Below are 288,358 nucleotides of genomic sequence, written 5' to 3'. Positions count from 1 at the left end.
TAGGTCAGTTAGTGTAAAGCCGCTCTGGTATTGGTGAATTGTCATCAGGAAGTAAAACGAAAACACTGTGGAGAAAAGAGTTGATTTCATCATGAAATGTTTAGGGTGTTACGGGATCTTTGTAGGGGAGATAGAGGAGTAGTAACTCGAGTGGGGGAAGAAGCACCACCCGAGGATATCCCAGCCCATCACATGGCTACGAATGTAGGACTCCATACTACACTTTGGCTTCAGAATTGGCAAAAGATGACTGAAAAGGTGGGAAATTTGGCTTTCCCGCGCTGTGGTCCATTTAGATTTGAAGTGTTGTATCACTTGAAGTCAGTGATGGCTGCATTGCAACCTTTGCCTAGACCAACTCAGTTTGAGGCACTGGATGCATCGATAAGAACAGCGCATGTGAGGAAGAGAGATTGAAGTCAGGAAAGGGTCAAGAAATCGATCAGGGCATTTCAGGGCGACAGTCTTTTAGAGAGGTTGTTGGCAGACTATCCACCTCTATATGACCCAGATTCGAAAGTAGGAACAGGATCTTCTACAGGGGAAACTGGGGAGACGCAGATAAACCCTACTGTGGGAGTAAGAGGAAGGATTTCATCAGGGGCAGAGAGAATCAGGACACAACCTCCAAGGGGAATGGAGGCAAACAAGGTTAACCCAGTTACCAGGCTACCGGAAGCTCTTACAGTACCGGTCACTATTGGTCCTATAGTATACGATCCAGATCAGACAGGTAATGGAAGTTTAGTGCGGTCAGTAATAGGGGAGGGCACTGGTTTAGGAGGAAACTGGACAGCAAATGGAAGTATGCACCCTTCAAGGCCCATAGAATCAGGTATGTCGTTGCCAGCCACAGCAGATTCCTCTAGGGAGCAGGTGGAACAGAGAACACTGAGGACAGGGTCCTTAGCTGGTTTGCATTCTGACTTGAGGACGTAGGACCCCCGGTGAGAGGCCCTAGTAGAAGAATGATGGGAAGTAATAGTCAGGGAGTTTCGGGGAGTCAGTCTGCCTCACGGAACTTGATGGAAGGAAATCAGCAGGAAGATCAGGGTAGAGAGAGTGGAAAGTCGAGTAGTGTGTCAAGTCGAGGGACAATTAAAGCTGATCTGAGGGCCAAAGTGCTGGATGTGGTGAGATTGAAGGCAGAAGTGGAGGAGATAATTAGTGGTAATTTACAGTTGGAAGGGATCGAACTAAATGAACCGGATGAATTGCTGTTTGTGGCAAAGGATGTAACTCTGAAGGCAAGTAAAGCACATTAGAAATTAACAGAGTTGGCACAGAGGTATGATGTTGATTTGTCTAAAACTAAAATGTTACAGGGGAATCATAGGTTAAATTACAGTGATCAGGAACTAGAAGAGAAAAGGGTCATAGGTTTGAAAATGCACATTTGAGAATTGATCATAGGGATACTCGCATGGAGCATGCTTGACAAGTGGGAGAAAAGTTGGTCAAAAAAGAAGAGTGCCAGGAAAAGCATAAGGGAAACACCACCTCCAGGTGGAGGAACGATGAGAGTAGAGGCCTTTCTATTGCAAAAGGTACAGAGTAGAGGGTATGTGCCTTGGAGTAGAGGTTACTTAGCAGCATTTACCAATGATTTTCCTCGGCTGAGGGAAAACCTGTTGAGTGGTACAAGCAAGTTGATCGGTTTGTCAAAATCTCAAAAGTACTGTGGATTGATTTGAATTCATTGTTTGATATTGTGGTACCAAGTGATTTGTGGTCAGCTTGTAAAATTACTGTTGATTGGCCATCTTCAGAGCCTGAGCGAGATTCAGTTACACAATGTCCTTCACCTGTGGTTATTAAAAAGTACGAAAAAGTAATCAAATGGTTGCAATCTAAGATTTCATCACAAGATATTGATTGGGTTAAGATAGACAGAACTGTTCAGGAGCCAAAGGAGACTGTGCATACCTACTATGAGAGGCTCTTACAAGCCTTCTAATAGTATAGGAGGTTGGATACACTCGACCCGAAGGATATGGGACAGTTTGTCTCTAAATTTGTGTTAGGATTGAGACCAGAAGTTAGCTTTATGATTCAGCAGCACTTGATTTGCTGGCAGAATAAACCTGTGGATGAAATCTTGTGGTATGCCAGAGACTGTAGTGATGAAGTGGACTCGAAGCTAGAAAACTTGAGGATAAGCTGATGCTAGGCCAAATGCAGAATGCAGAGAAGGAAGATCAGGTCCAGACCAATGGAGGAACGTTAGGAAGAAGGCAGGGAAATAATCAAGGAGGGACTTAGAATGCTTCAGGTCAAGGAAAAGGGAAACCCGTAGATCCTAAGACAGGGATAGATGTTGCTACCCTAAAGAAGACTACTGCATGTCATAACTATCATAAGATTGGGCATTGGAAGCACGAGTTTAGGTTGAATTCAGCTAATCAGATCCAGCAGCAGTGACGAGACCCAGATCTGCACAAGGGGGGACAGTAGGTCTACAGGTACAAGTTTCCCAGCCACCAAGAATCCCAAAGGGAACTGGAGCTTATCAGCAGATGCCTTTTATTGAGACTTTTGATGAACTCGACTCAGACCCATTGCAATAACGGTGTCGGAGTTGGGAGGAAGACTGTACCCTTGGAGCAGTCATTGAGATAGATCAAAGAGGACCGTACGTAGTGGCGGATGTTGATGGTCACCCAACTACCTTTTTGGTTGACACAGGTGCCACCCACTCTACTGTGAGATCTGCAGTAGTTCCTAATTCACCCCTCTCTGGACAATCGATTCAAGTTGTAGGAGTGGCAAATAAGAAAATGACTAATCCATTAACTGAACCAATACCTGTGAGAATAGGGACTTTCCTCGACCGACACCAATTTGTGGGATGCAACTCAAGCCCGGTCTGTCTGTTGGGTCGTGATCTCTTGTGTAAATTGAACTGCACCATCTATTGCACGCCCAAAAGAGTAGAACTGCAGACTAGTGATGATGATGCCACATTTAAGGTGCTAAACCAGAATTTGTGTATAGAGGAATTTCCCATGTTAACAGTTGAGGAACTCCTGCTCGACCTGAGGGACTCTGTCTCTTTGGACTTATGGGATTTCACCGGGGAAGAGATAGGACTGATCAAAGTCATACCTAATGCTGAATTTCCGAGAACACCTCTGCATAATCTCTCACCGGAGACGATTGCAGGAATCAAACCTGTGATTGAGTCTATGATCGAACAGGGAATTCTGAAGGAGATAATGAGGAGCCCATGTAACTCACCAATTATGTGATTGCAGAAACCGAGTGAGAAGTATCAGATCGTGCAAGACCTGCGAAAGGTTAACACGATTGTGGTCCCATGTTGTCCAGTGGTACCGAATCCATCAGTGATCCTGTTTCAGAACCAATGTGAAGCTGAATGGTTCACTGTGATTGATCTTTGTCAGGCATTCTTTTCGATACTCTGGCATGAGGAAAGCCAGTTTTTATTTGCTTTCCGGCTGGAAGATCACGTGTTAACATGGTGTCGTATCCCACAAGGGTATACAGAGAGTCCATCGATCTTTACTCAGCTATTGAAAAAGAATCTCGAGAGTCTCGTACTGCCACAGAATTCAGTTCTCGTACAGTACTTCTGACCGTGTCCGAGACTGAGGATGCTTGCAGGATTGATACTGTTGCCTTATTGAACCATGTAGCAAAGGATGGACACAAGGTGTCTCCAAAAAAGTTACAGTACTGTTTACCCGAAGTTCAGTATTTGGGTCATCGAATAGAAAAAAGGCAAAAGGAAGGTGTCACCAGATCGAATTGAGGCAATTATGAAAATGATGGTGCCCACTACACAGAAGGAAGTCTGAATGTTCTTGGGAATAGTTGAATACTGTCATCAGTGAATCCCAAACTTTTCCTTGAAGGCAAAGCCTTTGCAGAGGTTGACACACAAGGATGTGAGTGATCCAGTACCATGGGATCATGACCGTCTGGTAGCATTCTTGGAGTTGAGAGAGGATCTATGTCGTGCTCCAGCTCTGGGGATGCCAGACAATAACATGTCTTTTTCACTCTTCTGTTATGAGCGAGAAGGTTGTGCCTTGTCAGTCCTGGAGGAGTCCGTAGACCAGCTGCCTACTTCTCAGCTACTTTAGATCCAGTAGCTTCAGCATTGCCCGGATGTCTCAAATCCGTTGCTGCAACAGGTGTCAGCATTGAAAGATGTGAAAGCATTATTATGGGTCATCCACTTACAGTCTATGTTCCACATTCAGTTGAGCTCCTGATGACGAGAACCAAGACACAACATATGACACATAACAGACTCACACGTTATGAGCAGGTTTTACTTGCTTCAGAAAATGTGACTTTGAAACATTGTTCTGTCCTGAATCCAGCTACTTTAATGCCTTTGCAAAATGTTGATGATGAAGATTGTGAGGACCATGACTGTCTCAATGTGACTGAACTTTGTACCAAACCGAGGCCTGACATTGTAGTTGAACCCCTACCTGAGACCGATGATATCTTTTTCGTAAATGGTTCATGCTTAAGAGACAATGTAGGTAATTTGAGAGCAGCATTTGCTGTGTGAACCATTTCTGGAGTCGTGGAAGTTGCTTGTTTACAGGGAGTATACTCCGCACAGGTAGCGGAAATCATTGCTGAGACTCGTGCCTGTCTGGCTGCTGATCAGAACCCAATCACTATTTACACTGATAGTCAGTATGGGTTCGGTGTGGTTCATGACTTCGGGCAGCTATGGTCACAGAGAGGGTTTCTGACATCATCAGGAGGATCTCCCATTAGAAACTGGGAATATATGTAAGACAATTGTTAGAAGCTTTACAAAGCCCACAAGAAATTGCAGTGGTAAAATGTACATCCCATGGGAGGGGAAATGACTTTGTCTCTCTGGGAAACAGGTATGCAGATGAGATTGACGTTTTTGTGCTGAACAAGGGTGCATTTTTAGTGGAGATTATAGAGGAGAGAGTCCAGAAAGAACCGAGCTCAGCATGATGTTAGTCATGGCATCATGGCAGACTCCTGGGATGAGCTCAAGCATCTGCAGGGAGAGGCTTCAGAAGAGGAAAGAGCTTTATGTATCAAAGCAGGATGTGAAAAAGGAGATGTATTGATTTGGATTTCAAATGATGGTCGAGCAGTGTTGCCAGATGATTTATTGAGCCCTATGGTGACACAGATCCATGTAGCAGTACATCTCGGAAGGGATGCTATGGTGCGAGTGTTCAGGTAGACGTGGTATAATCCATGGTTCTGAGCGTTTGCTGAATCAGTGTGTCATAGGTGTGTCACGTGTCAGCAGATTAATGCTGGAAAGAAGACTGTGGTTGCTTTGAGTCATATTGGGAGGTCTGGAGGGCCTTTCAACAGAATACAGCTCGATTTTATTGAGATGCCTAGGTGCGGTATGTTCTGGCTGTGGTGTGTGTTTTCTCACGATGGGTGGAAGCTTATCCAACGAGAAGGTGTGATAGCCTTACAGTAGCAAAGTTGTTGCTTAGGGAGTTGATCCCGAGGTTCGGATTTCCAACCTCATTGGAGTCAGATAGAGGAACACATTTCCACAGTGAAATCATGAAGTTACTTTGTGCTGCTTTGAACGTTGACCAGAGGCTGCATTGTAGCTATTGACGAGAGGCTTCTGGTATTGTGGAACAGATTAATGGGACTTTGAAAATGAGGATGGCAAAAGTGTGTTAGTCTATGTCTTTGACATGGCCGGATGCATTGTGCCTGGTGTTGATGAGTGTTTGCAGTACACCTGATAGGAGGACTAGTCTTTCACCCCACAAAATCCTGATGGGTGGGGCTATGAGGTTACAAGCAGCGCCATTGACAGCCTTAATAAACATCACAGATGATCTTATCCTTGACTATTGCAAAGGACTGGCTGATGTGGTCTGTTCTGTGTCTCACCAGGTGGAAGCTGCAACTGCCCCGACCTCGAGAGATCTCTGCCATGACCTGTGTTCAGGTGATTGGGTGCTTGTTCGTAAGCACGTGAGGAAATGCTGTCTTAATGCCCGTTGGAGAGGTCCTTGCCAGGTGATTTTGGTGACAAATACGGCGGTGAAGTGTGGAGGCCCGAACTTGATACACGCCTCCCACACTTGCAGAGTTCCAGAACCCCTGGAAGATACAGCACCTCTTGTAGAAGGAAATCCACCTGTGGCAGAGAGGCCACTTGAAAGGCAAACCAAGTTGTGGGGTTGCTAATGACGCTGGCCCACCAGAACAAGCTGAGGAGGGTTACGCTATACAAGACCCAGGTATTGACTCTGAGGGAGAAGGAAACGTTGTGATGGATATAGAGTCAGACTCAGCTGAAACAACTGGTGTGCAAGTTAGTCTGGGGCAGAGGAGACAGGGGGATGCCATAGAAGAATCATGGCCTGGGAGATAAGGAATACTGAATCAGAGACTATCTCCTGAGAGAGATCTTGCTCCTGTGTCAGAGACTTCAGAATCTGAACTTCGTGAAGTAGGGCAAGCTCAGGAGGGTCCAAGAAAGTCGAGGAGAGTAAGAGTGCCTTGTCAAAAATAAGCCACCTATAGTGGAACAGAGCCTTAACACTAGTGATGGAGCAAGGACACGGAGAAAAGAGACTTGCTTGGAAGCAATCCACTCACTAACCTGTTATTAATTACGTATTTTGTGAAACTAACGCGCACAACATAAACACATGAATTAGTGAAGCTTGCATATGTGTTTGCTAATGTTAACCAACTCGAACAAATTACTAAAACCGCTCTAACAGGGAATCTTTACTGCGAATGCGGCAACTCCATCTACGCAGTATGATGTACTAAATCCCGGCACGGTGATAGGAAAATCAAATGAACTGGAAGACAGTCTTTTGGAGGAAGGAGTATCCAAAAAGGAGCTTGCAACTATATACTGGCTGATATTGGAAATGGAAGATGGGGCCTTTATACTGCCAACGGATCTGTGGGGAAGATGCTTGCCAGAGGCTTCGCTGGAAAATAAGTATCAATGTCTATGTTGTTTAAAATAGTAAAACCTGCACACCTAAGAAGAAACTACCTTTTCTCTATTCTTAGGGCCTATTGGACACCGCAGAGATTGTCAAAGTTTGGGAGAAGAGAAGATGTAGCTTGCCCTAAGTGCTGCAGTCTAAAAGAGGATGACGTGCACATGTTTGTGGAATGTCCCGAGATTCAGTCATTTGGGAGTGATGTGAGTGGGGCCCTTTCTGTTATGTTGGATATTGGCATTAAGGTAAGCACTTTATCTGTGATTTTTGGAAGTATAGATTCTCCTGAAAGTTTAACAGAGAATAAGGCAAGGTTATTTGTTTATGCTATGCTATTGGCACGAAGAGAAATTTGCAAACAGTGGATTGCTAAGTCCCCCCCAAGTTCCTTGATTGGCTAATTTCCATAAAGTATGTTGCCAGTTTGGATATGAAGGTCTCCCAAAAGTCGGGTTTTTTGTCCCCCTTAATTGAGTGGTGTGAGCAACCTTTGAATAATGTAGTCCAATGATTATGCCTTATCTGCCTTGTTTGGCTGTCTGCCCCCCCCCCCTTCCCCCCCTATGCTCCCTATTCTGTGCTTTGGCAAATGGGGGGTGAGCTTTGATGAGATGGCTAGGGAGTGTATGATGGAAGACGGTGCTTCAATTTCAGACAAGGGCGGTCAAGGAAGAAGCTGATGTCTGTCCTTTCTTTCCTCTCTCCCCTATATTTTCAGCACAAAAGGGCACTATACTGCTCCATCCACAGGTGCAAATGGAATGGGGTTTTAAAGAAGCTAATGAGGATTAATACATTTAAAAAAAATAGAAATATGATGTACCAAAGCTTGAAGGGAAAATCTTGCGCATGAGCAAAAGGCACTAAAAGGGAGTCTTGAAGACCCCGCTTGCATGGCACCTGCTTAGCTGAAAATTAAATTGAGCTATTTAACTAATGCTAATGTGGGGAAAGTATTAATAAGTAAAGGGGGTTAGAGTAGAGACGGGTTATATACAGTGAAACCATTTATTTGTGAAAATAACATTTGTCTTTTCTGATTTTATCACTAGTGCGCATTAGGGCCTCTCGTGTATAGTAGGAATAAGCTGAACGATATGACAATCGCGCATGACAACTGAAAGTCAGCCCGGAAGAATGACATGCGGGTCAGGAAGAAGACAAGGTCGCAGTGTGCCTGAGCCTGAGAACTGACAGTGAAAGATCTAAATGAATGAGTCTACATGTTCAATTTAAAACATTTGTTGCAGATGAAATGTGAATGCGGGTGGGAAAAATAAAACATGAATAAAAATTAAGGGGAGGGGTTTGTTAACATTGGGCTAATGGAAAAAGTGATATGTAAGTATGGTATGATGATCTCCCCCCCTTGCATGACCAATTAGATTTTGTATTTTTGCGATATTGAAACTTTAGTGGGTTGTACATGAAGAACAAAAAGGTATAACTGAGGTAGCTTTTAGTTAGTTAGATGCTGTAAGCCGTGGGTGTTGTCGAAGTAACGAGAGATGCTGATGAAGAAACCGAATTCAGAGCTCTCTATCCTAATTTAATTAGGTTAGAAAGAAGATTGCGGAAGAATCTCGAGGAGGGAGAGAGTGTCAGAGAGGGGTGCATCGCGACCGTCGGTATTAGAGAGGTCATCTTTCCTGTCCTGAATCCTGTCCTGAAATCTTTGTCTCCTGAACTGTCCCGGGGGACCCTTACCAGCCCTTTGGCCAGGGGGTTGTTCTTCACACCATCCTAGGTAAATATATTTTCGTGCATTTGCAGATGTCCTGTCCTCTCTGTCCTCTCCTTTCTGAGCATAAGTCATTACAAAAGTTCGAAGTATGTGTTTGATGACTGATTAAATGAATTTTCTCTCCTATGAATGATGGTGACTGTACTGTATTTTTGAAATGGTTCACATGCAGTTATTTAGATAGAGACATAAAACTTACCCGAGTCTGTGGGTATTTACTTCAAGGTATAGAAAAGTTAGAATTATGTTCATTATCACCATCAGTTAGTTCAACTTATGGGCAATTGACCAGAGAAAAGAACTTTTTGATCAGTGAGGGGTTAGTTAGGAATGGTGAATAACTAATCTTGATATTGTGATCACCCACATTAAACTTTGACTCCAGCAGTTTACTCAACTGTATGTTTATGGGCCCAGGTGAGTATATGGTAGGAGAGTATCTGTTGTTGGTACACCGCTAGATCAGTTTTCTGGTAGCAGAGCTATGGTTATTATTGACTAGTTTGGTGATGAGTATTAATTAATGATTATTGATTTATGTTTAACAAAAAGAATTAGCGTCTTTTATGTTGTCTGGAAAATTCCCGGGGAATGAACAGCGGGTGGTGACAGAAGCCACACTACAATGAGGTTAGACGTCTTTTTGAATATCACTGAGAAGCTACGCAGGGCTGGCAGTGTTAGATTAGGGACTATCTCATATAAAAGTAGAGAGTGAGTGATAGCAAAAGGTTCGCTGGTGAAACTTTGGTCTTATATCTCCTAGTAAGGGTAACACTGAAGGAGTAACAGGTTCTCTTGAGCTTGAATGAAGGGTAAACAGAGGTTTTTACTCGCAGTGGAAGAGGAGCAATTCTGAGACTCCAGAATAAGTCGAAAATCTATCCTTTGGTTTAGTGGATCAGGCAAAGTAGCAAATGTTTTTATGTTGTTACTAACGGATTTTATTTAAAGAGAAGAAAAGTAAAGAAATAAGTTTTCATATTACCTTGCGAAGGGAGGGTCAGTTGCCAGAGTTGTAAGCATACGCGAATTTTGCGAACTCGCGGTTCGCGAATTTGCGAACTCGCGATCTGCAAAATTCGCAAATTCTTTCGAATTTGCGGTTTTTGCTTGTTCGCGAGGGTTTTGTACAAGTTCGCGAATGCGAACTTACTTGTGTGGTCGCAACGGTCGCGACCATGTCGTTTCTACATGTCCAGCCTGTTAGCGACCCTGTGGTTCATCGCAGCCACCCTCCGGGTCATTACTGCCACCCTCTGGTTCTCCAATGCCACCCTCTGGATCATCACTGTCCCCCTCTGGTTTATCACAGCACCCTCTGGTTCATCACTGCCACCCTCTGGTTGATCACTGCCATCCTCTGGTTCATCCCTGCCCCCCACTGGTTCATCACTGCCACCCTCTCGTTTGCCACTGCCACCCTCTGGATCATCACTGTCCCCCTCTGGTTTATCACAGCACCCTCTGGTTCATCCCTGCCACCCTCTGGTTCATCACTGCCACCCTCTGGTTCATCACTGCCACCCTCTCATTTGCCACTGCCACCCTCTGGATCATCACTGTCCCCCTCTGGTTTATCACAGCACCGTCTGGTTCATCCCTGCCACCCTCTGGTTCATCACTGCCACCCTCTCATTTGCCACTGCCACCCTCTGGATCATCACTGTCCCCCTCTGGTTTATCACAGCACCCTCTGGTTCATCACTGCCACCCTCTGGTTGATCACTGCCACCCTCTGGTTCATCAATGCCACTCTCTGGTTGATCGCTGCCATCCTCTGGTTCCTCCCTGCCACCCTTTGGTTCATCACTGCCACCCTCTGTTTTGCAACTGCCACCCTCTGGATCATCACTGTCCCCCTCTGGTTCAAGGCTGCCACCCTCTGGTTCATCACTGCCATCCTCTGGTTCATCACTGCCACCCTCTCGTTTGCCACTGCCACCCTCTGGATCATCACTGTCCCCCTCTGGTTTATCACAGCACCCTCTGGTTCATCACTGCCACCCTCTGGTTGATCACTGCCACCCTCTGGTTCATCAATGCCACCCTCTGGTTGATCGCTGCCATCCTCTTGTTCCTCCCTGCCACCCTTTGGTTCATCACTGCCACCCTCTGGTTTGCAACTGCCACCCTCTGGATCATCACTGTCCCCCTCTGGTTCAAGGCTGCCACCCTCTGGTTCATCACTGCCATCCTCTGGTTCATCACTGCCACCCTCTCGTTTGCCACTGCCACCCTCTGGATCATCACTGTCCTACTCTCTCATTTGCCACTGCCACCCTCTGGATCATCACTGTCCCCCTCTGGTTTATCACAGCACCCTCTGGTTCATCACTGCCACCCTCTGGTTCTCCAATGCCACCCTCTGGATCATCACTGTCCCCCTCTGGTTTATCACAGCACCCTCTGGTTCATCACTGCCACCCTCTGGTTGATCACTGCCATCCTCTGGTTCATCCCTGCCACCCTCTGGTTCATCACTGCCACCCTCTCGTTTGCCACTGCCACCCTCTGGATCATCACTGTCCCCCTCTGGTTTATCACAGCACCCTCTGGTTCATCCCTGCCACCCTCTGGTTCATCACTGCCACCCTCTGGTTCATCACTGCCACCCTCTCATTTGCCACTGCCACCCTCTGGATCATCACTGTCCCCCTCTGGTTTATCACAGCACCGTCTGGTTCATCCCTGCCACCCTCTGGTTCATCACTGCCACCCTCTCATTTGCCACTGCCACCCTCTGGATCATCACTGTCCCCCTCTGGTTTATCACAGCACCCTCTGGTTCATCACTGCCACCCTCTGGTTGATCACTGCCACCCTCTGGTTCATCAATGCCACCCTCTGGTTGATCGCTGCCATCCTCTGGTTCCTCCCTGCCACCCTTTGGTTCATCACTGCCACCCTCTGGTTTGCAACTGCCACCCTCTGGATCATCACTGTCCCCCTCTGGTTCAAGGCTGCCACCCTCTGGTTCATCACTGCCATCCTCTGGTTCATCACTGCCACCCTCTCGTTTGCCACTGCCACCCTCTGGATCATCACTGTCCCCCTCTGGTTTATCACAGCACCCTCTGGTTCATCACTGCCACCCTCTGGTTGATCACTGCCACCCTCTGGTTCATCAATGTCACCCTCTGGTTGATCGTTGCCATCCTCTGGTTCCTCCCTGCCACCCTTTGGTTCATCATTGCCACCCTCTGGTTTGCCACTGCCACCCTCTGGATCAGCATTGTTCCCCTCTGGTTCAAGGTTGCCACCCTCTGGTTCATCACTGCCACCCTCTGGTTCATCACTGCCACCCTCTGGTTTGCCACTGCCATCCTCTTGTTCACCACTGTAGATTATGGGGGGAAAGCAAAGCACACCTTCCCAGCCTCAACTGAGATGAATTAATTTGGGGCTGGTTAATGTGTCACTGAATTTGTGCTTCAAGTCTGGCACCTGCTTCCTTAGCTGTAAGACCTTCCTGTTGCAGTTATTTTTTTTACAGGAGCAATGTGCCATACTTGTAACTATTCTCTGACCCTGCTTTGAGGGTCAGAGCAGGGTCAGAGAATAGTTGAAAGTAGGCAACTGAACTCTGGAGGGGCCCATCAGGAAGTACTACAGGGAATGGTTACAAAGTAGTTTGAACTTTTGCACCTGCTAAGTGCTTTCAGTTTTCCAAAATTTGTTTTTCTTCCATTTCGTGAGATTTGCGGGATGCGAAATCGAAATTGCAATCCGCAAATCCGTGCGAATTTGCTGATTTCTCTTTTTTTTTGCATGTTCGGGCGTTTTTTCATTTTTTTTGCTTGTTCGGGCGTTTTTTGCTTCTTCGCAGGCCGCTTGCAGCGCACCGACTCCGAGGTTGCCCATGAGGTCATGTACGGGCGCGGCCATCTTGTTTGCGTGACGTGTTTCCGTTTCCGCCCACTCGTTGCGAGTTCGCGTCCTATGCGGCGCACGATTACGTATTCGTGAGCGTTTTTGCGTGCTCGCGGGGGAAATATCGCGCAAACTTACCCACGCGGTCCTCTATGGGTGCGGCCATCTTGTTTTTCATTCACTGCTATGGTTTTGGGCATGCTACCTCTCTATCCACCTTACATCTTTGCAATCCTATGTTTTTCTGAACTTTTTTTGTTTTTTTTTTGCTTATTATCTCTCTCTTCAATTTCCTACATCTATATTTTGTGTTTTTTTTAAACTTTTTGTTACTTTATTACCTACTTTATTTCTTTTGCTCTCTCTCTTATTTTTTTCACACCTATTCTTCTTTCCTTCTTTTTGTGCCCAGGACCATGGCTAAGGGAGGCAACAAGGGCAAGGGGAAGGGCCCAGTCCCACGTACCCGGCTCCCTTGCGGGCGTTGGAGGGGGGAGGAAGTGCAGCCCAGGGAGATCTTTTCTGCGGTGGAGGTGGCCGCCTTGCTGGTTTTTGTCCAGGTCCACCTCCCTAAGACCGTGGCAGCAGGTGGGCGGATTGCTTCCGGTTACGGCCTCCGGGAGCGTCGCCAGCTGTGGGACAAGGTGTGCCGGCGCATGCATAAGGAGTCTGGGGTCCGGCGCACCTACCACCAAGTGACGCACCGGTGGAGTGACATCTTGGACCGGGAGCAGGACTTGGTCGACCTGCTTGGTGTGGAGATCCCTGGGCTTGGTAAGTAGCTATTTAATAACTACTTTTTTTTCCTTCTGCTCTGTTATATTGCTAATCTATTTTTTATCCTGAAGAGTACGAATGCTGCTGATTAGATTACATTGCAGGTAAATTAATGTTTAAATAGCTTCTGTTATTGCAGGTGCTCGCCTGATTATTGGTGTTGCTACTATGCTTACTTGTTTGCAACTTTTTAGTCATTTGAGAGCATTACTACGTAATGCTAGAGACAGTAGACTCAAGTCTAGTCCTTCTTTGTACTCCTGCTGCTGCCACTTTGAAGAGATAGTGGTGGATTGATACGTTGAGTATACTATTTATTACTTGTTCTAGGACATTTGTTAGTGGTCTGCAATCATGATGACGGACTGTGTCTGTCACGCGACGTCTCGTGCTGCTGAGTGATGGCAGTCGTAGTAGAACCTTTTTGTTGTTGATGTAGTTAGTGAATTACATAACTTTCCTATTAGACGGTCTGCGAATCCTGCAATACTGTACTACTATCCTCTTAGTTGACCAGATCAGATGCAATTGATGTTAATTTGTTTCCCCGACATAATTTTAGATTGAGTACAAAGAAATCAAATATTTCCCAAAAAACAATCATCCATGTTGTGTTTCTTTATTTCATGATCACCAGCAGCAACTCCCAGGGGCAAGGCGACGGCGGCGACAGAGACTCCGGTGGCAGAAGTTGGACAGGAGCAGTCCCTTCCAGGCTCTTCTGCTGGCCCCAGTAAGTTGTCTTATTGTTATCTTAATACTTATACTTCCCTAACTTTTACAGCCCCTATTTATTATAAACTGGTTCCTAATTATTCTATGTTTTACAAAATAGTCTTGGATCTTCTTCTAATGTAGACTACTTTCTATATTCTTATCCTGCCTCTACCATCACTCTCTGTGCTACTACTATTTACAATTATGAGTCGGTCTGTGTAGGTAGCTAAGCTTGCCCATTCGGCAAACGGTGTGAAACAAAACTCTGATACAGCAATAGCTCTAGGCACTGAGTGTAGTCCTCTGGGTTGCCCTTGCTGTCTATTCCAGTCTTCTTAATGTAAGTGCTTTGACAATTTGCAACAACAAAATGTAATTGTTTACACCAAGTAAAAGGTAGCAGTGTCCTTTTTGATTTGAGAGGAGCACATCCCATACCGCTAGTGTTTCGGGGACTATTCTGCACACAAGAAGTATGGACAAGATGATAGGTGCAGTTCGTCTTTCGACATACCTCAGTCCGAACAGAAGTTGAACCCCCAATCCCCTGACCGACTATCTAGAATGTCTGACCAATGATTTTTACGACCCAGAAGAACAGAAGAAGACTACCTCTGAGTCCCGGCCTATCTGAGTCACTGAAACATGACTGCCAAGTGCAGTAGTTCAAACCTTTCCGCTCACTCTCTCGTAAACAAAAACCACACAGTGTTTGTTAGTTTTAAAGTTTTATTTTCAATTAAGAAATGAAAACACAGTACTGCTGGTGATGACTTACTAGTAGTTGGAGAATTGTCTGGCAGAAGGGCAATGTAATCTTCTTTCTGTAATGAGAAAAATGGTGCCCGTTAAGCAAGCATTCATCAGTTGTCATAAGAACAAGTGTAGCATTTAATGGAATAAGCATATAAAATGTTAACACCCTCCCCAAAACCATTACTTTTTTTCAATCCAAGTAATAAAAAAAATGTGTTATGTAACATTTTCTTCCGTTACGAGACAAAATAGGGGGTTGTGTATGGCATCTGAAAATATGACATGTTTTTCCTAGACGTCACAACATCTGCCGCGGCACAGATGACAACCAGTGCCGGGGCCAGCAGTGCGGAGGGGTCCACTCAGGATGGGGCGGAGCCAACAGGAGGAGCTGGGGGGAAGACTCAGCGGCGGCGGACGGTGGTAAGTTATTATACTCCTTACTTATTGAAATATTTTTGAGTAGCCTCGCAAAGGAGTGTATGATGTACTGTACAGTAGTACACAGTATACTAGTATAAGTACACTGTTCTGTCAAGAACATTTACTAATTTAGAACTACTTTTTGGACTATCACGTAGAAGACAGTCAACCTTGACTGTTAATAGCATTAGCTGCGGTACTTCTCTGGTAACCAATGGCCCCCTCTATTTCACTTCAACTCAGCTGGCCAATTTTTATTGTGATTTGGAAAGCCAAGTCATATCAGATGAAGTTTATGGATGTGAAGAACGAAAAGTTAAAGAAGGGTGAAACGAAGGACGAGCGAGTCTTAATATTTATGACTGTAAAGAATGGTTTTGTTGAATGCAATTCAACATAAGAAGACAGCGCTTTCCAAAATATAATGAAAAGGGTGTTAGTTGGTTTTTGACAAAAATAAATTTTGGTAAATTTGAGACATCAAGAAGAATCATAGACGTACTTTCGAAGCCTGGATGTTATCTTCTTTATCCTCCTCGTCGATAGCAGAGGTGTATGATGTAGGAGAGCAGATGCTGAGTGGAAGAAGTATGGCCAGTGGCAGTGCCACCCCTATAGAAAAGTAAGACATTCAGATCCCCACTTGCATGTACTGCTTAAAGTACTGCGGGTCTGCATCATCATGGCCTGTCTCTGTATTTCTTGGGTGAAAGCAGAGTGAGCTGCCATTATGGCGGCGAGCACAAGTTCACGTACCAGTGATTTCTTTTGCAACCCAAGAGAAATGAAGTAAAAAAAGGCCTTTTTTGAGTACTCTCTGACTATGTATGTAGTAGTGAGTCCACCCATAGTGCTGCTAGTGGAATTCCTGAAACTCCCAGTAATGTCACAGGCTTACAAAGACGGCGGAAAGATACATGCCAAAATGTTATACTGTTACAACAGGTATCTGTGCACACGTCGCCTTTTACAGAGTAAATGCTGTAGGTAATCAAACAACACAACCAATAGACAAACAATGTGGAAGTAGTCTTGATAGAAGTGTTTCTTCAATTCAGATTTTATCCACCATGCCCAGCCAACACGTGTTTCGTCAGGGCTAGTAGCCCGCGACTTCATCAAGGCTCCCGCGGGCAGCGGTTCCAAAGCTATTGCCACAATGGCTAGGTGCTCTCAACCGCTTCCAATTCCGACCCGGCTACCGGGTAGTGTCGAGGTTCTCGCTGATTCGTCTCAATTGATGATGGAAAAATACAACAGTAAGTGTTAAAGACACCTCGGAGAAAAAAATATGTAAGGCACGCTGTGTAGTGCAAAAATTATACTGTCTCTTTCAGAGATGACAATCCCCAAAATCCATAACACCCCACATTACCCTCCCAAAAACGTGCAGAATACTGCTGCTACCTCACAGAGGCCTAATTTCAAATCGTGTCAAAACGCACTCAGAAAGTATGGCCAAAATTATGTTCAAACGATTAGACATTACAACAAGTTTTCCAAGACCCCACCCAGTCGTAAAAATCTATAACCCCCGCCCAAACACATGCAATACAATACTGCTAACCCTAACGAGCCCTAAGTTAAGAATAGTGCAAACGCTTTCTTTCACTAGGCAAAATCCACCCTTTCCCACCATGGATTTTCTTCAAACCACTAGTTGCAACCAAGATTACACATTCCCACGAGTGCTGTAAGACCCCAGAACCCAGTTGCAAAAATCTAGAACACCCCCAAACACATGGAATACTGCTGCTAGTGCTAACCCTAACGAACCCTAAGTTACAAAAAATGCCAGTGCCATCATGGATTTTCTTCAAACAACTTGCAACCAAGATTACACTTTCCCACGAGTGCTGTAAGACCCCAGAACCCAGTTGCAAAAATCTAGAACACCCCAAAACACATGGAATACTGCTGCTAGTGCTAACCCTAACGAACCCTAAGTTACAAAAAATGCAAAAGGCTTTTCAGCATGGATTTTGTCCAAACCACTTTTATCCGGTATTAGACCTTCCCAGCAATGCCCCAAGACCCGCCAACCCACCCGCAAAAAACACAACACCCCCAAACAGGCAAAAAGCAAAAATGGCAAATCTCATACTTACAATATTTTTCGGCCTTCTTTCAATTCTGTCCAAACGCGCTGTGCAGCTAAGCCATAACTCCCGTTTTCCACCATGGATTTCCTGAAAAACAAATGCAATCAAAATTAGACTGTGCCAGCAGTGCTCCCAGACCACAAAACCCACCCACAAACACCCGGAACGCCCCCAAAGAGCACCTCAAAGACAAGCAAGTCAGCAAAAACGCAAAAACGTTTTCGCCTCCGATTTTGTCTAAACCAGTTTTATCTGGTATTAGAGCTTCCCAGCAATGGCCCCAGAGCCGTAAACCCAGGTGAAAACAAGTAGAAGACCCCCAAACAGACGAAAAGCAAAAGTACAAAAATGGGGACTTTGTCATTTTTGGGGCAATTTCCAAAATCACTCCGCGCGCGCTCTGCAGCTAGGCCCTAACTCCCCTCTGCCTCCAGGGATTTTCTTCAAACCTCTTGCTATCAAAACTATTCATACCCGGCAGTGCTCCCAGACCCCGAAACCCACCCACAAACACCAGGAAGCCCCCCAAACCGGCCCCCGAAAACGCTACATTGAGCGAAATGTCAGAAAAAGCAAAAACTTTTTCCTCATGGATTTTGTCCAAACCAGTTTTATCCGGTTTTATAGCTTCCCAGCAATGGCCCCAGAGCCGTCAACCCAGGCAAAAACAAGTAGAAGACCCCCAAACAGCCAAAAAGCAAAAGTACAAAAATGGGGACTTTATCATTTTTGGGGCAATTTCCAAAATTACTCCGCGCGCGCTCTGCAGCTAGGCCCTAACTCCCCTCTGCCTCCATGGAGTTTCTTCAAACCTCTTGCTATCAAAACTATCCATACCCGGCAGTGCTCCCAGAACCCGAAACCCACCCACAAACACCAGGAAGCCCCCCAAACCGGCCCCCGAAAACGCTACATTGAGCGAAATGTCAGAAAAAGCAAAAACTTTTTCCTCATGGATTTTGTCCAAACCAGTTTTATCCAGTATTAGAGCTTCCCAGCAATGGCCCCAGAGCCGTCAACCCAGGCGAAAACAAGTAGAAGACCCCCAAACAGCCAAAAAGCAAAAGTACAAAAATGGGGACTTTGTCATTTTGGGGCAATTTCCAAAATCACTCCGCGCGCGCTCTGCAGCTAGGCCCTAACTCCCCACTGCCTCCATGGATTTTCTTCAAACCTCTTGCTATCAAAACTATCCATACCCAGCAGTGCACCCAGACCCCGAAACCCACCCACAAACACCAGGAAGCCCCCAAAACCGGCCCCCAAAAACGCTGTAGTGAGCGAAATGTCAGAAAATGCAAAAACGCTTTTCCTCATGGATTTTCTCCAAAACACTTTTATCCGGTATTACACCTTCCCAGCAATGCCCCAAGACCCGCCAACCCACCCGCAAAAAAGCACAACACCCCCAAACAGGCAAAAAGCAAAAATGGAAAATCTCATACTTAGAATATTTTTTGGCCTTCTTTCAATTCTGTCCAAACGCGCTGTGCAGCAAGGTCATAACTCGACTTTTCCACCATGGATGTCCTGGAAAACAAATGCAATCAAAATTAGACTGTGCCAGTGTTGCTCCCAGACCCCCAAACCCACCCCAAAACACCAGGAACCCCCCCAAACAGGCCACCGAAAACATGATAGTGAGCAAAAAGGCAAAAACATTTTTTGCGCCGATTTTCTCCAAACCACTTTTATCCGGTATTAGACCTTCCCAGCAATGGCCCCAGAGCCGTCAACTCACCCGCAAAGAAGTAGAACACCCCCACAAGTGCAGAGTCTTTCTTCATTGGGTGTAATCCAGCCATCTGCTTTGAGGGAAATAGGAGTCTGGAGGAGGAGGATAGAGGAGCATGTTCTTGTGAACTTGTGAACCTGAGGAATGCAGACTGCGGCACCTTCAAATCAATAAGCAAATAAGTGAAGACAGTTCTGCTGATGGGCTTCTTTTTGTGATTGATTAGGTGATTAAATTGACTTTGCAAAACAAAGAAAGACATACACACAGGAATAAAAGTGAATAAGGACGAAAAAGAAAGTTATTGATTCATTGGCTCATTTTCAGGGCTCGGTGTCAGGGAAGCAGAGTTCGTCCTCATACTCTGCGAATTCAGGCGGGAGTAGGTCACCTAACAGAGAAGAAATTCACTCATCTAAGTTGGTGTCCTCCTCGTCTTCTTCCGGCGTGTATTCTCATACTTTGTAATCTGGTGGTATGAGGTGCTGATTCATCTTGATCATTGTTAACCTATCCACATTTTTCGGCGAGAGGCGGGTCCTTTTTCAAGTTACAATGCCACCAGCAGCACTGAAAACACATTCAGAAGACACACTTGCGAGTGGGCAAGACAAGTAATTTTTTAGCCAGGTTGGTGATCTCTGGCCACAATTCTCTTTTCCCATGCCAATACGCCAATGGGTCATCATGAATATAGACCTCTGTTGGGTCATTCAGATAGTCCTGCACCATCGACTCAAGGTTCTGCAGGGTTCCTCCACTTTGCTTACTTTTTTCTGGGACCTTTTCAGAAGCAAACCCAAGCTGAGTTAGCCAATTGTCTTCTTCACACAATGTTACTGTTGTGTCTGGTGCAGATGATCCGGAGTCTGGTGTCTTTTACGGCTGAGAGGTCACTTCTGCCACAGCCACAGGTGCAGAAGTGGATTCTTTGGACTCCGGATGGCCTTCTGATGCTGATGTACTGCCTTTTCCTTCAATTTGCTGCAGTTCTCTTTCAAACCTCATGGCTGACAGACCTAGCCAACGTTTGTACTTTGAAACTTCTTCGTCACCAAAAGCAAACAATGCTCTGGCTGCCAGTGCCTTTTTGTAGCGTGTATACAGAATAGTAGCACAAATGTAATGCTGTTCTGTGTTGATCTATTGAAGACGTTCATCGCAAAGTAGGCGCTGTAATAATTTCTCCGCCAAAGCAAAAGCTTCTTACTTTTCTTCATCTTTTTGAAACGTAGAAGACACCTCCTTCAGTTGGTGCTCTAGCATGCGCAACAATGGGATAGCTTTTCCCAAACTACAGTCCTCCCTGCTGACTGCACGCGTGAAGACCTCAAAAGGACGAAGCATGTCTGTCAGGCTTTTAACTAGCTCCCATTGCTCCGCATGTAACCTCAGGTCCTTCGCAGCTGTACCCAGTGTAAGGAAATACTGATCGAGTACCATAAACAGCTCATACAGACGCTCAAGCATGTAGAAGGTTGAGTTCCAACGTGTTGCCACCTCCTGGATGAGTGCTTTCACTGGCAGTCGACGTTGATATAGCAGGCCCCTCAGATGCTTCCGGGCCTTAAAAGAATGGCTGAAATGTGTGCACATTCTTCGACAGGTGGTCAGTAACTCGCACGCTGGACTTTCTTCACTGAAGAATTTTTTAACAACCAGGTTTATACAGTGCTCCAAACATGGCACTCTGAAATAGTTACCCTTATCCATGGCCTTAACTACATTGGCGCCATTATCCGTGGAAACATAACCAATCATGCGTTTTTTGGGAGACAGCCATTTAAAGACCTTTGTGTTAAACTCCTGCAAAATGTTTTGTGCTGTATGACTTGTCTCCATGCCAAACATGGCTAGTGTTGCATGTTTCCGAGCAGCTTTAAAAACGTTGTCCGTGTTAACACCTGCCCTTAGCTTTGCTGTAACTCCTGAAAAAGAGACCCAGTGTCCAGTGATGCACATGTAATCAGTGCCTGCGCCACTGGTCCACATGTCTGTTGTCAGATGTATAGTGTGAACAGCATTCTTCTTCAAAGCTGCCCCAATCGCCTCCAGCACATCTGCATGTAGTGCTGGAACCGCAACTCTGGCAAAATAGTACCGGCTAGGAACCTTCCATTTAGGGCAGAGCGTTGCCACTAATTCAAGAAAACCAACCCCATCCACAAAAGAAAAAGGGAGAAGGTCCAGCGCTAGCATTTTAGCCAGCTTAGTGTTATACAGACGCACCATTGGGTGGTTGCGTTCAAATGGCGCATCTGAAAACAACATGCTTCTAATGGTGGGCTGGACCATTTTTTTACGGGAAGATGATGACTTTTTCGACCCAGTTACGCTCGGTGATGATGACATTTTTTGCATTGGTGTCTCACTCTCTCCCACACTCTTAGTGTGGCGCACAGGGGGTGTGCTGCTGACAGGGGTACTGGGTGTAGGTGAAGAAATGTTTGACGCTTCTTCCTCATCGTCATCATCAGATGAAACATCAACGGATACAGTTTGTTGACTTCCAATTCGGGCTTCCTTGATCTCCTTTAGGTGCGCAAGCCATTGGACAGTGTGCTGTCTCTTAAGATGACCTCTCTGGCCTCCGGTACCATAGTTGGTACCAAGCTTACCACGACTAACTGCAAGCTTACAAATGCTACAAATGGCTATGTTTTCCCTTTTTGGGCAAACACTAAAGAAGTCCCAAACTGCGGACTTCAAATGTCTGTGGGGGGCGGAGGAGGCGATACCGCTGGTCATGCTGCTAATGCCAGATGAAGTGGAGGATGTGTGTTGCCGAACTTTACTATGTTGTGCACTTGCATCACCACTAATTGAGGTGGAGGTGGATGGAGGTACCTTCTGGCGAGAAAATATGGAAGCGGTAGGTGGTGGTGTACTAGTTAACTGCATTTGTGGTGGTCCCGTTGTCACGTCACCATCATCACGCTCAGCAGCATTTCGGGATAGGGTAAAAATGTCTGTTTGCTGCATGCCCGCTGAGGCTGGAGTGACGCCTATGATGACTGCGTCATCGTCAGGAGAGTCTTCATCAGCAGGAGTATACGCCACTTCTTCTTCAGCGTCATCATCACACTCCATAACTCTGAGACTTTTGGGGACCTTCCTTTTACGCTTAGCTACCTTTGTCAGATCATGGTGTGCCTCACTCTCAGACGGCAGTGGTGGTTCCCAATTTTCATCCATTTCATCAGAAAGAAGGGGGCTTGAAGAAGAAGTAGACATCATCCTTGATCTTTTCCTTGTTGGGTATCTGGAAGACAATGAATCATCAGGAGGAGTGGCTTCCTCATGTGATACCTCGGCTTGAATGTCGATTTCCTGATGTGCCCCTAATTCGGGAGGAACAACTATTGTGGGCACTTGTGCCGCTCCATGCACCTCTGCTTGCGCCTCTCCTTCCGTCGCCTCTCCTTCCACATGTACTTGGGCTTGTACTTGCACATGTGGTTGTTGTTGCGGCTGTGGTTGTTGAACACTCGTCAGATGAGTTACGACAACCTGTGTTGATTGAGGGACATTGCTGCTACTTTCTTGCGATGAGCCAACATCACTGGTCGATGGTGATTGAACAACTATACTGGCTGCCTTTGCAGCACTCAAGGGCTTGGACCTAAGTTGGCGTGGTGGTGGTGGCACTGAGCCCAATAGAGCGGAGGTGCTGCTCCCAGCTTGGTCCCCAGCAGACCCCGCTGCTGCTGCAGGCGTACTTTTTTTTCCCCAAAAAATGTGGCGGTCGTCACACCAGTCTCCTTGGTAAGTGGCGCCAGTTGCTTCTTCTGCTCCTTACTGGCAACTTTCTTGCTAGAGGAGCTACGGGCAACTTTTTTTGGGGCCATCTTCTTCAGATGTCAGAACAGCAGGCCACAGTTGCTCAACTTGCAGAGTTGTCTGTGGCCACACGTGACGTTGTGCTGCACACACCGCAGCAGGACTTCTTCCTGGCACTGGTGGTTCTCTTGTGCACTTAAAAGCAATGGAAGACAGAGGAACATCAGTTATACACCCCAAAAAGTCGAAAACACATAAAAATCAGCACAATCCCAGGCCATCCATGCCCTCAATGATGTTTAAATTCAAGAAGACACCCCACAGAAAGACTAGGCCCATGCACCACTCACTACCCCTGGGCATAATGGATGAAAGCTAGGCAAAATGGGTGCAGGCCTCAGAACACTGCCTGTCTTCAAAATGGCCCCTTGCACCCCAAGCACATGGCCAGGGCCTGCCTGTACCAGCACTCAAAATGGCCACCACCCTCATGGCCAGTCCCCAGCAACAGTACACCCCAAAAAAAACAAAAAACACAAAAATCACCACAATCCAATGCCATCCATGATGTTTACATTAAAGAGACCCCACAGACAGACTCAGTCCATGCACCACTCACTACCCCTGGGCAAAAGGCCCCAACAGCAGCCCAAAAAATCGAAAAAACCCACAAAATTCAGCACAATCCCAGGCCATCCATGCCCTCAATGATGTTTAAATTCAAGAAGACACCCCACAGAAAGACTAGGCCCATGCACCACTCACTACCCCTGGGCATAATGGATGAAAGCTAGGCAAAATGGGTGCAGGCCTCAGAACACTGCCTGTCTTCAAAATGGCCCCTTTCACCCCAAGCACATGGCCAGGGCCTGCCTGTACCAGCACTCAAAATGGCACCACCCACATGGCCAGTCCCCATCAACAGTACACCCCAAAAAACCCGAAAAACACACAAAAATCACCACAATCCAATGCCATCCATGATGTTTACATTAAAGAGACGCCACAGACAGACTCAGTCCATGCACCACTCACTACCCCTGGGCAAAAGGCCCCAACAGCAGCCCAAAAAATCGAAAAAACCCACAAAATTCAGCACAATCCCAGGCCATCCATGCCCTCAATGATGTTTAAATTCAAGAAGACACCCCACAGAAAGACTAGGCCCATGCACCACTCACTACCCCTGGGCATAATGGATGAAAGCTAGGCAAAATGGGTGCAGGCCTCAGAACACTGCCTGTCTTCAAAATGGCCCCTTGCACCCCAAGCACATGGCCAGGGCCTGCCTGTACCAGCACTCAAAATGGCCACCACCCACATGGCCAGTCCCCATCAACAGTACACCCCAAAAAAAACAAAAAACACACAAAAATCATCACAATCCAATGCCATCCATGATGTTTACATTAAAGAGACCCCACAGACAGACTCAGTCCATGCACCACTCACTACCCCTGGGCAAAAGGCCCCAACAGCAGCCCAAAAAATCGAAAAACCCCACAAAATTCAGCACAATCCCAGGCCATCCATGCCCTCAATATGTTTAAATTCAAGAAGACACCCCACAGAAAGACTAGGCCCATGCACCACTCACTACCCCTGGGCATAATGGATGAAAGCTAGGCAAAATGGGTGCAGGCCTCAGAACACTGCCTGTCTTCAAAATGGCCCCTTGCACCCCAAGCACATGGCCAGGGCCTGCCTGTACCAGCACTCAAAATGGCCACCACCCACATGGCCAGTCCCCATCAACAGTACGCCCCAAAAAAAAAACCACACAAAAATCACCACAATCCAATGTCATCCAAGATGTTTACATTAAAGAGACCCCACAGACAGACTCAGTCCATGCACCACTCACTACCCCTGGGCAAAAGGCCCCAACAGCAGCCCAAAAAATTGAAAAAACCCACAAAATTCAGCACAATCCCGGGCCATCCATGCGCTCAATGATGTTTAAATTCAACAAAACAGTTGTATCATGCACCCATAACTAACCCTGCTCCTACTGGATACTGGGGCTACCCAAAATATATTTTATTTAATGTTCTGAAAAAGTTCCAAAATTGTAGTTGCAGCAACTGTAATGCCCCAAAAAAACTTACTTGTGAAAGTTGATTTCTAATCCAAAAGTGATCCAAAGAAAGTCAAAAATGCCTCAAATCCAAATATCCAGCAGCATCCACAAAAAGTAATCCTTCCAGGTCAAGATCCAAATGAAAGTGACCAGCACATGAAGAAAGCACTGGGAGGAGCCTGCTGGACAGGAACAGGAAGTTGGAGACTGTGGGACACTTCCTTCCTCCCACCCCCCCCAAAATGGACTCCTTGCAAAAAAAAGTGCAGGCAAATGTCAACCTTAGGAGTTATTCTGATAAAAATCATCATTTTCAGAAGGTTTATGCTGCTTGCTGGTGGATTTCTTGTGCAGAATTGCAAATTTTGCAATTTCGCGAGTGCGAGATTGTTTCTGCCCGCCGCATCTACGTGTTCGCAATTGTTTACTCCCGCGATGCGTGATCACGAGCCTTTATGACGTACTCGCGTTGACAAACTCTCGCTGTGCAAGGTGGCGGGCGCGATGACGTAATCGCGGTCGACAAACTCCCGCGGGATCACGCAGCAAGATCCAAAATGGCGCAGCACACGCAAACATGGAGAAAAACAACTCTTCAAACGCTGAATGACGGTAAGTGAACGCCGCGCGCCGCAATATTGTATTTGTCAAGTGCGACCAAGCAGAAAAAATATCCGCTGCGTGCGAATTTACGAATTTTCGGCAAATTCGCGAGAGTTCGCGGGTCGCGAATTTGGTGAAAATCCGCAAATTCCGTGAGCGGAACGGATTTTACGCCCATGCTTAGTACTGACGTCACAGGGAGATGCGCTGGGATTGGTTGAAACAGCGGGCGTGAGGGAGAAGCAAATTGTAAAGGAGGGGTCAGTAGTAAGGAACAAACTGACGTCACAACAGGCCGCGCTGGCATTGGTCAAACCCCGAGCATGAGCCTGAGTCTGAGAGGAATTAATACAGAAAATAGGCAAATTGAGTTTAAACCCTGAAGCATTGACAGTACCAGTGACTATAGGTCCTGTTATTCCATTATATGGAGATAACATATGTTGCCAAAAACCCCAAGCTGTAACAACTCCTTTGAGTAATCCTAGAAAGGAGGTGGTAATATCTGATGATCAAGCCAGTGAGTGCGATTCAGTCATTTTATTAATGGACCTTCCAATAAGAGAATTCGTAAGTGAAACCCCAAAAAGAATTACTCCTAGTAGTTTGAAATAAAGAAGGTCTGTGGTACCCTAAGGAACCAGAAGCTCAACAACGGTAACCCCAGAAGATTTGGAAAGATGGGCACAGGCAATAGAAAAACAAAGCACACCCCCAAAGATTTTGGATATTTACAAATTGGAAGTAGAATTAGAAACGATGATAGCTGGAAAAATGGAAATAGAAAGATTGAAGCATTACAATGAAGAAGAGTTGTTGTTTATATGTAGGAGTATAACCCGAAATGCAAAATTGTTTCATGAGAAATTGACAGAGCTTGCTTCAGAGATGGGAATAGATATAGGGAGATCACAATTGTTACAGAAACCATATCGAGTGGAGTTTACTGATAAGGATTTGGAGAATATAAATGTGTCTGGTAAGAAACTACAGGTAAAGGAGTTAATTAATATTTTGCAAAAATGGGGATACATTGACAAGTGAAAAACTAGGTAGACAAGAAAGAAGGAGGAGGCTCAGGCGAAGGAAGCGTCATCTGCATTCTTGTTAAAAGAAACAGAAAAGGCAGAAAGATTGTGTCCCATGAGAGAAGTACTTCGTGGTGGATATGTTCATGTTCCATGGAGCAGACAGGATATTTTGTCATTTCCCAATGTTTTCCCTAGATTAAGAGAGAAACCAGTTGAGTGGTACAAACAAGTTGAAAGATTTGTGAAAGTTCGAAGGTTCTGTTGAAAGATCTGAATGGTTTGTTTGACATAGTGGTCCTTACTGATTTATGGACAGAGTGTAAGATTAGAGTTGATTGTCCAAGTGAGGAGTATCAGAGAGACTCGAAAACAGGAGCACCCTCAGATGAAGTGATGAAGAAATGTAATCAAATAATTACTTTTCTGAAAGGGAAAATCCCTCCCAAAGAAACAGATTGGGTAAATATAGATAGAACAACTCAAGAACTGAATGAGTCTGTACATGCTTATTATGAGCGATTGCTACAGGTGTTTAAGCAGTATAGTGGCTTTGAGAACATTGGAGATAAGGAAATGGGACATTTTGTGTATCGGTTTGTGTATGGTCTGAAATCGGAGATTAGTCAGATGATTTAGCAGCACATGTTGTGCTGGCAGAGCAAGCCAATCGACGATATTTTGAAATACGCAAAATACTGTGGGGATGATATTGAGGTAAGGCGTAGAAAATGAAAAGAGAGAAAGTAAAATAGGCAGGACAACAGGAGAGTAAATTAAATAGTCAGACTGATAATCAGATGCAAGAGCAGAATCAGAATGATCATTCGTTGAATGGTGGTAAATCAAGAGGATGAATGAATAAAGAGGAAGCAAAGAAGAAGTTTCCTTGTCATGCGTGAGGAAAGCTTGTTCATTGGGAGAACGAGTGTAAGAGTATTCAGAATAATAATGGGCCACGCCAAAATTTAAATACACAGACGCAGAATGAAGTGCTTATGAATCAGCAGCAGCAGGTAGTTAATCCACAGTGTCAGGTGCCACCAGCTCCTATACCAAATTTTGTGAACCAACCAAAATACAGTGCGGACGCCGGATTTCAAGTAGGAAGCGGTAAGAAAAATTCCGTGGTTTCACAAGATCTTTTACAAAATAATGATGATGAATTTAATTATTTGCAATGATGGTGCCTGAGGGGGGAGGAAGAGGAGTGCGTACTTGGTTATTCCTTGCCGGTAGATCAGTCAGGTCCATTTATTGATGGCAAAGTGGAAGGTAATATCACTTTTCTATTGGATACTGGTGCTATCCGTTCTGCTGAGAGAACAGCAGACATTCCTAACCTGCCCCTCTCGAGAGATTCCAACCAAGTTGTAGGAGTTTCAAATCAACTGATTAGAACCCCAATCACAGAACCAATGGAAGTGCACATTGGAAATTTTAAAGACATGCATCGATTCATAGTTTGTGATTCTAGTCCAGTAAATCTATTGGGAAGGGATCTGTTGTGCAAAATGAATTGCACAATCTCCTGCACACCGGATGGTGTTGCTTTTCAAACCCCTGACGAAGATATTGTATATAAAATAACGCTTGCTAGGCAAGGCAGGAAAGTAGATGAAATGTATTCATTAATGACAGTAAATGATTTACCAGAAGAACTGAAAACAACAGTGAACCCAGAAGTATGGGATTTCACAGGAAAAGAAATTGGGATAATGTGAAATGTAGAGCCATTGAAGGTGACAGTGAAAGAAGGTGCAGTTTATCCCAACACCCGACAATACAAAATGAGTCCAGAGGTGAAAGCAGGAGTTGCTACAGAAATTGATCGAATTTTTAGACTAGGCATTTTACAGGAAATAATGAGTAGTCCTTGTAATTTGCCTATAGTGGGACTTAAACAGCCTAGCGGAAAACACAGGATAGTGCAGGATCTGAGAAAGATCAATAAAATTGTAGTGCCTTGTTGTCACGTAGTGCCAAATCCAGCAGTGATCCTTTCTCAGATACCCTGGAAAGCAGGCTGGTTTACAGTAAATGAAGTATGCCAAGTGTTTTCTCTATTCCTTTGCACCCAGACAGCCAGTATCTTTTCGCATTTAAGTTCGAAGACCGTATCTTGGCATGTGGCCAAGTTTCTCAAGGGTATACAGAGAGTCCCTCAATTTGTAACCAAATTCTGAAAGAGTGTCTAGAGAAATTAGTCATGTCAGAAATTCGGTCCTAGTACAATACATCGATGACTTACTATTAGCATCCAAATCACAAGAAGATTGTGTTTCTGACTCCATTGTGTTACTGAATCATTGGGCTGATGGAGGACACAAAGTGTCTCCAGAAAAGTTGCAATTTTATTGACAAGAAGTTAGATAATTAGGCCACAAAATAGAAAGAGGAGTGAGAAAAGTAACCCAGAAAGAATTAAGATAATCAAGCAGACGCAAAGGGAAATAACAATGTTTCTTGGAGTGGTTGGGTACTGTTGGCAGAGGATTGTTGGGTTTTCCCTGCTGGCAAAGCCATTGATTCAGCTAACACGAAAAAGAGCGAAGGACCCAATTGTCTGGAATGATGAATGTGTGGTAGCATTTGTGAAATTGCAAAATTGTTTGTGTGAGGCCCCTGCTTTAGGCATGCCTGATTAAATGAAATAATTTGCACTGTTCTGTTGTGAAGGAGAGAGGTGTTCACATTCAGTCTTGAATCAGAGGCATGGATTAAGCCGACGTCCAGTGGCATATTTTTCTGCTACTTTGATTTCTTCAGGATCCCCCATAAGAAATAGTAAAAATGTGAAAGAATTGTTGGAAGCAATACAATTGCCAAAAGAAATAGTAGTGGTCAAGTGTGCTACTCACCAGTCAGGAAATTACTACGTGGCGGCAGGTAAGAGATACGCTGACCAAATTGCTCAATATTGTGCGAGAAATAACATGGCGTTAAACAGGAAAATTGAAACAAGTGAAATCAGCTGCCAACTTATGTTTTTCTGAGCTTTAGAAACAATGGATGAGGTGAGACAGTTGCAGGATGAATTTGAGGTAAGCAAAAAGAAAAACTGGATAAAATCAGGTTGTGAAGGAAGAACAGAGGATGATGTATTAGTGTACACTGATGGCAGACCAGTCATGCCAGACTGCTTACTCTCTCAAATGGCAAGAATGTATCATATGGACACACATGTTGGTAGGGTTGCCATGATCAGACTACTCAGACAGAATTGGTACAACCCAAAGTTTAGGGTAGTCGCAGAGAGCCTTTGCCAAATATGTTTTATTTGTCAGCAGCAAAATCCAGGTAGGACAGCAGTGGTTAGTTGGGGATAAATTGGAAAGCAGAAGGACCATTCACAAGATTGCAGCTTGACTTCATAGAGTTGCCTCCAAGCAACGGGATGAAGTATGTCCTTGTCATAGTGTGATTGTTTTCACGATGGGTGGACGCATACGCAACAAGAAGGAATAGCAGCCTTATAGTTGTCAAATTACTGTTGAGGGAGTTGATACATCGTTTTGGTTTTCCAGTCACTTTGGAATCAGATAGAGGACCTCATTGTAATAATGAAATAATTTTTTTAATCTGTGAAGCATTTAAAATTGAGCAAAAACTGCACTGTGCATATCGCCCAGAGGCTTCTGGAGTGGTTGAGCAATTAAATGGCACAATCAAATCGAGGTTAAGTAAAGTGTGTGCGTCCACATCACTGAAATGGCCAGATGCATTGCCTCTTGTGTTGATGGGACTCCGAAGTATTTCTGACAGAAAAACAGGATTGAGTCCACATGAGATACTCATGGGAAGGGCAATGAGACAAGCATTTATTCCTGGTCACAAATTGATGAATATAACTGATGATCTGGTGCTGGATTATTGAAAAGAATTGGCTGACCCAGTGCGTTCTGTCTCTCACCAGGTAGGAGAAGCTGCAGTTGCCAGGCAGCCAGCAAGGCATATGATCTGAATCCTGGAGACTGAGTGGTAGTGAAGAAACACGCCAGAAAGTCTTACTTAGCATCCAGGTGGGATAAACCACGTCAAGTCATACTGGTCACTACTACAGCAGCGAAATGCGCAGGTTTACCCAATTGAATACATGCAAGTCATACCAAAAGAGTTCCTGGCCCCACTGAAGAAGAGCAACAAGTGAGTGAACCAGATGAAATATCTGAAGGTAGTGAAATCGAAGAATCTACAGTGATAGATTCTGAAGCAATAGACAAGGAACAACCGAGCACAAGTTAGGAGGGTTGAATACCAGTGATTGATACACCTGTGGTTGTTATTCAAACAAGAAGAACAAGATTAGAGAGACAGGAAAGTAGTGAGGACCAGATAGGTGTAGAAGAACACGCTCAGGAAGAAGTAAACAAGGCTACTCGAGACTCTGAGCAAGACCAGACAGGGAAAGAAGAACATACTCAGGTGAACAGACTCACCAAAAGGCTTGAGCAGGGACAAAAAGGAATAGAACAACACATTCAGGCAGCAGAAGAGCCAATTGTAGTAAGAACTGAACAGGACCAGTTAGGAGAAGAAGAACAAGTTCGGGCAGAAGAAGATCAATTTGAAATAAGACCTGAACAGGACCAAATAGAGAAAGAAGAACACGTTCAGGTGGATGAAATAACAAATAAAAGACCTGAACAGGAACAGGTAGAGAGTGATTCAGAACAAGAACAGATTGTGCCTAAATATAACGAAAATAAAAGAGCTCTAGAGAAAGATGAAAAGGGTAAAAGTGCAGTACAAGTTAAAATGGTCAGAAAAGGTGATAACTGGGCAGGTGAAGTCAAAAGATTAAGATACTAACTGAGAAAAACAAATGAAAGGCCTGAGCAAGTGAATGAGGTTACTAGTCAAACTAAGTCTAAACAGTCGATTGTGAAAAACACTCGAAGAAGTCAGAGACTGAGAATTTTGAACCATAAATTTAAGGGGCCTAAGTGGACCTAGGTGATATTAGAAGAATTTGAAAATTTAGATTTGAGTGAAGAGACAGAAGAAGTAAAAGCTGCACAGGTTGATGAAGGGAAAGTGAGGCTTCCTTGAAAACCAAACGTTTGAACTTACAAGTAAAGAAAAGAAAAGAAGAGAACTCTTCTTAGACTAAAATGGCTATAAACAGGGTTACTGAGCGACCAAAACGAAGTTGCACCCGAAGATTCTGTAGAGCTTGCATATGTAGCATTTTATTAGTAGTTTGAGTATGGTATTGCTAACAGTAGCAGTTCCTTATTTGATGATAACAAATAGAAAGAGTGCTACAGATACTAATGAGAAAACAGCTACCATGAAATGAGATGGAGTAGAATTAGAAACAGCAGATCAAATAGATGTGCATCACACAGTATCAGATAACCACACGTCTTTAAATGTCTTCAACAAGTTGTTATTTCAATATGTAGATACAATGGAGATTAGTGATTGTTACCTTTGTATGAAATTACCAGCTTCAGTATAGGAAGGAGTTACATATCACCACATACCTTTAACATATGGTATTTCATGTAGTATACTAACAAGTTTGTTCTATAGACAGGGAGACTTCAGTATTATTATTTAAACTTAGATGTAGTATTTTCAGAACTTCCTATTCGGAAGAATATATGAATCCAGTACTTAGTAGTCAAGATGCACAGTTTATGGGTGAATTTTTCCTAACAATGAAGTCAATAGATTTAGTCAAGGCCCACAAGAATAATCTAACATGTATATTACGTGAAGAAGAAAAAGTGTTTTTGAATTTAGTTGAGGAAAGGAGACAGGATTTCCAAAAGAAGGCTGCTGAACAGAAAACCCATGTACCTCTATAGGCTGGGAAAGCGGAAATGTATGCAACTGGCTTGGCTCATGCTGCAATGTCCCTGGACTTAGAGAAGAAAGGGAGTGCCTGCTTCCATAGGTTAAAGACAGCTTATAATAACATGTTTATTGGTTCTAGTGAATGTGAACAAACCCTCCTAATTTTGGGAGGTTGGGGACTAAAAGGCGGAACTGATCCAGTATTTCCTGGGGTTCACTACGTGGTGGGAATAATAATAATGCTAATAAAATAATAATAATGCTTACTATAAGTTACCTGCACTGTAGTACAGAAACTGCTACTTTGGGATAGTATTTCCGAAAATATATAATGTAAAGCGAATCACTGAAAGCAATGAAAACACTAATGAACTAACGCAAAGAAAGAGAGCTAGTTTTTCAGAAATAATAGGTGACATATTTGGTGCATTGATACCTTCAGTGAGAGTCTTTCTAAATTCACATAGAATTTGTCAATTGTCAACAGTAGTTGATCGTCTCTCGACTGATACTGCTGGGGGTTTCTTGATGATTAATACAGAAATGGTTGCAATTAGGTCTATGGTTTTACAAACTTGACTTGGGCTTGATTTCTTATCGGCAAAAGAAGGCAGAGTCTGTAAAATGCTTAAAGTGCAACACTTACATTCCTGATAAAAATAGGGAAATCAGAGTGTATATTGAGAATATTACAAAACTTCATGAAGATTTGAAACCACTGGAGGTTGACAGTGTATGTGAAAAACTAACAAAGGGTATTTCTTCTATAGTTTTTCTAATTTAGGGGAAAGTATTTTAGGTCAAATAGTTCATCTATTAGTTGGTATAACAATAATAGTTTTAACAATAATGATATGGTGCAAATGTTGCAGAAACAAAGGTAAAAGAAAATATGAAGTGAATGGAAAAGGAAGTATGAGGAGATTCAGCTGGAGAAAATGAAAGGAAAGGTATATAAAAAGATGAGATTAAGAACTAAAAAGAAGGAAAATAAACTGAGATGTGCTAAAGTTGGAATCTGATTGGGATGGGTAATTTTGTAATGGCTCAAAATACCATCAGAGAGGGGATTGATGGAGCAAGGACTCGTAGAAAAGAGACTTGCTCTGAAGTAATCCGCTCATTTAACTCACTAACCTGTTATTAATTACGTATTGTGTGAAACTAACGCGCACCACATAAACACATGAATTAGTGTAGCTTGCATATGTGTTTGCTAACGTTAACTGACTCGAACAAATCACTAAACGTTCTAACAGAGAAATCTTTACTGCCATGCGTCAACAGCATCTACGCAATATGACGTACTAAAGTTTGGAGGGAAATTCTTGCGCATGAGCAAAAGGCACTAAAGCACTAAAATGGAGCCTTAAAGACTCGCGTGCATGGCACCTGCTTAGCTGAAAACAAAATCGAGCTATTTAACTAATGCTAATGCGGGGAAAGTATTCATAAGTAAAGGGGGTTAGAGTAGAGATGGGTGGAATACAGTGTAGTAATAACAAATTGAGAGAGAGGGAAAAGGACACTCTTGGTCCCCCTGTTAAATCTTGTAAAACAACAAAAGAGTGGTCGTGAGAGAAGTGTGTTAGCACTAGACACAGAGAAGAAATCTCCCTGAAGAAGTCACAGTGGAAATGAGCGTTTTATTTTTTTTAGGAAGCCCTCACTCACCACCCTGGGTGGTGACATGCTTCATCATCGGGCCCACCAGGAGAAGCCGAATGCTTCCCTGGTGTGCTACAACGCCAGATTACTGCGGAGCAGGTTCTTTGTGGCAAAAGTGGCAAAAAGAAATGTGAATTAAAAATGCCTGTACTGTTTGTAATGCACAAGACCCACACCCCATGGGTCTCGTGAGGGGGGGGGAAGAGACAATGGCACACCGCCCGCAACGCCTGCCACCCGTTTTGCACCTAGCGTCTCCTGCTACCGGACCCCATTCTCTCACGACACTCTAATGGTATACAGTGTAACCATTTATTTGTGAAAATAACATTTGTCTTTTCTGACTTTATTACTAGTGCGCATTTGGGCCTCTCGTGTATGGCTGAAGTAAACTGAACCATGTGACAACTGCGCATGACAACTGAAAGTCAGCCTGGAAGTATGACATGCGGGTCGCGAAGAGGACAAGGTCGCAGTGTGCCTGAGCCTGAGAACCGACAGTGAAAGATCTACATGAATGAGTCTACATGTTCAGTTTAAAACATTTGTTGCAGATGAAATGTGAATGCGGGTGGGAAAAATAAAACATGAATAAAAATGAAGGGGATGGGTTTGTTAACAATGGGCTAATGGAAAAAGTGATATGTAAGCATGGTGTAATGATCTTCCCCCCTTGTCTCACCAACTATATTTTGTATTTTTGTGATATTGAAACTTTAGTGGGTGGAACATGAAGAGCAAAAAGGTATAACTGAGGTAGCTTTTAGTTAGTTAGATAGACGTCTATCCTAATTTAAAGAAGATCGCAGAAGAAGCTCGAGGAGGGAGTGTCAGAAAGGGGTGTGACGTGACCGTCGGTGTTAGAGAGGTTATCTATCCTGTCCCGAAGTCTTTGTCTCCTGACCTGTCCCGGGGGACCCTTACCAGCCCTTTGGCTAGGGGGTTGGTCTTCACACCATCCTAGGGAAATATAATTTTGTGCATTTGCAGATGTCCTTTTCTCTCTGTCGCCTCCTTTCTGAGCATAAGTCATTGCAAAAGTTCAAAGTATGTGTTTGATGATTGGTTAATTGAATTTTCTCTCCTATGAGTGATGGTAACGGTACTGTATTTTTGAAATGGTTCACATGTAGGCTTTCCTGTTTTCAGTTTCTATTTTTGGTAAATTCTGCTGGTGCTTTTTCAGTGTTTTCCAGTGATTTCAATACCTCAAAAAAACAGTGCTTTTCAGTGATTACTCATTTTCGCGCCATAAAAAACAACTGAAACGGTGTTTTACCGGTGTTTATGGAACACTTTGTTTTTATTATTGCTTGCTTTCTTCATTGATGCATGGTATATATAAACAATGTATGTACAGTGTATATGACCTCCAAATAAGTTTTTACAAGTCGAATTTATTGTAGTAGACCATACAATATTTCTTCAGTGATTCTTTGGTCATTCGAGCTCTCTTTCCTTCCCATGTACACTTTTTCTTGTGAAAAGGCCCTCTCGACATTGGCACTTGAGACTGGCAACGCCAAAACAGCCAGTACACAATTGGCCAACTCTGGCCACTGACGTAGCTTTCCATGCCATAACTGGTTTGCTATTTCAGCAATCACATTTTCTAGCCTAGTTTACTGGGGTCATTTCTCGTTTAATCCATATGATGAACATTTTCATATAAGCAGATTCAGGTCCATGCACGAAAATTATGAGAATTAATTAGTAAACTGTTCTGATGCATTTGCCAGATACCATCCAACACGCACTCTTCGATCGTCTAGTGCAAACTTATTGTTGGTCCTTACCTTCAGGCTTAGTACTAGAGGCGGCAAATCACTCCCAGTCCTTGGAGCAAAAGCCTGGAATACTCTCCCCCCCTTTTCTACGTACACTAGACAAGGAAAAAGATTTCAGAAAGGGATTGAAAACCTGGGTCTTTAAGTTACAGGACACCTGCGCTAGAGCACTGGTGTAACAGTTGGATGAGTTTTCAGCTACCACCAATCTGTTTCCTACATCTCTGGATCTGTATCTGGCCCCTAGATGCTCCTTGGAGCGATTGCTGCGCGATATAAATGATCACTTAAATTACATTACATTACTTAAATTGCTCTTTCTTCTAAAGGTTGTGCACTGCATATTCCAGTATTTACTATGATGTGCTCCAAGTAAAACTTGCAAGAAAACAATAAAACTGTGAGATTCAAAGTGCATTATAACATTTGGACCCAAATGCGAAAGACAGCTGCTGGAACTTAATGTTTTAAAATACAAACATTAAACAACTTCAATGGTTGTGCTTTAATGCCCTTTGCAGGGGCTCTACGAAGGGGTGCAAGAGCAACAAAGCCTCATTAAGTAAATGGTCTTTTTAAAGACCTGTGAATGAATCGGGTGCGGCCGCATGCAAACAAATGGTGCTTGTAATCTAGCCGTGTAAGTCGAATTTACCTATGTAATGGCTTTATGTACCGGGAACAAAAAGTCCTGATGGTGTTTTCATAGTAACATATGGTGACACCGGCCTCCATTACATACTGCTGCTCACAGGGCCGGTCCTAGGATATGTGGGGCCCCGGGCAAAATAGGAACATGTGAGGCCCCTAAGCAGAGACCAGGCGGAATCGGATCGGGCCGGCTAAAGAAAGCTTTTTTTTTTATAATTAAAATTAAACCAAACTGCACACCCTCGACTGGGTTTTGTCAATGGTTGTTAGCTGTTTAAGCTAAATGAGCAACTACAATAAATTATTTTCCTTTCACCTTGTTGCGTTGACCAATAAGTAGCTCTTTCACACACATCAAAAATGCTCCAGTTCTGACATGATGAGACTGTGAAAGAACTATAACGAGTGTTGTTGAAGTTGCATCAAAGGCAGCAGAGAGTTGTGCTGCTGCAGAGTTAAGATTTATGTTTTCACTCTGATGGTGACTGCAAAAATGTAGAGCGACCCGTCTCATCACCTGCTTTTTTTAACTTTCATTTGTTTTGCAGACACTAGATTAATGTTTTTGCAGGAAAAGTTAAGGCCCCTTTTCAATGTTCATATTAATTTAATACCAGGTCTAAGACTCGAGTAACCCAGCAGACTTTAAACTCTGCTCCATCCACTTTTGCATGCTGATACTGATCCTCTGCATGCACCTCTTGTCTCGTTGCCATACTCACACCTATCTACTTCCCCCCCCTTTATTCTGTTTATCTTACCCCTGTTATTCCCTCTCTGCTCCCTTTCCACTTGTCCTAGGTGAAGAGTTTCCATTGTGATGCGCCGCCATTCTTTTGCTCTGCGCCCAGCAGGATATTCTGCCTTTCATTCATACAGGGGCAGGGCGCACTTCCCAGGCAAGAGCAATTGAATTAACTTTCTAATCACTGTCATCGACATGCAGATGCAGCCATTAGAGGCCCACAGAGACAGAACTGCAGGGGAGAGTGATAAAAAAAAAGACATTTTATCTCTTAGGGAGCCCCCTGGGCCTCTGGAGTCCTTAAAGGCGCGTGGCCCCAAGGCTGCTATCATGCTGCCCATGCCTAGCGCCGGCCCTGGCTGCTCACATGTAGAAGGTGATCTGTCTCTTTTCTTGTTTGAATACAATGGGCAGGCAGGGATTCTGAAAATAATTTACAAAATATCAATAGGAAACAGTACTATAAATACAATAAACAAAAAATAGGTGCTGTTGTCTGTCAGACCGCGTTAAGCACAAACTTCACAAACGAGAACAGCAGGGTAGAACACAGGTCCCAGATTTCCTTTACTGTGTCAGAAATGTTAACCCAGGTGTTTAAAAAACACATACTTAACTGGGCACCGCCTACATCTAATATCTTTGTATCAGTGTTCTTTGGCCACTTGTAAATAACATAAAGAAATGGTTACCGTTTGAGGTAAACTTGTTATGATACCAAATTAAGAAAAAAACTTTTCTGAATGCCATCGCATATTTAATATCTTATTGGTTAGATGTAGGCAGCTGTGCTGTTTTTCCACACATCAGAGCGGATTACAGCCATCCTCCATTGAGGTGATAATGAGAAATCGCCATACATGTGTCCGATAATAAAAGATTTTAGGTAGATAACCTGGGGGGACATGGGTCTGCCCGGGGGCTCTCTAAAGCTGCCCTTTGCCCTGTACATTGCACGGCGGCGTCTGCTGCATCTGATGTTATGCGGCTGTTGGGCTTTGTACATTCGTGTGGGTCATGAGGCCTGCACGGGTGTCTGTTTCTACTAGTTGTTTAAAGATGTCTTCTTGTGCTGCGTGAATGGCCGTGTCTTTTGTTGGTTTGTAGGAATTGATTGGTGTGTATCTGCGTGTCCCCAGTTGTGATAAGTAATTTGACACACAGCGATGAAGTGTTAGTGCACAAAACACGCGTCCCCGTCACGCTGGATTCCTTCAATGGAAGAAAGGTTTTGGAAAGCATTTGCAAAGAGGTTTTATTCTCCACACAGAATGCCCACGCTTGCTACCCCTGCCCCTCATCCCGCCCCCCAAAAGAAAACACTATCCTCCTCCACGCAATGGAGTACGTTAGCCCACTGAGCTATTCTTTTAATTATTTTCTGGGCAGGCTGACATGCCCCATCACACAGCAGGTGTCGTGGCCAGAGGCTATTAACGTGCCCTTCGGGAAGTTTTCTGACGTTGGCACGTCTTTTTGCCCTTTAGTGGTCACTGTTGACCTTTGCAGGTGCTGGGATGGGGTGTGAATGGCTCTGTACAGGGCCCGCTCACGCTCCCTTTTGAGCGGTGTTCATTTAAACGCAGCAATGGCAGCCTCAGGGAAGGCTTTGTCATGGAAGTGGCCGGCCGCCAACCAATCAGCTGAAGTGCCCCCGGGAGCCCATGCACCTTGTGACTGTCGGAGAGATGTGCATTCTAGAGCTGTCAGTGAGACCCACTCTACGAGGCTGCAGTCCAGTGCAAACTTCACTTTTGAGCGAGACCCCAGTAAAATACAGGGCTGCCAGCGAGTGCACTCGTTACCAGTTAGATACAGGTCCACAAGCTAGTGACACCCTCTTTGGTAGCGAGACTGCCTATAAAGGAAACTGCCGCTCTTCAACCGCAATAGTGTTTTTCACGCATTTTCCTGAGATACCGGATAACATATTGTTTGGAAAAATATTTACATTATCTACAAACCTACCTTGTTACTTTTAGAGATTATCCACAAGAACTTGCTCGGCTCTCTGCCGAGCTGCACCCTCGAGGGGGCCCCCTGCAGCTCAGGGCCCCCCCGCACTGCGGGGCCCGTGTTACGCCAGTGAAACGAGAGGTATGTCTCCCCCAATTTAATGGGGGTGACGCACGTTCTGAGTTGCTTTCATTCTCGGCCCTAAATTGCAGTTTAGTCTGCAATGCTGTAGCTCCATCAAGTGGCCAAGTGGTGCAACAGCAATGAAAATCAGTGACACTCGGTTTAAACAGTGTCAGCTGATTTTCATTCGGTAGTGTATTTTCGAGCAGAGTCGGTTTAAACCGAAATCCGTACAGCCTATTCACATGCAATTAATTTAGATAAAGACTTAAAACGTACCTGAGTCTGTGGGTATTTATTTCAAGGTATAAAAAGGTAGAATTATGTTCATTATCACCATCAATTAGTTCAACTAATGGTCCATTGACTAGGGGAAAAATCTTTTTGATCAGTGAGAGGTTAGTTAGGAATGGTGAATAACTAATCTTGATGTTGTGATCACCCACATTAAACTTTGACTCCAGCGGTTTACTCGACTGTGTGTTTATGGGCCCAGGTGAGTATATGGTAGTAGAGTACCTGTTGTTGGTACGCCACTGGATCACTAGCTCTGCCTGCAACCAGAGAAACCTAGCAAACCTATACAGTTTTGAAAACTAGACACCCAGGGGAATCCAGGATGGGGTGACTTGACTGGCTTTTACCAGGTTATGTTACCCAGATTACCTTGCAAACCTCAAAATGTGTGAAAAAACTAATTTTCCTGGAATATGCATAGATCCACAAAATTCCACCCTCCTCGCTTTTCCTAAAGTCTTCCAAGAAAAATGGTAACTCACTTGCGTGGGTTGGTCAAGTACCCGCAACAGGCAAGGGCCCAAAACCTATTGAGGCGACATCAAAAATTACCTCGCTTTTCCCAAAGTCTTCCAAGAAAAATGGTACCTCACTTGCGTGGGTGAGTCAAGTACCCACGACAGGCAAGGGCCCAAAACCTATTGCAAAACAACCTGGTTTTGCAAGGGGTCCCATTTGTTTTTGGCCCAGGCTCGACGGTCATCTAGGGAGACCTACCAAAGCCACACATTTCTGAAAAGTAGACACCGGGGGGAGTCCAGCGAGGTATGGCTTGTGTGGGTCCCCCAACATTCTCCTACCCAGAATCCTCTGCAAACCTCACATTTAGCTAGAAAAAAATCACTTTTTTTCTCAAATTTCTGTGTGGGAAAGTTCTGGAATCTGCGTGGATCTGCACATTTCCTCCCACACTGTCCAATGCAGAATTGGCTAAAAACGTATTTTAAAAAAAAAATTGCGCTTAGATTTCTCAGTGCTATAACCTTAATCCCTCTGTTTTGGGCTCTTCCCAGTCACAGGCCCTTGCCCCACCCACACAAGTGAGGTATAACTTTACTCAGGAGACTCAGGGGAATGCTGTGGGGTAGGAAATTTCTGACGGCACAGTGATTCCACACCAAAATATGTGGAAAATGTGGTTTTTTTCAGCAAAATTTGAGGTTTGCAGCGCATTCTGGGTAGGAAAACGTTGGGGGATCCATGCATGCCATATCTCATTGGACTCCCCCAGGTGTCTAGTTGTCAGAAATGTTTGGATTTGGCAAATTCCCAAGAAGGCCACCGAGTCCAGGGCCAAAACCCCAGATGCCCCCCAAAACCAGATATTTTGTTATAGGTAATTTTGAAGTCTCCACAGTATGATTGGGGCCATTTCCTATTGCAGCACTATGTCTACCCACACAAGTGAGGTACCATTTTTATCAGGAGTTCTGGGAAAATGCTGTGTGGGAGGAAATTTGTGGATCCACAAAAAATCCAGAACTTTCCCACACAGAAATTTGAGAAAAAGTTTTTTTCCAGCTAAATTTGAGGTTTGCAGGGGATTTTAGATAGGAGAATGTTGGGGGACCCACACAAGCCATACCTCACTGGACTCCCCGGGTGTCTAGTTATCAGAAATATATGTCATCCCCCCTTGCAAAACCAGGTTGGTTTGTGATTCGTTATTTTGATGTCGCCTCAATAGGTTTTGGGCCCTTTCCTGCCGTGGGTACTTGGTCCACCCACACAAATGAGGTACCATTTCTATTGGGATACTTGGAGAAATGCTGGAGGGTAGGAAATGTGTTGTTTCTTTCTGCAGCGTGAACATTTTGGCACAATAATGCAAGGAAAATGTGACAGTCACATTTTGAGGTTTGCAGGACATTGTGGGTAAAATTACTTGTTGGGATCCACGAGAGAGACATCACCATGTACTCCCATGGGTGTTTAGTTTACGACAATATCTACAGTTGGTAGGTTTTCCTTAGATGAAATGTACACCTTGGCAGAGAGACAAAAAAGAGAAAGATTAAAGCACAGCCATCTATTCCTCAAGCACACACACATACTGGTTGGATTTGGCACGAGTGATGGTTCAGTATATAACATTTTATTAACAAGAGATTTCACAAAAATGAAATGCACTGCCAATAGCTGAAAGGACAAAAAACTGATCCAGTGACTCGCAGCTCGTGTGCTGTAAAACCACGTCAAGGCCCCAACCGCGTAACAGGCCATTTACTCACCTTTCACACAGGAACATTCACACCACCAGGCACGAAACCAACACATTACAACATTCACAAAAAGGGACAAGGTACACCCTGCTTGAGAAAGACAGAAAAGACAAATATTTCTGCACACCCTCCTATTCCTTAAGCACACATACATACCAGTTGGATTTGGCATGAGGGTGAGTGAGGGTTCAGTTTATACAGTTGTATTAACCAGAGATTTCACAAAAATGAAATGCACTGTTAATAATTGAAAGAATGAGAAACTGAACCATTGACTCACAGCTAGTGAGCTGTAAAGCCACAACAAGGTACCAACCTCTTTACAGACCATTCATATACCTTTCATACATGTGACACATACAAAACCATTCACACAGCCAGCCGTGGGCCCATCACATTACAACACTCACACCAGCAGACAGTGCCATTCAAGGGCCCATCACTTTCACTCTCCCACATTCCTGACACAGCAACCACACCAGCTCATGGATTGAGTGGAGTGGCGTTTGGCGAACAGTGTGTTTAGTGACCAGCAGCAAGTCACTACTCACACGCTGCCAGCCAAGTGCCAGTCCACACACACCACCAGCCGAGGGCCAGTCCATGCACACTGCCAGCCAAGTGCCAGTCCACACACACCGTGATGCAGGATCAAGTTTTACCCAATATGGCATTTTGATCGACCTTGGTAGAATGAAGGTCTCACATGGCCTGCTAGAGACGATCTGAAAATATGCTAAAGTGTCTATTTTTCACCAAACACAGTCAGTAAATGAAAACCCACAGATCCCTTGAACCCTATGCATATAGGCCTAAGCCAAAGGCCAAAGGCCACCGCCACATGTTACCAGTTTTTGATATTAAAATCCACTATGCCCTGATGATTTCAAACCTGCATTTCTGTTGGGCTGAACACAACAAGGTAGCTTGAGCAACCACGAAAGCACAGTAGCTTTCCACAGTACAATTGCAAGACACCCACACATGCACGTACACGGGGCCCCAGCTGGTACAACCTTGACATTTCACAAGTATTGTTTGCTTCATTTTTTTAGTATGAAATGTTCCAAGCTCGCTCAGATGAAACCACAGCAGCACCTTGCAATGGCAACCCCTGCCTTTAAGTTGCAGTCTCATATATATTTTTAGAGATGTGTACGTGACAAGATGTTCTTTGTTTACATTTTGTGGTCAAACATGGCCAACCACCCGCTCTACCCACCTGACCATTTCCGTGTCCTAGGACATGCGGTCAAGCCACCTGCACCAGAAAGTGCATCAGAAAGTACATCAGAACAGTGTCATAGGTCTGCATTTTACAGGTATAAGAGATCCAACACCTCCATTAGAAGCCATAACTCACCTGCAAGTGCTTGGCATGAGCGTGGGTTCTCCGGCTGGCCGTTTATCTGACTTGGGACTCCAAAAGACTAATTCTCAGGTGGTACCTCCCAATCTAGATAACCTATTTGCCTTTTTTCAATCTCTCTGACTATTCTCAGCATTTTTTATCCACACCCAATTCCTTTCATTTAAGGTCTTTTTAAATTGTTAGATCTTGCATGGCTAGTTTACACTGAATGGTTTGCCTCTAGGCACTAGAATTTCATAGAGTGTTTTGTATAGTTGATTCTTTGATTCTCTAACTGATTTCAATTGCGCCTTTTTCAGCAGATCCTTACTCCAGCCTGCCTTCTAGGCACTTGCGCACTGTAAAAGTGTACTTATGTTTCAGTGCTGATGGATTGAAGTCAGCCTTTCAAATGATTCTTGTTCCACTTAATGGCTTAATAAATGCATTTTCTTGTGTGATAATGACTTAACAAATAAAATGCCACTTCAACGTTATTTTCGTCGTCTCTCATAACTGACTTCCTTATTCTCAGTGAAGAGGTGCGTCGGTAGCCTGTGACCACAGGTGACCACAACCAAAGGGCATTCAGCTCCCTTTATCAAACGCCAGCCTAGTGCCAGTCCTCACACACCGCCAGCCAAGCGCCCATCAACACACACCTCCAACCAAGCGCCTGTCCACATACACCAACAGCCAAGCACCGGTCTACGCACACCGCCAGCCGAGCACCAGTCCACGCACACCGCTAGCCAAGCGCCAGTCCAGGCACACGACCAGCCAAGCGCCAGCCTACACACACCGCCATCACATTTAGGATTTTTTTATGCAAAAAATAAAACAAACAAATTGCAAATAGATTCAAATCTACTAACACAAAATCTGAAACTAAATACATTGCACAAATGCCAACTTTGAAACTGAACAAAAAATATAAAACAATAGAGACCAGGCAGTTCACTTTACCACTCATGGATGCTCCCAAAAATTATTTTGTATGTGGTACATTCTAAAACAAGCAGGCACACACAGCACAGGGGGATAAGGACCCTCAGGGCAGTACATACGAGTCTCCTTGCACGTACCTCTTCGCCAACAGACTGTTCATCTCCAACTGGGAAAGTCTTTTGAGTCTGTGGGAGGAATGTGATCAGGAAAGTGGCGATCTTTCAATCTAGCCACATCCTCCACCACTCCAACTCTAGGAACACTTGACTGTTCCACTACAACAAGGCTGCCTATGACTCAGGACAAGAGTCCTTGAATACAACAAAAGCATTAAAGGTTGCCAAGTGGAAAAGATGAATAGCCAACTTCTTATACCAAATGTAAGCCTTACAAAGAGCTGGGTAAGGTTCCAACCTCTGATCTACTCTATCACCACCACCCATGTGTTTATTATAGTCCAAAATGCACACAGGGTTGTGCGCTTCAGCAACCTGACCCCAAACAGTCACAGATAAAGTGCTTTCATCATGGATGGTAGTCAACACATAGACATCTCTCCTGTCTGTAAACTTCACAGCTAGAAGTTCCTAACCACGCAATGCACTGCACTGTCCCCGCACAAGCTTTTGACAAACAAGTTATTTTGGGAAACCTTTACGGTTAAGGCGGATTGTGCCACAAGCAACAGTGCCCACTTTGGCCAATTCCCTGAACAACACCAGTTTAGAAGTTATCTACATATAAATGGTGACCTTTGCTAAAAAGTCCTCTACCAAGTTCCCACTCAATTTTTCTCAGTCACTCCAGAAGTGGACGGACAACCTGGGGGGTTAATCCTGGATTCCTTACTGGTGTACACCCTGAAATTAGAGACTTATCCAGTACTACTGTCACACAGCATATACATCTTAATTCCATAGCATGCCCTCTTACTAGGAATGTATTGCCTAAAAACCAAGCAGCCCTTGAAAAAAACCAAAGACTCATCCACTGTTATTCCTTTCCCTGGAGCTTGGATCTCAGAAAATCTACAAAGTGATCAATGACAGGCCGAATCTTAAGAAGACGGTCACAATCAGGGTGATCTTGTGACAACGCTAAACCATTACCAATAAAATGCAGCATCCGAAGCAGAAGCAAATACCTATCATGACTCATGACTGCTGGAAACATCGCAGTTGCCATCAAGGGACTAGTAGACCAATATGAAGACATTGATGACTTCCTTAGCAAGCCCATCAGCAAAATTAAACCCAAGAACTTTTTCATCTCTTCCAGATTTGTGGGAGTCCACCAGATAGCTCTAGAGTGGGGTTTAAGGCTGGCACTGTTGTCCCTCAAAAACTGTTCTGCATACAAATTAGTCTGCTCAACAATCTCTGCCAAAAATACATTTGTATTTTGTATTTATTTATACTTATAAAGCGCCTATCACCCACGGTCTCTAAGCGCTATGGATGTTAACACAATCCAAAATACAAATGCACTACAGAGTCTGACAGCAGGAGGGAAAAAACTATTCAAGCACCAGGCATACATCATCCATAAACAACTGAAACAAATTTATGGGCAAAATGTTTTCAGTATTCACTCTACACCCTGGAACACCAATGAAGTCTGGCAATGCTGGCTGGCAATGCTGGCTGCACCATGCCTGGGGCAACCCAGAGGTAAGCACTTCCAACGGGAAGCCTTGCAGCCCCAGGCTTCAGCCCAGATGCCTCTTGCTGCACTATCGGCACAACAATGTCCTCCTCTAAAAGAGACACTTCATCCACTCTAAGAGTAGCTTCCATTACACTGAGAGTAGCTTCATCCTCCGATGATTCCATTTGGAGAGAAAACTCATTGCCTTAATCTTCCACTCCCTCCTCTGCCTCAGATGCAGAGTCAATCTCTGAACCATGGTCAGAGGAAGACTCAAAAAGCATACCAACAAGGAAACAACACTTGCCCAGGGGGTCACTTCCATTTAAATTTTAAAGAACTACCTGGTGTTTAGTGGGGTATTCAGAAAGGCCAAATAAATGGGCCGATCTGCCCCAACGGGGGCAGAATACACATTAAGAAAAATATGCCCCCTGGAAGTGACCCTTGCCCAAGGGGTTGCTTCCATTTTATTTATTTTAACATCCCTGGCTCTAGTGGGCTTTTCTGCCCCCCCCATCCGGGCCTGAAACACAAAACAATGCAGGTGATCTGTCCCCGGGAACAAATAATGTGCCTCCTAAGGAAGTGACCCTTGCCCAAGGGGTTGTTTCCTTTAAATAAATAAAGAATTCCCTGGTGTCTAGTGGGGTATTCGCCCCCCCCTGGGGTCAGAAAGGCCAAATACGTAGATTCCAAATTTTATTTGAAAACCCTGGCCTCTCGCCTGTCTCCAATTATTAATAAGGTGGTATCCGGATGGCAGCACAGCTTTATACCCGGGAGAGGCTCAACCAATCATTTTAGAAGGGTAGTTACCAACTTTGATGCCGCTCAGGTTGCAGGAGACCCGATGGCTTTGATTCTGGTGGATGTGGAGAAAGCATTCAATAGGGCCTCCTGGCAATTTCTATGGGCTGTAATACAGAGAGCGAATGTTGAGATAGGATTTCTATCAGTCAAGGTTCTATATTACAATCCAGAAGCCAGAATATTTGCTGCAGGTGAGCTTTCAGGGACTTTTAAGATCACTCGGGGACTTGGCGAGGGTGACCCTGTTCCCCGCTCCTGTTCAAATTTTATGTTAATACATTTATACGCAGGTTCACGCAAAGTATCCTAATTCCCCCTCTGTCCTTTAGAGGATGGGATACTAAAACCCTGGCTTATGCAGACAACATAGCGCTAGTGACATTAGACTCTGTAACAGTCCTTGTGGAGATAGAGAAAGAAGTAACCTGTTTTGGGCTTATCTCAGGCTATTAGTTAACCACTTGAACGCTATGGGGATTTTTCCCCTGTGCTGTAAATCCAGGAACACCATTATTCATGACGAGCTGTGCTCGTCATCAGTGTAGCAGGAGGCTACTGCATGACGAGCCCAGCTCGTCATGAGCGTGGAAGGGGTTAAATGAGGAAAAAAACTGTAATTATTATTAATAAAGGTATTACGCTCTCAGATCCGCGTGTTGTAATTAGTTCAGTATATTTAGGAATAACCAATGCCTCTGACTTGGAAAAAGAAAAGCTTTATAGAAAAAGCGAAAAGGGATCCCGTGCAGATTGAATAATCTGCACTTATCTCTAGCAGGTAGGTGCAATGTGATTAAAATGATCCTTTCCCCCAAAATTCTCTTTTGTTTTTCGCGCCATCCCTTTAGAGATTGAGAATATATGGTTTAGGAGACTGGAAGAGCTGATGCCATGATTTGCATGGGCGTACTCTAAACCCAGAAGAGTCCTAACATTTTTGACACTCCCAAAGGACAGAGTGGGTAGGGGTTTCCAAACCTTAAATTATATTACTTGGCCACCATGCTGCAAAGTTGTTTGGTATTACTGCAAGAAAGATAATCGGTTCAAGTTGAGGGCTGAGGGCTGATTATTTTCCCTCTCCCTTCGATATATTGATGGGTGAAGATGCATGGGGATGTCTTTGGAGACAAATTGAGTTTAACTATTTTAAGAGAGTAGGTTTTAAGACCCTTCAGAAAGTTTTTAAAGTCTGGTCAGCTGTCTGTAAGATATTGGGGATAGGAAGATTAAATGATTGTACTCCAATAGGCAATAATAGGAGTTTACTGGGTATTTTTGCTGACCAATATGTTTTCTACTGGGTGAGTACTGGGTTAAACAAGGTAGGGCATTTTTCTCCCCTTTGGGGGTTATCTCGTTTCAAGAGCTTAAGAATGACTGTGATGTTGGTTATAGAGATTTTTTCAAGTACGGGTCTTCTTGACCCATAAGGGAATATGCCTGGCAGGGTTCCAAAGGCTTGACCTGGTGGATGTATTGGTTAGCGGGCATAAGTGCCCCATTGGGGTTATGTATACCTTTCTTAATAAACTTATGAGAGACGACTTAGATAAACATTCTCAGAAATGGAACAAGAAACTGGCAGTATCAGAATCCGGCTTCCTTCTTAATGGCACAAACCAGTTTACTATCATCACAGTTGCAAGTGCAAAACTATAAAACATACTTTAATCTTTATTATAGTCCCAGCAGATTCATTAAGTGGGGGGATGGTAAGGGATCGTGATGTCCTAGATGCCAACAAAGGGTCACCAATAGTGTACAAGCATTACCAACCATTAAGGAAGAAATTACTACATTCTTCAAGGAGGAATTAAATATGAGAATATCTTTGACACCTGCCATGATCCTGCTGGGAGTACAAGAGGGGGAGAGGTGTACCGGAGGCAGAGAACTTTTATTCATATCTATGACCATCTTGCTACTGTGTATTACTTTGGCCTAGCTGGATACTAACCCACACGTTTTTCAGCAATGGTTAGCCCCGGTTCTTGCAGTCTGTAATCTTGAAAAAACAATCCAATCCAAGAAAGGGGCATAAGGTAAGTAAAAAGGCCTGTTGAGGTGAGCCCCGCTTTAGATTGAATGGAACTAGGTGGCTGAGCTGGCTAGTCGGCTAAGATTACATTATGAATTATATAAGATGTACACGATGCACTTTCAGAATTTGTAGGACTCTTTCTTAGTAGATACATTTTTAAGGAGTATCTGGGTTTTCTTCCCCTTTGCTTTTAAGATGGCAATATGTCATAATGTCAATTTGTGTGATGTTGATTAATTGGTAGGGGGTTTGGGGGTTCTGCTCGGGGAAAAAGGTTGTTCTGTTTCCATAATTGTAATTAAATTTATGATAAAGATAATACAACTATTTTTTTTTTTAAAGGGAAGTAAACTATGTCAATATGTGAAAAGAGTAAGGTGATCAGTGTCTGAATGCTCGTTGCTCTATTTTGCCGTTTAGTCATTAGGCCTATTGAGACACATTGTAGACTATTCTCTTCTCACACTTCATCAGAATATATGGATAGTTGTAAATGTGTTTCGGCCCGTTGACACTCTTCATAATATTCTTAATCCCCTGAGGCTTCACATGGGCTTTGAAGGACAAGTACTGAAAAGATTCTCCTCTTACTTGAAAAATCACTGTCAACAGATTCAACTCAAGAACTCTCTCCATTCTTTCTCCTGCTGTTTTCAACCTCTCCGTGGGACCAGTGCCGTCTTAACATCTGGGCATGCTGAGTTGGCCCCGGTGCCCCACGAGAATAAGGGTACCCTTCCAGACAAGAATTTAACACTGATTTTCCGTTAAACATTTTTATTCCTGTGAGTGGTTGTGTAGGCAGAGCCCAGTGCACTTCTTTACCTGTGGGCCTATAATGCTGTTTAGACGGCCCTAAATGGGACTACATAATAAATCGATTCATGACTCCTACCGCCAACAAGCTGATGACACACAGATTTTAATGTGAGATAGTCACAGTTATCACAATTCCTCGACACAATTCTCTGATTTCTCTGACTTAGCACGTTGGCTGTAGACAGCACAGGTCTGAAGAGCATGAAAAGTAATTGCCTCTTTGTTCCCCAGCCCTGCGAACAGCAAAACATGCACTACCTTACAGATTTTCGAGCTAATGGTTACGCTGAAGACGAGAAAAAGAAATGCACAAACCCCTTTTGCACCAGAGCAGAAAACGGGAAAATGATACAGCCCCTTTTGTCCTCTACGACCTCTAGCAAGCCTAATAGTTTCTCCTTTTCAATCCTCTATTTAGTCATCTCTTCCGCACTCGTATCCCTGGGGTTTGTTCTTGGTTAAAAAACTGCATCATGACCAATTCAATCTCCTGGAGATAGATTCCCATGGTAGACAAAGGCCTGTTAAAACTGATACTTAGTAGCTCACTGAATACTACATACATCAAGTGTTATAAGCTTTGGCAAAGCCAATCGGTCAGGTTTGTTTTAAATGTATATGTTCTCTATTGTAATAGCTGTAAAACGTAATACTGGTTTTGCAGAGTTGTAAATAAAATATGGCACTGTTAAAGGGATAGATTACAAAGGAATAGTGAGTCCTGCTATATTGCTGGAAATAAGTGAAAATCACTTAGCCCAACTTCCAAGCGAAATGAACGCAAGCAAAGTTTGAATAAATGGGATATCACTAATATACAAGTCATGTACTGAGTCAACAGGAACCCGTAATTAACATCAAGTAATTCAAGATTGCACATGTGGCAGGGTGCCTCAAATTGATTGAAAATCTCAGTGTTTCTCTCCCTCCAACTCACTCTCTCTCTTTTTCTTGACACAAGTGTTAGGAGGTACATAGCAGAATGAGAACGCACAGGCTGACTACTCACTCATTTGATAGTGAAGGGGTGCTAATGCTACATCGCTTCATATAGGCTGGCTACTCACTCATATTGTGGCGGTAGAAGAGGTGGAATGGTGCTACATGCTGGTCTGACTTACTTGAGCATGTATGGGCTTCGTTTTGCACATTTCACATAAAGTTACCATCAAAATAATCTCTGAGAGTAGTAGGACAAGCATCCCACAAAAAGGTGAAAGACTGACTTGTGAGTATGAGGCAACGTGCTGCTAGTACTGAAAGTGATTGTTGTGTGTCGAACGTGTTCCCTTTCCTGAACACCTACCACTAATATACAGCCACTGATAATGTGTTGATCTTTGTACAAACACCTTTACAATTACAATTGGCACAGCATTAGTAGTTGCCACTGAGAAGCCAAATACAGAAAGGAAAGCACAGTTTTTAGAGTCATTGGTGTGGCGTTCGTTCACACTGCTGGGAAAAACAGCTCTGACACCTAGGGACAAATGTACAAGCCCCTATCGCCAACAAAACGTCACAGAGACAAATAAACAAAATGACACCAAAACTACAAAACCCCAATAAAGGGAACCAGAGCTATAGTATTTTAAAGATTTAAATGAAAAAGCACCAAGAAAATGTAAAGAGTCAATCTGTAATCACTGTTCATGGGTGAACAGGATATTGGCACAATTTTAGACCGACTGTGATTTAAAACAGGTTCGATATGCCAAGCAGATTCGTTCGGGTCAAATATTTTACTTCAGGACTTAGTTTCTGAAATGGAAGTCAAAGTTCTTCAGTCTGCAGTCTATATTCTAGAAGTCCTCTCAAAGCCCTAGAGTCATTAGACATGGTCCAGCTGAAGCCATTAGCTGTGATGGTTCAAATTTCGAATGCAAGAAAGTTTTTTCATCAGTCGGATGCTTTTCGCGTCTTCATCTGGTCACGATTTCAACATTTAGATTTAGGGGATGATTTATATTTTGGCAGTATGTCTACTCCATTGCAACAGTGACCAAGTATACATACGGCCAACATGAAGGTCTACCTGCCCAATTTAAATGCGGGCGGACCTTCGGTTTGGCCACAGCAGAGACAGCTTTGTCTCCTCTGTGGCCAAACTTCTCAAAGTTGCCATGGGGAGCAAAGGTCGTCCAAGAAATGTCTTCATGTCCGCCTGCCCAATTTATATGGGTTAACATGTAGTATTTTACCGGGTAAAGCCTGGTGATTATGGACAGTAAAAACATTGTAATGCTCCCCCGCCGTGGGAGAAAACCACTGTGGTGAGGGGATCATTATAATTTTTCTTTACGGAAATGAAATCCTGTGCTAAGGTTTTTCCTTTATTAAGAAAAATACTTATTTTGTGCTGCAGAAGGCCTTTCAAGAGTTTATGAAGTTCCTGAGCCCACCCTAACTGGTCTTCCTGCAAGGGGAAGAAAAACACCTGTCCATACACAGGCTATTGTTTCTGCTCTGGGAGAATTTTTCACACCTCATTAAGGTCAAGCACTGGTTGGGCAGCTTCTGTCAGGCTATACAAATTAACTTGCATCGACATCAGATAGGAAAAAGTTAACTTGCTAAAGCATTGTTTTCCTAAATATTTATAAAGGATCTGACCTCACTGTTACATTGGATTTTTAATAAATGTTATAAATAGTGGTTGAATAATATTTCTTGTTGACCTAAATCAGGGTTAGCAGAATTACTCTAGTTTTCTCATAGGACAGACACAGCCTTCCATAGTGAAAATAGCTTATTCTCAGGACTGAGGCCCTGTTTTCCTTGTCACACTGATGGATGACTCAATAAGTGAAGAAGTCCACAAGTGACATTTAACATACACGCTATGGATGTAGTTTCAACACTGTATAATATGGCCTTGCAGATGAGTTAAATCCACCAATCAGTAATTAGCAATTTTTTCGTATATGATTTAAGCGCCAGAGCACATACAAAAGTATTGGACATAAAAGGACACCTTTGTGTACCAAGGAAATTTCAGGGCATAACAGCATGCTTCCTAAATTGGCCATATTTCTTCAAAATATCATCTGCACCATTGGTGATTCAGACAGACCATATGGGGATGAGGGCACACCTAGACTGGCAGAAGGAGCATATGGTAATTGAAAACACACTGATAGCAGAAGTGACATCCCATGCCCTTTGAACCTCATGATGTGGTGGGAAGTGACATAACATGTCTAGGGTGATCAGATGTCCCAAATGTCCCCAGATGGTACTGGTTTTTAGAGAATTGTCTCAGCATCCCAACACTTTTCTCCAAATTAAATACATGTTCTGCTTTTCAGATAGTGTGTGGGGGAGCATGCACTCTAGTGTAGAAAGGATGTGCCATTCTCACTTCTCGCTACTGGATAAGTTACAACATGACGTCTGATCAGGAGAGCATTGTAGCAGCAAGAAACATCCTTTAAAGAGATACATTTCTACCGGGGTGTCCCTTATCTTTCTGCAATACACCAACAATGTTGTCTCACTTGCCATTAGAGATAAACAAACCTACATCAGAACCAGTAACCAGGCAATCATGCTCTGCCCACTGAGACAGAACTCACAGCCTGCAACAGTATCCAGCAGCAGCCAGATATTGAGGACTAATCCATTTGGCAGCCAGCGATCAGTGTGACTCTTTTCCTCCCAGCCAAAAGGCAACTGCGTGAATTGCAGATGGCATACAGTATGTTATATCCAGCTAAATTACGGGTCACAACCGACGGGAAGGCCCACCACTTTACAGATCAAAAACACGTTGCGCACTTCATCAAACAGAGAGAAAAGGCTGGACTGCGGAGAAAATCCCATAGACATAATGCAGCAGATGATAACCCTCAACAGGACACAGAAGAACAATAACTTACTACCCAATTCTTTGAGAGGGTCAGACCTACTTGACAACTAAGGGATATATGCAGGCACCGACTGGATGTAAGCTACCACGTAGGTCTATTCCTGATAAGAACATCACAAAGTGTTGCCTCATGGTTCTATACTTCGATGGAGAGAGAAGACATTGCAGAATTTGGGGTAAGACTGATCCATTCATGTCTTCGTGTGATGGGGGTTCTGCACCTAGACACTATGAGTTGCACAGAGGACTTCTGCTCTGCAGCTCTATGCGGCAAGCATGGCACATGGTTGTTACTATATATGTAGACAATAATACAGTCAATGGATTGGGAGACGCGCTGGGTACATCCTAGTGTAAGCTAACACGTGTAAGCACAGTTTCTATTATGTGATGTTGATTAACCAATCTGTTACATGGTCGTGGAGGGGACCAGGGGTCAGGCGACATCCACCCCATGTGTTTACCACTATATTAATATTGTGAGCTTTGCCTGTGCCCTTTTCTGTGCTGCGCTAGTGAGGTGGGGTGAGGGCAGATATTCAGCCAGGCAGAAGCCTTCAGTGTGACCGTACCCTTCCCTTTGGGAACAAGTGTACAGCTTGCAGCAGGATCCAGCAAAATTCACAAGTGAAGCATTTCTTCCTCTCATCACCTTGCAAAGAGTCTTAAAATGGAATCAGCCCAGATTGGCCCTGACTCAGCACTACCAGAACCAACAAGTCAGGACCCAGCCTCCACATCAGCATCAGAGCTGCTAAAGAATGGATCCATCAGCAGCATCAAGAGACTCTCTCTCCCAGCTTGCAAGGGTCAGCAGAAGACTTGCATTCCCAACATTTTGGTGAGTAGTTTAATGGCTGTGAATTTTCAATTTGTTGGTTGCTCTGTGCGATGTTGCCACCTCTCCCAGAAAAAAATACACTGTGGTGTAAGGGTGTGGGCATGATGTCAAGCACAGGTTTTGTACTGGAAGGACACTCCTTCCAGTACAAAGTACTATGCCTTGACAAAGTTTAATTTGTATGTGTGCTGTACAGAGAAGCACACATACAAAGTTGGAAAACTTTGCAGAAAATAAAACTTTTATCCAACTATACACCTGCCTTTCTACCAATGTTAATATATGGGGATTAGCATAAAAACCCACAGGTGATTGCGTGGGAACCCCCATGTATGCCCCCTTGATGCAAAGTAGCACTTAGAAATTACTTTATTTTCTGGCGACTTCACAATGCAAATTAGGAGTGGCACTGGAAAGTAAACACCAAAACAGCACTTGCATCACTTTTGTGAAACTAACACAGTGCAAAGTGTTAATAAATCTCACCCACAAACTCAGGATTTAAAACATAACTCAGTGGTCGGAGATGTCTATACTAATAAAAATGTATTATTACCCAAATATTTTTGCCAACTTAAAATAATGCAAGATTGAGGACAAATAAGATTGTAATCCTTTGCCTTGCAGGTTGCATACAGTTCTTTGATGCTGATTTATGGCTCACTGTGCTACACCAGGATTGTATTTTGTGAACTACAAGTTACAAAATGATCTCTCTGATAAAAGTGGTAACCTGTTGAGCTATCTACATAAAATATAAATCTGTGATCTACATGATACACATTATGCTTAACAACAGGAAAATTAACTTTCTATACTAGTTTATGATGAGTCAAAACTAACTAGACAAATCACAGATTTGTTCTTCAAGTACAATAAGCACCAGAATTATCTCGGTGGTAATATTATTCCCTGAAAAAAGGCTGGACACACAAAGACTTTTGCAGGCTTCCCTTGTCTTGCCTTAGTCTGTTATGCAAATGGCAACGTTGGTCACATCACCCTTCTTGGAGAATGCTTATGCTGTATTAGCTCCTTCGGAACAAAATCAGCAGAATGCCAATACTGATGCACACTTCTCACATTTCAATGGGCGCATTGAAATGAAACAATATCACCATGAGCCTCTTTTTCCATATGATTTAATCAAATGTATTCAAAAAGCCACATATATAAATCAAAAGCAGACAATTACATCCATTTTAAATATTTTGTCAAACACCAAGCTCCCTAAACCCACAAGAATCGTTTTTTGATACATCCTTCCAACCACAACAACTTCTCTTTCACCCCCCCTCAATACACCCATCTCTATCATCCACTCGTTTCACTCTCCACACATTTCAGCACACTCACACCCACACCATTCTGAAAAACAGGCACCGCAATAGGAACGGCAAAAAACTTCAAGCACAGCATGGACGGTGATATCCATGCCATGCTGGAACTTTGGGGGTATACAGACAGGGGGCACATGTTGTGCCCGCTGAATGGATCCCCATAGCTGGGGGCCATGGTTCCCCCACGGCCAGCCTTTTTATGCCGGGGCTTCCATCATAAAATGGTTGGCGGTGGCGGAACTTGTAATATGCTCAGTGGGAATGCGCCAGTTATGCTGAGCATCTTGCGTTGTGGCGCAGATGCAACACAGCCAGTGGCTCTCCTCTACAACAACTTTCAAAGTTGTAATGCAGCGAATGATGGATCTCCACTGCGAGTCTGGAGGTCGGAAGACCACCACACGCAAAATCAGGCCTATCAGCTCCTAGAAACTTTTTACATAACTTCCTGATGTGTTTGCTCTTCTGTATATATTTAAAGGGGTCAAAAATGAAGATTTCACTCACTTTCCCAACTCATTTTATTTTCTGGCATGAACATAAAAATTCAGGCCAGGTCTGTAAAATGCTGGTTAATTGGCAAACCTCTATGAAACATTTTTTCTGACTGCTTGTGCTTGACATATATGTATTCAGTGCTAATTTGTGACATAAAGCTCTGTACATATGCAATTATATTACATTTTAATATGCTTTTTTTCAGTGCTATTAAAACATCATTATGCTATGTGCCAAGCCCTTGTCTTCAGAGTGCCAGTTGTGTGCCATGCCTGTGTTTTCACAGTCTTGTGTAACGTCTTTAACTTTTTTCATTAGGGTATGAAGCACTATATTCTGAGTGCTACTGTCTGATATGTCTGGTTACATGTTCCAGTGCCATCTTAAGGTCTTTTTGGGCTTCAGGACGAACACATTTTGGGGCTACCTGCTCAGGACAATTTTACAACCGATTTTCAGCTATTTCAAGCCCTCGTGATACCTAACAGTATTGAATTTGGAAATATAGGGGCATATTACCAAGCAATAGCGATAATTATCGCTATTGCTTGGTTAGAGACAAAATTTTACCGCTGAGCTGCGGCGATTTTTATCGCAGATAAACCTTGGTATTACCAAGGTTTATCGCAAATGCGATAAAAAACGGCCGCAATGCATGAATATCGCTGAAAAGTCAGCGATATTCATGCATTACCGAGCTAATGTTCTTAGCCATGTTATCCACCTCCCATTGGATAACATGGCTAAGAACTGCTCAGGGCAGATGTTAGCTTTTGGAGATATTCGCGCTTAGCGCGAATATCTCCAAAAGTTGGTAATAGGAGATAGCGATGTTAGCGACTGTTTCCAGTCGCTAACATCTTGGCACGCCCACTTTGCATGTCATTAGTGATAAATATCACTGACATGCAAAGTGGGGCCCAAGATGGTCGCTATCTCCTACTAGCTGTCGCTAACTGGGGTTAGCGACAGCTAGGTAATAGGGAGATAATTTTATCTCCGCTTTCTTGGCTTTTAAAGCCAAAAAAGCGGAGATAAACCCCCTTGATAATATGCCCCCGTGTTACTCAAAAACAATCAAAAGCTCAAACTGCCTTGTTTTCAGCAACTGAAAATTAACAAAAGAACGCCTGAACAGGCATTGATAAAGATCTTTTATTTCTCCCTAAACACTAAATTGGTCACTCATACCTCAACTAATGAATTGAAAATAGCGGCATCCAAAGTGCTTGTGCAGGAATGACTCACTGAGTTCCTAACATGGCAACATTTTACTGCACTGTGGTGCTATTTGAAGCGCCCATCGCCAGTTGGCAAGGATAATCACACAACTGGCAGAATGGTAAAAAACAGAGTGCTGGGACATTTTCTGATTTTAGTTTCATGCCCAAATGTAAAGACAATTGCTGCAAATGCTATTTTTTCTATGTTGAATAATTCTTCCTTCTTCTGAAATGGTTTTCGCTCGTGCATTTTTGGGCCCATGGAGCTTCATTATGGATATCTTGGAAAAAAATAACAGTTTGGTATAATTTTTTTAACAACTCTTTATTATGGATTTTAACATAGAGGAAGAACTAAAAATGTGGCCTATTTTTTTTTGTATCCCCTGAGAACATTGCTGCAATTCTTTTTTTGCAATGTTGGATAGTACTTTCTTCTTCTGAAATGTTTTGAGTTCATGTGCATTTTTTTGGTCCCTAGAGCATCAGTATGAATATTTTGGAAAGGGAAAAAAATGAGTTTAGTATACGTTTTTTTACAGCTCTTTATTAAGGATTTTAAAATAGAGGGAGAAATAAAATGTTGCATTTTTTTTCAGTCTGACAAATGCAGTACATCAAATGGCATAAAAAACATTTGCAGTGCCACTTCAGACGACCAGACAGAGCTCAACGTATAGCAAACATATCCACTGAGATCCATCACATGAGCACATCGGTATAAAAAGCAAACAAGTCAGAATAGAGCGAGCCATTAGCCATAGGGAGATGTCTAGCTCGCCCCTTTCTTTCCTGAGTGTAGACGGATGTTTAGTGGTGTTGTACTGAAAAAATATAAATCTAGTAGAGCCATACCCTCCAATAGCCCCAATGCTAATTACCAAATAATCAGTCAGTTGGCAGTGAAGAAGTTCCAATCATTTATTCTCTATGCACTCTGCGCAGAGGAGCCTCCCCGTCCACACCCAGTCAGTGTGACAAGAAGACTGCTGGTTCATATTCAAACAAGTCATTATATACTTTCAGTTCAACACACCATATCACTGTAAAAGGAAAATCACCTCCTTTGGCCCCTTCGCTCCAGGAAGGAGCCATATATGGCACACATGATTAGTTCAAAGCTTAGCTATTCATTACTGGGAAGCTCAGGAAGGGTGACTGCCTGTTCGTTCTCAGGCACGAGAGTCTGCAAGAATGTGTTCATCCCACACGAAAGGCAGATGCGACCTTGAGTTTCCCAAGTTAGAATCAATTGTCCATTCATAGCCCAGGCCGACCTTTCAGATTCTCCCTTTACACAGTGACAGGTCACGTGTTTTCCTAGCAAGAGCAAGAGGTACGGGGAAATGAAACCAACATAGGGTTTATTCAGAAAAGGCCCGATTCTTAATGTATACATAATTCGAGAATATTCACAATGGAGGGGTTAACCTAAGACAGTATGCTAATATATGGGATACATTAGGCCAATATTATTTGATATCAATTTTATATTTCTTCAAACCGCCCTTTTGGCCTAATGTAGCCAATATACATACAAAGAAAGAACACGTTTTAATCCAAAAACACACCTTCATCCATTTGCATTAGATCTGAAACTTCCTTCTGTACTAACTGTTTCTCAATTTTCGCCTGTTTTGAAATGGTCAATGAGGAAGTGAGCTTGGCGGCGTAATATGAGCAACATACTGGGTCGCAATGCAGGCACAGGCAACAAGTAAATACCACCCCAATTACTCCAGCTAGGATCATAAAGATCTTTCAACCGCAGGTGGACAAGAGGTTCCTAAAACCTCCCAGTCAGGGACCAGGTGCCATTTTCAACATGTATTTCTAAAGCTAAATAACGCAGTCCTTGCACATTCTCTCTATCAGTTCCATTAAAACTAACTAGTTGACATTCCATTGCCTGCAGAAGGTGAGATCACCACTACCTTGCACAAAACCATGATTCATTTGATTAATCAGTTCACTAAAAGCCAAAGATTTTTCATAAGAAAAATACAAATTGAGGCCTAAGACCTAAGTCGACTTATACTATTGGATGACATGTATAAAATGATATGTTCTGCTTGATTATACACAGATATTCGGATACATATTCTAATAATGACATTTTCTTAATATATATGTCTGATTCAACTGAATACACATGTTATTACACAAAAACACTGACTTGCTCATGGGAAACATTTTGGTTAATGGAAAGAACTAGAGTGCTCAGCGATGTTGAACCATTGGAAACCCTACACTTCATTTTCTTATCTAGACAGAACACCTGCATGCTTCCTTCATTACATTCAGGCAAGCACTTAGATGCATGATACCTTTGTCTCGGTCATCTCTCAGAATCTAACTCTAATGCAGATGCACTGTACTTCCAGGACATCTTTATTACCTAATTACTTAGCTTGAAGGGTAGCAAATATATATATACTACCAAAATTAGGCCTCTCAACCTATACACATCTAGCAAAAATATGGACAAGACCAGATCTTCCTTTGTTAATCAAAAAGAGAAGCAATCCATGTGCCCTACAGCTAGTAGAGACTATCATTACTACATCTGTGTCAGACCTTGTGTGGTATCAAACGGATCATTAAGATTATCAATGCTCTCAGATGAAATGGTGATACTATTTGTCAGAGTACGGGCTTGATACTGTTCTACTAAACAGAACACTACTCTAAAACATTGTTAAGGGCAAGCACACACATTCAATTCTTTTGGACTATTTTGATTTATCTAGCATCTACTTACATTGTACTGAAATTGCTTGTGCAAGCAACTATGCCCAAAGTCCGTCTAAGCCTCTTTGGTAGGCTTCTATCGTCCATCAAATCTTCTTCCTTCGCGTTGGGCCTCTCGATTCCGGCCATTCCATGACAATAGTTCTTCTTAGTATCTGTTGGAGTGCCCTCCTGGCAAACACTCACAGCTCACTCGAAAGTCTCAATGTCTCTAGGCAGTGCACCAATGTCTCTCCTCTGCGGCAGGCACTACAGATACCATACTCTTCGGTGGTCACGGGCGCAGATCACATCGTGCAGACCCAGGTACTATTAATCAGGAAAGAGCAACAGGCTGTCGCATTCAGCAACACTCTCAGGCTCCAACACTTGTTATTCAGTGTCATAGGACACTCGGGCTGCTCTTTCATTCTAATTTTCCTTTCAAAATGGGTATCACAAATATAGTGCTGCGCGCCAATTTCAGATCCTCCGGTGCACTGCCCTTCTGTTGGAACAAAGGAAAGGAAAGAGGTGGCCAAAACTTAGGCCAAGGGGTCAAGGGACGGCGCGCTGTCAGAGGTTACTAGCACATGACAGGTAGAAAACTGAATCTTCAAATCAGCCCTGTCATCAACAACAGGGATCCTCTTTCTTTCGCTCTTTTGCACTGAGACACTTGGTCTGTAACAAACAGAGAAGCAGCTCCTCCTTTTTCTCTGATGTCCAACGCCGTCTGATGGAGCAAGCACAATGCGTTGGAGATGCCATTGATGAAGCGCTGGGGATCTCTGTCCAGCTTTGCTACTTTCTGGGTGCTGGGACTGTAGGTCCAAGACGTCCGCCCCTCATCTATAGCTGTCACTGATGGGAGTTTGGAACTCCTCTTTATCGCCTGTTCTGCAGGGTTTTATGATTCTTCCTTGTACTCTGGAAGATCCCGCAGAACCTAGTGATGTAGGAAATGTGACACAAGTGTTAGTTTTCTTCAAATTAATGCAAACACAATTCATTGTTATTTATCAATGTGACTGCAAACAGGTGGTCTGCAATCTTCGAGGGAGTGGCCAGTCGCCATGGGACTACTGTAATCTAGAATGCACTGTCACTTTCATAGGATACAAAGGAAAAAGGCAATACTTCTAGTTTCTTCAATTGGGTGCTCTTTATTATTTTCACTGATTTCAACGTGGGAGCATTATCCTCTGCCATTCAAGGGTAGATAGCTACATGGGAAGTCTATCACTTTTGCTCATACATTTTTTCATTACTTGTACCGAACTGCGGACACTTCTAAAATGATTGTTCTTAATTAAAAAAATACCTATATTGGACGCCTAGGACCATGCTCTCATGCTATAGGAGCAGCAGGAAAGATCTACAACTGTCAATTTCACAGGGCTCTTATCTGTAAAACAACATGTTCTTCAAAACATTTTTGCTAAGGGTCACATGGGCATCTTCCTGCGTTCTACTTTCCCTAATCCAAACTATGCAGCACCAGCTTCTAATAAGGACTGTGAGTTTATTTACACAGACTAGCTAATAAAGAACTAGCAATGCACTTGCAAGACTACAATAATGGTGTTATCACCTAAAACTTGTAGAACAAAACTACCCACAACTTATCCCCTTTAAAATTCAGAACAAAACATGAGAAAAGGAGAGAGCAACATACTTATCACCTAGCCTTCATTTGTAAGGGAGCTTAGCGGGGAGCTGGGGAGCTAGCCTCCTTCCCCCAGTTTGACAGGAGGATATTTGAAACAGATTTCACATCTGTCAACACGAACAATCCCAGTGTGTAGCAACTGGCCATAAACAAAATTACAGAGCTCTTTTGAAAGGGCTAGAAATCCCTTTAGTAAATGTACAAATTTCGTTGCCTCAGCATATAAGCATTAGTGCTGTATAAATATGGAAAAGCTTTATCTGTTAATCAAAGGTCACATATACTATTATAAGCAGTGGGTAATATACTTTCTTTCATAATATAGGAGTCAGCTAGTTGTATTATACCTAAATGTATGCATTTTACTGAAGCCTAAGGCAGATTAAAACTGCTCTGAATGCACAAATTGTGGTTGGAAATTAAAGAATTTTTGTGCCCAATTTCGACTTTGCTATTTGGGACACTTAAAAATGTCCTATACATTTTTTACATATTAAACATCCTCAGAATGTTTTCAACTAACTGCAGAGATTGGACATTAGATATATCTCATGTAATCCTTACAAAAATTACTTTTTTACGTCTGTGCCGAGTGAAATTCCATATGCAAATGTCCTCATTATGTGACACCATAACTTAAACAAAATTGTAATGCTAGGAGGTCGTAGTATTTAGCAACAGAACCAAGAATATGCTTCAAAAATACTTAAAGAGAGCAAAAACCCTCAATTGAAATTTTTCCCTGTAATACAAAATAATGAACCTTATTTTTAAAAGAGCATTCCGAGATGCAAAGTTTCACCCGTGTTTAACTGAAGAAGTCCTTGCTGAGTAAACATTCCTGTCTATCTGTGGCCTACAAAAACGACAGCTGCTTGCTTAGCGGCAATAATAGCTGCTTCTCAGTGTTGAAACGAGTGCATGGCGGCAGTCAGTCTTATTTAAAACAGACTTTTCAAGTTCTGAAATGCGTGTGCAATACAGCAAAATCCAATGTATTCAGATGATGTGTTTGCTTGTTAATGTCTAATACAATATATCTAAGGAAAATTCTTTATAATGGTTAAAACATGCAATTTCGTTTTTGAGGCCTTTTATCCCTATTAAGGAATACTGAAAAGGAAACCTGGTGTCCTTTAAGGAACAAAGGCATACCATACACTACCTAGGAAGCAGAACAGGATTAACTAGTGCAGCATCAGAAAAGTTTCAGGTCACCTTTAGCAAGAGCCACAAAGTTATAGTTTCTTCCCTAGGATCCAATCAGGGAAACATTTGTTTTAATCAAGGCTGCCCATCCCTTAAGGGAAAGATCAGTAACATGGCTAACTGAAGGTGACACACTTTTAAACCGGTATATCTCTTTTGTTTGTCTTCAATACCATTATAGCCAATTAGACATGCACTGGTGAAGTGTTGTCTCTTATGCTCACAGCATGAAGTATCATATCTGTGAAATTTAGTAACCAAATATTCAGAACAAGTTCAACCAACTGTTGCACAGCGATGGACATCGGCATGACCATCCCCTCACAACACAGGGAAGCTTGTACTAGTATAAAAAAAAATAGAAGTGTCAATATGACACAAAAACAAAATTATACATAAAATAAAACAAATATGCCAAGCCATCAGGTATACTTGCTGTATACCAAGCACTGAAAGCATAGACAGATCACAGTAACACATGCAAATAAGCAGCGACGCACAACACTATGTCATGTACTCTATGCACAGTGAACCTGCAGCCCAAAACCCAATATTCTGGCCTGCTTAATTTGTCAGTCTTAAAATAAATATTCAATTTCTCCACTTTTCTCTCTCTCATCAGACTCCTGGTCATCTTTGTAATGATCAGCTGTTAGCTCAACTTACGGTGTCGCTTCTGACACACAGGACTAGCAAGAACAAATCATAATAGGACAAAATGCACGGACATGAATAACACATGAACATTTCTTTTCAAATGGGTTATGCCAAAACTACATCTGTTTCAACACATTGCTTTTACCCTTATTTCCTACCTATAACCATGACATTTTATTTTGTTTGTCAATCCAACTCAGGTGTCTTGTCAGCCTTAAAACCACCCAGAACAATCCATGAATGATCTGTGGGCAGAAGCAAGAATACACACCACACAAAAGAGAAGCATTTCACATAACACACAAAAATATCAACTGTAATTTTTAATCAGAAGACAATACATGATACACATTAACCAACCACAAAATCGAAAAATTTACTTAACTGTAACCATCTTTGTCACCTTAATTTTGACTTTCCCTACCTTGCGCCACAATATTTCTTGTGAAAAATAAAGCTGCTAAGACTAATGCGACATTTCCTGTTAAAATAAAAGGCAACTGCGTGGACATTAATTTTTAAGAGCAGAGATACAAATGTATCATTTCCGCAGAGCATATAGCATGATGTTGGGACTTTCAAAGAAACCGTTTTTCATATTTTTCCTTTGGAATAATGTTCTTTAATTTATTGATGTTCTTATGGGGAAACCAGAAACCCCCCTTTTAGAGGCCCGGTTTAGCAAGGCTGTTCAGAAATGCACTTCTCAGAGACAAGGCCCTAATTTATGAGGTCACAGATGTCGACATGACAGCCTCCTTCCATTGCTTACAGAGAAACTAAAAATAACACCTCAGCGCAGAACTTTTCTGGACGATGGGCCAGCCACTGCAAGTGCTCCTAACCCCCAACTTCTGTTCACTCTGAAGCTGTCAAAGACAAAGGGCCTTCCTAATTCCTCCTAACCTGCAATAATTCACCCTATTTAAAAAAATATTTTTTCATTTTTAGGGGCTAAAAGTTATCTCTATTCTCAGATTATTAAAAAACATTTACTCTGAATAATTCACAGAACCTAATAACACACATACCAGCTTTTAGAACAAATGTTTGTTACTACCCTATGCTATGGTACACATTTCATCAACCTTAAATGGATGAACGTCTCAGTAGGTCCAGCTAGAGTTAGAACTTTCATCCCTGATATTAAACACAAACCTCTGCACCGGGCATATTGGCTCACTGTGCCATTAAAAACAACCCTAAATGGGAGCAACCTGTAAATTCAAAATGCACACATTTTCTTTTCCTTTTAAACTGAACTTTTGATCTTTCCATATTTACTTGTCATTAGTGCTTGTGTACATTAAGGGTATCATCAAATCACAGGGGTTGCCTCTTTTTCCTAACCACACCCCTTTTCAATGATCTTTTTCAACGCATTGATGGTAATGAGGCCAAATTAAACTCATTCCTCGCACTTCTCCCATACTCTCACACATTCACAGCCACAATTCTTTAAACAAAACAAATTGTAATACCATTATTTACATACATCCTGACTCGGGCTGCCCTCAGACAGGGCAGGTCAATGCTCAACCAAATGCATATCATTAAGGCGGCAACAATATCCAAAACAGCTCAATTCAGCAACGCATAGCATAATGAGTGCTGTCACATATTCTTCATGAAATCCTATCAACTAACTTTCAAACATGGCCATATTTCATTCAACTTCAATCATACAATGAGCATACAACCATCTTCGGACAACATAAAAGACAAAACAAATTCGTACCAAACAAAAGGCAGAGCCCGTCGACTCCTGCTCATGGAGAACTTGTGTACTTTCCAATTTTTAACAAAAAGAAACCCAAAGTCAAGTAGTCTTGTCCTTAGACTACCTAGATATAGCCACACAGGTTCTCAAACCACAGACCGACCTACGGGCCATCCGGCACCCTTCATGGTTCACCTCCTGTGCTATTCTGGCTTAGCCCGCTTTTTCAAGCACCGCTCCAGATCTGCCCAGGGGCTACCCAATCGTGACTGCCAGCATTCCCGAGAGCAGTCCGGCCGGATGTGAACTTTTTCCTCAAGTCACACCTAGGCGTCTAGTTCAGATCTCTATTAATCACCAAATCTGCACAAAACAGGAGCGCCTGCCCATGCAGTCTCAATACTGCCCCGTCAGACCCCCTTCGAGTTCTCCGTGGTCTCGAACCACCAAATACTCCAAATCAAAATCAAAGGGATATCCAACACAAAACAAGATGATCCACTCACCTGGTGCACTCAGGTTCGATTGCAAGTTCTGCACTGCCAGCTCCTGAAGACCAACAGGGTCAGTTCCAAGGTTACACCTCATAGGATTCCGGCGAGGGGTCAACAGCAGCTGGGGCTCCCTGATCGCGAGAGCGGAGTTCAGCCAGAACTATTAGCCAGTCCACACCCTCGACCAGAGCGCTCCCCTTAATGTCCTAATTTCACCCCGTAGTACGGGAGGACACACCCATATGCGAATTCCCAGACGAGCCCCCAAACTATTGTACTGAAAAAATATAAGTCTAATAGAGCCATACCCTCCAATAGCCCCAATGCTAATTACCAAATAATCAGTCAGTTGGCAGTGAAGAAGATCAAATAATTTATTCTCAATGGACTCTGCGCAGAGGAGCCTCCCCGTCCACACCCAGTCAGTGTGACAAGAAGACTGCCGGTTCATATTCAAACAAGTCATTATATACTCTCAGTTCAACACACCTTATCACTGTAAAAGGAAACACACCTCCTTTGGCCTCTTCGCTCCAGGAAGGAACCATATATGGCACACATGATTAGTTCAAAGCTTAGCTATTCATTACTGGGCAGCTCAGGAAGGGTGACTCCCTTTTCGTTCTCAGGCACAAGAGTCTGCAAAAATGTGTTCATCCCACACGAAAGGCAGATGCCACCTTGAGTTTCCCAAGTTAGAATCAATGGTCCATTCATAGCCCAAGCCGACCTTTCAGATTCTCCCTTTACACAGTGACAGGTCACGTGTTTTCCTAGCAAGAGCAAGAGGTACGGGGAAAGGAAACCAACATGGGGTTTCTTCAGAAAAGGCCCGATTCTTAATGTATACATAATTCGAGTATATTCACAATGGAGGGGTTAACCTAAGACAGTATGCTAATATATGGGATACATTAGGCCAATATTATATGATATCGATTTTATATTCCTTCAGTGGGTTCAATTCTGTATACTTGACACAATGTCATATAAGCAGTTCATCATTATTTCAAGTAAGTCTTTCACCTGTCTTGGATTGGAGGGCTAACAGATTGTGTCGAACTCCATGACAGAGGTGCCCGTTTTTACTTGTCATTTGAGGAGAATGACAATGTTCTTCACGGCCGTAGTTTACTGAACGAGATCTCGCAACCAGCTGGCCACCTCAGGTGCCTAGACATCTTCCAGTTCATAGCAATACAACGTTTACCGATCACTAAGGCAAGATCTATACATTAAGATGTAGTCCTAGCTTTCATTGATCTACTCAATAGGCCTAATAGACAGGACAAACACAAGGAGATGATGGACAGAGCGCTGAAACTTTTCAGACACTAACCCCCAGTCACAGATCTGGGTTGAATACATCATCATTCTTTAGCTCACTTCGCCACCCCAGTTCAGACCCAGCCATATGCAAATCAGTCTTGACCCTGCTCCTCATAGGAATAGTCTAGCCCGAACTGCCAAGCCAGCTCTTGCCTAGACCGGAAACAAGTATCCTGGAACCAGTTTCGGGGTAATACCCCTAATCAGCCCGGCTAGCTTGAATCCAGGGCAAAGTGAGCAAGGGACTCACGTCTGGGCATACCCTGCCAACCTAGGGCAAACAAAGCAAACACAAGGAGATGATGGACGGAGTGCTGAAACTTTTCAGACACTCACCCGCAGTCATCAATCTGGGTTGAATCCATCATCCTTCTTTACCTCCCTTCTCCACCCCAGTTCAGAACCAGCCATATGCAAATCAGTCTTGACCCTGTTCCTCATGGGAACAGTCCAGCCCAAACTGCCAAGTCAGGTCTTCCCTGGACCAGAAACAAGTTTTCTAGGACTGGTTTCGGAGTAACACCCCTCATCAGCCAGGCTAGCTTTAATCCAGTGGCAAAGTTATCAAGGGACGGACATCTTGGTAAACCTTGCCAATTTATGGCAAATAAAGTAACACTAGGAGATGATGGATGGAGTGCTGAAATTTTTCAAGCGCTCACCCCCATTCACTGATCTGGGTTGAGTCCAGCGTTCTTCAGCTCACTTCGCCACCTCAGTCCAGACCCAGCCATATGCAAATCAGTCTTGACCCTGTTCCTCATGGGAACATCCAGCCTGAACTGTCAAGCTAGGTCTTTCCTGGACCGGAAACAAGCATCCTGGGACTGGTTCTAGGATAACACCCCTCATAAGCTAGGCTAGCTTGAATCTAGTGGCAAAGCGAGCAAGGGACCCATGTCTGGGCATACCCGCCAACTTAGGGTGAACAAAGCAAACACAAGGAGATGATTGGTGGAGCGCTGACATTTTTCAGACACTCACCCCCAGATTTTTTAATAAACAATCACTATTTACATGACATTTTTCTTTATATTTATTACCAGAGCAGATAGCTAACTCGCTATCAGAGAGATGCCTAACGGCCTCATAATGATGTAGGGCCAAAAGCCATCCAATAGCGTGTTGGAAGCTTTCAGCTCAACTTCAGGGTTTCCGTCCGACCGCCGTTTTGCGATACTGGTGATTGGAGGGAAACCCACGGGGGAACACCGTTCTATTTTGGATGGGCCCACTGAGCCCATAGGGGCTGCGGTCAGAAAGGTAATCCCCAAATTACATCAGAGGCAGCCTTGGATCTGCCTTTGTGATTACAATTCGTCTTTCCTCCAGCCCTTTCATGGCCATTCACCTTTCATGAAAAGGAAGGTGGAAAGTGACTTTGGGAGCCCCTGGCAGGGCCTGCTTCCCCCTTGGTCCTCGCTATGGAGCCACCCCAAATACCCCTGCACCATGAGGTTTGAATTCTGCTTTTTTTTCCATTGTGGCTTGTGCTGAGACCAACAGCACAAGCCGCAATGGAAAAAATACAGGGTCCGACCGCCAACATGGTGGCCATATTGTAATCTGGGAAACTGGACCTCCTTGTCGCATGGTCCAGCTTCCATTTAAATGCCGGTCGGACCCACATGCGACCGGCATCATAATCGGCCCCTCTGTGAAAGCGTTCCCTCGGTGAGGAGACACAAAGGTCTTTGCCATTTTTGAGCAAAGTCAGAAACAATGATACCAACATGTTTGGCAAGATCTGCAAATCTACATTGTACATTATCCACTGCAGAAAGTTTGATAAAAGTGAGCACATGCAGACAGAAAAACATGCGTTGGGTGAGTATCCTGACAGGGAGAGATTTAAATGTGTACTGGGAAACACATTACATATAATAGACTACAACCTGGAATGTATGTTTCTAGTAAGATTCTTTAAAATAAATATCATTTTATATTATGGTTCCTATCTACATGGTTCACTACTGAGTGACAGCAAACAGGTATGAGAGCTGTATACCTCAAATGCTGCATGCTATGGATGTATGGGTTAGGTAGGGAGTTCCTAAGAAGAAGACCATTGACCACTATTGGCACAAAATTCAGCTGAAACATGTTGGCAGTCATATGTGGTTAGGTGAAACATCAGTTTTCACTCATACATTACTTGTTGTTTTAAACAGATACCAAGCGTACCTATAACTAACGATAAAGTCTTTGTAGCTGGCCTGAAAGTAAGAATATCTAAGAACTCCCACGTTTGGTTGAGCCCACTGGAGTAGTATCATCTTACTCTGATCTGGGGTCATCGACGATTTAGCATGCCATGATAAGTTGTTGAAGAGGTGGCCTTTCAAATATCTCTTTTGAGCCCGTAGGTTAGGATGTTTCCCACTTGGAGAAAGAACGTTTTTAAGCATGTTCCCCTGATAAGCAAGCACCCTGTGTGTGTTCATTGCTTTAGTTGGAGAATGTGCTTGTATTTACTTCCTCTATCTCTCCCTCTGTGATTATATGATGAAGGATGTTCACAGATCAGAACTTTTTTTCAGTAGTTTTTTCTGTTTAGGTGGGTTTTTGGCAAGGGACTATTATTCCCATTTGAAATTCATATTTGTTATATCAGGGCTCACATAAATGCAGACAGCTTGTCCTGTTTTTTTTTTAATTGTTTAAAATATAATAGAGTGTTGTGTTATAAATGAAATTTTTTTACAGTGTATTTGGGGTATCTTTTTGTTTTCAATATTAGCATTTTTTTATACTACTTTTTTAATGACATTATGTTGTTACTTTGTTTTCACATTTTTTTTTAATTAAGTAAAATTCGAATGATTATATGCATTTTTGAAAGTTTCTTTTAATGTTGTTATCATTTTTTTATATTTCTAATATTTTATTTTATCTTCTAGTTCCTTGATCATTTAAAATACTCTTTTAATCATTAAATAATGTACTTCATTTTAATATATTCATTGAGGTAATATATTCACTAGGGCACCTACCCCCTGCATGCACCCCCATAGACAAATTTGCCCAGGGGCCCTGTTAGGGCCCACTTACCTGCATGTCTGCCACCTTTTTCAGGGCAGAGTCACTGCCATGAAATGGGTGGTGGAAATGCAACTCAAATATGCTCTGCAGTGCCGGCAGCAGCACCGCCAGCATATTCCTTCCCCTTTCCACACTGTCATCGCCTCTGGATCCTGTGGTGGTCTGACCACCACCCTCAGAATACAGCGGGCGAACCTGCAGGGGTGGCGGTGGTCGGACCGCCAGTACATCGATCCCAGGACTGCCGCACTCATAATTAGCCCCATAGTTAAAATACATTTTTAACATTCATTTTATGAGATGTAAGTCTTATTTTTCTGCCTTTTTTTCTTTGATTTTTTTTAGTTTTTCTTTGTTCTTTTGGGCTAGTAATGCAGTGTCCTGTTTCTGGTCTCTAGTTCAGGTACGACTGTGTTCCTAAGGGTTTATTGGGCAGAAGGGAGGTGTTTTAACTTAGGCTAGTTTTTATAATTGGATGTTGTTTAGCATTTTTTTTAATATAGTATGTGTTATCTGACAGTATTGTGGTAGGCTTAATTGTGTGGTCTAAGGTTTAATTGTATTTATATGTATTTTAAGTCTGTTAGGCAATTAATGTAATGATTTTTTGACTGTGCTTTGTTTTTTACTAGGTTGGTAAGCACTATTCCATCTTGCCTGCGTGCCTGCACACCTGTGCAGCTGCTCATCTTTCCTGTTGATGCCGAGCACAGCGACTTTTGCAGTGCACACACTCTTCATTTCGAAAATTATAAGCGCTTTTGTTTGTTCTAGCTGATCAACCGCTCGCATTTTCTTTTATTTTAACTGAAAGAAAGAGTGAAACAAAGTGCAGAACAGAATGCAACATATCTAGTTTCAAGAGATTCGCAAGGTAAAATTAGCTTTACGTGTTTTAATTACTAAAATTAACAGTACGTGTTCCTGGCGGCTGCTTTGGAATGAAGTATGAAATGAAAGAAGTTTCTTTATTACAAAGAAATGCATTTTCAAGTCTCAATTGTTTTCTGATCACCAGTTTGGTTCTTTCAAACAGTTATACTCCTCTGTATACGTTTAATGCTTTTAAGTAAAATGTCTTTACTCCTTCTTAAATATGCTGAAGACAAAGAGGTGGTTCTTGGGAAAGTATATGCTTCCAAAGTAGCCACATCAATCGATGTGGAAGGTGGAGGGGACAATAGGGTATATCGTTTAGCACCTGTGCTTAAATTGTATTATGATAATATGCCCAGGTCCAACCAATATAGGTTTTATAAGACTGGAACCACCTCTGCCATTATCAGCACTGCTCCCTGCTGGTGATGCATACCAAATGCAGCTTCTTCTTCATACTAAAACTGCACACTGTCCTGTGAATGTACATCAGCCCTCAACTGCAGCTCATTTACTTTCCCAGCACACAGAAACATGCCCAGCTCTGTCAGTGCACATTCGTACAGGCGGGGAGGACTGTTTGTGAAATCACTAAATTCTTTTACCTACTCTCACCTGGATACACACTGTTAAGCTAAACTTGCATGCTAATCATTAATGATTAAGATCAATGTTTCCCGCTAAATGGGCTACTTTTAAAAATATATATATTGTTAGGAGACAATGCCTAAGCTCGACTGTAAACGGTATAAACTGTAAAATTGTTTTCATTTGTTCCCAACCTTCTCTGTGCAGGTGCATAGAAACTCCATGTAAAGTTGTATTTAAATGCCATTATGTTTCATCACAGATTACCACTGCACTGTGCTTTATACTGTAATCATTGACTCAGAATTCCTAAAACCTTCAAGGGGAAAAACTTTCTGTAACATTCTATCTAGTTTCAAGCAATATTCCTACCTGCTTGTCTTTGAAATGCACTATTTGTCACCGATCTCCCAAAATACTCATTGTAGTCAAGTGATTCTAATGATAACAATGGCAAAGTCAGGATGTTTGGTGTTGCCTTTAAACCTTTTAGGCTTTGAAACGCTTGTTTGTTTTGAAATGTTTATTGTAAAACATCATTACAAAAGCCATTAATAAATGGCTGCCAATGTGTGCACAAGCAAGTGCACACAGAGACATTTGAAATCTTTTTATTAATAGTGATTTACATAAATCATTAAAAGATAGCCACCTGCACGTGGGCATGTGCCAAGTCCCTATCACTGAAGAGGACCATTTTCTGTATGGGTGACACTATTTGGCTTTGGCAGAATGCTGTCACTCACAGAGTGACCCTGCTACTCGCAGGCAGGCCGCTCCCCAAGCCGCGGTACTGCCTCAGTTGTACTGGTGTTTTTTTTCATTCTGCTGCACTGCTTTGACTGTACTTGTCTTGTTGTTGCTTGCCTAATTTCCTTTTTCCCCCCTGCTAGTTTCTGTGCCCTGCTTGTCTTCTGTTTCCCCCCCGCCCGTCACCCTTTTTTCCCCGCTCTTCCTGCTGCTGCGTCCCCGCCCCCCTGCTCACCCATTCGCCACCCCGCTCCCGCCTCCCAGCTGCTCCTCCCTCCCAACTCCCCTTATATGGAGGCCACGCAGCGGCGGCATCGCTAGTGCGCCTAAGGCAAGCCCATTGGTGCCCGTCCGCGCTTGGACCGCACCCAGCAACAGAACCCCTGGCCCCCGCACCTGCCACGACACCCGACACTGCTACGATGCCAGCACCCTCCACACACTCAACACCACATGATCACACACCTGCTCACAGGCCGCCCTGAAGCGCACCCACGGAACTTTCACCTGCCGGAATTGCAGCTTCACCAGCACCTGCCCTGCCAAGCCACCGACCAGGAAAGAACCCAACTACCTCAGCATCCTCCTCAACACCCACTCCGCCCGCAAACACGCCATTGAGCTCTGGGACCTACTCAACTCAACCTCCCCAGACGTCGCCTTCCTGACGGAGACCTGGCTGAACCCTCGGCACCCAACATCGCCATAGCCGTCCCGGAAGGCTACAAGATCACCCGCAGGGACTGCACCAACGGAGTAAGAGGAGGAATCACCATTGTCCACAGGACCAGCCTCAGAGTCTTGACCAACACCAATGACACCCTCAGCACTGCCGAACACCTGCACTTCCAGATCCACACCAACCCCAACATCACCCTCAGAGGAACGCTAGTCTACAGACCCCCCGGACATCGACCACAGTTCAGCGACTCTATCGCCGACTTTGTCAGCACACACGCCCTCACCTCCATTAACTATATCCGCCTCGGTGACCTGAACAACCACCTCGAGAACATCAGCGACACCAACTCCACCACCCTGATCGACAACCTAGCCAACCTCGGACTCAGACAACTCGTCACAACACCCACCCACTCTGCCAGCCAAACGCTTGACCCCAGCTTCTCCGCAAGCCCTGACGTCTCCTTCAACCACACCACTGAACTCCACTGGACTGACCATCCCTGCATTCACTTCACCTTCAAGAAGCCCACCACGCACCACCGGACCTAACGGATGCCTCGCCACTGCTGGAGCAAAGTCACTGAAGACCAGCTAACCACGACCCTCGCCCAGAGCCCACCCGCCGACCCCACTGACCCCGACACCGCCGCCCACAACCTCAATCAGTAGATCGACGACTGCGCCAACACCCTCGCCCCATTCAAGAAGCCCTCCAAAAGTCACACCAGCAAGAAAGCCAGCTGGTTCACTGAAGACCTCCAGGCCTCCAAGCAAAACTGCCGAAAACTGGAGAACAGGCTCAGTGAACGAACACGGGCACCAATGCAGCCCACAAGAACGCCACCCGCAGACACCATCACCTCATCACATCCGCCAAAAGGGCCTCCTTCAAAGACCGCCTAGACAACAACGCACAGAACAGCAAAAAGCTCTTCAACATTATGAAGGAACTCTCCAACCCCAGCTCCAACACCAATGACGTCCCACCTTCGCAAGACCTGTGCGACTCGCTGGCCACCTTCTTCCATTCCAAGATCGCAGACATCCATGACAGCTTCAACGCCACGACCGTCCGAACAACCACTGAGACCTCCGCCCCACGGCCACCATCCGCACCAACCGCCTGCTCTTCTGGACCAACATCACCGACGATGACACCATCAAGATCCTGAACACCAACCACTCCGGATCTCCGTCAGACCCATGACCACACCACATCTTCAACAAAGCCAGCACAGCCATCGCACTCCATCTCCAGAAAGTCATCAACATCTCCTTTGAGACAGCAGCCTTTCCGGAGAGCTGGAAACACGCCGAGATCAACGCCTTACTCAAGAAACCCTGGGCAGACCCCAAGGACCTCAAAAACTTCCAGCCATCTCCCTGCTCCCGTTCCCGGCGAAGGTCATCGAGAAGACCGTCAACAAACAACTGACACCTCTTCCTCGAGGAGAACAGCATCCTGGACCCTTCCCAGTCCGGGTTCCGCAGCAACCACAGCACTGGAAATGCCCTCATCGCCGCCACCGATGACATCAGGATCCTGCTAGGCAACGGAGAAACAGCAGCCCTCATCCTTCTGGACCTGTCAGCCGCCTTCGACACGGTCTGCAACTGCACACTAAGAACACGCTTCCACGACGCCGGGATCCAAGAGAAGGCCCTGTACTGGACCACCTCCTTCCTCTCCGGCAGAACACAGAGCATCCGCCTTCCCCCCTTCCGCTCCGAAGCCTCCGAGATAATCTGCGGCGTACCCCAGGGCTCATCCCTCAGCCCAACGCTGTTCATCATCTACATGGCACCATTCGCCCACGTCGCACGACTGCATGATCTTGTTGGACTTGGCCCTTTTTACAGGGTCATCCCTGAACTTTTTGCCTTCCTCCTCTATTTTTTCTGACCTGTTGTTGGCTGTTTTATGACTCTGGGCATTTTACCACTGCTGATCAGTGCTAAAGTGCATATGCTCGCCGTGTTATAAATTGATGTAATGAATTAGTGACTCCATGACTGGCTGGTTTGGTTTACCTGTCAGACCCTAGTACAGTTCACCAGGAGTGCCCAGGGCTTGTAAACCAAATGCTGCTGGTGGGCTTGCAGCACTGGTTGTGCCACCCACAGAAGCAGCCTGTAAAAGTGTGTCTAAGGCCTGCCATTGCAGAGCCTGTGTGCACTCTGGTACTGCCATGCTGACTGGGCATGTGCACCCACTTCCCAGTCCCTAAACCTTCCCTTTTCTTCATATCAGACACCCCTATGGTAGGCCCAAGAGCAGGGTGTTTTGTAAGTATAAGGTAGGACATGCTCTGGTGTGTGTAGCATGTCCTAATAGTGAATTACAGCCATTTTCGTTTTTCACCATTGCAAGGCTACCTGTTCTCCATAGGCCAGAATGGGCAGTTAGATTATTATATCTTATAATCCTAACTGACTCAGGGAAAATGGTAGAAATTCGAATTTAGTATGCCTGAACTCAGAATGATAAAATATATATTTTAGTAAAATTGGTTTTAACATTCTGTGTTTGAAAACACCACTTTTAGAAAGTAGGTATCTTCTTGTCTAACTATCCAGGCCTGCCTCTGCTAGGTTGTGTATTCCTTGTCTAGAGTTTGAGTGACAGGGCTGGGGGATTCCAGGAGACAGAATAAGTCACCCAGTGGTGAATAGGGAGATCTGCATCCAGATGGGAGGGAGGAGTTGTACCTGGGACCTGAATAGGGCTGGGCCTTCCCTCCACAATGCTGGCTCCACCCCCTGGGTGCGGCTGATGTCTCTGCCCTGCACTGTGAAAAAAGAGAAGGAATCATGTCAACAAAGTGCTCCAGGACTTTGCCTCCCTTCCACAATGCTGGCTCCACCTCCTGTGGGGCGTCTGATGTTTTTGCCCTGCACTGTGAAAGGAAAGAAGGATTCATGTAAACAGAGTGCTCCAGGACTGACCAGAACTGGTTTGGATTAGGCAAAGGCCCCTCTGCCCTCAGACGATAAAGGATTTTGGGGTTTAAATAAGGGGACCCTGAATTTAGGTCACTTTTGGACAAACAAGAAGAAACCTTTGCTGAGGTGAGGAAAGAAAGGAGAAAGGACTTTGTGTGCACTTTATTCAACTTATGAAAGATCTCCAAGGGCTTTAGAGAAGAGCTTGCCTCCTGCTAAAGTCTCAGGGACAACAGATTTTAACCACCAGCTCCCCAATAGTTCTTTGGAAGTGCCTGCTGCTGTTTAGGGCCTTCTGAGGGACTGTGTGTCGCAAGGAGCTGGAAGCGCGACTCATGAAGAAGAGGCATGTTGCCGTCACAGCCGCTGTTGTCGCATCTCTGAACAAGGGTGTCGCCGCTGCAGCTGACGCATTGATTCGAGACATCTCGCATCATCAGAGAAGCGTGCCGCAACAACAAGAAGACAACATCTTTATTTCTTTGCACCAAATATTCAACGCATCACCATCTTTGTAACACTTTTCGTTGCCCAGCGTGTCGCATCTAAAGGTACATTGACCCAAAGTGTCGCATTTTAAGATCTAAAGAGAACTACGCTAATTCTACCATTTTAAGTACAGTATTGTAGATTTTGGTCATTTTTGGTCTTGTGTTACATCTATACAAAGTATACTTATTTTTAATATACAACTGTGTGGTGTCCATCTGTAGTGTTGTCACTGGATTACTGTATGTGTTCACAAATGCTTTACACACTGCCTCTGAGATAATCCTGTCTGCTCGGCCAAGCTACCGAGGGGGTGAGCAGGGTTTTTTTCAGGAGTGTACTCCCTTACCCTGACTAGAGGCAAGGGTTTCCTATTTGTCACAAGTACCTACCTGTGCCAACTAGAGACCCCTACATCTAACTGACCTCAACATCATCTTCTATGCCGACGACACCCAGCTGATCCTCTCCCTCACCAAAGACCCCCACACAGTCAAAACCAACCTCCGTGAAGGAATGAAGGCCGTCGCCGAATGGATGAGGAACGGCCGACTGAAGCTGAACTCGGGCAAGAGGGAGGTCCTCATTCTCGGATCCACCCTTTCGGCCTGGGACAACACCTGGTGGCCGACCGCACTGGGAACAGCCCCAAAACCCCCCGACCATGCACGCAACCTAGGGGTCATACTGGACTCCACCCTCTCCATGACTAAGCAGGTCAACGCCGTCTCTACCTCCTGCTTTAACACCCTCTGCATGCTCCGCAGGATCTACAAGTGGATTCCTACCGAAACAGGAAGAACGGACACCCAGGCACTCATCAGCAGCAGAATGGACTACGGAAACGCCCTCTACGCAGGAGCCTTCACCAAACTCCTGAAATGGCTGCAACGCATCCAGAACGCCTCTGCACGCCTGATCCTCGACATCCCTCAATGCAGCCACATCACACCCCACCTGAGAGACTTGCATTGGTTCCCCGTCAACAAGAGGATAACCTTCAAGCTGCTCACCCATGCACACAAGGCACTCCACAACACCGGACCAGCGTACCTCAACATATGACTCAGCTTCCACACCCCCACCCGCCAGCTCCGCTCCGCCGACCTCGCCCTTGCCACAGTCCCCCGCATCCGAAGACCGACCTCCGGCAGCTGATCGTTCTCCCACCTTGCTACCAGGACATGGAACACCCTCCACACCCACCTACAGCAGACCCAAGAACCGCTGACCTTCAGACGACTCCTCAAGACCTGGCTTTTCGAGCAGTAGCAACATTCCCCATCCCCAGCACCTTGAACCCTCATAGGTAAGTAGTGCGCTTTACAAATGGTATGATTGATTGATTGATTGAGAGAAGGGGTGAATTGCTGATGTAACAGACCAATAGCATCTTGCTGTATTCTGTTGTAGGCTGCAGAAAAGGGTGAAATGCATTATAACAGCCCAATGAAAGAACAGGACTGACTGAAAGTTCCTGTAAGTAAATATATATTGGTAGATATGTTTTGATTAAAATGAAAAGGTTGGGGCATACACCAGATCTAAAAAGCAACATTAAAAATATATAGCTGCTTTAAAATTTTGAACTGAAAAGATATTTACCTGTGCACACCCTAATCAATGCTAAGTACACTTGACTTAATACTGTTTAACAAAGCGTTGCGTGCTGTTTGGTGGGAAGGCAGCCAGCCTGAATCAATGTACAACAGCTAGTGGGAAAACCCCTAGTATACCAAACGCACTGCGAAAATCATTTACAAGTATTGCAATATAATCACATGAAGCTATGCATATTAATCACAAATTAACCAATAAAAGAATCAATTCTGAGTCATGTGTAAATCAATTTTTGTATTCATTTTTGTTTTCTTAAATTGCACACAACATTATTGTAAACTGCGAAACTTTATCCTGTGCCGCAGAAAAAAATAATTTGCACTAATGCTATTAACAAGACAATATGGGAATTGCTGTCAATATTGCAAGAACTAATAACTATAGATTCATTATTGAAGTTACACAACCAAAAAACAAATTTGTTGAAGCCCAATGCATTTCGGGTAGATCCCTTCTTCAGGGGCACTGTAAAAAATGACAAACAAGAACAAAGAAAACACCAATAAACATTCTTTCAAATTTTTTTGTATGCGAACTAATACATGAGATTAAGAAGGTGCATGTTGCTTCAATATCCAAGAACATAAGCAACTGTATTCAGCAGAAACAACCTTATGTGTCAACTCGAGGTCTAAACGAAAAGAAACAGCCAGAGAAGCCACCACCAAAGACATCTGCATGCATAGAAGTGATCAGAAACTGTGTGCCTGTGTTCAACTGAGGTTCTAGCAAGTGACATAATAGTGGGATGTGGCTGAAATCACCACCACCGACCAATCCTGATTGCGTGAAACTCACTGCGTGTTGGCAGTTGTGTTAAACTCGTCTGAACCGGAAGCCTTAAAGGAGTAAATGAGTCGCCTCACACTAAATAAACATCAAAAATGAGAAATGTAAATGGCGCTAGAGTAAGTAAACAAGTGGCAACATCTAGTGACTTCTCCTGGAAAATCTTGACATCATCACTTACTGTAGTATGTACTGCGTGGGCAATCTTCTAACTTGAGTAGTAGGTGGAACAACTCTCCCAAGGTGCTACGTTGAGCCAAAATCTACAGCGGATCACGAAGACACAACTAACCTCAGTGTATTAACTTTCTATTGTTGCTCAAACCTATAATAAGCCGAATTAACACATTTATAAAACTGCACGGTTATAAAACTCACCAAATGTAGCTGTACCCAACACGTGGGAAACCCAGAGGTCATGGAAATCGTTTCTCCCAGTAGTAGACTTGGGGGCTAGTGCCTTTCAAAGTGCTGCACTGGGTAGGAACCTGTATTAAGGCAAGAAACCGAACCATGTCTTAATGTCCTGACTCGCCATTCCAACTCTGATCTAAAAGGAGCCTTAATTAATGCTCCTTTATTGCTACGTGAATAAAAAACTTACAGTGTGCAGCTGCCCTCGGCTAATCTAGGACTCCGTGATAATAGATGGATCCAAATCAGGAGGACTCGATCTGTAATATAATACAGAAAAAAACATAAGCCCGTGTCCCTCGCGGTCAAAAAGTACCATTTAGATTTACTGGACCGCGAAAAAAGGTTATTGACAAGCTTACCATGTAGATTCCATAAATCCGCAACGGCGCTTTAAAATTTTGCCATCTTGTCGCATTTTATACAGTGCAACTGGTGGGGAACTGAATCTACAGCCCCTTTTAATGTTGTTGATAACAGAGGTATATCCCTAAAACATACACTTCTACCTATGGTCCTGGTTCCACATACAACTGAGAAAAAGGCTCCCACAAATATTCTGTTGCGGCACACAGAGAAAAATAATTGGAGAGAATATTGGTGGCGAGTGCTTTTCGGTTGGGTTTCCATGTTTTTTCCTTTCCTTGTTTTTATTTTTAGAGGTCAGACTTTACTTTTGACATAGATAATTTTTATTTATTTTTTTAAGAAAAAGAGTTGATTATGTTCTCACCAAAATTAACATTTCAATTTTCGTTGATTTTCAGTATTCCTGGGGTGTTTTTATTTATTTTGTGAGGGTTTTGCGTCTTTGTTGTTGATTTTTTTTGGGGGGTTGTATTTTTTGTTATTAATTTCATTGACCAGGTCTTCAGTCATGAAAACTAAGTGTTATTTTATTTAATTGTGTTATTGGGAATAAAATGTTACATTTTATCTTATGTTTGTTTATCTATTACAGGTATACATATGATTTGCATGGTGTATGCATATTGTATAGGTGGTAGAAAAGTGTGTGTTCAGTTAAAATAATGTTGTTAGTTTACATTTATGTTTATATATTCTAAAATATTTCTTATAGGCCATTTTTCTTTTTATCCTTTTTTACAGATTGGTATTTTCCCTTTGATTTAATAAATTAGGGTTCTTGCTATTGATTGTAGATATAGTAGACTTGGGTTGTGTTTAAATAGATTTACTTTAATTGCTTTTGTTGAGTTTGCTTGGAGAGGTTTGGCTTGAGTTAGGTTAGGGATGTTCCATTCTTAGCTCCTGGTAGCTGGAGCTAGTTTTGTTTCATGTTGTTAATAGGGGGATTTGATTAGTCAATCATAAAGTTCACTGACTTCTGTAATAAGGACACATGCTAAAGCTATTAGCCTTTTCATTTCATGTGCAAATTATAGGGTTGTTTCATATTCTAAGTTCAGGGTGGATTTTTGTCGGCCCTTCGATATGCTCTGGTAAAAATGATAGTGGCACCCCTGACCTGCAGTGTGTAGGTAGCTTTTTAAGTATGGTCAAAACCAATGCCTGTTCAAAATCTATGATTTATTTTGTGAGTTATAGTTGTTAGTTTGTTGTAATGAGTATGTTAACATTTCATTGTAAGTTCCACTTTGTTTTTTTATCCAACAGTGCATGCACTAATGGGATTTTTTTATTTTAATATTGACATTTATTTTGTATTTCTGACTGGGCACAACTTGTAAGTGCCAGACATCATACATGTATTACATTAAGTTAGGGTTAGTACGTTGTGTTTGGCAGCCTAAGTGATTTTTTTTTTTCGCATCCTCATGGTTGTCATATAATTGAAAGGTGCATTTTTATGTGTGATTTTTAGGGCTGGTATGCTGGGGAATTGATTTGTTGCCTGTTCTGGGATGTTTTGTTTATTATTTTTAACTATCATTCCTGTTTGCTCTTGTGAGCTTGTACTGTACTCTTTTAGGTCCTGTAAAATATTTCTGACATCTATTTAATTAATAAAAGGGGAATTAGTATGCTGCCTAATGCTTTCAACTATTTAATGTTGGTGGTAGCGCTGCCATAGCATGTGCTTGAATAATATTTGGTGCATTTCGAATATGTTTTGTCACTGGCAGTGTTCCCATTACTTTCTGTATATCTTCTGTAATTTAATAACATTTTCCCATTTTGAGATTTGATAGTTGTTGCTGTTTCAGACGTTTTATGTGTGCATTTTAGACCATAGAAAATATAAATTATTTTAAAAAAATACAATATGCAAAGTTAAAGTTATATTTAAATTTTTACATTTCAGGTCATATTTTAGGTCATATTCAGGATCCTGTTTTTTATTGTAGACGTTTGCTTTATAGTCAGTGTTTGTATTGTTTTTGGCACAGTTTTCTTGTGTCGCAATTTGTTAAGAGAAAAAACTTGCTAGTTGCGTTGGTTTACTTTTAATCTAAAATGTACTTAAAAGTATGTTGTATTATTTTATTTTTCAAGAATGTTAAAGTGCTCTTTTAATTTTAATGTTATTAATGTCCTTTTGTTACTGTAGCTACTATTGAGGTGGTATGTTTAATATTGAATAATATTTTGTCTGTGTCTTTATTTTCTTTTTGTTTTTATTGATTTGTTTCCTTCTTGTAGGTGATGCACCCATACTTTGGTGAAATAAACTTGAATATTTTTAATCATTTGCTCTTTTCACATACTTTGGGCATTTTTAGAGTTTGTTGGATACGTTACTCTGCCACACACTTAGAGGTTATTGTCTGCCTTATTACAAATGCATTGCAGTCAATGGCACTTGTAATAAGATAGATGGAATATCCGCCACATTTCTAATGGAGTAAGCCACCTGTAAAACTCTGAATCATTTGTTCATATTATTTAGTGGCCTGTTGAAGTGTTGTAGTCTTCTTTTGTATGTTTGCAATCTGACAGAGTGAAGCTGCCATGCTGTATTTTTCTTTAGGAAGCATTTTGCTATGCATTTCATTGCCTTTCTTTACTGTGTGTTAATTAGGAAAGCATTTCTATCTGTTAACTGTTTTTAGGTTTAATTTGATTGTTTGTTTGGAGATTGGTGTTGAGGTTTCTTTGCACCATTTATGGTGAACGCTAACAAGTGTTTTCATTATTTATCTAATCTACATTAGTTTTATTTTGTCACATCTTATAAGTGTCTATGAATATAATGTAATATTGTGTGTTTTATTTAGGATTATCGTGATTTCCTGTTGCTCGATATTTTATTTTTCATGATTGTTGCTATGCTTCCTTAGTTTTAATGAGTAGGCAATATTTATTTCTCTGTTTTTTATCAATAATGTGGTATTTTAGCTATTATTTCTACACTGTTTTTGTCATCAATACTGTTGGGTTTTGATATTTTTTTGTGATATTTATGTATATTGATATTGTTTTTCTCGATATAGTGTTATACAAATGACTAAAGGAATATATAATACTGGGCATTAGACAACAACACTGGCATAGGACGTTAATAGTATCTACAACGCTCCTTAACAATGGCAGCTGGCACACATACCCTGCTGTCATACATTAGGGTCCAAGTAGGAGGTGCACGCTGCATGAATTAATCCAGGAACGATATAAAGGGTGATATTACCCATAGCTCCGTGAGAATAATGCATTATGAAAATTAAAGAGTTGGAGAATCAGATAGATAGAATAAAAATAGATTGTAAGATGAATTTTTGTAGTTGGTTACCACTAGTGCTCAGGAGCATGCAAGAAGAAGGAATTTCCCAGAGTCAAACACAACAGAATGTAGGCACCTACTTGAAATAGTAGTTGCTTTGTAATTAACTGTAGCAGATAGTAACCATACAATCCTCAAAGAAGAGAGGAGAGGGCTGTACATTAAATTCTGAGCATTCAGATACTGTGTGAAAGAACTCATTGTTCATTGAAAAAACAGCAAGTTTCCAGAAAGGATCAAAATGTCAATAAGGTACTGAAAAGGCGAATGGGAAGCACTACATAATTAAGGAGGATAAAAGACATTTAGGTTTCGGAGAAACAATAGAATAAAAACATAAATGCACTCTCCTTCTGGTGCTGAGACTGTCTGCATAAACTCTCAATAATGGATACCAAAAGGGAGCAGAGGGGAAATAAAGCTGCAAGGACATGACAGATTTCACCAGCTTGGCCATGTCTAAGGATCGCGTGCCTAGTTTGGACACATTTTTATGCAATAGCGGTTGGCTACACCGTGTCCTGTCACTCTAACCAGCTGACTCATGTTGTTGCACAGATTCTGCATGTGTTTAGTCATTGTTACAATGGCATCTGTAGTGGTTGTTGAGATTCTCTGCATTGAAACATGCGCAGTCTTCAATGCCATTGTGGTTCAATGTTTGTACTACAGTGCCTGGGATGGTGAGCAATTACAATACTACTTGCTACAACTCTTCCCCTGCAAGCAGACTTTAGCCTATGTATGCCCCTTGTTGTGGCAGCAGCACCACCTCTACCCCTCCTCCTCTTTTCCTTCTTGTAGTAGTACATATTGGACCCTTTTTGCTATTGGTACTGCAACAAAAGGTGCAGAAATTGAAATGGTCACAGTAGTTATTGCTCCTGTAGTAGCTTGATGGTAACAATCACAATGGCAGTGATACAGAAAGAAGTGGAAGCAGTGTCAGTTGTAGTTTGGGTCACTGGCAGTACTTTGAAACTACTGGTAGTCCAAGGGTGTCTTGATGACTTGCCCTTTGCATTTTAGCAGTGGTGCAGGTAGGGTACATCTAGTAAAGGACTGAATAGAGTCATCCTGTGCTGCATTACCTGAAACGTTAATGGTAGTATCTGGGTAATAATTTGAAAAAATATCTCAAGACAGTCATGTTATGGCATGAGTCATGTCTTACCATTTTAAAAGGTTTGAGTACATGAACAATCATGCAATTGACTATCTGACAAAAATCATTTGTGATATATACATACATGTGACATTGACACATGGACATGGATAGTTTTATGATATATTGTACAGATTCATGTTATATAGCACTCACATGGATCCTCATCTCCTCCACAGTCAGCTACTCCCCTGAGTTCTTCAATGGTGGTCAGGTTTGCAATATCTAGACCTTCTCCTTCCATGGAGGTGACTTTTGTTCTGGTGCAGGTGCTCCACCAGTGGCACGGGTCGCTCATCTGTGTTGAAATACTCCTGAACATGATGTTTCCTTTTTGTGCTTTATTTTACAGTCCAGGTGTTTACAGACAAAGCATTACTCTGGTATCACAATTAGCAGCAGTGGGAGCAATGCACCTGCACAATCCCCCGCAAAATGTGGTAAATATCTAGAAATCGATCTATTAGTTTAGATAGGTACAAGTGCTACAACAGACAACAGCCCTGCTTCTACGGGGGGGTGAATGTGGAAATTGCTAACAGCATTACCAAGCATAATTCTAAATTATTGCCTGAAGCACACCATTTAGATTCAATCTCATAAGAAATTACAATAGTGTTCATGTTTATTACAATATATCTCACAAAAAATCACGATAAGTCATACATAAAAGAACAATATCTAAAATGCAACAAAAGATTTTAAAGTACATTACCCAGATGGCGTAAGATAGCTTACCAATCTATTATGTGCAACCCAAAAATAAGAAATACAAAGAACTTCTAAAGTTTCTCAATGCATGTACAGTAAGTGAGATGGTCAAATATTGATGGAAGTACAAAAATATTATTTCAGGTCCTGTCTAATCAAACAGCCAACACATGCTTCATCCGGTAGACTTCCTCAGGGCAGTAAGAACACAAAACAATGGCAACAAAAACACATCAGTATGCCAAATGGCAATGAAAAGTGTGTTTAAAAAGTAAAATAGATAGCCCTTTGGGCTCGTGAAGAATGGATGGGTATTTCTATTGGAGGGAGGCATAACCTGATATCAATATACGCTGACGATATCTTATTGTACTTCCGTGATCAAGAAGAGGATCATTCTGCGATAGCCGACATTTTCCTTCGCTTTGAGAATGTGTAGCCATTAACCCAGGAAAGTCTATTGGCTTTTACTTCAGGGAATTACCGTACCCTCCTCTTGTTCACTTTTGGGGGTACCGGATTTCAGTAACCCAGACCACGTTTAAGTATCTGGGTATCCAAGTCTATAGAAAGTCCGACGACCAGATTGAGGGCAATGTTCGAAGGGCCATCACTAACCTCCACAGCAGTGTGGGGTTCTGGACGTCCTTGCCCCTGTCTGTCATGGGTAGAATCGGCGTCTCAAAGATGGTCCTGCTCCCCCGCATGTTATACTATTTTGTTAATTTGCCGGTCATCCTTCCACAACAGATATTTAATACCTTAAATACGATTTTGATCACTCTTATTTGGGGGTCCGGGCGGAGACGTATCTGCCTCCGAAAGCTTCAACTTGACACCAGATTGGGAGGTCTTGGAGTGCCGGACCTGCGCGGATATTATTATGCCAGCCAACTTCAGTGGCTGGCGCGATGGGTGGTGGGCAGGAATCTGCACAAGATGAATTTTACGATGGACCAACTGGCACGCGGCGAGTTACACTCCCTGCTATTGCCTAAGGCCAGGATTCCCCCAGATTGCCATCCTCTCCTGCGCACGGCTCTGATGTGCTGGAGGAAGGCACTGGCATATACTTCTACGACCACGCCCTTTGCGGAGAATATTCCTTTAGGCAGTTTTCAGGGTATGACGCTTTACTAGATCATGAATCCTTTCTGCAAACCACAGGGGCTCCCCAACGGTTATACTTACTACATGCCACTGTGTCACACTACATAAGACATAAATGGGCCCCACAGCGGATCAAACCTGCACAACATGAACTGGTGCATTTACTCTATTATATGGGGGCAGGTGGCCACTTGGCGCGGTGGCTCTACACTGGGATCAGAGAACATACAGCCACATCCCTAACCACACTTAGAGACACCTGGACACAAGACACAGGGGAGTTCCTATCGGATAAGGCATGGAAGGTTGTCCTTGAGCACCCCAGGAAGGTGTCTAGGAACGTCAAATTTAAGTTTATTCAGGTTATGGTGTTGCATAGGGCATACCTTACCCCCCAAAGGCTACATCAAATGTTCCCGGATTCCCCCCACCATTGTCCTCGTTGTAAGGCAGATGAGGCTGGCCTCCTTCACATGCTCTGGGCGTGCCCGTGATTACACAGTTATTGGAGGGCAATTTGTCATATCCTACACACTGTCACCGCTCTGCCGGTGCCAGAGGAGGCGCTGTATTGCTTGGTGGGGCACCATAAACGTCCGAAACACCATAAAGCTCAATTGAAATTCTTGGACCTGGCTCTGTTACTGGCAATTAGAGCTTTAACAATGCGATGGAAGTTCTCCAGACCCCCTGGAATAGCTGTGTGGCAATCTGACCTGTTGAGATGGGGCAGGGCAGAAGGGACGGCCTTACGCCGGGAGGAGGAGAGAGGACAGCGGAAGTATCCAATTGCACAAGACTGGGAACTTATGCTGTTAGAATTGGAAGAAATGGAACTGGGGCCATCGCAGGTTGATGGGCTGTAAGTGGAAGACCTATTAGTGAGTATCGGAGTAGGCAGTATTAGGGCACAGGCTCACATAAATGCGCAGGTGGTCCCTAAAGGGATTCTACACAACATTCCAAGATGGCCCGTTATCTACGGCACGAAGTGTTACCCATTGGTATTGGTGTGCTAGGAGACGTACACGATGAGGGGTGGGGGGATAAAGGGGGTGGGATGGATCACAGGCTTAATCTATTACATGATTAGCAAGATACGGCTTCTGTATAATGTTGTGTTGCATAATGAGGATTCTCTAATTGAGGCTTTCTCGCACGTTTTATACAACGAATATAAGTTTCCTGTTCATTTTCCCGATTGCTTCAGTCAATGTAATTATACAGCCAGTATTGTTTAAGCCGGTTTGGGAATAGTAGGGGCGAAAAGTTAAAAAGACTGTATGACATAACTGATGAACATGATAAGATGTATGTAATTATGCAGTCGCAAATAAAAAGTTAAAAAAAAAAAAAAGTGAAGAGGAAAGGGGAATACACCCCATTCCAAACAACACTCTCAATAGAGCAAAAAGTGAAAATATGCTAAAAAAAGAGGGCATCGTGCATATAATGAGAAAGAACGGCTATCCAGATATAGTTATACCGAAGACAAGAGACACCAACCATCAACCCTAACATCGGGCATGATTAAGAATTGATAACTATATCAGGGAAAAGCAATGCACCTGAACTATGGTACATATTGAGCGCAGCCAAAACTGTGTCCATTCAAAACAGGCATAGTGTACAAAAAGACCATAGTCAGTGTACAAAAAGCCCATAGTTCATAAGGTGTCTAAGAACTGAGCAACTAATAGCAAATTACCTTTACAAATAAGTGACTTATAACATAAAACTACCCTCCACAGTAATATTTTGACACTTTTTTCACTACTAAGGGTGGTGCCTGGAATGAGGTGTATTCCCCTTTTCTCTTCCCCCTTCACTTTTTAAACACATTTTTAATTGGCATACTGATGTTTGTTTGTTGGTACTATTTTTGGTATTAGTACATTTATATTTTCTTACAAACTCAGGAGCCTAGATGTTGAGTAGGCAAGTCAGATGAAATGCATAGTGCACTCTTCAGCTGGATTCAAAACACACTAAATGAATGCCAGGAGGTCTTAGGTTTACAGGTGGCGGGCAAAAAATACTTTTTGATGTTTATGTTCCTGCTTAAAAATGAAGCTTAAGAAGCCAATGTGCTCTCTTGCGCAATTGAATTATTTGGCACAAGAAAATGAAATCTTAGCTTTTGGTTTATGTAGTTTCCTATTGATACAGTGCTTCAGTGCATCCACATTTTTTCTGTTGGTTTTAATGGCTGGTAAAATCAGATTCAGAAAATTTGAATGAGATGAAATCGGGTGTGGAAAAATCCTACCTGGTATTCCCATTTCCAAGGGACCCAGAAAATACTCATGCGAATGATCTTTGAGATACTACACATGAATTAAACAGCTGATAACTGTACATTTCAGTGGCATTTTACCACTCCTGGTTACCTCTACACTCGTAACCTTACCTATATTGTAATTTAATAACTGCATTCACACAGAAGGGAAGCAGCGTTATAGGGGAAAGATCAATAATCAGGATGCAGTAAGGAAGAGTTGTCATGAGTATTGATGTTGGGAAAAAAGCGCAGAGGAGCGTTTTTTCATTCTGGAATTGTTGCTACAGCTGGTTCATTTCAGCATGGTCCACTCTCGAGAACTGCTTGTGCGCAGCATTCCATATGTAGACCATGTTGATTTCTCACACTTAAGCATAGGGCTCATTTGAATAGTTAGCATTCCACTGTCTGTCCATCAACTGATCCATCGAATCCGCCACATTCTGAAGAGATCAACCCCCTCCTGAAAAAACCCTCTGCTGACCCGATGGACCTCAAGAACTACAGACCCAACTCTCTGCTCCCCTTCTCAGCCAAAGCCATCGAGAAAGCTATGAATGCCCAAATCTCTGAGTTCCTCGAGATAAACCACATCCTGGACCTCTCCCATTCGGGCTTCAGAAGCAACCACAGCACCAAAATTGCTCACATCTCAGCTACAGATGACATCCAAACCCTCCTCGACTGAAGGGAAACTGCTGCCCTCATCTTCCTGGACCTCTCTCCCGCCTTCAACACAGTCTCCCACGGCAAGACTCCACAACGCTGGCATTCACGACAAAGCCCTTGAATGGATCTGCTCCTTCCTCACCGGCCGAACACAGAGTCAGACTTCCACCGTTCAACTCAGACTCCACAGAGATCAGCTCTGGAGTGCCTCAGGAATCCTCCATGAGCCTCACCCTCTTCAACATCTACATAGCCCCGTCTGCAGCCATCATCAGAAGCCATGGACTCAACATCGTCTCCTACGCTGGTGACATCCAGCTGATTCTCTCCCTCACAGACGAACTCACAACCGCCAAGAGCAACTTCCAGAATGGGATGAAGGCAGTCGGCACCTGGATGAAGGACAGCTTCCTCAAGCTCAGTTCAGATAAGACCAACGTCCTCATCCTGGGCTCCACCCCTCCAGCTAGGACAAGTCCTTGTGGCCCGCAGTGCATGGAACCCACCGCATCCATGGACCGCGCACAAAACCTCAGTATCATCCTGGACTCCTCGCTATCAATGAACTGCCAAATCAATCCTGTTTCATCCTCCTGCTTCCACACACTCTGCCAGCTTCACAAGATCTTCAAGTGGATGCTCACTGAGTCCGTGGAAACGGTCACCTATGCACTCATCAGCAGCAGACACAACTACGGCAATGCACTCTATGCCGGCACCACCTAGAAACTCCAAAATAAACTGCAAAACATCTGGGACGCCTCTGCCAGACTCATTCGGAACATCCCATACTGCAGCCACATCACAGTTCACCTGAGAGACCTTCACTGGCTACCCATCAACAAAATAATTACCATCAAGTTTCTCACACATGCATACAAAGCCCTCTACAATGCCGGACCCGCATTACCTCAACCACCGCCTCTCCTTCTACACTCCTACCAGACATCTCTGCTCTGCCCAACTGGCCCTTGCCACCATCCCATGGATCTGCAAGACCATGGCTAGAGGAAGATCCTTCTCCTACCTTGCTTCCCCAATTAAGGAAGGACCTCAAGGGTTGGCTCTGTGCTGAACCGCAGATGCCCCCTCACTCAGCGTCTTGAGACTTTCGCAGGTGAGTAGTCGCACTTTATAAGAAACCTGATAGATTGATTGATTGCCCACGGAGGCCTCATGATATCCTATTAGAGTACCGATGCATTTCCAGAGTAAAGCAGTGGAAGGTACTTGGGTCATCCTTACAAAAGTCTTTTGTGTTCAATTTGTCACTTACATATACAAATAATGTACTTTCTGAAGTGATGCTGAGAATGAAAAGCAGGTGGTGGATGGAAACCCAACACTTTCTGGAAAATGAAATCCCCAACACGCTATTTTTCACGTAGTTGAGGACTTTGGAAAATATTTTCTCGAAGGTAAGCTTAACTCTCTTTTTACAGTACCAGCAATATGCTGAGGCAGGATTCGTACTGTTTGGGACTTATCACATGTACCACAGATCTATGCAACTCAACCTGAATGAGGAATTGCACCCTTCACTTATCCCCTCCTGCATTTTGGAGCGGCGTAATTTGGACTCCAACCTTTATGCATCATAATTATACATTTATACATTCATATATGACATCCATTTACAATCTGTGACCCAATTTCATTAACATGTGTGTTGCATTAAAATGAACTAATAGACGAATAATTGTAATTGTTAGGAATTCATCCATAAAAATATGTTGATTGATTAATTGATTAATGTAATCATGTTTAAATACCCATGTTTACCATTTATTTCTATTAAACATGTATGTGCATGTATTATCGTGTAACCAAAGTTTTTTCTTTTGCGTTAACTTAGCCTGACTAAAGGCCTCAACTGAAGCATGTGTTTAGCCTCAAAAGTAGGCTGGTTCTTTCCTTTTGCAGGTGCGTGATCATGCTTCTCGTTAGCTAGAGAAAGACTTGTTATTTGTATTAGATGACTGATAGCAAGATCTGCAGGGACAAAGCTGGCATCAAACTCACAAAAATAATGGTCAGAGGAGGCCTTCTGTTAGTCGTGTACCAGGGAGATGGGATGTTCAAGGCTGCACTCTACAGTCCTAGTTTTGATAATATGGGAAACTTTAGAGAGTGTGCTGATGTCTCCACAATCAACAATATGGTTGGTTTCTGGTGGCATAAGAAAAGATAAAGATCTTTTGAAGCTACTGGTATTTTAATCAGTGATTTCCATAGCTAGTTAGTCAGAGTCTCCAGGACTCATATAAGGAATAGATCTCTCTCTTGTTGGACTTTCTCCTATTCCTTTGAACCTGTACTGAAGTTTGATTCTATGCCGACACCTTATATGCTCACTGGATAGAGATCCCTTTAGCAAATCTGTTATTTATCTATGCTTAGAATAGAAAGGAGCTGTTTCTTCATGACATACCTGTTTGGGACATTAGATGTATTATTGTTGTGGCTGTTACCATTCTGTATCTCACATTATTACACTTTAACCTATTGAGACGTTTCACTCTGCAAGCCATATTATTGTATCATGAATTTACTCCTTTTTTGTCTATATGCTGGATTGATAAATATTCTAAAATAAATCCCTTTAATCTTAACATTTGATTCCTGGTCCTTATGGTGGAGTCATATTGGCTTCACAAGATTGAAAAGAATTTCTGATGTTTGCTCCCTTACAATGCTTCAAGTCAACTAATAAAGGTCCACACGACAAATAGGGAAATATCTTTGATGATGTTACAAAAAGATTTAGGTGTAAGTACCAATGCACCATCAGATGGTAGCACATCGGATGGTTAGTTAATGAAGCGAAGGGAGTTAGAATTCCCCTATAGGAGGTCTAGAGTTGCACAAACCATGTTGAGTTCTCTTAAAGCCTAGGTCTCGGTTCAGAAGATCGGCGGTGTACCAACAGTTTGGAAAAGAGTTGTAGCAGCAGAGGAAAGGTAGTGTTTCTAGGGCTGCGCATTGTAATTATGTATGTCAGGCTTGTGGTACCTTATTTAGATTATGTCATGCAGCGTGCTAACGTTCTAGTTGTTGTGTAGATGTGCTTAATGTTGAGCAGTCGAAATTGTTATCAGGCTAGTTGTAGCCCAAGATCACGGGATGGGTAAAAATATATTGTGGTGTAAATTATCTGCAAAGTTTTGTGGTGTCAGCCGTGAGGTACCATCAACTACACAATTTAGATAGGGACCTGTAACTTTGTGTGAGTGTAAATACTGATTGGTGCTGGAGAATTCTATTGTGCAAGGAAAAATTGCATTAGTGAGGGCGATTCCTACTGGTCCAGGTTTCATCCCTGTCTGTGTGGATTAGACGGAAAGTGCCTGTCTGGGCTATTTCTTGTCTGATTGAATGGCCCAAATTCCTTAGTGGGGCCGACAAAAGTAATTTTTTGTATTTGCTTACAATTTCATTTATTATGTTTGTTTTGAGTGATGAAAAAAGGTGCACTCATGAAAATTGTAAAGGAGGGTGAACCGCTGGGAGGAGTGAGAATTATGTAATTTAGGTGATGCGCTGGAATCTGCTGCTAATGGTTGTTACACCACTGAGAACCGTACTGGTATAGGAGAGAAAGGAAAGTACTGCACTGAGATTGGCCAGAGACGAAGTTGTGGTTAAAAGGGAATTATTCTTCATTCAATCAATCAGGGTGTTGTATAGCGCAGCGACTCACCACTGAGGGTCTTTGACTTTAAATACAACTTTCTACTTGTGATTGCTAAAATTGTTGTAAAAAATGAAATGATTAAGAGTCATTAGAGATTTGAAATGGGGAGATGTGAGGGTCACTGTTTAAGAAGATGAAAAGGTGCCACCAGAAGGTCATTATATGACCATAAACGTGGGGCTACACACATGCATTTGGCTGAGCCAGTGGTATAAGATCACAGAAAATAAAGGTGCATTGAGGTTTCCGTGCTATAGCACATTTAATGTGAGATTTATTGAAAACCTGAGAAGGGCATTGTACAAAATGAAGCAACCTCCTATACCTGCGCAGTATGAGGCACTAAATACTTGGGAATATGCAGCCCATGTGAGGGAAAAAGAAAACTATCAGGGTAAAATAGGGAGAACATTACTTAGCTGTGTGGAAGCCAGGTGGGATGCAGAACAACAAAAATGGTGAGTAGAAATAATTGAGGGAATCAGACTATACCCTGCATTGACGAGTAAAGAACCCTAGATAAGGAAAAAGGAGAGGACAACACAGAGAATATAGAAGGTTCAGGTGAGAGTAGTGACAGTGATTCTAGTGATGACTTTTCATTGTGTTTCTGTCACCCCGTCTGCCACCTTTTCACGTGGCCCATCTGCAGGGATGAGTACTGCTGCTACCACTGAAAGAGCCACTGCCACAAAGAATATAAGCCAGAAACCTAGGAGATAAAATTCAAGGATCCGTGCTTCTATGAACTCTTCTGTTTCTAGTGCCCCAGACGCATTAACTGATCCTTTTATTATTGGTCATGCAGTACCTTTATATAAACCTGAGTTGTCTGAGATCACAACACATGCCTCGATGGTTCATACTGGAACACACATATGCCAACCACTGTTCCTGTTGCCCTTGGATAGGAGGGAATGGGAAGAACTCCTTTGGTCCTAACTAAGGTAACTCTATCTTATGTTGCGCCTGGACCATCAGCGATGAATAGGACAGAACTCACTCCCATAAAGGAATCTGCCCATATACCACAAAACTCTTGCATGTCCATTTGAAATTCACCCTAGTGTATTTCAAGCAGTAGCTCCATAGTGGGGGTCATGTACCATACCTCTGGAACCCCAAAATGGGGTTATTTCACAAGAGTAGGATTATTTTATCAGATTTTTTATTGGGCTCCCTAGAGGGTGTGAAGGGTCAGAGTTAAGCAGGGAGGTCCTGTCTCTGGACAGCGAGACTGCAGTGAATGTAGCTAGATTGAAACTAGAATTGGATGAGATGATTTTAGGAAATCTTGACCTTTCTTTTCTAGATACTTATCAAGAAAATGAACCCATGTACATGTGCAAGGATGTTACATGGTGTGTAGGGCAAGCTCATGGGAAGCTCTCCGAATCGGCCCGAGTGTATGATATTGATCTATATTGGACAAAATCCTTACAGAAAAGATATCACATGTGTTTTGATGAAAGTGATATAACCAGTCTGAGGACATCAGGGATGAAATTGCAGATTAAGGATTTGATTGGTAGCATACGGTAATGGAGTGAGCTAGACAAGTGGAACAGCAGGTGGGCTTAAAAGAAAGACCAGAAAAGTTGAAGGTGATGTTTGCAACAGGGAGCAAAGGCATACCACCTCCTTCGCACAAAATGAAGAGGAGGCCTCAATTTCCTGTTAAGAGAAGTGCTCGTGGAGATTATATTCATGTGCCTTGGAGCAGAGATGATTTTGCTTCCTTTACCAACGGTTTACCTAAAGTGAGATTCCAGTGCTGTGGTGCACCCCAGTTGATCAGTTTGTTAAAATTTCTTAGGTGTTATGGGTAGATTTGAATACCCTTTTTGATATTGTGGTACAAAGTGATTTGTGGGCAAAGCATAAAGTGGCTACACAGTGGCCAGGGATCCTCAAAGAAACCAAATATATCATGCTCCATCTCCCATGGTGATATTAAAGTATTAACAGGTGATCACCTTTTTTGAAAGCGAAAATGCTGGCAAAAGACATTGGCTGGGTCAAGATTGATAGAACTACTAAAGAAGCCAAAGAGACCATGCATGTATTTATATGAGAGGTTGCTACAGGTGTTGAAACAACATAGTGGGATGGAAAATCCCAAAAGCCAGGATATGGGTGTTTTTGAGTCTCGGTTTCTGATAGGATTGAGGCCTGAGGCCTGATGATTCAACAACATTTGATTTGTGGACAAAATAAGTCGATTGATGAGATCTTGGGGTATGCAAAATATTGCAGTGATGAACTGGAAATGAAATAAAAGAGATTACAGGAAAAGTTAATGCTGGAACAGATTAAGGCAGCACAAAGGGGAAGTCAAAATCATTCCTATACAAGGAGTGCTGGTGGTGTGTCTCAGCAAGGATGAACTGTGATGCAGGGTGGAAATGGTGTTCCAGAAGTGGTGGTTGAGGTGTTCCTATTGAACCGAGTACTGGGATTTATGTGGCAAAGTTGAAGAAATCTAATCCTTGTCATTATTGTAACATGTTGAGGCATTGGAAAGGAAGTATCACTTCAACCCCAATAGGGGAGTGGAATATAATCAGTTTCAAAACTCAGGATTTGTGCAGACTCAGATTGGTAACTATGAGCAGCCACAGAATGTGCCAAAGCAAAGAATGCGGGCCCTAATGCGCCTCAAACCCAGGTGAAGCAAGTTCCCCAAGCCCTTATGCCTCAGCAGAACGTGACTGGCCCTAGATTGAATGCATACAAGTTCCAAATTTTAACTAGAACTCTTTTCAAAACCAAAACCCATCTCAACAGTTTCCCATGTTTGATTCCTTTAAAGGACAGTGCTCTGACCAGTCACAATAACGGTACCTGAGAAGGGAGGAAATTTGGGTACTTGGCGCAGGCTTAGAGGTTGACCAGAGGGGTCCATTCATAGAAGGTGACGTGAATGGCCACCCCGCGTAATTTTTTAGCAACCTATGTGCTACCTGTTCCACTGAACAGCAGAATATCCAAACCTACCACTCAGAAAAAAAAATACAAGTTGTTGGCATTGCAAATAAACAAATGACAAACCCTGTAACAAAATAAGTTCCTGTTAAAATAGGGTCCTGTGAATAAATACATGTATTTGTAGTGTGCAATTGTATTAATGGAAACCTTCTAGGGAGTGATTTGTTGTACAAACCTAACTGCACCATCTGTTGCACAACGAAAGGTGTGGAGTTTCAGATTGGTGATGGGGATGTGGATTTTAAATTGGAGAGACAAGGAACAGCTGTTAGGTTGTACCCTTTAATGACCACCGATGATTTAGCACTGGATTTTAAGGATACAGTGAAACCTGAAGTCTGAGCCTTTCCAGGGAAGGACATAGGTCTCATAAACGGAGTTCAGCCCATCCACATAGATGTCAAGTCAAATGCTAATACACCTCGAACTCCTCAGTGCAATTTAGCACCTGAAATGATAGCCGGCATTACACCGGTGAGCTATTCAACCATACAAGGCATTTTGGAAGAGATAATGGGGAGTCCATATAACTCACCTGTGGTATCTTCATTTCTATGCCATGCATTCTACCCTTAATTTTATGTTCCCTCCTGCTCAGTCAGAGTGGCTGTGATGTAATTAGAATGCTGATGTGTGACTGGTTGAGTGAATGTCCGTTGGAGTGGGTGGGCTGAACAGCAGGGATGCTGCTCCCGGTTGGGCTTTCCTGATACATTCTTACCATCTTCTACCTGTAACCTGAGACTCCTATCTTAAGAATACACCTCATACTGTTTCACCTAGACTGCTGGCTACCCTGCAACTCTGTCCTGGTTCAGTATATCGAAGACCTGTTAGTGGTGTCAGAAACTCAGGAAGCTTGTAAAAAAGACACCATTGTTGAACCACTTAGATGAGAATGAACTTAAAGTGTCCCTCAGCATGTTGCAATAATGTCAAAAAGAAGTCCTATACTTAGGACACCATATTGAGAAAAGAGCGAGGAAGGTATTGCAAGAAAAGATCTTTGCCATTTAAAAAATGAGTCCACCTACAACCCAAAAGAGAAGTCAGGATGTTTCTGGGAATGATTGTCTACTGTCAGTGGTGGATACCCAACTTTTCCCTAATACCCAAGCTTTTACAGAGGCTGACACACAAGGATGTGCCTGATCCTATACCATGGGACAATGGCTGTTTGACTGCATATCAAGAGCTCTGAGAAAGTCTCTGCTGTGTCCTGTCGCTGGGAAGGCCTGAATACAGCAAAGCTTTTACACCCTTTTCCAGTGAGATGGAGGGCTGCACTGTCTCAGTGCTTACACAGATGCATGGGGATCAGAAAGACCTGTGGCATATTTTTCTGCTACTCTTGATCCTTTAGCCACAGGACTGCCTGGTTGCCTTAAATCTGTAGCAGCAGTAGGTGTCAGTATTGAAAGATGTGCGAGTATTGTCATGGGGCATCCTATTACTGTTATGGTGCCCCATTTTGTGGAGATATTGCCGATGCGTACACACATCCAGCATCTTACAAACATAACATTGCCTACATATGAACAGGCTATACTTGCTGCGGAGAACATCACCTGTAAGTGGTATACTTTGCTGAATTCTGCTACCTTGATACCATTGCCTGAGGATGAAAATGATGATGGGGAGGTAGAGCATGACTGTCTTGATGTCACGGAACTATGCACCAAGCCAAGACCAGATATTCAAGATGCGTGCCTGATTGAGTCTGATTTTATATTGTTTGATGATGGCTCATGCCTAAGACACAATTGATAGACCCTAAGAGCTGCTTATGTAGTCCTTACAGTTGTGGTGGTATTGGAAGCCTCCTGGGTCTGAGGGGTAACCTGTGCATAAGTGACAGAACTGATAGCTCTTACTAGAGCCTGTTGTGTTTCTGAACTAGCAAAGGGACCATTTTTACTGACAGTAAGGCTTTGGCGTTGTCCTTGACTTTGGGCGGTTATGGAGTGGAGACAATTATGTAACAGTTGGCAGCCAGGATGCTGATGGAGTTGCACGATATTGTGCTCATGGGTCCCAAACATTTAGTGGAGAATATGTAAATGAATATGAAGATGAGACCAACTACAGCCTTTTATTGGCAGTGGCCGATACTTGGGAAGAATTGAAGAGACTGCAGGAAGAAGTACCAGAAGCAGAACAGAAGGGCTGGGTTAGAGTGGGTTGTGTTAAAAGGGATGTTGAAATGTGGGTACCAGCAGATGTGAGACCTGTACTACCAGATAGTTTACTGACCCCAATGGCAAAGCATTTCCATGGCCCCGCACATGTAGGTCGGGATGCCATGGTCAGGATGTTTTGACAGAACCTGTTCAAACCGAAGTTCAGATTGATGTCTGAAGGATTATGTCACAGATGTGTTGTGTGTCACCAGATGAATGCAGGGTGAAGAACCCCAGTGAGACTAAGCCATATAGAGAGATCAGGAAGACCATTTAACAGAATGCAGTTGGACTTCATCGAGATGTCTATGTGCAACAGGTTGAGATATGTACGGGTGATTGTGTGCATTCCCTCATGTTGGGTCGAAGCTAACCCGACCTGGAGAAATGACCGCCTCGGTGTGGCTAAGTTGTTGTTGCGGCAACTGATCCCCAGCTTCCGTTTCGCGACTTTGCTGGAGTTAGCCTCAGAATAGTGTGCAGCATTACAAATGGAACAGAGGCTGCACTTTAGCTATTGGCCTGAGGCTTCTGGAATAGTGGAGCAGGTCAATGGTATGCTGAATTCCAAGCTGGCCAATGTGTGTACGTCGACATCTCTGAAGTGACCAGATGCTGTGCCTTTAGTGTTGATGAGTCTTCGCAGCCTTCCTATCCGGAAGATAGGACTGTCTCTCCATAAAATCATCATGGGTCGAGCAATGAGGCTGCCTGTAGTGCCTGCAAATGCACTTGTAAGCATTACAGATGACATGTTTCACAATCATTTCAAGGGACTGGCTGCATTCTGTGTTACATCAAGTTAGAGCAGCCTCCGCTTTCCCGCACCTGGAACAGTGTCCTGGAGACTGGGTCTTGGTGAAGAATCATGTGCAGAAAACATGTCTTAAACCTTGGTGGTGTGGTCCCTTTTCAAGTCATTCTGGTAACAAACACTGCCATTAAATGTGGGGATCTTCCCAATTGGGTGCATGTTGCCCATACTCGGAGAGTGAATGTCCCCTCGATAATGTAACAATGCCTCTTTCTGAAGCACAGACAACAACTGAGGAGAATACAAAAGGAGATGGAGGGAGCGCTAAAACTTTTCAGACACTCACCCCTAGTCACAGATCTGGGTTCAATCCATCATCGTTCTTTAGCTCACTTTACCACCCCAGTTCAGACCCAGCCAACTGAGGAGCACCAGGAAGAAACTGGGGGGCCCGTGGAGAATCAGCTGGAGTCTCAGAGTTCAGTAATATCCCAACAATCAGCAGCAGCATGCCCTCAGCCTGAGGGGGGTCCTGATATGTCGGTGTCTGCAGCCAGGACAGAAAGAGGGTCTTGGCCTTGGTGCAATTGGAATCTGACCTTGATCCTGGTGTGAATGAGAGAAACCCAGTCTGTCTGTGCAACGCATACCACATATTGTTCCAGAAGTAACCAAAGTATCTGATGTGAGCAGTAGTGAGGATCACCAACTTACGCTCAGAAGATCAAAGTGAGCTAGAATGCCTTCTCAAAGGTATTCGGCCCCTGAATGGACATATACTATGGCAAATAATAATGTCAGGGGTTTTTGTGATCTGAACAGTATAAATAATAGTATAGTGGACAGTACTAGTAATAGTATAACAGCAATAGTGAGATATCAGCTACAACTCGGTGAGCTTGAATGTGTTACAGAAAGGCATTTTGAATTCCTCTTGCCATCAAATGAATTAACCTAGGCTGCCTCTGGCATGATCTTTGAACTGAGCCTTAACATTAATTTCAATTAAGAGACAACTCAATGAATTTTGTTCAAAAGAATTAAGAAGATTCCTTAGGCTGCAGAAGGAGCATAAGTGTATCATTTTGGAAGAAGACAGAGCAGGGTTAGGAAAGAATCACAAAGACCTTTGTAAATCAATGAACATGCAATATATGTAACTCGGTTTTGCCACTTTCACAAATAGACACGAGTGGAGAGAATCCGTTTGCTGCTATTTTCTACTCAACGGTCTGATTTTAGTGAAGTCATGGAAACTAATAAGCATAACAGATGTAGGTTTATATTAGCCGGTGTGTTAGAAGCAATTGCTGTTGGGCGAATTGTTTTGCTTTTAGCATTATATTAGCCAACCTCTCTCTAATCAACAAAACCTAAGCCTAAATCCACCCCTTTGTCCTCCAGTTTCCACTGACAGTGGTTTGTGCACATTTGATTTTAAAGCATTACATGTAGATTTAAGGGGAGATATTTCCTCAAATGCTTATTTTAAGTTGATTTATGAATACATTGATACCATGGATGCTAAAGACTGTTATTTCTGTATCCAATTGCCAGGCTCAGTTGCGGAAGGGATAACGTTCCATCACATACCTCTGACATGTGATATTACTTGAAGCCTTTTGCTTAGCCTTTTTTATGGGCAAAGGCATTTCTAGTATTATTCTTGATTATGATTTAGTTCTTCCAGGCATCCCTATGTATAAACATTTGAATTCCCATTCAAATGCAAAGGAAATGGATACTGCTGATCGTTTTTTAAGCCATTGCAATGCTAGATACTGATTATGCTCACAGGCATAATTTGACTTGTTCCCTAAATGAGGTTGAGAGGAATTTTTTGAGTTTGTTGGAGGATAGAAGGAGGGCAAATGAAGCAACTTGGAGAATGGGTCAAGAGCAAAAGTACAAGAATAACTGGGCTAAAGAAGACTTACAGCATCAAGAGTAAGGAGTTATCCCCACAATGACCTCAGAATGCAAACATAAAGGAAAGTGATGTGTGCTTGGAAGGGAATCTGTAGTTCATACTAAATTGATGGGATGGAGTGATTGTGAACACATCTTTAAATGTGGAGGAAATTGGGATCAGTTTATGGGAGGAAAGGATCCTGTCATTCCTGGAGTCTACTATGTTTGTGGGGAGCACACATATTTTAACTTGCCCCATAGTTGGTATGGCATATGCTATTAGTTTTCCTGAAAATGTATCATGTAGACAATCTGAATGACCCAGTGTAGGGGACATATGCTAGAACAAAGCATAGCAGCAGCGCTTCTGAGATTTTGGGGGATATATTTTGTGCAATGATTCCTTTTTTTCAAGAGATTCTAAATGATCTTTAGACCAGAAAGTTATTCACTATAGTTGATAAGTTATCTACAAGTACAGCCACTTAATTGCTGTCCATAAATACTGAATTGATAGCCAAAAGATCTGTGGTGACGCAGAACCGCATTGCGTTAGACATCCTTCTCAAAAAGGAGGGCGGCATCTGTAAAATGCTGAAAGTCCAACAATCTTGCACCTATATTCTGACAAGAGTGGGGAGACACAGGAGTTCATTAAGAACATTACAATTTTAAAGAGAAATGTGAAGGAGTTTAAAGCTACAGACACCTGGGAAGCGATTGGAAATGGCTTTGCTGCAGTAGGCAAGAGGTTTTGAAATATACACATAAGATATCAAGGTTTCATTTTGAGACCCATTATAGTTATTATCATTGGTGCAATCTGTTCCAAAGAGTAATATGAAAGGGGGTAAAGAGAAGACGAAAAGAGGTAGAGGAGAGTCAATGTAGGTTCTATGATGAGATGAAACATCTGAAAAACAGCACTTAAAATGTTGAACACATCAAGTTTTTGAGTTAAACTCATGAGATAAGATTCATGTTATATTGTGATGGCTATCATAGCCATCAGAGGGGAGATTGGTGCACCATAAATTGGGCACCACCCTTTATGCATCATAATTATGCCTTTATTTATTCATAAATGGCATCCATATATAATGTGTGGCCCAATTTCATTAAAATGTGTGTTGCATTTCAATCGAGTAATATAATGTAATCACCGTAGTTGTTAAGAAGGAATGCATAAAAATATTTTAATTCATTAATTGATTTAGTCTATCATGTTTGTATGTCCATGTTGAACTTTTTTCCAATGTACATGTATGTGTATGTATAATTGTGAAAGCAAAGTTATTTTCTTTTGAGTTAACTTAGCCTGACTACAGGCTTCAATGGAAGTATGTGTGTCACCTTGCAAGTAAGTTGTTTCTTTCCTTTTGCAGGTGTGTAATCATGCTTCACATTAGCGAGAGAACGACTCATTGTTTGTATTAGATTACTGATAGCGAGGCCTATAGGGAGAAATCTGGCATCAAACTCGGAGAACCAATGGTCAAAGGAGGCCTTCTGTTTATCACTTAACAGGATGGTGGGATGTTCAAGGTTGAATGCTACATTCCCAATTTCTATGAGATGGGACACTTAAGGGAGTGTGCTGATGCTCCCCACAGTCAGCAATTTGCTTGGTTCCTGATGACCTAAGAAAAGATAAGGATGTTTTCAAGACACTGTCATTTTAATTGGCAATTACCATAACTAGTTAGGCAGAGTCTCCAGGACAGGAACTGATCTCTCTCTTGTTGGCCTTCCCTCTGGAGTGTGAAGCTTTATTCTGAATATGCTTTTTATTCCATTGAACTTCTACAGAAGTTCAATTCCATGTTGTCACCTTCTATGCTCCCTGGATAGAAATCTGTTTGGCAAATCTGTTATTCATCTATGGTTAGAATAGAAAGGAGAAGTTTCTTAATGGAATACCTGTTTGCGACATTTGGTTTATTCTTGCTGTAGCTGTCCTGTATCTCATATTATTACACTTAAACCAATTGAGACATTTCAGTCTGCAAACTATATTATTTTCTCTTGTGAGTTTACTCTTATTTTGTCTATATACTCGACTGATAAATATTCTAAGATAAATCCCTTCAATCTTAGCATTTATTCCTGGTGCTTATTGTGGAGTCATGTAGGCTTCACAAGACTGAAAGGTATTTCTGATGTTTTGCTCCTTTCCAACCCTTGTAGTCAACTAATATAGGGCCATACAACAAATGGGGAATATATTTGATGATGTTGCAAAAAGATTAAGATGTAAGTGCCAACATGCCGTAAAAGCAAATAGGAGTCTACTTACAGATGTTACTTATAGGCTACAGGCAAAAGGAGGACTCACCCGCAGTCCCACTTTTAGGCTGTCAATAAGCCTCATATGTTCAGCCAATTGGAAGCAACAAATGATAAACATAGAGCATTGTTTACCTCATGTTTGTAGTGGTGCCCCTACAACTCTGAGGCTAGCAGCATCAGGAGGCTGCAGGACAGTCACAAAAGCCAGGAAAATGCTTACTAAGTCACGTGCAGAGGCAGATTCAATTCCCCTTTGTCTCAGGCTGGGATGACCGTCAGTAGGAGCAGTGATGCTAAACAATATGTAGGGCATTTACCATGACTTTTCCTCAAGTCATATGCTGGGATGTGCATCCAGTTGATGAGAAAGACCTGAAGCCTGTGGTTCTGGCTCTAATGAACTTCAGGCGGCATCAGGGGACAACTAAGGGTGCACACTACTACATTTGAAGGCATGCAAACTGGGTTACTTGGTGCCCAGCCAGACTACTGTATAGGTAGGGATTTGTAGAAAGAAGTAAGAAAGAATGAGGCTGCAGGTTTCTGAGCTTCACATAATGTACAAAACAGTCAAATTACATCAGGCCAACCACTGAAAATACAGTGTCAAAATGTTTGGAAGTCTCTCTCGTTCCAAGATGGCTACTATGCAAAGGTGAAATTGAAGCCATTCTGAATTGGAAGGTAAAAGAATTTACATTCATTTGTTATTCTTTCACAGGTAAGAGAGGTCACTAGTCTCAGGGCTTTGAGTTGTTACAAAATGTGATCACCAATCGAGGAAGCTAATGGCTGAGGGAGGGGTCAATCAAATATGCCACTGGATGAAGAGCACTGACCAAAAGCCCCTTTCGGTATGTATGTTATTTATGTGTGTGTTGGTTGTCTGATGTGTGTATGTACGTGTAGAGATGAGATGGCCTGAGCTCTAGCGTACAGCAAGCTCTCAAGCCAGATCTACATCTACAGTCGGCACAATACGTTGATCTCCTGCTTCGCTATACACCAGAAAAGTCATACAAATGTAAGGATGTGAGTCATCCGTGATGCAGGATGGGTGATGCAAATGTTATACATGTATAGGCTCAATTTAAGGACTTGGTGGAGTTCTAAGAAGTAGTTCCTGAGAATTTCAGGGCACTTACAAGTATTGAGATTTTGCAATGTTTGAAGTTAATATTTTGGGGCTTATCGTGATGTCAGCGGGTCCTACACTGACAACACGTCGGTGTCAGACCCACCGGCATCTGATATTGTGGTGCACTTGCTGCATTATGATGTGGCAGGCGGAGGAATTAGGCAGAAGGACCATCAGCGGTGCTTCAGATGGGTTCCTTGAGCCTGTGGGAACACACCATAATCCCTTGAATAAACGTCAGGATTATGATGGCAGTGTCCAACAGCCTTTTCATGTTGGGCCTTCTGGCGTGACAAGGCTGTCGAAAAGTATCTTTGGAGACGCCTAACAGGGCCCCCTTTGCCCCCCTGGCCCTCCGCAATGTGGCTTGTGGGGTGCAAACATCCCTGCATCGTGTGGCAGGCACCATGAGGTGCCTGCCACACGATGCAGGGATGTTTGAAAACATCCATTTTTCAATGGGAGCTTGTGCTGTGGGTCTTTTCTGCCCGTTGCACACGCTTCTACTGAAATATTGATGATTCCGACCGCCTTATGGGTGGTTGCATCCAAATACTGCGCTCGGACCTGCCGACCTTAGGTCAGGCAATTCCAATCTGCAGCTGTGTTCGCCGCCCGACATCATAATAAGCCCCAATGTGTTTGCAGCTGTAGTAATAGCAAGACTGAGAATAGCTAAACGCAGGGTGGATGAGGATCCCTGTATGTATACACAGAACACTTTGAAATGGAAGCTGCTATACTTAAAGGATTAGGTCATCAGTGCACCTAGGATATGATAGTGGGACCATTAAAGGGCTGGTTGAATATGGTTCTGGATATTAGGCACTTGGGAAATACTGATCTCCTGGTATTTTGTGGTACTGGTGATTGACGAGATAGCAGATATCACCATACTAAATTATGGGATGACATTCGAGCTAAAGTTACTGTAATTAAATATAATTATGTATTCATCACTGCAATGCCATTATTTTTATTAGTAATGTACGCTGTGTTCTAAAACAAAATAATTAAAACGAAAACTGCCTGCACTGAGACACTGCAAGCAACTGTCTTCTGTTGTTTATTTTACCTTCTGACTTCCTGTCTTTAAGAAAGAGTTGCAGCAGATATATATTATTGAGCACCTTCTATGGAAATGCAAGTTAATTTCTCATTAACTACTGCTAAGCACGTTCTGTCCTTACTCCCTGGCAATTTACTCCAGCTGCGACATATAATGAATGCTGTATTCCTTGCCTGACTGCAACAGTAAGTCTTTAATGATCCTCGGTGATCAGCAAAACCAGGTGAAAAAAGACAAATTTAATAGAAATCTCTAGAAATCACTTAAGACTTCATAATTTTCAAAGTGCCCTTCATGCAGTAGTCATCTCTGCTTCATACACATTTACATTCATTTGCAAACAATGTGTGTCCAAATTTTTCTATTAGAAATTGTCTCCGTCTGGAACACACTGAACCACAAAAAAGTAATGACCATCATAAATACATAACAAAGAGGATTAATGGAAAAGATCTTAAAGTTCATTGTGCTGTAAAGTGAAACACACAACAATGCCTACTGTGCCAGACAAATAACCCAAAATGAAATATTAGAGGCACAATAGAAATTATGTACCAATGTGCTACTCTGCAATGGAATAATTTCCTCAATAATGTACCATGAAAACATGCAAGGATTTGTGGCTTATGCCATCTCATGCTCTTAAAAATGGAGCCAGAATATTGTTAGCGTGGATATATAACAAAAAGATCCAGCTTCAACAGTTAGAAGTAGCTTATTTTGAAAGGCCTAAGTTCAATTAATTCATTACCTTGGTCTGTGTGTTTATTTCACATCTAATTAAACAATTGCTTACACTTTCCTTTACTACAATTGAAATCTATATAAATGAAGACCTTTGAATCCAACAGAAATTTGCAAAAAATACATAAAACATGTATAACTAACCAATAAAACATCATGAAAAGATATGACTGGACATTAAAACATACAAGACAATGTGAAACAACGAAATATCACAAATGAATAAAAAACAACCTGATAGATTTGTTTTGGACAAAATCTCATTGGTGAAACTGATGTGTCAGTACCAGTCTGACTAGTTAGAGAAACCAGAGGACAATATCACTAATATTAGAATTTGTGTGATCCTCAGGGATTCATGCAGTACTGATCGGGAATGGAGTGGATACTCTGAGTGTAGTTTCCAATAGCTATCATGAAACATCTTCTGCCCTGGCCTTTTTCATCAACGCATTTCGTACCCCTGTGTTTTCAGGGTTCTCTTGAGGACCTAGACAGGACGTTTTCTGTAGGATAAATGATTTATGAAACCAATAGACTGATTTCCGCTCAACTTCGTGCTTATCCAATATAGATTTCAAACACTGAGGACAATAAATAATCTCTTTTGAACAAAATAATTTTTCTTTACCTCAAATTATTCTTTCACTTGAAAGGGACAGAGGGAGTAGTATCTCTTTGTTCTTTCAAAGAAGATCATTAATTTCCAACCAGTGTAGAAACTGAACATTGCACCACTATGTCAAGGAAGTTAGTTAATCTCCGATTCATCTCACGCCTTCTCCAGCATTAGTCAACGATAACATCACTTGAATTTGTCTGTAAAGGCAAGATGGCCGCTGACAGGCCGTAGGGAGAGGTCGTGCTTTCTCCTCTCTCCCCTGCCAGGAAGAAAATGGACTAGATACGGCATACAAACCTCCTAGATGGTGGAGAAATATAAAATATAAAATAACGGCTAGTGCGAAGTATGATTTACAGAAATGGAATGACTGAATTTATAGTGAGCCTACCTCTCGTCGTCTCCAATGCAGGCTCCGATGGAGGTTCTCCCTTAACAGCGCGGCTGGCTTTGACCTTGAAAGAGATTGTCGAACAGAGCCTGAATCATCTTTTGCGGCGTCTGGCGGGAATTGCTGACTGGGGCCGATACTACTGATGCAGGGCGAGGAGGTCGTGGAAGGCAATGGCTCCGAAACCTCAGAAAAATGTAAGGGAGCAAAAAGAGGATAAGGAGAAGGCAGTTTGGAGTGACCCCGATGCTCCAGCGGCAAATCTTCGGACAAAAAAACCTCTACGAAAGCTCGAGGAGCGAACAACCCAGCGAGATATGGACCGTGGTAAAGTTATCGATGGCGCTGAGGCAGTGAATCAGAGGGAAAAAAAAGAGAAAATAAAAAAATAATAATAATAATTCAACCTTAAACAGGAGGAACAATATTGCGGCTAAGCCATCGGAGCAGGCAGGATTAAGACAGCCTACGGTGTTTCAGGCGTTTTCACCTGCGATGGTGGCGAGCGCGAATTCTAAAGCAACTCCTGAGGTAAGCGTGCACTCTCCGCTACTCGCAGTTTCAGGGTCTGTCTCCCTGGTGGAATTGCAGAAAACAAATGAGGGCAGCAACCCTGGTACTTTGACGGCTGCTTCGATGGCTGCTCTCTCAGACACGAGAGCTGCGGGCGCACAGAGGGCGGATTCAGAGGTGGAACAACGGCCAGGGCAGGACTCGGCATTTCCCGAACATGAGGACGCAGAGCTCGTAGCGGCAGGTAGAGAGCATACGCTGTCAGGGGAGAAATACAGGGCCCTGATAGTTGTAATGTGGACTCTCAGACCCAACAGTCTTCCGCAATATTACAGACAGCACGGGCAATGCATGAGCAGGGGCAGGAGCAGGTCGGTTCTGATGCAATGGAGCGGATGGATAGAAGCATCGAATATAATTGCAGCGGGACAGTCAAATAAAGAATGTTTACAGACGAAAGGCGATATGCAGAAGGAATCAGGATTGATTTCGCAAGGGAGTGCGGATAACTCAGTGTATAACCTGGATGTCGGGGGCGCAGTGGAACAGAAGGGAGGGGGATGACACATTGCCCTTGTTAATAGTGCCTCAGACTCAGATTCAGACTCAGACTGGCGAGACTGTGTTGGAACCTGATCAGCAACCTGGAGATTCTATCTTATTTACTGGCATACAATTTGGCTCACTCAGTGATGACTGTTTTTACTCTGTTAATGAGGGGGAGGAGGAGGAGGAGGAGGAGGAGGAAGGAGGGACGGGGGGTCTGAAACAGGTTCTGAATCTGCTTCAAGGCGCTTAGATACGGAAAGTGAGCTATTTGCTACGGGATTAGATTCAGATACATCAGGCACCTCAGAGGTAGGGGAGGATACAGTTCAGAAACCCCCATCCCGCCGCAAATCAAAAACTTTAATGAAAAAGTGACGGAGTAGATCAAAAGGTGGCGCAAGCCCTCTACAAACAGAGGTGGTAAAAAGGTTGGATTGGGACTACTCTGCAACTTCGCAGCTGTATCAAGAGGGGGCAGGGGCCGTTCCAATGCAAGATCACTCACAGAGACAGAGTCAAGGCCAAGCGCCCCTGGGTTTCGATACGATGTATTCAATGTTGAAGCAGATTCAGGTGGAGGCCAGAGTGGAGAGTTGTAGAGCGAGACAAGAAAGCAAGAAGATACAAGGATCTCTTCGAAAGGTAAATAAGATATATGCAGACTTAGGGGCCCATTAGGATGTCGGGCAGATTGCCCCCGTCAGGCTGGCGGTAGCCACCGCCAGCCTGGTGGGGGCAATCCGCCCGACATCCTTCCCTGATTTCCCCCCCGCCATATTACAATGGCGGGGGGGGGACCACAGTGGAGAAAAATACCTCCCGCCACGGGGCGGAAAATGTTTAATATGGTGGCGGTGTCTATTAGACACCGCCAGCCATATTATGATGGGCTGTGTCAGATGCCTTTCCGTGGCGGCGATGCCGCCACGGAAAGGCATGCGTTATTCACTCTGGGGGCCCCCCGTGGGCCCCCAGAGTGAAGGAGGGGTGGGAATTGCACATGGGGGGGGATACCTGTGGTACCCCCCTTCATTTGCATTAACAAAGCGGCAGGCACCGCACGGTGCCTGCCGCTTGGTTAATGTAAATGCTGAAAAGCATTTCTAGCATTGTGACGAGCGGTGCAGAGATCACCGCCCGCCACAATGCAAAAAATGCAGGATGTGCCCACCACTGTGGCGGGCACATTCTAATACCACCCCCGGGACCCCCGCCCTTATGGCGGGCGGTTCCAAACCCCGCTAGGATGACCCCCTTAGTGGGGAGAGTTACAGAGGCGGAGCAGAGAACTGGCAATTTGGAGGACTTAGTCAGTAAATGGCAGGACTTTAAGCAGGATCAAGAGAAGACTACATCAGACGTCTTATGGAAACTTGAAGACTTTGAGAATAGACAACGAAGGAACAATATAAGACTCTTGGGTGTGGCAGAGGGGAAGGAGGGGCAGGATGTGCGGGCTTATGTAATTGAGCTACTCAGAGGTGCATTGCCAGAGATAACAGGCTGGAATTGGGAAGCGGAAATACAGCGTGCGCACAGATTTCCATTTACACAGAGTAAGGGTAATACGACATCCAAACCTAGAGCAATACTTGTATATGTAGGAAATTACCTCTTGAGGGAAGAAATAATGGCAAAGGCAAAACCTCAGGCCAAATGTAGGTACAAGGATGTGGAATTCTTTGCAAGGCCTGACTTCTGTCACACGACAGTGGAGAGGAGATGGAGGATGCGGGAGTTAATCACGCCATTTAAAAAAACTAGGGTGTGAGGCATACTTAATGTTCCCTAGCTGATTAAAAGTGGTAAGAGATGGCCAGTTTAAGGTTTTTTACTCTGAGATTAAGGCCCAAGAATATCTGGCATGGTTAAGAGAAAATAGAGCTCGGGCTGCTAAGAAGGCACAATGGCTTTGGTCTCACATGGAAGTCGAAAGACATAGAAATAGATGGTTAAAATAAAATACACTAGCTACAAATTTAAAGGTGAAATGAAATAGGAGTGGAGAAGGGAAATAGAGGGGGGAGGGGGAAATAAATAAGGGAGAGTGATGTGTTTGTACTTGGGGTTTGGTTTGTAAGTAGGCAGAGGGGCATGGGGGGGAGGGAGCACGGCAATCCCAGGGGGGTCACAGCTGCCACATATAGGTCTCATGGACCTATTTGCCAGTAGGGGGGGTGGGATCGTCAGGGTGGGGTTTCAGGGGAGGGGGTGGGTAGGCAGGGGGGGTAGGGGGCACAACACAAGGGAACACTACAGGGAAAACTACACAGAAACACAAAGAAACCGAAAGGCGATAAGCAAAAAACAACTCTGGAGTATATATTTCCTGAATGGAATGTCTGAGTTGAAATGGATGAAGTGGCTTGGCCAGTTATCTGATGTTTCGTAATGGTTATACGGATAATGACATGGAACGTATGTGGCCTGAATGATAGGCAGAAGAGGCAGAAGGTGTCTGTTTTACTAAAAAATGTGAGAGTTGATTTTTTACTTTTAGAAGAAACGCATATAATGGCATCTGAAGTATATCTTTTGGAGCAGCTGGGGTTCTCAGTTCTAGCTTTCTTGAGGCAAGGTTCTAGGAATAGGGGGGTGGCAATACTATCAAGACAGAGGGGGGGTTACTATTAGGAAGAAACTGGAAGATGCTTGGGGAAGGTGGGCTCTGGTGGAGTGTTTTGTGGGGGAGAAATGGATAACTCTCGGTTCTATCTATGACTCTACAGGGGACGACCTGGAAATTTTTGAATACTTAGATGTGGAATTGGCTACCTGGGCCCCCTGTATTGTACTTGGAGGGGATCTTAATATAAATGGAGCAGGGGGGGTTGGGATTATGGGTAGGACCCCGTGTATTGTACCAAGGGAGGAAGAGAAGAGTTTTCCGTGCAGTCTGCTCATTGGCTAGGAACAATGGCTTAATAGATCTTTGGAATGCCCTAAGACCGGAAGAGAAGGGATATACGTATTATTCTGCGCCACACAGGGTTAGTGTAAGATTAGATTACTTTCTGGCCCCTAGTGTTTGCTCATCTAATCGTCAGATTGAGAGGATGCCTTGCCTATTGTCTGATCACAATCCTCTAATTTTAAGTTTAACTGCACCACCGAACTTTAGGGAGGGTACAGTGTGGACATTTGAGAGAGCGCTCTTGGAGGATGAGAAATATATCCAACGCATGACGCATTGGATTGAGGGATACATGGCAATAAATAGGGGCAGTACAGTAGAGGGTATGGTATGGGATAGCTTCAAGGCGGGGGTCCGGGGGGAGACCTTGAGCTATAGTGCAAACAAGCGGAAGCAGGAGCAACAGAGAAATCAAACATTAAGAAGAGAGATACTTTTAGCTGAGGAAGAGCTGAGTGAATGTGTAACAACTGGTAACCTATTGGAGTCTGCACTTATTAAATTAGCAAAGATAAGAATGGAGACTGAGGAAGATATAGCAAATAGGGCAGCAAAAATGTATTTGGCTAATAGAGAGAAATGCCACGAGGTTAGCGAAATGGTAGGGAGAACGTTAGCAGTACGGGCAAGGCAAAAAACAGCGAGAGGAGAGATAAGGGCGATTAAGGATAGCTCTGGGAAAGTGGTGACAGATACGCAGGAGATTAGAGAAGTCTTTAGACAGTTCTATATGAAGCTCTATGAAGAGCAGCAAGGGAAGGATTCAGGGGAAATAGCATTATACTTAAATGATATTCCAAGGGCGGAGTTAGAAGATCAAGAAGGACGGAGATTGGATACTCCATTGGAGCTACAGGAGATTGAAATGGCTCTTATGAGTCTTCCTTCTGGTAAGGCATCGGGACCAGATCAGATACCATTAGAGTTTTATAAGGTATTCTAGAAGGTGTTGGGGAAAGATATGGTGAAGACTATGCAACAGGCGCAGATGGGCGCATCTATACCAGACTCATGGTCTGGTGCAGAAATTGTTGTTATATTAAAGAAAGGAAAATCACCTAAGGACCCCGGCTCTTACAGACCAATAACTCTAATGAACGCAGACACAAAGATTTAATCAAAGGCACTAGCAATAAGATTTGTGAGCGTCATAACACCATTAGTCACTAGTAATCAGCATGGATTTATACCAGGGCGAGGAAAAACCGATCCTACCCGGAAACTTATTACTCTATTTGACACCATGGAAGTCACAGGGGGCCCGATGGCAGCTTTGTTTTTAGACGCTGAGAAGGCGTTCGATCGGGTCTCCTGGGACTATCTATGGTGTGTTTTAAGTAGGGCAGGAGTTGGGGAGAGTTTTGTTAAGGCAATGAAAGCATTATATAGGGACCCGGTAGCAGCCATCAGGGTAAATTCAGGACTAACTAGACCGGTTCAAATCAAGAGGGGGACAAGGCAGGGGTGTCCGTGCTCCCCCTGTTGTTTGCCATGTATCTGGATCCCCTGATTCGAAGGATGGAAATGAATGATAACATCGTCCCATTGACCACGCATAGGGGGGATTGCAAGATACTTGCATATGCTGATGATGTGGCAGTTCTTACACCAGTGCCCACGGAGGCTATTAGATATGTGGAATTGGAGGCAAACAATTTTGGAAGGGTATCAGGGTATTCTCTAAATACTAATAAGACCCAAATAGTTAAGAACGATAACGTAGTATGCCAGGATCAACGTGTGGTACAGACAGGTGTATACCTTGGAATCACAATCACTTCAGAACTAGAAAAGGTAGTAGAATTAAATATAGCTCCTATTATAGCTAAGGTTGGAAGGGACTTAGATAGGTTACACAATCTCCATCTGTCGATAGTTGGCAGGACAAATATCATCAAGATGCTTGTCCTACCGAAATTCTTATATATATTTAGGGCAATTCCGCTGATGTTTGATAACTCCTGGTTTAAGAAGCTAGAAGTTATGATCAACAAGTTTATATGGTCCAAAGGAAAAACCAGGAGAGCATTGCGATTCATGGCACTCCCAAGAGAACGAGGAGGATGGGCACTACCAGACCTGAAACTCTATTATTGGGCTGCTGCCCTACAATATATGGTGGGTCTAATGGGTGGAGCGGAGGCGGAGGGGGAGGACGAATTAGGAACCGTAGCAATTTATGGCCTCTTGCTGGGCGATGAGGTAAAAAATATTCTTCTTAGACATTTTGATTCATCCTATTTTAAGAGGACGCAATTTAAGACTATCATTTCAGCATACAATATTTGGAAGGCCTTTAGCAAGAGATATGGCTTGGGCAAAATAAATAGATATACAAGGATGAGGAACAACCCAGATTTCCCCCATGATATTTTTTCTGTTGCAGTGTTTTCGGTATGGGTGAGAAAGGGAATTACGAGGGTTGGTGATCTGATGGACTCCCAGGGTCTGATGCAGTTTTCTGAGATTCAGGCAAAGTATGATATAGAAACAAGACATTTTTTCAAGTACCTTCAAGTAAGAAGTTTCCTGGAAAACAAGAGGGGGGCCCTGCTGGATTTGAAAAAAATGATATTTTGGAGGTGGTGCACGAAGGAGTTAGCTGCACTATTAAGAGGTTTTATCATGAACTAATAGAAACAAAACAGGATGATATGGACAAGTGGGGGGAAAGTTGGGCAAGTAAGCTAGGGGTAGAAGTGGATTGTTTCAAACTATCATTAGAGCTGGGACAGAATGTTTTGTGTTCTGCAGCACTTCAGGCACAGCATTACAAGACACTTTATAGGCTATACTATACTCCGGCAAAAATCGCGCAATGAGGGGCTGTAACAGGCATTTATTGCCCAAGATGTGGAAGCTTTCAGGCCGATATAGTACATATATTTGCAACTTGTCCACATCTATCCATAATATTGAAAGAAATTCAGATTTTTGTACAAAGAGTATTAAGAATACCAGTTAACCTAACCCCCTCGATAATACTGATGGGTGTGAATCCGGATGGTGTTCAGGGGGATGGTTGTTATTTTATTTTTGTAGCAATGGCTATATTCAGACTGTGTATCGCGTCAGCATGGCTTGACCCACTATCACCAACATATCAACAGTGGTTAGCCAGGATTCTTAATATTTATAATCTAGAAAAGGCGATCTATGCCAGAAAAGGGAAGAAGGGGAGGATGTTGGGATTGAAAATATGGGAGCCAATAACTATTTGGAAGGAGGAGATTTAAAATAATATGATGGTATAGAGATATGGATTGTTTATAATTTTAGGTTTGTTATATTCATGATGTCTTCCTAATCCTTCATCGTTATCATTTATTATTTTTCTTTGATTCTTATTTGTTGTTTCCGAGGAAATTTTGTTTGTTTGTTTGATTGTATGTATTGTTGTGCTCCTTACCCCCGGGTTAGGGGGGAAAAAATTGTTTAAAAAAGCCTAATAAAAACTTTTTTTTTAAAAATGAATTTGGCTGTAAAGTAGAACAAAAGTCATTTGTAATTGACTCCCCGAAACCGGCTCGGTGAAAGTTGAACATTAGTAATTCAATTTGCCCTCGATTGAGAAGCTGGCTTAATCGAACGTTTGTGCAAATTAAGTGAGCTTTGGGCTCAATAATGGATAAATCCATGTGGGGTTATTAATAGTTATGCCCGATGTTGCTACTGAGTGTTTGACTGGTGAAAAGGCGACCGGCTACCAACATTCTTTTGTAACTATGGTGGCTTTATGATGCTAATGGAACCAATTCAAAGTTTCACTTCCTTTGAAAATCCTGTGAGTGAGAAGCCAGTTGTATCGACCAACCACTTAATCTGAAGTCAGGCAGCAATCTGTTTGTTCTTGCTCAATGTTACTTGTAGAGAACTCTTCTTGGCATGATCAATCAATCCAAATCTAATTGTGGGAATTGCACTGAAGCCTTGTGGTACTTGAAGTGTGCAAGGGTGAAAGGGTGGAACTTCTCACAATACCTGTGTTTTCTGGCTATTGTAATCTCAGCGACCAACACCCTTACCTAAAACCTTCAAAAGAAGCATTAACAACTCACCTCCCTGTGGAAAAGTAAATTTTGCCATGTTCTGTGTCTCTACGTGTCATCCATCATATGTTATGCGTGCATGACCAATATGCGTATGTTATTCCCCATGTCCGATTCAAGACGAAATTACAGTTGTGTCCTCCTCTAGTATGCCAGTTTCCAGTCCTCGTGAATACTACGAATATCAGGCCTATGTAAAGCTACGTTGCCACGTTTCTCAGTGTGCACGTTATTTCATTATAAAGTCCCCGTTTCCAGGCCTCAACAGGGCCCGGACATCAGATTCAGCTCCTGTCCCCTGAGCCCTCGCTGAGGAGCGATCCAGCCCCCACCTGTATCCTCGACCTTTCACTTACTTCCTGCCTCGCAGTGCCCGGTGCAGCCTGGCTCAGTCTCTGAGTCTGCCAAAAGTATGTTATAGTTCCAGTTATCAGTTCAGTCCTCCTTCTCTGCATTCCTAAGCTACTGAACTGCATCAATAGTTTCCGTCATTGTCTAGCCTTCACGTCTCCACGTTAGAGAAATACTGCATTTAATGGTCATTTAATATTCTTCATCACGTACTACATGTAGAATAAATGCATGCTCCAGTCTTAGAGTCAGTTAGCCTTTCCCCTCATGACTTCTAGTTTATATCAACATGTTCCCTAAACATCAGATACTAGATAGGGTTTAGGTACATGTCGCTCCGACCCTCCAGACTTTAGTCTCTGCTCCTAGCACAGAGTTCATAGCCCCCAGCTTCTCCTAGTGATACGTCATTGCTAGTTTGCGCGCACCACTAGGTTAGAGGTCCCGGCTCCTTAGGTAGCCCCCTCCATGGTTTCCGCCCCATTCATGACATATTCTGTTACGTCTGCACCACATGTCTATGTATACGCCCAGTTACACCCTCTTTAGCCCTTATCTTTCGCGACTGTTTCGCGTCACGCCTTCTGCTCCACCCACTGCTACGCCTACTGCAATGTAATGCTATGTGTTTGCGCTATGTATATATGCTCGTGTATTGTTATTAAAAGTTAGCGCGCGCTCATCCCAGACCCAGCCCCAGCAGCTGCTGGGCCCTGCCATCCTATTCCTATGCAGGTTGTCCTGTTCCTGTCCTTATGCTGTATTAAACCTGCAAAACTCCTACTACCTCGAATCTTGACTCTTATTTATTGAGCTATCTGTTATGATATATGTCTAGTCAAAAATAGGGTATTATTTATTTATATACCACATAATGGCGCCCGAACAGGGACTTGCCCTTTCCCCACGCGTCGGTGAAGCCACGCCGACCCCTGACCCTCTGCAGTCGTGACGGAACTCTTCTGCGCAGTGGCAGATATTTCTGCTCAAGTATCCCTCAGGCCCACGGAGGAGACGGAGGAGGCGGTCCAGCATCCAGACGAGACGGTGGAGGAACGCGGCGAGTCCCGACCAGAGCCCAAGCCAAGAGTCCAAGGTCCGAGGTATCCGGAGGTCCACCCGTAACTGAAGTCCGAAGTTCGTCGTCGTAGCAGTCCAGTCCAGTCCGAGGCCTTCCGTTCTTGCTGCCCGGTGAGTACCGTTACTGGGGTGGTATCTAGACAGGGTCAATTTAATTGACTCTGGTCTGTGGGTTGGTGGTACACAGTCCCACAAACGAAGTGTCCACTTCGGTGGATGCGGGTCCTGACGTGTCTCTTTAAGAGACCGGTAAGTTTCGTACTGTTTCAGCAGTGCATCTAGTTTCTGTTCTAGTCAGTTCTGTTCTCGAGAAATTTCAAGTATTTTCAGGTGGTATTCTGTTCGAACTGTTATTCATAATGTTCTTCATGTATTTTAATGTTGTGGTATGAGTGCGACGTGATTTCGTGTTTTCATTGTGTATTGTATTATGTCCAGATTATAGTCCAGTCATGCCGCTCTTCTCAAAATTACGTCAGTTAAAAACTAGAAAGGGTCTGCTGGAAGCAGCAGTTCCCGTCCCGCCCAGGGACAGTCCAGGTCACTTTATGTATCAGAAACATGGCATAAGTGCCATATTGTATCTAGATTTATGGGTAGAGTATACCAAACAGTTAGAAGAAAAGTATAGATGGCCCGTATCGGGTACATGGGATGCCGAATGCATCATGCGAGTAGAGGAGGCATTATGGAAAAAGAAAGCCAGACAATCACAGAAAGATGCCATCGAGTTATGGCGCAAAGAAGCTCATAAAAGAACCGAAAAAGAAATCAGAAAGTCAGAACTAAGTAGAGAATCCCAAGAACGAGCCCAAGAAAGAGAATTAATCGAGATAGGTGAACAAGTTAGAACTGAGCAATCAGACAGACAGAGGAATGCCCTCATTAAGGGTATGTATCCTCTTCTTGCTGAGGGCTTGCCAAAAGCGACCCCAGAGGCATCCAGTAATTTCCCGCCACCATTAGTTCCGACCAAGCTACGTCACAAACCGACCGCAGCTGATATTTTTATTTCGTCCTATCTGGACGACACAGTCCCCGAATATGCAAATCCTGTTCGCGCTCCGCCAGTCCCTGTAAATCAGGTAATTCCTGCTCCTCCAGACACCGGGGTGCCCTTAACAGCTCCCCCAGGTCAGCCCGCCATACAAGTCCAGCCCACGTTACAATTACCGACCCTGCCAGGACGGAAAGCATCAGTTGATGATTCCAGTTTAGGGGCCGCAGGAGGAGGTCTTCCTCAAACCCCGCCGCCATACAAGCGTTTATCAGCACTCGAATTACATGCTCAAGCATCACAGCGTACTCCTAAAAGTAATAAGTCTGTTGCAGAGATCAGGCAAACCCTTGGCGAATGTGTCTATGACCCAGTTCCAGGCGAATTTAATATGGTTTTATATTCCGTACGCGTAAGGAGAGTGACCGAGTATCTAGTCACCCTGCCGAATATGAAAGAAGATCTAGACCGGATATATCGTTTCATCCGTACAGGGGATGACCCACAAAGTATTAGTGATGCCATGTCTCAAAGGAAAGCCGAGATTCAGCGTATGATATTAAAGTTCTTAATTAACTGTCTAATAAGAGAACAGGATTACCCGTCTAAAGACCCGGAAGAAATGAAAACTCTAACAAAGTGGAGTGATAATATAGCCGAAGGAAAGCACAATACCATTGGTGCCATGGAAAGTATGTACAAGAAAATTCGTAGAGAGATAATAAAGATACACGAACAGCGTAAAGCAGCACAAGTAAGCGAGAAAGAAAGTATCTCTGATCCTGAAGAGGAAGACGACGAGAATACCGCCAGAATAGCGTATGTAGGAAAACCTAGATTTCCAGATCGCCATTTACGTCTAGAACACAAGTCAACTTTCCATCATTCAGCACCAGAACAAGGTTCCCTAGAACAAGTATTTCAAGCTACCGATCACATTCTGAAATCACGAATCGGTTATAGTGAGTTAAGTACCATGCATGAACAAGAAATAGTTCGGTCAGCAGTCAGATGGATTACTGATTCTACCACTTTTCCAGACGAAATAGTGGCACAAATGTTTCTGAAAATGCCCCCAGCCGAGCAACGACTGGTGGGTATGTATATGATTCAACACCTCATTACTCTGTATGAGGGTCAACATTCTGATCCAGGCCCGTTACATGATATCTTGAACGAGTTACTCCAGTATAGATGGAGAGGTCTAGGTACCGATTTAATTAGTGTCATTCTAGAACAGCGTCACAAATATAGAACATTCTTGAACCCGCATTTTGTTCATGTCTCACCCCCAGAAAGTAAATCATTCTACATAGACAGACAGAATCCGTTACGAGAAGTCCACCCAGTCAGAGGAGCGGGTGGCGAAATGCAGCGAGTGTTTGTATACACTCCGATCACAAAGATGGAACTCCTCGAAATGAAGAAATTAATTCCCTGTCATGATAAAGATCCAGCAGGGTTCCATAGAGAATTAAAAGACATGCTCCGTATGGGAGAATACACTTACCCAGATATCATTAAAATGTTAAAGGTTCTGCTGCCCGCAGGGGTGTATGAAAAGCTAAAGGAAAAAGAATGGGAGGTGGGAGAGAAAAAGATAGATTGGGCAGTCCTAGAAGCTGAAGATAAGATACGAGTACCAGGTACTGGTCTAGGAGAGAAATGTAAAGAATTACCAGAATTATTGATTCAAGTTTTACCCAGATTATTGACAACTAGAAAAGAAGACTGGGATGCAATCTCAGCCTGTAAACAGAAACAAGATGAAGATATTAGTGATTTTTATTCTAGATTTGAAAAGTGCTTTAGTATCAACAGTGGCCTCAAGACAAGTAGTGAGTCATACCCTCACCTTTTCGTTACTAAATTAGTCGAGAATTCAAGCCCACAAGTTAAAAACCGAGTTTTGAAAGTCGAAAGCACCTGGCAAGCAAATACTCCGTCCCAGATGCTCCAGATGCTCCAGTACCACCAGAATAGAATCAGGGAAGAGCAAGAACACGAGAGAAAACGTATGAAAGACACGAAAATGAAAGTACTAGTTGCACAATCTGTTCCTCAAGACAGTCAGAAGAGGGGTCCGAATCAAGCCAGTCATCCTGCAACACCCGTTAAAGGGAACTGCAATTATTGTAAACAGCCAGGTCATTTTATAAATGAGTGTGCAGTCCTGAAACATAACATAGCTACTGGTAAGACTAAAGAAAGACCACGTCCGCCTAGACAAGAACAAGTTTCACAGACTCCTCCGTCACAGAATGCACCACAGACAGTTACAGTACCGCAGCCTATTGCTGCAACACAGCATGTTACATCGCAGATGTACCAGTATGCACAGTCTGAGTATCCAGAGTACCAGCCATATTCATGAAACAGCCTAGAGAGGGAGGTAGGCTTGCCTCTCATCGAGATACCTGTAGATCAAGAAGGTCCCTATGTTCACAGTCAAGTATTAGGGAAAGACAGAAAGTTTTTGATTGATACAGGGGCAAGTAGGACCACAATTAGTCATGCCGAAGTTCCAGGGGCTCCGCTCTCAGGCTCAAGAAATGTTTCCCTTGGATTTTCAGGAAAGCCTATCGTTAATGAGATTTCAAAGCCAGTCACTCTAGAAGTAGGTCCATTGTCCCGCACTACTGATCTGTTACTTACTAAGTCATGTCCAGAAAATCTGTTAGGCATTAAAACACTGAAAGAGTTAGGTGCAGTTATATGTTGTTCCCCAGAGGGAATACGTCTGTTCCTACGTGACTTTAAGGGTCACTATGTATTACGAGATTTTGATCCCAGACTGTCTAATGTCCCGCAGCATTTATGGGCGCAAGGTCCAACTGATGTAGGTTACATGCAAATCACACCCCATCGTGTGACCCTGAAACCAGGTGTAGTGTTACCACGAATCAGGCAGTATAGATTGCCACCTGAGGCTGTAGCAGCCTTATCCAAAATTATAGACGAGCTCATCGCTCAAGGAGTAGTTGTAGAAACTGACTCCAACGTATGTAATTCTCCGATCATTCCAGTCATGAAACGTACTGATCCAAATGCACCCCCAGTATATCGATTAGTGATTGATTTACGGGAACTTAACAAATGTATTATTCCTCAGTACCCAGTTGTCCCAGATATCTCTTCCCTATTGACAGCCATTGATTCCGAAGCCACGTTCTTCACTGTCATAGACCTCAAGAACGCATTTTTTAGTGTTCCCATCCATCCAGACAGCCAGTTTCTTTTCGGATTTTGTTTAAATGGAAGGAGCTATATGTTCACACGCGCTCCTCAAGGTTTCACAGAAAGCCCTAGTATTTACAGTCAAGCACTCAAGAGACAACTAGACAACATTCACATGCCAACTGACACTGCCCTGCTCCAGTATGTCGATGATCTATTGATCACAGCCCGTTCTGAACGTGACTGCGAGCGAGCGTCACTCACGGTTCTGTATTTCCTAGCCGAGATGGGGCACAAGGTATCCCCTTCGAAGCTTCAATTCTGTGTCCAGCAAGTGGTCTACTTAGGACACTTACTGTCCAAGAGGGGTAGGCAGTTGACACCAGACCGTATCCAGTTGATAGCGAGTCTTCCTCAGCCCAGGACCCAGAAGGAGGTACGTGCCTTTATCGGCCTTACTTCTTATTGCCGACAATGGATTCCTCAGTATGCATTTCTAGCCAAGCCACTGGTACAGTTAACGACACAGGAGGCAGCCGTATCGACTGTTCTCCCTTGGACATCTGAACATACACTTAGTTTCAACGAGTTAAAGAAAGCCCTATGTCAAGCTCCAGTTCTAGCGACACCGAACTACAGTAAGCCTTTTACACTTTTCGTTACTGAACGTGAAGGTACAGCATTATCTGTTCTCACACAAGACCAAGCAGGACAAAACAAGCCTTGTGCTTATTTTTCTAGCACACTAGATCCAGTCGCCCAGGCTCTGCCTGCGTGCCTCAAGTCAGTTGCAGCCACAGCACTAGCTATCAGACAAAGTGATTCCATAGTTCTAGGACACTCCTTGACAGTACAAGTCCCACACTCCGTGGAAGTTCTTTTAAACCGAACACAAACACAGCACTTGACAATTGCACGTTTAACAGGTTATGAATTGACACTGTTCCAGCCACACATAGAAATCAGACGCTGCAACATCCTGAATCCTGCTACACTGTTACCATCAGTTAATTCAAATCCAGCCACACATGATTGCGTGGAAGTAGTCAACATTACGACAAAGCCAAGACAAGACCTGACAGACATTCCGTTACCAGATCCTGACCTGACACTTTATGTGGATGGTTCATGTATGAGAACTAGTACAGGAGAACTAGTAGCCGCGTATGCAGTGACTACTGACACTGAAGTTATTGAAACACACCGTATTGATACCCTGTCCGCTCAAGCAGCAGAGCTAGTTGCTCTGACACAAGCCTGCATACACGCCAAGAACCTGAAAGTTAATGTTTACACAGATTCACGTTACGCATTTGGAGTTGTACACGACTTTGGAGTGCTCTGGCAGGAGAGAGGTTTCATGACTTCTCATGGAACCAAGATTCAGCATGGTCTCCTTATTCAAGCTCTGTTAGATGCCATACACTTGCCGACATCTATCGCTATCATGAAGTGCAAAGCACATACGAAAGTTACTGACATTATTTCTCAAGGTAATGATCTAGCAGATCGCACAGCCAAGCTTACAGCACAGACTCCAGACATTCCAGTTAACATGACACACACTCCAGATCCGACTACATGTATGACCGTTAAGGACCCTACTCAAGATGTCATAGATATCCAGTTACATGCTACTCCCGATGAAATCAAGAAATGGTCTGAACAAGGAGGGGTCCAGACAGATCAAGGATGGTTAACAAAGGGTAGAACCGCATGGTTTCTCCCCGACTCTATGGTTCAAGTCATCATTAATACCGCACATAGTCCAGCACATTTAGGAGAAAAAGCAATGTTAGACAGTATCCAGAACATTTGGTTTAACAAGCACTTACGAGCTGCAGCCAAGCAGAAAGTCCGTACCTGTATGATATGTTGTCAGTTTAATCCAGGTAAAAGTGTCCCGGTGGAACAAGGTGGTTTCCAGCCTCCTGACCACCCTTTTGAGGTCCTCCAGATGGATTATATTCAGATGGAGCGATGTCGAGGTTTCAAGTATGTCCTTGTAGTTGTATGCGCTTTGTCCAGATGGACAGAAGCATATCCAGTCCCAGATTACACAGCCGCGACCACTGCCAAGCAGTTGGTTCGTGAATTCTTCCCTCGATATGGACTCCCTAGAGTCGTATATTCTGATAACGGTCAGCCATTCTCATCTGAACTCATGAAGCACGTTTCCCTGTTGTTGGGGTACCAGTGGAAGTTTCATTGTGTACGCCATCCTGAAGCAGCCGGTCTAGTCGAGAGACATAATCAGACTCTGAAAATTCGAATTGCCAAAATATGTAAAGATAAGGGTGTGGACTGGCTAGTAGCTCTGCCAGTCGCTTTGTTTTATATGCGCATGGTCGCACATTCCAGATCAGGTCTGTCCCCGTATGAGGTCGTTTTCGGCCGCCCCCCTAACATGTGGGGTACTCCTAGACCCCGAAGTATTACTGATGTTTCATGTAATATGCTGACAGATTACCTAGCTTCCTTGATGTCTGCCCTCAACTCATGTCGTTCACAGGTTGCCGCCGCATTTCCAGACAATACCGAGGTGGCACCGCATGAGATCGTTCCAGGTTCGATGGTGCTCGTCCGGAACTTTGACAGATCAAGTCCGCTGGAGCCACGTTGGAAGGAGCCCCGTCAGGTCCTCCTCACCACCCGTACAGCTGTGAAATTGGAAGGACGCCGCGGCTGGGTGCACCTTTCGCACGTCAAGAAATTCTACGGATTAAAACCGGTCTCTAAAAACATTTCCCAGGATATCAAGACTTGTCAAAACATTGTTCCTAAGGACTGTCCCGCAAATGACATTGACACAACCCCTCCCCTGTTAGAGAAAACTCCGCAACAGGAGTATAAACAGAAACTCCGGTCTAGTAAAATAAGTCAGTCAGTTTGATTGTCTAAGTCCTCCCCTAGGTGAAACGGTTAGACTGTTTCTGACATGTATAAAATAGACCCCCATAGTGAGAGAGTTAGTCAAAACTCAAACCGATGTATCGTTTTTCTAAGTTTCATATTATTTCTCAGCATAATGATTTCCTGCACTAGTTACGCATTTTTCCTGTGTTTTCCAGTTCCTCATGTAAATAAGCCTTCTAATGTTACAGTAGAACACACGTTTAGTGATCTGCCTCCTCACGAATATTCATACCGCCTCGCTATGCGTAACAATACATTTATCCGCATGTTACATTATTCACACCAGACCAGCAATGCCACTAATTGTTGGGTGTGTGGTCGACTCCCCCCTTTTCAGACGTCAAAGGGAGTTCTGCCACTTTTTCCTTATCCTTTTTCACATAATGGTTCGTGTGGAGCATGGTCCACGTTAACGTTATCCTCAACAGATATGTCTTTTCTTAACAGCACATGTTTCCCAGACAAGCAAGGTCTCCCCCACAGAACAGGTTTAGATCTAGAAAATGAAGTGTACAATTTAGGTAACTATTCGTCGAATTTTATGGTCCTGAATGTTCAGTCTGATACTACTCCAGATTCTATGGATTCACCTGCTATTTCAGTATTACCAGTCAAAGGCGAATTATGTGTTCGTAGTTATGGTTCTGTACACGTAGGACATAGTGATTGTACTACTATTATCCAGTATAGTGACAGTGGGAAATCTATTTTTAAAGCTTCACGTCATTCTTATTTTGTTTGTGGTCAAACTGCATATGTTCGTCTGCCCCTCGATTGGGAGGGAACCTGTTACATTGCCTTCCTACTGCCACCTGTTTTCCTAGCCCCACCTGACTACCATAGGAATTCCTTCCTAGTACATACTAGACACAAGAGAAACCTCCCGATTGTCGATTATACTGAAACTGCTGCAGAGCAATTCATTGATATTGATAAAGGTGTGTTCCCTTATTTAGGTACAGTTGTAAATAGTAAGCTAATCCGTAGGTTAACAAGAACCCTTGAAGCTGTAGTAGATGAGACTGCCTCCGCTCTAGGTAACTTAACCGAAGAGCAATCCTTTATGAGAATTGTTGTGCTCCAGAATCGTCTCGTCCTTGACGTCATACTGGCCGATAGGGGCGGGGCCTGTAGAGTCCTCGGATCCAGTTGCTGCATTTTCATTCCAAATAACGCGCCGTCTGTTTATTCAGCTATAACCAGACTTCATAAAATTGCCCATCTGTTACACCAAGATCCAGGCACCTGGACATGGTCCGGTTGGTTCTGGAATATAATTTCCGCCTGGGGATGGAAAGTCCTGTCTTTTCTAGGTATCGCAGTAGCGATCATATTCAGCTGCTGCCTCTGTATACAATGTGGCCCTGCGATTTGCGGCATGTGTGCTACCTCTTGTATTCCTAGTCCCAAGCCCCGTTCTAAATCCCGTTCCAAGACAATTCGAGATGAACAAATGGTACTGTATGAAATGATAGATGGTATCATGAATATTGATGTTTCCTGATGGAAACGTAGTGACAAGGAGGGAATGTGGAAAAGTAAATTTTGCCATGTTCTGTGTCTCTACGTGTCATCCATCATATGTTATGCGTGCATGACCAATATGCGTATGTTATTCCCCATGTCCGATTCAAGACGCAATTACAGTTGTGTCCTCCTCTAGTATGCCAGTTTCCAGTCCTCGTGAATACTACGAATATCAGGCCTATGTAAAGCTACGTTGCCACGTTTCTCAGTGTGCACGTTATTTCATTATAAAGTCCCCGTTTCCAGGCCTCAACAGGGCCCGGACATCAGATTCAGCTCCTGTCCCCTGAGCCCTCGCTGAGGAGCGATCCAGCCCCCACCTGTATCCTCGACCTTTCACTTACTTCCTGCCTCGCAGTGCCCGGTGCAGCCTGGCTCAGTCTCTGAGTCTGCCAAAAGTATGTTATAGTTCCAGTTATCAGTTCAGTCCTCCTTCTCTGCATTCCTAAGCTACTGAACTGCATCAATAGTTTCCGTCATTGTCTAGCCTTCACGTCTCCACGTTAGAGAAATACTGCATTTAATGGTCATTTAATATTCTTCATCACGTACTACATGTAGAATAAATGCATGCTCCAGTCTTAGAGTCAGTTAGCCTTTCCCCTCATGACTTCTAGTTTATATCAACATGTTCCCTAAACATCAGATACTAGATAGGGTTTAGGTACATGTCGCTCCGACCCTCCAGACTTTAGTCTCTGCTCCTAGCACAGAGTTCATAGCCCCCAGCTTCTCCTAGTGATACGTCATTGCTAGTTTGCGCGCACCACTAGGTTAGAGGTCCCGGCTCCTTAGGTAGCCCCCTCCATGGTTTCCGCCCCATTCATGACATATTCTGTTACGTCTGCACCACATGTCTATGTATACGCCCAGTTACACCCTCTTTAGCCCTTATCTTTCGCGACTGTTTCGCGTCACGCCTTCTGCTCCACCCACTGCTACGCCTACTGCAATGTAATGCTATGTGTTTGCGCTATGTATATATGCTCGTGTATTGTTATTAAAAGTTAGCGCGCGCTCATCCCAGACCCAGCCCCAGCAGCTGCTGGGCCCTGCCATCCTATTCCTATGCAGGTTGTCCTGTTCCTGTCCTTATGCTGTATTAAACCTGCAAAACTCCTACTACCTCGAATCTTGACTCTTATTTATTGAGCTATCTGTTATGATATATGTCTAGTCAAAAATAGGGTATTATTTATTTATATACCACATCCCTCAGAACTCTTGTCACTGACACCCTCACCTAGAACCAGCATTAGAATCAACAACAATGCTCCTTCCCTAATACCCAATCTTCGACCCTCATCCTTTCCACACTCTGCCACCACCCCTATCCCCATAACCCTGTGTCCCCACCTCATCCCTTCTCCGACTCCGGCGAAATTCACCACGACAAGGCCACTTTAGCGAATTGTAAAAAAGCCCCCAACCCACGCATACCCCCCTCATTTGCGACTACCACAATCCCAGTTACTCAAACCTCCCACACCGCTAACACAGTCATCAAAACCCCCCAACAATACTATCTCCAGCCCTCTCTGCACACCGCTCCTGCCTTTCCCCTCTTACCAATCTGAACTAGACACCGCAAAACCCACACTAACCTCACATCCCGGAACCTACAAAACATTATCATAGAAATCAAAAACATTTTACAACTTGCAGAAAATTCCCTCTCTAAAATCAACCACTTTCAAAACTCTCTAGCTGCAGCCAACAACGAGATAAACACTATCCCACTGCCTCTGTCTAACCGACAATTACGAACATGCAAACACCCCAACTACTTAACAGACTCGGAAATCAAAACCTTTCTACTATTCTATGAAGCTCCTACTTGTCCCCACACCAATAAGGAAGAATTGTCTATTCACCCAGTCCCCATCAACCCCAACAGACCATCCCAACTAAATCCTATTAAACAGCCGCTCAGCTTTAAAACATGCCTCTGACATCGCCTACCTCATTCTGGACCTGAAAATGGATGTAACCAACCTTACGGAAATTTGGCTCATGGAATCATCCTCCCCATGCCTAGACCTTCTAGCCCCCCCCGAACTACAACATCATAAGACTAGACAGACCTCACAAAAAAGGCGGAGGAAACCCCCTTCCTTCATCGATCCGACATCACTATCTCAAAGATTCACTCCTAACCCCTGGATTTGTGTGAATATCTCAGGATCTCCATAAAATCCTCAGATAACCAACCCTATAAACTACATATACTCTACTATCCCTCAGGTAATAATGCTATATTCACAGACCAACTTATGGAAATCATTACAACTAACTCAACCCTCATTCCAATGACATATTCCTTGGCGACTTCGATCTCCATTGGGAAGACCCCCTAGACAAGCAGGTCAACGCTATCAAAATCTTTCTAGCAGACAATTCCCTGATCCAAGCCGTCTCAAAGCCCAACCACTCCAAAGTGCTACACTTGACTCGATCATCTCTAAAAAAAATGAATGAATTTATCTCGATCACACCTTGTGATTGTTCAGACCATCACATTATTACCTTCCAAATTCCCTTCGCTAAAAAGAAAACTTACTCGCAGCAAATTAAGCCCAGACACTGGATAAGAGACACAAAAAACCTCAACTGGAATAATCTAGCTTCCCACTGTGAGAAAGTACTCACTCCTCCCAATAACATGTCAGATGTCAATGACCTCACTGCTCACTACAACTCCACGATGACCAAATTATTTGACCAAGTAGCCCCACCAAAACTCAAAAGAATATAAAGACAAAGACAAAAACCCATTGTTCAATGGAGCCCTGAATGAAGAGAGACGTAAACTAAGATTAACTGAACGAAAATGGAGACAACATCCTTCCCTCCTCCAACTCAAACTACTAAGAAAATCTAGAAACTCCTATAACAAAAGTATTCTACAATCAAAAAAAGACTTCTTCAGATCAGAACAAGACAATGCCAAAAATAGACTGAAGAAACTCTTCGAAATGCTAAAACAACAATCCAACAAATTGGCCAAAACCACACTCTTGACTTCGAAATTGCAGCTATGTAGTGAAGAATTTTCTTCATCTTCACAGCTAAAGCCAACTCCTTCCAACTCGAGGTCAGGATGGCAGCAATTAACTCAGCTACCCTGAAGAACACACAAGTTGAAAATCCTAAGCAACTTGATCTACCTTTGCCTAAAAATAACTCTCATTGCTCTACCTTCAAACTTCACGATCTCAGTAATATTACTAAAACCTTAGCAACTATCAAACCCAATAACCACTTTAATGAACCTCTCCCCTCAAACTGCCTACCCCACATCTACCATATCATCTCCCCTCTCTGGACCAAAATCATCTATGGTTTGCTAGCGGAAGGTCACATCCTGGATCGCCTAAAAATTGGTCAAGTCACCCCTATCCTAAAAAAAACGGGCACAAAACCTTTCCGACCCTAATACCTTCTGACCTATAAACAACATTCGCATGCTAGCCAAGGTCTTGGAGAAATGTGTTCAGCAACAACTGAACCAACACTTCACGGATTTCAAACTACTGAACAACTGCCAATCGGGTTTCAGACCCGGGCACAGCACAGAAACAGCAATTCTGCATATAGTAGATGACGCCCTCCTCGCTCTTGACCATAATGAAACCTGTCTACTAGTCCTGCTCGACCTCTCATCAGCCTTTGACACTGTCAATCACGACAAAATTCTAAGAAGACTAGAAAACAGGATGGGACTATCTGGCACAGTCCTTCAATGGTTCAAATCCTTTCTGGAAAATAGAACACGATCCTTCATGGTGAATAAAAATCTTTCTCCCTCTTCCTCCAATCTACTAGGAGTACCACAAGGCTCAACCCCCGCACTATTCAACCTATATGTCGAACCACTAACCGAACTACTACAGCAGTCGAATATCTCCTACCACATGGACGGGGATGACACTCAACTTAACATCAAGGTCACCTCCATTGAAGAGATCAAGATGATGAATCAAGCTCTTGAAAAGACCGTCCACTGGCTAACAACCAACTTCCTCAAGCTAAACTTGCAAAAAACTGAATTTCTTTGAATGCCCCCCCCCCCTAAAAACTCTCTGGTGATTAAGGAATGGACGATGATGATCACTGCTCTAAATTGCACACCGGTTCTGGTGGACTCCACCAAATCACTTGGAATCACACTGGATTAAAAGCTTAACATGCAAACACACATCAACCTGTTGGCTAAAAATGCCCGCTTTCACCTCAGCTATCTCAGAAAAATGAAACCATTCAACGAGATCCCTGACCTCAAAGCTGCAGTTCACGCTTTAGTCATATCGAGGTTGGAATACGGATATACTACACTAGGGGCTTCCCAAAATCTCAACAGCCCATTTAAAAGCCTGGCTCAACGCAGCAGCAAGACTCCTAACAGGATATAGGAAATTTGACCATATTTCGCCACACCTGAAGGCACTCAACTGGCTACCCTACGAAGCTAAAATCCACCTAAAGATGGCCTGCATAGCTCATAAAGCTCTACACCACAATACCCCCAATACCTATCCCAGAAACATACTTTATCTGGAGGAAACAGAAACTGTAGGAGCTCCAACAAACTACTCCTGAAACCCTCACACTTCAGCAATAAAAAACTTCTGACAGAGCATTCTCCGGAGCTGCACCAAGAATATGGAACTCGCTACCTCCGTGCATCAGAAAAATCTCTTCAACACCATTATTCAAAAGGGAAGCCAAATCATTCCTGTTGAGAAAATTCCTCCCTTAATTTCTTACATCCCTCACCATCCGGGGCCCTATTAATCACACCAGCTATCTCACTCACTTGCAATGCATTGAACCATTCTTCTACTTCAAACTTGTTTCTACACTTCCCTTGATGACACCCTCGTCTCTATGATTTACTTGTACTCAAACTTGTTCCTACTGCACCTAACAAATGATCTCTATTATCGTTTCTGCTATCTGCCGAACCTTGCTAAAAATGTTTTTATACTTTCTCTGCTCCGTTCTGCAAAATGGTTTTATACTTTCTCTGCTTTGTATTGTAAAGCGCTCTGATACCCTACTCAGGGTCTTGTTCGCGCTATAGAAAACTCTAAAAATACAAATAAAATCAATTGGTTTCTGACATCTCATTAAGTCCTTGATTCACACTATTGAATTTGAAAATTGAGTATGTTTCTTTTTGTACTAGGCATGTTTCAACATCCCCTCCTCTAGAATTCGGCTAAATGGTAGATAAAAATTACCATTTTAAATCTTTTTCTGTATGCTTCTCTTTGATGTAGTGGCTGGCGAGTGGTGCTGCAATTGTCTTTGTTTTTATCCTCGATTTTTGCTGGACAATCTGTTGTTTAATTTCTTGGTTTGTTTTTCCAACATACATTTTCCCACACGGGCAAATAATTGTGTTTACCACATTTTACATTCTGCAATTGGAAAATTCTCTGTGTTTCCAATGAACGTCTTTGATGAACACTGAGCCTTCAATTGTTTGGGCACAAGTAATGCAACTGCCACATTTATGATGACCTTCTATGGGTTTCACATTCCATAGGGAAACCAGGTCTCTTTCTTTGGATAATGGATTGCTATCGACTTGAACCAAGTGTGTGCCTAAGCTGGCAGGTTTCTTCAGGGCAAAAAGCGGTGCTTCAAACCACAATCTGAATTTTGTTATTAGATGTCAATTTTTTAAGTGATGTTTTTGAAGTTGTTAGTCTGATGGCAATATGTTGACACAAAAACTAATTTGTTCATAGGCTCTCTTTCTTTCTTTCTGAACAAGGTTTCTCTTGTTGTGAACCAGGCTCTTTTCATTGAATGTTTGAGAAGTTTGAGTGGGCATCTTCGTTCTTTAAGTTTTTCAAGTAAAGTTGCCACATGAAGAAAGTAGTCATCTTTCTTAGTGCAATTTCGTCTGAATCTTAAAAGGTAAATTATCTTGTAAATTTCTAGGAAGATGACTTTTATAGTGCAGAGAGTTGATCGCGTCTGTCGTATTTTTATATAAAGATGTTATCAGCACATTTTCTTCGATCCTAACTTCAACATCTTCAACTGTTCTGTACTTTTCTTGATAAAAACTGTACCCACATCTATCAGTGGATCTATTGTATAGGACAGGAACAGTTAAAAAGTTGTGACCATGTGAAGACAACATTGACACTGTATTGACTTGACATGGTCACAGATTTTGACAGTTTCTTTCACATATGATAACTGGTATATCTAGGGGTCTCTAGTTGGAAATGGTATACACCTTTGTTCAAATAGGGACCCTTGCTTCTAAGTCAGGATAATGGGATTACATTCCTAAATAACCCCTGCTCACCCTCTTGGTAGCTTGGCATGAGCAGACAGGCTTATCTCAGGGGCTGCGTGTTAAGCATTTGTGAATATACACAGTAATACAGTGAAAACACTACAGATGGACACAACACAGGTTTTATAAAAATAAGTATTCTTTATATAGACTTAACACAAGACCACAAACGACAAAAATCCACAATACTGTACTAAAGATTGACTTAAAGATTGTAAACGTGACTTAGTTCAAGTTGGTGATAAATGCAACAAAGTTCTCAACAAAGTACCTGGATGCGTAACGCAAAATGAACAAAATGCTCACAAAAGAGGAGATGCGTCGGTTCCGTGATCTGGGGTAGATGATGCGTTACGCCTCAATGCTTGCGCAGAGTAGGGGATGCGGCGTGATGCTTACCGGTGGGGGAGTGATGCATAGGTTCTCGGCCTGCGGCCTGGTTGCGATGCGCAAGATGGTGCCTCGATGCGATGCAACAATCCTGGTGCGATGTGAGAAGATGGCGCCCTTGATGCAACCATGGGACGATGATGCGTTTACGCCCTGGCAGCCTTGCGACAATTCTGTACTTTGGAGCTGCAACAGGTACTGCAACACGCTTCTCCGGCGATGCGATGGCGACCCTCTCAACGGCCTCACACTTCCCCGGTGATGCGACAGGAGACAGCTTTGACGAAGACACGCTTCCTGGGAAATGCGGCGGCAGCACTCTTCTCCGACGATGCGACAACTACAGCTGCGGTGGCGTCACGCTTCTTCTTGTTGCATCACGCTTCCAGCTCCCAGCGACACGCAGGCTTCTGCAGATAGAATTCCCAGCACGGAAATTCAGAGGGGAGCTGGAGATGAAGACTTTTGTCCCTGAGAATCCAGCAGGAGGGAAGCACAAGTTCAAGCCCTTGGAGAATATTCTGTAAGATGATGAAAGTCCTTAAAAAGTTCCTTCTCCTTTTCCTTGGCAATAAAGAAACCACTGCAGGCCAACCCAGAAAACAGCACACTGGCAGAGGGGCAGTCCAAACTCCTGCAGCTTCCTTAGTTCTTCTCCTTGGCAAAAGTTTTGTCTTGTTCCCAGAAGTGATCTAAAGTTCTTGGGTCTGAGTCCCAATATTTATACCCCAAAATCCTTTGTTCTCTAGTCCAAACCAGTTCCTGAGCACTCTATTTACAGGGCTCCTTCTTTCCTTTCACAGTGTAGGGCAGAAACATCAGACGCCGCACAGGAGGTGAAGCAGCATTATGGAGGGGAAGCACAGCCCTGGAGCACTTTGTTGACATGATTCCTTCTCTTCTTTCACAGTGCAGGGCAGAGACATCAGCCGCACCCCAGGGGGTGGAGCTAGCATTGTGGAGGGAAGGCCCAGCCCTATTCAGGTCCCAGGTGCAACTCCTCCCTCCCATCTGGAAGCAGATCTCCCTTTTCACCACTGGGCTGACTCATTCTGTCTCCTGGAATCCCCCAGCCCTGTCACTCAAACTCCAGACAAGGAATACACAACCTAACAGAGGCAGGCCTGGCTAGTTAGACAAGAAAATACCTACTTTCTAAAAGTGGTATTTTCAAACACAGAATGTTAAAACCAACTTTACTAAAAGATGTAATTTATCATTCTGAGTTCAGGCGTACTAAATTCAAATTTCTACCATGTTCCCTGAGTCAGTTAGGATTATAAGATGTAATAATCTAATTGCCCATATGGAGAACAGGTAGCCGTCCAATAGTGAAAAACAAAAATGGCTGTAATTCACTATTAGGACATGCTACACACCACAGAGCATGTCCTACCTTATACTTACAATGCACCCTGCCCTTGGGACTACCATAGGGGTGTCTGTTATGAAGAAAAGGGAAGGTTTAGCGACTGGCAAGTGGGTGCACTTGCCAAGTCCACATGGCAGTCACAGACTGCACACAGGCCTTGCAATGGCAAGCCTGAGACACACTTTACAAGCTGCTTCTGTGGGTGGCACAACAGGTGCTACAAGCCCACCAGCAGCATTTGATTTACAAGCCCTGGGCACACATGGTGCACTGTACTAGGGTCTGACAAGTAAATCAAATAACCCAATCATGGAATCACTAATTAGTACATCAATTTAACATAGGGAGCACTTGCACTGTGGCACTGATTAGCAGTGGCACAGTACCCAAAGCATATAACCAGCAAAAATGTATCAAAAACAGAGGAGGCAATCCGACAAAATGGAAGGGAGACTCACGCCAATTATGTCAGGTCTAACAATGACCCACCCACTCATATGGGATAATATTTTTCTTGGTAGACAAGTGAGAATACTGAATGTTGGGAGTTTTGCTTTTCCCCTAAAATCCTATCCTGTGCATGGAATTCTGTGTAGGGAAAATTGTGAGCATACACCCAAGCAAGCAGACCCAGTACTCATCCCTGTATCTTGTGTTTAGAAATGTCTGGGGTTGGTATGTTTCCCTAAGGGCAGGTCGGCTTCTAGACCCAGGTGTGTGTGTCTGTGCCACATTAAGTGTCAGATGATGCTTGCATTTTTTTTAGGCTCAGAAATAAATCCAAATACCATCCTGCTCCTTGCTGGTGAACAGATTTATGTGTCTCTTCCTCAGGAGGGAAAAGCCTCCAGCTTCTCACTGAGGCACACCATTTTATTTTGTGGCCCATTAATGAGACAGGCACTGTTTGGATACTTTCCTAGGCTAAGAAAAATATCATCCTATTTATAGAGAGGTGGGACACTAGGAGCTGAATATTAGATCTAGTGAGCCTTGCTCCCGAGAAGTAACTAGTACGCAAAGGGAGTCACTGTTCCTTGTGGAGGATGAAAGAGGAAGAAACGTTTGTCATGTGCTACTCTAGCTGTGGGGGACCGTGTCCTCATCATAATGCCCTCACATACCCCAAAGGATGGTATGCTTCATTGTTTGGGCTTTGCTCCTCGTCGAACCAGCGCTGCACTGCCCTACAGGTCCCCCAAAGGGTCTCTTTATCGGAGATCTTTTTGATGAGAAGCTGTTTGGTTGCGTGGGTGTGAGTGGCAGTGAAGTCTAAAGTGGTGTGTTAAAAAATGACTGGATGGAGAGTGGATACTATTTATTAGGGTGATCCCTATGTCATGTTAAAACAAAGTGTGTGATGCTTCCCTAGGGGATATTATGTCCCTCTGTAGCTGGGTATATGTCCCTAATGGACATGTATAATGGTCAACATGTTTCGCACCGTATGTGGCCTCAGAAGGAGATCCAAAGCATTTCTCCGGCAGAGACAGGTAGAGGCACGCAGGTGTATCGGCCCTGCTACTATGGGAGAACCTTCCCGAATGCCCTGACTGATCTCATAAGATCCTGACTCTGATACCAAGGGAAAAGCTAACCCCTTCTAAAAACGTGGTGGCACTGGTCAGTTCAGGCCGCCACTGATACTAAAATTGACCTTCCTTTGGTCCTGAAGAAGCGCTTTGGATCTCCTTCTCCTTAACAATGACAGAGGGACCACCCTAATAAATAGCATCCACTCTCCCCCCTGTTGAACGTTACAACAGTGCTAGTATATCAGACTGTCTGCCTTATTTAGAGTGGATATTCTCAGGTACTTTTTTATTTAGTATTTTGTTTTACAGAAACAAACTCCTACTTTGGGAGTTTCTTTTTGTAAATAAACATTTGCTGAGGGGCCACATGACCCTGGTGGCCATACAGCATATATTCAGAGTCTTCAAAGGAGCAGTGAACTGGTGGCTCCTGTGAAGGCACAGAGATGTCTGCCTGGCAAACACCAATCTCTAAATATGGTGGGACATAGTTCACCAGGGCAGCAGAAGTTATTATGCATGTCATACCATGAATAAGGGTAAGCATCTGTGTCTTTGGTGAGACACACTTTGAAATAAAGGGACTGTGTGAAATTGAATCAGGAATAGGAGAGGGACTAGAAAGAGCCCTAGGGCATCCTTTTCAATTCCATCCTCCTGGCTTAATTCCCTTATTCCCTTATTATTAGTGGGTGGAAGGGATGCTCTGAATGAGGATGGGAGGAGCTGGGCTCTTCCTCCAGGCCTCTCTCCTGCGTCTTTCTCTCTCTCTAAACAACTGAAAAAGTGGATCAAACAGAAAGGCTTGGCTAGAGTAGAGCTGAGGCAATAACAGTTATCATTAGCCTCTCCTGTTGGAGGGTCAATCCTTGGATGGCCCTGGAAGGATCCAGGAAATCCGTCCCAATCCCATCCATATGTGTGTGTTGCCACAAGTCAAGTCACACATACATAAATCAGGTGGCTTGAATGAGGGTCACCTCAATCAGGATTTTGTAATACATAGGAAAGATCGTATCCCTGATATACTCCTTCTCCGTACTCCTAGAACCAGGTTGAATTTCTTACCCATTGGGGCACAAAAATGTTTTTAAAAAACTTCTCACTGGGCATTGGGAGGGTTCCATATTGACAGATATACCTTAAGAGCTGCCCTGGACATGCTTTCATGGTGTGTAAACATCAATAAGGCAGTGAAACACTTAACTCACAGTTCTCTGTTAGGGCCCATTCTCGTTAATAATAGTATAATATTAATAATAATATTATTATCAGGGCCCATTCTCGTTAATAATAATAGTTATTGATTTAACAACATATATTAGTGGGCTTGAGATTGTTCTTCTTTTTTTAAATAAGTATGATACCACTAGACTAATACCCAATGTCAGAATCTGAAAGCCTAGCATATTTAAACGAGTATTCGGAAAATTGCTAGGGCACCATCATTATTGGAAGCAAAGAACCAACTGGCTATCGATAACAAAGCACCTGACCTTCCTACTCTAGAAAGATTGAAAAAGAAATTAGTCAGAATGAAACTTCATGCTAAGTTTTTGACTAATTGCTTGAAAAAGAATATTATCCCTGTTGGCCTACAAGTTTGGATTGCCCATATAATTTTAATAGAGATTGACATATGTAAGATTAATTTCAGTTTTGTTTCCCAAAAATGTTCACGCAGTTGGATGTTGTTGAGCATTAAAACCACTCTCAAACATGTCCGACTAATTGAAAAGGAAACTGAGGCATTAGAGAGGAACATTTTGGAAGATCAGAGTTTATCTAATGAAAAGACTCTTTTAGAGAATTTAGAAGCCACCATAAAAGAATTGGAAAACATCATTTTTTCCCAAAAAACAGAAAAATTACAGAAGGATATCTATCAGAAGATACAACAAAGAAAAAACATATCCGTATTTCAGAAAAGATTTTCACTAACCCACTAGTGTCTATCAAGTCCTAAAAACTGTATCTTTTTCTGACATTGGTTCGGATTATAATAACAAACCAACTATTGGATCATCATCTCACCTTGGTTATAGTGATCAACTTTCCACTTCACATCACTCTTTTTAAGAGCAAGATCAGAGATGGTTACCCCAGCAAATGTGAAGAGAGGGAATTAGTGAGGATGGTACAAGAACCAGTAAACTTCAGGCTACAGACATACAACCAATATTACAAATGGCACACACTTAGAGACAGAATATCTCTATCTTTAATCTGGCTGACCATGTTTTGACTGAAATGGGATTGTGGCCTTAAGTGCTGGCTTATTATGTGTACCAACACATTGAAATTATCATTTTTTCATATTAGGACTGAGTTCTATTGTTTCTTTAGAATGATTTGACTCGAATATTCTTTTCATACAAATGACCCTACCACATTCAGACAACACCGGACTACACTGTGCTTCAGAATTTCAATTCAATTCAAAATAAGCTTTATTCGGTTGGGACATACAACCATAAAAGCACAATATACATGACATACTAAAATACCATGATACAGATCCACATACAATATTAAAACACATACAGTTATTATTTTACAGTATCGGACAGACTTTGGTTATCTTCTCTTAAAATAAGCAGTAAACACAGAATAGCATTGCATATTTACATTAGGGGGAACCATCGGGGCTTTTCAAAGTCCGGTATATAGTGCGTAAGTTAAAGCAAAACTCCAGATGTAAACAATGGACTCATAGCAGCGTAACCTGATATTGATAGCGATAGCGAAGGATCAACTCGCAAAGGCTTAAAGGTACAAAAGCTAAAGTGCAAAGTGCATAGCAGCATAACATAACATTAGTAACGATGTATCATTTCACATGACTTAAAAAAAAAGTGCACATGCTAAAGTGCAAAGTGCAGGAGCAATAGGACTGTCCCTAGCTTAATGAAGGATAAAGGTTCACTTTAGAACAGCATATCTTAATTGCACTTAAAATAAATTTAGCAGTATAAAAACATACATCAGGGTAGTTGAGTGCAAAAAGTAGGGTCATAGCAGCATTGATGGTATTGGTTTCATACTTTTTAAACAAGGGCTTGAGATAGATAATCCTTAAAGGCAGAAAAAGATCACATAAAAACAGAAAGTGCAAAGTGCTTTGTTTTATGTACCTGTCACAAGGACAAGGGGTAACTGGGTGCTGGTTCCTCACAGGAAACGCAACCAGATGGTGCACGAGGCCTAATCTTAATCTGGTTAATACATAACGATGGGAAGATCTTGTGACTAAAGAGAGATAGGATTGGAAACCCAGCGTATCCATATATTGGTGGTAAAACTGGTACGTGGTTTGTCTCTTAATTAATTCCCTCCTACATGCGTTCTTATGACACAAAAAGATGTTCTTTAACTCCTGTTTAGATGTAACTGGTGTCTCGTTATGCTTTCCCAGAACAGATAGATAAAAAATGTCCCCATAAGTTTGAGTTAAATATTTCAACCATGGTATCTTTAAATAATTATCCAGGCATAGACAGTCGTTTATAATAGACTTAGTAAAAGTTGTCTCGTCTTTAGACCATATCAAACGCCAAAGCTGAAGCGGTCTCAATGCAATTAAATCACTCAAAAAGTTAAGACCAACCTCGCTATGAATAGGTTCAGAGGGGGCAGAGACGGGGAGACATAAAAGCTTTTTTAAAAAAGAGTTCTCTTCCAACTGTAGATCATGGCAAGGTTCTGATCGCCAAATCCCAACCCAGTAAAGGGCGACCGATGTACATCTAGCTTTAAAGATCTCAATCATGTCTTTAATACGACGATCCCCCAAATTATTGGCAAATTTAAAAACACCATATATACTTTTTCTCAATTTGGCCCGAACTTTGGATATTTCATAATTCCATTTCCCATCCGATGAGAAAGAGATACCCAAATAACAGAAATGATCCACGTTTTCTATTTTGTTACCCTCGATAAAAAACGGTTTCAAGCTTTTATATTTTGGGCCACATACCATTGTGAAGGTTTTGGTTTTGTTTATTACCAGCTTCCTCTGGTTGGTAAAAGCTCCAAACCCATCTATTAACCTCTGGAGGCCAACCGGTGTTCTTGATAAAAGCACGGCATCGTCCACGTAAAGCAGAACTGGTACTTCTTTGCCTTCCACTAGCGGTGAATCTGCCTGTATCCTCTTAAGTATAACTTCAACTTTGTTAATAAACAGAGTAAAGAGTAGTGGGGCTAGTACACAGCCTTGGCGAATGCCGCGTTTTACGTTAAAATTGGGGGTGCATTCACCCTTCTGGCCATATCTAACTTTGGTTGAAAGGTTTTGTACAACCTGGCCAAGAAATAAATAATCGATTTCGGGGCCCCTAGATTGAGTAAAATAGACCGTAAAATTCCATGATCAACCAAATCAAAAGCACTACTTAAATCAATACAACATAAAAAAAAGCTGACCCTGCTTGACTTTGGTATATTTGCCGATTAAAAGCTCCAAATTAATACATTGTTCCAACGTGCCTAACCCTTTTCTGAAACCATATTGCGCCTGTGACATAGTTTCATTATCCGAAACCCACTCCTCCAATCTTAACAATAAAACCTTACTCATGATTTTTACTGAGGAGTCAAGTAGGGAGATTGGGCGGTAGTTCTTTGCTTCTGATTTGTTACCTTTTTTATAAATAGGGATAATAACGGATTTCCCCCAAGAGGAAGGGCAACTCTCGGTTAGCGCCACGTTAAAAACTCTGGTAAGTATGGGTCCCCACAATTCTGGTATTGATTTGTACACATCAATGGGGACACCGTCAACACCCGGTATTTTGTCTCCTTTACTATTTCCTATTCCTATCAGGACTTCGTCCAAAGTTATATCAAGCGGGATAATTGGCCAAAGGCGTTGGGTATTTAAATTTACTCAGGGGATATCACTAGGGCTAAACATACTAGAAAAATGGGCCACCCATTCTTCACAGCTTACATGAGTTAAAAGCTCTGGGACTGATTAGATTTTAAGTAATTTTGAATTCACTGTTTCCCAGAATAGCTTATTATTTGAGGTTTCTGCTGCAAATGCAAGGTTGTCCCATGCCTCTTGTTGGAGCTCTTTCTTCCTTCGTTTTATATTAAGATTATATTCTACTCTTAGCAAATGGATAACTGAACTATCCCTTGGTTTATTTGAGAGGGCTATTTTCAAACGGTTCAGGGAAACTGTACAAAAGTGATCAAACCAGCCCCAAGCCTGTGTTGGTTTCCTGGGTAGTAACACAGTTAGTAATTTAGTGACATGTGCGGAGATTTTAAGGAAATTAGACATAATCTGTGGCGGTTCCATCCCGAAAGATAAAGAAACATCTATTTAATTACTACATTTCTGTACAATCTTTTTTTGCATCTCACAGGAGCTGGAACCTCTCCATTTCAGTCTTGTACCATTAGGGCGTGTCGGTATGATGCTATTCACAATTGTACATGGTTCAGCTGTCTTACGCCCCCATATATTCAGGTACATAGTGATTGAATTATGATCACTCATAGACAATTCGACAACCTGCGGGAAAGAGCATAAATTTACAATATTGGCAGAAACTATGACATGGTCAATACAACTGTGCGCAGACCTTCCAATAAAGGTTGGGATCTCTTGTCCGCTCCCATCCTTAGGACACTGCAGAATATCCAGGTCAAATTCTGTCATTACTGCATTTAGAGTATTACCATAGGTAGTATGTGGAAAATTGAAGATAATCATTACTCTCTTCATTTTGACATCCGCATACTTTGGTCATCGACAAAGGACAGGTAACAACATTAAAATCACATAGCCAAACAATATTCGAATAAAATTCTTCCCTATTGGCCATTTTGTCTAATTCTAGTTTTAATTCTAAAATGACATTATAGCGGGTGGAATTGAAAATATTATTGTAGAAGTTAATCAAAAGCACATCCTGGGCCTCCCTATGCTGCTGCCATAGTAACTGTGAATGATGCCCTATATTGGTGCCTCTTTTGACTTTCATCGGTAAGTTATTTTTTAATAAAATTAACAAACCTCCCTTTGCTCTTCCAAGGGGGGAAGGGGTTGCGGGCAAATTATATGCTACATACCCATCAAAATAGACATCTACGGTACTCCAGGTTTCCTGAAAACAAACTATATCAAATGAACTAACACATTCCTTCCATCATAACACACCAAACTTACTTGCAATGCAGACTATGTTCCAACTAATGATTGAATAACCATCATCCTGATGTGTTCCCTGTTGTAATGCGGGTTGGATGCTTCCTTGGCGGGTAGGGTCACTAATGGGGGCTCCACCTAGAACCTTTGTACTGTTGTCTAATAGTGCACTACTAGAGGAATTTGCGATTAAACTGTGACCGTTAATCCAATCAATATTAACCCCCTTTTGGGAAGTTATTTGCTCTCCTTGAAATAAGGGTGTAATTTTATCACGGGCTACACAGTTCGACATGGAGAAGCCATCGGGATCTTTGGTGGACCCCTTTACTGAGGGCAAATCTAAGTCCAAGTCCAAGGACCCAGGAACTCCCAACCCCCTTACATATATACTAGTTAGATCCAGTCAATCATTACAGTCTAGGGTATTGAAAGGTTGGAATCTATTATGTATGGGCAGACCGGGGTATTTCTGTGAATTTAATACTGAATTAAAATTACAAGCACTGGGGTTCCTGTGTCCAAACTGAGGGTGACTTAAATGTTTATAAAAATAACCAAGAGGGTAGAGCGAGACACGGCGTTCGGTATGCGGACCTAAAGCTACTCTCTCAAGGGACATTCGCGCCCAGGACGGGTTCTTAAAGTTAATAATGATATAGTCCCCATACAGAGTTTTTCTGGAGGGCCCTATCCAGTTCAACCTTCTAGTAAAAAGTACCTGGTCCGTCTGCCCCACTGGGAAACCACATTTTTGGTGCACCACCTTATTTTATAGGGTATCATAGCTTTCTTTTTGTTGCACCTCTAATTGTGGAACATTAACCATAACTGCCACATACGGGATACATTCTGGCGGTAGGTTAATAGAAGTAACTGATAGACCCACAAGCTCTTCCCTCCTTTCCGGTTTATTACAAGTTGGGTGTTTATTATTTATTGCCTCTCCATTAATCTGTAGACCCATCCGCCTGTCCACTCTTGCTAAAGAATTATTGGCTGCCTTAGATGTAGGATTAATAGTCCCTGTATCATAGATCTTCCTAATGGGACTGTGAGATGTAGCTATACCACTAGTGGAAGGAATAGATATAACTTCATTTATTGGATTTTAATTACGCCCAACTGGGCAATCACTCGACGGTAACCTTACCGGTCCACAAATATCTTTAAGGATATTGCCAAGTTTGGTCACCTCTGCATTTAAGCCAATTATTTTATCAACTAGTGGTTTAGAATGTATTTCTTCAAATAATGACATCACCAATGATGTTATCACTTTTGAAAATGCTGTTTTAAATTAAATAGACCAATTGTTTCAACATAGACCATTTAATCAATTCAGTATGTAAAAATCAAATATTCATCCATGAAATGTTTACAAACTAAGTCAGATATCACTGTTAAGCCAACTGATAAAGGGGGAGAAATGTTTTTACAAAAACACTGTTACCTACAAGGAACAGATATGGAGACAATTGAATAAAAATGATCATTCAGCAAAGTATTCTTACTTTGACTAAAATAGTGCTTGACAAGAGATGGCTAAATAAATAAGAATTTGCCACCTTGAATAAGACAAAGTGTGTGGTACCCGCCATATACACCTGCCACAAAATTCATAGAAGCATTACAAAACCACCTGGGACCCTGTGGTGTGAATCCATTCCTAAACCATTAGCACAGTACATTGATTTTTTTATCAAACCTTTCGCAGATAAGAACCCTTGTTACGTAAAAGACAGCACTGCAGTGATTAATGCATTGGAATGTTTCCCATTTGGGATGTTTCTCATGCTACGCATGAGACTTTGGTCACAATGGACACTGAAAGCCTATATAATAACATTCCTGAAAATGAGACACTCAGGAGTCTTGAAAGCACTCTTGACACCAGACCACGACAAGATAGAGTAGCAACTGTATTTATTCTTGACTGTGCCCGTATTGTACTTTGCAAAAATTACTTAATTTTTTTAATGTGAATTTTTCAACCATACTAAAGCAGTTGCTATGAGAGTCATATTCACTTCAGACATAGCGAATTTGCATGTGACTGATTACATATTTAACCCACAATGTTCATTAAAAAATATATAAAAAATTTGATTCACTATATAGATTATATTTTTGTGATCTGGCATGGTGATACTGAATCATTATCACAGTTTTGTAAACTGGCTGAATTCAGTGAAGAAGGTACTAGTCTTTACTATGCAGACAGATAAGCATTCATTGTACTTTTTAGACTTAACCATCCTGAAAGTTAATGTATCACTGTATACCATTTTGTTTACGAAACCTACTGCACTTAATATGTTGCTGCGTTTTAATAGCCATCATCCCAAAAACTTGAATGATAATTTACCATTTGGTCAGTTTTTGTGCCTTTGGTGTAATTGCTACAAAAACACAACAATTCCCTAGAGGCAAACAAACTCACTGATAAACTCACAAGGTCTTGTAAATTGGAAAAAGGGGTCAAAAACCATGGAAGTTGCATGGGAACACCCTCGCAATGCCCATGGAACTCCTATCCAGGGCAGAGTAACGTAACACAGCTATTTTCCCTGCATTGTATTACTCCTGACTTTTGGAGCCACGGAAAGTGGCTTTGCTTGGCTTAAAAAATCTGACTTACGGTTTGCATCGCTTCTGCACAGTGTTGCATGGTGCAAGAGAGATGCAAACGGAGTCATAAATATGGCTCTAAATATGCATGCTAGTGCGGCGTCCGAAATGAAAGAGGATTCCATATTTTTTAAGCTAAAATGTAGATGATCAGAACCAGGAAAAAAGATGGGGGGTACAAGGCATAGATAGAAAGCCAAGAGATTATCAGTGAAGACTGTGGATTGAAAGATAATAGTGTGTTGTGAAAATAGCAGAACGTAAAATTGAGTCCAGAGTAATAGAGAAAGGAAGGTGATTCGGATTATATATGGAACATTTCAAAGAAAAAAGAAATGTGTATTATGAAAATTATTATAATTGCAAATTTACTGGAAAACTGATGCCAAAAAAGGAGAAAAGACAAACTAATCATATATATTGAAGGAACCAGAGAGAGCCAAAAGAATCAGGGTAGAAGAAAGATTAGCATGAGTATGAAGGAAAAACTGAGGTCAATGTTCCAGTAGCTGGTATCATAGGCATTGGCCTCAAGATGTTTATAAGTATATATCATCAACTGAATAACAATTTAAAGATTATGGCTATCACAGGAAAAAGCAATGAACCAGCGAAATCCAGTCCTGCTATTCTCCTTTATGCTATCAATAAAAGAAAATTCACACTTATCCCGTTCCATCTTTGTGTTCCAGGTCACCCCTTGCCTTGACCATTTATCAACCAGTTAGTTCCCTTTGCATGCTTCTAGATAGGCAGCCACTGAAAGAATATCTTCTGAGATTCACAAAAGAATTAAACGTTTACCTGTTTCTGCATGTTCTGGTGTGATTATAAAATACGCGTCCAGCCTGCACCCTACTTGAGTAAGCCGCACAGCACTAGAAACAAGGACTTTGACAATGCTCACCTCCCATCCACCCACTTGTAATCATTGTAAAATTGTTTTTAAGTGGTATTTAGCACGAAAAAATATCCCACAATAAATAAATAAATGGATACATAAAATAATACCAAACTAATGACTGGATAAAGCTATGCCCCAGATGCCTGGCCAAATGCGACCTTCGTTTAATTAATCTATGCATTCTCTTTACCATTAAGAAATTACCCAAATTCCATTAAAATGTGCTAATTATTGCTGCAAATAGTGAATTTTTTGTGTGTGATTCGTAACCCAACTATCGCAACTCAAAGCTAAACATTCATACGAAACAACACTGCTAGAGGCGATGTAACCAGGTGTTAGACAACAGAAAGAGACTATTAAGCCAACTGATAAAGGGGGAGAAATGTATTTACAAAAACACTGTTACCTACAAGGAACAGATATGGAGACAATTGAATAAAAATGATCATTAAACAAGATTAAATGGTGATCCATCCTCAGCCATTCAGCAAAGTATTCTTACTTTGACTAAAATAGTGCTTGACAAGAGATGGCTAAATAAATAAGAATTTGCCACCGTGAATAAGACAAATTATGTGGTACCCGCCATATACACCTGCCACAAAATTCATAGAAGCATTACAAAACCACCTGGGACCCTGTGGTGTGAATCCATTCTTAAACCATTAGCACAGTACATTGATTTTTTTAATCAAACCTTTCACAGATAATAACCCTTGTTACGTAAAAGACAGCACTGCAGTGATTAATGCATTGGAATGTTTCCCATTTGGGATGTTTCTCATGCTACGCATGAGACTTTGGTCACAATGGACATTGAAAGCCTATATAATAACATTCCTGAAAATGAGACACTCAGGAGTCTTGAAAGATCTCTTGACACCAGACCACCACAAGATAGAGTAGCAACTTTATGAATTCTTGACTGTGCCAGTATTGTACTTTGCAAAAATTACTTAATTTTTTTTATGTGAATTTTTCAACCATACTAAAGCAGTTGTTATGAGAGTCGTATTCACTTCAGACATAGCGAATTTGCATGTGACTGATTACATCTTTAACCCACAATGTTCATTAAAAAATAATATAAAAAATGTGATTCACTATATAGATTATATTTTTGTGATCTGGCATGGTGATACTGAATCATTATCACAGTTTTGCAAAACTGGCTGAATTCAGTGAATAAGGTACTAGTCTTTACTATACAGACAGATAAGCATTCATTGTACTTTTTAGACTTAACCATCCTGAAAGTTAATGTATCACTGTATACCATTTTGTTTACGAAACCTACTGCACTTAATATATTGCTGCGTTTTAATAGCCATCATCCCAAAAACTTGAATGATAATTTACCATTTGGTCAGTTTTTGTGCCTTTGGTGTAATTGCTACAAAACACAACAATTCCCTAGAGGCAAACAAACTCACTGATAAACTCACAAGGTCTTGTAAATTGGAAAAAGGGGTCAAAAACCATGGAAGTTGCATGGGAACATCCACGCAATGCCCATGGAACTCCTATCCAAGGCAGAGTAACATAACACAGCTATTTTCACTGCTTTGTATTACTCCTGACTTTTGGAGCCACGGAAAGTGGCTTTGCTTGGCTTCAAAAATCTGACTTAATGTTTGCATCGCTTCTGCACAGTGTTGCATGGTGCAAGAGAGATGCAAACTGAGTCATAAATATGGCCCTAAATATGCATGCTAGTGCGGCGTCCGAAATGAAAGAGGATTCCATATTTTTTAAGCTAAAATGTAGATGATCAGAACCAGGAAAAAAGATGGGGGGTACAAGGCATAGATAGAAAGCCAAGAGATTCTCAGTGAAGACTGTGGATTGAAAGATAATAGTGTGTTGTGAAAATAGCAGAACGTAAAATTGAGTCCAGAGTAATAGAGAAAGGAAGGTGATTCGGATTATATATGGAACCTTTCAGAGAAAAAAAAATGTGTAATATGAAAATTATTATAATTGCAAATTTACTGGAAAACTGATGCCAAAAAAGGAGAAAAGACAAACTAATCACATATATTGAAGGAACCAGAGAGAGCCAAAAGAGTCAGGGTAGAAGAAAGATTAGCATGAGTATGAAGGAAAAACTGAGGTCAATGTTTCAGAAGCTGGTATCATAGGCATTGGCCTCAAGAGGTTTATAAATATATATCATCAACTGAATAACAATATAAAGATTATGGCTATCACAGGAAAAAGCAATGAACCAGCGAAATCCAGTCCAGCTATTCTCCTTTAAGCTATCAATAAAAAAAAAAAATCACACTTATCCTGTTCCATCTTTGTGTTCCAGGTCACCCCTTGCCTTGACCATTTATCAAGCAGTTAGTTCCCTTTGCATGCTTCTAGATAGGCAGCCACTGAAAGAATATCTTCTGAGATTCAAAAAAGAATTAAACATTTACCTGTTTCTGCATGTTCTGATGTGATTATAAAATACGCGTCCAGCCTGCGCCCTACTTGAGTAAGCCGCACAGCACTAGAAACAAGGACTTCGACAATGCTCACCTCCCATCCACCCACTTGTAATCATTGTAAAATTGTTTTTACGTAGTATTTAGCACGAAAAAATATCCCACAATAAATAAATAAATTGATATATAAAATAATACCAAACTAATGACTGGATAAAGCTAGGCCCCAGATGCCTGGCCGAATGCGACCTTCGTTTAATTAATCTATGCATTCTCTTTACCATTAAGAAATTACCCAAATCCTATTAAAATGTGCTAATTATTGCTGCAAATAGTGAATTGTTTGTGTGTGATAAGTAACCCAACGATCGCAGCTCAAAACCATACATTCATACGAAACAACAATGCTACAGGCGATGTAACCAGGTGTTAGACAACAGAAAGAGACTCTTAAGCCAAGTGATTCAAGAAGTGATACAAGAAATTATCATCTCTGACCAGTACTGAGTGAAGTGAGCCCTTGTGCCATAGCGCTTGGGGGAGCAACCCCAGAGAAAGCACCCAAGGTTGTTCTTGCAGAGCTATCCATACTTTAAGCGGCACACCATCAAAGCTGCTGGGTGACGGCTCAGAGCAAATCCAGAGCTCTCCTGAAAGCAAAGGGCTCCCATGGAGACCAAGAGGTAGGTCAAATTTCCACCGGGCCTTAGACATGGTCTGGATGAAGCAAGCCATAGTGGATGGCAGATGGGGTTGGAGGAACCTCCACCCTCAGTGTCAGCCAATCTTGTAAATGTTACAATGGCGCTGCCTTCTTGAAGCTACCACCACCATTCAATACAGCCAAAAAGTTGAATATTGGCGACAGATGGACTGCCTGAATAGAGACATTTGATGATGCAATTGAAGAAGTCGATAACAAAAAAACTATCAGGTACCTTAAGAATCTTGCTTGTGAAGGCCTAAAAGAAGTCAGAAAGATAATGCTGACGAAATTACATTCAGTCAAATCAAAGCAGCCTTGAATCTCAAGTTCAATACAGTGCCAGATATAGATTACGAAAGATACATCTTCAGTCAAGAAAGACAGAAAGCTGGTGAGACCATCCACAAATTTGTTGAGAGACTGATACGATCATCAAACACTGTAAGTTCAATTAACTTGATGAAGAAGCTATACACCACAGAGTAATTTACGGATGCTGGTCCGATATGTTCAGAGGACGAATGCTGAGAGAAACTCAAGGAGGCCGAAGGTGCCCAGAATGAGTCAGTCATGAATGTGAGAAATAAGCCAAAGCACAAGTCAGAAGGAATTCTCCACAGAAAAAGAAGTTGCGTGGAGTCGGCCCATGATAGGGGAGATGTTCGGCGGCTGAAACGCTATCGCTCCTCTTCCCTGCCACGTCAGGATGCATTGTTGCTCCGCTGTAGCGTAACTGCGCTTGAGGACAGCTGCAGAGCTCAACTGGCTGCTGTTTGCCAGCTGTGGGTTTTGCAAGTTACCAAGCTGGGTGAAACACCCGGCTAAATAGAGGACACAAGGATGCAAGGTCCTCTAGAATCAGGTTGACGGTTCACAGCTGCAAGAGGCATTGGGCCCCCTTTTCCTGACTTTTTCCATTATGCCTCTACTGGGGAGGCATGAGGGAGCTGGAGCTGGGTCATTCCCTTCTTTTGGATGATTTAACAGCCTGAAGAAGCTCCCTGCGTGTGTGAGCATATCCCACTTGTCTTGCAGCCTGGAGTTTTATTTTTATTTTTGAATGGTTTGGTGGGTGCTACCCCAAAGAGGGGCACTGGGCAGGGCCACAACAGGAGGGGCTCTTATGGGTGACTTTGAGTACATTATAACACAGTCAATACAGAAGGGGCGAGGGACAAGATTAAAGACTAGGGTTGTGGCAAAAATGTGAAGCCATTTTAAGGTCTCTGGCACTTTCACCACAACCCACTTTGATACATCTGCACTGGTCCAACGGGTCAAAAAGTGCATGGGGCAAGCTACAACTCAAGCTAATCGTACTGCAGCGGCCCGTAAAACCTATCCCCTCCCTAGTAATACTGAAGAGCGCAAAGAAGGGGCAAGCATTATTGAGGGCCAGCAGCACCAGGAGGGGACCTTGCAGGAAGTTGCTATGAGCCTTACGCAGAGCTGAAATTGTCTAGAAATTGGGAATATTTCACCAGGTCAGATCTTAGAACAAAGCTCAATAGAGGTCAGCCTGGAGCTGGAGGCTATTCTACAAAATTCCAGGAAAGTTATCGAATATCCGTTCTTCATGAAGGTCAAATCCTAGCGCATGCTCAAGGGCTGACATGTCTGAGAAATCATAGCCCTCGCAATCTTCCTTGCCTCTCTCCCCAAGGGATAATCTGGAGATATTCCAACCAGTGATGCCTCTAATCTAGCAAGCAATAGCCAGACACTCATTAGATACTGAGCAGGAGGACATAGGAAGCGGAAAGACGCAAGGGGAACCAGGCTTTAATCTTGAGAGATATAAGTCATTGCAGGGGATTCCTCCATCTAACATGCAATGGAATGCTAAAACTATTCTAAACCTAATTTTAGAGGAGATAAGGGACCTTAAAGCTCACAAACTACAGAAATTGCAGCTTTACATGTACGTCACACTAAGTTCGATGAGACTGTTGCTCAGCTCCCGGAAAGGTTAAGAGAAGCAGAAGTAAGGATCTCTCAGCTAGAGGATCAGGGATCTACTCTGCAAAAAAAAAATGGCCACCTTTCGTAACAGGAATCTTCAATCGAGTAATCATTCCTGACACTCTTATTTACGCATCGATGGAATTCCAGAAGGACTTGAGGGACATCATACACACCAGTGGGTAAATACTTTTGGTAAAACGTACGTTCTCCCTGAATATTCTGGTGACCTTACACTCAAAAGAGCCCATCAAGTACCAGCACATCAGCCTCCAAATCAGAAATTTCCTGGCACAATACTGGTGAATTTTGGAGATTACCGGGTGAAATAGCAAGTACTATTGAGTGCGATCAAGCAGAGGCAATTTAGTACACCGGAAATTCCTCTCTGAAATAATTTGTTAAGATGCTTTACCTTTTCAAGGCACAGGGAGCCCAGGCAATGATTGTCCAATGATCTAAACTGAAATTGCAATTAAAGGGGCAATTTCATGTGTTTTGTGAAGTCTCAGAGACTCAGGAACTACTGCAGCAAATCTTGAATAAGCCGCAGCTGAACTCTGAGTGACCAGAGTTAAAACTCTGGCTGTCTTGGGCTAATTAGGGACAGCGATTGTGATCATATAATCCCTTCCTGTGCCATGGATTAATCTTTCGGATCAATATTGTGGACCGACGTTGAGTATTGTAATAGTTTGGATGAAAATAATTAATCAAGTAATATTCTATGTATACTTAATTCCTGTGCCATGAGGCATCATGCGCTGGTGCTGGCTTTCAGGCCTCGGGGTTGGATTCCTATTTTTCAGGCTATGCACTTATGCACTTATGGCTGAATAAACCTTAGCTCAGTTCTGAGCGATCAGAAACCAGACTCCTATTATCTTGACTAACTGGGCCAAAAATTGTGATTATAAAATGTTGTTGCTGTTTTGTAAGGCACTGAGTGCTGGCATGGGTTTTCGGGGCTGGGGACCTGGCTTACTACTTCTTTGGTATGTACTTATGGTTGGCTTATTGGCTGGGCCCTCACTTATTCTGTTCTTGCATCCTGATGTTGTTGGGGGTATGTGGGTAGGCCCCTTGATCTTTGGCACAAGGTCAGGGAGCCAGATTCTTGGGGAGGGTAAGCATGTCAGGTGTGAGTGGGATGGCGCGTCACTTACTGCGGCTTAGGGGATGGAGGGGTTAGGTAGTGTGATGTGTGGGGGCATAGGGTAGGTGGAGGGTTGGGGTGAAAAATTTGATAACATTGGATTCAAGTATGCAGTTGTTTAGTTCTTGCAGGATCGGTTGGCAGAGTGGAATGTTAATCTTCATTGAAAGGAGGACTAATGGATTTCTACATAAAAAAAGAAAAAGAAGTTGCATCTTAAGTGTGGATTTATTTCCACATGAAGATAAATGACATGCCAGTGGGCAGATCTGCAAAGGCTGTGGGAAGGAGAACCATTTTGTGACGATGTGCAAGGTGAAAGAAAGACTATATGCATCACGGCGCAAAGACAAAATGGCCACCCGAACGTTCCATAAACTACGTTCAACGCACACCCGTGACCACATCAGCTAAGGCAAATCGACACCAAACGAAGTTGACAGATATCTAAATCTTCGTCAAATAGTTCTTCCGTGTTAAAGTGAAAGTGAAGAAGATGGGTGTGCATGTCGATGTTCACCTCAGAGAAACATACTTGTGACGGACTGGCTACCTGTGAGGAAAAACACTGGTCCAAGAGAAACCCACGTGAAAAAGTGCCAAAGTCAATTAAACATTGTCCAAAGATCACACCAAAAGTCGATAACTGTTCAATACCTTTTATTATCGACAGTGGTGCGTCAATAAATATCATACCTGAGGAGAAATATAATGAACTGTCTCCAGTGCCTCGACTTATGCCAAAAAGTCAAGGATCAATTGTAGCTATGATGAAGCAAAAGTACAAGCACCCATTTATGAACTTCAAGGTAAAGCATCAAGCGCCTGTTTACTCGGCTTCAGCACAGCCGCTGATATAGGACTGATTTCCATTAACTATAACAAGAATGCTCATCACGAAATAGTAAGTCAGTACCCTATGTTGTTTCGTGGGTTGGGAAAACTCAAGACTATGAAAGTCTAGTTACACATTAATGAGGACATCCAACCTACTGCTCAAAGACACAAGCAAATTGCCTTTCACTTGCAGGAGGCTGTTGAAAAGGAACTTGGATCTTTACTCAAGCAAGATATCGTTGAGCGTTCTACTGGTCCAACTCCATGGGTTTCTACCATAGTGGCAGTACCAAAAAAGACAGTGAAGGAGCTGTTCGCATCTGAATTGATATGCGTCAAGCGAACAAGGCCATTGAAAGACAACGACATCCAGTTCCACACATTGTTGACATGATAACACAATTGAATGGGGCAAAGGCATTCTCTCGCCAGCATCTGAATAAAGGATATCATCAGTTGGAACTCAAGGAGAAGTGCTGGTACATTACAACCTTTTCTATACATGTTGGTCTGTTCCATCACAAGAGACTACATTTTGGTGTGCCATCAGCTGTAGAGCAATTCCAAGATGTAATTCGATGTGTCATACAGCCTAGCATTAGTGATACCATAAGATTTTTGGAGCTACATAGAAGGAGCATGACAAAGCTCTCACTCATGTATGTCAGTTGCACATTGATGCTGGCTCAACAGTGGTGTACAAAAGTGGAAGTAATTTGAGGCTTTGGATCCAATAATCTAGAGTGGCAAAAATATCCATGAGCCATAGTTACTACAGGGGTTTGTTGAATTGATTGTATAATGTATTCTTTGTGATCTTTTCCGTGTACTGTTAATGATCAAATTGTGTGGGATATATGTACTAGCTTGTTATGTATTTTTTATTAATGAATATGTGAAATATTGATTGTAATGTCCTTTTAGCCTTTCAAAGAATATTGCTTTGAAATTTTAAATAATTTTTGTGGTGTATTATTGTATGGTAAATAAATATTGCTTATCATTTTAATAGAGTGTGAACAAATTTTATTTTTCTGTGGAAATTATTATTATTTTGACACTATAGTATTTCTGAGTACAGCATCTTGCTGGACTTATACTCGAGTGTAATCACCGTGGTTGATAAGTTCTTAGCAAACGAGTACACCCCAGGGATTTCCCTTTGACTCAACTTTGAATGCTGACAAATGTGAGTTCCATAGACAGTTAAAATTCTTTGGCCATATCTTTTCTAATAGGGACATGACACCCGATCCTGCAAAAGTGCAAGCATTGTCAACTGCCAGTCCCCCACAAGATGCTACCATGTTAAATTCATTCTTTGGTATGGTCAGCTATTGCTCTAGATACATACGTGACTTTGCCACTGTCAGTGTGCCATTAAGAGACTTGACTAAAAAGAATGTTTCTTTTCTTTGGTTGCACGAAAGCGAGCAAAGCCTCCGGAAAATCAAGCAAGCTGTTGAGGACGCTACTGAAATGGCAAATTTTGATCCAAAGCTTCATACAGAGGTTGTTGTTGACGCCTTGTCGAGTTGAGTGCCATCCTTGCACAGCACAGCGGTCACCCAAATGATCAACGATGTATTATGACGTACGCCAGCCAAAGTTTTCCTAAACTGAACGTGCTTACTCACAATCTGAGAAAGAGAGTTTGGCAGTGATGTGGGCTTGTAAACATTTCCACGTATTTTTGTATGAGAAGCCCGTTACGCATGAGACAGGTCATCAAGCATTATTTACTATCTTTGAAAATACAAAAGCAAAAATGCCTCCTTGCCTTCAACGTTGGGGTCTGCGATTGCAAGAGTACAACTACATTATCGTGCATCGTCCAGGGAAATATCAGAACCCTGCTGACTACTTCTCATGAGTACCGCTCTAATGCCTCCTGACCCATTCTAAGATGCCTGAAGCATACATACATTTTATAGTGAAATCAAGCACTCCAGTTACCATTTTGTTGGAACAAATGTAAATGTTTGTATTTTATATTTTATATAGCGCACTTCTACCCGGAGGCCTCGTAGCGCTGTATTCATACCGCTGCGGAACCCATCCTGGCTTTCCTGTGAAATGTCCACTCCTGGGCACCCCCAAGGTGAAGCCAGGCATCCACAGCGCTGCTGGGGCCGTTGTGGAGATTAAGCAAGCTATTGCCCAGAGTCACAGAGTGGGACCCATGATTAGACTAGGCACCGAGGCGAGAATTATCAGGTCCGGGGAAATTGAGCCCAAGACCCGCCGAGGCGGGAATCGAACCCTGGTCCCGGGCCAGACCTCTGCATCAGAGTCTGCCGCTCAGAGTCTGCTGCATCAGAGTCTGCCGCTCTAACCATTGAGCCACACTTCTCCACAAATAGTCACTGCCCCCAGTCAAGACAGTGACATGCTGAAACTGAAATACATTATTACACATCAGTCTTGGTGCCAGCACCCCTGACCTCTTACCAGTGACAGTGAATATCAAACGTTTAAGAATATCTAAGATGAACTCTCCATTACTCGGGAAGGTATTATTCTACTAGGGTCAAGAACTGTCATTCTGGAGGGTCTGTGACAATAGATAATTGAAGTGGCCCATGAAGGACAGCGTGGAATAGTTGCCACCAAATGAGCTCTCTGAGACTGAGTCTGGTTTCCACATCTAAACGAGAAGGTTGAAGAAGAATTAAAGGCCTTTCATCTATGCAACTGCCTGTCATTGAAAACCGCTCAACACTTGTTAAGCATGTCACAGTTGCCAAGGCATGCAAGGGAAATAAATGCAGTGGACTACTTCGATCCTCCTGACAACGGACATCACCTGATGGTGATCATTGATGAATATACCTTTTTTTACATTGATCAAAGGTCTCTCATCTATCACTCGAGAGTGTGTCATTGAGAGATTAGACAGCATCTTTGCAACCTTGGTTGTTCTGGCGATTTTAAAGTCTGGCAAAGACCCACCTTTTAACAGTCAAGAATGCAATGTCTTTCTCAGCATCAGAAGTGCACCCCTCTGTGCCCACAGGCCAATGGCCTTGTCAAATGTTTCATGAGTCCTCTAAAGAAAGCTGTCCAGTATGCTGTACTAAGAAAGCTCGACCTTAAAGCTGTTCTAAATGCCACTCTTCGAGCTTACCAATCGATCCTCACTCAACCACATTTGAATGCACTGCAACCATGTTAGGGAGAACCACAATGACCAAGTTACCTCAATGGACCAACAGAAGAGCTAATACCAAGGAAGAAACACGCATGAAAGACTTGGGTCATAAGAGGAAAATGAAAGCCTACGGAGACAAGTTTCAATATGCACAAGATGTCACCTTCACTAAAGGAGATTGAGTTCTTGTTCATCTGCATAGAAAACTAAAGTCTGCTCCTTTCGATGCTGCACCATTTCATGTTGTGACCATCAAAGAACACATGGTGACTACCCTGCATCCTGGGAGTCTTATACACGAGGTTCCTTGCATTTTAGATGTGGGGCTCATCGCTCATCAGGCACTGATGTCATGGCGGAGACTGGGTCTGAAAAGATAAGTGAAGAACCCCTGACTGCTGCTGCTTCTCCATCACCGATGCCAGTCATTGACATTTCTACTGCTGGTCCCCAGTTTCAACAAACACAGTTGGAGCATGTGATCCACATACCATAAAGACTCTAATTGTATATAGTAGTTAAAAATGTTTTTTTTCTTTAACAAAGGGGTAGATGTAGTGTTGTGTGAGGATGTAATGATGGAACCTTTGTGACTCCTGATGTTCTCTGTAGAACTGAGACGTAAGCATTAGAGCATAGTGAATTGAATGCAGGTTTAGAATGTTGAGTTCACGGTTACACACAGAAGAATAAAGACGTGTTATTTTAAGCTATGTGTGTAGCATAGTCATTGACAAGTGCCCGGGCTGGGGAGGATGCTACATCTGAGATATAGGAGACTGAGGACATGAACATGGTTGTACATCAGAAAAGCAGATCGAAAATCATACCCTTGGTGATTGGGAATATGTGAAAAGAATAAATACTTGCAGTAACTCTGACAAATGTATTGTCCTTTATAATCAGACCATTAAGGTAACAATGCTGAGAGGAGATAGCTTCAGCTCAGATTAAATCCCAGTCCTGATGCTGCTCACATCTTTCGCATTAACAATATGTATCCCAGTATAAATAATTACAAGACTCTTGCTAAGTTCATATGAATACGGATTGCACTCCCTGTCCCCCACCTTAAACATTCATGCTTCGCCTTGAATTACAGAGCGAAAACAAGCCTCTACACACACTGTTCTAATCCTTCCTAGACTAAACTTCTACATATGTATAGACTCATATTTTAGATGATAAGATCGTCTTCCTATACAAGGAAATCCCATTCTAAACAGACCACGAAGAGACCATTTTCAACATTAGATCAAGATACCGATCCATACCAATCTCTTGTCCCAATAAATATTTCAGAACGCTCACTCTGTCCTGATGATGATCTTGACTCACTAAAGATCGAAACGTCCCCCCATTTGTACATATTGTTCTGGATTTCTTTTTGTTGTCCGTGTGATATTTCGCATATTGTCACTTTCACTCAGTCACGTTGCACACCTTTTTTACTCATGTGAGCACCTGAACGTACTTGTGTAAATACCAACTTGCAAATTACAATGATTAATAATACACATGTTGCCCTACGAAGCTTGCTCCCCAATTGATTCAATCTCTAGACAAAATAATCCTTAACCTTGTGTTACTGGACCTAGTCAGGCCACCTTTAAACCATTGTTCTTCTCATAAACATTACAACCCAGGTTCACTTAACGGGGTACCCTTGTTTTTCAAAAACCTACATTTGAAAGTGGTGAGGCATAAAATTTGTGTTTGAGTGCACCGCGGCGAGCGTAGCGAGCGAGCGAGCCCAAACAACCTAAGGGGGGGTCTGAGAAAATTTTGAAAGAAGAGTGGGAATATGGTGCATTTTCAAGCAAATTTGAGAAAGCAAGAAAGTTAATAAACATCATAGTTACCATCCTCAACTGCTCACCTTTTTTCCATGCCTGAACTTTCAGCCACCGCATCTGCCAGGTTCGATCCCACCCCACCCCCAGCTGCCGTATTAATCTGCAAGTCATGTCTCTCTGTATGCCTTGCCAATCCTCTCCGGTTTCAAGTCCACACATGCTTTGTAGCTACAGAGGCAGGTGCGAGCAGCAATCTTTAACCATTTACTTTGCTCTCTCGCAAACTCCTCGCATTTTGTACCCATGCTACAAATTCTGCCCTTTAATGTGCACCTTGGTTTCCAGTTGTATGCCAAATAACCTCTCCAAACAAGACTTACTGCGCGAGAAGCCCTGTAGCAAAGCAGCACATGTCCTCCCCGCACCCACTAGGCACATGTCCTTCCCCGCCCACACCCACTAAATACACACAGAGGCCTGCAATCAGCAGGTCCTAAAATGCGTATACACTTAAAAGTCCGATGTGCGGCACGGCATATCACAGCATTATTAGTGTCTCTAGACTGCACCTATTGTATGTTGTTTTCTCTGGTTTTCTCCAGAGCCCCCAGTTTTACCCAGCTCAACACGGTTCTGAGTTCTAATCACTCTGAATACTTCCACTTCCACATACCCTCAACAACACACCCACACAAGTAATGCACCCAACTCTCACACAGTACCCCTCAGCACACATAGCTCAATAGTCACGTCATGACACACACACAGAATGCTTTTTCTCCGGATACTCTCATGTTTGCTTTCCGTTAAATCACAAAACTCATTGGAGGTGGGTGCAGCTAGGGACTCGAGCAAACATAGTTGGACAAACAGCAAAAATACAGACAGGCATGTTGATGCTTATCAAAACTCTTATAATGAGTATCCATGTAGAAAGACATGCTGGCGCCATACGTGCAGACCAACAACAGAAGCAATATGGCCAAAAACTGCCCATAGCACCCCTCCGAATTAATTTGTATACTACTTAACATGCTCTGACCTTTGAATTGCTTTTGTATACTGTTTCTTGTTGGGAAGTCTCACTTCTGAGGTCTACCACGTTAAGCTGAAATAACCTCTCGAGTCACAAACAGCATAGCTGGTAGATTTTCCATATTTGTAGTGTGCTTGTGTGTGACTTTGCAATTCAATATGTTAGAGACACTGAGTGACAATTTACTGCGAGGAGAAGAAAGTATCTCTGTCCATATATTGTGAAAGCTTCTGAATGACCTGCGTGCAGAGCTCTCAGTGTCCCTAGGTCCATGTGCAGTAGCTCATCCAGTCCAGGTGTTTCCTTTGCATCTTGGGAATGTAGTCCAGTTTACCCAGCGTAGAATGTAAAGAAAAACCCTGGAATTGATGAGATAGTCATGCGTGGACCTGGGAAACCTGAGATCTTTATATGCCTTGTCACTAACCCACTGCACTTTTCTTAACTACGTCCTCCCAGGAAACGTGTTTAGCACCTTAACAAAAAATATACCAGTCATTTAAGTGCAGTATTTTAGTTTAATACAATTGTAGGTTATGTTCAAAGTACACTTAAGTTAAATGAAAGCGGATGTTAAACTGTATCGCATACATCCAATAATGGGCAGAATAATGAATCTCTGGCCCCCAACACTAAGTAAAGCTTCAGAACAAAAGAGCCCTGATCAGGGCAACACTGGCCCACACCTTAGGAAGAAACCCCTGGCATTAAAGTCAGTGAGTCAGAAGTAAACATTGTTACAGAGCTACTTTGGAAATTACACGCACTTCAAAATTTCTATATGGACTCCTGAAAAATGCGTCACCTTAAGCCAGTTTTGAGCGTCATTTCAATCGCTTCTTCCAAAATTTGGGACTATTACCGATTCTTTACTGTGCGCAGATTGTGGCACTGATTTGCAATTACTAAAATAAATTCAGGCTTAAATAAACACAAATAAATTCGCGTGGGGGTCGCGCGGTGGAGGGGGGCGAGTCCCGCGGGGTTGTGGGCCAGGGAGATTAAAATAATATAATGAAAGAATGAAACCTTCCCGGTCCGCGCCGCCACTGCACGACTGTTGAAGAGCGCGGGACCCAGGAGCAAACAGGAACAGCCGCAACGTCACTGGAGTGCCAACCCCTCTACTGACACTGCTCCAGCAGCACCACGAGGCTTGGTTGAGGGCAGGGATATTCCCTGCCCATTAGGAGACCAGGGGCTGTGGCATCAAACTCTCGTCTCCTAATGTGCAGCCTAGAGTGCGCATGTTCGGGCTGACCATAAAAATGATCAGCCCAAAAATGAACATGCGCACTATTACTGGGACTGCAACTGCGCTGCCTGTCACTCAACTCCCTGCCTGAGTGCACTGCTGCCGCAGCCCCGCCCCCACCCCAGCGTCCCTCGTTCTACTGCTCTGACGCAGAGACGCTAATTCTAATCAGGACTGGAGAGTCCTGAGTGAAATTAGCGTTGGAGAAGTAGAACGACGAATTTGGGGCCGTGGCATTAGTGGAGCAAAGCCCCAACGCCTCCAATGAACGCACCGCCACTGTTCTGCATAAAGATGAATCCATCCCTGCAACACACATCTCACACAGCAAGAAGGGCTAGAATCAGAAATGCATGGCTATCCTACTTTCCAACAAAGGATCCCAGCAAACACAAAAAACATGCCCTTAGTCATTGACACGAAGGAGAAGGCTTAATCTGAAACTGAGAACCATTAAGTACAGCAATACACATAAAATCACTGTGGTAAAGTGTGGATGCCACAACTACAGGCTGCAACCTACAACCTGGAAACAGTTAGCAAAAGTTTTAGTGTACCTGATTATTGTATGAGCTGCTTTCAAAGGAGTAAAAAAATCCTACAGGAAAGCAGTAAAAATATCTTAAAGCAATGATTAGGGCCAGTGCGAGAATTTTTAGGCACTCCTTTTAATTTTGCCTCCCACTTTATTAGTTCCCATTTCAAAGAGCCACAGGACACTGGTGGGCCCTAATCATGGCCATTGAGGTCACCTGCTACTGATTTCCTGGCGTCTGTCCTAATGTGGGTCTGTAAACTAGGCCAACTACAGCACTTTCCACACTTAACTGTCAGAGTAGCGAGGGTGAACAGTCAAAGATTTCTCTGGACTTAGCAGGCAATCAACAGACACATATATGTTTGTCCATCCTAGTGCTCATCTTTTAGTTAGAAGAAAGCACTTTACGCTCTCAACTAAACAAAATACTACATAGTTCACTAAGAATTGCAATAACAAACTTGTAATCCCAGTAACGATCTTCAGTAAGGTGCTGCACCCCCATCCAGTACTCTCAACCCACTTTATGTGATTCAAATGGCTATAGTCACTGGTATATTGTGGGCATAGGAATTAATTGGGTACAGGGTAGAACTTCAAGTTAGCCCACTAAACAAATGATTACTCTTCATGATGTCCACAGTGGCAGCACTGTTCTCTTGGCTATTGACAGATTTCTGGACTATACAGTGATGCTTGTGCTTACAAATGCTTGGGGCAGGTCACATTAGGAACCACGCAGAGAGGCCAGGGGATGCTGTCCAACATGGATCACCTCTGGCTTTGCTCTGTGTTGCAGTCATCTGGCATTCCTCGTGCGAGGATCACACTACCTTCCTGTAGTGCAAGGTGCACTCCTTCCCTCTCTCAGGGGGCAGACAGGCTTCTAGGCACCACTAGGCATACCTCAGTTCCTTCAGGAGAAAGTACAGACTCCAGGTGATGTTTTCTCATCTCTGTGAAACTAGCTGTAAGGCACACATCAACCCTGGTCATACAGAAGTACACTGAATATTCTGCAGAGCACTCCCTTCTTTGGTCGAGAAGAACTTGGACAGGAACAAAGTATGCTGGTATTTGTATCCACTTTAATACACATTGTCAAGAGCCGGTCTGGGGTGGTTTTCTTTCAAGTGTCACTTTCTGGCTGTTACTCAAATACATACATGTTCTTTAAACACAACTTTTATGTAGCGTCCATCCCAGCCTGGGTACCCGCCAATGACTATGCCACACACAGAACCTAGTAATACATAATTTTATTCTTCTGTGTCTAATTGTGAACTCAATATTCTAAATCAAGCTTTCATTGCATTCCGCTCTAACATTCATGTCACAGCTCTACACAGTCTGGGAGGAACCAAGAAGGTTCTGTCATAAAAACTCTAAAGAATGTGAAGAAACAACTACAGTTATTGGTTGTTCAGACTCAGTCTTTTGTTCTCCAATTTGATCAGGAGCCCGATTAGTTAAATGCCTAAAGTGAGAAGAGTCTCTGGTACCAGACTTCCCAGGATAAAGGGTTCAACATCATAGGAAGCATCAGACTTCCTTCATCGCATCCGCCGGGTGATCACGAGATCTCCTTTGAACAGGAGGTTCTTTGCCAGTCACCTCTTGCCTGCATAGGCTTTCATTTTTTGCTTGTTAACTAAGTTATTTGTGGAAGTGGTACTTCTCAATGCTTGGTCCATTGAGGTAACTTAGTTTTCATTGCTCTCCCAAAAATCAAAGTCGCAGGACTTTTGCCGGAGGTCGAATGTGCTGTTGAACGATAGGCTTGTATGGTAGAATTCAGTACCGATTTCAACTTGAGCCCTTCTAGAGTTGCACGCCATACCACTTTCTTTAGTGTACTCATAAAACGCTCAACAAGTCTGTTGGCCTGCTGCCGCAGAGGTGTACTCTCCTGATGCTTTATGTTCAGATGCTGTAGGAAATACTTAAACTCCCAACTATTAAAGGATGGGCCATTATCCGACTTCAGAATTGCTGGAATACCCCATGTCACAAAGAAGTTATCCAGTTTCTCAATGACTTGTTCATGAGTAGTGGATGAAAGATCTTCTATGAGCGGGAATTGAGAATATTTATCCACAATTACTAGCAAATGATGTCTGTTATCAAGTGGACCAAAGAAATCAATGGCTATACTCTCCCAAGCATGTTTAAGAAGTTCTTACATATTCAATGTACGTTGAGTCACATTTGTAGAAAGGCAGTTACATAGATGACTAGCCTTGAGTTCCTTTTTGACTCGCTCATCTAGGTATGGGAACCAGACTCGATCTCAAAGAGCTCTCTTTGTGGCAACTATAGCACAATGTCCTTTCTGAACAACTTCAGTAATTCTCTGTTGCAAACTCTCCAGAATTCAGATTCTCAATCCTTGTATTATGACTCTTTCCTGAGTTATGGACAGTCCATCTTTAACGTTCTTGTATTTTTGATATTGAACATCATTGGTCTAGTGTGTCGATTCCATGACTGATGTGCAATTATCTCTTTCAAATTCAGCATGTCAATGTCATGACTTGTGGCACTGACAATCTGGGAATCAAGACAAAAAGAATGGACTAGGGGGCGTTTTCCCACTTAGTATGGAGAGGGGAGGTCCAACATAGAAGATGTCTCGCTGAGAACAATACAAAAAGGGGATTTCTATGAAGTTCCTCAGTGAAATATTGTAGCGGTTAGGAGAAGCCAAGTGGTTAGATCTCACTCTTCCCTAGAGAGGGTAGTAGGGGAGATCCATTTGTTGGATCATAATGCCCTCACACACCCTTTCATGTGTCATGCTTCATCATATGTGCTGCTCCTCGTTGGGGCGGCGGTGCAATCCCCAACGGGCTCCCTGAAAAGGGGCTCTTTGTCTGAGATCTTCTATCCAACTGCCGTATGGTGAAGTGCGGGTGTGGGGGCTGATGGTGTAGATGCTGTGATGTGAGATAAAATAGGGCTGGGAGTACCTAGAACGGACAAACTTTATTCTGGGGGGTCTCCTGTCCTAATTAAAAGCAATGTAACAAGGCACTATCACGTCCACTGTGCGTGTCTAACTGCTCTTGTTAACGTGTGTTGGTGAACATGTTTCTCGCTGATGGTGTAATAACCCTGCAATTCTTCAGGACCTACAAGTGTGAGCCATCTACAATAATTAGTAACTGGTAAACAAAAAAAAGGGTTATATAAAGTCAATGATAGTGCTTATACCCTAAGTCTTCTCGACCTGCCTGGATCTACCTGTGGGAGAGAAAGAGGCATTTAAGGGAAAAAAACCTTTGTTTACCAACACCAACATTTGTCCAATGGTGACTCCAAAGCATGCTACTTATCATCTGGTGTGTTCGCTCACAGGCGGACAAAATGAACAAATAACGTCAAAAACTTATAAAATCTTTAAAAATAGGTGATCTTCCACAGTGAACTAAGGTGAATCATGACCCTGTGGAAAGTATAGAACAGAAAAATTACTTGGTTGTACGGTGGACTCACCCACTCTTAGTTCCCGGTGGATATTAACACATGGCTCAGCTCCTGTTAAAAGAAGGATGGCAGTATGGGGAAGAAAAAGCCATACCGCTATGAATATTACATTGAGTCATGCTCTTAAAGGGTCTGTGGTCATAATCTGCTACAATGTGGCAGGGTGTCACATTGACACCCTGTTGCACCCCTGAATAGTGTATGGGTGCACAAGTGGCACACATACATGCCCTAAGGGCATGTATGTCTGCCACATGGCACTGTTAAAAAAGCCTACAGTTGCTTTTTTTAACGGTTTTCGATATTTACCACCAACTTGTAGTTGGTGGTAAATAACAAATCCTTAAATGAGGAATGCACTCACTTGAGTGCTCCCTACATTAGGGATTCGGTAATTTACCGAATCGGTATTTAAGAATTCGGTAATATACTGATTCCTTAAATTACCGATTCGGTAAATTACCGAATCCTTAAATTAGGCCCCTACATCTCAAATGCCTAATACCGGTCGGTAACGGCCGAAATTCAGTAATTTCGGCTGTTACCGACCGGTATTAGGCTACCTACATCTGGCCCATAGTCATTAAAGCTTGATGATCAGTTACAAATGTAAAAGGTTTTTTATACAGGAAGACATGGAAGTATTCATAAGCCCATACTACAGCCAAACTTTTTTTCTCAGAAGGAAAGTAAGCACAATCTATCTGGGACAAACATCTACTGGCATATGCCACAATATGTTTTTGTGCATTTGGATGGCCACTGTGCTGTGCAAGGATATCACCTAACTCAGCAGGGCTAGCATCAACAGTAACTACTGTATGTAGCTTTTGATTGAAGCAGGCATTCCAATGGCATTTTTCTTAAAACTTTTTGCACATTCTTGCGACCACTCACAAGAAACATTTTCTTCATCAACTCTCGTAATGAAGCATTTACAGTAGCAACGTCTCTTATGTAGCATGAACAGTAACTGGCCATGTCAAAAAACAAATGTAGCTTAGAAACATCTTGTGAGGATCAACATATGATAGTGCTTATATTTTTGCAGGACCAGGAATTATGCCCCCATCTGAAGAGATATGGCCAAAGAATTTCATCGTTGTCTTGTTGAACTCACATTTGTCTGCATTTAATGTCAAATCTGCATCTGTAAGTAAACAACACCTTTGTGTGAGAGCTTTGCCATCCTCCTTCTGTGTAGCTCTGAAAAACAATATGTAATCGCTATAATTGAATGCATTTACAACAGGTTGTATGATATATCGAATGATGTCTTGAAAAAATTCTGCAGCTGATGACACACCAAAACTGAGTCTCTTGTAACGAAACAGACCAATGTGTATAGAAAATGTAGCAATGTATCTGCAAACTTCTTCGAGTTACAACTGATGATTACCTTTATGTAAATCAAGGTGAGTGAACACTTTTGCACCGTTTAACTTTTTTATCATGTCAGCAATACGTGGACCCGGATGTCGTTCTCTTTCAATTGCCCTGTTGTTTGCCTGCCTCATGTCACCGCATATGCGTACAGCTCCATCACTGTCATTTTTGGGCACTCCACTATGGGAGAAACCCATGGATTCGGACCAGTAGAATACTCATTAACGTCATTCTTTAGTAAAAATTCAAATTCTTTTTCAACAGCTTCCTGTAAGGGGGAACCAATTCATCTATGTCTTTGAGTAACAAGACGGACATCTTCATTAATATGCAATTTCACTTTCATAGTCTTAGGCTTTCCTCACCCTTGAAACAATGAAGGGAATTGACTTACTATTTCATGAAGAATTATAATTCATGAAAACCAGTCCCAGTTCAGCAGCTTTGCTGAAAATGAGCAAACAGGCACTTCATGTTGTACCTTGAAGCACATGGATGGGTGCTTGAACCTTTGTTTTCTTGTGTTTCATCATCACAACAAACAAACCTTGACTTTTTATGGGAATGATGCAGCCCATGTCCACACTTTTGTTTTTGAAGGCGTGAGTTGCGTTAATGGGGACAGTTTATTATATTTCCCTTCAGGCATTATGTTTATGGAAGCACCGCTGTCGATGATAAAAGGTATTGAACATCCATTTATTTTCAATGTAATCATTGGACAATTTTTACACAACTTTGGTGCTTTATTGTGTTGATGTGTACGTGATTGATATCTGTTTTTCCACATCCGGACCGTCCAAAATGCTAATGTTTCTCTGAGGTACCCATCGACAGGGCACAACCATGTTCTTCACTGTCACCTGATATTGAGGCAGATGAGCAGTTTGGCGAGGATTTTGATGACAATCGACTTTTTTGAGTGTCGCTTTGCCTCAACTGATGTCACTGTTTGACTTTGTGGGCATGCCTCAAACATTGCTTTTGGAAGGTTCTGGTGGCCATTTTGTCTTTCTGCTGTGGGGTACTTACTTTTTCCTTCACTGTGCACACTGTCACAAAATGGTTCTCCTTCCCACAGCCTTTACATATTTGTCCAACAGAGAGACATTTACCTTCATGTGGAAAAGAAAATCCACATTTAAAACACAACTTCTTTTTACGTGTAGACATTACTTTGTGTCCTTCTGTCTTCTGTTTTGGTTTACTTTTTACGCTCATGTCGGACTCCCTCGGAGCATCTCCGCCTCCATGCCAGCAGCTTTTCTTTCATCATGCTCTTCATCTCTGACAGCCATCACCACTCGCTCAAGATTAAGAGTTTCTCTCAGCCTTCATCATCTGAATGAATCTGGCAAGTCCCTCTATGACTCTGTATAGTGTACAATTCTACGCTGCATTGCAGCACGGTACCTTTATGTAAGGCTTGACTGACGTGTAGATTTTTAAACACTGTTTTTGTAATCTTCAGTTGCTTCACTGCGGCTGGAGCTGAGCTTTGACTTTACACGCATGAAGCATGAATTCCATACTTCGATAGCGACACACGTGGCACGCACACGCAGTCTGCCTGGACCACAGCAAATTCTCTGACAGAGCACGGTCGTTCTGCTGGTTACTTATCCCCTATCTTGTTTACAGTTGTAGCATCCATCTAGGCCTGGATACCCGCCGATGATTACACTACAGAGGGAGCTTAATACTTTACATCTTTATTCTTCTGCGTGTAAATGTGAACTCAACATTCTAACCAAGCTTTCATTGCTTTCCGCTCTAACACTTACATCACTGCTCTATGGAGTCCGGGAGGAACCAAAAGGGTTACATCATAACAACTCACAAGCCACTACACTTTGTACAATCGGATGGCTCTGAAAGCATTGAATCAAAAGTGCTTCTAATGAATATTAGTCGCATCCTCCTGGGCACTCCTTTGGTTACTCATAAAGAACTAGGACTACAAAATGTATGTGTAGTTGCTTAAATGTTCTTTATTGTTCCACTTTTTCTTAGGTCATTAAGAAATGTATTTGTCATTTCATTTGATTTTCACAAGAGTTTCCAAAATCATGTTCTCTTAATGAAACATTATTGCCTTGCTCCGCTCATATGCATTTCGGGCTGTGGGCCCTTCTTCAGGGAGCATCACTACAAATCAAAGAATAATAGCACAAAACATTTATCCATCATCTACTACAATCATAACTATCTGTATTGCTGTCAATAATGATGTGAGCCCTTATGTACCTTGGTGAGCAATTGCAAACTTGTGTTCAAGTGCTTTGTGGTGCCAAACATATGTGTAAAAAAGTGTGTGATATTGTGATGTTGCCCGTGCCACTAGTGCTTTTCAAAAACGAATATATGCTATAACTCGATTTCAAAACTTACATGCTTTGATTTCCGGTTTGTGGTTCTAAAAGATAAGACAACCTCAGAATCAGATATACAAAACTCCCGAATCAAATATACAAAACTGCCGCTCTCCGAGTCATAACCAGACCCGATACATTGGGGGCCAACTTACTTGAAATAAAGTCTGCTTCCACAAAAAAACTCTCTCGTATTTGTACAATGCTGGTGGCGCTTCCGTGTTTTTTACCATAATGCGTGCGATTGGGAGAACCAATGTAATCACGTGTTGAATTCCGGCCGTGACATAAATAAAAGACTTTTACACTAATGCAATCTAGAAAACAGCCGTTAATAATAGATTGCCCTCCACTAATGCGCTCCTAACAAACAGACTACAAGCTATAATGCAAAAATGAGCTAAAACCACGAAGCTAAAAAAACAAAGCTAAAAAACAAAACTCCTGAAAAAACAACCATGTTCAACAAAAAGTGTGACTTAATGTAGTGTTCATGTTAGGTTCAACACGTGCCTGTGTAGATGTGACAACTAAAGATTTATGCACATGAAATGTAAAAGTGACAGCTTACAATTGGTGGATACAAATCATAATAAACATGATGAATCGAAATGAATGAATGGAAATAACCACCAATAAAGGTGCCAAGGTTACAGACAGCTGAATCAGCGTGTAGCTATTCATGTTTTAAATTACAGATAACATGCAAAGTCAATCCAGTCATTGAGACCATTTGGTTTACTTGAGTTCATCCTATGTATCCAAACATTTTCACGTTGCAACAGATACTTATTATTATCTCTCCCTTCCTTCTTATCGACAGTTCCCAGAACCAAAAATTTCAGTTGTGAGATGTTGTGGTGTTCCTCCAAAAAATGTGTTGCTATTGTGGATTTCATGTTGCCTGTTTGAATATTTGATTTATGCTCGTTAATGCGAATCTTTATTTTTTGTTCTGTCTTCCCCACGTACACTTTCCCACATGGGCACTTCAGTAAGTATATACCATTAGACGTGTCACAGGTAACTGAGACTCTCAGTTTAATATTGTATCCCTTCATTGGGTGTGTAATGATGTGGCCTCTTATTATGTAAATGTATGAAACTTATATAGCGCAGGACTTACCCTGGGGCATCTCCGCGCTTGCTTAGGGAACCCGTCCTGGTATTCCCCTGTGAGAAACCCCGGCAGGGTATCCACAAGGTGAAAGCCAGGCATCCCGCCGCGAGGGGCCAATGTGGAGATTAAGCAAGCTATTGCCCAGAGTCGCAGAGTGTGACCCCGTGAGTCGAGTAGGCACCGGAGCGAGAATTGTCGAGACCGTGGAATTTATGAGCCCAAGACCCGCCGAGGCGGGGAATCGAACCCTGGTCCACGGTCGATCTCAGATTCCGGGTCTGCCGCCTCTAACCACTGAGCCACACTTCTCCACTTTATGTTATTACAGTTATTACAGTTTAGACATGGTCTGGTTCCCTTTGGCGATTTTGTCGTGATTGCCTTTTGCGTCAGTATCTCTCCTATATTCTTGACTCTAGTGTGAGCAAATAACGGTGGTTGCGCTAATATTTAATTGAAATCCGGCTCCAGGTCCAGAATGGGCCAATGTTTTCTTATTATCCTTTTAAACTTGGTACTCAAGGTTGAAAACTTTGATACCACTACCATTCTGGTATTTTCTGACTTATTCTGTTCCTTTAACTAGTCAATTCGATTCATCGAATGCACCCGTTGTTTTGCTCCATCAATCAACTTTTGTGGGTAACCCCTGTTGTTGAATCTTTCACCCATTTCATCTATCCTGTGTGATGATCGGATAGGATCCGAAGTGATTCTTTTAACTCTTATCATCTGGGAAATCAGAAGATATTGTTTCAATGACATCTGATGGAAACTGGTATAGTGTAATGTATTGTTGTTGTCTGTTGATTTCCGAAAGATATCTGTTTCCAATCCCCTTTGTGTGAGAGTGACTTCCACGTCCAGAAAAGTGACTTTCTTTTCGGAAATTTCCCATGTTAATTGACTGCGTTCATCAATTAAATTGAGTTGTGTAAGTGCTTTTTCTAGCATCTCTTTTGAGTTCCTCCATAATATGAAAATGTCATCGATGTATCTTACCATTAATTTCATGTTGTCATACCATTCTGGTTTCGTAAGGATGTTCACTTCCTCGTATTGCTTCATGAATATATTAGCATATACCGGTGCAGCGCAGTTGCCCATAGAGGTGCCCATTAATTGTAGATACCATTCTTCCTTGTACTTGAAATAGCTTTGATAAAGGGTGAACAACTTAAGCTCCATCAAAAATACTTGCAAAGGTAACTCTAAGTCGGTGGCTATGATGGCTTGTTCCATTGCCTCTATGCCTTGTAGGTGCGGGATTGAGGTGTAAAGAGACTTCACGTCAGCTGTACACAGTAATAAACTCTCCTCTTGTACAATTTCAACCGCTTGTAGCTTTAATAAAATTAATGATTGTAGTAGATGATGGATACATGTTTTGTGCTATTATTCTTTAATTTGTAGTGATGCTCCCTGAAGAAGGGCCCCCAGCCCGAAATGCATAGGAGCGGAGCAAGGCAATAATGTTTCATTAAGAGAACATGATTTTGGAAACTCTTGTCAAAAATCAAATGAAATGACTAATAAATTTCATTAACAACCTAAGAAAAAGTGGAACAATAAAGAACATTTAAGCAACTACACATACATTTTTGGAGTCCTAGTTCTTTATGAGGAACCAAAGGTGTGCCCAGGGGGATGCGAGTAATATTCATTATAAGCACTTTTGATTCAGTTATTCACAGGACGTCCAGGACGAAAGACGCCACCCGTGGAGCACCCAAAAAGGAAAAACTTTTTGGAATATTGTTGGGAAGCATATAGGCAGTGCACCTACACCAATAAGTTTTCAATATTCTGAAAGCATTGAGCAACGTGGAGGGCTCCAAGTACAAGTATTCAAAACAAGGGCACAATGAAGTTCGAAATCCTTAAACGTTTCCGTAATCAGCCTTTTTGAAGCAACAATCGGGGACAGACAAAAAGTTAGGCCTCACATTGAACAATAGAGACTGCATTCCCACCTCTAATCCTGCCATCTACCAAATGTATGTGCTCAGAAGGAGGAATCAGCAGCCTTTTACTAACATCGTCCTCACTGAAGAGAAGTCCTGTCTCCATCCTTCCTCACTACAGTGTCTGGGTCTCAAGCCCTGAGCTATAGAAATGCACACACACACTGTTTAGGGAAGATGTCTTTCTCCTCTGTCATGTATCATGCTAAGCCAGGGGGCATCCAAAATGGATCCCACTCGTCCTAGTACTCATATGCAAGATTATCATGGGATCAAAGCCAAACAAATAACCTTAATATCAGTTTCAAAAGCAGCCAGGCCCTCCAGTTCCTGATCTGCTCAGATTATGTGTTTCGAAGTGCAATCTGACACTCACTGGTACCCCCCTAGGTGAACGCCTCGAATACCCTTGCATGAAAACCGAGGGTACACTTATAACACCTAACTATGCCTGTATTTGCTCCTTTCACCTCACTTACATATCTGCTTTTGTTTCAAATTGTAAACAGTTGTACAAATTAGGTTCGACAGACTTGTCATCTACCGAGATCCTGTTATCTAAACCTGTGACTCCAATGGAAATGCACATCTGATTACTGATGAGGAACAAGGGATAACTTAGAATAAATATGGAGCACGCGGAAATGTGCGAATTACAGTAGCATCAACACAAATGTACAACAGCAGCTGCTGCTCATCCTGTTTCCTATATTTCCTTCTGTTGTTGTTGTAATTTCTAATAGACATAACAAAACCATCTGAGCCACTGTTCATTCCACTCCAGTGTCCCTGGCCATCACTCTCATCCGCCAGTGGCAGCCGCGTGCACATTATCCAACGCCCTCGGCGCTTACAGCAGCGCCGCTAATGACGCGCCCTACGTGAGGCCTAAACTACTCTGCGCCATTGACTCTGATCACTTCACTTGTGTCATTGGATTTTCTATAGAGAGGGGGGCATTTGTAATGCTTTAGAGCAATGAGCTAAACCCGTTTAGCACTGTTTTTTAGTTTATATTGTCAGTAATTTAGAGAATACTGCATCTGTTTTGCTTTTGGCGCTATTAATGACAGGAGAAAACATTTATGTATTAAAATATGCATTTTTTTCTTGTTTTAGAAAGTGATTTCTTAAGGTGAAGGAGAGCTGCCCCCTTGTCACGTGGTACTGCAAAACTCAATTTAAGACACTGTTTATGCCACAGTTTGGATTGACTGGTGTCCTAAATAGTTGAAGAGCTACTGTTCGCTATTTTGCCATCTTTGATAGTGGTAAATGTTTGCTTTACATTAATGTGCTGCTTTTGGCTGTAAATGTAAATCCTTTTGTTGACACATCTAGAGTCAGAACATAGCACAATTAGATACAGAAATCACAATAACATAACATAACATGGCACAATAAAACAGTCAAAACACAAAACAAAATGTACAGTACAGCACAACATCAAACCACATCACAATAATTCAGCACAAAAATACAGCAGCACAAAACCCAGCAGAACACACAACCACAGCAAAATGCTGCACCACCCATATACACAAACATTCTCGTCGCACATTATCTGATCCAGAAGCTTGCTTGCATAATACCATGGTAAATTATGTTTCTTTCCACTGTGTTAACTTATCATCAAGAACATGAAATATTACCAATCAAAATTGTTTCGTGATCGTGTTCATTATCGACTTCAATTGAATATTGTGGTTTTCAAAATGTATACTGTTAAGAGAAACAGTATTCACGACCACTCTTTCCTAATCTTTAAACAGTAAAATATACTGAGCTCACCATCTATGAAGCCCATATAAAGAAGACATATATTCACAGTGATGACACTGATGTATGCTGGAGACAGTGGCGTAATGCAAAATGATGTGGCCCCCTGCAGACGGTAGTGAGGGACATGGCACATATTAATACGAATTAAGCTAAATGGAAGCCTCTGTCACCTGTGCTGCTTGCTTGCAGGTGCCTCCATTAAGCTTCTGGCTGGAGACCAGGCACATAAAAGTATATTTTAACCCTGATGGTCTCACTGGTCTATGTGTGGTGCAGTCGTGTGCCTTCCAGTGTAATGTCCTCTGAAGTTTCATCACTATTTAGGTCTACCTGTGCAATCGTTGATAAATGAAGATGGTTGTATGTGACTGACTGAATATTTGTAAAGCGCACTATTGCTGTGGCATCTTGGCGCTGAGATGTGTGCAATCTGGGAGAAGCTAACAGATCTAGGACTTGGTGAAGAGCCAAGTTTTTATCATTTTTCTAAAAAGAGTCCTGCTAGATTGTGGTAGTATCTGTACGGGGAGCAAATTCCAGAGTTTAGCCGCTTGGAATGAGAAACCCTTTTCTCCCCACCTGACTCTTCTTATCTTGGGGAGATGTACCAGTCCAGTGTTAGTGGACCTTAAGCAGCGTAGTGACACATACTGGGGAAAAAGCAGTTGTATATCAGCTGCACCTCCTCCATAAAGGGCTTTATGCACTAGGCAGAGGGCCTTAAAATCCACTCATCATTGAACTGAAAGCCAGTGGAGCTTCTTTATGCTGGTGGACGTAGGATGGTGTTTGGGTAGATCAAGCAATATCCGCGAGGCCGCATTTCGGAGTGACTGAAGTTTGGAAAGCTGCCTCTGGCCTGCTCCCAGGTATAGAGTGTTGCAATAATCTACTCTTGACAGAACTAATGCTCGCACTACTGTTTTCCTTAGTGAAAAAGGAATGAAAGGAAGAATTTTACACAAGACTTTCAGCATAAAGAAGCAGGCCAAAGACGCTTGATTTATTTGAGGGGCGCACATTAGATCTTTATCGATCAGTAAGCCTAGATTCCTAGCCTTGGACACAGGGACATGGCACGCTCTGGGTTCAGGGGGCCACCATTGTTTTTTTTTGTTTTTTTTTGTCCTCATCTCTACCATGGTTGCATGTAGCCGAACTGTTGGAACAAGGGAACAAGGACTTACGGTTATACCGGCGTGCTGTCTCAGTCATACACTGGCATGGGTTGCAACAGGATCAGGAGGAGCCAACCCAACAGCTACAGCCTATACCGTGCCAAGCCCAATGCTTTGTTGTCGGGTTAACGGCTAGTTTACCATGAGCCAGTGACACCAATGCTTAAACCACAGTCGTATCTTATAGATACCTATGTGGACTAGCTAGGAGATTATACCATGGCTAGGTAATCATCGGACTTGGGAAAAAAAAAAACCCCAAGCAGTTATTTAGACCAATCAATCAAACGCCAGAAAGCTCTCTTATCTGGTTTCCCAGCCCTGGATAGGTCCAATTTCGTTATTTGAGAAATTGATAGACACCAGTCATGGAGAGTTGGAGGGGCGGCTTCTTTCCATCACTTACAGATTTCTCTGCGTGCCACCAGCATGCAATAGAACAGAAGGTTGTTAGCTGGGCTCCGATTCTGATCCAAGATACCAAAAATAACCAGGCGAAGATCGATAACCACTAAAAAGCCCAGAGAGGTTGAGAGTTTCTTGCTTATAGCGTCCCAGAATGATGACAAGTGGGGACATTCAAAAAACATGTGCGCGTCGGAGGCTGATATTAAGCCGCAGCGAGCGCAAGCCACCGAGCCACCTGGGAGAAACTTAGACAGCCTCTGTGGAGAGTAGTCTGCCCTATGTAGAGTAAATAAGTGGTTTCTACGAAGCCACGCTGGTTTAACCAGGTCCCACAAAACAGTGCAAGATTTTATCCAAAGATCATTCACATTCAAGCTTGGCAATATAGAATCCCAAAGTTGTTCGGGGAGAATAAATTCCCCATCAATCTCTTCCAAGATTAAATTATACCATACAGCAATTTCTTTTGTAGCAGCCGGTTTATCCAACAAGAGAGATTCCAATTGGCTACCTCTGCCCAGTGGGAAGTTGTAGAGGCGAGGGTTTTGGGTTGAGAACGCTTGTGCCCAGCTTAACATTTGAAGATACTTAAATCTTGAAAAACTGGGACCTATTTTATTAACTAGATGTTCCCATGGAAGTAAAGTCCCTCCCACAAATAAGTCCCCCCATGTGGATATTCCTGCCACCATTGTTGACTCCAAACCGAAGGTTTATGACCGAACTCTACAACCTATTTTTTCCGTATTAAGCTTCAAGAAGTTAGTGTTCATCCAAGCCATCAGTGCCGTAAGGCAATTGCGGAACAGTTCCAGGGTCATATCCACGCTTTACAAAACTGACACCATTAACTGGGTGTCATCTGCGTATAACACAAGCATAAGACCGTGTTTTTTTATTAGTCTAGCTAGTGTGCGATGTACAGATTAAACACAGTCGGGGACAGAGCCGATCCCTGGGGAACTCCACATGGAATGAATGAATGAATGAATGAATAAAAAACTTTATTTGTGGTTACTCAAAACCATTAAATAAGACACCACGCAACAATAAAACATTAATTGTCAAGCCAATGGTAAGGGGGAAAGCTTAAAAGTAAGTGAAGGCATAAATATAATTAAAAACTTGGTTCGTTAGTCCATTTCTACCAGTCTTAAAGGTTTAAGAATCATTGTTCCAGGATGGTGACCTATCTATGTAGGATCATCAGTTTCTGGTGTGCTTGTTGGATGAATATACTGAACACAGCCATGTCCTTCACTGTTTCCATTGTCAATAGATGGTAGACGGCCTCCTTTATAGATCTAATTCCGTGTCTAAGTAAAATTGGCTTTAAGTAAAGGTTGCGTTCAAAAGACAACCCCGGGCAGCAAAATAGGATATGTGCGAAACTCTCTTGTTTATATTTGCATAGGCGGCACTCCGACTGCCTTGTCGCAGGTAACCTTGTGGAATAAAGGTCTTTAAGGGGGAGAGGATGTAATCTAAGCGCTAAGATCCTATTTACTGCTTGTTTGCCCACTGCTTGCGTAAGATGGGGTTTCGAAGTCTGTACTGTCTGCGGGAGTGTTAGGGACTCATGGAAGCCTTTTGCTTCCAATGCTTCCAAGTCAGTTGAGCACGAGCAAAGCCGAACCTGTCTTTTTGTCGCGCTTTTAATGGCAGCATATTTAATTAAATCAGGGTCCCACTTATCCACTGCAAAATCCAAGTCTTCTTTGGCGGCGGCGAGGCTGTTTGACCACGGATTTCCTGCTTCCAGAAAAATGTTCTTTATAATAGATTTCAGGGAGTTCTCTGGTGCCGCTGTGGTGAGGTAAAAGTATTTGCTCATTAGGGCCAGTTCTTCTAATTTTTGTTGTCTCAGCCCGAATTCAAGCCGCACTAAGGTGTTTCTGGTGCAGGAGGGTAGATGGAATAGTTTTTTACAAGCCGAGCAATGTATTTTTCCCAAGGTGCTAGATGGTTGTCCCGGGCAAGCCTGCTGTGCGTAGTTCAATGACGGTATCAGCTTCGCCCTTACTACTCTTTGGATTGCTGTTGTTGTTGGGCTATGCAAATTTGCATGCAGCTTCCCAAGGGCGTATGAGATGCATTTCCCTTTTGCCCGTATTTTGTCCAGGTGAACTCCCGGGCCCCCTGTCTCGCTTAGCCAAACTCCCAAATAGTTGTATTGTTGTGTGCAGTCTAACGTCAGCCTTCCTATCCTCCATTTTGTCAGGTTTTTTTTTGGAAAAGGCCCAAATATTATTATTTTTGATTTGGCTGCGTTCACAATCAGTTTGTTTTTTGCGTTGTAATTATCCAAAGACGTTAGCGCTTTTTGAAGCCCGATTTTAGTATGAACTAATAATACCAGGTCTTCGGCATACTGTAATAAGTGAATCTTGGTATGGGCAAGCCGAGGTGTAGCTAGTGATGCTCCTGTCAAAGCTTTTCCCATGTCTGCAGTGTGTAGGTTGAATAACATCGGAGCTAAGACGCATCCTTGATTCAGGCCGCGATTGGTGTCGATTTTCTCTGTGGCTGCTGTATTTGAGAGTTTGATTCTTACCCACGTTCCTGAGTATAGAGATATGATGGCTTTTAATAGAAGGGGGTCGATGTTCCAGCTTTCCAATTTCTGCCACAGAATGGAGCGGTCAACGCCATCAAAGGCCGCTGTGTAATCGATGAAACAGGCAAAAATTTGAAGACATTTTCGTGCTACCGCCTTGTGTGTTAGATATAAGAGCGCTATGATATTATCCACTGTCGAGGCTCCTGGTCTGAACCCAGTTTGGTAAAAGAGACGAAGGCCCTCCTTGTTAACCCAGATTGAGAGTTCCGCGAGTAGGGTGCTTGCATAGGACTTTCCCTCAATATCAAGGAGAGCAATCATGCGGTAATTTTGTGGGTTAGATTTCGGCCCCTTCTTGTAAATGGGGTGCAGGAGCGACCCTCGCCAAGAGTCCGGGACATTCCCCGTCATTCGGCATTCGGTATATAGTACCGTCAAGTTTTCAGTCCAGAAGTCTGTATCATGCCTGAATAAGGAGCCTGGCAGGCCGTTGAGCCCTGGTGCCCCATTTGGTCTAATTTTTTTTAGAATTGTGTTAACTAGCTTTTTTTCTGAAAGGGTCGCCTGGCTCATGTTTTTTGGTAAGTTGATGAAGTTAGTCAATTGTGTTGCATTAGCCAGGTCTATACTTGGTACAATTAAACTGCCTTCCTCTTTGTACAAGGATTTCACATGGGCTGTCCAAGTGTCAGAGTCAATTGAGTTCTCCCTCTGTGAGAAACCTTGATTCAAGTTGTTAAGGTATTGCCAGAACTCTTGTGATTTGCTGGGGCTCAATAATCCAAAAATCTTTATCCATTTTGCTTCAATTTGCTCCCGTTTTTCAGCCCAAACTTGCTTCGAGTATAATTTTACTTTTTCTTGAAGGAGTTTTTTGTTCTGGGTTGTCCCCGTTTTCAGGTAACCCCTTCGTTTACTTCGTATTTGCTTTGCGCTTTCTCTGATAGCGGGGATATGGCCAAGGTTATACTTAGGATATAGTTTGACTTTGTTTGTTTTGATTTTATTTATTGTTCCTCCTTGTAGATGTGATACTAGATTATGAGCACGTTGATCCCATTCTTCGATTGTGCCCCTATATGTTTCCTTTAATGTACCATCTGCCCATGCTTTTTTCCATTCGTCAAACTTGTTCGAAGGAGCCGAGCCCCATTTGATCCTTCTCAGCAAGATGTACTGTTCGACACCGTTTGTTAAACCTAGTTGATTTAAGATATAGTGGTTGTCAGCTGTGGAGTTTAAAGTCATCATTAAAGCTGCATGATCGCTTTCCTTGCGCTGTACAACTTTATATCCTATCATTAGCTTCTGTAACCGACAGCTTAATAAGATATAATCTATTGTGGTATGATTATTATACGTTGGCAGGCAGAGAATTCCTGGAGAGTTCTTTAGTAGTAAAGAATGGGCTGATGACAGTTGATAGGCAAGCAGAAGGGCGTTAAATGCTACCGTTGTGGGAGAGTCGTTACATTTGGCAGACTTTACCCCGATGTTGTGGGTATTGAAGTCCCCGAGAATTATCAATTCCATGTGGGCCAATTTTTTGGAGGACATCTTCAATATCGGCTAGTAACTGGGAAAGTTTAACATTTGCTCCCTGTCCATGTGGGTTGTAATAAACATTAATTAGCAATATGGTCAGAGCGTCTTTGCTTGATGATAGGCCTTTCAGAATGCCGGCCATGTACGAGTTTGATGTTGTTTTTATTTCCCGAAATTGTAGCTTCCGAGTGAGCCTGGTGTATACTGAAATACGTCCTGACGGTCTGCCAAAAATATTCTCCTTAACAGCTGGTTTATGGTATTCTGCAAATCCCGTTATTGAAACTGGTTTGATAGCCCACGTTTCTTGTATACAGATTATGTCTATTCCTTCATGGAACGGGGGGGTCGCCGGATATTGTAATAAACTTGTGACCCCAGCTACGTTCCAGGACATAATAGTCGTGTTTTGTCTGCCAGTTATCTCCATTTTCTTTATGCCTGGTAAGCCTGCCTGCCGGTGCAGTGTACTATTCTTAATTTCGACGGTCCTGTGGTTAGGAGTTGTGTATTAAGGCCCTGGGCACCCAGGACCAGTCTTCAATAGGGTTGTTTTGTATTGAGCAACTCCGACTGCCTTTACCCGGATTTGTGGTGACTTTATTTTGCCCATCGCTTGTTAATTTACTATTTGTTCCACTGTTGCTGCCGTGTAATATGGAGACTGTTTTTAGGGGTGGATGTGGTAATTCCACTAAAGGCTTCTTCCTTTGTGTGACGAGGGCCCTAAAGGCGTTTGGTTGCGTCGGGAAGGCGTGTTTCAGTTGCATAGGGTATTTTGTCGCCGGCCGACTCGTGATCGTTATGCCCCAGTCTTCCAATAGTTTCTTGTTTCTTTTTAATGTTAAAACCATGTCTAGGTTGGAGAAGAGTACTTCTGTCGGTTTGTTGGTGTCGCCTGGACCTTGAGTGAGAAATGAAACAGTTTCGATGTCTGTTGACTTTATGCTTTCCAGGCCTGGGATATTTGCCAAAAGTTTTAATATATTACTGCTATTAAGTATGTCCCATTTGCCCTGTGAAATGTATTCCGGGTGAAGGCATAATTTCAGATCATCCTGTGTGTAGGGGCTCAGGGTCTTATGTGTCCCATTTGGGGATGAATTTTGGAGAGTTAGATCTTGTTGAATTTTCTGTGCCAAATTGTTGGTGTCATCCTTTACGTGACTTGTGGTGGCTGTAGACCGGTGGTTTATATAGCCCGATTTTAGTGTCGGGGGGGGGGACTTCCCTTACTCCATGTGCTTCAATCGTGGTGGAGTCCTCGGGGTCACAACGACCTACGCCCTGGTTGACTTCCTTTATTGAGATTCTGGTTGTATTATACCGGGCTTTATCCGCTGCATTAGTCGGTGGGAGGCTCTCTAGGTATGGGGCCTCAAATCCTGGCAAGGTGTGACTGTCGACCCGAGTTATCTGTTCCTCGTGTTGGTTAGAGTGCCCGCTGATCCTAGCAGCGCTTCTATCCCAGGTTATGGGCCGTTGGCCTATTTCTTCATTTATATTGTCATCCCGGGGTGATTCAAGATTGGTTTTATCTGGGTTAATTGGCCAAATGACTTTTCGGTCTAGAGATGAAGGATTTGGGGGTGTTGGACTCTGAGTTGTTCTTTCTGTGGGTGGAAGCCTCTTTGGTTTCCAGCAATAACCACATCCTAATTGAGCCTTTTTGTTTGGCATTACATTTTCTTTGTTTAACTGTAAGGAACAGGGTTTTAGATGTGAGGGAAATTCTGGGCGCACTGCTAGGTTAGCGCACAATTGGATGCTTTAAGGCAGAAGGTGCGTGCAGATGAGAGGCAAGGCCCTGTAACCCCTCAAGGTGTGTTTTGGGGACACACCAAGTAAACGAAACACAAATTCTGCAGCACACTTATAGGCAAATTTAAGTTAAAGCGATGTCCCAATGGACATAAAGTTCAAAGTTCAAGGGCGAAGAAGTGGTCCACAATAGTATCGATTCATCTTTTATTAATCATACATGAGCCAGCCGACACGTGTTTCGTCGCAAGAAACCACACTGTTTCCGCGACTCCTCAGGGCTGGGGAGGATACAAAATAATGGATGGAGTATACAATAATACAGAATGAAACATATTGCAAAGGTGACTGTATATGGTGTGAAGGTGTAGGGTGAGTAAAAGGAGTGGGAAGTTAAATGGTAACATTTTTTGTGGATGCACACATCACCACCCAAATACCGAGTAAAGATAAACATGTACAGTGTAGCGAAATAGGTGGGTCGACAGTGTCTTCAGATGTGATGTCTAACACAATTATATGGATTACATTAAAACATTTCTATCAGTGACGCATAAGGAAGTGAAAAGTGAGTGGTAGGGGAATCCTGGGGAGACGTAAATGGAACGGGGAAGTGAGTAGAATTCCAGGTCAGAATTTATGCAGGGGGGTGTGCATCCTACCTGTAGGAGTGAAGATATAGGACCAGCAGGTCTGCAATGTCCAAGTGGGGAAAGTAAGGGGAGGGGAAGACAGAGATGAAAATGTCACGGGGTGTTCTAACGTAGAACGGTGTTGTGATCACATTACGTTAGAACGAGTGTCCCTGGGCAAAGGGCACGTTCAATGGAAGACAAAGAATGGGAAAATGGGAATTCTCACCGCGGTGCCGGTGATAATTCCGACCCGGCTCCGCTCCAGACCGGGTATTGATGAAAATCGGATACGGATGCACACCCCCCTGCATAAATTCTGACCTGGAATTCTACTCACTTCCCCGTTCCATTTACGTCTCCCCAGGATTCCCCTACCACTCTCTTTTCACTTCCTTATGCGTCACTGATAGAAATGATTTAATGTAATCCATATAATTGTGTTAGACATCACATCTGAAGACACTGTCGACCCACCTATTTCGCTACACTGTACATGTTTATCTTTACTCGGCATTTGGGTGGTGATGTGTGCACCCACAAAAATTTTTACCATTTAACTTCCCACTCCTTTTACTCACCCTACACCTTCACACCATATACAGTCACCTTTGCAATATGTTTCATTCTGTATTATTGTATACTCCATCCATTATTTTGTATCCTCCCCAGCCCTGAGGAGTCGCGGAAACAGTGTGGTTTCTTGCGACGAAACACGTGTCGGCTGGCTCATGTATGATTAATAAAAGAAGAATCGATACTATTGTGGACCACTTCTTCGCCCTTGAACTTTGAACTTTATGTCCATTGGGACATCGCTTTAACTTAAATTTGCCTATAAGTGTGCTGCAGAATTTGTGTTATATTTTCTTTGTTTGTTTAGTTTTTTTAGTTTTTTCTTATTCTTCCGAGATAAGTGGCCAGTGTCTTGACTTGTGGCCTGTGAAGTATTTAAAATTTCTTGTTCTTTAACAATGCTACTGCATGCATAAGTAGTAGTTTTAGGCGCCCTGGTTCGTTGCTCTAGCGTCACCCTTGTGGTGTCCTGCAGGAGTTCTTTGCCGGTGGAATGGAGGGCCGGCTGTATTGCAGGTAGGGTGGATTACTTGTTAGTTAACTTTGGAATTTCGTTGCACCTATGCCTGCTGGTTTCTGCCTTTAGGTCTTCAATTAATGTATTCATTACCCCTGGCAATTTTTCCAAGCTGCGCAGCACAGGGCTGCACCCGCAATCATGTGGTTTAGGTGTAACAGTGGTATTTGCTGGTGCACGCTGGATTAGGGAATTCAGATCTTCCAGTTTGGAGTCTATGCCTGATATTAGGCCGGCAACTGTATGGAGGAGGCTTATCTGGATATCCAGTTTATCGGCATGCATAATGGCGGCATTTACCATTGAGGTCAAGACATCATTGATTAAAACAAGGTGGTGATCCAGTTTGACTGGCTGCCGCTCTGGTGAGTGATCCTCCCCCTGACCTTGAAGGCTGTGTCTGGTGGCATTATTATCAAGAGCAGGGCTACCTCAGTTTAGGTGGTGTGTTGCTGATGTTTGGAGTGGTTTTGCGTATGCACTGATGGTGAAAGTGTTGATTGTGTAAACCCCCTTGATGGGGGTTGCCCTGTTGCCAGGTGGTCTTCGGTCTCGCCGTCGGCCCGGGTGGCCGTTTGAATATCCTGGATGTATTGGATTGTTAATGCTGGAGGGCTAGCTTGGCCGGCATTGTAGCTAAGCAAGGTTGATGTTGGTTTTATTTGAGCTATTGAGCCACCCGGATCTATAATTATTTTTGGTGATAGCGGGACTGCCGGGCTCGAAGAGGAATTGTTTTCCACAGACTTAAGAGAGGCCACTATGTCCAAAGTGGTTATGGCTTCCTCGTGGTCTGCATTCTGATGCACATGTTTGGGCGTTATGTGGAGGAAAAAGTCTCTTATATCTCTATTGCTGACTGTGTTAGTAGATGGTTTTCTGTAGCTGCTTGAAGGTGAGCCCTTGTCTAGCGTTGTCACGTGTGAAGGAGTAGTCTGTCCATGTTGAGGTTCGTTTGACCGAGGTGGTGCTAATGGTGGTGCTAATGGCGGATCACCAACATAATTCTCCTCTACCTCCACCTCTACCTCCTCCTCCACTAGTTCTTCTCTACAGTTTGTCCCCATATTTGAACCAGGGGGGGGTAAAGCATTTTTTCCTTAAGGCATTTTGCTGTCTTATGTGGGCGAGGTTTCTCTTGGCGATATAAAAGATTAGAGTTTCTTGTCCTCATCTTTGTCTTTCCTCCAAGAGGGGTCCCGGGTTAGGACCTGAGCTGATTATGCTTAGTTGCGCTTGGTTGCGCTTGGTCACTCCTATTCCCGGTTAGCTTGCTCTACACCAAAGCCCCAGGACCGAGGACCCAGGTCCAGGTCCTGCTTGCCCCTGAACCTGCCCTGCCCCACAATTCACAGTTCACCGGTTGGTTCGGTGGTGGTATGCGAATTCTGTGGGGCTGTTTGACTGCCCGTACCTCCCGCTGGGCGGTTAGCGGGGCTGTTGGTGAGTTGGTAGCTTCTTGTGGGGTTCCTTGGGCTTCCTTGAAGGAGTAAGTGGCAGCAGTAGGTGTTGATTGGCCCCCCCTCCCCTGCAGCTACTGGCGAAAAGGCTGTGAGGGGGTACTGATAAGCAACTGATAGACAGACAAGAGCACACAAGAGAGCTGGGGGCTGGGGGCTGGACACGAGCGGAGCGCTCAGGGGGTGCCACGGGCAAGATCGGACCTAGTCAGGTCTGCCTTGACAACCCCCCGGGCTCTTACTTTGCGGCTGCCTCTATCGGCAGCCGTGCTCGTGCCTTGATCCCACCTCTCACTCACTCAAGGCTCATTCAAGGCTCGGGCTGGCGTCGGCTCACCTCCTTTGCTCCTTTCCTCGATTTGCAGTTTGCTGTTTGCAGTGGAAGCGGGTTGAGGCTCGCTTGCTCTCTCGAAGCCGCCTCTGACACCTGTGATGCTTGTGCTGACAGGTCACCGCACGCCGCCTGCTTCAGCCTGCCGCCTGCCTTCTTGGAGTTTGGCAGACTCGCGGTGGAATCGCAGAGTCGCGGTTCGGTCGCGACTGGTCAGTGAGGCGGTTGACTCGGGCGGCTTGGGCTCCGGCTCCGGCAGCTCGGCTGGCTCAGGACCGCGGCTCCGCGGCGGGCCACAGCTGCGTGCCGTTACTCTGAGCACACTCTGCACTCTGCACTCACTCCTCCGGCCACTGGGATCGCTAGCTCCCTGAGAGATGGAACTTTCCTGACTGAAGTCCATCCCACTGAATTAGTTGTTCCTTGGATGCCAGAAAAGATGTTAGTAAGGTTAGAGCCGTATCCCTAATTGCGGTAGCCTTCAGCCTTCGCACCAATACCGCATGGTTTATGGTGTTGAATGCTGTGGTTAGCTCAAGCAGTATAAGCTCGGCCCTACCCCCTCCATCCATCACCTTGTGGATCTCTTCTGTCCCAATAATCAAGGCTGACTCAGTAGAGTGCCGAGATCTGAAGCCATGCTGGGTGGAGTCAAGGATGTTATTATGGTCCAAATACTCCGTCGGTTCAGAGTTCATGGCTTTCTCCAGAATCTTAGAGGGTAGAGGGAGACAGGATATTGGGTGATAGTTTTTGGTCTCCAAGGGATCAAGCATGTTTTTTTTTAGGATAGGTCTGATGCAGGCCTTTTTCCAAAGCAATGGAAAGACCCCATAACTTGTAATCTCATTTAGTAAGGGGGTCAGGGATGCACTGAGGTACAGTATCTTCCCGCCCCTCTATGCAGTTCTCCCCAGGAGCAGCTGCTGTGTTCAAGAGTTCATTGTAGACTGTCTGAACTTTGTTTTGAAAGAAAACAGCCATTTTGTCCACAAACTTTTGGTCAGGTGCAAACACAGTATCCCGCAGGCACATTGACAAAGCAGTTACAGTTTTAAATAATTCCTCAGAGGAATTAGTAGCCTCCTGAATTTTAGAGGTAAAATATACAGCTTTGGCTTGTTTTATAGCAATATTATATTCCTTTAAGGCTGTGTTGTAGTCTTTTCTATGTTCCATGCTATAGTCGGACCTCCAAAAAAGTTCCTTACATCTACATCTGACTTTCATTTGTATGCGCTCAGCTGAGTACCAGGGAGACGTAGCTTGCTTTCTCCAAGGGTGCTTATTTACTTCCGGTGCCAGCCCGTTTACTGCATGACTTGGCCAATTTTCAAAGTTACCGGCTGCCACATTGGCATCCATTATAGCTGGGGGGTTTCTTGCCGAGGCTGTGATCAAATCATATTTTAGGATTACTTTCCAAGGACGTGATTTGACCAAGGAAGGTCTATTCCTGCAACAGCTGCTAATTGCTGAGATCTCAACATTGAAATGTGCTGCAGAGTGATCTGACCATGGTACTGGTCGCACACTTTTCACTTCAATATGTTGATTTTTAGTAAAAATACCATCCAGCGTGTGGCCTGCTTGATGCGCTTGCTCAAATATAATCTAACTCAGTCCATAGCCAGCCAGGTTATCTATCAGGCAGGATGTATCGGAGTCATTATTTGCTTCTAAATGAAAGTTAAAAACACCCAAAACTGTGGAGGTGCCAGTATCCAAGCATGATTCCAGAAAGGTCTGCAGTGACCTGATAAAAGAGGACCTCGTCCCTAGAGGCCTGTAAATAAGTAGCCCGGGAAGAGTTCACAATTGCTATTTTTGACACTGATTGACATTTCCTCAGCTTCCAGCGTAGGTTCTAGCACAATCCTCACCGTGTAGTAGGACCAGTAAATCAGTGCTATCACTCCCCCTTTTGCCCCTACCCTATCTACATGAGCTACCAAGTACCCTGCCGGCACAGCAGCGTTCCAGTCCGGCTTAGAGGTGCTGTTTGCCCAAGTTTCCGTAAGGAACACCAAGTCTAGGTTTACAACTTGAATCAAAAATTCTATGTCGTACTTATGTTTGATCATAGACCTTGTGGAGGATGCAGCTAATAACATTGGGGTCTTGGTGGGAAATTCCTTGATGTAATACATGAGACTGAGATCCCCATATGTCTTGGGGGGCATTATTGTCCAAGTTGCTGAGAGGCATAACACTCTCCCTACCCCTGATGTTGTGTTTTGGGGTTTTGTGGCGAGATTCAAGGCCATCAGACCACATGAATTGCATCGCCTGTGACTGTAATTCAGTTTATCCCGCACTGATATTGGTTGAGGGCACTCACCACGATTAAGAGCAATAAGTTCACTTCATGTGTAGGTATGCCTCAAAAAAAGGCAGGCGACCTGGCGCTGGTCGATGGGCGACGGGCCGGTGGGTGACGTGCTTGCCTTTGGCATGCCGGCGGTGCGCCCGCTGCGCGGACGCCACATCCGGTGATTTATAGGAAGTGATGGTGGGAGTTGGGTCAGCAAACTTGAGCGCTGACCATGAGGTGGGTCCGCTCTAACAGGTGTGCACCGCAGTCGGCGTACAATAGCAGAAGTTATGGGAAGGCAGTCAATATATTTTTTAAAACACACTATCACAGTTTCTAAAAACAGGTAAAACCAAGCTAAAAGAAATAGCGTGTAAATATCTCCCCGACGGTCTATAGCAGCGCTTGTTTCAGAATTACACACCACATGTGTGAATAGCTATAACAAAAATATCGTCTGCCATATATATTGAGACCTAAATATTATTTACAAAAATAGCACACTTTTGGGGGTAGAGTTTCCATTACTAACTTCAATGATATTTTTGTAAACTCCAATGATATTTTTGTCAATAATATGTAGCACACAATAATTTTGTCAGACTATAATTTGGCTGTGATATTCTGGCCCCATGCCTTAAAGACATCTATCTGATGTAATGATCACTTGTCATCCCATTGCTGCAAACTAGAAATAACTAATGGCAAAATACCTTATGAATTACTGATCACCCAAGCTACAGCCTGAGGCTTGCCTGTTAGCTCCCTTCCTTACCACTTTCAACCCTCTACCCCATTCATGGCCATTAACCAGTTTGGGAGAACTATTTAATGGGAGTCCAGACAAACATGTTTATCTGTGACACATAAATAATAGTTTCTTTAATCCTTTGGCATCTTTAGCTTCCTTCATCCTTTGGTATCTTCCACACCCACACAAATTAAAACATCTCAGTTGCACAATTATAGTAGGAAGTATGAAATCCCAATTATCTAAGGGACAGAATATTGTTACAACAATATTGAGGGACAAAATATTGAAATGTAAGTGCAAAGAGGGAGGTAGGGATTTACTATTCTTAACTCCACATATATATTCATATGAATCTGTATCACCGTGCTATGTACATGTGGGGTTAGATATAGACATTGTATATAAACTTACCATTTGATATTTAGTCCCTTGATATTGTAACAATTTGTTTCCCAGCTGACATTCGTGTTTTAATATTCAAAGCCTGCAGCAGTTTCACACAACCATGTCATGTTCTGTTTCAAGATGGCATGGAAATCCATACAGATATAAGGCATCCATGCTTATCTACAAAAAGTAACAATTGTTCACAGCTCTTTCACTATGGGACATCGCATGCCCAGCAATAACTTGGTTCACCTGCTTCTGAGGCCACTTAAGTGTATTGCACATTTTCCCCGATCCCCCTAAAAGATTTTCACTAAAATCTCTTTCTTACCACTCACAAAGGTGCAGCAGAAATTTCCATCTCACTATTAGCAACCCTTCCATCTCATCATTCAAAAACATGCCCAAACATCATAACCTTCCTCAATCCCCTTCTAACCTGCTTCATCCCTGACCACTTTCTGTCTGACTCACTTACCTTATCGTCACAGCTGTTACAGAAATATAGATTCATTTTAATGACTCTGTTAAACTCCCAATCTTTCAAAATTAATATGCCAACTTCACTTCTGAGCCAACATTCTCCTGATGCTCCGGAGAGTGTCAACATTCTTCTCAGAAGAACATAGATTACCTAAGCACATTATATCATCCTGAACCCACCAATAACATTCCAATCCATCACTATTTATCTGCTCCCTCAACTTTGAGTCCTCATTGGACACTCCCAATGCCCTTCAGAGATCACTCTTCAAAAATGTTCTTTTCTATTTTGTCCTTTACAGGTCCCCTTTCTCTTGAAGTTATTCAAAGACATCAACATAGCTAAGAACTACAAAAGATGCTCTTGAAAAACTCATCTTAAGCCATTTCTTCACCCACACAAACTCCCAACCTTCTTATTCTCCTTATCATTCAACCTTATCCTCCTGTTAACCTCCCTCCTGGACTGTTTACCCACGTTGAATCCTCTCTCTCTAATCATGCCTAATACTTTGCCAACTCATGCCCCGTCCTCAAATTCACGATTCTTCAAAAAAATTGCTAATTCTGACCACTAACTTATTTCCCACCTATCTAGACTGAAAGAAATGTACACCGTGCCACTCTGCCCCTCTTCAAGATGTACTTGGCTCCATTTTGATTTAAATCATGTTTTATTATTTTTTAGCACAAAAATTATAGACAGTATAGAATAACTCACCTACATCTACCAGCCGGTGAAGACCAGAAAAAACGGGGGAAAGAAAGGGAAGGAAAACAAGAGATCCAGAGCGTGGGAAGAGAGCACTATGATACTTTTACTCATGAAGGTCAGATACATCCATTGCTATGTGCAGAGTTATATGGTTCCATTCAGGGACAGATGTTGCAGTGGTAAGGCCTATTAATCAGTGGAGTGTTCTGATGGTGAAAGCTGGAGTATGTGCAAGTAGGTCGGGCATGTCAAGTCTCTGAATTCATCTGCAAGGTGTTTTACGCATGGTCCCCAGGTCTTATCAAATTGAGGCAATTGATTATTGGAGATTGCTGTGATTTTTCCATGCCCAGCAAGTCCCAGAGCTTTTGGAGCCAATCTGTGTGATTTGGTATTTTGTTTGTGCCCCACCGGGCAAGGAGAGCTTGTTTGGCAGCACATATGGCTAATGTTATTGCCCCGGCTCCTCCCACACTTTAGAGAGTAAGTTAAGGCGTTGGGAAGACCAAAGAGCTTGGGAATCTGGGGAGTGTAGTATCATACATTTCATTGGTAACATCTAGTATGCCTCACCAATAAGTGTGTATCTGAGGGCAATGCAACAAGAGATGTGTCAAAGACCCTATGGCCCCACATCCTCTCCAACATGTTGGTCAGCCCCCTGCTTCCACTGTGCCATGTGCTCAGGAGTATAGTCCCGGTAGTTTACCAGCTAAAGTAGTGTCCCCTTACCAGAGGTACTACTTGCCGAAGCATTGGCTCGCTTTAGAATATCCCACCATTCTTTAGGTGTGAATGTCTGTTCACATTCTTTTCCCACCTTAATTGTGCTGACGACTTTATGTGAGTCTGCGGTGCATTAAGAAAGGTGTTAATTTCTGACAGGAGATGGTTATCCGAATGGTGATTGAGAATCCATTTTTCAAAGGACAAAAGAGATCTACTCATGTGTGGCTATACTGATGGGTGCATAACCAGTGTCTTATTGTCGTATATTGCTAAGACGCCGATGGGGTAGGCCATAGCTACTTTGAATTTGGTGGAAGTCCATTACCCCGTATGATTTTAAAAAATCACCTATCCTCTTACAGTTTGCCTGCTGCCAGGCTAAATAGGCAGTGCCCTGGAAAGCCGGTAGGAAATCTGGGTTTCCCAGTATCGGGGTTTGCAGTGAGGTACGGTGGATAGTTTCTTCAATAGTTGCACTTTACCCCAGGTGCCCATTGTAACTCGGAGTACAGGAGAGACATAAACCCCAGGGGGTCTTTGGCAACTAGGAAGCCATGGGGCTTTCCAAATATGAGTCCTGGCAAGCGCTTGGTTGATAAAGCAACAAAGTTTTTCGGTGACAAGCCTCATCCACTCTACCAGGTAGTAGAGTTGCGCCGCTTGCTAGTAATGCACAAGATGGGGAATCCCAATGCCACTGTCCGCAGGGGACAGGTACGTCAATCATTTGGCTATACAAGTTCTTTTGCCTGCCCATATGTAATTATCTCTCGGGTGTTGTAGTTTGCTTAAAACGTGAGGGGGTTAGCAGGGGCAAAGTTTGCATGAAGTACAAGATCCTAGGGAGGAGAGTTATTTTAAATGCAGCCAGTCTCCTTAGCCAGGATAGTGTATCATTTTCCCACGTCTGTAATTCTAATTGAGTATTTGGCAAGAAGAGTCCATAATTGCTGTCTGCTGTTTGTCAAATCGTGGGATGAATTTGTAGGCCTAGGTATAACATTCCCTGTGTAGCCTATGGGAGGGAAAATAATTGTCTTATGATATTTTGAACCACTTGGGAGACCGTTAGGCTAAACAGTTGTATCTTTTGAGAGTTAATCTTAAACCTGGAGACTTTTCCAAACTCCTCTAATTCTTGCATAAGGGCCAGTAAAGAGTGAAGAGGATCTGACAGTGCCACCATGACATCATCGGCATACAAATCTAATTTGTGCTCTCTGCCTCTCATAGTGGTGCCTGAAATCATAGGGTTCCCCTCACCCATCCTGCAAAAGGTTCCATGTACAAGGCGACCCGAAGTGGTGGGTGGGGCACCCCTGTCTTGTCCCGCGTGCAATGTCAAAGGGCTGGGATATAAGGCTGTTAACTAGGAATACTGCTTAAGGTCCTGAGTAGCTACACCATATTATTTTTCTGAAACATAGCCCCAGGCCTAATGTTTGGATAGTTTTGTATTAGATAAGGCCAGTGGACCCGATCAAAATGCTTTTTCTGTATAAAAAAAAAAGAAGGAGCGCAAGCATTCGTGAACGCTGGACCTAATCTATAAGATGGCATAGACTTTAAGTGTTGTCACTACAGTTCCATTTGGGTATAAAGCTTGCTTAATCGGGGTCCACAAGGGCCTGCATTAGGGGAGCCAGGCATGTTGCTAGATTGGTGTTTGAAATTCTTAGGATCTACATTTAATAGTGAAATAGGCCGATAGGAGAAGCATGTGGTGGGATCTTTTCCTAGCTTGGGTATAACTGTGATGGTGGCCATTTTCATTGTATCTGTCAATGTGCCTGTGCTGCTGAATGAATTATAGAGGCGTGCAAGTATGGGAGCAAAGTATTTGGAAAAATCCAGCACGAGGCCTTCCTGCCTAGGGGCCATGCCTGATTGAAGGTGGGATATCACTGCCACCACTTTGTCTATATGAATGTCACGCTCTAGGCCAAGAGTATGTTTTGGGTCCTGTTGTTCTATTGGGTCTTGTTCTGTATGTGTGATTAAATCCTCCACTTGTAAGATTCAGCTGAATAAAGGTCTGCATAAAATTGTTGAAATGGACATGAGATGTGTTTGTTCTGGACTAGGCTATCACCCTGTGCTCCCTCAATTTCTGTCACCCTCTGTCTGCTCGCCTGCGCACAAATTTGGTGAGCTAATTAGCACCCTGCTTTCCCTTCTGTGTAATATTTCTGTTTGGTTAGCAGGAGGGCATATTCTGCCCTGTCCATGTCTAAGGCTTTAAGCTCCTTTCTTGCCGCAGTGAGTTGTTGACGTGTCTGATAGGTGCCTCTTCTATATGTAGTTCTTCTAGCTTTCTAACCTTTAAGCACGTTTATCCCGCTTCTCATGGTTAAAATGAGCAGCGATTGCAATGAAGTGACCTCGAAGTTTAAGTTTAAGTTTAAAATATTTGTAGAGCGCAACATACACCGAACGGTTTCTTGGCGCTAAAATAGCAAACTACCAGGGGGGCTGGAGTCAACCGCTAGGGCATAAACTGAAACAAGGGGAGAAATTTTAAGACAGAAAGGCCTGGGTAAACAAAAAAGTTTTCAGGGATTTGCGGAATAGGGAATACTGGGTGAGGGATCTGAGGTGGAAGGGAAGGGAATTCCAAAACACAGGGGCAAGAGTAGAAAATTTAGAACCGCCCTGTTTTTTTTTTCTGAAACGTGGGGCTACTAGTAGATGTTGAGCCGAGGAGCGGAGGTCTCTGCTGGGAACGTAAGTTTTGATGGCTAAAGATATAAAGACAGGGGCAAGACCAGACCTGGCCTGAAAGCCATACAGCCTAATTTGAACAAGGCACGTTCCCGAACAGGAAGCCAGTGAAGGGTCTTCAATAGATGAGAGGTGTGGTGGAATCTAGGGAGACCGAATGCAAGGCGAGCCGCCTGGTTCTGAACCAGTTGGAGCTTGCGCATGCTGTACTGTGGGATGCCGTTGAACAGGGCGTTCCCGTAGTCCAGGCGGGATAGGACCAGTGCGGACAAGATCAGTTTAAGTGCAGGAAAAGAGAAGAAACGAGAAATGGAGCGAATAGTACGGAGAGTAAGAAAGCAGGAGGAAACCACGGAGCCTATCTGGGAGTGTATGGTGAGTTTATCATTGAGCTTGATGCCTAGAGTCTTAACTGAGGAAACTGGGATAGGGGGAGAGCCGAAGGAGGGGGGCCAAAATAGAGAATTCCAGGGACTGGAACAACCACCCGTAAGCACAAGTTCCGTCTTATCAGGGTTGAGCTTCAGGTGGTTGAAGTTCATCCAGTCCCTGATAAAAGATAGGATAGATTGGAAATTAGATATAGAGTCAGGGGAAGAGGACAGATTAAAGATGAGCTGGAGGTCATCGGCATAGTTATATACCGTGACCTCTAGCTGCTGAAGAGCAAAGATGAGGGGAGAGATGTACAGATTGAATAATAAAGGGGACAGAGAAGAACCCTGAGGCACCCGCAAGGTCCCGCACTGGACCTTACAGGGGGTAGCTGAAAACTCCCCAAGACGAACCGCCTGGGTCCGGTCCCTCAGGAAGGATGAAAGCCAGATAAGAGCCGAGCCTCCGATACCCGCCGCCCTGACACGGGAGAGTAAGATGGAGTGATCCACCGTGTCAAAAGCGGCGGACAAATCAAGGAGGACCAGCGCCTGGGGTTGACCAATATCCATGCCCTCCCTGAGGGTATCCAACACAGACACCACCACTGACTCTGTCGAGTGCCTTGGTCAAAACCCCACCTGGCAGGGGGCCAACACCCCATTCTCCTCGACAAAGGAGCTGAGCACAGAGGTGACGTGTCGCTCCAGCACCTTGCCTAAAAAGGGTAGCAAGGAGATGGGGCGGTAGTTAGCCAAGGCAGAGGGATCGGCTCCTGTTTTTTTTAAAAATGGGAACAATGGTGGCGGATTTCAGTGACGGGGTCACGACACCCTGGGCCAAGGAATTATTAAGAAACCTAAGAGGGGGCAGGGTGCAAACTGAATAGATCTGCCGTAAGATGTGTGCAGGGCAGATATCAGCTGGGGAGCCAGATTTAATTTTAGGGAGAAGAGAAAGGAAAATTTCCTCAGTAAGAGGAGGAAAAGAAATGAGAGAAGCTTGGGCAGGGGGTAACTGGGGATCAACAAAGAGGGGGGAAGGGAGGGGGGGATATTGATTTTAATAGTCGCGATTTTTTCCACAAAGTAGGAGTTCAAAGAATCGCAGAGTTTTTGAGAGGGGAGAGGCTTCAATGAGGTCCTGTCGGAGAAGGCCAGGTCGTGAGTGATGGAAAAGATCTCCTTAGGTTGGTTCTCTGCCGCTAGAATTTTGGCTGAGAAATAAGCTTTCTTGGTCTCTAGAATGCTTTTTTTATAAGTCCCTAGGAGAAGGACGTAACGGGACTTGGAGATGGGAAAATAGTCCAGTCTCCATCTGCGTTCTGCCTGTCGAACCATTAGTTTCTGCTCTTTTAATTCTTTACTGAACCACCGGTTAGCGTCTTCAGGGCGCCTAATCGAGGTACGCCGAAGGGGAGCCAAACTGTCGCTTCCATTCGTAAGCCAGGAGTCAATGGCCTTAGCTTGAGCAGCAGACGCCAAGCCCGACAGGGAAGGAGAAGAGGCCAGAAGTGAGGAGGTTAGGTCCGACAGGTTAGCCTTGCCCCAGTTGCGAGCCCACGAGTTTTTGACGTGGACGGGCATCTTGGTCGGACAAAGGCGAAGAGAGAAGGAGATAAAAAAATGATCTGACCAAGTGCAAGGAGAAACAGTGAGTGAAGAAAGAGGGCAGTTGAGAGACCAAACTTGGTCTAAAATGTGACCGTGAATGTGGGTGGGAGTGTGAACTAGGGAAGAGAAATTAAGCGACAGTAGAATTTCAGAAAATTCCTTGGAAGAAGAGCATTCCTTGGGGTCGGAGGGCCAATAGTTAAAGTCCCCAAGGACCAGCACCGAAGCATAGTTAACAGCCAGAGTGCCAAGTAGATCTTGAAAGGCGGGGAGAAAGGACGGAGTGGGTTGAGGTGGACGATATGCCAGCACACAGGCTAGGTGAGGGGAGAAAGAAGTAGAACGGACCACTAAGTGGTCAATTCCTCCCATAGGGGGTGAGGGGAGAATCTGGAACTGAAAATCCGTACGGGCAATAAGGGCAACGCCTCCACCCATTTTCCCGGCTGGGCGGTCAACGCGAATAGAATAATATGTCGACGGGAGGGCGGCCAGTAAAGACGGGAGAGAAGACTCACAAAACCACGTCTCAGTTAGGAATAAGAGATCGGGTTTATCCGTATCTAGAAGTATAAATAATTCCTGATGATGTCTAATAGCTGACCTGGTGTTTAATAAAATAATAGACAGTGGAGAAGAACAAATGTCAGGAGTGGACGTTGAATGAGGGGCTGACGGAGAAACAAGAGAAAGAGGGCAGCCCTGTGGACAGACTGAGCAGGGAGAATAACAGCCCAAGTTGGTAATCCGGTGGATAATGCGGGGGTCGAGGGGCCAATGACCTTGTAAGAGAGTGAGATCAGCTGAAGAGTAGCGGGTGAGAAGGCCAGGGGAAGTAGCCCCTAGCCCCTGCCGGCCGCGGACGGGCGCAGACGGGCTTAACTCAGGCGCAACTCCGGCGCGCCTACGTCGCGCCCGCTGCGCTCGTCCGCTGCGCTGCCGCATCTGGCCTGTTTAAATAGGGCGTAGCGTGGGGGGAGTGGCAAGATGTAAATTGGGCTGAGCAGCCCAAGCCAAGATGGCGCCCGCGTCCGCGGGAGTCCACCACACAACGCTCGGCCCACGGCGATCCTCTGAGCCCCTAGAAGCAATCAAGTTAGGCAACCTGTCAACTTTGATTCACAGTTAGGTTAAGAAAAATAAACACAATAAATTGAAAGAGTAAAATGCGACTGCTCACAATCAGCAGCACAATAAGTTTAAAAAATGGAGACTGTGTCAGCAGCTCATCGGCAGCTGATGGTGAAAGTGTTGATTGTGTAAACCCCCTTGATGGGGGTTGCCCTGTTGCCAGGTGGTCTTCGGTCTCGCCGTCGGCCCGGGTGGCCGTTTGAATATCCTGGATGTATTGGATTGTTAATGCTGGAGGGCTAGCTTGGCCGGCATTGTAGCTAAGCAAGGTTGATGTTGGTTTTATTTGAGCTATTGAGCCACCCGGATCTATAATTATTTTTGGTGATAGCGGGACTGCCGGGCTCGAAGAGGAATTGTTTTCCACAGACTTAAGAGAGGCCACTATGTCCAAAGTGGTTATGGCTTCCTCGTGGTCTGCATTCTGATGCACATGTTTGGCCGTTATGTGGAGGAAAAAGTCTCTTATATCTCTATTGCTGACTGTGTTAGTAGATGGTTTTCTGTAGCTGCTTGAAGGTGAGCCCTTGTCTAGCGTTGTCACGTGTGAAGGAGTAGTCTGTCCATGTTGAGGTTCGTTTGACCGAGGTGGTGCTAATGGTGGTGCTAATGGCGGATCACCAACATAATTCTCCTCTACCTCCACCTCTACCTCCTCCTCCACTAGTTCTTCTCTACAGTTTGTCCCCATATTTGAACCAGGGGGGGGTAAAGCATTTTTTCCTTAAGGCATTTTGCTGTCTTATGTGGGCGAGGTTTCTCTTGGCGATATAAAAGATTAGAGTTTCTTGTCCTCATCTTTGTCTTTCCTCCAAGAGGGGTCCCGGGTTAGGACCTGAGCTGATTATGCTTAGTTGCGCTTGGTTGCGCTTGGTCACTCCTATTCCCGGTTAGCTTGCTCTACACCAAAGCCCCAGGACCGAGGACCCAGGTCCAGGTCCTGCTTGCCCCTGAACCTGCCCTGCCCCACAATTCACAGTTCACCGGTTGGTTCGGTGGTGGTATGCGAATTCTGTGGGGCTGTTTGACTGCCCGTACCTCCCGCTGGGCGGTTAGCGGGGCTGTTGGTGAGTTGGTAGCTTCTTGTGGGGTTCCTTGGGCTTCCTTGAAGGAGTAAGTGGCAGCAGTAGGTGTTGATTGGCCCCCCCTCCCCTGCAGCTACTGGCGAAAAGGCTGTGAGGGGGTACTGATAAGCAACTGATAGACAGACAAGAGCACACAAGAGAGCTGGGGGCTGGGGGCTGGACACGAGCGGAGCGCTCAGGGGGTGCCACGGGCAAGATCGGACCTAGTCAGGTCTGCCTTGACAACCCCCCGGGCTCTTACTTTGCGGCTGCCTCTATCGGCAGCCGTGCTCGTGCCTTGATCCCACCTCTCACTCACTCAAGGCTCATTCAAGGCTCGGGCTGGCGTCGGCTCACCTCCTTTGCTCCTTTCCTCGATTTGCAGTTTGCTGTTTGCAGTGGAAGCGGGTTGAGGCTCGCTTGCTCTCTCGAAGCCGCCTCTGACACCTGTGATGCTTGTGCTGACAGGTCACCGCACGCCGCCTGCTTCAGCCTGCCGCCTGCCTTCTTGGAGTTTGGCAGACTCGCGGTGGAATCGCAGAGTCGCGGTTCGGTCGCGACTGGTCAGTGAGGCGGTTGACTCGGGCGGCTTGGGCTCCGGCAGCTCGGCTGGCTCAGGACCGCGGCTCCGCGGCGGGCCACAGCTGCGTGCCGTTACTCTGAGCACACTCTGCACTCTGCACTCACTCCTCCGGCCACTGGGATCGCTAGCTCCCTGAGAGATGGAACTTTCCTGACTGAAGTCCATCCCACTGAATTAGTTGTTCCTTGGATGCCAGAAAAGATGTTAGTAAGGTTAGAGCCGTATCCCTAATTGCGGTAGCCTTCAGCCTTCGCACCAATACCGCATGGTTTATGGTGTTGAATGCTGTGGTTAGCTCAAGCAGTATAAGCTCGGCCCTACCCCCTCCATCCATCACCTTGTGGATCTCTTCTGTCCCAATAATCAAGGCTGACTCAGTAGAGTGCCGAGATCTGAAGCCATGCTGGGTGGAGTCAAGGATGTTATTATGGTCCAAATACTCCGTCGGTTCAGAGTTCATGGCTTTCTCCAGAATCTTAGAGGGTAGAGGGAGACAGGATATTGGGTGATAGTTTTTGGTCTCCAAGGGATCAAGCATGTTTTTTTTTAGGATAGGTCTGATGCAGGCCTTTTTCCAAAGCAATGGAAAGACCCCATAACTTGTAATCTCATTTAGTAAGGGGGTCAGGGATGCACTGAGGTACAGTATCTTCCCGCCCCTCTATGCAGTTCTCCCCAGGAGCAGCTGCTGTGTTCAAGAGTTCATTGTAGACTGTCTGAACTTTGTTTTGAAAGAAAACAGCCATTTTGTCCACAAACTTTTGGTCAGGTGCAAACACAGTATCCCGCAGGCACATTGACAAAGCAGTTACAGTTTTAAATAATTCCTCAGAGGAATTAGTAGCCTCCTGAATTTTAGAGGTAAAATATACAGCTTTGGCTTGTTTTATAGCAATATTATATTCCTTTAAGGCTGTGTTGTAGTCTTTTCTATGTTCCATGCTATAGTCGGACCTCCAAAAAAGTTCCTTACATCTACATCTGACTTTCATTTGTATGCGCTCAGCTGAGTACCAGGGAGACGTAGCTTGCTTTCTCCAAGGGTGCTTATTTACTTCCGGTGCCAGCCCGTTTACTGCATGACTTGGCCAATTTTCAAAGTTACCGGCTGCCACATTGGCATCCATTATAGCTGGGGGGTTTCTTGCCGAGGCTGTGATCAAATCATATTTTAGGATTACTTTCCAAGGACGTGATTTGACCAAGGAAGGTCTATTCCTGCAACAGCTGCTAATTGCTGAGATCTCAACATTGAAATGTGCTGCAGAGTGATCTGACCATGGTACTGGTCGCACACTTTTCACTTCAATATGTTGATTTTTAGTAAAAATACCATCCAGCGTGTGGCCTGCTTGATGCGCTTGCTCAAATATAATCTAACTCAGTCCATAGCCAGCCAGGTTATCTATCAGGCAGGATGTATCGGAGTCATTATTTGCTTCTAAATGAAAGTTAAAAACACCCAAAACTGTGGAGGTGCCAGTATCCAAGCATGATTCCAGAAAGGTCTGCAGTGACCTGATAAAAGAGGACCTCGTCCCTAGAGGCCTGTAAATAAGTAGCCCGGGAAGAGTTCACAATTGCTATTTTTGACACTGATTGACATTTCCTCAGCTTCCAGCGTAGGTTCTAGCACAATCCTCACCGTGTAGTAGGACCAGTAAATCAGTGCTATCACTCCCCCTTTTGCCCCTACCCTATCTACATGAGCTACCAAGTACCCTGCCGGCACAGCAGCGTTCCAGTCCGGCTTAGAGGTGCTGTTTGCCCAAGTTTCCGTAAGGAACACCAAGTCTAGGTTTACAACTTGAATCAAAAATTCTATGTCGTACTTATGTTTGATCATAGACCTTGTGGAGGATGCAGTTAATAACATTGGGGTCTTGGTGGGAAATTCCTTGATGTAATACATGAGACTGAGATCCCCATATGTCTTGGGGGGCATTATTGTCCAAGTTGCTGAGAGGCATAACACTCTCCCTACCCCTGATGTTGTGTTTTGGGGTTTTGTGGCGAGATTCAAGGCCATCAGACCACATGAATTGCATCGCCTGTGACTGTAATTCAGTTTATCCCGCACTGATATTGGTTGAGGGCACTCACCACGATTAAGAGCAATAAGTTCACTTCATGTGTAGGTATGCCTCAAAAAAAGGCAGGCGACCTGGCGCTGGTCGATGGGCGACGGGCCGGTGGGTGACGTGCTTGCCTTTGGCATGCCGGCGGTGCGCCCGCTGCGCGGACGCCACATCCGGTGATTTATAGGAAGTGATGGTGGGAGTTGGGTCAGCAAACTTGAGCGCTGACCATGAGGTGGGTCCGCTCTAACAGGTGTGCACCGCAGTCGGCGTACAATAGCAGAAGTTATGGGAAGGCAGTCAATATATTTTTTAAAACACACTATCACAGTTTCTAAAAACAGGTAAAACCAAGCTAAAAGAAATAGCGTGTAAATATCTCCCCGACGGTCTATAGCAGCGCTTGTTTCAGAATTACACACCACATGTGTGAATAGCTATAACAAAAATATCGTCTGCCATATATATTGAGACCTAAATATTATTTACAAAAATAGCACACTTTTGGGGGTAGAGTTTCCATTACTAACTTCAATGATATTTTTGTAAACTCCAATGATATTTTTGTCAATAATATGTAGCACACAATAATTTTGTCAGACTATAATTTGGCTGTGATATTCTGGCCCCATGCCTTAAAGACATCTATCTGATGTAATGATCACTTGTCATCCCATTGCTGCAAACTAGAAATAACTAATGGCAAAATACCTTATGAATTACTGATCACCCAAGCTACAGCCTGAGGCTTGCCTGTTAGCTCCCTTCCTTACCACTTTCAACCCTCTACCCCATTCATGGCCATTAACCAGTTTGGGAGAACTATTTAATGGGAGTCCAGACAAACATGTTTATCTGTGACACATAAATAATAGTTTCTTTAATCCTTTGGCATCTTTAGCTTCCTTCATCCTTTGGTATCTTCCACACCCACACAAATTAAAACATCTCAGTTGCACAATTATAGTAGGAAGTATGAAATCCCAATTATCTAAGGGACAGAATATTGTTACAACAATATTGAGGGACAAAATATTGAAATGTAAGTGCAAAGAGGGAGGTAGGGATTTACTATTCTTAACTCCACATATATATTCATATGAATCTGTATCACCGTGCTATGTACATGTGGGGTTAGATATAGACATTGTATATAAACTTACCATTTGATATTTAGTCCCTTGATATTGTAACAATTTGTTTCCCAGCTGACATTCGTGTTTTAATATTCAAAGCCTGCAGCAGTTTCACACAACCATGTCATGTTCTGTTTCAAGATGGCATGGAAATCCATACAGATATAAGGCATCCATGCTTATCTACAAAAAGTAACAATTGTTCACAGCTCTTTCACTATGGGACATCGCATGCCCAGCAATAACTTGGTTCACCTGCTTCTGAGGCCACTTAAGTGTATTGCACATTTTCCCCGATCCCCCTAAAAGATTTTCACTAAAATCTCTTTCTTACCACTCACAAAGGTGCAGCAGAAATTTCCATCTCACTATTAGCAACCCTTCCATCTCATCATTCAAAAACATGCCCAAACATCATAACCTTCCTCAATCCCCTTCTAACCTGCTTCATCCCTGACCACTTTCTGTCTGACTCACTTACCTTATCGTCACAGCTGTTACAGAAATATAGATTCATTTTAATGACTCTGTTAAACTCCCAATCTTTCAAAATTAATATGCCAACTTCACTTCTGAGCCAACATTCTCCTGATGCTCCGGAGAGTGTCAACATTCTTCTCAGAAGAACATAGATTACCTAAGCACATTATATCATCCTGAACCCACCAATAACATTCCAATCCATCACTATTTATCTGCTCCCTCAACTTTGAGTCCTCATTGGACACTCCCAATGCCCTTCAGAGATCACTCTTCAAAAATGTTCTTTTCTATTTTGTCCTTTACAGGTCCCCTTTCTCTTGAAGTTATTCAAAGACATCAACATAGCTAAGAACTACAAAAGATGCTCTTGAAAAACTCATCTTAAGCCATTTCTTCACCCACACAAACTCCCAACCTTCTTATTCTCCTTATCATTCAACCTTATCCTCCTGTTAACCTCCCTCCTGGACTGTTTACCCACGTTGAATCCTCTCTCTCTAATCATGCCTAATACTTTGCCAACTCATGCCCCGTCCTCAAATTCACGATTCTTCAAAAAAATTGCTAATTCTGACCACTAACTTATTTCCCACCTATCTAGACTGAAAGAAATGTACACCGTGCCACTCTGCCCCTCTTCAAGATGTACTTGGCTCCATTTTGATTTAAATCATGTTTTATTATTTTTTAGCACAAAAATTATAGACAGTATAGAATAACTCACCTACATCTACCAGCCGGTGAAGACCAGAAAAAACGGGGGAAAGAAAGGGAAGGAAAACAAGAGATCCAGAGCGTGGGAAGAGAGCACTATGATACTTTTACTCATGAAGGTCAGATACATCCATTGCTATGTGCAGAGTTATATGGTTCCATTCAGGGACAGATGTTGCAGTGGTAAGGCCTATTAATCAGTGGAGTGTTCTGATGGTGAAAGCTGGAGTATGTGCAAGTAGGTCGGGCATGTCAAGTCTCTGAATTCATCTGCAAGGTGTTTTACGCATGGTCCCCAGGTCTTATCAAATTGAGGCAATTGATTATTGGAGATTGCTGTGATTTTTCCATGCCCAGCAAGTCCCAGAGCTTTTGGAGCCAATCTGTGTGATTTGGTATTTTGTTTGTGCCCCACCGGGCAAGGAGAGCTTGTTTGGCAGCACATATGGCTAATGTTATTGCCCCGGCTCCTCCCACACTTTAGAGAGTAAGTTAAGGCGTTGGGAAGACCAAAGAGCTTGGGAATCTGGGGAGTGTAGTATCATACATTTCATTGGTAACATCTAGTATGCCTCACCAATAAGTGTGTATCTGAGGGCAATGCAACAAGAGATGTGTCAAAGACCCTATGGCCCCACATCCTCTCCAACATGTTGGTCAGCCCCCTGCTTCCACTGTGCCATGTGCTCAGGAGTATAGTCCCGGTAGTTTACCAGCTAAAGTAGTGTCCCCTTACCAGAGGTACTACTTGCCGAAGCATTGGCTCGCTTTAGAATATCCCACCATTCTTTAGGTGTGAATGTCTGTTCACATTCTTTTCCCACCTTAATTGTGCTGACGACTTTATGTGAGTCTGCGGTGCATTAAGAAAGGTGTTAATTTCTGACAGGAGATGGTTATCCGAATGGTGATTGAGAATCCATTTTTCAAAGGACAAAAGAGATCTACTCATGTGTGGCTATACTGATGGGTGCATAACCAGTGTCTTATTGTCGTATATTGCTAAGACGCCGATGGGGTAGGCCATAGCTACTTTGAATTTGGTGGAAGTCCATTACCCCGTATGATTTTAAAAAATCACCTATCCTCTTACAGTTTGCCTGCTGCCAGGCTAAATAGGCAGTGCCCTGGAAAGCCGGTAGGAAATCTGGGTTTCCCAGTATCGGGGTTTGCAGTGAGGTACGGTGGATAGTTTCTTCAATAGTTGCACTTTACCCCAGGTGCCCATTGTAACTCGGAGTACAGGAGAGACATAAACCCCAGGGGGTCTTTGGCAACTAGGAAGCCATGGGGCTTTCCAAATATGAGTCCTGGCAAGCGCTTGGTTGATAAAGCAACAAAGTTTTTCGGTGACAAGCCTCATCCACTCTACCAGGTAGTAGAGTTGCGCCGCTTGCTAGTAATGCACAAGATGGGGAATCCCAATGCCACTGTCCGCAGGGGACAGGTACGTCAATCATTTGGCTATACAAGTTCTTTTGCCTGCCCATATGTAATTATCTCTCGGGTGTTGTAGTTTGCTTAAAACGTGAGGGGGTTAGCAGGGGCAAAGTTTGCATGAAGTACAAGATCCTAGGGAGGAGAGTTATTTTAAATGCAGCCAGTCTCCTTAGCCAGGATAGTGTATCATTTTCCCACGTCTGTAATTCTAATTGAGTATTTGGCAAGAAGAGTCCATAATTGCTGTCTGCTGTTTGTCAAATCGTGGGATGAATTTGTAGGCCTAGGTATAACATTCCCTGTGTAGCCTATGGGAGGGAAAATAATTGTCTTATGATATTTTGAACCACTTGGGAGACCGTTAGGCTAAACAGTTGTATCTTTTGAGAGTTAATCTTAAACCTGGAGACTTTTCCAAACTCCTCTAATTCTTGCATAAGGGCCAGTAAAGAGTGAAGAGGATCTGACAGTGCCACCATGACATCATCGGCATACAAATCTAATTTGTGCTCTCTGCCTCTCATAGTGGTGCCTGAAATCATAGGGTTCCCCTCACCCATCCTGCAAAAGGTTCCATGTACAAGGCGACCCGAAGTGGTGGGTGGGGCACCCCTGTCTTGTCCCGCGTGCAATGTCAAAGGGCTGGGATATAAGGCTGTTAACTAGGAATACTGCTTAAGGTCCTGAGTAGCTACACCATATTATTTTTCTGAAACATAGCCCCAGGCCTAATGTTTGGATAGTTTTGTATTAGATAAGGCCAGTGGACCCGATCAAAATGCTTTTTCTGTATAAAAAAAAAAGAAGGAGCGCAAGCATTCGTGAACGCTGGACCTAATCTATAAGATGGCATAGACTTTAAGTGTTGTCACTACAGTTCCATTTGGGTATAAAGCTTGCTTAATCGGGGTCCACAAGGGCCTGCATTAGGGGAGCCAGGCATGTTGCTAGATTGGTGTTTGAAATTCTTAGGATCTACATTTAATAGTGAAATAGGCCGATAGGAGAAGCATGTGGTGGGATCTTTTCCTAGCTTGGGTATAACTGTGATGGTGGCCATTTTCATTGTATCTGTCAATGTGCCTGTGCTGCTGAATGAATTATAGAGGCGTGCAAGTATGGGAGCAAAGTATTTGGAAAAATCCAGCACGAGGCCTTCCTGCCTAGGGGCCATGCCTGATTGAAGGTGGGATATCACTGCCACCACTTTGTCTATATGAATGTCACGCTCTAGGCCAAGAGTATGTTTTGGGTCCTGTTGTTCTATTGGGTCTTGTTCTGTATGTGTGATTAAATCCTCCACTTGTAAGATTCAGCTGAATAAAGGTCTGCATAAAATTGTTGAAATGGACATGAGATGTGTTTGTTCTGGACTAGGCTATCACCCTGTGCTCCCTCAATTTCTGTCACCCTCTGTCTGCTCGCCTGCGCACAAATTTGGTGAGCTAATTAGCACCCTGCTTTCCCTTCTGTGTAATATTTCTGTTTGGTTAGCAGGAGGGCATATTCTGCCCTGTCCATGTCTAAGGCTTTAAGCTCCTTTCTTGCCGCAGTGAGTTGTTGACGTGTCTGATAGGTGCCTCTTCTATATGTAGTTCTTCTAGCTTTCTAACCTTTAAGCACGTTTATCCCGCTTCTCATGGTTAAAATGAGCAGCGATTGCAATGAAGTGACCTCGAAGTTTAAGTTTAAGTTTAAAATATTTGTAGAGCGCAACATACACCGAACGGTTTCTTGGCGCTAAAATAGCAAACTACCAGGGGGGCTGGAGTCAACCGCTAGGGCATAAACTGAAACAAGGGGAGAAATTTTAAGACAGAAAGGCCTGGGTAAACAAAAAAGTTTTCAGGGATTTGCGGAATAGGGAATACTGGGTGAGGGATCTGAGGTGGAAGGGAAGGGAATTCCAAAACACAGGGGCAAGAGTAGAAAATTTAGAACCGCCCTGTTTTTTTTTTCTGAAACGTGGGGCTACTAGTAGATGTTGAGCCGAGGAGCGGAGGTCTCTGCTGGGAACGTAAGTTTTGATGGCTAAAGATATAAAGACAGGGGCAAGACCAGACCTGGCCTGAAAGCCATACAGCCTAATTTGAACAAGGCACGTTCCCGAACAGGAAGCCAGTGAAGGGTCTTCAATAGATGAGAGGTGTGGTGGAATCTAGGGAGACCGAATGCAAGGCGAGCCGCCTGGTTCTGAACCAGTTGGAGCTTGCGCATGCTGTACTGTGGGATGCCGTTGAACAGGGCGTTCCCGTAGTCCAGGCGGGATAGGACCAGTGCGGACAAGATCAGTTTAAGTGCAGGAAAAGAGAAGAAACGAGAAATGGAGCGAATAGTACGGAGAGTAAGAAAGCAGGAGGAAACCACGGAGCCTATCTGGGAGTGTATGGTGAGTTTATCATTGAGCTTGATGCCTAGAGTCTTAACTGAGGAAACTGGGATAGGGGGAGAGCCGAAGGAGGGGGGCCAAAATAGAGAATTCCAGGGACTGGAACAACCACCCGTAAGCACAAGTTCCGTCTTATCAGGGTTGAGCTTCAGGTGGTTGAAGTTCATCCAGTCCCTGATAAAAGATAGGATAGATTGGAAATTAGATATAGAGTCAGGGGAAGAGGACAGATTAAAGATGAGCTGGAGGTCATCGGCATAGTTATATACCGTGACCTCCAGCTGCTGAAGAGCAAAGATGAGGGGAGAGATGTACAGATTGAATAATAAAGGGGACAGAGAAGAACCCTGAGGCACCCGCAAGGTCCCGCACTGGACCTTACAGGGGGTAGCTGAAAACTCCCCAAGACGAACCGCCTGGGTCCGGTCCCTCAGGAAGGATGAAAGCCAGATAAGAGCCGAGCCTCCGATACCCGCCGCCCTGACACGGGAGAGTAAGATGGAGTGATCCACCGTGTCAAAAGCGGCGGACAAATCAAGGAGGACCAGCGCCTGGGGTTGACCAATATCCATGCCCTCCCTGAGGGTATCCAACACAGACACCACCACTGACTCTGTCGAGTGCCTTGGTCAAAACCCCACCTGGCAGGGGGCCAACACCCCATTCTCCTCGACAAAGGAGCTGAGCACAGAGGTGACGTGTCGCTCCAGCACCTTGCCTAAAAAGGGTAGCAAGGAGATGGGGCGGTAGTTAGCCAAGGCAGAGGGATCGGCTCCTGTTTTTTTTAAAAATGGGAACAATGGTGGCGGATTTCAGTGACGGGGTCACGACACCCTGGGCCAAGGAATTATTAAGAAACCTAAGAGGGGGCAGGGTGCAAACTGAATAGATCTGCCGTAAGATGTGTGCAGGGCAGATATCAGCTGGGGAGCCAGATTTAATTTTAGGGAGAAGAGAAAGGAAAATTTCCTCAGTAAGAGGAGGAAAAGAAATGAGAGAAGCTTGGGCAGGGGGTAACTGGGGATCAACAAAGAGGGGGGAAGGGAGGGGGGGATATTGATTTTAATAGTCGCGATTTTTTCCACAAAGTAGGAGTTCAAAGAATCGCAGAGTTTTTGAGAGGGGAGAGGCTTCAATGAGGTCCTGTCGGAGAAGGCCAGGTCGTGAGTGATGGAAAAGATCTCCTTAGGTTGGTTCTCTGCCGCTAGAATTTTGGCTGAGAAATACGCTTTCTTGGTCTCTAGAATGCTTTTTTTATAAGTCCCTAGGAGAAGGACGTAACGGGACTTGGAGATGGGAAAATAGTCCAGTCTCCATCTGCGTTCTGCCTGTCGAACCATTAGTTTCTGCTCTTTTAATTCTTTACTGAACCACCGGTTAGCGTCTTCAGGGCGCCTAATCGAGGTACGCCGAAGGGGAGCCAAACTGTCGCTTCCATTCGTAAGCCAGGAGTCAATGGCCTTAGCTTGAGCAGCAGACGCCAAGCCCGACAGGGAAGGAGAAGAGGCCAGAAGTGAGGAGGTTAGGTCCGACAGGTTAGCCTTGCCCCAGTTGCGAGCCCACGAGTTTTTGACGTGGACGGGCATCTTGGTCGGACAAAGGCGAAGAGAGAAGGAGATAAAAAAATGATCTGACCAAGTGCAAGGAGAAACAGTGAGTGAAGAAAGAGGGCAGTTGAGAGACCAAACTTGGTCTAAAATGTGACCGTGAATGTGGGTGGGAGTGTGAACTAGGGAAGAGAAATTAAGCGACAGTAGAATTTCAGAAAATTCCTTGGAAGAAGAGCATTCCTTGGGGTCGGAGGGCCAATAGTTAAAGTCCCCAAGGACCAGCACCGAAGCATAGTTAACAGCCAGAGTGCCAAGTAGATCTTGAAAGGCGGGGAGAAAGGACGGAGTGGGTTGAGGTGGACGATATGCCAGCACACAGGCTAGGTGAGGGGAGAAAGAAGTAGAACGGACCACTAAGTGGTCAATTCCTCCCATAGGGGGTGAGGGGAGAATCTGGAACTGAAAATCCGTACGGGCAATAAGGGCAACGCCTCCACCCATTTTCCCGGCTGGGCGGTCAACGCGAATAGAATAATATGTCGACGGGAGGGCGGCCAGTAAAGACGGGAGAGAAGACTCACAAAACCACGTCTCAGTTAGGAATAAGAGATCGGGTTTATCCGTATCTAGAAGTATAAATAATTCCTGATGATGTCTAATAGCTGACCGGGTGTTTAATAAAATAATAGACAGTGGAGAAGAACAAATGTCAGGAGTGGACGTTGAATGAGGGGCTGACGGAGAAACAAGAGAAAGAGGGCAGCCCTGTGGACAGACTGAGCAGGGAGAATAACAGCCCAAGTTGGTAATCCGGTGGATAATGCGGGGGTCGAGGGGCCAATGACCTTGTAAGAGAGTGAGATCAGCTGAAGAGTAGCGGGTGAGAAGGCCAGGGGAAGTAGCCCCTAGCCCCTGCCGGCCGCGGACGGGCGCAGACGGGCTTAACTCAGGCGCAACTCCGGCGCGCCTACGTCGCGCCCGCTGCGCTCGTCCGCTGCGCTGCCGCATCTGGCCTGTTTAAATAGGGCGTAGCGTGGGGGGAGTGGCAAGATGTAAATTGGGCTGAGCAGCCCAAGCCAAGATGGCGCCCGCGTCCGCGGGAGTCCACCACACAACGCTCGGCCCACGGCGATCCTCTGAGCCCCTAGAAGCAATCAAGTTAGGCAACCTGTCAACTTTGATTCACAGTTAGGTTAAGAAAAATAAACACAATAAATTGAAAGAGTAAAATGCGACTGCTCACAATCAGCAGCACAATAAGTTTAAAAAATGGAGACTGTGTCAGCAGCTCATCGGCAGCCACGGGTGAGACCCTCTGCCACCGGGTCGTTTGCTATCACCCGCCGAGAGCTGAAATTGCTTTTAAATAGGGCGTAGCGTGGGGGGAGTGGCAAGATGTAAATTGGGCTGAGCAGCCCAAGCCAAGATGGCGCCCGCGTCCGCGGGAGTCCGCCACACAACGCTCGGCCCACGGCGATCCTCTGAGCCCCTAGAAGCAATCAAGTTAGGCAACCTGTCAACTTTGATTCACAGTTAGGTTAAGAAAAATAAACACAATAAATTGAAAGAGTAAAATGCGACTGCTCGCAATCAGCAGCACAATAAGTTTAAAAAATGGAGACTGTGTCAGCAGCTCATCAGCAGCCACGGGTGAGACCCTCTGCCACCGGGTCGTTTGCTATCACCCGCCGAGAGCTGAAATTGCTTTTAAATAGGGCGTAGCGTGGGGGGAGTGGCAAGATGTAAATTGGGCTGAGCAGCCCAAGCCAAGATGGCGCCCGCGTCCGCGGGAGTCCGCCACACAACGCTCGGCCCACGGCGATCCTCTGAGCCCCTAGAAGCAATCAAGTTAGGCAACCTGTCAACTTTGATTCACAGTTGGGTTAAGAAAAATAAACACAATAAATTGAAAGAGTAAAATGCGACTGCTCGCAATCAGCAGCACAATAAGTTTAAAAAATGGAGACTGTGTCAGCAGCTCATCAGCAGCCACGGGTGAGACCCTCTGCCACCGGGTCGTTTGCTATCACCCGCCGAGAGCTGAAATTGCTTTTAAATAGGGCGTAGCGTGGGGGGAGTGGCAAGATGTAAATTAGGCTGAGCAGCCCAAGCCAAGATGGCGCCCGCGTCCGCGGGAGTCCGCCACACAACGCTCGGCCCACGGCGATCCTCTGAGCCCCTAGAAGCAATCAAGTTAGGCAACCTGTCAACTTTGATTCACAGTTAGGTTAAGAAAAATAAACACAATAAATTGAAAGAGTAAAATGCGACTGCTCGCAATCAGCAGCACAATAAGTTTAAAAAATGGAGACTGTGTCAGCAGCTCATCGGCAGCCACGCGTGAGACCCTCTGCCACCGGGTCGTTTGCTATCACCCGCCGAGAGCTGAAATTGCTTTTAAATAGGGCGTAGCGTGGGGGGAGTGGCAAGATGTAAATTGGGCTGAGCAGCCCAAGCCAAGATGGCGCCCGCGTCCGCGGGAGTTCGCCACACAACGCTCGGCCCACGGCGATCCTCTGAGCCCCTAGAAGCAATCAAGTTAGGCAACCTGTCAACTTTGATTCACAGTTAGGTTAAGAAAAATAAACACAATAAATTGAAAGAGTAAAATGCGACTGCTCGCAATCAGCAGCACAATAAGCACTGCTTTTAGAGTGTCCCACAAAAGCGCTACTGATGTCTCTGGGATATCATATGTCTACATAAAAACTCTGATTGCTGCTGTAATCTCTGTGACTACTGTTGAATGTGTAAGGAGTTTGAGACTCAAGCACCACGTGCAGACCTGGTGGGGTAGGTTGGGCACATCGGTCATAACATGTAGGGGGGAGTGATCTGATAGGGGGGCTTCCCGAATGTCAGTATCCTGGATAGATGCTGCCAAGTGTTGTGTCACCAGGGAAACATTTATCCGTGCATAGGATTGGTGGGCTTCAAAAAAGAATGAGTAGGTTTTTTCTGTCTGATTGCTCTTGCGCCAAATGTCAGTGAGACCATATTCAATGAGTTGACAGTAGCCCTGGGGAAAAGTGTGCCTTCTTGTCCCACCTGTTGTACTGAACGATCCAGTACGGTGTCCATTACTATGTTAAAAGTTCCTCCCAGAAGAACGTCAGCATTTGTGGTTGCCATTACCGGACCCAAAGATTCTAAGATGAAGGGTGCCTGAAGGTCATTGAGGGTGTAGATAGTGGCAAGAGTGAATGTGTAGGACCCAATTGCTATATGGAGGGATAAAAGGCGACCAGGAATTTCTGCCTGTGTGTGGCGTACTCTGCCTGCAAAATGTGTGGAAACAAGAATTGCTATTTGCTACCCCTACCTTCTTCCCAACCCCAGAGGAAACGTATTGGCGATCAAACCTGCGCGATCTTATGCTCTGCCAGTCTGTTTTAATAAGTGGGTTTCCTGCAGCAGGCAAATATCACACCTAGACTTACGCAACGTAGAGAAGAGAGCCACGTGCTTTGCTGGTGCGTTGAGGCCTCTCACATTATAACTAAGTATTTTAACCATTAGTCATGTAGGGAGGAAAGTATGGGGCCGGAAGACTGTGACGTGTGTTTCCATCACCACTCTGGGGGATCTGGATTTGGGGGATATGCATAATGTACCACATCTGAGGGTAGAATATTGTAAGAATAAGTGAAAGGAAGTGGGCAAAGAAAGAATAACATCAAGTGCCAAACAGGAACACACCGACAAGCCCCTCTCTGGCTCCCCTAGAATGTAAGAGATAGGGTCCGTGGCATCAGCGTTGGGGTCGAAGATTCATCAGCCCACCACGATTGCAGATCTGCCACCTGGAAAAAACCCTGTCCTGACAGCAGAAATGGGCACCCAAGCCAGTGCCTCAGATCATGAAAATATCCTGTATCTATCTGTCTCAAGCAGTGGGTGCTGACTACCTGGGCCTGGCAGAGCATTCATTAGTCTTTGTCTGTTTCTCCAGTTGAGTCTTATTCCTAGAGTTGCAGCAGCAGGGCCTCTCTTTCATTACCGGACTTGTCCTGATGTACAGGCAGGTTTTGACATCATAGCACCTTTGTCCATTTCTTTCCTTTTCTTTGTCCACTATCACAATTTTTTGGTTTGGATTTGGTGAATGCTGATGATGAGAACCTAAGGTAGCAGGCAAGTACCATCTTGCTTACCCCCATGGTGTTGCTTCCGTGAGGCTCCACCATCCCTTTTCACACATTTGTTTTTCTCTCCTTCTTTCCTCTGTACTCACTTGAAGGAGTTTCTTCATATGAGTGGAGGGTTTCAGGGGGGATGACAGCGGGGGAATATAGCGCAACATTTTAAATCAGTTTTAATTCATTGAAAGTGGTGACCCAGATTCGTAAAGCATAGACGGCATAACGTTAGCTGCTGCCCCAACAAACATTTCAATTGTTGGGTGGGAATTTGAGGACTAGATTCACCGTGTGAGCAGGTCCTAGTTTGTATATGAGATATTGAGTGGGGGATTACCTGTTTTCTACCCCTATAGCTCCTCTATGTATGACCTCTCTTTCATTATGACTGTCTGAGTCAGTAGGTTTATCCATAGTCTTCTGCTTGACTTCAGAAAGCGTTTTGATCACCTCGTGTTGGGAGACGTCTTGCTCGTTGCAGAGTCAGGGTCATCTCCAGATGCAGTTGCATTGAGGCACACCAGGTCTCTAGCCTCCTCCATAGTGCAGAAAGTATGTGTTTCATTGTCCTGTACTAAGGTAAGGTGGAATGTGTGTCCCCAGCAATAGCAAATTCCTTTCTTTTGCAGGAGCTCCATGAGCGGTCATAGTTGGTGGCTCTGGGGGCGCTAGAGGGCGCACAGCAAGATGGCCGCACCTCCGTGAGGCTCTGCCTGACCGAGCCAACATCCGCCTAATATCTGCTGCATCCACTGACTTCTGTGCTGGGTATTGGAAGAAAAAGCCATCTAGAAGCCTGTGGAATCATTACACGCTGTTTGCAGTTCTCCAAGACCCTGACAACCGGTCTGCTGGGTATCGCTGCCCTGACCGTGAGGCACTGTGAGATGGGGGCCCTCCTGGGGTAGTGGGCCTCTCTCCCTGCCTAAGGCCTGCATGCGATAGTCCCCGCTGTGCCTAAACTCCCCCCTGGAGGTCACGATCTGAGGGGCCTCGGAGGGGTGAACATTGCCGTGTGGACCCCCGCTGGGTGAGAGCGGAGAGCACCGTGCGGGTCCCGTAGACTGTGTCGGAGCTGCCCGGCCGGAGTGTGACGGAGGGCGGAGAGCCGAGAAAGGAAGATTCGACCACCTGGGGCCTCCGGCTTGGGCTCGCGGAGAGACGTGGAGTTGCTGCTGGAGCCGCCGAGATCCTGCTGGCGGTGGTTGGGGCCAGGTGGCGGTCGGGATCGCGGAGGCGGTACCGGGCCTAGCGCTGGGCTGCGCCCTGCGAGCTGCAGCTGGTGCGGGTGGGGGTGCACTGCAGCGGGGCATTGGTATCCTGCCTGGGAGCATGTAGCGACTGCACCAGATCCTGCGCTGAGTGAGACTGGGTCTCCCTGACATCGGCGAGGTGGTGTCTCCTGTTTGTACCACCGGGGGTAGGCCGTGAATCCCCGGCCTGGATTAGCTGTTGATTGTCATCGGGGCCGAGAGCTGCGGCAGTGCGGATGCTGCCTGCTTCCTCCTTGGACACGGCCATAGCACCCGGTATCCTGGCACACTGAGGTGTGCTGTGTTGAACTGTGTCACACCACGCTCCATTCCTGGGCTGAGAGGCTGGTGTTACGATGCTGCTTAGGAGGCTATATTGTTGACGGTCTGTGACATAACGTGGAGTGCTGCAGGAGAGGGGCTCATTACATTTTTTTTCTTGGAGGTGGTGACTTGACCTGATAAAACACTGGAGTTTTGAGGCTGGGTGCGGTGGCGGCATTTGTGGATCTCTCACGTACCTCTGTTGCGACAACTAAGGCCACGCGTGGGTCGGCGCTTCCTCTACCTGCATTGTGGTGCGTGGAGTGACCCTGAAAGGACTCTTGCATTGGGGGTCCCTGGTTCCTAACTCTTTCCTGTCATAGTGTTTGCGGCACGTCTTGAAAACATGGGCCGGACAGACAAAAATCAATCCAAACTCACTTTTGAGTCGCGGCGGCCGCCTAAGACCCCGCAGAGGGCCGCCTCGGGTTCGGAGGCAGACACGGCGGCAGAGGGGTTACCCACATTGGAAGCCACTTTGGTGGCCATGCAGCGGATGCTACAGTCCATAGAAGGCGCTATGACAGTGGTCAATCACAGACTCGATCACATGTCTTCCCAACTGGAAAATCAGAGCGCGCGCATGTGGGAGATGGAGCAGAGAGTCTCGGCCACGGAGGATGGTCTGTCCACGGTTACTGATAAGGCACTGAACATGGAAAAAGTCCTCTCTCTCATTCAGGCGAAGAACGAGGACTTAGAGGCGCGGTCTCGACGCAACAACATCCGCGTTACGGGACTGCCAGAGTCCACGAATGTGGGCAGGATGGAGAAGTATATGGAGCGCCTCATAACGGACTTTTTTGGCATGGAACAGTTGACTAATATGTTTATCGTCGAACGTGCCCACCGCTCTCTGGCAGCTCATCCTGTCCCTGAAGCTCCTCCCCATTCCATATTAGCTAGGATCTTGAACTATAGGGGCAGAGACACCATTTTGTGTCTGGCAAGGGAGAAGGGGAAAATTGAACATATGGGGAACACGCTTGCTTTTCCCCCAGATTTCACAGTCGTCGTCCAGGCCGCAAGTAGGGAGTTCGGCACTGTCAATCAATCAATCAATCAAGCATTTATATAGCGCACTACTCACCCGGAGGGTCTCAAGGCGCTTGGGGAGGGGGGGTCCGCTACTGCTCGAACAGCCAGGTCTTGAGCTGCTTCCTGAAGGCGAGGTGGTCTTGGGTCAGGCGGAGGCGGGTCGGGAGGGAGTTCCAGGTCTTGGCGGCCAGGTAGGAGAAGGACCTTCCTCCTGTGGTGGCTCTTCGGATGCGGGGGACGGTGGCGAGGGCGTGGCTGGTCGATCAAAGTTGGCGTGTAGGAGCGTAGAAGTTGAGGCGGCTGTTGAGGTATCTTGGGCCTTGGTTGTGTAGGGCTTTGTGTGCGTGGGTGAGGAGACGGAAGGTGATTCTCTTGTTGATCGGGAGCCAGTGCAGGTCTCTCAGGTGTCCGGAGATGTGGCTGTGTCGGGGGATGTCAAGGATGAGTCTTGCTGAGGCATTCTGGATCCGCTGGAGACTCTTCTGGAGTTTGGCGGTGGTTCCGGCGTAGAGGGAGTTGCTGTAGTCGAGTCGGCTGGTGACGAGGGCCTGGGTGACCGTCTTCCTGGTCTCGGTGGGGATCCACCGGAAGATCTTACGTAGTATGCGCAGGATGTTGAAGCACGACGAGGAGATGGCGTTGACTTGTCTGGTCATGGAGAGGGAGGAGTCCAGGATGAAGCCTAGGTTGCGTGCGTGGTCTGTGGGTTTGGGTGCGCTGCCCAGGGCCGGGGGCCACCAGGACTCATCCCAGGCGGAGGGCGACGATCCCAGGATGAGGACTTCCGTCTTATCTGAGTTCAGTTTCAGGCGACTGTTCATCATCCACTCGGCTACGTCTTTCATCCCTTTGTGTAGGTTGGTTCTGGCGGTGTCGGGGTCGTTGGTGAGGGAGAGGATCAGCTGGGTGTCGTCGGCGCAAGAGATGATGTTGAGGTTGTGTTGGCGTGCGATGGCCGCGAGGGGGCTCATGTAGACGTTGAAGAGGGTGGGGCTGAGTGATGATCCTTGTGGTACTCCGCAGATGACTTCGGTGGCCTCGGATCTGAACGGGGGGAGGCGGACTCTCTGTGTCCTACCGGCGAGGAAGGACATGATCCATTCTAGTGCCTTCTCTTGGATTCCGTCGTTGCTGAGGCGCTGCGCTAGGGTGCGGTGGCAGACAGTGTCGAATGCCGCGGAGAGGTCCAGGAGGATGAGGGCCGCGGTTTCCCCGTTGTCCAGCAGGGCTCGGATGTCATCGGTGGCTGCGATGAGGGCGGTCTCAGTGCTGTGGTTGGCCCGGAAGCCAGACTGCGAGAGGTCGAGGGATCCGTTTGTCTCGAGGAAGGCGGCCAGCTCCTTGTTGACGGTCTTCTCGGTGACTTTGGCCGGAAACGGGAGGAGCGAGATGGGGCGGTAGTTTTTGAGTTCGGTGGGGTCTGCTGACGGTTTCTTCAGGAGCGCGCTGAGTTCGGCGTGCTTCCAGCTCTCCGGGAAGGTAGCGGTGTGGAAGGAGGTGTTGATGATGTCCCGCAGGTGGGGTGCGATGACAGCGTCGGCTTTGTTGAAGACGTGGTGAGGGCAGGGGTCGGTTGGGGATCCGGAGTGGATGGAGTTCATCGTGCGGATGGTGTCTTCGGTGGTGGTTGGGGTCCAGGCACGGAGGGTGGCGGTGGGGGGCTTTGGTGCGGTCGTAGGGTGCGTTGGTTGTGAGCTGAAGCTGTTGTGTATGTCTGCGATCTTGTTGTGGAAGTAGGAGGCGAGGGAGTTGCAGAGGTCTTGGGATGGGGTGATGTAGTTGTTTCCGGCGTTGGGGTTGGAGAGCTCTTTGACGATGTTGAAGAGTTCCTTGCTGTTGTGTGCGTTGTTGTCCAGTCGTTCTTTGAATGCGGTTTTCTTGGTGGTCCAGATCAGTTGGTGGTGTTTTCGGGTTGCAAGCTTGAGGATGGTCATGTTGTCTGGTGTAGGGTCTCTGCGCCAGGCTCGCTCGAGGGCCCGGCAGTTCTTCTTGGAGCTCTTGAGTTCGTCGGTGAACCATGGTGCTTTCTTACTGCCGGGTCTGCTGGGTGGGGTTCTCAGTGGGGTGAGGTCGTCTGCGCAGTTGCTGATCCACTTCATGAGGTTGTTGGCGGCCTGGCTGGGGTTCGGTGAGCTGGCGAGGGGGGTCTTGGCTCAGGGCTGCGGCGAGCTGGTCGGCTGTGATCTTGTTCCAGCATCTGCGTGCGATCTGTTGCTGGTGGTGGTGGATAGTGTTCTTTCTGAAGCTGAAGTGGACGCAGCTGTGGTCCGTCCAGTGTAGTCCGGTCGTGTGGCTGAAGGCGATGTGCTTGCTGGATGAGAAGATGGGGTCGAGTGTGTGTCCGGCGTAGTGGGTGGGGGAGGTCACCAGCTGCTTGAGACCGAGGTTGTCGAGGTTGTCCAGCAGGGTGGTGGTGTTGCGGTTGTTGTTGTTCTCCAGGTGAAAGTTGAGGTCCCCGAGGAGGATGTAGTCGACGGAGGGGAGGGCGTGCGGGCTGATGAAGTCGGCGATGAATTGTGTGCGTGGTCCCGGGGGTCTGTAGATGAGGGTGCCTCTGAGGGTGGTCTTAGGGTCGGTGTGGATCTGGAAGTGGAGGTGTTCCGCGGCTGCGAGGGTGTCATCGGTGTTGGTCGTGATGCGGATGGTGTTCTTGTGGACGATGGCGATGCCTCCTCCGGTCTGGTTGATGCGGTCCCTGTGAATCAGTTTTTGCGTAAGGAGGAGGTCCCATATGCCATGCTATACCTGGCCCGTCTCCGCATCGGCGCTGCAGCAGATAACAACATTTTCTCCTCCCCAAAGGCTGCAATGGATTATGCAAAGAAACTGAAACGCAGGAAGCGGGACTCTACTGAGGCGCCTGAGGAGGAAGAGCAGGGGGATGTGGAGTGCTGATGGTTCCATTTTGAGGAGTGTTCTGACTTCTTCTCGGAGAATTTCTGCTTGTATTGGACTTCATATGTGCCTTCACCATGTCCTGGTTTTATGGTTGGGGGAAGGATGGAACGTTTCTGATCGCCTGTTGCCTTATGATTGGTTGGGTGGCTTGAATATATCGCTTTTTTCCTGCTGTTTGTTGTGCCCACTGTCTCGGTGGGGTATTAGCTTGCCTTAATCCAACTCATGTTGGCCCCTTTCACTGCAGCCGGGCCTTCGAACTCACCTTTGCTTGGTTTCAATGGGTTATCTTGGTTCACTAGTATGCATATAGTTTATCATGTTTAACTGGGATGTTTAAATATTGATTGCCCGGTCAACTCCTGTTATGCGGGAGGCCTGCTCACCTGTGCCCCCTTCATATGGGTGTACCCCAAACTTTGAGCTTTGTTGGAGTGGGGGGGTTAAGTTGTGTTTTGGGATGGCTTTGGCATGGTTGGGGTGCTGAAGTGGGTGGTGGGAGGGCGGGATTGGGATTGGGGATGGGGGAGTGTTCTTTGCTTTCTACCAGGCGTACCGGGATGATGTGCAGCAATTGCTGCGGCTTGTGGTCCTATTGTTTTCACTATGGTGATGGCTGCTTGATTTTCCTGCAACCAGTCAATGGGTAGCTCTATTAGGTTTTCCACTTGGAACGTCCGAGGTTTGAATTCGCCATGGAAGATCAGGATGATGTTTGCGGGCCTGGATCGAACGGGAGTGAGTGTCGCTTTCCTTCAGGAAATGCATTTGACTGCTGCGTCAGTGCGGAATGTGGGGGCACACTGGGCGAGTGTACGTGCAGCTTCCTCATATTCCTTGTATGCAAGAGGGGTGCTCACGCTGGTGAAGAAAGGTGTTCCCTTCACGGAAATTAAACTGAAACAGATGATAGTTGTCATTTTGTGCTTTTGCACTGTAGGTTGGGGGGTGAAAGTGTGCTTTTGGTGAACATCTAAGGACCGAATGTGGATGACCCAGCATTTTTTACAGATGTGTGGCGCAGGATCCGGTTATTCCCTACTGCTGAAATTATCTGGGGAGGAGATTTTAAGGTGTATTTGGACATGTTCCGAAATCGGTGTGGTGCTGGTGAGAACAGGCAGAAGAAAGCATGGAATGTACTGTGGGGTCTTATTGATGCTCGGCATGTGCAGGACATTTGGCGCTTGCGGCATCCAGAGGCTTGCGAGAGTACGTGTGTGTCTTCCAGGCATGGCTCATCGTCACAAATCGATTATTGGTTGATTTCGGGGTAGGTGGGTCATTGGGTCAAGAGTGTTTCGCATGCCACCAGAACACTTTTGGACCACTCCCCGGTGCTTATGGAGTTGACATTACCGGAATATAGGGCACCACAGTTTGCTTGGAGGCTCCAACCACCTGAGCTTAAAGACCCAGTGTTCAAGCAAACTATCAAGGAAGCGATTGAGAATTATTTTAAGGAAACGAGGGCACGGTTGACAGCGCAGGGGTCCTATGGGAGGCCTTTAAGGTCACTATCAGAGGAGCCTGTATAGGAGCACAAGCAGGTGTTCTGCGAGATATCAGGCGGCGGATACGGAAGCTGGCTGCGGACACTCAGGTCCTGAAGCACTCCTTCGATCATGATCCAACTGCTGACAAGCTGGCACAAGTACGTGAATTTGTCTCTGAGCACAAAGATACTGTAGATCAGGAGTTGCGGCATTGCTCTCGGCGGTGGATTGCTCGGTATTATGGGGAGGGTGGGCGGCCTGGCTGCTCTCTCGCCCAGAAGTTGCGGGAGCCCCGAAGTCAGGAGCCCATAAATGAGCTCATCAATGACACTGGTACGGCCTATCACTCGACGGAAGAGCTCTGCGATGTAGTGTTGAAATTCTATATGGATCTTTATGCTGCTAGGGAGTCCCCTCCATCAGGGAAAACGCATAATTACCTGGACGACGTGGCATTGGGCTGGCTGTCTAAAGCACATTGTGAATACCTGGTGCAGCCGTTTGGTGAGGGGGATGTGCGTGTAAGGCCGCTGGACCAGATGGTCTGCCAAGTGAATTTTATAAGGCATTTGCGTCAGCCCTTGCTCCGCGGTTATTGGAGGTGTATGCGGAGGCCTATGATAGCGGGACTCTGCCACCGTCACTTCGGGAGGCCTTTTTAGTTACCCTGCTGAAACCGGACAAGTCCCCCAATCAGTGCGGATCGTACAGGCCACTCTCCATCATTAATATTGATACCAAAATATTGGCAAAAATGATAGCCACTAGACTCCAGCCCCTAGTACCTTTGCTGGTTTTACCGGATCAGTCCAGTTTTGTGATGGAAAGATCCACCATGCACAATCTCCGCACATTATTCTCCATGCTACATTATTTCGAACCTGATTTCCAAGCTGTTGCTGTGTTACTAGACGCAGCAAAGGCGTTTGATTCCATGCATTGTTCCTATATGTTTACGGTCCTGAGCAGAATGGGGTCCCCCCCCTTCTTTGTACAGTGGATCCGGGTTCTTTACAGCGGGCTTGTCGCTAGGGTGCGGGTCAATGGTAGGGTCTCGTCCTTATTCCCTATAGAACGGGGCACGCGGCAGGGATGCCCCCTGTCACCCATACTCTTCTCCCTGGTAACAGAACCTCTGGCTTGCAAGCTACTCCAAAAACATGCTGCCACAGCGTTGCGGTTTAGACATCGCCCGCTAATTGTCTCGCTATACACGGACGACATGCTACTCTTCGTCCGGGAGCCATCAGCTTATCTCTCAGCGGTATCGAGGGAATATGTCCAATTTGAAAGGTTTTCCGGTTTGGGCATTAATTGGTCCATATCCGTGCTCTTCCTCATAACAGAGCGCATGAAGGAGGTTGAGCTTGACTTTCCAATGTCCTGGACTTCTGAGCCTGTAAAGTATCTTGGGGTGATGATCCATAGAGATCCAGCTGTTGTGGTCACTGAAAATTATGGGCGAGTCACTATGCGCAAAACGGAGCAGGCGGAACGGTGGGCACGCCTCCCCTTGTCGTTAGCAGACAGGATTGCTGTCATCAAAATGGTGTTCCTACCCAAGATGTTGTACTTTTTTATTAATATCCCAATTAAACTGAATGTGGCACTATTCCAAACGCTGCAGATGGCACTGCTTACATTTGTCTGGAGAGGTAAGCAATCTTGATGTCGCTGGGATCTCCTAGTGCAGCCCTTTGACCGGGGCGGCTTTGAGGCTCCCGATCTCCGCCTGTACTACATCTGTGTGCAAACGCACTTTGCTCATTATTGGCATTTCCCGCAGCGCTTTCAACCGCATGTAGCCATTGAAGCAGACGCGGTCCTTCCCATTCCGGTACAGGCTATGGTTCTATCGGGCGGCTCGAGTGGACCCCGGCAAGAAATTAACCCACCTTTGTGTACGTCCTGGGCATGAAGGGCTCTGGCCGCTAGAGCTCAACTCCCATATTTATATTCCCCTCTTTTGCCCATTGGGTCCCATCCTGGGATTTCTGCTGCTCGGGAGCCCGCTGCGTTAAGGGAACTTGGGGCCGCGGGTGTTGTCCGGATGGGCAATCTATACAAGGAGAGCCACTTCAAGACCCTTGTGGAGGCCCAGAACGGGGTTAATCGCTCTTTTATGTTTCGATTCATGTACATTAGGGTCAGACAGGCTGTTCAAAATGCATACCCGGAATTTCCTGAGGAGCCTACAACTCTTCGGGCATTGCAGGCAATGTTAACGGGGGAGAGCCGTAAGGTGCTTATCACTAGGCTCTACTATGCTTCCCAGCGGGAGCAAGAGTTCGAAGACCACCAATCGCGTTGATGCTGGCAGGCTGCGATACATAGTTCGATCTTGATGGAGGTATGGTTGGCCTGTTGCCAACTCACAGGACGGCTCACGGCCAACTGCAACCTTAGGATCATTCATTTTAAATGTCTGCACCAAATATACTATTCGCCCATGCAACTACATAGGTACGGCCTGAGGTAATCGGCGAGGTGTGCGCGCTGTGGAACCGACGGTGCAAATTTCTATCATGTTGCCTGGATGTGTGGGAAAGTTTTTTCATTCTGGATGGAAGTAGCTCGTATATTATCAGAAGTGGTGCTAGAGCATGTAGCCTGTACGCCTCAAATATGCCTGTTAGGGTATGTGAAACGTTTGGAGCCCGCCAATAGATGACTTGTGGCGGTTTCTACTCTGATGGCAAAGCGGGTGGTGGCGAAGAGATGGGGATCGAGGTCTGCCCCTACTATAAAAATGTGGCTTACAGATCTAGCCTATTGCAGGGACCAGTTAGAAATATATGAGGAGGAACTGCCAGAAGCCTCTCGCCCTAGAGACTTTTGGAACCCTATCACTGCGTATATGCTGGCACATCCTGATTTATGCTGCAAGGCGTTGCCCCCATGACTGATAATCTTGTTGTGCCATCACTGACCAGGAAATGTTTCCCTCTTCAACCCAAGCGCTAGGCTATGGTATTTACGAAGTGATGCCACCTGTTTATAACTGACCGCTATGCAGCACATGTTTTCGCTGGATCGCTACACTACTCTTTTCGCCTGGTTGGATGTTTGAGGGATGGTGGGAGGGCTGGGAGGAGTTGGGGTATTAATGTACCTGCTTGCATATGCACGGAGATGTGTTGCCGCTGTAATGGCAGTTTCTTGGTTTATGCATATGAACGTTGTGTGTGATTCATGTGTCATTCAAGGATATTCGCTGTGTGTTACACTGTCGAATTTCCAATAAAAAGTTTAATTAAAAAAAATAATAATAATAAATAGTTGACGGCTCTGCAGTGTAATGGGAAACAAGTCTTGGTAGAGCCATAGATTGTTTCCTTCAAAGTATAATCAATCAATCAATCAATCAATCAGAGCATTTGTATAGCGCACTACTCACCCGGAGGGTCTCAAGGCGCTGGGGGGGGGGGGGTCCGCTACTGCTCGAACAGCCAGGTCTTGAGCTGCTTCCTGAAGGCGAGGTGGTCCTGGGTCAGGCGGAGGTGGGTCGGAAGGGAGTTCCAAGTCTTGGCAGCCAGGTAGGAGAAGGACCTTCCTCCTGTGGTGGCTCTTCGGATGCGGGGGACGGCGGCGAGGGCGTGGCTGGTCGATCGAAGCTGGCGCGTGGGAGCGTAGAAGTTGAGGCGGCTGTTGAGGTATCCTGGTCCTTGGTTGTGTAGGGCTTTGTGTGCGTGGGTGAGGAGCCGGAAGGTGATTCTCTTGTTGACCGGGAGCCAGTGCAGGTCTCTCAGGTGTCCGGAGATGTGGCTGCGGCGGGGGATGTCCAGGATGAGTCGTGCTGAGGTGTTCTGGATCCGCTGGAGTCTCTTCTGGAGTTTGGCGGTGGTTCCGGCGTAGAGGGAGTTACCGTAGTCCAGACGGCTGGTGACGAGGGCCTGGGTGACCGTCTTCCTGGTCTCGGTGGGGATCCATCGGAAGATCTTGCGTAGCATTCGCAGGATGTTGAAGCACGACGAGGAGACGGCGTTGACTTGTCTGGTCATAGAGAGGGTGGAGTCCAGGATGAAGCCCAGGTTGCGTGCGTGGTCAGTTGGTTTGGGTGCGCTGCCCAGGGCGGGGGGCCACCAGGAGTCGTCCCAGGCGGAGGGTGAGGATCCCAGGATGAGGACTCCGCAGTATATAGCACTGCGGTCTCGGACTGCCATCATAATAGTTGTCTTATAGTAATGGAGGCATATAAGAATGTCTTGAGGCTTTCCTGGAGAGCTCGCTGGGCTGCCCACCCTATGCATGCTAACTAGTAGTATATCCTGTATTGCAAGATCAAGCGCCACATGGTGAAAGAGTCAGCGGACATAATATTCGAGGTTACCTGTGACGGTCTGTAGCGGGACCCCCTTAATGCATAGGTCAGCCCATCTGGGCTTATTTTCAAAGCTCTCCACTTGGTACCATAGTTCAGAATTTTTATCCTGGAGGTCCAATAGTTCACAGCGGTGAGCGTCCAGTTCCTCGCCGCAAGAATCACTAGTATGTCCCAGTGTCTCAACCATGTGTTCCAATTCGCCCAGCTCTCTTCTGAGATCTTTAAATTCTGCTGTTATTTCCTTTTTGAGGGTTGCAATGTGTGCCCTCAGCATGCCAAAGAGGGCCTCCAAAAAGGCTCTGGTGATGGGTGCTTATTCTCTCTCATGCTCTGTTGCTGCAGTTTCTGTTTGTGAAGTCGCACTCATGTTGGTCAGTGGCTTCTTTGGTGAAAGATTGGCAAGCAAGTCCTTAATGGACTCATCTTTTGTATTACAGTGTGGAGTAGTCATTGGTAGTCGCAGCCACGTAAGAGGAGTTGATTTGACAAGAATCTGTTTTGTATGAGCAGCAGTCAGGGTCGTTGTTACTCCGCAGCCCTAAGTCATGTGAATTGAACAATCCGCACTGCAATGTTGCGTGGTTCCTTTAAGCAGCATGTTCTGCGGGACAACCCCAATGCTTAAATCACCACAGGGGACACAGCCCCACTAATCAGTCTTCAACGCCCTAAAGGGAAGCCAAGCAGCAGGACAATGGGGGCACAGTAAAGCAGAGGGCCCATTCCAGAAACAGTCTCTTAATGATTCTCCACCTCCCTCAAGAGCAGCAGGGAATTGACTTTCTCAGTTAAGTTAAGTCTTCTGGACTTCTCCCAAGCATGCACAGGTCCACAGTCACCGCAGGACTTGATCCGATTCCACCACTCACCCCCGCATCCCACTCAGACACCACACTTCTCTTAGTGCTCCGGCCCCGGAGCTCAGTTTCTCACACCCCGGGCTGCTGCACCAGAGGCCTGGGGGTACCTCCCTTAGTCCGCAAGGCCAAGTGCACGTCACAGCTCTGGCCCCTCTCACCTTGCCTCGATATCCTAGGGTCCTGTTCCTCTGCTGCTGCTCCTGAGAGGCTTCAATATGGTGTATTGACCTTCTCTGCAGGTCCACGGTCTCTTCTGTCCCCGTTCCAGGCAGTGCTGTGGCCTCCCCGCTGTGCCATCCAGGTCAGCTCTATTCAGGTGCCATCTTGCTCTGCCTCTGCCTGGCACCCCATGGGACCACCACAGCTGCACCGGCCTCTGTGCTGAGCGCGGTGGTGTAGTTTGGTCCAAGCAGTCCCCACAGTCCCCGGAGTATGCTGGCTAGGGATACAACGCTCCGGTATCACAGCCACTGCAGCGATTGACATGGCATTCCGTGGAGCTTGCAGGAGTTGCTGCCATCCAGTCGCCATGTTGGCCACTTGCCTCCCCTGGCTCCTTTTAAACAATCCATATCTTGACCCCCACCCAAGTCTGCAGCCTTTGATTACCCCTACAATTCACATACTAAAGTGGGTGGACCCTTTTCTACAGAAGGTGGAAAGCAGACAAATCTGTCCACAAATTATTTGTCACTATACTCACCGGGGCCCTGTATCAGATTTACCAATGAAAATGCTCTGGGACGTTTCTTCTAATTCACTCTGGTCAATAGACCTTAAAAGTAGCCTGAGAGGAAAACGGGTTAACAACAATTTAAATTTCAAAATTGCACTATCGAATAAGGACATGAAGTCCTTTTGGGCCATTGTAAGCATGGGAGACACCCAAGAGAAGCCAGCAATTGAGCATAATATTGCCTCTGAATTGTGGGAGAAACACTTTCTTTCCCTCTACTCCAGTTATGAAAATGAAATTGAAGCTCCCGTACCTCGACAAGTAACCCCCGAGTCATGCCAGGGGGTGGTGGGGGAGATTACCTTATCTGAAGTGACAAATGCTATAAACAAGTTCCAAAGCAACAAAGCTCCAGGCCTAGATAAATTACCAGGAGACTTATTTCGGGAGGAACCAACAATCTGGGGACCATATCTGTGGACCCTATTCAATGCCATCGTGGTTGCCCCCTTCTTCCCACCAACTATAGGCCGATCAGTTTGATCGATGTATCCCAAAAACTCTTTGAGCGGGTTCTCCTTGATCGCCTCCAGGCATGGTTGGAAGAAGAGGAGATATTGAGCCCCTAAAAAACCAGCTTCAGGAAAAACACCTCAACCATCGACCAGATATTCAGACTCCAACTTCTTTTCTGGAAAACAGTGGTAATAGAGGGTGGCAGCCTCTATTTAATATACTTGGACCTGAATACGGCCTTTGATCTAGTACCCAGAGAGAAACTTTGGGAGGTACTCAGAGACTTGGGGATTCCATCTTACCTCCTTAACATTCTGGTGAGGCTCCATGAAGAAAACTTAGCGAGATTTGTGAAACATGGCAAACTTACGCCCGCATTCCTGTTAACAAGGGGGTACGATACGCCAGGGTCGCGTGCTAGCACCTACCTTGTTCTGCCTATTTTCTAATGGTCTCATTGAGCAACTCAGAAAAGTTCAAGAAAATGATGCCCCTAGGCTAGCATCGGGCAAGGTCGCAGGCTGATGTTTGCTGATGACAGCCTCCTACTTTCAAAGACACCAATGGGAATCCAGCGCATTCTATAATGCTTTGATACCTTCTGTAAGACCCGGTTTCTGGAGATAAACACTTCCAAAACCAAGTACATGGTGTTTAATCCTGTTAACACATCTCGCCCAAATCCACATTTGAATGGCTTCTCCCTTGACAGAGTATCGGTGTTCGACTATCTAGGCGTCACTCTGACTGAGCATCTAGAGTGGGGTCCGCTGATGGCTAAGGCCAGCCTTAAGCTAGCGCAGACACTGGGAGGGCTTATGAACCAATACAGATCCTCACCATTTGAACCAGTGGGGCCACTAGTTGAAGTTTACAAAACTCAAGCGCGGGGTGCCACAATGTATGGGGCAGAACTGTGGGGGCACGCCCTAGCACTAGTCTGAACAAAGTGGAGAATAATTTCATGAGACAGCGTCTAGGTCTTCAACCCAGCACACCTCTCACTCCTTTGTGACTGGACCTGGTTATTAGGCCCATCAACGAATAGCTGGCTCTCAGACCTCTGACTTTTTGGCGCCTTCTTTGGGTGACCCCAGAATTGGCCACTTATCGTTCTGAGCTCTAAGAGCTCTTGAGCATCCCTGACTCTACCAAAATACCCTGGTTTAAGCACATTAGGGATCTCTGTACTCAGCTGGGGAAAGCGGACCTATGGAAATCACCTGAGGAGTCTTGTCCTTTAGTCCCAAGGTTGGAACTGGTAAGAGCCTATAGATCTCATAGGCTCTCTGCCATCCAGGAAAATCCACATTGTGGCCGACTAACAACAGAATTTTTATTGATAAAGGATGAATACAAACTGGAATCTTTTCTGGATGACATCCAACCAACCTTGGCTAGGAAATTGTACATGCAGCTCAGATTAGGGACCTCGCCTCTCCATGCTAACACAACCAAATGGTCCAAAACTCATTCTGGTGAATGCCCCGCCTGCAAATTACAAGGAAGAAACTGAGCTACACGTCCTTTTCTTTTGTTCTGCATATGCGCTATCTCACCGTCGTTGGTTCATTCAACTCTGCAAGAACCTAGGCTTTGTGCATTGTGCCGAAGCATTTGGAGTACTAAAATACAAGTCCCGTGCACCAATTGTTTTTGTTGTTTCCTGTTTTCTTAATTCTATATGGCACGTGCGGAGGACTATTTTAACTTAGCGACGTTTTAACAAGGTAATAGTCTACCCTTTCCATTCTCATCTCCAGTCATTTTAGCACTTTTAACTATTTATTACAAACATTTGCACTGTAACGAAGTTTGAAGATTGATCCTTCTAGAGACGACTGTAAAGCATTGCAGAATTGTACTAGGATTTGGCCCCTAGACAATTCACTGTTTCATTATACCATGGGTATTGGGGTCCCCTGGTAGTGAACTGCCTACACTGCAATGCGGAAACATGTTCTCGGTTGTGCAATATATATGGAGAAATTGTATATATTTTATTGTGTATTTTGATATGTGCTTTTATGGTCTTTGTGACCAAAATAAAGTAGATAGGAATGGAATTTAAATCTCAAAATACACTGTAATCATTAAGACAACAAAATAAAAGTTTGAGTCAGTAACTTGAAATTAAAAGGTTTATTACAAACTTAAAGCTAGACTGCTGTATATCAATGTCAAAAACATAGTATAAAAATACAAGATTACCAAAGGAAGGCCAAAGAGCTGTACAATATTGGTCCTCAACAGCAAAGAGTCTTTAAGAATTTCTGTAGCTGCAATGCAAAAGATAAGGAAAAGAATCTAATGACTAGACAGATGAGTTCGATCCTTCTCCCCTTACACGTACAAGATGAGCAACATCTACTAAACCTACACTAAACTAATGATAGGGAAAACCCTATTAAAGCAGGAAATGTGTCAGCATCAGAACCTCTGTAGAAGTTATATAGGTAAGGTATATAGGTATGGAATCAAGTATAGCATAAAGTCACACAATCAGAGATGTCAGAGAGGTCTGTACCTCTCTAAGTATAATGGGAATATGACTAACCATAAGGTGGGTTCACTAATTAAAATGTACAAAAAACATTCAAGAAATATGACCTCAAACGCCAAGCAAATAGAGAGGCAGCAATAAGGTAATCATACAGTGCTTCAATGCACCAAAACGAAACAAATGTAATATATCCTCTTGGTACAAGATGTTAACACAGGCAGCCAATATTCTTGATGCAGGATGATCAGAAAGACAGCCAACGCGTTTCGCCCGTTTTGGGCTTTCTCAAGGCAAATAATCAAGTTCACTGTAAAAGTACTGATTTTCCAAAGTAGGTGGATAAAAGACGCGAAATTCGACTTTAGAAGCTGGTGAGTCGAGAGGCCCAGCACAACATGGGGGCGTTTTGAGTGACATTTGACCATTTTGGAGTGTTGCATACCATAGCACACACGCACTTAACCGAGGGGAATATCACCAGAAATTATAACAAAAATACGGTGTAAAAATGTTGGAATTCACATTGTGTTTATTTCACGTTCCCCTGTCCGTTTTATTGTTTGGTGTATTGGATATCGTCATCCTTAAGTTTACACCTTTTGTCCACCTACTTTGGAAAGTCAGTACTTTTACAGTGAACTTGATTATTGCCCTGAGGAAGCCCAAAACAGGCGAAACACGTTGGCTGTCTTTCTGATCATCCTGTATCAAGAATATTGGCTGCCTATGTTAACATCTTGTACCAAGAGGATATATTAAAAATAACTTTTTTCATATCATTGAAGGACATTTGTTTCGTTTTGGTGCATTGAAGCACTGTATAAATACCTTATTGCTGCCTCTCTATTTGCTTGGTGTTTGTTTGTTTGTGTATGGTCCTGTGGCAGTGGACCAGAGAGGTGGGTAGCATTTGCAGAGAAATCTACTGGGATTTCTGTGTATAGTTAGGTGGTGCAACTTATAATTCCTTACTACCATTCTTTGCTGTTTTGAAGAAATATGACCTCATTCACATCAACAGTAATTTTACAGTTCCCAGAAATAAACTTGGCACCTCGAACATTACTCCCATATTCCAGTCTCTGCTTTCAAAGCATCCTTGGATTCCTGCCATCGTCTGATAGTAGCAACTGGTAACACTCCCTTTGTTCTTCATTAGAATTATTTGACCTTTCAAGTTCTTTCTCTTCTCTCTAGCTCAGAAATACAATATGTTTTTCACTAAATAATGAATGCCTTTGGTCTGCACCTGCAGAGGAGAAAACATGCAGAAAATTACTTTCATGTTAATATCAAAGGTTTCAGCTGTAAGATTTAGGTCCACAGTCATGCTAACTTAACGGTTTCTGTAAATGCATAATAGTTCTACAACCTACAAATAATCCCATAAATGACATATTTAATGAAGGACTCAAACTATATTATACTCTACTCTTATATGTGGCCCAATAAACTAATATATGTATTATTAAACAAAAACTAGAGCTGGTCACAATTTATAAAGAAAGCATTGAACACACATATTACTCATTCTCACAAATCCCTGGCAACTACTCTTCATTAAATGCATTTTAGCACACCACCTTACCAGTGGCGTAACGGAAGTTGAGGGGGCCCCCTGCATGGTACATGGAGGGGCCCCCACTCCTGATTTAATCCGCAGCTCTTAGGCCTGATTACTGTGCTGATGGGGCCGACTGCAGCTCGGGGCTGCGGGGGCCTGTATTACGCCACTGCACCTTACAATCTAAACCTATAGAATATTAATATCAGTAATCCAGATTTGTTTTAAAGAGGGAAAACGTTAACATGCACACACACACACACACACATATGTATCAAAAACAAACAATAAATGCACTTTCTTTAACTTTGGTGCACCATATCTCCCTAGTAATATTGCATCGCACGAGTACATAAGGCCAAATGTAACTATATATATGTGGGCTAACCAAACGTAAAAGGATGGAGACAAAATCATTATGCTACTCCACCCACTATCAAGACCCGTTTACATTTCTGAATGTAAACACTCAAAAAGTGTCTAGAACCCTCCAAAAACATCTCATGCGCAACTCCCAACCTGACTTCCACTCTTCCTATGGGTTTGCCTCCCATTTCTCATCTAGTAGCAAACTCATTTGAAGCATTCTATCTACCCTCCTATCCCACAATGCTAATTGACAAGTTTGCTATTTTACTGGCATGTAGGTCTATCCACCCACATTGCGACTCCTCGTAATGAACTAATCTCCATCAGTGGGGTAAGCCAAACTCTCCTTCTCCCATGGCAACCCCATATGATCCACAACTATTGAACCTAACAAAATGGACAGTACCACAATCACCTAAGTGAACATTCAGCCAATCACTTCTCTGAGGTATTTAGTGGCTTTGTCAATACAGTTATTGTCCTCCCTACATAAAGCAGTCCACCTGTGGCCTCTGCTCGCTCCACAACCCTTTCTGATGCCTGCCCTTCTCTAAAGCTCTGTAATGGATAGAGTACATCCACAGGTTGGAATGCACTAAAAACAGGGCTTTAAGTGGGATGAAAAAACGGGGGGGGGGTCTCTCAAAGGGGCGTGGCCAATGTGATTAAGGGTTTGGTTTAAAAACACAAGATCAAAATCTGTGCTTAGCATAGTGTGCCGCCCAACTTGTGTTTTGCTGTTTCTGTCATTGCATCCAGATATATGATACAACAAGTAACATCATACCTAAAACAAGTTAGGACTATTGGCTTTGTCAATGATTGTTAGTTGCATTAGATAAATAAGAAGCAACTCTGTCTGGCTTGTTGTATTTAATGCTGAAAAAGCTTCCACTTAAAGCCCTGGTGACACCACGACAATGTTGCTGCTCCTGTCTTTTAAAAAGAGAAGGGAAATCCAGAGAGAAAATGACTCTCTTTAAAGGATTTCCCTTCCCCTGCAACGCTTACCTGGCCTGACGTCATGCCGTAACGTCTCCACAGGTGAGAAGTGAGAAGTGTGAGCAGTGCACATCAATGTGCCTGCTGTCACTGTTCGGAGAAAAACAGACCGCCTGTGCCAGGGCACAAAACAGAGCCCGATAGAGACCCGTTTCGAGCCCCCCTTTAAAAAACTGCCGGTGCTCAGACCTGGTGAGACCCGGCCCACTTAAAGCCCTGACTATAGCCATTTCATTGAGTATCTAACAAACCCTAATGACATACCCAGGCCTACCTGCATGGATGGATGGACACATGCATCCATGAATGGATGGGCAAAGGAATTCTTGGGTGGACATACAGATAAAATGGAGGGTTGGAGAGATGGATGGATGGACGTATGGACGCATGGACAGATGAAAGGATAGCTGGAGGGGCAATGGATGGAGCAGGGATGAATGAATGCATGGTTTGAGAAAGAGAGGAACAGATGGAGGAACAGATGTATGTATGCATGGATGGATGAATGAATGCAACGATGAATGGTTAACTGGCTGACTAGCTTAGTTGCCTAGGACGGACCCATGAGAAAATTGTACTGCGTGTCACATCATACTGAAAAGCAGAGGCAGTGTGGCCTGCTAAAACGAAAAAAAAAAAAAAATACAGTTAAAACTTGTAAGTACAGGATTCCCAGCTGCACAGCTTGCTCGCAAGTCCGATGTATAAAGATGATGGACAGCATTTTTAAATTTCTGAAAACGGCATCATATTTAAAGAAACGAAATAATTGAACATTGCCCCTGTGTTGTATTTATTTCTTGCTGCAAAATGATTCTAAAAGTCGGGGTTATGTCCTAGTATCTGTAAACAGAGATTGCGAAAAATGGCCCTGCTACCTGCTCCAATATGCGGTAAAATGGCTTATCTTCCCCACTGTATGTGTCTTATTTATTAGCTTATTACCACTGTATCACACTTTTTGTGATTACGGAGCAGACACGCGGTAAATCACTCGCTGAATTTTCAGCAGGGCCCAGTTAAGTGGGAGTAAAATTCCATTTTAACTTAACACCCTAATACATTATTGTGCCAATAGCCCTCACAATGCAATAAACTTCCAAGGGAGTCGTAAACCGGAGACTTCACATTTTTAACCTTTTGTAGTTACTCTCTTTCTGAGTGTGCTCTTTAGAAGCCTCCCGGTGTCTGAATTGCAATTAGGCGGAAAGGTTATGAGTCCTGGAGGGTTCAAAGGTTGACCGACCTGAAATGAAAGTAGAAAACGACTTTCCGACGGAGGCGCATTGATTAGGCTGAGACAGAAGGATCAAATATTTTAACCTTTTTTAATGGCCCTCGTTAGAACGTCTTGATTGGACAGAGTGATATACATGCGGGGTGCTCATTCCTGTGAATGCGTCATTGTCCGTTGAGTGAGTTTGCTGACAGGCAGATGAATGTTCGTCAGCCTGTGAGCCCCATCCTGGGATGGCGAAGGCCTGCTCGTCATGTGGTCCCATCCATTAGCTCGGCTCAGAAAATGCTGACGTGCTATTAGCGACTCTAATTCGTTTTCAACTCCGTCCCCCGCTAATGCTGCAGGTTATTTCTTCCATTACACGGGGAGTGTAATTTGCAGTCTTAACTCCATCACTTCTAAAGAGTATTTCTTCCTGATGTGAGGTAAAACCTTTCCCAGATAAACATAGAGGCCGCTTTTTTTTAAATCTAAGTCTTACACTGTGCTGGCTGGTCAACTATAGCTCAATCGGCGGAATAACAGTATTAATAATACACTGCCCTTAGGCAGGGGAGTGACGAAGGTCCTTGGAGCCCCTGTGGTGCTGGGGTCTCCCACCCTTCAGGGAACCCCATTGAGCCCACAGTCTATGAATACCTGTGAGATATGTGGGTCTGAGACGCCCCACACCCCATTGGGGTGGGGTGCATCATTTCATGATACATGCACCACTGGTTGTATGATGAGACACCCCCTACCCACATGTTGCTGCAACCACATAGCAAAACATAACATAACATAACTAGGGCTCCCGGTTTTATGGTGTTTATTTTTTAACATTTCCGTCTGTATTTATCGATATTTATTTATTGGATAATTTATCTATATTTAGCCAGATTTAGTTTGTGTTTTGCGTATAAATGAAGTTGTAAAACTGTACATTTCCATATTTATTTAACTGATAGACACACACTCATACTTTGATGTCTGTCCTGCTTTAGTTATTTAAGCTGTCAAATAATACATACCAATAAATCCACTAAATATGAACATAACGCAAATGTATGTTGACATATGCTATTATTTAAAGAAATGTCATCCTGTTTTTTAATTTCCCCCTGTTGTCCATCTGCCCAGCTGCATGGAGAGTCACATAGAAGAAGCACAATTTTCTGTATTTATCCACTTTTAGAAATAAATGCAGACAGAAAACACTGTTTTCTGTCTGTATTTATCTAAAAAAAAATCCATAAAAACGGAAAACAGGGAGCCTTAAACAAAACATAACATAACATTTCTGACATGATTGAAACCTCAACCAAACGAATGATCCTAAAGGCTGAAATACATTTGTAGGGATGTAACAACCATCTTCACATACTGAAATATCTGAAAACATGACAAAAAAATCTAAGTTCTGGAGGAAAACTAAGAGGCTCAGATTTACTAAGGGCTTGCATTGTCCTTGTGTCATGCAAGGCGACGTAAGACAACACAAGCCCTTAAGTTAGATATACTAAGCCACGAAAGTCACCTTGCATGGCTCTCCATGGCTTAGTAAATCCAGAGTAACCCAAGGCATTCTGAAGCATGCATAGAAAGAGCAAAATGCCTCTGAGGATTCTGGTGTCCTTTCCTGTACTAAAACAATCCTTCCTGTAATGCATGCAGCCTTGCACCCTGGTACAACAGTATCAGTGCCAAGAGAGAGCAATAATGCGCCATATCTTAGTAAATATAGCAAATTCCTGCTTTTTCAAAATTGACGCAGTGCAGCTAGTTGTCTTGTTGTATTGCGTTGTACCAAGGGTTAGTAAATCTGAGCCTAAATAGGGAGGAGATTTCACTGTCTGACTTTCTCTGTACTTGGCATATTATTGGGTATAAAATTGAACAAGTGGATTCTAGGCTCCACAAATTAAGAATCAGCAAACAAAATTGACATACATGCATCTGGTTGCTTGGTTATGCAGTTTATTGGCCAGTACATAGTGGATATGCAATAGGTAATGAGACCTGTGGATCCACCATTTGTGGTGTTTAGAGAAAATATCATAGAAAAAATGTTATGTGGACAAAATATTGTGTCAAGAACATCAAGGACAAAAATATCATGGAGGCTAGTAAAATTGTACTATATATAACTCCACATGTATTTACCTTAATGAGTTAAGAATAGTAAATCTATACTTACCTATTTACACTTACCGTCTTGATATTTTGGCTCTTTATTTTTGACACAGTATCCATTCACACAATATTTTGGTTTCCAATATTCTGTCAGTGATCCCAATAGATCCACCAAGGTATAGTGATAACTCCGCCAAAGATGGTAATAGTTCAACTGAGTGGCCAGAAGATTAAAATAATATCCACTTTGAACCAAAGTTCTGATGGCACCAAGTTAGCGAAGAAAGTTAACCAGACCCTCCCTAGTTCCCTTATCTCTTCCATCCAAGCATCTATCCATTCATTATTTTTCCCTTTAATCCACCGAGGTATATCTCCGATTTCATCTATACATTCTGTTAAACATTCATTCTTTAATCTATCATTCAATTTCACCATTCCATCTATCAATTGGCATTCCATCCATCCATTCACACACCCCTCATCTATGCATCCATCCATCAATATATCATCCACAAATCATATAACATACCCATCAATAAAGCCTTTTATCCATCATTTGATCCTTTTGTCGATCCATCCATCCTCTCAGATTTCCATTTACTCTGTTATCCTTTGATTCATCCATCTTTTCAGGTTTCCCCTTATTCTGCCAGCCTCTCACCCTATGATCCATCCATTCATCTATCACCCATCCATCCATCCATTTATCCATCCATGCATCTATCCACCCATCCATCCTCTCAAATTTCCATTTACTCTGTCATCCCTTCACCCACCCAATCATCCATGCATCTTTTCAGATTTCAATCTACTCTGCCATCTTTTCATCTACCCATCCACCTAACCTCTCAAACACCTATCCACCCATCTACCTAACCACCTCTCACCCACTCCTCCACACATCCATTCACCCATCATCCATCCATCCTTTTACCCACCCATCCTTTCACCCACTCATCCAGCTATCATTCCATCCACCCATCTTTTCACCCATTCACCCATCAATCTTATCACCCACCATCCTTTCACCTACTCATCCATCCATTACCCATCCATCCTCTCACCCACTTATTATCCATACTTTCACCCACACAATGTTTCACCCACTCATATTTTAATTTTTCTAGTAACCCATATTAATCTTCCTTATAGCGTTAATGTTGAGCTTTTATCTGCCAAGTGGCAGAAGAAGAGATATAAAAAAGCCCGATCTCCTCTAAAGCAGGGGTTAACAAAGCCCCTACTCTATAGGACCAAAATGTTAAAATCAGTGGGCACTGTGACTTATAGTACTGTAGCCCCCATAGTCACAATATTAAAATGGTTACGGCTATTTTTGATAACGACACATACAAAATAAAGAATAATTCAAAAGCACAAGAAAAAATGAATATCCACTTTTAAAATATCAGCTACTTCAGGCAGGACAAAGAGCCTTAACCAGGCCCATCTGTGACATGCATCCCAGGTGAGGAGTGACCAGATAACAAAGTGTGCCACCTACTGTGGGTGAGGGCTTGCATCCTTTTTACAACTGACACAACATGAACATTTGGTTTAGATTTTGGGTGGAGAAAAAAGATTTTGAGGCAGACTTATAATTCAGTTGTGTCGCCCTTGCGGCATGCAGTTGGGCGCAAGGGTGACTCAACTAAGTCAGATTTGGCAAGCCACGCAAGGCCACCTTGCGTGGCCCTGATGGCTTGATAAATGTATAGTAACGCAAGGCAAATCACTGTGTTTCATTAATGTGCCCCAAAGGTGGCTTTCCGTGGGAGGAGCATGTGTGTTCTCATGCATCCACCCATGGATGTTGGTGCATTCTCAGCTTTACCATTACTGGAAAACTTGGGAATGCATCAAAATGCTACGCCTTCCCAGTTGAGGAGAAACGTGGAGAACTATCTATATTTTTGCAGAATCTTTCCTTTTTCTATGTGATGCATTCTGCAGTCATTCATCCATACAATCCTGTCTACAACGCAAGTACCCTTGCACCACGGTGCAAGGGTGCCTGTGTTGGCACTAGGCAGCAGTTTGTGTGCCAGTGGATGGAAAGGACTCAAATCCACTGCATACTGTTAAAATACAGCGCATTCTTGCCCTTTTCCTTTCACGCAGCGCAGCAAGGTGGCCACTGCACTGCTTGAAAGTTTGATAAATCTGCCCCTTTAGATCTGCCTGAAAGGTGTTCCAGGCCTTTGGTGAGGATTAAAAAATTAAAGAGGAAAATGTAATTAACTAAGAATCTGGGGCCACATGTACGACCTGTTTTAACGGTCGCAAACGGAGAATTGAGCCATTTATGACAGCAAAAGAGCCTTTTGCAATGTACTAACCCTATCTTGCAAGTTGATAACATATTACCAACTCGCAAAATAGGGTTGCATGTCTGTATTAGGGAGGGGCGTTTCAAGGGCGTCCCTTCCTAGTAGCGAGTTGCAGGGGCTTGTATGAATGTTTTGTGACTTGAATGTGGTCACAAAACATTAATATTTTACAGACTTCGTGGAAGCGTTGGTAACCCATTCGCAAATGGGAAGGGCCACCTTTGTGAAAGTGGGCACCAACATTTTTTTAGAAAGCAGACACAAGGAGATGATAGACGGAGCACTGACATTTTTCAGATACTCGCCCCATTTACATATGTGGGTTGAATCATCATCATTCTTTAGCTCACTTTGCCACCCCAGTTTAAAGAAATTAAACTTCATTCTCAGGGGTCTCACTAATACAAAGAAGAAGTTGACACAGAAGCTGGAATATAAAAAGAACATCTTTATTACACTCAAATGAGTGAGACTACGTCACACAGAAGCCTTAGCAACTGAATGAGGCAGTCTAAAGAGTACAGAACACTGGGGTCTTATATATGTGAGGGTTACAAACTCAGCATAAAAGTAAGGGGCAGTCCTAGCTCATGCAAGCATTCAAAATGCCTAATATGGACATGCAAGATCTGCCAAATATTAGCCAATAGGAAAAACATTCAAAACAAGGCATCATGTAACCAGAACGACCCCCTTGAGTCGTGTTTTTCCCCAATCCCATAAGTGAATCAATGACAGCACCTATAGGTCAATCAGTAATGGCAGGACATGTCTGTATGCTTCAAAAGAAAGGTTGTGAAATAGGAAATCACAGGGAGAGAATAGCAAAGGCCAAAAGATAAGATACGGCAAGAGAAGAATACTAAAGGCTAACAGATAGTTGATACAAGGGATAAGGTAGTCCAGACAAGAATTAGTTAGGCCGGCTGGTGTCTGAGATTGGTTTCAAAACAAGGACGGAGGGGGTTTTCGACACGTTGCAGTCCAAAGAGCAGAGACACTTCGTGAATCGAGCAGTCTGTGTAAAGGCAACACAAAAATGGCGGTGAATGTAAAATGGAGTCGAAATTAAAGAACCTCAAGTTCAGACCCATCCGTATGCTATTCCGTCTTGACCCTGTTCCTCTAGCCCTAACTGCCAAGACAGGTCTTCATTGGACCAATTTTGGGGTAACACCTCTCATCAGCCAGGCTAGCTTGAATCCAGTGTCAAAGTGAGCAAGGGACCCATGTCTGGGCATACCCTACCAACTTAGGTCGAACAAGGCAAACACGATTAGATGATGGAAGGAGCACTGGCCCTTTTCAGACACTGGCAGATCTGGGTTGAATCAATCAACGTTCTTTAGCTCACTTTGCCACTCCAGTTCAGACTCAGCAATATGAAAATCAGTCATTACCCTGTTCCAGTTTGGGCTGGACACAGGGTGAAGACTGATTTGCATATGCCTGTGTCTAAACTGAATTGGCGTGGTGTGCAAAAAAAAAAGATGGCTTAAACCCAGATCTGTGACAGGGGATGAATGTTCGATTGATTCAGCATACCATCCATCATCTGTTCTTTTTACATTTGTCTCCCTAAGTGGGAATGTTATGCCCAGACGTGGGTCCCGTGCTCGCTAAGCCACCAGATTTAAGCTATTCTGGCTGGTGAGGGGTAAAACCCCTAAACCGGTCCTAGGATTCTTGTTTCTGATCCAGGAAGGACGTGGCCTGGCAGTTCGGGCTGGACTGTTCCCATAGGGAACATTTTCAAGACTGATTTGCATATGGGTGGGTCTTAACTAGATTGGAGTGGCATGCAAAAAAATGATGGATTTAACCCAGATCTGTGACTGGGGGTGAATGTTCAATTGATTCAGCATTCCGTCCATCATCTGTTTTTTAACATTTGTTTAAGAGACTGACCACTGCCTACTTTAAAAAAATTAAAAGGATACTTCTCATTTTACATTTTTAAATGTATACCGTTTCTTTTAATGAAAATAGGCTGCATTGAAAACATTTTTTATTTAAAAAGCAATCATAGACATGGTGGTCTGCTGACCCTACTATCCCAGTGATTACAGGCCATCCCAAAGGGTCGCAAATTGGGACGTGCCTCATAAATATTGATGAGGTGGGTCAATTGAGATCCCATTGGGAATCGGAAGCAGTGTCTGAGACATTGCTGTACATCACATTTTGCGAGTTTCAAATTGCGAGTCGCAAAAACTGGTGTGCAAAAAAACAATTGATTTAACCCAGATCTGTGACTGGGCGTGAACGTTCGATTTATTCAGCACTCCATCCATTATCTGTTCTTTTTATATTTGTCGCCCAAAGTGGGAAGGGTATGCCCAGACATGGGTCTCTAGCTCACTACACCACCAGTTTCAACCTACCCTGGCCGGTGGGGGCTAATACCCCAAAACCGGTTCTGGGATGCTTTTTTCTGCTCCAGGGAGGTCCTGGCCTGGAATGTTCAGGCTGGACTGTTCCCATGGAGAACAGGGTCAAGACTGATTTGCATATGGCTGGGTCTAAACTGGATTGGTGTGGCACGCAATAAAATGATGGGTTTAACCCAGATCTGTGACTGGGGGTGAATGTTCAATTGATTCTGCATTCTGTCCATCATCTGTTCTTTTTGCATTTGTCGTTCTAAGTGGGAAGGGTATACTCAGAAGTGGATCCTGTGCTCGCTACGTCACCAGATTCAAGCTATCCTGGCTGATGAGGAGTGAAACCCCAAAACCGGTCTCAGCATGCTTGTTTCTGGTCTAGGGAAGACATGGCCTGGCAGTTCGGGCTGGACTGTTTCCATGGGGAACAGGGTAAAGACTGATTTGCATATAGCTGGGTCTAAACTGGATTAGCGTGGCATGCAAACAAATTATCGATTTAACCCAAATCTATGACTGGGGTTCAATGTTCGATTGATTCAGTATTCCGTCCATCATCTGTTTTTTTTTTAACAAAACATTTTATTGGGTTATTCATTGAAAAGACAGGCGACAGCCCTACAATGACCTGTAGGAGAAAAAGGATTAACCTCACAAAAGTACCAGTATTTCTACCAATTTCCAACACCTGCCAAACATGCAGGAGGTACAACTGAAACAAACTGTAGACAGTACTCGATCTCAAGATAAGAATACATGACATATTGGCATATGGATTCATTAACAGACGGTGCAGGAAAGTCCAGTCAAGGAGCATTTGAGAACATAGATGACCACTCAGGGGTCTGCAGGTGGCAGGGGGGGAAGCTCGATTCCTCGATATGACGCCCATCGGGTCCAAATTTTCCGATGTTTTGCAGGACATCCACAAGCTAGAAATATTGCTATTTCAGCCCCCATACATCTATCCAGTTCGGTCTTCCATTTGCCCAGGTTCAGGGGAGCAGTCGCTTTCCATAATTGTGCGATGTCCCTCTTGGCGATATTGAGAGCCACAAACAGTAAATGTTGCTTGTACTTATTTCCCTCAATGTCGTCTGTGCTGTGAAAGAAGAAGAGTCGCAGGTTGAGCACCTCATTAAGCCAGGACCAAATTCGGCACCAAAAGGGTTGCAACGCCGTGCAACTCCATACTGTGTCCAAGACTGTCCCCTCATCCCGGTCACACCCCAAACATGTCAGTGTCTGGATAACTCCCACCGCCAGAGTCTGGTCCTTGTATAGTAAGCCCGGTGCAGGGTTCAAACTGTATCAGGCGGTATCGTGTGGAAACCGCCGCACCCTGCGGGCTAGTGATAGCTTTAGCCCAGTCGTCGTCTGTCAAGTCCGGAAGGTCGGCTTGCCACCCCAGCCTTGTCTTGTCAAGTGTCGTCAGTGTGTGGGTCGTCAGGGTCTGGTATATTTGCCTGGTCTTGTGGAGGCCAAGGCCACCCATTAGTAGAAGGCCTTCTAATGGGTGGGATTCTGGAAGGGTCTTTAAGCGTGTGAATCAGGGGGGTGGGTGCATGACGAAGTTGGAGGAATTTGTAGAATTGTGTTTTATGTAAGTCAAACTCTGCTTGTAATAGCTGGAAGGATTTCAGTGTAGTACCCCGTATCACATCGCCGAGGGTCGAGATCCTCACTAGATCCCATCCCCGGAACCCCCTCAAGGTGGCCACAGGGCGGAGGTATGTACCCTACCATAGTGGGGTTTTCTGGGTATACTTCCAGTTCCAACCCATCTGTCGGACTTTAGCCCGCCACGGCTGTATCACGACTTTACTGGTAGGAGGCATGAAATCCAGGTGTGTGGCACTATATAGGAGGTGAAGGAGGGGAGCCCGTTCCATCGCCACATGCCGGGTCTGTGGGGAGTTATACCACCATTCATTAACCACAAGAATATGGGATGCCACATAGTAAGAGTAGATCACCGCTGCTGCGATCCCCCCACAGTATGTGGATTGCACACATGTGTGGAGAGTGACTCTGACCGCACCACCGTTCCAGAGGAATTTGTTTTGTATAGTGTCAACCTGTGTGAACCAATAGCGCAGAATAGGATAAGGGAAGTTTTGGAGGCGATACAAAATCCGGGTAGCGACACCATTTTAAAGATGGCTGAGCACCCATATAAGGACAGGGGAAGGGAAGACCATATTGCCGTTTCACCATTGAGACTCACTAGCAATAGAGTAATATTATGTGCCCAGGAGACTTTGGGCATAGGGACATGAAAATGCTGAGATATTTAAAACCATCCGTCGCCCGAGATAGCTGTGAAGCCCAAGTATTGCGACCCTGATGAGCGCACACTGGAAACAGCACAGATTTTTCGGGGTTCGTGTGTAAGCCTGTAGTTTCCCTGAACACCCTGAGAATTTCCAGTATACGGGGCCCAGAATACCAGGGGTCCATCATAAAAAAGAGGACATCATCCGCGTATAACGCAATATGGTCCAATCGCGACTGAGACCAGTCAAAACCACGGAGCACCGGGTCACTTCTAACCCACGCTGCTAAGGGCTCAACCGCAAGAGCGAACAATAGTGGGGACTGGGGCAGCCCTGTCTAGTGCCTCTTTGGATAGGGAAGGGGTGGGAGCAGTGCCCGGTGACGCTCACTGATCGCATTAGGTTGGTGTAGAGCAGGCGCACATATGCAACGAAGCGCGGCTCAAAATTGATCGCTTTGAGCAATTGGAAGAGGTACACCCAACTCAGTGAGTCAAAGTTTTGTCAATATCGGCCAATAGCATGGCGGCCGTCCGACTCAGCGCTGGGCAGCTGCCATAGCATTATGTACCTTCAAAGATATTATGGTGGGTGGTTCTTTGGCGCATGGATCCCGACACATTGGGATGTATCAAATCCGAGACACATGCCCGTAGGTGATCAGTAAGGACTTTTCCCAGCAGTTTAGACTCAAAGTTAATGAGGGAAATGGGGCGGTAAGAGGAGGGGTCATCCAGAGGGTGGCCGGGCTTGAGGAATGACACTATTTCCGCATGTCGCCAATCTTGGGGCAATATGGTTTGGTCCTCGGCCTCCTGGATGCCACTAATAAATGGGGGCCTAAGAGGTGTATGTTCGGCCGCAGGAATTCCATAGGGAATCCATTAGGATCAGGGGTACGCCCCGGGTGTATCTCATTGAGGGCACCCGTCAGTTTGTCTCCTGTAATTGGGGCCTTCAATTGCTCGTGCATATGATCAGGAAGCTTCCGCAGTGGAATATCCGTGAGGAATTCTGCTATTAGATCGGCCAAAATCTGTCTGTGTCGTGCATATAAGGTCGTGAACTGTCATGCAAATTCCCTGGCAACGCCCTCTGGTGACGTACATAAGTACCCATCTGCGCGCGAATAGTTGGGACAATCGTCGGAGAGTCATCAGCCTGGCAGAGCCGGTGAAGCATTCTGCTTGATTTGTCGCCCCATTGATAAACCCGATGTTGTGACGCCTCCCAAATTGCCTTGGCTCACCCATTAGGTATTGCTGCACTTCTTGTTGCGCCTGTAACAGGTTTTGCCGTATAATAGGGCTAGGGCCTAGGTTAAGCTGCGAAGCTAGGGCCGTCTGGTGTGACTCTAAAGCCTCCAGTTGCTCCCGCCGTGCACTTTTTTCTTTGGTGAGAAAGCTAATTTCAGTACCCCGAACGGTAGGCTTGAGGACTGGGGCGGAGGGGCCATTGACATCTAGGTACATGGTAATCGCAGTGCAAAGCATATCCAGATAATCCAGACACCAGAGATGCCAGGGAGACATTCGCCAGCGAAAGGGGGGCTTGCGAGAACATGTGTGGTATTGTAGGGTGACCGGGGAATGATCAGAGAGCCCGCGGGCTGATGTGTTACTTGTGAGAATCTGTGAAGGAATATGCGATGGGCGAAGAAATTATTTTAACAAGACTGTGACCCAGTAATGGAGGTTGTCAGCACTTCGTTGCAGGTCCAGTGACCCCATTGTGTTGTTCCAGTCACCCCCCAGAAGGGTCAAACTCTCAGGCAGATCTCCCCAGACTCCAGATATCTTGCCCATAAATGCCGTGCCTAGTGGGGGAGGGGCGTATATGTTTTCTATAGTAACCTGTTCCCCATACAGCATGCCTGTGACAAAGGAATCGACCCCCGGGATCTGTTATGTGCACTACCTGTTGAAACTGGACCCTGCGATATATTAAGATGGCCACTCCCTGGGACACCTGGTGAACCCCGCATGATAAACATGATGAAAACCAAAGCGGACTAGACATTGGGCTTTGGTACCCAAGAGGTGGGTTTCCTGCAAAAGTAGGATATAAGCCACATTCCTCTTAACTTGACGTCATTATCTGTTTTTTTATTTTTTATTTAAGAGACTGGCAGTGGTCCCACGGACCACTGTCAACTCTTAAAAAATTAAAAGGATACTTTTCATTTTATTTTTTTAAATGCATACTGTTTCCTTTAATGAAAATGGGCTACATTTAAAAAATTTTTTTATTTAAAAAGCATTCACAGACATGGTGGTCAGTTGACCCCAGCAGGTCACTATCACAGTGATAACAGGCCATTCCCAAAGGGTCGCAAATTGCGACGTGCCTCATGAATATTGATGAGGTGGGTCAATTAAGATCATCCCATTGGGAATCGCAAGCAGTGTCTGAGACACTGTTGTACATCACATTTTGCGAGTTCCAAATTGCGAGTCGCAAAAAGTCGCAATTAGATACTTGCAAAATGTTTCAGTTGTACATGAGGCCCTTGTGAACAAAGCTAGGAAGAAGACATGTTGATGAAATGGAAAATAAAAACACATTAATTTGGAGTCTCTTGATTTGTCACTGTTTCAGTGTCAGGCGCTCCTTAAGTTTTGCTAACCTATAAACCTACTTTGTTAAAGAAGAGGCAAAAACAATAAAAGATATGATTACATAGAAAGGAAATTGGTAAAATGGTCAGCACTGTAGAGTGAGATCTATGAGGCAGACTCTGCCAGACAACAATACTTGAGGTCACTTAATAGTGTACAAGAAAGGAGTTTGTTTGCCTTGGTATAGTCATTGTTTTCAGTTTGCAGATAAACAAGCCAAGATCAATGTAATGAGATCAAAGAACTGTCTATTGCACAGAAATGGTGTTGAGGATATCAGGCATTTCCTACACCTATGTCCAGTCTATGAAGTTTTAATGAAGTCCGGCATTTTTGTCTCAAAGAATTCTCTGATTTTCCTACTGGAAGACAATTTTTCTTATGTCACAAGGGCCAAAACCAAACACTAGGAGAAAGAAGATGATAAATGTTGCCAGCCTTCTGATGCTAGCGAGCATAGCTAAATAACAGGTCTGTTAATGTGGGTTTAGGCAAGGGTGTTCCTCACAACCAAGTATAGGTGGCAAGAGACTTAACCAAGTCACACTTCTTGTCCCTCTGTAATGACTTCTATAACTCCCTTTCCCTCCTCCTTTGAAAACAGCATGGACCATCTGCATATCTTGGACATAGAAATCATACAGCAAGTACCAATTTTAGTACTGTTAGACCTGACCCTTTTGATAGGCTTATCCCCAAACATTTTGCCCTTTGCCTCCTATTTTTCAGACCCTGTTTTGTTGGCTACAGAAGTCTGGGCACTTTGCCACTAGTGATCAGTGCTAAAGTGCATATGCTCTCTGTAAAAATTAGGACAATGATTGGTTATCCATGACTGGCATATTTGATTTACTGGTAAGTCCCTAGTAAAGTGCACCATGTGTGCCTGGCCTATAAACAAATGCTACTAATGGGCTTGCAGCACTGGTTGTGCCACCCACATGAGTAACCCTGTAAATGTCTCTAAGACCTACCACTGTAGTGTCTGCATGCACAGTTGTAAACTGCCATATTGCCCTGACAACTGCACCCACTTGCCAGGCCCAAACCTTCCCTTTCCTTACATATAAGGCACCCCTAAAGAAGGCCCAAGGTATCCCCATGGGCAGGGTGCAGTGTATCTGAAGGGTAGGACATGTACTGGTGTGTGTGACATGTCCTGACAGTGAAATACTGTGTATTTCGTTTTTCACTATTGAAAGGCTATCTGTCCTGTAGGCTTATCATTGGGGCTATGCTGTACCATTTTACATGTGTAGCTTTCCATAGGGACAAGTTAGAAAAATTGAGTTCAGGCTCTCTGAACTCCGAAAAGGTGTTTTTTAAATTCTGTGTTTGAAAATGCCACTTTTAGAAAGCGGGCATTTTCTTACTTTACCATTCTGGGGGTACCTCTGGCTGTGTGTCTATTCAGCATCTGAAATTTGTGTGAGAGGAACTAGGGATGTGCATTCACTCTAGACAGTGACTATGGGGGTTGTGCACTGCCCTGCCTGGGTGACTCGTCGCTGAGCTGAATAGACTTCGCTCGCCAGCCGATCTAGGTGCTGGGGCGATTGACGGCCGCCATCTTGAGGTAGGCAGGTCAGCGCTCTAGTCGCTGGCTGCCTCCTACCCTCCTCACTACCTATAAATGTGTATCCCCTACAGACGGCGCAGCGGGCTGGCGCAGCGGGCGCGCCGGAAGCGCGCCGGAAGCGCGCCGAAGTCAAGCCAAAGTCCAGCCCGTCTGCGCCCGTCCGCGCCGGGCCCGTGCTGAGTGCCAAAACCCCTGGTACTGCGACCAGACTGGTCTACTCATCCTCATCTCTTTCTGCACTTCGGTCACCAGGCAATGATTGCTGTGTTACTTATGACCCACTTTCAATCACCGATGTACCCTACCAATTATCTTGTTCACACTGCTCATTTCAGACACACATTGTCAACTACAAAATTAAGGCCCTGACTACTCCGCCTCCTCCTATCACCACTTTTCACTTAGCACTTATTAATGCCCGTTCCATGTGCAAACACAGGCAAGAAATTGCAGACCTAATAACAGATGCCCACTTGGACGTCCTGTTTATTACGGAAACATGGACGGATGGTGCCTCGGACCCTGACTTGGTCATAGCAGTCCCTAGTGGTTTCACCATTCATAGACAGGACAGAGTAGGCCAGCGGGGAGGTGGGGTAGCAATTATAGTCAGAGACCATCTCCCAATCAGGACCACACCGATACCATCTACATGTTGCGAAGCCCTACTATTCAGTATTAAGCTCACACCCCTTTTCAATTTTAAAGGCGTATTGGTATATCGCCCACCTGGAGCACGTACCCCCTTTTTACTCAGCCTTGGGTCTATATTGGAATCCATAGCTCTTGAAGACCACTTTGCAGTGTTAGGCGATTTCAATTTCCATCTTGAATCAAGTAGTGACACAGACACTGCATGTCTCTTAGCGGACATGGAAATACAAGGTCTTTATCAACGCATCTCTGCCCCTACCCATGACGCTGGTCACACTCTTGACGGCATTTTCACCAATATTGAGACGCTACATATCTCAGATGTCCTCCCCCTGGCATGGACCGATCATCATGCCATTGTAAGTCATTTAGCTATTCCCGACGCCTCTAAGAGGAAGGCTGCTAACAATAGCCCCAAACAGGTGAGAGCATGGAAGGACATAAAGGTGGGGACGCTGAACACATTCCTGGCTAGAACATCGCCACTGTTGTCAGATGACCCTACTGTCGCCATAAACCAGTTCAATAACTGGCTTAATCAGGCCACACTTGAGCTAGCGCCTGTAAAATCTATCTCCCAGAATCGAGCCTCCCCTAGTGCTCCTTGGTTCTCGGATGAACTCAAAAAACAGAAACAATTAAATAAACAAAGAGAAAGATTCTGGCGGAAGCGCTACGACCCAGAAAGCAAATCATTATACAAAGATTCACTTGCCCGGTACAAACAGATGATCGCAGAGGCGAAAAAAGCCTACTATGCAGCACAAATCGAGACTGCCAAAAACTCATGCAAAGAGTTATTCGACATTACTAAACGCTTGTCGGGTGGCACGCACGACCTCACACCACCTCCCTCACAACATCTTTTTGACGCCTTATCTGATTTTTTCTTTAAGAAAGTTAACGACATCTATCAGGCTTTTTCTTCAAACACGGACACTACTCCGCTATCCTTGTCCTCCACCTCACGGGATAACACACTGACCCGCTTTGTCGATCTTACTATGGATCAGACAAGGAGCATTATCTTAAGGATTAAATCAGGTTCAGCACTGGACCCTTGTCCGCTTAAAGTTCTTATGCCAGTTATGGACACGCTGATACCGGTTATAACCCATGTTTGCAATACTATGTTTAGCTCCGGAATTTTCCCGGCCTCTCTGAAACATACGTTGGTCAAACCCCTTCTAAAGAAAGTCAACTTGAATAAAGATGACCTGAAAAACTATCGTCCGATAGCCAGTCTTCCTTTTCTGGCTAAGGTAATAGAAAAAGCCATGAATCAGCAACTGTCGGAATTTGTGGAGCAGCACCAGTTGCTCGACAACACCCAGTTCGGATTCCGCAAATGTCATGGCACGGAAACTGCCCTCCTAAAGGCTGCGGATGACATCAGAGCCATACAAGACCAGGGGGGACAGCAGTCTTGGTACTGCTGGATCTTTCGGCGGCCTTCGACACGGTCGACCACAAGATCTTAGTCGACCGTGTCGAACGACTGGGGGTCCAGAAAATTGCTCTGGACCTGCTCGTATCGTTCCTGGCCAACAGATCACAGGCAGTATCTCTAGGACCCTACCAATCATCTAAGGTGTCTCTGCCGTGTGGGGTCCCTCAAGGCTCATCCCTGAGTCCGACACTATTCAATATCTACGTGTCGGACCTTGCTAGTGTCATCAAAGCATTTGGGATGAGCCTGACCTCCTACGCTGATGACACCCAACTGGTACTGGCTATCAAAGGGGACGGTGAGGAAGTGGCCAATCGATTCACGAGAGGAATGATGGCAATAGGTGACTGGATGGCCACGAACTGTCTGAAACTCAACTCAGAAAAAACTGAAGTGGTCATCTTCGGTCACCTCTCCCCGGGCTGGTCACCTGTCTGGTGGCCACCATCTTTCGAGCCTCCGCCTAGTCCAGCCAGCAAAGTGAGAAATCTAGGCGTCACTTTTGATGTTGGCCTCAACTTCATGGCACATGCTAACAAAACTGCGGCCACAGCTCATATAAAATTGAGAATGATTAGGAAAATACTACCTTTCCTACCGAACACTGCCGGGAAAACACTGGTCAGCTCACTAGTCCTGTCCTCCATGGACTATTGCAACGCTCTATTCTTAAAGGCTCAAGTCCGAGTGATAAATAGGATGCAGTCAATCCAAAATGCCGCCGCACGAATGCTGGCTGGGATCCCCAAGTTTGCACCAGTCACAAATATCATTAGGGATCTCCATTGGCTCCCGATACGCAGTCGTATTAAATTTAAATCGCTGTGTATTGCTTATAAGTCACTCAATAATCATGGTCCCCATTTTCTCAAACAGAATCTTCTTCATCATGTTCCAACCCGATCCCTTCGTTCCTCTTATCAGAACTTTTTGGCTGTGCCTCGCACTAGAACAGTCACATGGGGCGACAGGCGTTTCCTGGTTGCCGCCCCGAAACTCTGGAACACCCTTCCTGCACATATCCGGGCAAGTCCCTCCCTGTTCATATTTCGCAAACAGCTAAAGACGTGGTTATTTGACCTATAGCCTTGTATATCCTCATTACCCCAGTGCTGATCTATGCCCTTAATTAGCGCCGAGACGCCCACGGGTATTCGCCGCGCTTTATAAATGTCAATAAATAAATTTAAAAAAAATAGACTTGGTCTGCATTTAGAGTGGAGGGAGGAGTTTCATTTGCTCCTGAATAGGCTCTGTCTTATTTTTCACCATGCAGTCTCTGCCCCCTGTGTTCATGCTGCACCAGGGAGGATAGGACTGGTTTGGAATGGGTTCATAGACTCTTACAGCAAAGAGAACAATAACAATATTGGAACAATAACAATATGGGGTATAAGTATTACACCTAAAACCCCAAAATTTTAGATTACTTTAAGTAACAAGAGTACCCTGCCAAGAAGAAGAGCGGAATGACTGTGTGAGGAGCGCTGCCGTTTTTGAGTAAGGGGTGGGTTGGCCTACAGTTGTTGCTCTGTCTGTGGTGGAGGAAAAGGCCTAACTCTTTTACCTGGCTGTTGTTTCCTGCTTGTGAAGAATCTCAAAGGGCTTGTGTGTGCTTGCCTCCTGTTGAAAGTCTCAGGGAGATAAAAGACTTCATGAAAATATCCTTACTGGACCTAAAAGGAACTTTGTGTGAGGAGCATTGCCCCAGACTATTGTTGCGGGTGGGACGGCCTGCAGTTGCTGCTCCGGTCTCGAGAAGAAGAAGAAGAAGACTGGATTGTTCTTTGAGAAGTTTGCAAACCAGCACGTGGTGAGCGCTGTCTCATTTGCCTAGTGCAAAAAAAGCAAAACACGTGGAGAGCGCATCAGGCCCCAGGGTACAGCGCGTGGCCAGCGTTTCTCCTTGTAGTCACCACAGGAAGGCGCTTTTTTTTCTGCCCCAAATTCGATCAGGGGAGTGTAGGCATACCGTAGAGGAAGTCACTTCACAGCCCATGGACAAGTGCTCTCTCCTGGCCTCCAGTGCAATAAAGGCACCCACATCGGATTTCCCGTGGTCCTGGACACGTCCCACTGTTTTGGGACATGGCACCCTGCTAAGAGAATCCAGGTGGACCTAGGGTGACCAACTGCCATGGGTGCAAATTCAGGACGGTGAGTATAAAAATTCAGGACAAAAGGTCAAAATTCAGGACAAAAATTCAGGACAGAAGGTAAAAATTCAGGACAACACTTTGAGTCAAAAGGTACGTTTTACAGACCTATCAAAGGAGGTTGTGTGATATTATATAAGTAAGTAAATAGACAACCACTTAAGTGCAAGTCAAAATAAGTTTACATTAGGTTGAGACAATCGTGCACTTCACGTTTTTTTGGTATGCACGCAGCTTTGAGCAACTGTGCAGGTCTTTTTGTGGTTTTTCATATGCTATTAATATATTTATATGGTTACTGATGAATTGCTGAATGGACACCGACATTCAACAATTCATCAGTATTTTTCAACGTAATTGTATTGAGGTTCAGACACAGGGAATCTCCATGCCTCAAAAAAAACATGAACTGATCTTGTGCAATGTGGTGCACATGTTAAGCGCTCCAATGTCCTTGGGTTGAACGCTCGCTATATAAAACCATCAAACATAAACAAATAGTATGTTATCTCTGTGGCTTTTTGTTCCACCTTTTCATATTTCTTTCAGTTTTTTGTTGATGGTTTTATTTGTATTTCGTTTTGTGTATTTGCATGGTAGTACTCAGGATCATGAGTTTTAGAATGGGGATACTAAAACAAGTATTAAAATGCCCTTTCAGCTGTACATACACAGACACCCTCTCCTTGGTCAAAAGGGGAATTAGCGATATTAGCAGCACAGCATTTGCATACTGATCTGTCCAGAGGGGATTTTACATCAAACACTTATGCTAGGCTACTCTATCAGTACGTGGAACATTTCTTCGAGAAGCAAACACATATACATTACGTATGCTGGAAGGCTATGCATTCTTATTCACCTTTGTCTGACTGTTACTTTATTTCTTCTATTCCTTCTTTGCTGCAAATTTTCTGGAAGTCTCTGTTACTGGTCGGTAAGCTGTGCATATTTGTGTCTTGTTTGTCGCGTTGTGTACTATGCACAACTGCCTTTACAGCATATCTGTATGTCTAAACAAATTGACATTCTTTTGGTCAAATGTTTCCCTCTATCCCTGTCTCCATTTTTATATTTAGCATAACAATGCTAATTGCTTCATTTCAAAATGTATCCAAAAATGCATAAAGCATAACATCGGAAGAGACTGAGTCACAAAAAGTTTACTTTTCTAGATGATTAGAATTGCCACTGTTAGAAATTGGGTTGCTGGTTCACTGGGGTGTGAGCTCAGGTCAAGCAGCAACCACAATCCTTATCTGGGTGAGGCACAAGCCAACCCTAAATTAGCCTGCACTCAACACTCTGGTAGCTTGGCACAGAGCAGTCCGGTTTAACTTAGAGGCAATGTGTAAAGTATTTGTGTAACACTTTAAAAGTGATAAAGTGAAAACACCACACAAAAAGGCTTCCACACCAAGTTAGAAAAATAGAACTTTCTTTCTTTATTAAATAAAACAAGTACAAAATGACAAAAATCCAATTTGTAGAACCGTAAACAAGCACTTTTAAAGATTTTAGGGAAGATAGTGTCAAAAAGCACAAAGCACCAACTGTGGATATCTGGTTGCGCAGACAAGGGCAAAGTCTCAAGTTCATGCTGACCACAACTGAGCGAGGGCCGGATACAGGGACCCAGTTAGGCCAGCTGAAAAAAGTACCTTAAATCCTGGTTTGCTGAGCTTTGCGAGGATCCGCAGCAAGGATAGGTCACCCTGCAGATGCATTGTATCGGTTCCGAGGAGTGGTAAGAATTGTTGAGGGTCCTGTTGACAATGGTTTGCAATGCAAAGTATGTTGTTGAGGGTGTGTTGCACAGTCAAGTTTAATAAACTGCGAGGCTGCGATGTGGATGCAAATTTGTTGGAAGCCTTTGGTGTTAGAGATGCTTCAGATCAGGAGGCTAGCCCATTAGCCTTTGGAGTCACTCTGGGATTCTGGGTTCAAGAGATGCAGGTCTAGTCTTTCTCATCCAAGCAAGAGGGCAGCACAGCAGGGCAGCAGTCCTTCAGAGTAGCAGTTCAGGAGACTGGCAGTCCTTTCTGCAGCACAGGTAGAATATCCATAGGTCTCGACGTGTACTGAAGAGTTGGTGTTGAGGTCCAGTATTTATACCCAGTTATGCCTTTGAAGTGAGGAGATGCTTCTATAGGCAGGCCTTTGAAGTGTACAGATGCCCTGCCTTCTCTGCCTTGGCTCCAGACTAACTAAAGGGGGTATGCAGCCGTTGTGTGGAGGCAGGACACACACTCTCCTCAAGTGTAAGTGAGGCTGTGCCCAACTCCACCCTTCCAGCCTGCCAGTGATGGCCCATCAAGCACACCAAGCTCCCCATTGTGTATGGCTGTCTAGGATGAATACACAAAGCCCAACTGTCAACTAAACCCAGTCATGTGACTCAGAGACAGTGGCAGGTCTTAGACATGTTAAAGTGCTACTTAAGTGGGTGGCACAATTAGTGCTAGCAGCACTTAATTTACAGGCCCTGTGCACTTTACAATGGATGTACAAACAAATGAAATATGCCAATTGGGTATAAATGAATTCTACCAGGTTTTAAGTAAGGGTTGGCAGAGTTCGCCAAGTTGCACTACGCGGTGTTCCTTGCAAACTCAGTGGAATTCCACTGAGTTCCGCTATGCCCTACTGTTTCGCTATGCCCTATTGTAAGAACACTGATCGTCCCCACTCCCTGCACTCACCTCTCACTGCCGCATCCTCTCCCCAGTGATGTTTGCTGAAAGGGTTCCTCGCTGCAGCAACCATTACGCCCTTTTATTTTTTAACCGCAAAGCGTAATTTGCAGCCCAGAGCATGAGATAAAGCAACACCAGATGGAGTGAGACGTGGCTGCCTGATCTGTGATCTCCCGACGGGGCCCCTATGCCAACCTTATCCTGACAGCGTCACTGAATCTTGGGGGCTAATAACCCCCGATATGTACATATAATCATTGGGGCCCCCCTGGTGATCTGAAAACCTGATGGGTGCAGTCTGTTGTGCCGAAGGTGACGGCGACATTGGCCGTGTTGGGCAGCTTTAAGATGGTGGCTGCCCACCCTCTTACTGTAGCAACTGCAGCCTGTTCCTCTGATTGTGGCTGGAGCTGCCACGAGGCACCATAGACACGGCTGGTCCTGAGGCATAATATAGAGGCCTCATGGGACCCCTCACAACACTGCGGGTCAAGGGATGACAGATTGTGGCCGTAGTACATCGCTGACCCCTTTCGGCCACCCGGCCCGCCCTGCCGATTTCGACCTCCTGGGCGTGTTGGAGTGTGACCACTGGTCTTAGTGCACCGGCGAGGGAGCAATGCGACCACCGCCGTAGCTATGGCAAATTGGGGCCATTGGATACCACTGCTCGTTACATGGCCCGGCCTTGACCTGACCGCGACAGCAGGGAGCGTCTCGCTTTAGTGCAGCAGCGAGAGACACACTTGGCCGCCCCCCCTATTCGCAGCCCCCAAATACAGGTCAGTGCGGGGATTATTGATGAAGGGTGCCCATTGATTGTCTGCAGGGCCCCCGACCTCTACACCTTTGCGTCTTTTGCCAGTGCCACCTCGGAGGACTCCACGAAGCATCGACTGTGAGGGGCCTACCTCTTGCCCTCTCTGGCTTTCCCTGGGTCCTTATTGCCTGCTGAGCAGGCTTTATTAGTATTATTAACTTTGGCCCCACATTACTTGGTGATGACCCCTTTTTCTCCCCCCCACATGTAGTGTGTGCTTAACTACTGTTTATTATACTGCAGATGACATTGCAGATCATGTTTCCACTGCAGGGGTGGGCAGCGGGGTTAAACTCTGCCACATACCATGCCACCTTAGTTTGGACCCAGCTATATGCAAATCAGTCCTGTCCCTACTCCACTGGGGACAGTCCAGGCCGAACTGCCGAGCCAGGTCATCCCTGAAGCGGAACACAAGCAACCCAGGACAGGTTTCGCCTTTTTTAAGGGCTCATCAGCTCTATCTATTTCCCAGCATCTGGGCAGTGCTTCTTTAATGAACTCCTAAGGTAACAAATAGCCGATTATTTCAACACAAGCACCCCCCCAGTAGATTCCCTGGCTACTCTTGGGAAGCCCCTTAGGCGGTGCTAGGGGGATAAATAATATCCTTCCAGATGGTAAAAAAAATCAGAAAAGCTCTGACATTTTAGACTTAGAGGATGCCATACACACAGCAGAGGCTGATCAGGAAGGGAAGTTGGATGATTCTCATAGACAAAATAGATATGCTGAGACTGGCACTCTGACAGAAAATGCTGGACTCAACAATCACAGGGTGTAAGGTGAAGCATACAAAACATGAACTTGGTGGCGAGGTAGGGAAGCTGCTATATTAGTTAGCAAGCAGGAAACAGTGCACACAGGCCTGGTCCCCTGTAATGTTCCCTCCACAGATCAAACCTTATCAACCTCCTACCATTTAGACCAGGAATTTGCAATCTATTATACTCACCTTTATGCTGAGTGCCACATACCTCAGGCAGAAAGGGGCTACCCAATAGTCGATGACTTAAGTATGCCCACACTTGCATATGGAGACCAAGGGGATTTAGAGGACACACCTATGGTCAAAAAAATCCTGTAAACTATTTAATCGCTCTCCAAGGGGAAGGCACCCGGCCACAATGGCTTCAACTCCAAATGTACAAATGGCATGCATTGTGACTGGTCCCACTGCTGCTAGACATGCATGACAAACCCCTAACAGGGCCAATATATTGGTGATGCCAAAACCACAAAAACCAGACAAATGCGATTCATATAAGCCCATCTCTATGCTTAACATGGAGACCAAGATTCTGGCAATGGTGCTTGCAAACAGGCTGGCGAAAATAATTACAACCATGGTTCACCCTGACCAAAATGGCTTAATGCCTGGACACAGCACTTGCCACTGCATTCGCCACCTGAATAACATACTAGCAATTTCCGACACTGAGACCGAATGCAGAGCCACGGTCTCCCTAGACTTTGAAAAAGTATTTGATGCAGTACACTTGCAGTTTATGTTCCTCCTCTTGGAATATATGGCTTTTGTCCCTTTCTTCCACATATGTCTTAATACTCTACAATAAACCATGGGCTAGGGTCAGGGTGAACAATGAGACGCCCCCTGTTGTAAATATAGAGCGAGGCATCAGACAGGGATGTCCTCTCTGTCACCCCTTCTATTTCCCTCAGTCATTGTACCACTGGCGATATGATCAGGAGAGAGCCCAACGCACCTGGTTCCGCTGGCCAGGGGACCTGGAAGACAGGATGTCACTCTATGCCGGCGACCTCCTAGTCTACATAAGCAACCCGGAAACCTCCCTGCCATGCTTCAAGTATATGCAGACACACCAGGACTAACAGTTAATTGGTCAACATCTACCTATATCCCACTGAATGATGTGCAGGATGACATAAAGGCCACCACACTCCAGGCTGGGCAACTCAACATTTTAGATATCTAGGGATGCACATAGCACTCTCTAAACAGCAGACATGGGACCTTAAAAATGCACCCTTGGTCAGAGATATGGACCTGTGTGAGAGTCTCCTACTGACCATAGTGGACAAGGGAGCCCTGTTCAAGATGATCTCCCTTCCAGGACTCCTTTAACACACTGCAGAACTACCCTCACAGTATACCACCCACCTTTTTCAATACTCTTCAGATGCCTATTGTGAAATTCTTATGGGTGGGGGGACAACCACGAATCACATACCAAAAATGAATTCTGCTACTATATGATGGCAGCTTTGGAATAGCAGACATCCAACTCTACTATTGGGTCAGTCAGATACTACCCTTTGACAACTGGCTCTATGCTGCTCGGGATGACCTCACCATAGCACTGAAGCTACAGACCCTCGAGTAGTATGAAACACTAGATTTGCTCTACGGCTCTTGAACACATGCAGTCCTCCCACCAGCAACTCAAATGTCTTTACTGCGCTGGTATCAAGCGCTACAGTGGATTAAGTGGCACTGTGTGCTGACAGCAGAAACCCCATTATGGGTGGGAACTTGGCCGAAACACACAATGAAACTGGAGGGCTTCAATCCAGGAGACACCATAGGGATATCCAAAGTCAGGGTTGTCTGTGAGGGTAACTCTATATGCGCTTTCCAATACCTGGCTGGCACATACAAGATGCACAAATCATAGTTCTTCCATTACCTACAACAGCGACATGCACTGGAGGCTTCTTTTACCTGCCGACAAACTCTTCCGAGATACAATCCCCTGGAGGTGCATGTAACAGAATCCCAAATGGGAAACAAATGGATCTCAACCCTATACCGTACACTAGTAAGCAATACCACCTGGAATTTAGGTGCAAGTGTCCTTCCGGCTGCTATCCAGGGCCTTTAAGCCTAAGAGATATTGGCCATGATCCGAGAGGGCATGTGGCAGGATCTTGGAGCTGGACGTAGTAAGGGTGTCTGTTGAGGGCACAAAAAAAAGTAATCTAGTAGGCCTTAAGGTCTATGGAAATTGGAGCCATAAGTGCACTCATCAGCCTGTGGTTACAACAGTCGCCATGTGTCTGTTAGGGCCAAGGAGGGGGCATTTGACAGCAAATTTAATGGTTTGCACGTGTGAGGGGTGCTAGTGTTTTGATCAGGGTCCATGACTGATTCAGATTCAGATTCAATGATCTTTATTCGGTTAAAAACAAGTAACCAAGAAAGAAACAAACATCAAAAACAAATTACAATAATTACAGCTCTTAGAGTAAGTTCAATAGCGAGGACCAAAAAGACAGATTCTTAAAACGGAAAAAGAACTAGGCATTTATCAGATTTCTGTTATCATATGTTTCCGTAATTTAAAAACACTCTTTAAAAATTTTAAAACCACAGATACAGATAAAACCGTATCCATTCTCTGGAGCTCTAAAAAGGCTGGGCGACATCTGGTAAAATTCATTTCTTTTAAAAAGGGGATTATGATTTCTCTGCGTAAGGCACTATAGAGTCTGCAAAAGAAAAGGATATGAATATCCGATTGTTGTGAGGTGACATCGCACGGGCAGAGGGGCAAAGTACGTGTCCATGAGTTCATTTTTGGAAGTGACACCAATCTAAAAAATATACAAAATCTGAATCGAGTTAAAAGAAAACGATCATAGTTTGTCATAGGCAGGGATAGATATGGCTGTACAGACTTAACCTCACATAAGGTCAGGAGATGTGACTGTACTGAATGTTTTAGAGATTCAACTCTCCTCCTCTTAGCTTCGAGGTGAACCAAGCAGAGGGCCTTCAGTGAGCGCCTTGAGATGCTATCCATTGTAGATGGATCCGAATAATAAGAATAGCACCCAATCTCAGTCAAAAAGCTCTTAACGTAGCCCAACCATTGTGATCTCTCCACGTGATCCAAATTGAGGGTGTCCTGTAATAGAGCCCGGTTCATAACACATTCGTTTGTAGTCCATAACCTTCGCCACAACAGGATGGGTTGAATTTTAATAATGTCAGTTATGTGAGACAGGGCAAGTTCAGCGTGACAGTTAAAGGTGGCAACACACTGTGGAACAGCAAGGACTTCCCTCAAAAATTTGTTTTCCACAACCTGAATTGGATCAACATTTGAGCACCCCCACAAGCCTGAGCCGTACATAGCCACCGACACACATGTTGCTTTGTAAATGGTTATCATTTCTTTTATCGGCTTCCTGCCCAGTTTTCTTACAAAATTCTTTAAAGCCATGATGGTTTTCATAAATAAAAGGGTTCTCGCCTTGATGGCACTTGTCCAAGAACCGGACTCATGGAATAAAATGCCTAAATACGAAAAAGTTGGGGTATTGTCTAGTGGAACGTTGTTTAAAATCATCCGTTTCATCGGTTTACCTGATTTGGGACCACAGTTCATTGTGAAAGTTTTGCTACAATTAACTAGCAGGTCTAGATTAAGCATAAAATTCTCGAAGCTTACTACTAGTTTTTGCAGAGCCCGGGGAGTGCGTGCCATAAGCACGGCATCATCCGCATACATTAGTGCAGGGATTGCCCTCCTCCCCACTCTGGGCATATCCCCGCACTCATGCAACAGGTGGTGCTCAAGCCCGTTAATGTAAAGCAGGAAAAGGAAAGGTGCTAAAACGCATCCTTGGCGCACTCCACGACCCACACTAAATTGTCTGGAGCATTCACCCCCCCTGCCGTAGCGAACAGAAGCTGTGGCTCCACTGTACAATTCCCTCAAGAAAGAGATGATGGTCTTGTCCACTCCCAAAGTTTTCATAACTGCCCACAGTTTGGTGTGCGACACACAGTCGAACGCTGATGAGAGGTCTACAAAAGTAAAATACAAGCGTTCCGACTTGATCCTTATATATTTGTGTTGCAGTAACATCAAGTTTAAGCCTTGTTCGGTTGTGCCAATCCCTTTTTGGAAACCAAATTGGAGGTCGCTCATAATTTCGTTTTCCTCCGCCCAGCTTTGGAGTCTTGCCAGCACTATTCGACCCAAGATTTTGATTGAGGAATCAAGAAGGGAGATTGGCCTATAACAGGCGCAGCTGTTTCTATCGCCCTTCTTATAAATGGGAACAATGACTGAAGTGAACCAAGACTCCTTTGGGCCCCTTGATAAGGCCGCATTAAAAAGTTGTACCAACAATGGGCCCCAGATTTCAGGGTTTTCCTTGAATATATCCGCGGGGATCCCGTCAGGTCCTGCTGCCTTTCCTCCTTTAGTAGCTCTTAGAGCGAGCAGTACCTCGTCAAGTGAAACAACCAGATTTGGACCTGGTTCCAAGTCCCAGCTGGTCTGAGAATCGCTACTATGAGTATCAACCTGTGCATTGTAAAGATTGGAGAAATGGTCCACCCAATTGTCTTCAGTAATAGCGATCTCCAATCGCGCCTTATGGGTTTCGTAGGGAAAAGGGGTGTTGATTACTTTCCAAAATGTAGCGGGGTTTTTTGACTTTGAAGCCTCACAGAGTGAGTCAATGGCCTCCTTATTTAATGCAGATTTCCTTGCTGTAAGGGCCTGATTGTATGCCAACCTACATGATCTAATTTCGCCAATATCCCTGAGGCTTCTATGCACTGCATGTTTTAGATTTTTCAGAGCCCTGGTGCATGCATTATCAAACCAGCTCCTAGGGCCCTTACCTCTACGCTTCGACTCCACCCTTAAACTGCTTTTTATGTTTGCAGCTATTATGCCAAAGTGGTCAATTATTTGATCACCACTTGAGTTATGCCCCAGACAGATCGAGAAACTAGTAGAGCACGCCTCCCAGAGTTCCTTGAAAAAAGTCGAGGGGATTACTTTACTCCAGTTAAGTGAATAGCCATTATGTCTCCCAAGAGCCACATCAACCGCTGCCTCAACAAGTGGCGCGGCCGTAGATGGGTCCTGGAAGAGATCTACAATCTTAAGGCATTGGGGAAGATGATCACTTATGGGCAATGGAATGTTAGTAACCGTCGCGACTCTATGGCCAAGGTTACTGGAGGCGATGATAAAGTCAATGATGGACAGACCTCTACCAACAAAGGTCGGGACAAAGGGTGTGGGTTTTAATGCTAATTCATTGGCAAACCCTAAGTCAAACATAAACAATATTTCGTTTAACAAATCCCCCATTAAAGTGTGATCGAAGTGGGTCAGATTCACATCTCTCTCGGTCATTAGGCCGCATAGGCCCTGACTCCCTTTGGTACAAAGCGAACAGTTAAAATCCCCCCCCCATAAAATTACTAGTTCTTTATCATTTTTGTCTACCTCTAATTGAACTTCCTCCTTAAGTAGCTTAATCGCGACCACGATTTCATCCCTCGGGACATTATTGTAAAAATTAATAATAATCACCTTTGCTCTTTTAAGGTCTCTAAGAATTATTAACTGGAAGTATTTGGAGTTTAAGTGACATTGGACCTGTTTTATTTTAAGGTGGTTAGAAACATAAGTAATCAAACCGCCTTTTGCCCTACCGAAATGGCCTCCAACTGCGGGGGTAAAAAAGGTTCTATAGCCATTTATATGGATTGGGTCCTGGGTCCATGTTTCTTGTAGGGCCACTATATCCTTACCTCCTATTACAGACTCCCAGGCTGGGTTAATAATTTTTTGCTTCAGCCCAGCTACGTTCCAAAAGAGCAATTCACAAAAAGTACTCTTCACCTGCCCTGGACCAATGCCTATCTTTCCCCTACTCCCATTATTATTAACACCTACGAGGGAATGCACCTGATCCAGACGAACACTGTCACAAGGTGTCAGCCCATCGGAGGCGCAAGTCTTATTTAATATGGAAGGTTCTTGTAATGGTTCGCTAGGGGCATCTATACCATTAGGAATGATATTAAAGAAAGAAACTCCATCCTTAGTGCACATTTCGGGAGCTGGAGACAGGGGCTTATTCCCATCCAGAAATTCTATAGGGAACTGGGCTTGTAGTCAATCTACCCCATCCAAACCAGAAAAAATCTGGTATCGATTTTGGATCGGTAAATTATACATGTTTGGTAATAATTCTCTGTGGTTCCCTAATCTACGTTGGTAAAGGTTGGGTTCCAGATGTAATGGGTAATGGTCACTGAGAGGGGGGTGTTGGTAGGATGGATACCCATTTCTGGGATAATAGTCCTCCGGTCTCTGGGTGTAAAGGGAGGAACCTTGACCATTTACATAACCATGATTACCCAACGGTGGCGGTACTCCCTCCAACTCAGCCATGTCCCATAATCTTGCATTTCCGAACCTCCGACGTTGTTGAACAGGCTTCCTAATAAGTTGCCTATCCCTGCCCCAGTTGTTAGTGCTTTTCGGGGGTGCATAGGGATAAAAGTAGGAAAGGAGATGTGTAGAAATTGAATCACTACTACTAACATCAAACCAGTCCCCAATATGCCTCACGGCCCTATGATCCTTAAAATTGATGATTATTACATCACCAATTTTGTCCTTTGGCCTCACTCCTACCCAGTTAGCACGCCTTAGGCTTAGAATTTCACTGTTTATTGAGGCAGGTAACGGTCTATTATCACGGAGCCAGAACACCACCTTGTTCCGTAACGCTCCCTGATCTTCCCATTTACCTGCAGGCAGTTCCGGTACCCCTGCCAATACAATAACATAAGGGGCTGAGTCAGGGGTTAGGTCTATATTATGGTTGGTTTTAGTTTTAGTTTTTTGAGGGACAGTGGGATTATTGTTAGCTATATTCGGCTTAGTCGTTACCATGTCCTTACTAGCATCTTTAATTTGACCTCCCCCTGCCTTAGACGGTTGTTCCTTAGTTACAGGAGCCACCGATTGTGGTGTAGCTATCGGTGGGGTCGGGGTGATTAATGTAATCGCCGGGCTGGCCGAGCTTACTCCCTCTTTCACTGGTTTTTGCTTAGGCTTTGATATTATTTGTGCTGGTGTCGTTATTACTTGCATTGAGGGGGGACCTATTACTAAAGGTTTCACAGGTGGATTCGATTTTGGTAGCGGATTTTCTTTAGGGTTTCCTATCCCCTTTACCAGATCTGATAGGAGGAGGGAATTCTGTTCAACCTTCTTTTCAATTAGGTCTAGATGTGCACACATCGTAGAGGTCCTGTCAAGGAGAGGTTGCATCACTCCCCTAATAAGATCTGCAATTTTGGCCATCATAGCTTCCTCACAACCGGGGGTTTCGCCAGTTTCTGATAGGGAAACAATCTCAACTACTTCCCGTGTTTTATGTACTTGACTTCCCAATGACTTCCCCTCCCTATTTTCATTACTTGACCTGATGAGGGGGGATGTAGGGGACATGGGAGGTGACTCAATAGGGAGTTTCGGGGAACCTGACAGCCTAATACTATCATTCCCAGTGAGTAGGTCCAGTACAGATACACTAGTAGGTGTACTGGACAATGGCTGGTTGTTAGTCATGTTAGGTTCATTGGCAACGCTTTCGCCATTGGCAGCAACCCCTGTGTCTGAAAAATCAATCAGGAGACAAGAAACACCAAGTTGTTTAGGCACAGTAGTATCTCCTGTCTCACCAAATGCACCTAATCTATTTCCTATAACAACTGATGAAGATACAGACTCAACCCCCCCTCCTTCTGGATGTTTAGAACTATTTTTCCCTTGCTTCCCCCTACGCCTCACTCGAGCTTTTTTAAATCTACGTGGTGATTCCTTTACTGCAAGCTCATGTAATCCAGAAGAGCCTATACCTGTCCCTAAGAAGGCTGGGCCAATGGAATCCTCATCATTCTGGCCCGCATGTATCAGGGCAACTGCAGTAATTGTCTTGCGTACAGGGACAGGGGGTTCCTCTAACAGGGGAGTCTCTATGGGAATAAGTGGTTGCTCCAGAGTAGTTGTAGAAGAGAGGTCCAACCCCAGAGACGCCCTTCTATTACTATTAATTTGGGCAACCTTTTTAATTAAGAAATTGTCCATGGTTACCAATTTAGAGGGCATTATGGGTATAATTAGGAACTTAGATGGACATGCGTGGTTAATATTTCCAGAGCAGTTTCCGTCTCAAATATCAAAGTACTTGCGCTGGTGGGGAACAGACTTGTCAGGGGATATGACCCCGGCCCGGCTCCCTCGGTCCCCGGAGGGCCACAGAGGGCCCGCCCTTTGCCCGGGCTTAGCCCCGGGCTGCGTCCCGCGCGCGTCCCGCGGTCCAGGCCCTGCTGATATAGAAAGGGCTTCCAAGGAGGCGTGGCACTGGGAGGGGGCGCGGCTCCCCCGGGAAGAGGACACAGCTGTAGTTGTTGGAGGCTGTTCCTCGCAGTCCCGGGGCCGCGCCTCTCACCTCCACTGCGGCCTCACGCCTGACCCTCCTCACGATGGCAAAGTGGCTGGAACAAGTGTAGAAGCAGGCTACTCCTGTAGCGCGATACGACAGTGAAACAAAGGAGACTCCTCTCACGAGCGGCTCACGCAAAGCGGGGGCCGCGAGGAGTGAAGAGCGCTCAGATGGGGTGGGGCACTGGGAGGGGGCGCGGCTCCCCCGGGAAGAGGACACAGCTGTAGTTGTTGGAGGCTGTTCCTCGCAGTCCCGGGGCCGCGCCTCTCACCTCCACTGCGGCCTCACGCCTGACCCTCCTCACGATGGCAAAGTGACTGGAACAAGTGTAGAAGCAGGCTACTCCTGTAGCGCGATACGACAGTGAAACAAAGGAGACTCCTCTCACGAGCGGCTCACGCAAAGCGGGGGCCGCGAGGAGTGAAGAGCGCTCAGATGGGGGCGGGCACTGGGAGGGGGCGCGGCTCCCCCGGGAAGAGGACACAGCTGTAGTTGTTGGAGGCTGTTCCTCGCAGTCCCGGGGCCGCGCCTCTCACCTCCACTGCGGCCTCACGCCTGACCCTCCTCACGATGGCAAAGTGACTGGAACAAGTGTAGAAGCAGGCTACTCCTGTAGCGCGATACGACAGTGAAACAAAGGAGACTCCTCTCACGAGCGGCTCCCGCGAAGCGGGGGCCGCGAGGAGTGAAGAGCGCTCAGATGGGGGCGGGCACTGGGAGGGGGCGCAGCTCCCCCGGGAAGAGGACACAGCTGTAGTTGTTGGAGGCTGTTCCTCGCAGTCCCGGGGCCGCGCCTCTCACCTCCACTGCGGCCTCACGCCTGACCCTCCTCACGATGGCAAAGTGACTGGAACAAGTGTAGAAGCAGGCTACTCCTGTAGCGCGATACGACAGTGAAACAAAGGAGACTCCTCTCACGAGCGGCCCCCGCGAAGCGGGGGCCGCGAGGAGTGAAGAGCGCTCAGATGGGGGCGGGCACTGGGAGGGGGCGCGGCTCCCCCGGGAAGAGGACACAGCTGTAGTTGTTGGAGGCTGTTCCTCGCAGTCCCGGGGCCGCGCCTCTCACCTCCACTGCGGCCTCACGCCTGACCCTCCTCACGATGGCAAAGTGACTGGAACAAGTGTAGAAGCAGGCTACTCCTGTAGCGCGATACGACAGTGAAACAAAGGAGACTCCTCTCACGAGCGGGTCCATGACTGAGTTGAAGCTGAGCCCGGGGGCGGGGGAGGCTATAGGAGTATCCCTCCGAGTGCTTGTAGTGTCTGCCGCCAGTGTGAGGGTATAACGGAGGTGAGCAACCAGTACAACCCTGTTAGACCTGGCACCATTGGCGTGGGTCTCCCTTCCAGTTTTTCGCTGTTGCCTCATGTGTTTTTCTGGTATTAGATGCTTTGGGCACTGTGTCACTGCTATTCAGTGCCACAGTGCAAGTGCTCCCTTCTGTTAATTGATGTATTGATTAGTGGTTCCCTGATTGTATATTTGGTTTACTTATCAGACCCTAGTACAGTGCACTAAGTGTGCCCAGGGCATGTAAATCCAAATGCTGCTAGTGGGCTTGCAGCACTGATTGTGCCACCCACAGAAGCAGCCTTGTAAAATGTGTCTAAGGTCTGCCATTGCAGAGCCTGCGTGCAGTCTGGTACTGTCATGCTGACTGGGCAAGTGCACTCACTTGCCAGTCCCTAAACCTTCCCTTTTCTTCATATTAGTCACCCCATGGTAGGCCCAAGGGCAGGGTGCATTGTAAGTATGAGGTAGGACAAGCCCTGATGTGTGTGGCATGTCCTAATAGTGAATTACAGCCATTTTCGTTTTTCACTATTGCAAGGCTACCTGTTCTCCATAGGCTAGAATGGGCTGCAGGATTGTTACATGTTTATAATCCCAGCAGACTCAGAGAACATGGTAGAAATTCGAGTTTAGTATGCTTGGACTCAGAATAATAAAATACATCTTTTAATAAAGTTTATTTTAATATTCTGGGTTTGCAAATACCACTTTTAGAAAGTAGGTATTTGCTTTCCTAACCATTTGAGCCCGCCTCTGCTAGGTTGTGTATTCCTTGTCTGGGTTTGTGTGTGACAGGACTGGGGAATTCCAGGAGACAGGCTGGAGCAGTCCAGTGGTGAATAGGGAGATCTGCAACCAGGTGGGAGGGAGGAGTTGCACCTGGGACCTGAATAGGACTGTGCCCGCCCCCCACAGTGCTGGCTCCAATCCCTGTGGTACGTCTGATGTCCCTGCCCGGCACACTGAAAGAAGAGAAGGAAGACTGTCAACAAAATGCTCCTGGACTGTACTTGCCTTCCACAATGCTGGCTCCACCTTCTGTGGGGCATCTGATGTGCCTGCTCTGTGCTGTGAAAGGGAAGGAGAAGTCTGGTAAACAGAGTGGCTTGAACTGGGCACAGGCCCCTCTCCCCTCAGAGAACAAAGGATTTTGGGGTATAAGTATTGGGACCCTGAGCCCATGAAATTAGATCACTCCTGGAACTGACAAGAAGAAACCTCTGCTGAAGAGAAGGAACCTGAAGAAACTAAGGAGAGACTATTCCCAAGCTGAAGTGCTGCTTGGGGGATTGGCCTGCAGTGGTTGCCTGGCTGCCTAGAGAGGAGAAAGGACTTTGTGGATTTTACCTTTGCTTTCAACTTGTGCTAAAAAGATCTCCAAGGGCTTGGAAGAGAGCTTGCCCCCTGACCGAAGTCCCAGGACCAGTGGATTTCACCAGCCTTTGTGAATTGCTGCAGTTCCAGTGGCTACAGAGGAAGGGAGTTGTGACCGACTCTCACGACCGACCCAGTGTCCTGTTGGCACCGCACTGAGCAACGTCCGCCTCGAACAACGCAAGCTCTGCGCTCACCGATTCCGTCTCGACGCCGTCAACGAGCCGTAGCCTGCACGGCGACTGGAAGGACACCGCAACGTGCAACGCCGAGCTACACCAACTCGAACTGGTCTGACCTATGCGGCTCTGCTGCTGACTTCGAGTCCTGTGACCACACTGGAGTTGGGCACCGCCTCGCACACTTCGCGATGCACCGCCCGACTCGCACCGCTGTACGGACCAACTGACGCCAGCTCCCGAACTCCGGCTCATACGCCGCACTGTAAAGCTGGAAGTACCGCAATGAGCAGCGTCCGCCCCGAACAACGCAAACTCTGAGCTCACCGATGCCATCAACGAGCCATAGCCTGCACCGCGACGGAAGGGACACCGTGACCTGCAACGTTTTCTTTTCATGCACCGCGACTATCACCGGAACCGGCTTGCACATCCGTGCCGGCTGCCCCAAGGAAAAGGTACTGTGTCGACATTTGAGTGGGCCCAGACCGCTGCAGTCCACTGGATTTGTTAGACTCTGTGTTCTTTCAGCACGCTGTAGCCGGACAAGGCTACCGACTCGCCCAGAACTTTGATTTACAATTTTTTAACCAGAACTCTTGAAATTTAATAGTACTGTGGATTCTTTTTGTCGTTTATTGGTCTTGTGATAATTCTATATAAAGTATACTTATTTTTTTATATAAAACCTTGTGTGGTGTCCATTTGTAGTGTTGTCACTGGGTTACTGTATGTGGTCACAAATGCTTAACTTACATCGCCTCTGAACTAGCCTTGACTGCTCGCGCCACGCCACCTAGAGGGTGAGCACGGGTTATTTTAAGAGGGAAAGAGGAGAACCTAGAGTTCTTCGACTCTCTCTTCCCCACTCTTAGGATGGCTACGTCCCATTACCCACTCAAAACTCCCCCCGCCCAACCTTCCGGCTCCGCTCAAACCCTGATTCCCCAGAACTCACCACCCCAGCACCCTGCCACTACACTACCCAGTCCCTCCTCCACCCAGCCTCTCCCGACAGCCCTAACCCCCCATACCTCACAACTCTCACCCACCGTCCGTCACACTCAACGCCCCCCCACTGAGCACCCCTCGCCACCCCAGTGTCCTTCCACTACTCTACCCAATCCCTCCTCCACCCAGCCGCTCCCGACAGCCCTAACACCCCTTACCTCACTACTCTTGCCCCCCGTCCTCTACACCCAACATCTCCCCACTGAGCCCCCCTCGCTCCCCCTAAGGACCCTCAACTCACCCCTCCCTAGCCCCCGTAACTCCCCATACTCTCAGTCCTACGCCCTCACTGAGCCGCACCAGCGTCGCCTCCCGTCCCTATCCCTTCATCCTGTCGATATCTCGTCCATACCAGTCCCAGCTCCCCCTTTCTCCCTAGCCCCGCCCCCCCATTGCTCCCAATCTCATCCCCAAAGGACCCCTATCCTCCTCCTCCCCAGCCCACAAAGTTCCACCAACTCCCAGCCTCCCCCCCTTGTGATCCTAGACCATTCCCTAGCCCCAAAAGCACCACCCGCTCTCTGCCTCCCCACCTCAATGATCCCAGACCCCTCATCTACACCTTCGCTCAATCCACCCCCACTAATACCCACTCCCCTTGTTCACTTGGTTCCCTCTAACGAAGTAAACACGCACCCCCGTTTGGACAGTAATCCACCCCACCCTCTAACCCTCCCTCAATTGATATATAGCCCTGACAACCCCAATACTCAACGCCATAACCTGCCATCCCTCTCTCCTCTAGCTCTCACTTCCCCCTCCTCTGAAGCTATCCCCCTCCCCCGTAGGGTCCACAACTCCCCACCCTCAACAGCCCTCCCACAACCAACCCCTAATACAGATCCTGCCTCCTCCCACCCTCTGATCCCCCCCACTGGAAACGCGCCCATTAGCTCTTCACACCCAGGACCCAGTTCCACTGACCCTCCCCTTCCCCCTCACCCGAGCTAGCGCTCCGCCTCGACCTTGTTGAAGCACAGATCTCGACCCTGATCCTTGGACTGAAGGAAACCCTCTTTGCCCTTGGGAATCTCCAGCCACCCCCCTCCCCCTCCGCCCCTCTCCACATCCCCCCGCCTCCCCCTAGGAATGACTTTCCCTGTGCCGTCCAGGCTCATACCCTCCCTGGTTCCCTGCCCCCTCTCACGAAAGTCCCGACAAAGTCACGAGCAGCCACTCCTAGCAGAAACTCTACCTCCCTCGCCCCGCTAGAAGTGAGCGCACCCGTCACTTCACACGAACTCCCCCCAAACCAGCCGGCCCTGGCCCCTCACGTGACTTCGACCCTCTCCTCCTCGATCCAAGTCATCACCGGAATAGGTAGGGACCTGCCCACTCGTAGAACTGTCAGACCCCCTCTTTATCTGTCCCCCATTCCCAGAGCCATCCCTGACTATTTGAAAGCAAAAGAAGACCCCCCCCACTTGAACTGCATGCTTATCAACAGCCGGTCCGCAGTCAAACATGCAACGGAAATTGCTGAATCCATCCTCACCCATGACCTGGATGTGGCCTTCCTTACTGAAACGTGGCTTAACTCCCTATCCCACCCCATTCTGGATATGCTGGTGCCTCCCGGCTTCTCAATTATCCGTAAAGACAGGCCCATTCACAAAGGCGGCGGCATAGCGATCATCTACAAAAGCAACCTCGCAATCTCGGAAGCTCCCTCCTACCTGCATAGCTCCTTCGAATGCCTGTCGGTCAACATCAAATTGCACGGGCATAGCTCTCGTCAGTGCCATCTCCTCTACCATCCCCCAGGCAATGCCAACGAATTTAAAGCTCAGTTATCGGATCTGATCACCCAATCCGCACTTAATGGCGACGACAATCTAATTATGGGCGACCTCAACTTAAGATGGAACGACCACAAAAACCCGCTGATTCAATCTCTCAACACCATGCTACAAGACAACGATTTAGTCCAACATTGCTCAGAAGCAACACACTACAGAGGAGCGACCCTGGATGCCATCATTGCGAACAAAACTGCAGTCTCGATTGACCACATCATCCCGGTGGACTGGTCAGACCACCACATCATTTTATTTCATATCATCCAGCCGGCCGTGTCACTCCCACCCACTCAAGCCCCCCCTAACTGGGTCAGGAACACCACCAGAGTTCCCCGAGACAAGCTCGAGGAAGGACTAAACAAGCTCCTCCCGAACACGGTGGAGCCCCTCTCTACCTCGGAACTCACCTCGCTCTACCATTCCAATCTAGAGCTTGTCCTAGATCAGCTGGCACCCCTGAAATTAAAAAAACCCAGAAGCATCCCCTCCAGATCTTGGTTCTCTACTGACATTAATGAGGAAAGAAGACACCTTAGATCCTTGGAAAGAACATGGAGAAACAACCCCTCTCCCCTGCATCGGGACCAACTGAAGGCAGCTCGAAAATTATACTATACTCACATCAAAAATAAGAAGACGTCCTTCTTCAGTTCTGCATTAGACAATGCTAGAAACCGCCCCAAGGAACTCTTCGACATCATTAGAAACCAAACCTCCATTCCCAAGGCAACCAACTTAACTGCCTCCAAAACTCAATGCGACAACTTCGCAAGCTTCTTCAATGAAAAAATCGCCAAAATCAATCGCTCCTTCAGCCAGAGCCCTGCAGTCATCCACTACCCCCCAGTAACCTCCTCTCTCCGCTGGTCCTCTTTCCAGCCGATCGAGGTTGAAATGATATGCAATCTTATCGACGCAGCGAAACCCTCCTCTCACTCTCTCGATCTACTTCCCGCGAGACTGACCAAGGACCTGAAGCTCACCCTAGCCCCAATATGGGGCAAGATCATCAACAGCTCCTTAAGCGAGGGCCTCATCCCTGACTGCCTTAAACTAGGACAAGTCACCCCTCTGCTCAAAAAACCCGGCCTTGATCTCACAGACATGAACAACTTCAGACCAGTCTCGAATCTTCCGTTCCTAGCCAAAATTCTGGAAAAATGTGTGCTGTCACAACTAAACCAACACTTAGAGAACTCTAACCTACTGGATCCTCTCCAATCAGGGTTCAGAAAGGGCTGCAGTACGGAAACCGCTATTCTAAATGTCCTTGATGACCTGCACATGTCACTCGACTCCAACCAATGTAGCCTCCTCATTCTCCTTGACCTCTCGGCTGCATTTGACACGGTCGACCACTCCCTCCTTCTTAATGTCCTCCGAGAAAGAGCGGGCATCGAAAACACAGTCCTAAAATGGTTCGCCTCCTTTCTGAACAACCGCTCTCAAAGAATAAAGATCAACAGGTTCGAGTCAGACCCCCTCCCCATCAACAGAGGTGTTCCACAAGGATCAGTACTCTCCCCACAACTTTTCAACATCTACATGGAACCCCTCACCTCTCTCCTAAGGAACTCTAACATCCCCTTCCACCTGTACGCGGATGACACTCAACTCTACTTGGAAACCACCTCGATCGCTGACATTCACAGACTTAATGCCACACTCATGGAGGTCCAACACTGGCTCTCAGCCAACCACCTCAAACTAAACGAAGAAAAAACGGAAGTTCTCCTAATTTCGAACAAAGATGAAAACCCACAAATAATGGAATGGCTCAAAGCCTTAAATGCTCTCAATGTCTCTCTTACTCCAACGGACTCAGCAAAATCACTAGGAATCACTCTCGACCCCAAACTGGACATGAAGAAACATATCTCAAAAACAGCCAAAAGCGCATTCATGAACTTGAAACTTCTCTACAAAATTAAACCCTTCCTCCCCCCCAAAGATCTGAAACATGCCACCCAGGCACTTGTGCTCTCAAGAATTGACTATGGCATTGCTGTACTGACTGGAACAGCCAAATCACACCTGGGTCCCCTCAACTCCACCCTCAACGCTGCCGCAAGAATGGTCACAGGAACAAAGAAATTTGACCACATCTCACCGGCGCTCAAAGAACTCAAATGGCTTCCGATTGACCAACGAGCCAACTTCCGCACAGCCTGCCTCACACATAAAGCCTTGCATACAGGCAAACCAGAATACCTGGCCTCTAAACTCAAAAGGGCTGGACAATCCAGGAACCTCAGAAGCTCCAACACACTCCTGCTCATCCCGCTGAAATCACAGAAACGCAAGACCTCTAATAAATCATTTGCGGGGAACGCTCCCAGGATTTGGAACGCCATCCCCCCACATATCAGAATGACCGCCTCCTTCCCACAATTTAAAACGCTACTCAAAGCCCTCTTCCTTGAACGCTCCGGTGCTTAGCGAGAAGCCCATCTCCCAACAGCAGAAATCTGATATCCTTTGCGGAACTCAAATCTATCCGATTCGCTCCCAATATCAGTCTCGTATTGCGTTATTATTGCTGTTGTTTTGCTGGTGTACAGGCTTTATTCCCCTCCTATCGTTTCCGATTCTTGTATTCAATGCTTATTGCCTTGATTGCACTTCTCTATTTGCTGTGAAGCGCTCTGATACCCCCCGGGTCCAGCTAGCGCTATACAAAACTTCAATAAATAAATAAAAATAAATAATTCCCTTACCCTGACTAGAGGAGAGGGTCCCTGCTTGTCACAAGTACCTACCTGTGCCAACCAGAGACCCGCATTTCTAACAGACCCCTACATAGCCTCTTGTGAGAAATGTGCCTAATTTGTCATAGTAGGTCTTAGCTACTCGCATCTGGAAGTGTTTGTGAAGCGGCATTGCGGACCCCTGGGAGGTGTTCGTGTAGCCGTTATGGAATGCTCTAGAATCGCATCCTCGCTGCAGTGCATGGCAGTGGTTGCCCAACAAATGTTTTTCTTGTAGCAATACACCTAGAGGGAGGTTTAAGTATTTTTAACACTGTGTTTCTCTTAATCTTGTTTTTCAGACCATTGACATTCCATTGAGAGTGATGAATATATCCTGTGTATCTGCCACGGGTGTTTAGGCCTGCTTGCGAGTGCCAGGCAAATGATCAGCTGGATGAATGTGTGATGTGGGCCATGAGCTAAAATAAATTAACTAATGTGGAAGAATAACGTAACCCGACTTCCCTCCTCCCTACACATCTGAATGTGAAGATTCTGTTGCCCATACTAACTGTACAAACAACTGGCTAAGGGAGCGGTGTAGATTAGTGATGTTATGTATATGTAGTTAGCCCTGTATGAAAGGTATTAATCCTAGGCCATCAGTAGTACATAATAAACCAAGAATGTCGTGGATGCACGCCGAAACGCGCGTCGGATACAGATTTGAAACTTATCTGCCACTTGTTTTTGGTCATAGATAAATGAATGAATGACTGTACTGTAATGAATTGTATATCTTGATTTTATACCACTTTTTATTAAATTTGAATACATTTGTACTTTTTTGATATCTTGCTTGTTTGTTTCTCATATTTTGCATAATTTTTCTAATTGTACCATTCTTGCTTTATTATGTACTACTGATGGCCTAGGATTGATACCTTTCATACAGTTGTATCCCTGTCCTAGGAATCATTTTATTCATGGTTCAGGGGATCCTTATATCTTTGCATTTATGTAGTTAGCCCTGTCAGCCCGTGGATGGAGATAGAGATGATGTTTGTACATAGTGCGAAAAGAGACCTTGTACATGATGTTCAGGGCATTATAATAATGACGTGCAAAGCTAGATGTGTAAACAAGTTTACTTTCAGGGATACGAATACAACATTGTCGTTCATGCAAATATGTGCAAAAGGTCATAGTTAACATGTTATTTTGATGACAATGCAATAAATAAGCTGCTTTGCTACGTGGGCCTAACTTGGGAATATAACAATGCAAGGCCTTATTAGCTGCCAGATCTAGTAACCCAAACTGTATCTGTGTCGACAGGAAGATGGGAGCAGAGAAGGGTGCTCCAGATTTATTTGGCTGGTGTCACAGGGTCATGCCAATTCACAAGCGATTCTTTTGGGTTTTGTAATTTGTTTCAATTTTTGGTAATCGTTTTGGGCAAGTGAACAATAACTTCTGAAGACCACGAGAGAATGATGAGGCTAGGTGCCACAGTATCGCCTGGGCTATAGTGAGGGTCAGAAGGGAGGTTGGGAAAGGTAGCAAAACACACTCATCTAGAGATCGAAGTCAACAGACATCAGTTATTTTGTTTTTGTGGGTGAAGTTCATTGTTCCCAGAGTCAGCTGCCAACCATCATCTAACAGGACAGATAAACTAGATTATACAAGCTCACGCAGGTAGTCAGCGAGGAGCTGGGTTGCCTCCAAACCAGCACACACAGTGATTCTGTGAGAGCCTGGCCTTGACATGAGACGGATAGCTTGTTCTTTTTTGCACGCCTTTGTCTCCTCCATCCCCCACTCCCAGGAACCTGTGTATTTTATGCCAATTTATTGGTGACACACTCATAAACCAGTCATGGAAAATGACGTCACGAGTAAACAGTCTTGGCACACATTGGTATTTAATTCCACAATGACAATAGCATATATAGGAAGGTAATATTCAGCTTTGAGCCACATGTGCTTAGTTTAGGGCACCAAGGGCCATATGTATCATCAAAGTATTTTGCATTTCCTAAATAGCACATTTTAAGGAATCGCTATTTAGGAAGTGCAAAATGGTATGTATGAAAAAAATCGCTGTTAATTTGCGATTCCTTAAGCTTCCTTATTTGCGAATTCGCATTTTGCAAATTCGCAATTAAGGAATAATTTCCAATGCATTCCTATGGGCCAGGAGGCCCATAGGAATGAATGCAAAATAATTCTCAAATTGCAAATTTGCAATTTGTAATTCGCAATTTGAGAATTATTGCAAGGGTGCAGGGGTGTCTCAAAGACACCCTGCTGCACCCCTGAAAAGAACATGTGTGTGCATATGGCGCACATACATGCCCTATGGGCATGTGTGTGCATCACATGCCACCTGTAAAAATGCCAAATTGTGCATTTTTGGAAGAATTTGCAAGTTACCATCAACTACAAGTTGGTGGTAATTTGTGAATTCTTACCCAAAATTCACAAGCCAAAATTGCTACATACATAGCATTTAAGGAATCGCAAAATTGCGATTCCCTAAATGCTATGGAAAAATAAGGAATCGCACAAGTTTGCAATTCCTTATTTTGGGAATGTTTCATACATTCCAAAACATGCAAAACAGCCGTTTGCGAGACGCAAAGGCCGAAATTCTGCGAATTTCAGCCTTTGCGAATCAAAAACGGCTTGATATATATGGCCCAAAATCTCATTGCAGGCACAGATTGTGGCATGAGTTCTCTATGAACTGAAAACCTGCAAAGCATTCAGTGCTGCAGTATGTCAAATATATCTTGTTGAAAACTGGCATGTAGCAACACCGAATGAAAGGTGTACACAGTTTTCACCTTTACCCTTGCCTTTCCATCACAACTGCTCATCTCTGTCTGCATGAATTTAATATGAATTGGCTCACAATTCCATGCATACATCATGTTAAAAATAAACGCAAATGATTTTATAAGAGCTAAATATCATGCCCAAGCCTTTGCAGAGTTTTAAACATGTACAAATGACCAATACATTTCTTTGGAAAAGGTGGCAACCGTAGCTGAACAAAACCATCCTAGTAAATTGCTGCTACAAGAATGAAAACAGAAAGAACACCAAACATTGACAACTTTCCAAAGTAATAAAACTTAACTGGAGCCTTTGCCCCAAACCCCCACATGGCTCAATCGGGTAAACAAATAGGAATTTGTGTGCGTGTGCGTGCATGTATGATAGTTTGAGTGTATGTCTGTGAGGTGAAAAGCCAGGGCATGGTGGATGATGTGGGGAAGCTTACCTAAAAATTCTGTGAAGCTTTGGTTGCCTTACGAAACCAGCAAGGGAAATAGCGAGAAGATCCTGGTGCAGAAGCAGCCACGAATCAGCCACGAAGATATAAAAAGGACATGAGGTGAGAGTAGCAGCAGCAGCGATGACCAAGAAAGGCAGCTGGATGGAGTGGAAGGCAGCAGTGACGATATTGACTATTGCAGAACTCCCTGTATTCCAAGGTGCTGGTGCTTCTTCAAGTTCAAGTTCAAATTTATTTGATTTAGTTCTCTACTGAGAACAACAAATTTACTGTTACTGTTACTATTCACATAAAACAATCAATATAGATTTTAAAAGGATTTTAAAAATTTAAACAAATTATGACATACAAATTCGTCTGGGGGAGAGTTTAAAAGCGTGATCAAATTTTGCACAGATGCGGTATTATGTCTAAATAGTATTGATTTTAAATAGCGCCTTCTTGCCTCAACTATTATCGGGTTTGGGCATACCGACAATACGTGCTTCAAATTTTGCACACCACCATTGCAGAGATCACAATTGCTGGAAACCTGTCCTTTATGGGACCATTTAAAAGTCAGTGATTTAAAAGGGAGTAACCCAAGCCGCAATAAAATGATACACCGCCGAATTCCAAGCCTTAAGGAGAAATATATATTGTTGAGCCTGTTTGTATAAAATGGCTTCAGCGTAATGTTCATAATGATGTAATTTGTAACAGTGCAAAAAGTCCAGATCGTAACTGATCCTTGGTGTCAGATGTTTCAGAAAGAGCTTCAATTGGGCAGAAGTCCATGAATTCAAAAGTTCGATTGTGCAATTAGATAATTGAAAAGCAATCATCAAGTTCTGGCTTAGAGTATATTTTGTAGATTCGGTCTAGAATGTCTCTTATTTTAGTAAGAATCTTAAAGTGCCTTGTTCTGTGTGTAGAAGATTGTATGCCCATCTTTGTAGATTTGTGATTGGTCTGGCAAAAGAACTGACTAAGGAGAATTCTAAATGCAGTGCTTGTGCAGGGACAGCATTTTGGAGCTTAGCCAGTTTACAGAGGATTTTCCCTTCTTTTGTTTGAATTTGATGCCACTGGGCAATTGGAATATAGCCCAGAGCATATGATAGAATCAGGGGAATGGATCTTAGAGCTGTAAATCTGTAGTAAGAAATGGAAGTGTTGTTGCCCAGAAGAGGAGTATAATCATTGGAGCACAACCATGTGAGTATCTATCTGCGTTTCGATTTAGAAGCTTAATGTGGCTAGAGTTTCCTAGTGATTGATTAAAGATCCAACCCAAGTAAGTATATTCTTTTACCACTTCTAGCGTTTCTCCTCCTAGTGTCCAGTTATAAGTTGTGTAATGTTTTCTCCCTCTAAAAGGAACTATTTTTGTTTTGGTTATGTTTGGAACCAGGAAATTTTCCTCTGTATATCTAGTCAGTACATCTAGATTCCTTTGTAATCCGAAGGGGGTAAGATCAAAGCTTACAACGTCATCGGCGTACATCATGGTGTGTATGTTATAAGATGCTATCTTTGGGGGGAAATTTATAACCTGTCGAAAACAGTCTGGAAGATCTCTAAGGTATATTGAAAAAAGGAGGGGAGCCAGAAGGCAACCTTGCCTGAGGCCGTTTAATGTTGCGATTCGGCTGGTTAGACCCTTTTGTTGTCCCAGTTGTACCTGGCACCACGTTTCCGAGTGCAATGAAATAATAAGGTAGAGAAGAGTTTCCGGGATTCCCAGATTTCTGAGTTTCTTCCAGAGTGTTGGTCTATCCACTCTATTAAATGCGGTTGAGAAATCAACAAATACAGAGTACACAACCTGCGATTTCAGGGTTACGTATTTGTCGATGATAGTCTGTAGAACCACTATGTTGTCCGTGTCTGAATGTTTCTGCCTGAACCTTGCCTGATTTAGAGGGATTGCTCCGGAAGAAAAAGCCCAATCTTTGAGATGGTCCTGGACACTTGCTGCAAAGATCTTCCCTATTGCATCCAACAGGGCAATATGTCGGTCGTTGCCTGGATACAGCCGGGATCCTTTCTTATAGATAGGGATAACTATACTCCCTGTCCATGATTTGGGAATTTTCCCGGTATCGTAGCAATGTGAAAATAATGGGACTAGGAATTTGCTCCATTCCACAGAGTTTCCTTGTAGCGCCTTCATCGGAATTTAATCCGGGCCCATTGCTGCAGATGATCTTGCTTTCTTTATATGGTGCTCAATTTGACGGGCCACAGGAGAAGAAATATTGCATTCTTTTTCTGTCTGCATACATAGTGGACAATTCAGATTTTCATGGTTCCCGTTTGATTTGTATAGATTACTAGGAATTTTTCCCATTCCTTCGGGGGAACTGGTGATGCTTGCAAAGATTTCTTTGTTCATGTTTGTTTGGCATTAAGCTCCAATACAAACAGGTGTTATTTTGATTTGCTGCAGTTTGAATTTCGACCCAGTTTTTGTCCTGCTGCGAATATAGCAATTTTTCTTTTTCCTTCCTCCGGTGTCTTTTTAGATATTTGATTTCCAAGGCTTTTGTCTTAGAAGGGTTTTGAAATTGCATAAGAATTAATTTGTATAATGCGGTGGCTCTTACGTCTGAGATCTTTCTTGATTGAGTTGCGGCTCTGTTCCTCTGAATTTTTTAATTTGCCTGTAGAGCTTGCATTAATTTATTGAGGACTATTTCGAAATTTTCTATTGAGTCAAAGGAATGCGTAGATTGTAATACTTTTGCCTTGTCGATTGCATAGTTGATTTTATTAAAAGCGGTGGATGCCCATAATATTCTACTTTGGGTGTGATTCACAAGTACTTAACTTTGTGCATGCATAATAAGTCCCGGAGATGTGAGTTGCAATATTATTTCGTTTTCGAGTCTTAATATGGCGTGATCACTTCCTTGGTAAAATGTTATAGTAAATTTTACGATCCTGTCAAGCAGAGCTAGACTGCAGATTATATAGTCTAATATGGAAGCAGTGAGGGTACCTTTTCTTGTGAAGGATGCCGGAATATCTCCTTCTATACGTCTGTTTAGGATGAAGCCATTTAATATGGGGAGTGAAGATAGTAAGATTTGTCCTTGTTTGTCTGCTTTAATACCAGGTGGGAATAATAGGGTAGGGATTGATAGAGCTTCTGCTTGTTCTTCGTATTCCCATTTGTCTATAAGATCGTTGGATATTTTACCATTGAAGTCTCCTATGAGGAAAGCAGAAGGGAAATCTCTCTTTTCCACCACCCTTTCTATCTCTTCGAATATTTTGACCAAAAGAGCCTAATTTGAGGGACCTGGTGGAATGTAAGCGTTTAAAATTATTAGATCAGTTGGAGAGTCCTTGACGTCAAGCCAGCATTTGACCTTTAAGGATTGGATATTTCTTTGGTCCATGGGAATTACTTCCTGATCCCAGAAGAAGTCCTCATGGACCAAGATTGCTAAGCCTCCTTTGGCATGACCCCGAACCACCGATTCTGCTGCTTATTCATAGACAAAATTGCCTTTTTGGTCAAATGGCTTTGTTGCCCAGGTCTCTTGGATAGCGACCAATGCCGGGGAGTCTTCCAGAATTGACGCCATTTGCTCTTTGTTTTTTCCTGCTATGTTCCATGAAGCTATGGACAACCTGCTGTTAAAAAGAGAGTTTGATTTTCCTTCCCTGCTTGTGGCTATTTAGGGTCTCTGGAATCCAGGACCAGTGGTGATCCATTGGGGGTCTCTCCTGCTGGACTTTGTTTTTATGCCTGATCACTCTCTGACCATTCTCCAATGAAACAGTCAAGTTTACGTTAGAAATAGTTGTGGAACTTTTGGTGCTACAGGTGTTCCTGTCTTTGGAGCTGTATTTTAATAGTGTTTGTTTCCTCTGGTGTGCCCTTTGGTTGGGTTCCCCTTTTGTTTACTATGGCAACATCGTAACCATTCTTGTGAAGGATCTCACTTTCGTTTATGACTATTTGTGAGATAACACACAATCGTAATTCCACGATAGCCACCGTGCTTTTAGACTTGAACGGAAACACTACTAATTTTATTTCGGAACTTGTTATCACCTTTAACTGTGGGATCTTACGAATTAGATTCACTATTCTTCCTTAGTTTAATGGATCACTTCCTGGGGGAAATAAATCAGAGAATTCCAGAAAGCATGATTGGCTCCGCTGTGCTACGGGACTTGTTACCTCCAAGGACTGTTCTTTGTTTTGGCACAGAGTGTCACTGGATGCTCTATATCGTGACCAGGCATAGAAAATTTTGCAGAGAGAGGATTTAGTTGTTTACGACTTTCTCCATAAGATCTTGGTCACTGTGACCGACCTCGTGAAGTCTGTTATCTGGACTTGTAGAATGTACCTATTCCAAGGATTTACTTTGCTGAGTTAAATGCGTTGAACATTTTAACTTTTGTGCTTTCTTTTTCGTGATTCTTCTTCTAGATCTTTTTTTAAAATCTTGTTGCAGAACTTTTCCGATCCTTTCTTTGATTGGGTCCAGGGGATCAGTTGTTAAGTCTTCACTCTTCAGTTGTTCATTTTTTTATTGTGTTGGTTTTTGTAGTTTGGAGTGGGTCCTTTCTTCAGCATGGGTAGAAAATGTTCCTTGTTTGGCTCTTTAAATAGCTTTCTAAGGGAATATATTGCTCCATCTTCAAATTGTTTGGTCTTTTGTTTTTTTGAGGTCCATATCGTTTGGGTTGCTTTTCATTTTTTTAGTTGGATCGAAGTTTCTCTTGAAGAGTTCTCTTTTAGGGTGGCCGCTGTTCCTTTCTTTTCTCCATAGGGTTTCAGTGGTGAGACTTGCTGAGCCGGTTGCTGATGTTTTTTATTTTTAATAACTAGATATTGGAGCATTCAGATTTGGGTATCCAACATCTGATCAGAATTTTCCATCATATTCCCTAAGAGCTGCAGCACCGACTCCAAGACATTTTGAAGAGTCATTAATGATTTTGACACTGGATGTTGGCTGTTAGATGAGTACACATTTTTTAGGAAGGGTAATTCCAATAGATGCGAATAATTCTCCTCTGAGACGAAGAATCTCTGCGGAGTACTGTTTAACGGTCCCGGGGACTCTGCTATTATTGTAGCTTTATTGGTCCTTTGGAATGATGATTCGTTGATTTTTATATCTGGTAAAGTAGAGTCTGTCTCGGCAATTTGACGAGACTTTTGATCATTGAGACAAGGAGAGAGGTCAGCGCTTCCTTTACGGTCCTCATATTTTACAGATGTTATAGTTGAAGATGTTAAAAAGTGGTGTCATCAGACGGATTTCTGTCGCAAGCTTTGACGTTTTGTAGAGAAGAGTTACTTTTCTCAATTTTGTCAGTTCCTTTGTACTGGGCTTCGCGCTGGTTGATCTGTGCATTTTGGGAGGACTCTTGGTCTGATTTAGCGGGATTGGCTGGTTTTATAAAAATTTTTGAGATGTCCCCGTTCCCAGAGAGGAGTCCGATATGGGCGGCTTTGCCAGGACGATTCCGTGAGTTCTGCTGAGTGCCCATTCTTTTCATATGGATTGTCCGTGAATGTAATTTTTTATATGCCATAAAGAGGGGGAGAGCAAAAACTGCTGGTAGAAATTATTCGTAGGTCGCCTCGCGCGTGTAACACTTTCTACCTTCTGATGGTAATTGCACTCAGCTTGAGGGCCTGTTCTGGCTAATATTGATGTTAATCTTTCTTTCTCCTCCCATTGTGGGTTGCGGGGGGCCACCGTAGGTTAAAGGCCTGTTGTATTCTTTCGTGCTCCTGAGCTTCCTCTCTGATCAGTGGCTCTCAGGACTTTGAGCTCTGCTCCTTTCCCTTCTGTTTCTGCTGTAGTGAGCACCTAGCAGGATGGCACTAGTGCTATTGAGCTGTTGACGCTCCGACTCAGGTCCCAGGTCTCGGGGGTGCTCAGGGTGCTCGGTGGGGAGCTCAGTCAGACAGGCCTTGGTAGACTTGGTAGACTTTGGCTCCCCTCCTGCCCCTCTGCTCAACTCTGCTCACCTCTGTCAATGTCCAGTTCTGTCTCTGGATCTTTGGGACTCAATCTGTGCCAAGGCTGGGAGGAGTCAGTGCTTCCTGGGCTGGCTTGAAGTCCTAGCTCAGTGCCTCTGTCGACTCCTTTCCCCTTCCACCTTTCTGGCTGCCAGGGCCGGCCTAAGGCATGTGCAAGCTGTGCACCTGCACAGGGCCGCCAAACCCCAGGGGCCGCCACGCCAATATATATCCTTAGATACATATTTGCATGGCGGCCCCTGGCAGGGATTTGGCGGCCTCGGGCCCCTACCTACACTCCCTGCTCAGGGCCTCCGTGAGCCTAGAGCCGGCCCTGCGGCTGCCTTCGCCCGTTGGGCGCTCTTCCTGCAGCAGCCGCACACGCCGAGCTTGCCGCGCTCAGGACCAACCACGGACCCGGCACTTCCTCCCATGGGGGTCCGACAGGCGATGAGCTAGGCGGTGGCGGAGGGAATGCGGGATGCGGGAGTGCAGCCCTGGGGCCCCCTCCCTTTACAGCTGCACGCAGGTCACAGCATGCACCGCGGCCCACCACGGCAGTCGGAGCAGCCCTTAGCTTTTCGGCGGTCGGCCGCCCGTGTAGATGCTGAGCGGGGACCCCCGCAGTGCACGGACCCCCGCTGTCCAGGGCGGCAGGCTTAGAACCGGAAGCCAAGAGCCAGCTGAATCAACGTCTTCCTTGCGCGTTTACAATCGCGCGTCAACAATCAGTTGTGGGCAGCGTAAAACCAAGGACCGGACCAGTGTGGTCCTCGGTCTAACCCATTTATAACGAGTGCCTCTCTACAGCCCTCTGATTAGATCCACTCTGCTGGTGCTTCTTTATGGATATAGTTCATAGGCATTTCCTGGTATCCATGTTGCAGTCTTTCTGATTAGAGGGCAGTTGTTGATGAAGTAGCCACATTATGATTGGCTTATTTTATGATGCCCTCCAATCAGAAAGCCTCCTGAGATGCCAGTGTTTTGAATCCAAAATGAAGAGCAAACGTTTTGGATTCAAGGAAGAAGTGGGGCTGGTTTATGTGCAACCCCTTTCCGATGACTACACGGTCCCCGTAGTCGCGGCCCGAGGAGGGAGTTGCGGTGGGGCAGAAAGGTAGGGCGGGGGAGGGGGGTGCTAAAAACCAGAATATGGATAATTGGAGGTAAATAAACAATGTATTAAATAAAACAAATTTCGTAGTGCGCGCTGCATCGCTTTTTGCGATGCAGGGCACGCTACGAAATTTGTTTTATTTAATACATTGTTTATTTACCTCCACCGAAGAACGTGGGGGACAGAGCCAGTGAGTGCTATGACAAGTAGATGCATACTATGGTGCTATGCTGTGTAGAATGTTATGCTCATTATTAAAATTGAAATTGTACAGGCTGATGGTTGTAGGGGGTGGGGGTGGGGGTGGGGATATTGATGTTTCTGATTGTTGATCTTGTTTTATTGACCATAGCAGTGATCACTCTATATACTGTATGAAGCTTCTCCGTGCTATTACTGCAATATCTTGTAACGAAATTAAAATATATATATTTTTTTAAATCTTCTCTACTGTTGCATATGTTGGAGTTGGTATTGGAATCTACACTCTAATTTCAACACTTTTCAAATTGTTGCTCAGGTTGGATTGGGAATATTAAACGTACTCCCTTCAAAGTCAATCACTTTCTTGACTGCTGCTTAAGATGGAGTTTTAATAAGTCTACGTTTTTAAATATCTAGTTCTTGTAATTATAATTAATTGTTATCAGCACTTTTTGTATTATTTATATTTAAATAAGAGTTGATTTTTTAGAAAATATTGTTTATTAATTTTGCTATTATTTTAAAATATATTTTTATTTTATGATTGTAAGTTTGACTTGTTTATATTTCTTATTGTGTCGGTATGCGTTTTGAAATGTAATATTATTGCTAAAATTAATATAGTGAAAATAACTCAAATTCCGTACACATCGATTTTATGACAATATTGTGGTATTCTATATTTTTGTTGTTGATATGTTTGGCTTTACAAAGAATGTAAAGTTAAAATGTGCATCTCAAAATATTTTCTGTGTTATTTTTTGTTGCCAGTATTCATTCGGGTGATATTTCTGAAGCGAGCCCATAATACAACATCATTTTCAGCAAAGGGGCGTCCTGGCGCTAGACAGAACAAAACCGGACAAAAGGTGGAAAACACAACACAGCAGCAGAACTAAGGGCCTAGGGGAAAAAGAAAGGTTTTAACCGCCTTCCTAAACACAAGAAGCTCATCAATGGCACGAATGTGGACCGGCAAGGAATTCCATAACTTGGCGGCGAGGACTCGGAAAGATCGACCGCCAGTCCTGGATCTCTTAAAACGAGGAACTATGGCAAGGTGTAAAGCAGAGGACATGTCATTTTGCTAAAAGAGCCATGGGCTCTGAAAGAGAATTCATTGTGGCAACAGACTGGTCATGCATATATTTGTGCTTCCTTCTTCCAATTGCATGGTGTGACAGTCAGGATGATGTCTCTTCTCTTATGGGAGAATAGACCAGGGGTGATGATGCTTTTCACTCTAAAGCATAGCCCAATAGAATTATACAACAGCTGGGGTGTGATATTGTCTCTTCTCCTCTCTTTAGAACAGTGTGAGAGACCAGGGGAAATTATGTCTCTTCCCCTCTCTATAGCATGGTGTGACAGACCAGGGATAATGATATATTTTCCCCAATAACAAGCAGGGGATGCAATGCACTAATTTGCTTATAAACCCCCAGTAACAATGGTAGTCCGTTGTCACATTTTCATTTCAGTAACAATGAAAGACCTTAGTCAAATGTTTCTTTCAGGGCGATTTTATGAATTGCAGACTGCATACACTTTGCACCAGTGCAATAGATTTTGCAGCGATTGACGAGTGCTTCCTTCAGTTCCTAATAATGTTAGTGTTGTGGTGACTGGGCACAAGAAATGTTGATTCAAAAATTCAGATTCTCTTAGTCAGTGGGTGAAGGAGAGTCCTGACTCTGTTAAACACAAAAGAGGCGAATATTAGGCAGTGTGTTTTCCCGCTGTTTATTTTAAGTTGCTATTTTATGGCACTGTATGTTTTCCACAATCCTGCTTCCCTAGGCAGGAAGTAAAATTAATGAATAGGGGCAGTCCATAACCAACTTCCTCTTTTCTTGATGATTTCAGTCCATATTCTGTGAGATGACTGATACAGCAAAAATAGCAACACAAAAAACAAGCATTAACCACCGTTTTTCTTCTTTTTACTGGTGACCTTCCATAGGTAAAATGTCATCCATTGAAAAGGAATGCTTCCCTCCACAAGTGTTGTTTCCAGAGGTACTAGACAGTCGGTAATTAGTTGAGATAGGCACTAGAAAATAACCAAACATTATTTTACCAACTGTTACAATGGTGTGTAGAAAAAACCCAGCAGCAAGATAATATTCACCTCCTTTTCTTTTAATGAAATCAACACTGTCCTTCACCAACTGGTTAAGATAATCTGCAGTTTTATTAGAGAAACTGGAGGCTCTGATATGCAAGTTCAAAGCATATTCACCAATGTAACTGATGGATGTTGAATAGCTTTACAGTAAAAAGTTGTAAACGTTGAAGCCCTGGACCAATCTGCTGACTTCAGGATCTCCTCTATTCTGACCCACAATGCCTATTGAGCCCCAGACCATTCTGTATCCACCCTTCCAAAGCTATTGTCAATTCAACCCATCTACTTAGAGCAGGTAAAGTCACTGTATTAAACGGCTTAAGCAAGAAGATCAATAACTGAAGAGTGGATGTTGTCAGGCTCCTAGTTACCTGCACATGATGATTAATACACCTGACTACACAGAATCTAGGGTATAAGGGAAAAGTTGGAAATTCTGTAGAGGTGTAAGCATTCTTAGTACCCCCTGACATAGTAAAATGAATCCCAACTGGGGAAAATGCATGGAAGAGATATGTAGAGATGTAACATCCAACACGCACCTAAAGGACATCAAGTATAATAACATAATCAATTTTGCAGACTTATATTTAAAGGAAAGTTTTTCATTATTGTCCCATGATTTTAACAACTGTGGCACCAAATTGGCATCCCATATCGTAGAGTATCAGGGTTTAGTTGCATCTGCATATCCGATCCCCTTTAACAATCTGTAAACTAGGGGTTGTTCCAAAGCTAGCTTTCCTTTCACCTTCTGATGTGCAACAGATATTGCTAACCTGTACCCATTATTAGTCCTCTAGGATTTCTGTCCACCTACCAAGGGCACCAAGAAATGTGGAGCTCTTGTGACATCTGATGAAACAGCATCCCTCCCCTGTTCTACACACCAGCCCTCGATATCTCCTAGGCTGATATGAAGGCTTTAACAGTTCCTCTCTCTCAGCAAGCTCCAAATTTCTTGTCATGGACAAAGGCTGCCTAAAAGGTTCCATGCCACCAGGATCAACTTGCCCTGTAGAACCAGACTGTGATAATGGTTGTGAGATGAATAGGACAGTCTAGCAAGAGCTCAAGAAGGTTTCAGCAAGGTTGCAACATCCAAAGTGGTCCTATGAAGATCATCTGCGTCAATCGTCTGTGAATTTGCAACACAAACGTGGGAATTATTATGAAAGGTGGAAAAGCATCATGCTGAACAAATGAGTCAGTTGTAATATCTTCAAAACTGAGCTGTCAACTTGCGCTCAAACAGTTTTATATTGAATAGTCCCCCAATCTCACTCAGAGCTGTGAAACAAATCACACTCACTGCTGTTGTACAGGCTCCTTTAATACCAGTCCGCACCCATATTGAGAGCACCCAAATGATATTAACCACTAAAGATTGCCAGTTAATGAAACATAATGCTCACAGGGACCTGACCAATTCTACTAGTGTTTCAACCCCATTTCTATCAGTCTATTTACATACCTGACTGAAGTAAGTGTCTATGTAGAAGCATACTGCACATCTGACCCTTTTGCATGAGGCTTTGAACTGCAATGGAGCCTGCAAGAAACTCCAAACAATTTATGTGCAAGGCAACTCCTTCTTGGACTATCTTCCTTCAGTCAAGAAGGTGCCACATCTGGCCCTTGAGATTCAGAGACGTGTTTGTGATTCTAATATTAGATCTGGATACGCAGGAAAATGGTCCGCCCTTTCTAGGCATCTTAGCAGCTTAACCACTAATTTATTTTTATGTTTCTCCCCAGCTCTAAGGGAACCATCTTGAATGTTCCAAAGCCTTTTGTAAGTGCCATATCTTCTATTTATAATAAAGGGGTTCTGGAAACACCTTTAAAAAGAAAGATGAAAGAAGGCTCACCAGTCTTGCCTAATGCCAGCGAGGAACCTGATGCTGGGCCAATATCATCCTCAACTCTTTTCTAATAATTGTTTCTTTTGAGTCTAGATGTAAAAGCATTCCCTTCTCAGAGTCCACCATAAACCCCTGAAATTGCATCCGTCTTGAGGGAATCAGATCTCACATCTCTACATTTATTATAGACCCGAATGTTTGAATTAACTCAACGGCTGTTTGTACTAGTGGCAACAGAACACTTGGCTTAAAAATATCCTATCGTCCAAGTATACCGCCATCCTCAGTCTCTGGGCCCTGAGTGCTGCCACCTTTGGTTTTAACAACTTGGTGAACTACCAGTGAGTGTACAGTATACCAAATGGGAAGGACTTGAATCTGTACACGTGCCTTTGCCAGAAAAATTGCAGGTATTTCTTGTGATCATCAAAAATTGGCAGTGGCAAATATGCGTCCTTTAATCCAGATGCATTATCCATCCTCCAGAGAGGAACATATCCCTGAGACTGATTACTGTCTCAATTTCGGGATGGAGATAAAGACTAGGCAAGAAATTTCAGATTTGTCATTGGCCAAAACTTTTTGTTTTCTTTCTGACCCATAAATATATTGCTTACAAGCCCCTGGAATAAAGCAGACAAGGCTCTAGTGCCTTATTCTGGAGGAAATCCTGAATCTCAAGCGAAATTCAATCTACTCCCTCCTGAGAAAACTGGATTGGAGTTGGAAACTTAGGGCTAGATGTAGGTAATTGAAATTTACTGTTTCGAAAATACCGAATTTTACTGATTTGGTATTTTCGAATCGGTAAATGCTATGTAGATAAAAATTCAGTAAAAAATACCCTTAGGAATGAATGTCAATTACCGAATCGGTAAATACCGATTCGGTAAAATAGGGAAAGAGTCAGGGTGGCAGGGTGTCACTTTGACACCCTGTTGCACCCATGAATAGTGCTTGTGTGCACATGTGGCATACATACATGCCCTAAGGGCATGTGTGTCTGCCACATGGCACTGGTGTAAATGCACACATTTGCATTTACAGAGGTATTCCTTATTTACCACCAACTAATAGTTGGTGGTAAATAACGAATCCTTAAGGCACAGAAGCACTCTTCAAAGTGCTTCCTACATATCATTTACAGATTCGGTAAATACCGAATCGGTAAATACCGAATTGGTAAATACCGATTCGGTATTTACAGAATCTGTAAATTGCACACCTACATCACAAAAGCCTATTGCCAGTCGGTAACGGCCGATTTCGGCCGTTACCGACCAGTAATAGCCTTCCTACATCTGGCCCTAAATCCCTACTAGTGTGACATTAAATGTTTTTTTAACTTTCAGATTGTTTTAAGAAACCAAAGGTCCATTTGAAAATGTACCTCCCATTCTTGGACAAAAACGGCTATCCTGACCCCACTCTCACAAGGGTTGAAGAGAGAATTTTTACCCTCTATTCCCTTTCACCTTCTTCATCCTCTATCGATGCCAAAGCATCTCCCCCTCCCCAGCGCCTTGAGACTGATGCAGCCTGGCTCCAGAAATTCTCTGTAAAACTATCACCTTATCCTAGAGAGCTATTCATACATTACTCATCAGTGGGGCCCATAACACTGCAAGTCACTCATACACACATTTACCCTGCTCCGAGGATTCGGTGAAGTCCAAAGGAGAGCTGCTGGATTATAGCGGAGTGTCTAAATTAATACTACATTTTGTACATTATATACATCTGCAGATTATTTCTATTACCATGGTTTGATTTTAAGAAAACATTTAAACACACCACCATTATTTGTCAATGGATCTGCTAGTAAAAGTTAACTGAAGGACAATAAGACCAGCTTAATTCTCCATTTATTTAATTTTTATTTAAAGATTGAATCTCCTAGCATGACCTCTATTTTATTAACTTCAATTAATAGTCATTTAAATATCAGGGAACGTAAAAAGAAAAGTGTTTAAATTTAAAACATTTATATTTATTAGCATAGTATTTTAGAAAATAAACAAAAATTCATATTACCAAGATTTCAGAACACGGACATCAGCATAAGGACAGAATAGTTGCCAAAACACCTTTCTATCTCTCTCGATGTTCATCTCCCATAGAACTCCGCACCCATTCAAAAGTTAAAGTTCAGAAAAATGTCAAAGTCCTTGCGCCATAGAAAAAGATTTAGCAGTCTGGCAGCATGTCGGGGTGCAAAGATAAAATCGCAATCAAGCTTTTTTCATACTTCCAAACGTCCTCTTTTATACCCTTTTTCTCTAACCTATCTATCTAAAAGTTGTAACCTTTGGGGTCTTAGACTGTCCGGATTGGTCAATTCAAGGGGTGGACGAGCATAACCTCATCACCTTATTGTTCATTTTCTGCAGAGTCATTGTTATCATTTAGAAAATAAAGTTACTATTGTCCTTAGCAGTCCTCTTCCGCTCTTGTCCTTTAAATTGATATTTGTGCTAAATTTCCCATGTTCACGATACTGACATTAAAAAAAGTTGGCACTCATTCTGGTAGCCAGGCCACACTGTCCTTGACCCATTCTGCACAGGCACAGGCTGCTTGCACCCTCCTCGAGTTCTGTCACGCATGTGTACATCATCACAAACTCGGAGTCGCAGACAGCTTCCATTTTTGATGGGCCATATAGGCCACAATTGGGAACTATTGTAGAAGCAAACACAAATACACGTTAATTTTGGAAATATAGCCCTTCTGTTTACCTCCCCCATTCTAAGATATCCCAATTAGTTATTACCTAGCAATTTAAGCAACACATAAGCATGATTTACTCACCATTCTCCTTCATTTATGCCACAATAAGACAGACAAAATGCATATTCATGCAAATTTTGATTAGATTATGCCAAATGCGCACAGATTAACAAGACAACATTACTTAATTAGTAGATTATGGCCCGCAATACAGGCAAATGAATATCCCACGTGTGTTTGCGCATGTGCATTCTATTCTATGTTGGTTAATTCAAAACCACACAATTAATTCATGTTACTGTTATGGAGAAGCAATTTCACGAGGGGTATACAAAAATATTTGTTTCCAACCTCACTCCATCAAGACCATCACAGGTGAGTAGCACACTTTATAAGCCCCTGATTGATTGATTGTGGGAAGAACATCAGCTATATCTGTACGGTTGAAGTAGGGTCTGTAATAGGTTGAGTGGCCAGCGAAGCAACCCCTGTAGCCGCTGGCCCTGGGACAGACCCGACCAAAACACCCTCATCAGTTAGAAGTGAGCTTTATCCAGTAAAAACCAAAGCATCTTAAAACAGAGATCCCTGACTGTTAAATCAACCATCAGAGCCAGCTAACTTCCCAGTAACAGACCTTTGCAATTTTCATGTGACAGTCTATCTTTCACATTTCCCAAACAGCATATGAACCTTTGAGTCCACCAATATACCCAATCTTGAGCAAGATGTTCACCACCACGCTTCACCTGCTTAGCCAGGCACTATATTGTTGTTAGTGGTTTTAGGGTGTCCAATATCTTGTTTTAGCAAGATGCCCAGGCTCTATCAACACCCCTTATGTGATCTTTGCCCACTCTGCCTATAAAAGAAGCAGCTTCTGTGTCTAGCACAAGGCTTGAAAGTGCTTTATCTGTAATAGTTGGTCTAAGGCATTCTGCCCTCATTTTAGACCTAGTGGCTCTGTCAATAGGACTTCTGAACTTGGAATATATGTATCTAATCATCTGCAGACAGTGATAGAAACCACTCAGCAGAGTGTTGCTATTGCAACAGATGCGGATCAAACATGGGTTTGCCCTTGGCATCCAGAATCACCATTTGTGGCATATCAGCTCATTTTAGTATTATTAGTGGCATCATCATCGGTATAAAATGCATTATCATATGTCACCCGAATGCTGATCATACAACTCATCCACAGGTCTTTTGTTTGGGCCACAAACTGTATTCATTTGAGTCATCAATAGGGACTGTAGGTCCTTTTCAGTTTGCGGAATTGAACTGCCACATTCTACATTATGCTCATTCCCCAGAGCATTGGCAATAATTAATGCATGTTTATTTTTTAATAACGTTTTGACCCCAGTGGGAGCTTGTAAGTTCTCGACATTGCTGTCATCACTGAGGGCCATATGTATCAATATACCCATTTGCGATTCTCAAATAGCGATTTTTAAGAAATCGCAAATGGGTATGTATGTACAAAATCACATTTTTTTTGCGATTCCTTAGAATTCCTTAATTGCGATTAGCAAATTGCGAATCGCAATTAAGGAATACTTTCCCATTCATTTCTAGGGGCCAGGAGGCCCTTAGGAATGAATGGGAAGTTATTCTCAATTTGTGATTCGCAATTTGCTAATCGCAAATTGAGAATAACTTCAAGGGTGCAGGGGTGTCCATGGGTGCATGGGTGCACATGTGGCGCACATACATGCGCTAAGGGCATGTATGTGCGTCACATGGCACTTTGAAAAATGCAAACATTTGCATTTTTCAAGGAATTTGCAACTTACCACCAACTAGAAGTTGGTGGTAATTTGCGATTCCTTAAGGGCATTTTGCTAATTTTTTTTGCTACATACATTACATTTAAGGAATCGCAAAATTTGCGATTCCTTAAATGCAATTGCAAAATAAGGAATCGCACATTTTGTGATTCCTTATTTTGCACCAGTTTTGCTTCATACATTCCATTTAGCAAATTCGCGTTCGCAAAGGCCTTTGCGATTGCGAATTTGCATGATACATATGGCCCTGAGTTACTGAAATTGGTAGACTCATTTTTAAAAGATGAGGGGACCTCCTTATGCTGAAGAATCTAAAAATCAAATCACAAAGTCACAATTTAAATGCTTTCTCCTCCTCTGTTTCTCTGTTATCATTATTATTACTCCAGGGAATTGAACCCCCACGCACTGTAAATTTAACAGCCTCTAGTAAAATAAAAACCGACCTATTTAAACATGAGCCAGCAATGTATGATTGGTTACAAACTCTTAATGATCAGTGTCTTCCTTACCTTGCCACTTTTTTCCATTTAGAGATATCGCAGTATACCACCAACAACAGTACTTTAAACTACCTTTCATAAATGTACTCTAAACCTTTAACCCTTAGTGCTCTTGTGTAAAGAACCTGTAACTGGCGTGGAAAAGCAATCCTGAGTTGAAGAAGAAAAGCCCTTCAGACAGCCAGAGCTGAAAGGATACAATGCTTACAGTTTACAAACTGTTAAGCTGCAGACATTTTTTCATTCGGATCTTAGCCAGAAAAGCAACTGCAACTGACCTTATAATATAAACAGACATTAATGCCTCAACACGAGTCGACTAGCAATAATGCACACAATCTAATCATACCAGTATTCAGAATGTCCAAAAAAGCGTGCTCAATCCCAGCATTTCAGTACAAGGCTCGAAAAGTACTTAACTTTAGTTGCAAGAAAAGAGGGCTTGATTATGAGCTGCATCTATTGATAGTGCTGGGTTTTCTTTGTTTTTAAATGCTCTGCACTTTAAATACAGCTGCACTAACAGTCCCCTGCCCATATGATATGCTCTCTCACGGTCTGATGAAAAATTGTGTTTTTGCACAAACTAGCTGGAGGAAAGGTTTTCCTCATTACAGTTAAAGTACAAACCTGCTGTGTCCTTGGGCTTTGAGTATAAGCAGACTGAACACATTGGGTCCCTTGAATCTTATGGGGGAAGCTACAATTTGCTTTAAAACATAATTTGTGCTCAATCTGCTAGCTTGTTGCAGATGTAGTTTTCCCCAGTGATGTCATGTCCAGGTGTATTGAAGTGAGAAATGATTCGAAATAGGCCAAGCCTAAAGCATACCACTGGCGTTCATTCACTCATTGCCCTTAAATTGCACCACAAATAGATTTTGGGGCAGATTTAGAAGGACTGGCGCATCCCTGCATATTAGTCAGTACAGATGGGACACGCAATTCTACTGTTGCGCCACCTTGGAAGCGTCACAATCACAATACGGTGCACCATGGCACAGGGATAGACAAATGCGTGTCGCATCTGATGGCGTAAGGGTGGCGCATTTCTGGAGTCATGTCGGAACTCCAGCAATGTTCAGGGACCGCCGATACCTAATGTGCTGCGCCACTCCTATGCCTGCTTCAAGCAGGCGTAAGGTTTTGTCGCAGCGGCCTCTGAAAAGTGACTGTGAAAT

This window comes from Lissotriton helveticus, chromosome 6 (genome assembly GCF_964261635.1).
Source record: "Lissotriton helveticus chromosome 6, aLisHel1.1, whole genome shotgun sequence".
NCBI lineage: Eukaryota > Metazoa > Chordata > Amphibia > Caudata > Salamandridae > Lissotriton > Lissotriton helveticus.
Note: the sequence above shows the minus strand (reverse complement) of the source record.